Source organism: Scyliorhinus canicula, chromosome 14, assembly GCF_902713615.1.
Source record: "Scyliorhinus canicula chromosome 14, sScyCan1.1, whole genome shotgun sequence".
Taxonomy (NCBI): Eukaryota; Metazoa; Chordata; class Chondrichthyes; order Carcharhiniformes; family Scyliorhinidae; genus Scyliorhinus; species Scyliorhinus canicula.
Genome location: NC_052159.1, coordinates 5,276,463 through 5,564,820, shown reverse-complemented (window position 1 = coordinate 5,564,820; position 288,358 = coordinate 5,276,463). Strand labels below are relative to the sequence as shown.

Genomic DNA, 288,358 nt, shown 5'->3' with positions numbered 1-288,358 from the left:
GGGGGGGGGGGGGGGGGGGGGGGGGGGGCCACATAGAGCGGCCCCCGACCAGCGCTGCTCTAACCACGCCGGCCCCAATGGTGCTGATTCTCCACTCTGCGGAGAATCGCGTCCCAGCATCGAGGACGACCTGGCGCAATTCACGCGCCCCCCCCCCCGGCGATTCTCCGACCCAGGCGGGGTCAGAGAATCCCGCCCACAGTCACATCCTGTCCACTTTAAAACAGGGTGTCCCCAATCTACACTCTCTGGTCAATATAAACAAGGATGTAACAATGATATATTTCTCCTGTGGTAGTCAGTCGATTTACTGCTGCAGATTTACTCCATTTAGGATGAATTTAAAATTCAAAATTTGAACAGGCAACTGAACTATTTTTAAAAAATAGTTTTTATTCTCCTTTTTCTACGTTTTCTCCCAAATTTACACCCAACAATAAACAATAATCAGTAACGAATGTAATGTCAATCCCCATATCAATCCCATCCTCCCACCAAATCCCCAAACATCAGCCCGCATGTTAACATAAACAAATGACAAAAAGGAATCAGGAATCAGCCATAGTCACCATTAACCCACACAGCCCCCCCCTCCCCCAACCCTCCCAGCTCCCAACCCCCCAAATGTAGTAGTGGGCAGCACGGTAGCATGGTGGTTAGCATAAATGCTTCACAGCTCCAGGGTCCCGGGTTCGATTCCCAGCTGGGTCACTGTCTGTGTGGAGTCTGCACGTCCTCCCCCTGTGTGCGTGGGTTTCCTCCGGGTGCTCCGGTTTCCTCCCACAGTCCAAAGATGTGCGGGTTAGGTGGATTGGCCATGATAAATTGCCCGTAGTGTCCTAAAAAGTAAGGTTAAGGGGGAGGGGGTTGTTGGGTTACGGGTATAGGGTGGATACGTGGGTTTGAGTAGGGTGATCATTGCTCGGCACAACATCGAGGGCCGAAGGGCCTGTTCTGTGCTGTACTGTTCTATATTCTATGTTCGATGTGATCCAATTCGCGAAAGTGCTAGATAATTAATAACGCCCATGAATTGTAGAACCCCTCCATCCTTCCCCGCAGTTCAAATTTGACCTTTTCAAGCGTTAAGAATTCCAACAGGTCCCCCCGCCATGCCAGGGCACAGGGTGGAGATATTGATCTCCACCCCAACAGGATCCGCCTTCAGGCGATCAACGAGGCGAAGGCTACAACATCTGCCTCTGCGTCCGTTTCCAACCCTGGCTGGTCCGACACCCCGAATATGGCCTCCCGGGGACCCGGGTCCAGTTTCACGTGCACCACTTTATAGATTATCCTAAACACCTCCTTCCAATAATCCTCCAGCTTTGGACAGGACCAAAACATATTAACGTGGTTTACGGGGCCCCCACCTGCAACGTTAACAGGCAACTAAAGGGGCTGGTTTAGCTCACTCGGCTAAATCGCTGGCTTTTCAAGCAGACCAAGCAGGCCAGCATCACGGTTCAATTCCCGTACCAGCCTCCCCGGACAGGCGCCGGAATGTGGCGACTAGGGGCTTTTAACAGTAACTTCATTGAAGCCTACTCGTGACAATAAGTGATTTTCATTTTATTTCATGTAACAGGGAAGTCTCGGGTCCAGCTCTTTCCAATGCTGAATTAGATTTGGGGGCAGCACGGTAGCACAAGTGGATAGCACTGTGGCTTCACAGCGCCAGGGTCCCAGGTTCGATTCCGGCTTGGGTCACTGTCTGTGCGGAGTCTGCACGTTCTCCCCGTGTCTGCGTGGGTTTCCTCCGGGTGCTCCGGTTTCCTCTCACAGTCCAAAGACGTGCAGGTTAGGTGGATTGGCCAGGCTAAATTGCCCTTAGTGACCAAAAAGGTGAGGAGGGGTTATTGGGTTACGGGGATAGGGTGGAAGTGAGGGCTTAAGTGGGTCGGTGCTGTGAAGCCACAGTGCTAACCACTGTGCAACCGTGCTGATAAATGTTAATGGAGCAATTTACACAATAAATGTTGATGGAAATACCGGATCAAAAAACAGAAAGTGAAAAATGTGAAGCCCTCAGAATCTCACAGTGCAGGAGGAGGCCATTCAGCCCATCATGCTCGTTCCAGCTCCTTGAAAGAGCTGTCCAATTAGCCCCACTCCCCACTACTCTTTCCCCATAGCCCTGCAAAATGTTTCCTTCAAGTTTTAGCCAAATCCCTTTTCTGAAAATGATTGAATCTGTTTCAATCGCCCTTTCAGGCAGTGCCTTCCACATCACAACAGCTCGCTGTGTTGGGGGGGTGGCGACACGGTGGCGTAGTGGTTAGCATTGCTGCCTCACGGCGCTGAGGTCCCAGGTTCGATCCCGGCTCTGGGTCACTGTCCGTGTGGAGTTTGCACATTCTCCCCGTGCCTGCGTGTGTTTCGCCCCCACAACCCAAAGATGTGCAGAGTAGGTGGATTGGGCACGCTAAATTGCCCCTTAATTGGAAAAAATAAATTGGGTATTCTAAATTTATTGTTTTTAAAACACGCTGTGTTAAAAAATGCATTCTCCTCATCTCCCCCTCCGGCTCTTTTACCGATTTTCTTCAATCTGCGTCTCCTCTGGTTACCGACCCTCCTGTTGATGAAAAACCATTTCTCTTCATTTATTCTTCATTGTTTTGACGTCGATGTGAGATTTTTATACTGCTAAGTATGCTCAAGGCCAATTTGTGAAATGGTGGTCTGCATTAACCTCTGTTTTTCCTGTTCTCAGTACCGTACAAGTTCTTCACAGATCACGGTGGGATTAACGAGAAACGGAAGCAGCGGAGAATTCGGACAACCTTCACCAGCTCACAGCTGAAGGAGCTGGAGCGAGTGTTTGCCGAGACCCACTATCCCGATATCTACACCAGGGAGGAACTGGCGCTGAAGATTGATCTGACGGAGGCCAGGGTCCAGGTAGGAGGGCGTTCCGAATTTCCTCCCACAGTTTGTTTCTCACCCGGAGAGTGTCAGCTGTGGATCAGTGGGTATCTCTTCCTCACAGAGTGAGTGGATTCAAGCCCCCCTCCAGAACTCAGGCTGACACTCCCGTTGCTGAGGGAATGCTGCGTTGTATGAGGTGCTGTCTTTCAGATGAACTATTAAAATGAGTTCCTGTCTTCCTCTCAAGCGAATATCAAAGATCCCATGGGCACAATTTTGAAGAAGAATCATAGAAGAAATAGGAGCAGGAGGAGGCCATTCAGCCCTTCGAGCCTGTTCCGCCATTCATTATGATCATGGCTGATCATCCAACTCAATAGCCTGATCCCACTTTCCCCCATATCCTTTGATCACCTTCACCCTAAGTGCTCTATCTAACTGCTTCTTGAAAACATACAATGTTTTGGACTCAACTATTTCCTGTGGTAACACATTCCACAGGCCAAATATTCTCTGGTTGAAGACATTTCTCCTCATCTCTGTCCTAAATGGTCCACCCCGTATCCTCAGACTGTGACCCTGGGTCTCCTGGGGAATATTTATCTCTCAAAAGAAATGGTCTGGTGCTAATCAGTTTGCGAGAACGTGCTGTGTATGAATTGGTTGCTGCGTTTCCTGCATTACAACAGTCATTCTAAAATATCCTGTGAGGAAAGGTGCAAAGTAAATGTAAGTCCTTTCTTAGGAAACAAGAACCTCTGCCATTCTTACCCAGTCTGGGTGGAGACGTAACTCCAGTCCCGCACTAATGTGGTGGATTCTCAAATGGTCCCAAAAGCAACTCGGTCAAATCAAACTTTTTAGGGTCGCACTATTTATCTTGCCGTCTCCGGAAGAAGATATTCGTTCAAATAGTTGAATTCAGGAGGCAAAGCCAGGAAATCGCTCCCTGTTTCCTTACAGTAGCTTCAAGAGCTTATGGGTAACTGAGAATGAATGGATTAATCTATCAAATCGATACGACACTGAAATTGCTCATTCAGTATCCCATTCAAACAATCTCTATTTAAACCTCAGGAGCACTTCAAAACTAACAGTAACACCAATCAGGAAGCTGGTCAGAGGGTTTTAGTCAGATAACCTGTTTAATATCCAGGATGGGGTTAGAATCTCTCCTGGCCTTATTCGAGCAGTGGCTGAGGGTTCTTCTGCAACTTTCATGAGATTTATAATAATGATATTATAATAACTTCATTGTAGTGTTAATGTAAACCTACTTGTGACACTAATAAAGATTATTATTATCCTGGACATTTCCCCCTCCCCAACCCCCCCCCCCCCCCCCCCCAACCCCCCACCTCGCACCATCCCCCATCCTTTCAATTCTCAACATTTTAACCGCCTCAATTAGATAACTGCATAGACTCCTAGCCGAGAGGGAATCAAATCTAATTGAACCCTTTTAGCTGTGGAATCATCGTAGTCAATCTGCTCTGCACTCCGTACCACATCTCCTTCTTAAGAGCTGAATGCAGTTGCCCCAAGGTGGGGGTTTAACTAGTGGTTTATGGAACCATAGCGTAGCTTCTGCTCTAACCTCCTGAGATAAAGGCCCACATTCCACGAGGCTTGCTGATTTGTATTCTTGTCCTGGTCCAGCAGACATTAATGATTTGTGTACCAGCACTGCTAAAGCCCCTTGTTGCTTCGCATTTCCTATCGAAGGGTAGGTTGGAGTTTCCCGTTATTCTTTCTTGAATCGGAAATTTTCTATTAGCCCCGGTCTCTGAATTGAGGAATGTTGCCCAGAATTTATATCACTGCAGTGGAGGCAATTCAACCTAACTGGCTTTGTGTTCCACACATGCCGCCTCCCACAACTTCTCCCTCTCACCCTATCCTTCTATTCCTTTCTCCATCATGTATTTATCCAGCTTTCCCTTAAATACATTCATACTATTCATCTCAACCATTCCTTGTGGGAGCCAGTTCCACGTTCTCACCCCTCGCTGGGTAAAAATGTTTCTCCTGAATTCCTGATTGGATTCATTAGTGATGATCTCCTATTTATGGTATCCAGTTCTGGTCACCCATCTACCTGTACCCCATCAAACACGTTCGGAATCTTAAAGACCTCTACAGGTCAGCCCCCAGTTCACTATCTTGTACGTGTCTATTGAGCAGGTGTTTTAGTTGTTATTTGATTGCCCTTGGTCAGAGATTCTGCTTATCCAACTCCCTGCCACCTATGATTTATGTGAGGATTGTCGAGCTCTCTATGTGAGAAGGGCTTCTATCATTTCCCAAAGCTTCTGCTGTTCCAATTACTGGGGAAATCCATTCGGCTGATATGTCAACCAACAAGTCTTAAGCTCAGAGGAATTGTGGATCATTCAGCCCCTTGAGGCCCATTCTCCTGTTACCCCCTGTGCTTGATATCCATCATTGGTTCCCATTCCAGCAACACCTCGATTTTAAAAATTTATTTTTTCTTTTCAAATCCCTCCATGGAATCCCCCCTCCCTATCTCTGTAACCCCCTTCCATCCTCACAACCCTCTGAGGTCCCAATTCTAGACTCCTGACATCTCCAATTTTAATCACTCCACCATTGGCGGCCGCTCATTCTGCTGGCCGGGGTCTTCAACCTCTCCATGTCTCTATCTCTCTTTTTCCAATATGCTCCCCAAAATCTACCTCTTTGAGCGAGTATTTGTTGAACTGTTAGCTCCTTGTGTGTCTTGGTGTCAAATGCTGTTTGGTAATCGCTTCTATGGGGCACCTTGGGACATCTGATTGAGTTAAACGGTTCTCAGGAGGATATACTGGCCTTGGAGGGAGTGCAGATTCACCAGAGTTGTACCAGGATTGAGATACGAGATCAGGTTTCACAAATTAAGCTTGTATTGTATTGAGTGTCAAAGGCTGAGGGATGATCTGATTGAGCTACTGTTGTCTACCCTATTGAATCTACTCTTTTATTCCCCCCACTTCCTGATATGTTTTTTTCCCCCGTCTCATTCCAGGTCTGGTTCCAGAACCGACGGGCCAAATTCCGTAAGCAGGAGAGAGCTGCCAACTCCAAAGGGAACAGCAGCAACCCACCCGGGAAGAAGGTGGACCTCCTGTCCGAAGAGGACGACTCCACGGAGGCCAAGTGCACCGACCCAGACAGCACGGCCAACCCTGCCTGCTCCTCCTCCTCTTCTTCTTCCTCCTCCTCCTCCTCCTCAGGCCCCATCTCCAGCACCAGCCCCCATGCTGTCAACATGCCAAGTCCCAACAGTTCCCAGTCCATCAAGGCGCCGGCCTGGCCGAGCAACGATCTCCTGAAGGCCCAAGCTTGGCAGCCCAGCGACAGTATGACAGGTCCGTTCGCAGGCGTGCTCTCCACCTTGCATAGAAAATGCAACGTGCTCAAGCCTAATCTATTCTAGAGCGAGCGAGAGAGAGAACAACCCCACAGCTTGGGCCATAACTCCCTCTCCCTATCCCTCCAACATCACCCCCTACCCCTCTCTCCTTTGGCGTTCTTTGGCACCTTGACACGGGGAGCGCTGTTGACTCACGCACCACTCTCCCCTTGCTCCCACAATCCTAGTCACCTGACTCGAACCTGGCGTTGTATCTCGTGCCTCGCCATTTGGTCGAGCGGCAACTCCACTAGGTTTGTCGCTCCCTTTAATAGTCACGTCCCTCAGTAAACGCACCTGCGACAGCCTCCATCCCCTGCCTCACATCGAAGAGTCTGAGTGGCCGTCAGTCAGCCCGAGCTCAGCCCTGTACAGGGAGACAAGAGGAGAATTCTTTTTTCAAACCCGTTACCTGGAAAGATTCAATAATAACTTTTGAAAGGGAGAATTGGATAAATACAGGAAAAGGAGAAATGGGGAAAGAGCGGGCCAGTGCTTTCAAAGAGCTAGCATAGGAGTGAGGGCTGAATAGCCTCCTTCTGTGCAGAATGATTCTATGGATGGAAGTACATACAGAACATGGAATCTGGCCAATCAGCTTGTCAGATAAACCCTGAAGTATGTTTTCAAACTGAATGAAAAGGATGAATTCATTGAGTTGTGAATCGATTCTTTCACCAAATCCTTCCTCTTGCTCGCTCCATATAATCTGTTGGAAGGTTGGGGACAGCGGGGGATTGGGAGAGGGAGGGTGGTACATCTGGGATCCACAGGCATTAATTCCTCATTAAGGGATGACTGTTTGCCAAGGTTAGGGAGTGAGCGCTATTCAACCTTGGAAGCTGAATCCATTCCTGATCCAACCAGAGATGTACACTGATGACCAGCGGGGTGGGATGGTGAATGGGGCTGAATTTCCCACCCTCTCCTTGCCCAATGTGTAAAATGCTCACAGCCCTGAGATTGAGGCCAGAGTAGGCGACAGCCCAGCTTGCATTGAACAACCTGTGCAGCCAATGAAATGAGTCAATGCTCCTGATTCCAATCCATATACCCCCTCAGCCCCCATGCCCCACATGGCTTACCAGCCTCACAGCAACTCAATATCTAGACTGACAGAATGAAGACTTGCAAAGGCGATTGGAAAGTCACAGGAGTTTGTGAAACTTCTCCTGGTAAGAAGGCAAGGTCGTCAGGGCAGGAGAAGTGTGAGAAAGGACAATAAACGTTCTTCAAAACATACAAAGTTTGCATTTACCCTTCTGTAGTAACCCGGAGTCAATCGGGCAATGTTATTCCCTCCTTGTTTGGTGACTTTTTAAAAATAATTTATTCTCCAATGTATATGAATTAATTTATGTTGATAGTTAAATTCCCTTTCATATGTAATTGGTGAAAGGGTTTGTTCTCACTGGACAACACTCCAAATCTAAATATTCTCAAACAATCAAAAGTCAGAAGTATTTCTCCATAACAGTTATCTTCCTGGTAGACTTGGGGCTCCACATTATATCACGCAGCGGACATCTCTGTACAGTGACTGGTATCTCTCAGTCCCCTCTCTCTCTCAGGGAGCTATCTGTACACTGACTGGTGTCTCTCAGTCCTCTCTCTCTCAGGGAGATATCTGTACACTGACTGGTGTCTCTCAGTCCCCTCTCTCTCATGGAGATATCTGTACACTGACTGGTGTCTCTCAGTCCCCCCTCTCTCTCAGGGAGATATCTGTACACTGACTGGTGTCTCTCAGTCCCCTCTCTCTCTCAGGGAGATATCTGTACACTGACTGGTGTCTCTCAGTCCCCTCCCTCTCAGGGAGATATCTGTACACTGACTGGTGTCTCTCAGTCCCCTCTCTGTCTCAGGGAGATAACGGTACACTGACTGGTGTCTCTCAGTCCCCTCTCTCTCAGGGGGATATCTGTACACTGACTGGTGTCTCTCAGTTCCCCTCTCTCTCTCATGGAGATATCTGTACACTGACTGGTGTCTCTCAGTCCCCTCTCTCTCAGGGAGATATCTGTACACTGACTGATGTCTCTCAGTCCCCTCTCTGTCTCAGGGAGATAACGGTACACTGACTGGTGTCTCTCAGTCCCCTCTCTCTCAAGGGGATATCTGTACACTGACTGGTGTCTCTCAGTTCCCCTCTCTCTCTCATGGAGATATCTGTACACTGACTGGTGTCTCTCAGTCCCCTCTCTCTCTCAGGGAGATATCTGTACACTGACTGGTGTCTCTCAGTCCCCTCTCTCTCTCAGGGAGATATCTGTACACTGACTGGTGTCTCTCAGTCCCCTCTCTCTCTCTCAGGGAGATATCTGTACACTGACTGGTGTTTCTCGGTCCCCTCTCTCTGTCAGGAAGATATATGTACGCTGACTGGTATCTCTCAGTCCCCTCTCTCTCTCAGGGGGATATCTGTACACTGACTGGTGTCTCTCAGTCCCCTCTCTGTCTCAGGGAGATAACGGTACACTGACTGGTGTCTCTCAGTCCCCTCTCTCTCTCAGGGAGATATCTGTACACTGACTGGTGTCTCTCAGTCCCCTCTCTCTCAGGGAGATATCTGTACACTGACTGGTGTCTCTCAGTCCCCTCTCTCTCTCTCAGGGAGATATCTGTACACTGACTGGTGTTTCTCAGTCCCCTCTCTCTGTCAGGGAGATATATGTACGCTGACTGGTATCTCTCAGTCCCCTCTCTCTCTCAGGGGGATATATGTACACTGACTGGTGGCTCTCAGTCCTCTCTCTCTCAGGGGGATATCTGTACACTGACTGGTGTCTCTCAGTCCCCTCTCTCTCTCAGGGAGATATCTGTACAATGACGCTGTCTCTCAGTTCCCCTCTCTCTCTCTCAGGGAGATATCTGTACACTGACGCTGTCTCTCAGTTCCCCTCTCTCTCAGGGAGATATCTGTACACTGACTGGTGGCTGTCAGTCCTCTCTCTCTCAGGGGGATATCTGTACACTGACTGGTGTCTCTCAGTCCCCTCTCTCTCAGGGAGATATCTGTACACTGACTGGTGTCTCTCAGTCCCCTCTCTCTCTCTCAGGGAGATATCTGTACACTGACTGGTGTCTCTCAGTCCCCTCTCTCTCAGGGAGATATCTGTACACTGACTGGTATCTCTCAGTCCCCTCTCTCTCAGGGAGATATCTGTACACTGACTGGTGTCTCTCAGTCCCTCTCTCAGGGAGATATCTGTACACTGACTGGTGTCTCTCAGTCCCCTCTCTCTCTCAGGGAGATATCTGTACACTGACTGGTATCTCTCAGTCCCCTCTCTCTCTCTCAGGGGGATATCTGTACACTGACTGGTGTCTCTCAGTCCCCTCTCTCTCTCAGGGAGATATCTGTACACTGACTGGTATCTCTCAGTCCCCTCTCTCTCAGGGAGATATCTGTACACTGACATGTGGCAAAGAGATATCTGACTGATGTCTCTTTGAGCTGTGGGGGCGATTGAAATATTTAAGATCACTGTCGATACAGGTACAAAGTCTATTTGATTGCATTTAGAGAGTGGATCTTGTCCTCAGTATGTATTAGGATAATTTTGCTGTTTTCAATTGAGAACAATGTTAGTTAAATATTGTATAATTACATATCAAATGTACATACGGTGATAGAACTGTTATAAATACTGCCTGAGCTCCTAGATACTGTCTTTGTGATTTTAACAGATTTACCATTCTTATGTCCAAAGAATTGATGAGGTTTGTAATCAAATTGTATTTTTGATTTTTCAGATCAATCTATTGAGTGCTGAACCATTTCTATAGTCTTTGAAATAAACCTAGTCTCTGTGTGATGTTACCATTTTGGAGCTTGTAAGAGGACATCCCATAATAAGGCTGGGACTGTGGCAAACTGCTCCAGCATTAGCTGCAGTGAGGCATGTTGCCATGCAATGTCAATTTACACTGAGGTCCATTACTAACCAGGGGCCAGATTAAGACCCGTTGCTTTGATAAAGTAATCAGGGCCCAGATTAAGGCCTGTTACTATAACCAGGCCCAGATTAAGGCCTGTTGCTGTGATAAACTAATCAGAACCCAGATTAAGGCCTGTTGCTGTGATAAACTAACCAGAACCCAGATTAAGGCTTTACTACAACCAGGCCCAGATTAAGGCCTGTTGCTGTGATAAACTAATCAGAACCCAGATTAAGGCCTGTTGCTCTGATAAACTAACCAGAACCCAGATTAAGCCTTTACTATAACCAGGCCCAGATTAAGGCCTGTGGCTCTGATAAACTAACCAGAACCCAGATTAAGGTCTGTTGCTATAACCAGGCCCAGATTAAGGCCTGTTGCTGTGATAAACTAACCAGAACCCAGATTAAGGCTTTACTGTAACGAGACCCAGATTAAGGCCTGTTGCTCTGATAAACTAACCAGAACCCAGATTAAGGTCTGTTGCTATAACCAGGCCCAGATTAAGGCCTGTTGCTGTGATAAACTAACCGGAACCCAGTTTATGGCCTGTTGCTGTAGCCAGGCCCAGATCTATACCTCTTGCTGTGATAAACTAACCAGGGCCTGAATTGCGTTGAGACCTGTTGCTATGGTAAACTAACCTAAGGCCCCTGAGGCTCATGATCCTCTTTTTCTGTCCTTTCCTTTTTATGCCTTGTGGAAGTGTTTGCCCTCAGTCAGAACCTCAGATACGACGAATAAGACTGAAAGTTTCATAGCTGGCTGAGGGAAAGCCCCAATTGAATTGGCATTTTGACAACACGGAATAGAGCCATGAGGCACAAATATCCTGCTCTGCAATTTAAAGATGGATTGTGAAACAAACTGTGAAAAAAATAGATCAGTTAAAATTTTAAGGGCGCACACTTGGTCAGAATTAGAAGAAGTTACAGACGGGCTACATTTTAAACAGAATGGCTGGATAAAGAGAATGAGTAAATCCAATGGTGCCCCAGAACACACTGAGCCCAAGATGGAGGACATGAACTCCGATCAGAACCCAGAACCAGCCCAGATTTATTCTCAGACTAAACAAGAACACAGGGAGAGTTTGTTTTCAAATCTTTCCTCAGCACATATGGAAAAGGAGGCCATTCAGCCCTGATAGCCCATCCTGCCCCTCCCATTAAACCTCTTTCTTAATTCCACTTCACCCAACACTCAAAAGATTAGTCTGAACGGACTGATGCTTATCATGTAAAATTGTTATTCAAAACAGCCTTGTGTAAATGCAGCAATGTGTCAAAAGTTGTGAATGAATTTGGGAATCCATCGAGAACTAATTCAACAGTGTACAGCTGTGCAGAGTTTGAAATAAAATAACCATTTGCTCTATAACTTCAAGAAGGGTCCTATTATTCACTGTTCGTTCTTTTTGGGGAGAGCAAGTGTCATGAACACAATTTCTGATGGTGCTGATCAGGGGCAGCACAGTGGCGCAATGCTGCCTCACGGCGCTGAGGACCCGGGTTCGATCCTGGCCCCGGGTCACTGTCCGTGTGGAGTTTGCACATTCTCCCCGTGTCTGCGTGGGTCTCACCCTCACAATCCAAAAAGATGTGCAGGGTAGGTGGATTGGCCACGCTAAATAATAATAATCTTTATTAGTGTCACAAGTAGGCTTACATTAACACTGCAATGAAGTTACTGTGAAAATCCTCTAGTCGCCACATTCCGGCGCCTGTTCGGGTGCACAGAGGGAGAACTCAGAATGTCCAATTCACCTAACAGCACGTCTTTCGGGACTTGTGGGAAGAAACCGGAGCACCTGGAGGAAACCCACATAGGCACGTTGCCTCTAAATTTGAAAAAAAACATAATTGGGTACTTTAAATTTTTTTTTAAATGATGGTGCTGATCACCTCACTATTGAACTCCCCTGGAGTTTATAAAGATAGAGAGAAGTATACAGAATGGTGTGTTGCCTCCCTGGTACCAGGGTCAAGGATGTCAAAGAGTGGCTGCAGGACATCCTTCTGGGGGAGATGGAACAGCCAGAGGCCATGGTTCATGTCCGTACCAATGACTTAGGTAGGGAGGCAAATGAATTGCTGAAAGCAGATTTCAGGGAGCTAAGAAGGAGATTGAAAAGCAGGACCTCCAAAGCAACAATCTCAGGATTACTCCCAGTCTCATGTGTAAGGGAGCATGGAAGGAGAAGAATTGAGCGATTAAACACATGGTTGGAGAACTGGTACAGGAGGGAAAGCCTCAGATTCCTGAGTTCGGGGGCACCAGTTCTGGAGCAAGTGGGACCTGCACAAGACCAAGATAGACGAAAAGGAAAAGAGAGTGGGGTAGTGCTGTTAATAAGGAACATAAATCAGTACATTAGTGAGAGAGGAACTTAGGTCGAAAGGTCAAGATGTAGATTTAGTTTGGGTGGAGCCATGAACAGTAAGGGGCAGCAAACATTGGCAGGAGCTGTTTATTGGCCATGAAACTGTAGCGGTAATGTTGGACATGGTATAAATCAGGAAATTAGAGATTCATGTAATGTGGGTAATACAATAATAATCAACAACTTCAATTTACACATAGACTAGGCTAACCAAATCAGCACTAGGGCAGTGGAGGATGAATTCTTGGGAGTGCGTACGCAATGGGTTTCTGGAGCAGTATATTGTTGCCATCAGGAATCGGGCTATTTTGGATATAATGTTATGTGATGAGAAAGTACGAATGAATAACCTTGTTGCAAAGGAGTCTTTGGGAAATAGTGACCATAATACAGTAGTCCCCCGTTATACCGCGCTCCGCAATACCGAGGTTCGCGATATACCGCGGGGGGGCTTATGGACCCCAACTGTCAGTTGTGTCAATTTCAGTGGCCGGCTCACTTTGATCCGGAGAAGGAAGCTGCTCTCACTGAAACAATCAGCCGGCCGCTGAAATTGACACTGCCCGCTGCTCTCTCCCTCCAATCCAACTTTCAAGTTTTAATGTTTCTGATTGGAGGGAGAGAGCAGCCGGCAGTGTCAATTTCAGCGGCCGGCTGATTGTTTCAGTGAGAGAGCAGCTTCCCTCTCCAGATCAAAGTGAGCCGGCCGCTGAAATTGACACTGCCCGCTGCTCTCTCCCTCCAATCAGTACCCCAGCAGCCACAGCCTGTACCTCAGCAGCCACGGCCTGCACCCCAGCAGCCATAGTACCCCAGCAGCCACAGTACCCCAGCAGCCATAGTACCCCAGCAGCCACAGCCTGAACCCCAGCAGCCACGGCCTGTACCCCAGGAGCCACAGCCTGAACCCCAGCTACAGAGGGGAGGGGCGATGTGAGACCATGCTGGTCTTGCAGAGGCCCGTATGATCTCCTCCTGTGTTCTCTGCTCTCTCCCTCCAATCAGAAACATTAAAACTTAAAAGTTGGATTGGAGGAGAGAGCAGCCGGCAGTGTCAATTTCAGCGGCCGGCTGATTGTTTCAGTGAGAGAGCAGCTTCCCTCTCCGGATCAAAGTGAGCCGGCCGCTGAAATTGACACTGTTTTAATTAGATCCACGATGGAGGTTTTAAATTTATTTAAAAATCTATGCTAGCGCTTCCCATTGTGAGTCTACGGGGGTCTGACCTCTCCCGCCGCCCCCCGTAGACTCTCAATGGGAAGCGCTAGCATAGATTTTTAAATAAATTTAAAACCCCCATCGTGGATATCCGCGGCTCGGATGCAACGCGGGTGGCTGTCTTGGTCCCCAACACCCGCGTTATAAAGGGGGACTACTGTAGGAAAGAATTTTGCATTAAGTTCGAATGTGATATCGTTCATTCTGAAACAAGGATCTTAATTCTGAAGATAGGAAATTATGACCCTAGTTTCAGAAATTATTAAGGCACGAGGGGCAAGTTGGCGATGGCAGATTGGGAAAAAACAGTAAAAGATTGGACAGTAGAAAGGCAATGGCTAGTATTTAAAGAAATACCACACGGTTTCCAACAGATATTCATTCGCCGAAGCCACAAAGACCCAAAGGGAAAGGTAAATCAACTGTGGTTAACAAAATAAGTTAAAGATTGCATTAAATCAAAGGAAATGGCGTATAAGGATGCCGTTCTGGTCCTTGACAGGGTGGAATCAGTGCACTAGAGAATGTCTAGTTCATGACTAGTTGAATATTTATTGTTAAACAATAGCGTGGGCCAGATAACAATATGAGAGCTACTAAAATCTACTGTTGTGGGTGCCACACAGTGTGTCTTTAACCCTTATACGGTGTTTAAATAACTGCGAGTCGACTTTGTTTAATTCAATCATCTTTATTCAGACACATTCAATGTTAATATTAATCAATCACACCATCAATATCAATTACACTGCAGAATGCTGAAGATAAATACTAGACCTTGATTAACTTTGAGTGACTGACGCGTACCCAAACAGATATTGGCCTTTATCCGTGAGTTGGTTTCCATCATCCTCGGTCTGGTCTGATGCTGTGACTCTGGTCTTCTTTCTACTGGTGGCATGATGGTCCTCTTCGTGGTGGCCAGTGAAGATCACCGTTGTTGTGTTCCTGTTGCTGGCTGCTGCAGAGGTAGATTCAAAGCTGGTGCGGCACCTTTTACCTTCAGGGATTTCCTGCCTCTTTGGGGCTCCCTGGATCATTGCCCAGCGATTGATCAGGGTTCGATCATTCTGATCGCTTAAGTCCAATCAGGGGCCGCCACACCGATTTTGGGATGTGTGGTGAACCACTGTACACTTGTATTAGGGGATGTAAGGTAGGACCTGTATTACAGGTTCGCCGGTAGTCCCTGCCAGCTGGCTCCACCTAGTAGGAGGAGTATAAATATGCGTGTCCTCCATTGATCTGCCATTTTGCCAGCTGCAGCAGGAGGCCACGCATATGACTGCAATAAAGCCACAGTTGTACCCAACCTTAGTCTTTGTGCAATTGATCATGCATCAGGGTGTGCACTCAACGGCCACGACTGCAGGTGTTGGGGGGCACTTAGGCTTTCCAAATAAGTGCTGCTGTGCCTGGTAAACAAGTGTGATTGACAGGATAGTTCTATTGTCTTGTCTGGGATGGCCTGGAACTGACTTTTTTCCTGTGTATTGCAATGTACAGGCTACAGCCTGATCATCAATGTTTATTCAGACTGCCGCCTGCTTGTTCTTGGCTAAATTTCCCAGTATCCCTTGCAGAACACCATCTTAGGTGGTCATTCAGAAACACTACTAACTATCAAATCACTATTATAAATTATCTAAGAGCTGCTACAAATACGATAATCCACTATGACGACTATCTCCAGCTCCCTGAGATAAGTGTCACGTGGTTGATTTTTACTGCCACCTACTGGTTGGAGGTCATATCTGCTAATATTTACATGACAGCTTATGCATATCATCACATCCCCTTTCCTTTGGAAATGAACAATATTTACATGCATTATCTAAATTCAATACACAATACATATGATGTGAATAATACTTCAGTTATTTACATGTTCAATGTCCATCACAAATTCAATTTGCCTGGCTTTCTTCTGTGTCTTGTCGACCTTCTAAGCACTGGTTGAACTTGTGAGAATGCTTGATTTTCAACGGTTTCGGAAGATGGTTCTTGCTGTGTTTCTTTGCTTTGCGCATATTCACCTTGTTCTGACTCTGTGCTGAGGGATCGTTTGTTAAGTTGTCCTGAAATCACTCTCTACATCGTCTGGTGGTTCTGATACATGTGGTTGCTGAACCTTCAGCAAGACTCTCCTGTTTCTTCATCGGTGACAAGATGTATCACTGAGAACCTAATGGTCCCATTGCCTTTGCACACTTCAACCATCCACCTGCATCAGGATCAATCATTTTTTTAAATGTTCTTATTGTCCTCATTTTACACTTTTTCATCAAATATGCAGCCAACTAAAGTTTTTTTTTTAAAATTTAGATTAGCCAATTATTTTTTCCAATTAAGGGGCAATTTAGTGTGGCCAATCCACCTACTCTGCACATTTTTGGGTTGTGGGGGCGAAACCCACACAGACACGGGGAGAATGTGCAAACTCCACACGGACAGTGACCCAGAGCCGGGATTGAACCTGGGACCTCAGCGCCGTGAGGCGGTTGTGCTAACCACTAGGCCACCGTGCTGCCCTAGCCAACTAAAGTTAACCAACAATAACAAATACAATAGCAATCCCCCAACAAGCATCTCCTTCAATGTACAAACCCAAACCTCCCCCCTACATCCCAAATGCAAAACAAGAAAGACCAAAAGGGAATCCATGGTCATCCCATACATGGTAAACAATAACCAATATACTCAACACCGCACCCCCCCCCCCCCCACCTTGTCGATCTATCTGCCTCCTTTTGACCCCACAAAGAAGACAAAAATATCGACAGGTGCGTCGAAAAATGGGCGTGATTCGCTGGGCTCCCCTAGCACCTAGCACACCTGTCTTTGCCCCCGAAAAACCTACTCATCCTCGTCCCAGTCATGTGGGCCCTATGCAGTACCTTGAACTGTATGAGGCTAAGCCTCGCACATGAAGAGGAGAAATTCACCCTTTCCAGGGCGTCCGCCCACGTCCCCTCCTCAATCTGCTCACCCAGCTCCTCTTCCCATTTACCCTTCAGTTCCTCCATCGAGGCCTCGTCTAGCTCCTGCATTACCCGGTATATGTCCGAAATCCTCCCTCCTCCAACCCACACCCCCGAGAGCACCCTGTCCCGTACCCCACGTGGGGGCAACAAGGGGAACCCCTCCACCTGCCATCTGGCAAACGCCCTAACCTGCATGTACCGAAACATGTTCCCCGGGGGGGGAGCCCAAACATCCCCTCTAACTCCCCCAGGCTCGCGAAGCTCCCCTCCACAAACAGGTCCCTCAACCTCCTAACCCCTACCCTGTGCCAGCCCAGAAATCCGCCATCAATCTGTCCATTGCTTTTTTGAGTAGCTGTTTCACAATGTGAACACCTTTTTCAGTCTTCCCATTGGATTGTGGGTACAGAGGACTCAAAATAATGTGCCGGAAATCGAAGCTCTGTGCAAACTCTGTCCACCCAGGACTAAAACATGGGCCATCGTTGCTAATGACAACTTGAGGTATTCTATGGTGAGCACAAATGTCTTTGGAATGTTTGATAACACACCTGGCTGATGAGTTGGCTAGTTGTGCCACTTCTGGAAAGTTAGAGAAATAGTTGATTGCTAACAGGAATTATTTTCCTGCTGGATAGACCATCCCCACTTCCTGCCATGGAGTCGTTATTCGTTCACCCGTTTGCATTGCTGCTTTCCGATGTTTGTGCTGAAATTTCTGACAAGTTGTCCAGTTTTCTACCATCATCTGAATGTCTCGATTGCTGCCTGGCCAGTATACCGTGTCTCTGGCTCTGCGTTTGCTGCCTGGCCAGTATACCGTGTCTCTGGCTCTGCGTTTGCTGCCTGGCCAGTATACCGTGTCTCTGGCTCTGCGTTTGCTGCCTGGCCAGTATACCGTGTCTCTGGCTCTGCGTTTGCTGCCTGGCCAGTATACCGTGTCTCTGGCTCTGCGTTTGCTGCCTGGCCAGTATACCGTGTCTCTGGCTCTGCGTTTGCTGCCTGGCCAGTATACCGTGTCTCTGGCTCTGTGTTTGCTGCCTGGCCAGTATACCGTGTCTCTGGCTCTGCGTTTGCTGCCTGGCCAGTATACCGTGTCTCTGGCTCTGCGTTTGCTGCCTGGCCAGTATACCGTGTCTCTGGCTCTGCGTTTGCTGCCTGGCCAGTATACCGTGTCTCTGGCTCTGCGTTTGCTGTCTGGCCAGTATACCGTGTCTCTGGCTCTGCGTTTGCTGCCTGGCCAGTATACCGTGTCTCTGGCTCTGCGTTTGCTGCCTGGCCAGTATACCGTGTCTCTGGCTCTGCGTTTGCTGCCTGGCCAGTATACCGTGTCTCTGGCTCTGCGTTTGCTGCCTGGCCAGTATACCGTGTCTCTGGCTCTGCGTTTGCTGCCTGGCCAGTATACCGTGTCTCTGGCTCTGCGTTTGCTGCCTGGCCAGTATACCGTGTCTCTGGCTCTGCGTTTGCTGCCTGGCCAGTATACCGTGTCTCTGGCTCTGCGTTTGCTGCCTGGCCAGTATACCGTGTCTCTGGCTCTGCGTTTGCTGCCTGGCCAGTATACCGTGTCTCTGGCTCTGCGTTTGCTGCCTGGCCAGTATACCGTGTCTCTGGCTCTGCGTTTGCTGTCTGGCCAGTATACCGTGTCTCTGGCTCTGCGTTTGCTGCCTGGCCAGTATACCGTGTCTCTGGCTCTGCGTTTGAATTTTTCCATGCCTAAGTGCCCCTCAAGAATCTTCTGTAGAATCACAGAATCGAGATTGGAGTATGACAATCCTGATTTGCCTGAACAAAGATCCATTGGCTGCATTTAGCTCCACTTGAATATTGTAATATTTGGAACAGGATCCTTTTGGCCATCACTCAGTGAGATATTTTATGATCCTTTGTAACACTTCACCCTTCTTGGTTTCTTCTTTGATCAACTTTGATTATGCATCGGACACTGGAAGTATCTCTGTCACAAGATTTACATGTACTTGCACCTCCTCATCCATGTCTTGTTCTTCCACCATATCCGGAGCTCATGCATCAGAAACTAATATGTTTTCCTGGTGTATCACCCAATTCATTTTCTCCAATTAAGGGGCAATTTAGCGTGGTCAATCCATCTACCCTGCACATCTTTGGGTTGTGGGGGCGAAACCCACGAAAACACGGAGAGACAACACAAAGAGCCTTAGTTGATGCTAAAACTTTTAATATATTCCAGAGGCGGCTGGATATAGCACTTGGGGAGAATGGGATGAAAGGCTATGGGGAGAAAGCAGGATCAGGCTATTGAGTTGGATGATCAGCCATGATCGTGATGAATGGCGGAGAAGGCTCGAAGGGCCATAAGGCCTCCTCCTGCTCCTATCTTCTGTGTAATGTGCAAACTCCACACCGACAGTGACCCAGAGCCAGGATCGAACCTGGGACCTCAGCACTGTGAGGCAGCAGTGCTAACCACTGCGCCACCGTGTCGCCCTTCCTGGAGTATAAATGAGATTGAAGTCACATCTCTGGAGTTTTATCATCATCATCTGTATTCTCGGTGACATCTCAATTCACGTTTTTTTTTGTGATTGCTGCTAGCGGTCTATGATCAGTTTGAACCAAGAATGTTGGTAGGCCATGCACATAATTGTGAAATTTTTCTCAGCCACTGATCTGACCTAAGCATTCTTCCTCGATCGAGCATATGTGTGCTCTGTGTCAGTCACTGACCTTGAAGGAGAAGCCCATTTTCATCATTGACTTGCTGCAATAACACTACTCCCAGCTCATTTTCCGACGCACCTGTCGATATTTTTGTCTTCTTTGTGGGGTCAAACAATGTCAGCACTGGAGCTGTTGTCAATGCTTCATGTGACATTCGCCATGCATGCTCATGTCTGTTAGACCATTGGAAAATAGTGTCTTATTGATTATTTCCCTCCAGCATGTCGTTTTTGCTGTTAAATTAGGAATGAATTTACCTGTGACATTTCTCACACCCAACATCCTGAAGACTCCTTTTTTGTCTGTTGGACGAGGCATGTTTAATATCGCCTTTATCTTCCCCTGGTCTGGTTGTACACCTGGAGAAGACAGTTTGTCTCCCAAGAATGTAATTTGTTAGGGCAGCCTAACGGTGGCCTAGTGGTTAACACAGCTGCCTCACGGCACTGAGGTCCCAGGTTCGATCCCGGCTCTGGGTCACTGTCCGTGTGGAGTTTGCACATTCTCCCCGTGTCTGTGTGGGTCTCACCCCCACAACCCAAAGATGTGCAGGATAGGTGGATTGGCCTCACTAAATTGCCCCTTAATTGGAAAAGATAATTGGGCACTCTAAATTTATTTTTTTAAAAGAATGTAATTTCTTCAACACCAAACTAGCATTTGGTTTTATTGAACTTCAGACGAAGTTTTTTGATGCTTCTCAGCACTTTTGCTGTGCTCCTCTCTTGTTGAGCCCCAAACGATGATATCGGCAATGTACACTCTGACACCTGCAATTCCATCCACAACGTGTTCTATTGTCCCGCGGAAAATTTCAGATGCTGAAATAATACCAAATGGCATTCTGAGAAAACAGCATCGTCCCAATGGAGTGTTGAAGATGCAGAACTTTATGCTCTCCCCATCCAACTTTAGTTGCCTAAAAGCCTGTAGTGCCTCTATTATGCTAAAGCATGTCGCTCCTGACATCTCACACGTAATCTCTTCTCGTTTTGGAATTGGATAATGTTCACACTTTATATTTAAGTTGAGGTCTTTGGGATCCATGCAGATTCTCAAGTCATTGTTTCGTTTCTTCACACAGACCATGGAGTTCACTCAATCCATTGGTTCTTCAATTCGTTTCATCCCAGATTTGTCATCCTCTCCAGTTCATCTTTAAGTCGATCCTTTAACGGTGCTGGAACTCGCCTGGTGCGTGTATGATTGGTTGCACATTCTCTTTCAGTTCTATCGATAAGCGAATGGCAAACTCAAAATATTTCTGTGATGTACTTTGCATTGTTGTTTTTTTTAGAAAATATTTTATTGAGGCATTTATAAGTACTTTGCATAGTTAAAGCACACACAGCACTGTATACTCTTTTTAACCAATTCAAGTGCTTCACAGGCTTCCACTCCCAGCTGTGATTCACGCTCAGCTTCCGCAATGAAAAACTTCACTTTCTGCATCTTATTCTTCAAACTGACATCCATTTCGCACACTCCTAGAATGTTGATTCTTTTACCTTTATAATCCTTCAAAAATAACATTTTATTCAAGATGTGCTTTCATTTCTTGCATATCTGATAAATTTATAAGATTAGCACACGCTCCCGTGTCAAGTTTAACATTGACTAATGTTAACAAACAACAAAGAACAAAGAAAATTACAGCACAGGAACAGGCCTATGGTGATTGTAGATTTGTAGATCTGAGTAGATGCAATACAACTGAGCAAGCACTAGAGGGAGCTATATATACACAGGGACAGGAAGTGACAACACACTTCACGGAAGGCAGGACACAGACACACAGGCAGGCAGCATTTGAGGTAGCCGTAAGTTAAGCTCTGAAGACAGAACAAATTCACAATAAAGCATCTTCTCCACCTTTGAGACTACGAGCATTATTAAGACACGAGGAACAACACATGGTACCAGGAGTGAGGAACAGCACAAGGCCCTTCGGCCCTTCCAGCCCGCACTGATCCAGTGCCTTTATCTAAACCTGTTGCCTATTTTCCAAGGATCTACTTTCCTCTGTTCCCCGCCCGTTCGTGTATCTGTCCAGATGCATCTTAAATGATGCTATCGTGCCCACCTCTACCACCTCCGCTGGCAAAGCATTCCAGGCACCCACCACCCTTTGCGTAAAAAACTTTCTACACACATCTCCCTTAAACTTTCCCCCTCTCACCTTGAAATCGTGACCCCTTGTAATTGACACCCCCACTCTTGGAAAAAGTTGTTCCTATCCACCCTGTCCATACCTCTCATAATTTTGTAGACCTCAGTCAGGTCCCCCCTAAATGAATCATTAATGTTTTATTAATCATAAGAGGAACTATCCAGTTATCTCTATGAACACATGTATTTGCATTGCTTTTACTGCAGATTTGCTTTCAAGACTTTTCAGCTTGTATCACGTTATAAAGCTCATCTTCACTAGATATAACATCAATAAAATATGTTGTTCAGATCAATCATTGATTTTTGTATTTCTGATTTTTTATTTGAAAAACATTGTTTTGCAAAGTGATTCTTGCCTTTACATCTAGCACATATTTTTCCGAATGCTGGACATTGCCTTTGCAAATGGTTGTTGCCAGTAGTATTGGATACTCGTTTAAAATTGCCACCGCTGTTGAGACACGCCTTTGGGTGTGCCACAACATTGATGGCATAGGCTGCATCTCCGATTTTCACGCAAAAATTCTTTAAGTTTATGGCGCTGGTCTGCTGCACAGCTAGCTCTTTGGCATGGAAAAGTTTAATGGCATCGTTTAATGACTTCATCTCTGGCGGGAGAACATGGTCTTACAAACTGAGAATCCTGCCCATTGACCTTTAGTAACTCATGAACAAGGACACCCAGGTCATTTTGGATGTCACCATTTCCCAGCCTCTCTCCATGCTCTGATTTCCTGTTCTTTCTACCAAAATACATAGCTTCACACTTAGTCACATCATATCTTCGCTATCAAATGTGAAGGTACTAAAGATTTCTAATGCCTGTGGATCTGCTACGGTGAACAGCAACGCTATTCTCCATTTATCAGGCTGTGCCTGAAGACCTAGAGCTGCCATGTAGAATGTGAATTGAAAATGAAAAAAAATGAAAATCACTTATTGTCACAAGTAGGCTTCAAATGAAGTTACTGTGAAAAGCCCCTAGTCGCCACATTCTGGCGCCTGTTCGGGGAGGCTGTTACGGGAATTGCTGTTTAAAAGCGTACCAATTTGCATCTACATTACCAGTAACTCAAAGCTGGTGTGGTGTCTTCAGACCTTTCATACTGGACTTCGATGCCTAGTAGTGCAGTGAGCTATATTCTGTTAATGCTCTTTGTGGTTAGCATAAATTGCTCATTTCTTCTTATCTTCACTTCTTTTCTTTGTTACCTTGATCTTTAATCTTTTAGATCTTCAGAACAAAACCTGGTACCATGTTACATTCTGATGCTTGGCCGGACGCAATCAGTGTACTAGAGAAGTCTAGTTCATGACTAGTTGAATTTTTATTGTTAAACGTGGGTCAGATAACAATATGAGAACTACTAATACCTACTAACTATCAAATCACTGTTATAAATTATCTAAGAGCCACTACGATGACAGTCTCCAGCCAGCCCGAGGTAACAGTGTCACATGATTGTTCTTTACTGACACCTACCGGTTGGAGGTCGTATCTATTAATATTTACATGGCTGCTTATGCATATCACCACACCTTGTAGCATAGATAACGGAGAACCAGTGGATGCGGTGTATTTTGATTTACAGAAGGCTTTTGATAATGTCCCAAACAGCATGTTAGTATATAAAATTAGACTTCATAGTATTGGGTGTAATACATTAGTGTGGATTGAGAATTGGTTAACAGACAGAGAGTAGGAATAAACAAATCCATCTCAGGATGGCAGGCTGTAACGAGTGGGGTACTGCAAAGATCCATGCTGGGTCCACAGCTGTTCACAATCTAAAAAAATGTGTTGGACGTGGGGACCAATTGTAATATTTCCAGATTTGCTGATGACACGAAACTTGGTCAGAATGTGAGTTGTGAGGAGGATGCAAGGAGGCTTCAAGGGGATTTGGACAGGTTAAGTGAATGGGCAGGAACATGGCCGATGGAATATGATGTGAATAAGTGTGAAGCTATGTATTTTGGTAGAAAGGACAGGAAATCAGAGCATGTCTTAACTGGAGGGAGGCGCTGGGAAATGGTGACATCCAACGTGACCTGGGTGTCCTTGTTCATGAATCACTAAAGGTCAATGGGCAGGATTCTCAGTTTGCGAGAACATGTTCTCCCGCCAGCGATGAATCACCTCTGATTTACACTCGCACTGGGAAAGCAAATCCATAAGCGATTTCCTATCCCTCACAAATTTATGCATGGCAGGATTGCAAGGGATCCCTTCGAATCCCAGTATCAGGACCCCATTTTAAAAATATATTTTTAAATTGATTTTCTGGTCATAATTCCGTCATCACTGACAAAGTCAAAGTTTTCATATTTACATGGCTCTTACTGAGGGTGCGTGTGTGTGTGGGGGTGGGGGGGGGGGGGGGGGGGAGTTCAACATCCTCCACGCTAAACAGAGTGGGGTGAGTGGACATACACATGCGCTTCAACCTGGAACTTTCTGGCTGTCTACCTGTTTCTTCCCCCCACTCCCCTGTGGCTGCCTTTCCCTGCCACACTCCCCTCTCAATTGGCTGTTGGCTACAAACAGTTTTTGGAACAAGTTGGTGAATGGTTTCCACGTCTTGTGGAAGCCCTCTTCCGACCCACGGACGGTGAATTTTATTTTCTCCAGTTGGACAAATTCTGCCACTGTCTGTGCGGAGTCCGCATGTTCTCCCTGTGTCTGCGTGGGTTTCCTCCGGGTGCTCCGGTTTCCTCCCACAGTCCAAAGACGTGCAGGTTAGGTGGATCGGCCATGGTAAATTGCCCTTAGTGACCAAAAAGGTTAGGAGGGGTTATTGGGTTATGGGGATAGGGTGGAAGTGAGGGCTTGAGTGGGTCGGTGCAGGCTCAATGGACCAAATTGCCTCCTTCTGCACTGTATGTTCTATGTTATAGCATCCGACCACAGGCAGCGTGGTGACAGGAGTAGATCACTGGAAGACAGGCCGTATGGAGATAGGAGGTAATCTCCTGAACAGCACACAGAATCTGGACAACAAGCATAGAGCACAGTCGCATATCGAGCAGCTCCTGAGTCAGGAATTATTAAGAGTTAACCATAGTTGTTGTATTTTGTAACTGTAATCTTACATCATAGAAACCCTTTCGTGTTTAGTTAATTAATAAACTGTTTTGTGCATTTACAAAGTTGTATGTTCTCTGATCACTTCAACTGCAAAGACCTCGCCATCTGTGCCCACAGAAACCCACGCAAATACGGAAAATGTGCAATGTTCACACGGACAGTGACCCAAAGCGGGATCGAACCTGGAACCCCGACGCCGTGAGGCAGCAGTGCTAACCACTGTACCACCGTGCTCCCTGTCACACTGAGATAGATGATCATCCATGTGTATCGATTGTATACTTTTATGTTTTTCATGTATGGAACAATCTGTCTGGACTGTAGGCAGAACAATACTTTTCACTGCACCTCGGGACATGTGACAATAAATCAAAATCTAATCTGAATCAAAATGAATCGCGGAGCAGGCTAAACGGGCCAAATGGCCTTCTCCCCTTCATATGTATATTCAAGGCAAAGATCTTTAGGGTACTAGGATAATTGAGAAAAACAAAGGCTGGGTGGCAAAGCAGGATTTCTAAAGATGCTGATCCCTGATCTTATTAAATAGCCATGTTCCTACTTCTACCTTTTTTTATTCATTGATGGGATGTGGGCTTCGCTGGCTTGGCCAGCATTTATTACCCATCCTTATTTCATAGGATCAATAGAAGATCATAGAATCCCTACAGTGCAGAAGGTGGTCATTCGGCCCATCGAGTCTGCACCAACCCTCTGAAAGAGCAACCTACCTAGGCCCACTCCTCCGCCCTAACCCCATAATCCCACCAAACTTTTGAACATTAAGAGGCAATTTATCATGGCCAATCCACCTGACCTGCACATCTTTGGACTGTAGCCACTGTAGCCACCTAAAATGGACACTGAACTAAACAAAATGGAGAATCGCTAAGACTGCAGGGAAAAACAGTTTAGCCAAGGCAAGCAGCCTGCAAACACTCATTAGCATTTTGCAAGCAGCAAAACCAGTTTCTGGCCAGGTGGAAGATCTCAAACCAAAGGTGATAATGGCAGAACGTTTTACATACTAATGAGGCAGTCCAGATCTAGGCACACACAATGGCAACATTTGGGTTTGAATAAGATACTTGAGTGGATGTCCAGACAGAGCGGCACCAGAAGTATCCACTATAGAAACCGCCCCCACCATCGAGAAAGACCCTCACATTGGAGGAATTCAAAAGATATCGATTGGAAGCGATCCAATCGATACCTGAAGGTAAAGCCCGCCCAGGAAAAGGCAAGGACATTGGGGACCCCTATAAAAGTAGACCCCCACACATGGTCCTGTCTGTTGTTTCGTGCTCCGGCTTTGACCAAGACCTTGAACGTGTATCCTGACTCCAGCCGTTGAGCACCAGCCGCCGAACCGTAAGTGCCAATACGACGCTCGCTACGCGAACCAAGCCCGCTAGACCCCCAGTGACCAGCACGCTTTCTGAAGGTTGCAGACCAAGACCGGGACGAAGGCCTCGCTCCCTGACCTTGCCTGTTCCTGTGTAGTTAAGTATTCTGTTTGCTTAGTTTAGTCATAGCTTAGTCCCTTAGTGTGTGCATGCGTATTTATTATAATTGTATAATAAATATTGATCGTTTGGAACTTACTAATCGGTGTATCGTTTTATTACTTTGAACCTGACCTTGGAATATTTGTGAGGTGTCTATACGGCATCTGGCGACTCCTGAGCTGAAAAATACATATACAGAGCCTAGTGGTGTTAAGCACACGGCCTTTAACAGAGGCAAGTTAATACACCCCAATAAACGCGTTTTACACCCATAGCAAAACGTGCAACATTTAGTGGCGACATCCTGACGGGACACGGTTATAAGTGGTACCCCCACTCCGTCGAGGACCCTAAAATTTGAATTAGAAATCTGGTAAAGAAAAAGGAAAGAAATCACAAATATTCAAGGTGTTCAAAGGAATAAACGTAATTCGGAAGTGTGTTTAGTGCATGCGTACTAACAGGGTTGTAAGGAAAACCTGAAAGCATTTTTGTTGCGACAAACTTTCGGTAGTTTTGTGAACGGAACATAGCGTAAGCCTTACCCGTTTCGTGAGACATAACCTCAACACCCCCTGTTCCTAAATTTAAAGTGAGTCAGAGAAAATGGCCATGCAGGCAATGGAACGCCTCATGAACCCAGAACGGTTTGTGGTCGCAGCGACCAGCAGCAGTTGCCGAGTAGGTCAGTGTCCCATGTGGGAGCTGGAACTCCGCAAATATCTGCAAGGAAAGGGATGGCCCCTTTGGAAAGAGTTTTGTTCGAATGAGGAGACAGGTATAGGACATACTTGGTGGGAGAACCTCTCTCAAATTCACAAGAAAAACATGAGTATAGCACGTAAGCCGATGGCGATCGTGTCCTGTTTGGCACAATTGCGAGGCACAGAGGAGGTCGTTCAGACGCTCCGGGCAGAATTAGAAGAAAGAAATAGAATGAGTAAAGTGGATGTCAGGGACATCGAAAAGGAAAACATGGATCTAAGAGGGAAGTTGGCAGAGAAAGGTAGAGAGGTAGATGATGCCAAGAGGGCACATCAGTCTTGTCTAGCCCATCTCAGCAGTTCCCAGATCCAGTACGAAAAGGCCTATCAGGACGTGCAACGTGCCGTCCTGATAAGAGAAGAATCAGAGAAGCAGGTAGAGGCTTTGCAGAGGCAATGCTCTGACCTTAAAGCAGCTTTGAGAGCACTCCATGCTGCCACCACAGAACAAAGGCAAAGTACTGTAGACCACGCGAAATGCAGGAAACAGATTGCAGAGCTGCAATCGCTGCTTTCGGTGCAAAATGGGTTTCAAAGCACCTTTGGAACGCAGTTAGATGAGGAGAATGCCCCAGACTGGAAAGAGTTAAGTGAGACAGCGCAGCGTTATGTTCAGGGAACATGTGCGCCAGCAGCGCAGCAGAAAAGGCAAGCACCCCAACCCCCCACAGATCAGCTAGTTACCGTTCCAATGAATCCAGTCACCACCCAGAGAAAAGCGACCACAGAAGGCGCACCCGATATAACTTACACCACCCCCTTAACTGTAACCCAACTCAGGGACGCGTGTGAAAAGATCACTCCGTTTCTCCCCACCGCAGACCCCCACCAGTTTTTCGCAAAGGTAAAGCAACAGGCTACCATGTACGGCCTGGACGAGAGAGAGCAGGTTAAGCTCACAGTTCTGAGTTTAGACCCATCGGTTGTAGCAGCCCTCCCCGACCCACAGAACGTTGGCGGAGGCACCCTAGAGGAAATGCACACCTCCATTTTAGATGCCATAGGGTATAATCGAGGTGACCCCGTAGAAGGACTTAATAAGTGCCGGCAGAAGAAATCCGAGCACCCCACAGCATTCGCCGGAAGGCTGTGGATCCATTTTAACGCAGTATTTGCCGATTTAAATAGAGCCCATTTGAACCGTGAAAATATGGTTAAATGGACGCGCACCATAATTTCTCATGCAACAGAAGCAGGACAGAGCGCTTGCAACAGCTATGACCCCTCAGAGGAAGCCCATAATGAGAAGTGGGTCCTGAAAAGATTGTCCCGCGCTTGGGAGCAATCAGTTCAGGGCAGAGGTAAAGTTCAATCCCCAGAAGAGGCTCAGGCTGCAGCAGACATACAGGCAGTGAGAGAGCACCAAAAACCCGCATGGGTGAATGAAGGAAAGAGCAGCCCTCCACAGAAGTCGCAGGAATGCTACAACTGTGGACAGTTAGGACATTGGGCTAAGGAATGTAATGGACCCCAGAGATCACAGAGAGGCCAGCAGACAGGCACTCTGAACAGGAATAAAACAAAACCAATCCATAGTATAGGGATCCAGTCAGGACAGACCAATGTGGACGGAACGGACTGACGGTGTTCGGGCTCCCCCACTTGGGTCTGTGACACACTATGGGATCCATCAGGAAGACCGGTAGTCACGGCAAAGTTAAGAGGGAAGCCCATAGAGTTACTTTGGGACACAGGAGGCTCCCGCACCACAATTAACTCCACCACCACGGCACAAGCAGACACGTGGCCGACCACCTCCACCATCACACTTAGCGGGTTCACAGGACACTCGCAGCAGGGACATATCACAGCACCCGTAGCAATCCAGCTAGGGAACATTTCCACCAAACACCCCGTTGTTCTAGTAAATCTTCCCCGGACAGCAGAACACATCCTAGGGATAGATTTTATGAATGCCCATAGCCTGTCGTTCGACCCAGTGAACCAATGTGTCTGGCGAATGGCAAGGTCAGACAGAGCACCCGCTACTCTCACAGTAGGAGAGTACGATAACAGGATTAGTGCAGTAGGAGAATACTCATTTGACTTGACTACACTAAACACGGACAGACAAGTTAAGGCAGTACTGGATAAACACAGGACAGCATTTGCCAGTCACCGGCATGACTGCGGCAGAATGGCTGGACAAATTCACGTTACCGGACCTGACCCCAGACCACAAAAACAATATAGATTTCCCCTAGAAGCAGAGGGAGAAATAGAGAAAGTGATAGGTAGCTTATTGGAGCAAGGTGTGCTTAGAACAGTAGCCTCGACCAATAATGCCCCTATTTGGCCAGTGAGAAAGCCCGACGGATCATGGCGTCTGACCATTGATTATCGGGAACTCAATAAAGTAACCACAGCAGTAGCCCCCACGGTAGCAACAAGTCCCGAGACCATGCTCAAACAGGGGCTCAACTCCAAATATTTCACGGTTTTGGACATTAGCAATGGCTTCTGGTCAATCCCATTGGCAAAGGCGTGCCAGTACAAATTTGCCTTCACTTTTAAAACGCAACAGTATACGTGGACATGCCTCCCACAAGGATTCCACAATTCCCCCTCCATTTTCCACCGACAGTTGGCGAATGGTCTAGAAAAATTTTCCCGCCCCGAATGTCTGGTCCAGTATGTAGACGACCTACTACTGCAGACAGACACAAAGGCAGAGCACATTACGCTTCTGGCCGAACTCCTGGAACTTTTAACCGAGATTGGATGTAAAGTTAACCCAAGAAAGGCCCAGATTTTGGAAAGTAAAGTGATGTATTTGGGAACCGTCATCACACACGGCAAACGCGAGATCGAATTCAAAAGAATTGATTCGATTGTCAAATTGCCCCTTCCCCAGAATGTTTCAGCCCTCCGGTCGTTTTTAGGACTGGTTGGCTATTGTCGGAACCACATCGACGGATTCGCGACAAAAGCCGCCCCACTTTCAGACCTCCTTAAGAAGGGAGCCCCCTGGGAATGGCTTCCGCAGCATACAGAGGCTGTGGAGGAGTTAAAGAAAGCCCTTAGCACAGCACCCGCGCTGCTAGTCCCAGACCAACTTTCACCCTACGCAATAGAGGTAGCGAGCACAGATCTGACCCTCTCGGCCGTGTTACTTCAGGAACGGCACGAGCAGCTAAGACCAGTGGCTTATGCCTCCCGACTGTTAGACCCAGTTGAACAAGGATTTTCAGCCTGCGAGAGGCACCTCCTTGCTGTCTTCTGGGCAGTGCAATATTTTTCGTACATTTCCGGACTCAACCCCACCACCATCTTGACCGAGCACACCCCCACACAGTTACTCCTAGACGGTCGACTGAAGGACGGTTCAGTTAGCCAGATTAGGGCAGCTAGGTGGACACTACTCTTACAAGGACGGGACATTACAGTAAAACGGACCCGCACACACACATTTTTAGCCGACAACCTCCAATACCCAGGACAGCCCCATGAATGTGAAATTGTAGCCCCCTTACATAACACAGGACCCTTTATAGCAAAGACACCCCCCCCAGGAAGATAGGGAACCCAAGACAAAGCCCCCAACCCACAGACACGTGTGGACCACTACGGATATACGTGGACGGTTCATCAATGGTTTTAGAAGGTGAGCGTATCACAGGATGCGGCATCTATGTCGAGGACGCGCAGGGGCGCGCTCTCGAAGAGATAGCTTTAAAATTACCAGGACACTTAGGCGCGCAGGCAGCAGAGCTCGCGGCCATAGCTTATATAGTGGACCACCCCGATTCTTTCCCCAGCCCAGCGGACATATATTCGGACAGTCTATATGTCTGTAATAGTTTAACAGATTTTCTGCCCCTGTGGAGGACACGAGGTTTTGTCTCCGCAGATGGGAAACCCCTTCCATCAGCCCCTTTACTCCAACACATTTTAGAGAAAGCGAAGGACAGGACCTTCGGCATTATCAAAGTAAGAAGCCACCATAGGTCATCCCCCCCTGGGAATGTAAAAGCCGACGCACTGGCTAAGGCAGGTTCCAGGCGAGGACACTTATGGACACCCCCAGCTAGCGCACCAGCTAGCGCCCCTGTGAGCGCAGTTCAAGTCTCACAGACCAGTATTAAGGATTTAGTAGAGGCACAGAAGCAGGATGAGGATCTCAGGGAGATTTTCAAAGGCAACTTTGTGCCACAGTATGACAAGTTCAGACACGCACTGACCACACATGAGGGTGTGATCATAAAGGATCAGCTTTATGTGGTCCCGCAGCAGGACAGGAATGAAATGATTGCTTTGTTCCATGATGGACACGGGCACCAAGGGACCAACGCAACCACGAGGCACCTCAGGCAGCTCTGTTGGTGGCCTAACCTAAGGACAGATGTAGGTCACTACATCGAGAATTGCCTTATTTGCGCCCAGAATAACCCGGAGAGGTATTCTAAAAAGGCACAACTTCGGCATACTCGACCAGTTAATGGCCCCTGGACAAACCTCCAGATCGACTTTATAGGACCATTGCCCCCTTGTAGGAATGGCTATAAATACGTTCTGGTGGTCATCGATACCTTTACCAAATGGGTAGAGGCATTCCCCTCTAGAACGAATACAGCTAAGACAGCTGCAAAGATCCTGACCCACCACATCTTCACGAGATGGGGTTTACCCCGTAGCATTGATTCGGACCAGGGATCTCACTTCACAGGACGGGTCATGAAGAACGTCCTGACAATATTTGGCATAAAACAAAATTTTCATATTGCGTATCACCCACAGTCCAGCGGGATTGTAGAGCGCATGAATCGGACCCTAAAATCCACACTTCGCAAAATGGTTCAAGAGAACAACTCCACATGGGATTCAGTGCTCCCATTTGCATTAATGTTCATCAGAAATACAGTTTCAACTTCCACAGGATACACACCACACACACTCATGACCGGACGCCCTATGAAAGGTACAGAATTCCTTTTAGGACTGGACATGACTAGCCCCGAAGTGACGGCCCTCACACACGAAAAGGCAGTTAAAGACCTGGTTGAGACTGTGAGGTCTGCACAGATTGCAGCCGCAGTTCAGCTAGGGAAACGCCGTAAACAACGCACAGCTTGTTTTAACAAGACCGTACACCCCACAGAATTCCAGGTTGGGCAACAGGTAATGTTATCTGTATACAAGCCCAGCAGTTTTTTGGCACCAAAATATTCCGGACCATACTCAATTTCGGATAAAATTAGCCCCTCAGTTTATAGGATAAAATATCCTAATGGTAAGACCGCGTGGTTCCATATCAACCAGTTAAAGGCATATGGAACACAGGCCAACCATGCACACCATGTCCTGCTAGACGCAGCAGAACACCTCACCCCACCCACTAGAGACACGTTTCCACCATCCCCCTCACAGACCAGTTCTTCATCGGACTCGCCCACGACTCCGCCCACTGACCACGACAGACCACGCCCCGAAACGCCCACAAGCTGCCGCAGCAGAGACAGCGATACAGACACTGACTCTGAGGACAGCCACAGCACACCACACTACAGCCCACATTGCAGCGACAATGACCCCGACTACAGTGACCCCATGGCAGTCACTTACATTAAAAACCCAGACCCACCACCCGACCCCGACGACCCCGCCAATACCCATTCACTTTTGGACCCAACACTCTGGCACAGGGACAATTCGTACCGACTTGTCCGCAACGATGAAAGTGACCCCCGGTCACACAATTCAAAGATATCATGCCTGATCCACACAAGGGTGTGGGATCCGGGAGAGCAGGACGACACGGTGTCTGAATCCCGATACGGCAACCCCTTTGTGACCCTGTTCACAGAGACAGAGGAAAAGTGAGGTGTCCAGATGATGTAAAATAGGAACCGCTTGAGGGAAGCGATGTCCTTTTTGATGGAACCTGCACGCATGTTTGTTTGTCAGTTTATGTTTGTCTGTTAATATGTTAAGAGATTGATTGCAGATCTTTTCAGCTGAAAAGATTGCGACCACCTCACACACCCGTTAGTTTGTCCGCAAATACCTTTGAGAACTTCGGTTCGCAAACCAACCGTTTGATTGGAGATCTTTTCAGTTGTAAGGGGTGCGACAACCTCGCACACACTTTAGTTTGTCTGCCGAAACCTCTGAGAACTTCAGTTGTATCCTCTGGTGAACCGACACGGTTCACGACTTGTTCCCTGTTTTCAGATGAAGGAGCATCTTGGCTCCTCCATTGTTTTTAGGTGCCCCTCTATTCGGCGAATAGAGGCTGCAAATCCATGATAAACACATTCTTACCCGTTTACTCCAGGTTACTCAGGCAGTGGACAAACGGCACTGAGGACCCGCCCTGTCTGAGAACCCACTTTGGTCAGCCAAGCTCGGGTATGGCACAGCACGCCCTACCCGGGGATCCCATTCAAATCGTACCCGTAGCGGCCCATACGCAACCCATTCGACCTTTCATTTCCAATTTGTTTTCATTTTTCGTTAGGCAGCCCTTAGGCCGCCATCCCACATGCTATTTACATCCAGGAACATTCGGATGGTAACTGAGCAAAGCCTGCGAGACGGCTCGCAGGAGGAGAGTTGTTAGGTGTATTATGTTCATTAAATTCGCTTTTGAAAAAAAAAATGAGGGGAGTCACAGGGTGTGACTTGGCCAGTCATTTTAATGGGTCAATTGGAATTGAAAGACAGATACACTAACAAGTACGGATATTAAGCTGTATTGACAGATACTGTGCTTGATCCCATAGCTTTCGAAGGACGAAACAGGGACCACAGCAAGGATCGGCCATACAGGAGGAAGAAAAGAAGGAGAACAAAGAGAAGATGATGGAAGCCCACTTATTGCTTTTAAATGTTATATTTGTATGTGTGGAAGCAAGACACGTTTCCCCCACAACCCCCACCGTAAATGTTTCACTTACAGCAACTCCCCCGTGCTCAGCTCTGATCAGTGAGGTTCAGACCTGGTGCACAAAATTTATGACATGGTACTCCATGTCATACGTGATTGAATCACTGCTAGTGATTGCGATCCTCGCCATACTTGTACAGACCCTCAGGTTGAGGAAGTGGAAGAGGAGAGCCTCCCGTTCCTGCCCCTCAACCGTCTATGGAGTTCGATCTCCTATTTTTCGGTTTCATCAATCCCCTTTGCCCCATGATGAATAAAGCACTGTGAATAAAAAATATACCCATGTATTATATTGTCCTGAACTCGACTGCCGAGTCAGGAAATGTTATGTGATGTGGTATGAATGGATGAGGTTTAGTCTGTAATGAAATGTTTAAGTTAAGATAAGGATAATTGTGATAGGTAGAGGTTCCCAGTTTGTAGTAATGCATGTCCCCTTTGACATAGCGCCAAGTAGAGATGTAAGGTAAAAAATTTTCTTCCCATAGTTTAAGGACAGAGTAGACGCTCAGGAGCTTGCCGAGGTCAGGGAACACAAGGAAGGCAACCCAGATGCACTCAAGGCAACGTACATAGGTGATCCTTCACAATATTTTGATTGTGAGGATCACAAGGAGGGAATGTAGCCACTGTAGCCACCTAAAATGGACACTGAACTAAACAAAATGGAGAATCGCTAAGACTGCAGGGAAAAACAGTTTAGCCAAGGCAAGCAGCCTGCAAACACTCATTAGCATTTTGCAAGCAGCAAAACCAGTTTCTGGCCAGGTGGAAGATCTCAAACCAAAGGTGATAATGGCAGAACGTTTTACATACTAATGAGGCAGTCCAGATCTAGGCACACACAATGGCAACATTTGGGTTTGAATAAGATACTTGAGTGGATGTCCAGACAGAGCGGCACCAGAAGTATCCACTATAGAAACCGCCCCCACCATCGAGAAAGACCCTCACATTGGAGGAATTCAAAAGATATCGATTGGAAGCGATCCAATCGATACCTGAAGGTAAAGCCCGCCCAGGAAAAGGCAAGGACATTGGGGACCCCTATAAAAGTAGACCCCCACACATGGTCCTGTCTGTTGTTTCGTGCTCCGGCTTTGACCAAGACCTTGAACGTGTATCCTGACTCCAGCCGTTGAGCACCAGCCGCCGAACCGTAAGTGCCAATACGACGCTCGCTACGCGAACCAAGCCCGCTAGACCCCCAGTGACCAGCACGCTTTCTGAAGGTTGCAGACCAAGACCGGGACGAAGGCCTCGCTCCCTGACCTTGCCTGTTCCTGTGTAGTTAAGTATTCTGTTTGCTTAGTTTAGTCATAGCTTAGTCCCTTAGTGTGTGCATGCGTATTTATTATAATTGTATAATAAATATTGATCGTTTGGAACTTACTAATCGGTGTATCATTTTATTACTTTGAACCTGACCTTGGAATATTTGTGAGGTGTCTATACGGCATCTGGCGACTCCTGAGCTGAAAAATACATATACAGAGCCTAGTGGTGTTAAGCACACGGCCTTTAACAGAGGCAAGTTAATACACCCCAATAAACGCGTTTTACACCCATAGCAAAACGTGCAACAGGACCTTGGGAGGGAACCGGAGCAACCAGAGAAAACCCACATCGACACATGGATGGACGTGCAAACTCCACAGTCTCCCAAAGTCAGAATCAAAACCAGGTCCCTGACGTTGTGAGGTAGCAGTGCTAACCAATGTGCCAGTCAACTGCCCTCGAGAAGGCGGTAGTGAGCTGCTTTCTTGAACCGCTGCAGTCCATGTGGTGTAGGTACACCCACAGTGCTGTTAGGGAAGGATTTTGACTTCGCGACAGTGAAGGAACGGCGATATATTTCCCAGTCAGAGTGGTGAGTGACTTGGAGGGTAAGCTGCATGTGGTGGGGTTCCCAGGTATCTGCTAATCTTGTCCTTCTAGATGGCAGTGCTGTGGGTTTGGAAGGTGCTGCCTAAGGAACCTTGGTGAGTTGCTGCAGTGCATCTTGTAGATGGTACACACGGCTGCTACTGTACGTCGGTGGTGGAGGGTTTGAATGTTTGTGGATGGGGTGCCAATCAAGTGGGGCAGCTTTGTCCTGGATGGTGTTGAGCTGCTTGAGTGTTGTTGGAGCTGCACTCATCCAGGCAAGTGGAGAGTATTCCATCACACTCCTGACTTGTGCCTTGTAGAAACTGGACAGGCTTCGGGGGGGTCAAGACGTGAGTTACTAGCCGCAGGAATCCTAGCCTTTGACCTGCTCTGGTAGCCACGGTGTTTATATGGCTAGTCCGGTACAATTTCTGATCGATGGTAACCCCCATGATGTTGATTGTGGCGGAGTCAGTAATATTAATGCCTTGAATGTTAAGGGGCGATGACTAGATCCTCTCTTGTCAGAAATGGTCATTGTCTGGCAGTTATATGGTGCAGACTTTACTTACCACTTGTCAGCCCAAGCCTGGATATTGTCCAGATCTTGCTGCATTTGGACATGGACTGCTTCTGTACCTCGGGTGCTCCGGTTTCCTCCCACAAGTCCCGAAAGACGTGCTGTTAGGTGAATTGGACATTCTGAATTCTCCCTCTGTGTACCTGAACAGGCGGAATGTGGCGCCTAGGGGCTTTTCACAGTAACTTCATTGCAGTGTTAATGTACTTGTGACAATAAAGATTTTTTTTAAAGAATCACAAAAGATGCTGGTCATCAGTGAACATCCCCACTTCTGACCTGATCCAGGTGAAGCAGCTGAAGATGTTTGGGCGAGGACACTACCCTGAGGGACTTCTGCAGTGATGTCCTGGAACTGAGATGAATGACCTCCAACCACTACAACCATCTTCTTTTGTGCCAGGTATGACTCCAACCAGCAGAGAGTTTCCTCCTGATTCTCATTGACTCAACAGAAACAGAACATACTGGACAATCTCAGTAGGTCTGACAGCAGCGGAGAGAGAAGGGAGCTAACATTTTGAGTCAGGATGACTTTGTTAAAGCTCTTATGATAGACTCGAAACGTTCGCTCCCTTCTCTCTCCACAAACGCTGTCAGACCTGAGATTTCCCAGTATTCTCTGTTTTTATTACAGATTCCAGCATCCGCAGTAATTTGCTTTTATCCCACTGACTCCAGTTTAGCTGGGTCTCCTTGATGTCGCACTCGGTCAAATGCTGCCTTGATGTCTAAGGGCAGTCACTCTCACCTCACCTCTGGCGTTCAGCTCCTTCGTCCATGTTTGAACCAAGGCTGTAATGAGGTCAGGAGCTGAGTGACCCTGGCGGAACCCAAACCGAGCGTCCGTGAGCAGGTTATTGCTGAGTAAGTGCCGCTTGATAGCACTGTTGATGACTCCTTCCATCACCTTACTGATGATGGAGTGGACTGATAGGGCAGGAATTGGCTGGGTTGGATTTGTCCTGTTACTTGTGGACAGGACACACCTGGGTAATTTTTTACATTGCTGGGTAGCTGCCAGTGTTGATGCTGTACTGGAACAGCTTGGCTAGGGGGGCAGCAAATTCTGGAGCACAAGTCTTCAGTACTATTGCCCGGGTATTGTCAGGGCCCATTTGTGAGAACTCCGTGCTCTTAAAAATGAGTATTGTGGGGGACACAGTGGTGTGGTGGTAATATCACTGGATTAATCAATCAATTAAATTTGGAATTGAAAGTTAATCTCAGTAGTAAGTAAAGTCGCCATAGTCCCAGATGGCCATCAGCTGCTTTACCCTTTGAGGAGGAGAGCTGGCGGGTGGTGGTTTAACCCGACGGTCACCACACCTCAGGCAAGGGGCAGGTTTCAGAAGGCAGGGCCTTCATGAATAACCTCAGCCGGTACGGGAATTGAACCCACGCTTTTGGCTTCGCTCTGCATCATTAACCAGCCATCCAGCCAACTAAAGCAAGAATGGTGACCATGAGCATTGATTTCCCACATCAGATGTTACTGTGCCAAATTAATATGCATAGGATTGGGGGTAATATACTGGCATGGATTGACAATTGGTTAGGGGACAGGAAACAGAGAGTAGGAATAAATGGGCCTTTCAAAGTGGCAGGCGGTGAAAAGTGGGGTCCCACTGGGATCAGTGAGGCTGGGAGGATGTTCAGAAGTTTCAGGGTGTTTGATTTAGATAAGTTGAGTGAGTGGGCAAATACATAGCATAACGTGGATAAATGTGAAGTTATCCACTTCGGAAAGAGAAACAGAATGGCAGGGTATTATTTAAATACCGCTAGTTTGGGGAATGTTGATGTACAGAATAATGACCCTCTAACAGTGCGGCACTCCCTCAGTACTGACCCTCTGACAGTGCGGCACTCCCTCAGTACTGACCCTCCGACACTGCGGCACTCCCTCAGTACTGACCCTCTGACAGTGCGGCACTCCCTCAGTACTGACCCTCTGACAGTGCGGCACTCCCTCAGTACTGACCATGTAACAGTGCGGTGTTCCCTCAGTATTGACATGTAACAGTGCGGCACTCCCTCAGTATTGACATGTAACAGTGCGGTGCTCCCTCAGTATTGACATGTAACAGTGCGGTGTTCCCTCAGTACTGACCATGTAACAGTGCAGTGCTCCCTCAGTACTGACCATGTAACAGTGCGGTGTTCCCTCAGTACTGACCATGTAACAGTGCAGTGCTCCCTCAGTACTGACCATGTAACAGTGCGATGCTCCCTCAGTACTGACCATGTAACAGTGCGGCACTCCCTCAGTACTGACCATGTAACAGTGCGATGCTCCCTCAGTACTGACCATGTAACAGTGCAGTGCTCCCTCAGTACTGACCATGTAACAGTGCGGTGCTGCCTCAGTATTGACCATGTAACAGTGCGGTGCTCCCTCAGTACTGACCATGTAACAGTGCGGCACTCCCTCAGTACTGACCATGTAACAGTGCAGTGCTCCCTCAGTACTGACCATGTAACCGTGTGGTGTTCCCTCAGTACTGACCATGTAACAGTGCGGTGTTCCCTCGGTATTGACCATGTAACAGTGCGGTGTTCCCTCAGTACTGACCATGTAACAGTGCGGCACTCCCTCAGTACTGACCATGTAACAGTGCGGTGCTCCCTCAGTACTGACCATGTAACAGTGCGGTGTTCCCTCGGTATTGACCATGTAACAGTGCGGTGCTCCCTCAGTACATAGAATATATAATGCAGAAGGAGGCCATTCGGTCCATCGAGTCTGCACCAACTCCCTTAAGCCCTCACTTCCACCCTATCCCGTAACCCAATAACCCCTCCTAACCAGGACTGGGGACATGAAGGGTAAATTTAGGACAGAGGAATTTCTTTGTAAAGGGAAAAAGTTCACACCTGGAATGGTAGTTTCCAGGCCGTGTAATTGTGGCAGGTGCACTGAACAAGTTAATGATGTAATAGAAAGACAGCAGATTGATGTTCAGCAAGCCAAAAGCAAATGGATTTTATTCTGAAGACAACGCAGTGGTGCCCAGGCGCCCTCTGGTGGTAAAAGACATTTGCTGCTGGCAGCAAGAATATTTTCATCAGCGTCTCTGAGAACTGAGTTGGTTCCATATCATTTACAAAACCTGGTCCTTTCACGAAGCAAAGAGCAGAGTGTCAATATTTGCATTTCGACTCGCGCCTATCCTCTTGGTTCATCTACATCGGCCCTTGGTTAAACACGTCCATTTTAAAATTCACATCTTCATTTTCAAAGTCCTTCAAGGGCCTTGCCACTCCCCATCCCCATAACCCGCAGGAGGGCGGGCGATGGATCTGTGGTATTGTCACTGAATTAGCAATCCAGAGACCCAGGGTAACGCCCTGGGGAGCCGGGTTGAATCCCACCTTGGTAGATTCAATAAAAATCCAGAGTCTAATGATGACCATGAAACCATTGCCGATTGTTGTAAAAACCATCTGGTTCTTTAATGTCCTTTAGGGAAGGTAATATGCTGTCCTTACCCGGTCTGGCCTACATGTGACTCCAGACCCACAGAGGTTGACTCTTAAATTCCCTCTGAAATGACCTAGTAAACCACTCAGTCGAAGGGCAACAAATGCTGGCCCAGCGACGCCCACATCCCCTGAATAAACAAACAAAAACACTGTCCTGCGACGCTCTGTGATTTCTGCGCTCCTCCAATTCTGGACTCCTCAGCAGCCCTGATCTTCATCGTTCCGCCATTGGTGCTGTGCTGTCAGCCACATGCCCCCCCCCCCCACCCAAGCTTGGGAAATCCCTCCCTGAACCATTCAACGTCTCGTCTCTCTTTTGAGACACTCCTCGAGATCAACCTCTTTGGCCAAGCCTTTAGTCACCTCTGAAAACCTCCTGGTCACTTGGTGTCAAATATTGTTCAATAATAACCCACAGTGCCTTGCAACGTTTTAACTACATAGGAACTATATGAATGTAAGTTACCAACCAACAATCAAAGTGCAAAGAGAAACAAATTAATTGCTGCATTGTTTCTCATTCCACGTCTTAGAGCCATTGACCAGATGATTTTCACATGAGCTAGTTGTGGGTAGAGATTCAAATCTATGGTTGCCTCAGGTAGTCAAAAAGAAATTGATTTTTCCCTATTTGGTTTAGGGTTCACTTTCCCCCCCCCCCCCCCCTCCTTTCCTGAGGGGGGAATAGGACCACAGATGGGACCTATTGGATCAGCCCTCATTTTCCTGCTTTTGTTCCGCTGAACACCTCTCTGAAAGACAAACGTCAACGAGCTGTGGCCCTCGCCCCTCCCATTCCGAAGATTCTGGGTTCAGGTCCCACTCGACAGCTCAAATACGAAATCCAAGGCTGATACTCTGTGGTGAAGGAGCGCTGCATTGTTGGAGCTTTTTTTGGGGGGGCAAGATGTTAAACCGAGGCCCTTGTCCATCCTCGCAGGTGAACGTTAGTGATCCCACGGCAATACATTCCGAAAGAAAGGGGGTAGCACGGTGGCACAGTGGTTAGCACTGCTGCCTCACGGTGCCGAGGTCCCAAGTTCGATCCCGGCTCTGGGTCACTGTCCGAGTGGAGTTTGCACATTCTCCCCGTGTTTGCGTGGGTTTCGCCCCCACAACCCAAAGATGTGCAGGGTAGGTGGATTGGCGATGCTAAATTGCCCCTTAATTGGGAAAAAAAATAATTGCATTCCGAAAAACAAACAGGACAATGCTTCTCCCCAGTATTTCTGTCGATATTTGGCATCACAAAATAAATCTGATCATTATCACAGTTCACACAGCAAGGCCCCACAAACAGCAACCTGGCGGCTGTGTTTCCTCCAGCAGTAACTACACGTGACAACTACTGCTTGGAGACATTTAGTGGTTATGACAGGCACTACAGAAATCAAAGTTTTATTTATTGGTAATCACTATAGGACAAACATGTAATGCCCTCTGTTGAAATTTCAATAAAAGCGTCATTGCACCAACATGTCTTTCTTCATTTTAATACATCATCCAATTTGTCTGTTCCAAATTTGGGCAGTGTTTTCATATCCCACAACACAATCTTTGGGTCAGAGATCCTTCTATGCTGAAAGGGACATGTGATATTTACATCACCAGTTGAGCTCCACACAGCACGTGGTTCGGCTCTGGAATGGGCTACCTTAGAGCGCGGTGGGGGCAGGCTCAACCGAGGCACTCGAGAAGGAACTGGAGATTATTGGAAATAATAGAAAGTGCAGGAGACAGCGGGGGAACGGCGTTGGGTGAAATGTTCATTCCAAAGGGTCGAATGACGTGTAGCGAATCAATCAAGCGATGGTTGTTTCAGTAGTTGGAGAGAAGTTTTTTTCCCCCGAGTTTGTTTCATATTTACATTGAAGTTTGCACCTGCACTTCCTTTCCAACCAGTGAGAGGGAAAGCTAGGGCCTGATGGATAAGCCCTCATTTCCCTGTGCTTTTCCTATGATAGCTTTCCTGGTGTGTTGTGAAGACGGATGTCAACGAGCTGTGGTCCAGTGGGTAGCTCTCTTGCATCGGAATCAAAAGATTCTGGGTTCAAGGCCCACTCCAGGGCAGAACACAAAAGTAGTCTCTTTCCTTCATCTGACCCAATAAACAAATCTTTCTATCCCATTCTCCGTCACCACCATGCTTATCCAACTTCCCCTAATTATACCTATGGTATTTGTCTCAAACATTCTTCGTAAGAGCAAGTCTTACATTCCCTAATTTGATCAAAATATCATATTTTTCAGTATTTCCCCAATATCACAGTGGTTTAACCTGATGCCATGAGGACTCCCAGGGCAACTGCCTCCCGACTGTATACCACTGTGCCACCACCTCTCCTGGGTCTGTCCTGTATACCACTGTGCTGCCACCTCTCCTGGGTCTGTCCTGTATACCACTGTGCCACCACCTCCCCTGGGTCTGTCCTGTATACCACTGTGCTGCCACCTCTCCTGGGTCTGTCCTGTATACCACTGTGCCACCACCTCTCCTGGGTCTGTCCTGTATACCACTGTGCCACCACCTCTCCTGGGTCTCTCCTGTATACCACTGTGCCACCACTTCTCCTGGGTCTGTCCTGTATACCACTGTGCCATCACCTCCACTGGGTCTGTCCTGTATACCACTGTGCCACCACTTCTCCTGGGTCTGTCCTGTATACCACTGTGCCACCATCTCTCCTGGGTCTCTCCTGTATACCACTGTGCCGCCACCTCTCCTGGGTCTCTCCTGTATACCACTGTGCCACCACTTCTCCTGGGTCTGTCCTGTATACCACTGTGCTACCACCTCCGCTGGGTCTGTCCTGTATACCACTGTGCCACCACCTCTCCTGGGTCTGTCCTGTATACCACTGTGCTGCCACCTCCGCTGGGTCTGTCCTGTATACCATAGACCATTGAACGGTACAGCACAGAACAGGCCCTTCGGCCCTCGATGTTGTGCCGAGCATTGTCCGAAACCAAGATCAAGCTATCCCACTCCCTGTCATTCTGGTGTGCTCCATGTGCCTATCCAATAACCGCTTGAAAGTTCCTAAAGTGTCCGACTCCACTATCACAGCAGGCAGTCCATTCCACACCCTAACCACTCTCTGAGTAAAGAACCTACCTCGGACATCCCTCCTATATCTCCCACCCTGAATCTTATAGTTATGCCCCTTGTAACAGCTACATCCACCGAAGGAAAGAGTCTCTGAACGTCCACTATCTATCCCCCTCATCATCTTATAAACCTCTATTAAGTCGCCACTCATCTTCCTCCGCTCCAAAGAGAAAAGCCCTAGCTCCCTCAACCTGTCCTCATAAGATCTACCCTCCAAACCAGGCAGCATCCTGGTAAATCTCCTTTGCACCCTTTCCAATGCTTCCACATCCTTCCTATAATGAGGTGACCAGAGCTGCACACAATACTCCAAATGTGGTCTCACCAGGGTCATGTGCAGTTGCAGCATAACCCCGCAGCTCTTAAACTCAAGCCCCCTGTTAATAAACGCGAACACACTATAGGCCTTCTTCACGGCTCTATCCACCTGAGTGGCAACCTTCACAGATCTGTGGACATGAACCCCAAGATCTCTCTGTTCCTCCCATTCCTCAGAACCCTGCCATTGACCCTGTAATCCGCATTCAAATTTTTACTGCCAAAATGAATCACCTCACACTTGTCAGGGCTAAACTCCATCTACCACTTTTCGGCCCAGCTCTGCATCCTATCAATGTCTCTTAGCAGCCTACAACAGCCCTTCACCTCATCCACTACTCCACCAATCTTGGTGTCATCAGCAAATTTAATGACCCACCCTTCAGCTCCCTCCTCCAAGTCATTGGTAAAAATCACAAATAGCAGGGGACCCAGCACCGATCCCTGTGGTACACCGCTGGTAACTGGCCTCCAGTCTGAAAATTTTCCATCCACCACCACCCTCTGTCTTCTATGTGATAGCCAGTTACTTATCCAATTGGCCAAATTTCCCTCTATCCCACACCTCCTTACTTTCTTCATGAGCCGACCATGGGGAACCTTATCAAACGCCTTACTAAAATCCATGTATACAACATCAGCTGCTCTACCTTCATCTACACACTTAGTTACCTCCTCAAAGAATTCAATCAAATTTATGAGGCAAGACTTATCCTTCACAAATCCATGTTGACTATCCCGGATTAAGCTGCATCTTTCCAAATGGTCAGAAATCCTATCCTTCAGGACCTTTTCCATTAACTTACCGACTACTGAAGTAAGACTAACTGGCCTATAATTACCAGGGTCATTCCTATTCCTTTCTTGAACAGAGGAACAACATTTGCCACTCTCCAGTCCTCTGGCACTATCCCCGTGGACAGTGACCCAAAGATCAAAGCCAAATGCTCTGCAATCCCACCCCTTGTCTCCCAAAGAATCCTTGGATTGATCCCATCTGGCCCAGGGGACTTATCAACCCTCAGGTTTTTCAAAATTGCTAATACATCCTTCCTCAGAACATCTACCTCCTCCAGCCTACCCGCCTGTATCTCACACTCATCCTCAAAAACATGAAATGAAAAAAATGAAAATTGCTTATTGTCACAAGTAGGCTTCAAATGAAGTTACTGTGAAAAGCCCCTAGTCCGGTTCGGATTCTGCTGGCTTCAAACTGGTACGGAATAGTAGCTAGGAGCATCTATCTCGTAGCGTGCGTTGACTTGTGACCTACTTGGTTGATGCAGCTGCTAGGCAGGTCTCTCCTCGCTGAGAGCCACAGTCAAGAGTTCTTTGAGAGTTGCCAAGAGAGCGAACTGAACTTGGGGACGCTATCTTATAGGTCCCAGGGGTTTCGCGCCCTTTTGGGCAGACCCCGGACTTGGTCCCAATTAATTGGACCAGGTCTGAATCGTTGGGTTACGGGTATAGGGTGGATACGTGGGTTTGAGTAGGGTGATCATGGCTCGGCACAACATTGAGGGCCGAAGGGCCTGTTCTGTGCTGTACTGTTCTATTTTCTATGTGACTGCTCCTTTCCTATTTCTAACTTCGGCCCATATTACCTCAGTAGGCAGATCCCCTTCGAACTGCCTTTCTGCAGCCGTTAAACTATCCTTGATTAACAATGCTACTCCTCCACCTCTTTTACCACCTTCCCTACTCTTATTGAAACATCTATACCCCGGAACTTCCAACAACCATTCCTGTCCCTGTTCTAACCATGTCTCCGTAATGGCCACAACATCGTAGTCCCAAGTACCAATCCACGCTCCAAGTTCACCTACCTTATTCCGGATGCTCCTTGCATTGAAGTAGACGCACTTCAACCCACCTTTCTGCCTGCCGGTACACTCCTGCGACCTTGATACCCTCCCCAGTACCTCACTACTCTCAACACTGACTTCTGGACTACAGCTTGTTTTCCCAGCCCCCTGACAAATTAGTTTAAACCCCCCCCACTGTGCCACCACCGCTCCTGGGTCTGTCCTGTATACCACTGTGCCACCACCTCTCCTGTATACCACTGTGCCACCACCTCTCCTGGGTTTGTCCTGTATACCAATGTGCCACCACCTCTCCTGGGTCTGTCCTGTATACCACTGTGCCACCACCTCCCCTGGGTCTGTCCTACCTATAGGAGAGGACCTGCCCAGGAATGGTGATAGTGCCGTCCGGGACGTTATCTGTAAGGTATGATTCTGTGAGTATGACTATGTCAGGTTGCAGTTTGACTAGTCTGGGAGACAGCTCTCCCAACTTTGGCACAATTCCCCAAATGTTAACAAGGTGGACTTTTCAGGTCAACAGGGCTGCATTTGCTGTTATTGTGGCTGATGCCTCGGTTGTTGCCAGATGATCCATCCGGTTTCATTCCTTTTAGACATTTTGTGGTTTGATACCGCCTGAGTGGCTTGCTACTTGCTGGCTTTGAGGGAAGTTAAGAGTCAACCACATTGCTGTGGGTCTGGAGTCACATGTAGGCCAGACTGGGTAAGGCCAGATTTCCTTCCCTAAAGGGCATTAGTGACCCAGATGGGTTTTTATGACAATCGATTCATGGTCATTGTACTTTCCATCACTTTCTAACTAAATTCAGATTCCACAATCTGGGACGGTGGGATTAGAACCCGGGCCCCCTTGGTCTCTGGGTTACTATTCCAGTGACAATACCATTATGCCATCACCTCCCCACTTTGAATATTCATCCAATTCCATCTTAAAAAGTTACGGATGAATCTACGTCCACCACTGTGAGTGACTATCTTGTTTTTGTGGACCCTGGTCTGGTCTCCCAGACAGGTGGAAATATTTTCCCTACATCTACCCCATCAAAACCCCCTCCATATCGCGTCACCTCAACCGTCTCTTTTCCAAGGAAGAGAACCTCAGCCTGTTCCACTGAGTTACTATGATTTTCTGTGACAACCCGGCTCTCCCTCAGTCCTGCACGAAACAAGAGGCCCGATACAAAAACTAGCTCCGAGAAAGTGAATACAAACTCAATCTGTGATGTTAAAAAGAGCTTTAGTTTTCAACACTATTATACAGACATAATTAAGTCATTAAAAATACAAAACCTTACTAAACAAAAGGAACACACACAACACACGTGCGCACACACAGAAGCACGTGTCCTCGTCACCTGATTTTGCTGTTCTTGCCAGGAATGCGGCAGAAGTAAAACAGCGACTCTGTTTCTCACCAATACACATCGCAGCAATAAACACGGTGCAGGAGCGGAGTAAACAGGGAAGGCGATAAAAAAAACTTGGCATAATGGCATTAAATATCACAGATTAAAGCAAACGCACAAACTCCTGCAATTAGCCAGTTACAATACAGTAAAAGCAAAAAAAAAGGTTAAACAAAGACTTGACACACAAGCTCTCGGCTTCTGGCAGTTCACACATTTTTATCCATAATTATTCAGTTTTTGTTTAAAACAAACGCCTGGAGAAAAGACTTTGGGGGAGGGCGGGGGAAGCAACATTGAACTGGACTCAGCACCTCTGAATGAGGGAATGTCAAAACAGAATGAGTGTCGCTGTATTCTTGGCACCAGACAGTTTCAACAAGACAAAAGTGCAAATAGCTCAGTTCCTGCTCCTGATGTGTTACACATTCCTACGACTTTTTTGTTTTCTCACACAAAAGGTGTTGCCACTCTTTCCTCCTGACCCCAGAAAACACTGTTGGGAGCTCGCAGGAGCCTTCAAGGCCGAGATCGGTAGAGGTTTATTGGGGAAGGGAAGGGTTTCTAGGGATGTGAAACACTGGCGGGAAAATGGGGAGTTGTAAATCAGCCGGGATCTACCCAACTCTGGGAAGACACGCGGGGTTGAATGCCTGCTTCCTGTCCCTAATCTAACTGTGCTCTGTCCAACCTTTCCAGGCTGCGCATTGAGAAACTTGCAGAAGCTGACCAGGCCACACAATGCTACCTTCACCAGAATTACCTCAAACCATCCAGGGCGAGAGATACAAATTAATCTCCCTGAAAGGACTTCTGCAGAATCCCCGTGTTGTGAAGAGGGGTTGAAACCACAGCCTCTTTCCAGGAACAATTAGGTATTCCTCATACCGGAGCTCCCAGTAACTGTAAAGCATTTCTAACAACTCTGCATCATCAACCATTCAGTACTAAAAGAACATTGCATAGCATGGAGGTGTTCATAGAGGACATGGCAAATTATATTTAACAGCCAAAGTGGGTGTGGATTTTCCTTCAGTTCCTTTCTTTCTTAAATTGGGGTTGACATAGAACCCCCATTCAGGTCACTTATGGCACTTTGGTTAATCTGGGACGAGGGGAATGCGAGCTGTGGGAGACAAGAGAGGGGCAATGAGGGCTGGACAGTAAGGAAAAAGGGGAAAGAAATAAAAACTTTCATTTCTTTAGCGCCTTCATGACTTCAGTGTCTCGAGGTGCTCAACAACCAGTGAAGTACCAAGAAGTGCACTCACTGTTGCGATGCAAGAAGCACGGGCACACAGATTAACTGCTGAAAGCCTCCACGGAGGAAGGGATCAGCAAATCTGATTGTGTGTCTTAAGACGTTGGTCATGGGAGAAATATTGGCCAGGGCACGCAGGAGAACCCCACTGCTCTTCCTCCAATACTGCCAGGAGGTCTTGTACATCGATTCAACAGGGCTTAACACCTCATGCAAAAATGCAGCGCTTCTGACAGTGGGGGGGGGGGGGGGGGGGGGGGGGGTCAGTCTACACAGTGCGCTGAGGTCCCTGCGATCAGGCTGGAACCCATGAACTTCACGTTCAGAGGTGAGAGTGGAGTTCCCACTCAGCCAAGTTTGGGGGGGGGGGGGGGGGTTTGATTGAGTGACGCTGATATAGAATCTAGACAGGACACCATTAACTCCCAGCAAGCAAAAATAACCAGAGATTGTGCAACAGAGCCAGCTGTTCCAGATTTCAGGTGTATCCAATAAATGCGGATCAATCAAGACATTTCGCACAAGGGAACAAACTTGTGGGAATCCTCACCCGTCCTACTTTCCAGGAACAACTTTCCCTTCATCCTGCTGCTGTTACAGCTAACACCGCAGACTGGTGCTCAGCAGCCTGGCAGAGTGCAGAGAGACTTGCTGAACGGTCAAACCAGTGATGCGACCGAGTTCCAGATTCCTGCCGCGCTTTGCTTTTCTGCACAAACTGCAGTGGGAATCTGGCATTCGGAGATCAGTAAACTGAGAATGTTGCCTGATCCAGACTGATGGGAACCGCACAGGCCTGGGAGACCCAGTCTGGGTGACGGAGGTTCCTGGGAGCAACCAAAACTGGGGCTGATCAAATTTACATTGCAGCTGCAAATCCAACACCATACAGAACAATCAAACTCATTTCACCGTGGCAACTTCTGAATTGTGTCCAGTCCCACCAGGTGAATCGGTGTGCCTGACCCAGATTATTCTATCCACACGAGGGCTTCGGGTACAGGAGAGGGAGCTCTGATAAACAGTTAGAAACACAGTGTGACTGAGCCAACTCCTATTTCCAGTCGCTCAAGCGGCAGCCACTGTATAAATGGTGTATGTGACCACTTGCAGGGTCAGCTACAGGCTGTGAGCAGATTCAGGCCTTTCCCCACTCCCTTTCTCAGCAGAATGATCAGAACGTGAGGACGAGGGAAAAGAAAAAAGCTGAAGAAATGCAGAACATTTCCTGACTTCCTTCTGCCTCTAGCAGAGTGAAGCTGATTGTCATCCATCCCAGTCCTCACTGTGTCGTCAAGAGAGTTAAACATTTCCTTTATTGGTGGGAGGCCGGGGGGGGGGGGGGGGGGGGGGCAGATATCTCAGCACATTCTGAACTCAATTTCTCACCCATCTGGTCTCTCTTTCTTTCACTCTCCTGTCCCCCACCCTGCCCCATAACAGATTACCCACAACACCCCCAACCCACCCACACCCCGGCGACTACTGACCACAATCCGAACAAAGCGGTCCCATTACGATAAACATGAGATTCAGACCCTGAACGTCTGCAATATTCAGACTGAGCTCCACACACTCGCGCGACCTGCCCTTCTTTCCTACATTCCGGTTCAGCACACATGTGCACAAGGTCTATCGATGAACGTCTCGATGTCCCAGCATCAAGCTGGAATGATTGCCTCCCCCGCGCGACAGGAAGTCAAAGGCAATTGCTGGACGCCCAGATGACAACATCATCTCCCCTCTTCTCATGGGCAGACAGACCAAATGACAGGCTGTACTTCAAGCGGCAGCAGACTGCGTACTGTTCCTGGAGCCATCGCTGCCCACCTCTCGTCTACAAGCTACAGGAGTCACATTAATATGACCCCTGGTTTTCGAGGGATTGGCCTCATTTGATTGCTTTTCTGTGACCCCGCAGAGAACATGATGAAGACGGATTTGACTTAATATTTTCATACAAAATAAAACAAAATGCACTGAATTCCCCGCGCTACTTGCAAGGACGAAGGCACCCAATGGTGCAAAGGGAGGAGTGGATAAACAGGAGAAAGAGGAAGAAATGGCAGGTTCTGTACTCCACAGTATGGTTAGTCCTACAATCAGTGCTCGGAGCAGTAAATGCCCTCCTCATTCGGACAGGTCAGTTGGGTTTATGTTTTTCCTTTTTAATATTGCATCTGGAGTTTCAGAGCTACTGTTTATCAAGTGAAAAAGAGTCTTCCTAAGGCACTTAAAAAAACAACACAAAGCCCCAGTTGGTTATTTTCCATGTTGCTGCAAACTTGCCAGCAGAACGTTCTGATGACTGGAATCTGTAACTCCAGCTTCTTCCAGGTCATCCTTTGTTATGTCACTGTCGATGGAACAAAAAAGAAAACGGGACAAGAGTCAGTTGGAGGTGCAGCAAGTAATTAGGAAAGTGAATAGAACCTTTTAATGCGATGGGAATTAATAACAATATTTATTAGTGTCACAAGTAGGCTCACATTAACAATGCAATGAAGTTACTGTGAAAAGCCCCTAGTTGCCACATTCCGACACCTGTTCGGGTACACGGAGGGAGAATTCAGAATGTCCAATTCACCTAACAGCACGTCTTTCGGGACTTGTGGGAGGAAACCGGAGCACCCGGAGGAAACCCACGCAGACACGGGGAGAACGTGCAGACTCCGCACAGACAGTGACCCAAGCCGGGAATCGAACCTGGGACCCTGGCGCTGTGAAGCAACTGTGCTATCGAGCGTGCTACCGTGAGTAGGGCAGTTACGCTTCATTAACACAGAGCACTCCTGAGGCCACATCTGGAGTATGGAGTATGGTCTCAGTGTTTAAGGGAAGATGTAAATGCGTTGGAAGCAGTTCAGAGGAGGTTCATTGGACAAGTACCAGGAATGGGCGAGTTATAGGGAAAGGTTGGACAGGTCAGACTTGTATTCGCTGGAGTTTAGAATAGTAAGAAGTGACTTAATGGAAACCTTTAGGATCCTGAGGGGTCTTGACAGGGTGAGAAGGGGATGTTTCTTATGAGAGAGTAGGGTGACTGGGGTCACACATTTAAGGCAGAGATGAGGAGAATTTGTTTTCTTGGACGGTGATGAGTCTCTGAAACTCTTCCTCAGAAGGCAGTGGAAGAGACTTTGAATTTTTTTTAAAAGCAGAGCGATATAGATTCTTGATTAACAAGGGGGTGAAAGGTTGTCGGGGGCGGGCAGGAACGTGGGGTTGAGGTTACAGTCAGATCGGCCATGATCCTATTGAATGGCGCAGCAGGCCTGAGGGGCCGAGGAGGGAAGAGAGAAAGTAAGATGTTATAGGCCAGTCAGCCTAACTTTTACCATTAGGAAAATGCTAGAATCCATTTTTAAGGAGGCATGACATTTAAAAAATCATGATACAATCGGGCAGAGTCAACATGGCTGTGTGAAAGGGAACTTGTGTTTGACTAACTTTTGAGCTCTTTGAGAATGCAACAAGCAGAATGGATAACAGGGAACAGGTAGATGTGTATTTGGCTTTCCAAAAGACATTCAATAACAAAAGTAAAATACTGTGGACACTGGAAATTTGGGGGAAAAAAAACAGAAAGAGCTGGAAAAAAACTCAGCAGATCTGGCAGCATTTGTGGAGACGAAAACAGAGTTACGGTTGGGGGTCCAACATGATTTCTTCCGAACACTTCAGCCACAGTAAAGATTACTAAACAAGAGCTTATGATGTTAGGGATGATACATCATGGATACAGGACTGGTTAACGAACAGGAAACAGAGAGTCAGGATAAATGAGTCATTTTCCAGATGGCAAACTGTAACTAACTGCAGTTCCACAGGGATCATGTGGGAGAGGGGAGCTCAACTATTTACAATCTATATTAATATCCTGGATGAAAGAACAGCTGAAAACGTGGTTACAATACAAAGATAGGTAGAAAGCAAATTATGAGGAAGACACAAAGCGTCTGCAAAGGAGCGGCACGGTGGTTAGCCCTGCTGCCTCACAGCGCCAGGGACCCGGGTTCAATTCCAGCCTTGGGTGACTGTGTGGAGTTTGCACTCTTCCCCACGTGTCTGTGTGAGATTCGTCCGGGTGCTCCAGTTTCCTCCCCCAGTCCAAAGATGTGCGGGTGAGGTGGAATGGCCGTGCTAACTTGCCGCTTAGTGACCAGGGATTTGCAGGTTAGATGGGGTTACAGGGATAGGCTGGGGGAGTGGGCCTGGGTAGGGTGCTCTTTCGGAGGGTGGGTGCAGACTCGATGGGCCGAATGGCCTCATTCTGCATAGTAGGGATTCTAGGAATATAACAAATAGGTTGAGTCAATGATTAAAAAGTTGCCAAATGGAACGTAATGTGGGAAAATGACAGATTGTCCATTTTGGCAAGAAGAATAGAAAATCAGGTTATTATTTAATGGAGACTGCAGAACGCTATGGTACAGAGAAATCAGAGTGTCCCCATACATAAATCATAAGCATTTAGATACAGCGAGTCATTAATGCAAACAGAATGTTGGGTCTTTATTGTAAAGGCGATAGAGAATAAAAGTAGGGAGTCTTGTTACAACGGCACTGGTAAGCCTGCACCAAGACTGTGGTTATAGTCTTGATCTCCTTACTTGAGGCGCATACTTTCATTCGAGGTAGTCAGAAACAATTCACTAGGCTGATCTCTGGGATGAAGGGGTGCCTCACGAGGGAAGCTTGAGAAAGTTGAACCTATACCCATTAGAGTTCAGAAGAATGAGAAGTGATATTACTGAAACAAGCAAGGTCCTGAGGGGGCTTGACAGGGTGGGTGCTGAGATGATGGGCGATTCTGGAACTAAAGAGCACAGTTTAAAAACTCTCCCATTTAAGATGGAGCCTGTTAGTCCTTGGTATTCCCTTCCCTAGACAGCAGTGGAGGCTGGGTCATGGAATATGTTCAAGGCCGAGTTACGCGGGTGTTTAGAAAGTCGAGGGATTATGGGGTACAGACATTACAATAAAATGAGGCAGGATCTGAACAGGCTTGAGGGGCCGAGTGGCCCACTCCTGCTCCTATTTCTTATGTTCAGATTGCTAATGGGGTGGGGGTGTGGCCAGGGAGAGGTGGTGGTAAAGAGTGAACATTGAAGCAGAGTGGAGCTGTTCACTTTCCCTCGCCTATTTCCCTGTGGACTGTCCTCGACATGGTGGGAAGGGGGAAAGGCACATAATCGCTGATAACCCCAAAGATCTGCTGGCGCAGATCAGTGCTGTTCTGATTGGCATATGCAGTTGAATGCTTGTGCAAAAAGGGATTTGTTTGGCTATTTATCAAGATTCCTATCCCCAGCACTGCACAGATACCTACCTGAGAAACTCCAAATCATCCCAGCCATTATGGACCAGCCCGCCTTCATACCTCTCCAAGCCCAGGCGACGTAACCAGTTTCCTACACTGGAGTCATAAGACAGGCTGGAGCTGGTGCTGCTTGCTTGGCACGAAGCCTATAGGGAGCAAAGAGACAAGGTTACCACCACCATCAAATGGTGAAGCTCCCTTACCGGTGATCTCAATAAAATGTAGAGCTGAAGGGCTACCCCTATCCTCTCTGTAATAAATCCCACAGCACGAACATGGTGGACAGCAGTGAACGGCCTTCTCACTTTCCTACAAAGGTCTAAACACACATGAAACAAATGGACCCAAGTGGATTTGGGGTACAAATCAGCCATGATCTAACGGCAGAACAGGCTTTATGGGTCAAATGGCCATTTATGATTTTAGAATCGGGGTTAAACATGCACGTTCTTTATATTTGGATATCTCGGAGTATCTGCATACTTGCAACCAATTATCTCCCAGATCCCTTGATCGACTTATTTGCATACTCTGAAGGTATCACTGAAGATTAAAGAAGATAGTGACTATTACTGCGATTCTGGCACCAGAAAGCCCCGACGCTCCCCAAACGCTTACCTCTTCGGCCATGTCCTCTTCAATACTCTCCTTTATAGAACGCGAAGGGAAGTTAGTGGGCCTGCTGTAGTCTGGCAGCAGCCCTCGGGGAGGCTGGCCTTTCACTGGCAGTGGAGGGTTCCTCTGCAGGGGCTCTGACCTGCCTGCCTGGTAGTCCACCTCGCTGAGACTCTTGGCCATCTGGAGGGCAGAGTAAGACCGGTCGTCGACGATGCCTTGGTACGAAGTGCTGCATTGATCAGCCAGGAATGGGCTGGCCAAGTGAGGTGCGCCGGAGACCAGCTGCGGCTTGGGATGGGCTTTTGGTGGAAGTGAGGCCTTGCCTTCCAGAGGGTCCGAGGGAGTCCGCTGTTTGGCACCAAGGTTCTTCAAGTCGGGCTCGTCCTTGGCTGGCCCAGCTTTGAGTCGCTGGAGCTCCTTTGAGGAGGCGTAGAAAGGATTATCAATCATATCCATGTCCACCGCCTTGGGGAGAGGAGGAGGGGGGTAGTCAGGTGGCGGCCGGTTAAGGGTCAAACCTTCATCATCCGAAAGTGACCCCTCCTCACTTGCCAATGGAAGGCGCCCCGAATGATGGTGTTTCCTATCATGTGGGCCAAGTGTGGCCTGGCCTTTGTTTTTCTGCATTGTCTTGGGAAATGCAGAGGCCTGGTGATCTGGTGACAGAAGTGCTGCGTGCTGATGTGGAACACCCTCCAGGATATAGTAAGCCGGGTTATTGAAGCTGTTCTTGGTGCAAAGAGCATCTGCATCGGAGTAAATCTCTTGTTGCTTTGACCTGAGAAAAACACACGCAAGATTGGCTGTACCAGCCAACATATAAAGGATAATATTTCAATTTAAAATATCTGCTGATTCTCATTGGTGTACAGGGATCAGTGGGTCCTGGCCTGCTCCCATTACCTCCTCAGTGGCAGCACACTCACCTCAGAGTCAGATTCAAACACTACTCCAGAAACTTTGCACTCCCAGGGTGGTACAGAAGCAATATCTTTCATATGATAAAGTAAACTCTCTCAGGTGTATGTTAAATATTTCAAGGCACCATTTTTAAGAGAAAGGGAGTTCTCACCGTGTCCTGTTTTTGGGGGGGGGGGGGGGGGGGGCACTATTTATCCCTCAACCAACATCCCCAGAACAGACCCGTTCGTGGTCTGATTAGTGTTTGAAAGGGCTTGTGCATGTGAATTAGCAACTGCGGTTCCTAAACTAAGGCAGGTGCAAGAGCAAAGAGAACTCTCCTCTGACACTGAGAAATTAAGCTGTCAGATGGTCTGAAAAATCAAGTCACATCTTTCAAGGAAGAGCTGCTGCTCACGTTCTGTCAGGGCATCTCTAGATGGGCAATGAATGCGATCTGTGTTTTCTGGTGTCGGATGACAAACTGAGGGAATACATAATAGCTTGGGGAGACACCTAGCAGCAATTGAAGTTGAAGCAAGGGTCAGGTACCAGCTGAGAAACTGCAACAAGGTGATTCATATTAAATTACAAATAGAGAGAACACTACCCCCAGTCAGCATGATGATGTCTGGGTAATTGCTTCATCATTTATTCCTGGACACCACACGGTTGGAAAGTTTTTGACTCATTCATGGGACGTGGCTGTGGCTGGCTAGGCTAACCATTTGTTGCCCATCCCTAATTGCCCTGGAGGTGGTGTTGGTGAGCTGTCTTCTTGAACCCCTGCAGTCCATGTGGTGTAGGTACACCCACTGTGCTGTTAGGGAGAGAGTTCCAGGATTTTGACCCAATGACAGTGAAGGAACGGCGATATATTTCCAAATCAGGATGGTGTGTGGCTTGGAGAGGAACTTACAAGTGATGGCACAGGTTTGGAAGGTGTTGTCAAAGGAGTCTTGGCGTGTTACTTGCAGTGCATCTTGTAGATGGCAAACACTGCTGCCACTGTGTTGTTGGTGGAGGGAGTGACTGTTCAGGGGGTGCCAAGCAAATGGGTTGCTTTACCACAGATGTATTGAGCTTCGAAAGTATTTGACGTTGCACTCATTCAAGCAAGTGGAAAGTACTCCATCACACTTCTGATTTGTCCGCTCCTAGTGGGCGGTGGGCAGGCTTGGGGAGCGGGGTCGGTCAGGAGGGAAGTTACTCGCTGCAGAATTCCCACCTCTGACCTACTCTTAAGAACATAAGAACATAAGAACTAGGAGCAGGAGTAGGCCATCTGGCCCCTCGAGCCTGCTCCACCATTCAATGAGATCATGGCTGATCTTTTGTGGACTCAGCTCCACTTTCCGGCCCGAACACCATAACCCTTAATTCCTTTATTCTTAAAAAAACTATCTATCTTTACCTTAAAAACATTTAATGAAGGAGCCTCAACTGCTTCACTGGGCAAGGAATTCCATAGATTCACAACCCTTTGAGTGAAGAAGTTCCTCCTAAGCTCAGTCCTAAATCTACTTCCCCTTATTTTGAGGCTATGCCCCCTAGTTCTGCTTTCACCCGCCAGTGGAAACAACCTGCCCGCATCTATCCAATCTATCTATCTCTTGTAGCCAAAGTATTTACATGGCCAGTCCAGTTCAATTTCTGGTCAATGGTAACCCCCAGGATGTTGACAGTGGGGAATTCAGTGAAGGTAATGCCATTGAATGTCAAGGGATAATGGTCATTCATGGAATCCGTACAGTGCAGAAAGAGGATATTCGGCTCATCGGGTCCACACCAACCCTCCAAAGGAGCAGCCCTACCTGGATCCAGTCCCCCGGCCCAACCCATAACCTAATCTGCGCATCCCTGGACATTAAGGGGCAATTTAGCATAGTCAATCCATCTAACCCACACATATTAGTGAAACTATAGCTCTCAAAGGAAACCCACGTAGACATGGGTAGAACGTACAAACTCCACACTGACAAGGCCGGATTAGAATCCAGGTCCCTGGAGCTGTGAGGCAGCAATGCTAATCACTGTGCCGATTAGATAATAATACTAATCTTTATTATTGTCACAAGCAGGCTTACATTAACACTGCAATGAAGTTACTGTGAAAATCCCCTAGTCGCCACATTCCGGCACCTGTTCGGATGCACAGAGGGAGAATTCAGAATGTCCAATTCACCTAACAAGCACGTCTTTCAGGGCTTGTGGGAGGAAACCGGAGCACCCAGAGGAAACCCATGTAGACACAGGGAGAACGTGCAGACGCCGCACAGTGTGACCCAAGCTGGAATCGAACCTGGGACCTGGCACTGTGAAGCAACAGTGCTAACCACTGTGCTACCCTGCCACCCGATGCTCTCTTGTTGGAGATGGTCATTGCCTGGCACATCTGTGGCGCGAATGTTACTGGTCACTTATCAGCCCAAGCCTAGATACTGTCATGGTCTTGCTGCAGATAGGCTGACTCTCAGAGTCTGAGGAGTCACGAATGGTACTGAACATTCTGCAATAATCAGTGAACATCTCCGCTTCTGTTGTTACAATGAAGGGAAAGTTATTGATGAAACAGTTGAAGATCGTTCGGCCTAGGACACTCCCCAGAGGAACTCCTGCAGTAAAATCACAGGACTGAGATGATTGACTTCCAATAACTTTTACCATCTTCCTTTGTGGCGGGTATGACTCCAACCAGTGGAGAGTTTCCCTCCTCATTCCCCCGACTTTGATTTTGCTAGGGTTCTTTGATGCCACGTATCAAATGCTGCCTTGATGTTAAGGGCAGTCACTCTCACTTCACCTCCAGTGTCCATGTTAGGTCCAAGGCTGTAAAGAGGCTAAGGAGCCTAATGGCCTTGGAGGAACCCAAATTGATGATGGGTGTGCAGGTTAGTGGTAAGTGCCACTTGACAGTACTGCTGACAGCAACTTTAATGGGAGATGGTGGTGTAATGGTAATGACACTGGACTAGTAATGCAGAGGCCCGGGCTAATATTCAAGTGACATGGGTTCAAATCACACCACGGCAACTGGTGGAATTTAAATTAAATTAATAAATCTGGAATATAAAGCTAATCTCAGTACTATGAGAACTTGTAAAAACCCATCTGGTTTGCTAATGTCCTTTAGAGCAGTAAATCTGCCATCCTCACCTGACCTGGCCTACATGTGCCTCCCAACGCAACGCAATGTGGTTGATTCTGAAATGCCCTCTGAATTCATCCTATGTTTTGTGGACAGGGCCTTTCTGGGAAACTTTCCACATTGCCAGGTAGATGCCAGTGTTGTATCTCTATCGGAACTGCTTGGCAAAGGGAGGTCTGGAGCCCAATCTCAGTTGTTTTTTTTTGGTCAGGGCTTATAGCCTTTGCAGTATCTAATACCTTCAGCAGTTTACTGAGTTTGATTGGTTGAATTAGTTTCTCAAGGTGCCAAGGGGTATGGGGCGAGCACAAGAGTATAATGTTGAGATAGAGGATCAGACATGGTCATAATGAATGGCAGAGCAGACTAAAAGGGCCAACTGGCCTACTCCTACTCCTATTTTTAATGTTTCTATGACCTCAGGAGGAGGCCAACATGGATCATCCATTCAGCACTTCTGTCTGAAGGTGATTGCGAAGACGTCCACCTCACCTTTTGAACTGACAACACTGTGCTACCGTGCTGAAGATGGGTGTGTTTGTGGAGCCTCCTCTTCTCCTTAGTTTAATTGTTCACCACTATTTTTAACAGGATGTGGCAGGACTGCAGAACTTTGATCTGATGGGATCGTTCAGCACTGTCTGCAGCATTGTCCAGTATGCAGGTAGTCCAGTTTTGCAGCTTCATCAGTTTGGGGCCTCATATCTAGGTATACCCGCAATCCCATTCAAACAGCTGGTTCGCTCGCTTGATGCGAAGTGTGGGATATGTTGGATACAAGGTTGTAGACTGCAGTGGAATAAAATTCTCCTCTTGCTAATGGCCCACGGTGCTTCTGTAAAAGTGATTTTCCCTCAACCCCATGGCACCTACCTGTCTTCAGCAGCCACTCCAGGAAGTAGAGCTGGTGCACGCCCCGTGGCGACACAGCTGGCTTTCTCAGTCTCTTCACAGTGCTTCCCAAATTGCATTCCCACGTTCTCCACTGAGGCCAGCTTCTTCGAGGTCGTCCTGAAAGGTCACAAACTAAATGTTAATGGTAAAACCATTCACCCACGCCACAGCCACCTCTGTGCCAGGCCACCATGGTACTGCCGTTGTGCTGCCTGCACAAAGCAGTGAGGAGGGAAAGAAAGTTCTGCACAAAGCTTAGCAAAGCAACAGGAGAGAAAATGACATTAAATTCGGTTTATTAATTGCACTTACACACTGGCCCATCCATAGGAGATTTTTTTTCTTGCAAAAAAGGTCAAGGAGAGGGTGCTGAAATTTCCGAGAATGACACCAGGGATTTCGGACATGTGGAGAGGCTGGCATTGCCCCCTTTAGGGCAGAGCAGGTCAAGAGGAAAGTCATGAAGAGTTTTGATTGAGTAAATAAGCAGAAACTGTTTCCACTGGCAAGAAGGTCAATAACCAGAGGGCACAGATTTCAGATAATTGCCAGCAGAGCCACAGATAATGGGGCGGAACAGTAGCACAGTGGTTAGCACTGTCGCTTCACAAACCCCTGGGTCCCAGGTTCGATTCCCGGTTTGGGTCACTGTCTGTGCGGAGTCTGCACATTCACCCTGTGTCTGCGTGGGTTTCCTCCGGGTGCTCCGGTTTCCTCCCACAGTCCGAAGATGTCCGAAGATTGCCATGATAAACTGCCCTTAGTGCCCAAAACAAAAAAAAAGGTTAGGTGGGGTTACTGGGTTACGGGAATAGGGTGGAGGTGTGGGCTTAGGTAGGGAGCTCTTTCCGAGAGCCGGTGCAGACTCGAGGGGCTGAATGGCTTCCTTCTGCACTGTAAATTCTATGATTCTATGACTTTTTTTTTTAAATGATTGAGAGGATGGTGGCACAGTGGTAATGTAATTGGAACAGTGGTCCAGGGGCCTAGTCCACTGCTCAGGGCCAGATGCCCGGTAATTTAACTTCCATTTTAAAAATCTGGGACATAAAGTTAATCTCCGTGGTGGTGACCCCAAAACTATCAATTGTTGTAAAAACCCATCTGGTTCACTCGTGGCCTATAGGGAAGGAAATCTGCTGTCTTTACCCGGTCTGGCCTACAAGTGACTCCAGACCTACAATGATGTGGTTGACTTTCAAGTACTCACAAGAGCAACAAACCCTGGCCCCGCCAGCCATGTCCACATCCCATGAACAAATTTTACAACAGTTAGGATGATCTGCTTGAAAGGGCAGTGGCAACAGTTTCAATAGTAACTTTGAAAAGGAACCGGATAAATACTCATAGTAAATACTTGCAGGGCCTACGGAGATAAGTCAGAGAGAGTGGGACTAATTGTACCTCTTACAAAAAGCTGGCACATGCTGGACAGGCTGAAGGGCCTCCTTCTGTGCTGTATGATTCTATACATAATTATCATAGAATTCACAGTCTGCACCGGCCCTTGGAAAGAGCACCCTCCACCCTATCCCCATAACCCAGTAACTCCAACCTTTTTTGGACACTAAGGACAATTTAGCACTGCCAATCCACCTGACCTGCACATCTTTGGACTGTGGGAGGAAACCGGAGCACCCGGAGGAAACCCACGCAGACCCGGGGAGAACGTGCAGACTCCACACAGTGTCCCAAGCCGGGAATCGAACCTGGGACCCTGGAGCTGTGAAGCAAATGTGCTAACCACTGTGCTACCCCACTGTAAGTGAGTGAGTAAGTTGCCATGAGTGAATAAGTTGGCTCATTGATCAAGAACGGTTGAGCTATCCCCCGATGCATCTAAAATTGATTGGTTTTTTTTGCCACCATCACGATATTAATGTCCATTTTATATCCTGATTTCTTCTGTCATTAACCAAAACCGCTACAAGCTCTCCATCGATAAAGGAACTTAATTGAACTCGATCCAGACTCCAGCCAATATGCACACAGATGCACTTTCCAGTCAGAATTATTGGATATTGATCAGCAGCTAAAACATTAACCCATTTTCCCCATCCCTAACCAAACAATCAGACCTAATGTTTAACTTCGTAAACGGTCCAAAGGTGCGTCACAGAGGCAATTATTTCACACCTAGCCACAGAGGGAGTTACTGAAGCAGGAAACCCTTGGTGAAAAAGTTTTTTTTTCACTTTCTCCTCTTGTGCACTCTCCTCTTAAAGAGGTTTAGAAAGGAAGCTCAAAGGTTCAGCACGCAGGCAGCTGAAGGTACGGCTACCAATGATGGGGCGATTAAAATCAGGGATGCCCGAGAGATCAGAATTGGGGGAGTGCAGGGATCTCTGACGGTTATAGGGCTCAGAGGTTACTGTGACAGGGAAAAGTGAAGCCACAGATTGAAGACAAGGGAGCAGAATATAGAATTTGAGGCATTGCTGAGCCGGAAGCCAATGTAGTTCAGTGACCACTGGGGTGGATGGGACTTAGCCTGCGAGCAAACGTTTGAATGACCGGTGTTTAGCACCGTTACTTCACAGAGCCAGGGACGCTGATTCGATTCCCAGCATGGTAACTGTTTGTGCGGAGTCTGCACGTTCTCCCCGTGTCTGCGAACAGGCGCCAGAATGTGGTGACTAGGGGATTTTCACGGTAACCTCATAGCAGTGTCAATGTAAGCCTACTTGTGCCACTAATAAAGATTATTAAGAGTAGTTTATGGAAAGTGAAAGTCAGTCAGGGCAGTACTGGAAGATTCAGGTCTGAAAGTACCAAAGACAAGAATCAGCGGATGGGCTGAGACAACAGTAAATAAAAGTTTGGTTTTAAATAAAGTTAAAGGATAGTAAACTCTCCTATTGACTCTCCTCTAAAAGCAGCACAGCCAATCGCTTACATTCTATCACAAGCTTCTCCATCATTGCTCTGCGAAACACCAGCATCCACCCAGATGTTTCCCAAGGCTGCTGTTGCCTCCCCTCAGCTATGGAGGAAGAGGCAATACAAACGGCAAGCGAGACCACCAAAGCAAAAAAAGGATCAGACAAACAGTGACCTTACTTTATGTCCTGACTCGATCGGGACACTGGCTTCCCCTTGGCCGCTCCAGTTTCATCTTTGTCGACTCTAATCCATTCTGTGGGACACAAAACAAAAGGGGAGAGATTCAGCTGTGTTGTGATCAGTGCAATATTCTGTCCAGTCAGGATAAATAGACTCAATGAACTACAAATGGTTGCTTAAAAATCTAAACCATTGAACAAGGTAGTGTGGGAATAATCTGGAATTTGGTGGAGATGTTGTACTTCATTGGCACCACCAGATGGGGCTGGAACACAGTAACCAGCACAAAATAATATTTTTCAATAGTATCGGGCAGTGAATCAGCCCACTTGACAATTCAGTGCTTTTCAGGTTCAACGACCTATGCAGCCAAAAGCAGAAAGCAATCTACAAGGCTCCACAAACAGCAGAGAGAGAAGCTGCCAGCAAATCGAAGGTCCAAAATTTGTGACCTCTGGGGCACAGCAAGGAGAGGGGGAGGGTACCCTAAAGATGCAGCTAGCGCTGTGTCCTTTCCCTCGACTCTCCACAGGAGGTCTCGGAACTCGCAGCACTGCATTATTATTCTCACCTGGCCCAAGTCAGAAGGTTGGGTGAGAAAGATGCGGCTGCATTTCAGAGTAAGTAAATAGATGCAGGGAGAGAATCCGACTGGGAACACCACTCCACGGAGTTTACAGCATTATGCTGCACCATATCGTCAAGGTGTCAACCATGGCTCAGTGGAGGCGTTCTCACCTGTGAGGAAACTGTCAGTTTAAGCCCCACTCGAGATGTGGCTGCAAAATTCTCGGCTGACATTCAGTGCAGTACTGAGAGTTCCAATGATGCGGGTAATTCTCCCAATGTCCCAGCCAGCATTTAATCAAAGTCAGACACATCGCCTGATCATTCCACCACATCACTGGAAAATTTTAATGCATGCAAATGGACTACCAAATGCCAACACAAAAATTAATGTTTTTAATAGCAATTATTTTGATACAAAATGTTTTGAGACTCTTCGATATCTACTTGATACCTTACGTGACATATTGATAACGTTACTGGACCAGTAATCCAGAGATCATGGTTCTCACAGCAGGGTCGGAAACCCAAATCCAGATGGTTTCCAGCTTGTGATCCCATGCTGTAATTACCCCTGCCTTGACCAAGAGAGGAAGTAGTTTCTGAGAGAGTCAGCAGAACAAATGCTCATAAAAGTGGCCATACAGCCAGAAGGATAAGAAGCATGATCCGGCATGAGATCCCAGGCCCTGATAACTTCCTCTGCATAAAAAACTTTCACCTCTCCCCGCTTTGAACCCAACATTGTGCTCGAACATCACCATACTGTGGATTCATCAAATTCTCACCCTCTCCAGCCTGTTAACAAGCTCAAGGAGCTTAATGAGCCATTGATTGGGAGCAAATGGGTTCCACAAACTACCCCTTCCCACCCTCCATTTGAAAGTCGAAGCCCGTTCCGGAGCTCTCAGGAGATAGAGATGTCCTCCTGTAACGCGATTTTAAAAACACGCGCGCACCCATTCCCAACCTGCTGCCAATGGAAGATCCCGCCCCATGAGTTCGAATCCTGGCCTGACATTTCCAAAAAAATTGGAAATGAAAAGCTGGCATCATCTATAAGCAGCGTTAAAAAATCAAACTATTCACAAATGTCCTCGTGGAAAGGAAATGCACCGCCTTTCCTGTGTGTGTAAACTCCAGCCCCACACTAACTTGGTTGGTCCAGAAAGCCCCTCAGGTGGTTAAAAGCGCCAGGTTTCCCAGCATAGAACCCACTGAAACACCGAAACATGTCCACACATCTGTAACATGAGTGCAGGTGAGAACTGTTCATTGAGTCAATTCTTTACCTCCAATCTTGTTTCACAACTGTGTTCTTCTCTTGAAATAATACAATGAAAAGCTCCAAAACTCTGCATTTGCAACAAATGTCAGCCTGTTTTATTGTTTTTCATGCATTAAATATAAATATTAAAAGTCTGCATATATTTCCTATCAATTTTTCCACTATAAAGCTATGTTCACATTCATAATTAAAACTGCTATGTAAACCCGTCACACTGCTCTGCTGTGGTGATGTGACAAGTTTACATCGGTAGTTTTCATTATAAATCTAGTCAAAGGAAATTCCAATGACAATGAGGGACAGAATGAAACAGTGTTATTTTTAAAAGCCCCCAGAGAGTTTTAAAGTCAATCAAGAGGGGGTAGTTTTCACTATAAATGTGGCCCAAGGAATTTCTAATGATAAGGACGGACAGCATGAGGCCATATTATTTTTACAAGTCCCTAAAGAGCTTTTAAGTCAATTCTGAGGGGCCAGTAACTCATTGTGTGAGGCTCTTGTCGATGTTTATTCATTAGAAAATGCTGCATAAATGCAGGAGTTCAAGAGAGACAACGCAATGATGGTGAAACATAAAACTTATTGAGACAGAGCCAACTGAGACAGAGCATTTTTAAACAGAGTTCAAAGTGATGCCACATCACGAGTCTTTCAATCATGGTTGGCTGGTTTCCCAGAACTTGGGGGGGGAATAACTGCCAGGAAGTGTCCTCTGCTTCTCCTGTTGGAGTGGGAAAGTGACACTTGAATTCATTCATTCACAATAAAAAATCCACAGAATGCAAAGAAAACCAGGGTTGGTTCCAATGCCACAGAATTACACAACATTGGAATGGCCCATTAGACTTAGTTGGTCCATGCTGTTTGTTTAGGTTTCAAATGAGGCTGCGCCCACCCCTTATCTCCTCAACCTATCAGCATACGCTTATGGTTTGGCCTACTTTCACCAACCTGGTAGCTTACCCCATACCTCCCATCACCTGAAGGTACAAACTGATGCGGAGGCAGTTCTCCAGTCGCTGGCCACCTTCCTATTAACTCACTGCCAGCCCCGCCAACCCTCCCAACCGAATGGCGACTCGAGCCTGTGAACCGTGACAGAAAAGCAACTGCAGAATTTTGGGGCCTTGTCCTCGCCTGTCAGGACAGGCAGCTGCCAGAATAGAAACACAACTTCGAATGGTTAATCCTAGATGTTGAACAAGAGGAGAACGTCACACAAACCACTCTGCCCTTTACAAATAATGCAAACAAAAAGGACAAACACCTGAAGCCATTCAGAATCAACACAAAGCTGACACAGTCAGCTATAACCACAATCTTCCTTTTAAATAGGGCAGCTTCTGGCCCACTCAGACAACAGAGCCTACAGGCTCATCAAAACCTGTATTAAACACAGGCTTCTAAATGAAAGCACCCAGATTGCTCATGCTGTTGCACTACACACCGTAAAGGCGCTCCCGAGTTCCGATTCTCTCTGCGGGCACTCGAACCTTCATGGACCCGCGGATGTTGCCCGTTTCCTCTCCTCTGTGTGACAGTGAGGTCAGGAACTGTTGAGCGGTGCTGCCAATCATTGACTTCAGTGCAATACAGCACTCTCCTGCGGGGGAACAAAAGGCACCAGGAGATCGTATTAAAATGAGGGACATGGCATCAAACAGAAGAACTTAATTGAACATCAATCACACTGTCAGCTGGGGCTCAGGCTGGTACCGCTCTCTGCTCACAGTAAGAAACTCCTGGGTTCTAACCTGGGCGGGGACGTATCTGCAGTACGGAGAGCGTGGAACAGAAGGCATGCTACACGGTGGGGGGTTAGTACGGAGGGTGCTCCACACGATTGTAGGGTTAGTTTGGGGGGGCGGGGAAACTGCACTATAGAATTGGCCATCTTTCGGGTCCAACAATAAACAGAAACACTGTTTGCCTTTTCTGGTGAATGTAAAAGATGCCATGACACTATTTAGATAAACAGGAAGCAGTTCTGGTACTGGACAGAATCTACCCCTCAAACAACATCATCAGAATGAGATTAGCATGGGGACAACCATGCAATTGAATAGTGTTCTTAACATTGAAGAACACAAGGTACTTCGCAAAGATGTAAGGGAAATAGCAATCAAGGTAGAGAAGACAACTGTGTGTACAGGTGACTAAAAGTTTAATCAAAGAGACAAATCCCAAAGGGTTCGAGTAAATTCTAGTCAAGAGATCAGAGGTAACAGAAGGCATGGTTGCCAATGGTGGAATGAGAGGTGGGGCATTACAAAGAGGTGAGAGTTATTGAGCAGAGTTTACAGGTATAAAAGGAGGTCTGAGATATTACACAAGATATACCAAACAGAAATAGGCCACTTGGCCGAAACAATCCTTGTTGATGTTTGCTCTCCACTTGAGCCGCCTCTCCTTCCTCATCTAATTCCATCAGCAAAATTCTCGACCCCCTCGTCCCTCATATGGTTGTCCAGCCTCCCCGTAAATGCAAACTATTCCCTGTGGTAATGAATTCAACATTCTCCCGGTAAGGACGTTTCTTCTGATTTACCTGTTGGATTTCTTGGTAACGGCTGGTGGCCTCTCGTATCTGCTGATTCCCAGAAGGGTTCTTCTCCACCAGGGGCAAGGTACAAGCAAAGCAAGGCGAAGGAGGGTTTGGAAAATAAGGAGATGTATTTGAAGCACTGATGGGAGGACCTGGGGGCAATGTGAGTTACTGAAGCTGCTCATGATGGGCCAAGAGGGCCGTGTGTTCGAATGGATATGACAGTAGCTTCTTGAACAAACTGAAGCTGATTGAGAGCATTGGGGAAACTGAGTCTACAGGTAATAATGTCATGGATGAGGGCTTCTGTGGCAGGTGGCTGATGCTGATTAGGTCACATTTAATGCCCAGGTAAGTGCTCGAGGCCTTTCCATTCACGAGGTGATGATGTAATGGTATTGCCACTGAACTAGCCATCCAGAGACCCAGGGTAACATACTGTGGTCCTTTTGGGAAGGAAATCTACCATCCTTACCCAGTCTGGCCTAGTGACTCCAGACCCACAGCAACATGTCTGACCCTTAACTTCCCTGTGGAGTAGCCTAGCAAGCCACTCAGTTCAAGGGCAATTAGAAATGGGCAATAAGTGCTGGCCAAGCCAGCGCGCCCACATCAGTGATTGAATAAAACAAAAAAAGTGAACCACGTAGTGTGGGACTGGAGTCACATGGAGGCGAGATTGGGTAGGGCTGGCAGATTCCCTTCACCCACACTCCGAGCAGCACTGTAAAGGGGTGAAGCAGAATGCCTCCAGTTTGCCCCAGTGCACCCTACAACACTGGCAACACTTACCGTACGATTCGTAACCATCCACGGATTTGACTGTGAGGAGGAGGTGCTGGTCCTGAAGGTACTCGATATCCGACAGAATTGGCTTCAGCTTTAAAACAAAACAGATGCATCATTCCTGATCTGAATGATAACTTGGCCATATGTTCCATGATATTTTATAATTCTGCCCTGACACTAGACATAGTTAGTACGCTGGCATCTATATCTTTCAGGGAAGACAAGTCAAGTCAGTATAGTTTAATGATGGAATATAATCGGAGTCAGAAGGTTGTGGGTTCCAGTCCCACCCCAGAGACTGGAGGACAAAATCCAGGCTGCTCCCCAGCAAATTACTGAGGGAATGCTGCACTGTCAGGGGTGTACCGTCTCATCCAAAAGGCGATATCCAGGTACTGGATGGAACATATCCCATGACCATAATTACGAACAAGAGCAAGGGAGCTCCCCCAACATTCTGGCCAACATTTAATCCAAAATCAACAGCACAAAAAACAGATGATCCAGGTCGTTGTCACATGCTAATAGGGAGCATGCTGTGTGCAAATTGGCTGCTGCATTTCCCACATTGCTACACTGACTACAATTAACAAATGATGACAGTGTAAATAGTTTTGGGACGCTGTAAGGGGTTTATGTAAAAGCAAGTCATTTCCTTCTTAACCCCATCTACCCATTTTCTCATCATAAATCTCAATCCCACCTACCCACTTTCTTCCCATATCTTGCTGCTGTTTGTGGAAGCTTTCTGATGCATATCTGTGCTACATTGCCAGGTGGCAGCAGTGACTACACTCCCGAGATCATGAAAGGCATCGTTACTAAGGCAATTCTTTTTTTTCTGCCGTAAACAAGTATTAGATACAGAAAGGCAGCACATGGCCAGCAGAAAGAGAAGCTGCCTGTTTGACTTACCGTTGGGAGCTGCCTTGAAGACCAGCCAACCTTCAGAAACTTGATGTTGTCACTGCTCTGTGTATCGTTTTCCGAACTTTTCCTGAATTCTGCAACGGAACAAGGGAACAAGGTGGTAAGTTATTTTCCTCCACTCCCAATCTTGTGGATCTTTCATCATAGCTAGCTAGCCAGAATAGCAAATGTTGGCAGGATATTCTACTTGGGTGGGAGGAAAGGTGAGCCGGAGGGAGCTGGTGGAGGAAAATGGAGTGGGGAGGGTTCAAGGAAGTGGAGAGGAGGAAGCACACATCAAAACAGTTCCCACCCTCTGCAGTCTTCTTCCAACGTCCAGACCCTCTATGCTCTGGCAAAGGGCCCGCCATTCCACATGTCAAGCCTCATTTCCCTGCTGCTTCATTGGTATCAAGGTCATCCAGGGTTAAGAGCCAAAAATTACATTCACCCAAATTTATCTACAGGACCAGAGGGTTGCAGCGTGCCTAGCAGCAAGATGGGATACTGCTTTGAGAATTCGTTATTGAGCAACAAAAGAACAAGTTTGGGGGCCAAAGATAAGATGGGTCATACTGTGATTGGGATGAGGGAGTTAAGATGATGAGCTACAGTAAGGTCAGGGTCACATGTAGAGATAGAAATGCAGTTAAATTGGTCACCTCACATTTGTTTAGAGAAGGGGGACTACAAGGTGCAAGTTATTTTCCTCCCCTCCTGATCTCAGCTGGTTGGAGTGTTTTGTGCAGGTGGGGGAACTGGACAGGGCTCGTGTTTCCAATGGCTGCACAAGAAAGGGCAGCTGAAAGGTGGGACATTGGAAGAGTTGTTGCAGTTATATCGTAATGACTGAAGTTCTCTCCGAAACACCAACCTCTGCACACAAACAATATAACAGACGCAGCATGGTATTTATGAATAACGCAGCAAAGTTTGTTCAACCATGGTATTGAGCACGGTAGCACAGTGGTTAGCACTGTTGCTTCACAGCACCAGGGTTCCAGGTTCGATTCCCAGTTTGGATCACTGTCTTTGCGGAGTCTGCATATTCTCCGTGTCTGCGTGGGTTTCCTCCCACAAGTCCCAAAACAGACGTGCTGTTAGGTGAATTGGACATTCTGAATTCTTCCTCTGCATACCCGAACAGGCGCCGTTGTGTGGCGACTAGGGGATCTTCACAGTAACTTCATTGCAGTGTTGATATAATCATGGAATCATAGAATTTACAGTGCAGAAGGAGGCCATTCGGCCCATCGTGTCTGCACCGGCCCTTGGAAAGAGCACCCTATTCAGGCCGACACCATCACTATCCCCGTAACCCAGTAACCCCACCCAACCTTTTTGGTCACTAAGGGCAATTTAGCATGGCCGATCCACCAAACCTGCACATCTTTGGACTGTTTGTGACACTAATAAAATATATTACCATGCTTACGCTGATTGCTATTCAAGTGTGAGTGATGCTTACGTGACGACTTGCTGTTATCAGATTTAGAAACCTCAAGTTCACAAATGAAACAAATCACCAAATTGCAGTTCCAATTCAAAAGCAGCTTGCAGATCACACAGCAGACAGGATTTGGCTCAAACTCTCAGTTGCACTTCAAAGGCATCATATCCACAAACATGTGGACCCTTCTATATCCCCTTCACCCCACCCAGAGTAAATTACTGTGTCAGCCAGCTTTCTTCTTTTTTTAAAAATAAATTCATTTTTCCAATTAAGGGGCAATTTAGCGTGGCCAATCCACCTCCCCTGCACATCTTTGGGTTGTGGGGGCGAAACCCACGCAAACACGGGGAGAATGTGCAAACTCCACACGGACAGTGACCCAGAGCTGGGATCGAACCTGGGACCTCGGCACCGTGAGGCAGCAGTGCTAACCCACTGCGCCACCTTGCTGCCTCAGCCAGCTTTCTATCCATCTCAAGAGACTTGTAATTTTAATTTACTCGAACTATGACAGAGTTTTACACACAACATCAAAACAATAGCAATCTCTGAACTTCGCATCAAAGGACGTTAGTTTCCTTAGCCCAGCACGACCATCTCCAGCAACAGTAAGGAAATTATAGAATACACATTATGTGCATGCCATGATCCAAGTTATTTACAGTGATTAACAGGGAAATGACCCAATTATCTCCATTATGGCGGGGTCTAACCTTGCCACTTTGGTTTTATTATTCATTTTCAGAAACATTGGCATTGTTGGTATTAATTGTCCAATCCCTAGCTACCCTAACAAGGTGAGAGTGGGCCACTGCTGTCTTGAGCTGAGCAGCGATTTGATACAACTCAGGTGTTCCGCTAGAGCAGTTCATAGGGAGGGGTGGTTAAGAGTCAACTATGTTGTTGTGGGGCTGAAGTCACGTGGGTCAGATCAGATATAAACAACACGTCAACGGTCCAGTGAACCACCTGAGGTTTTTATGGCCTCAGTCCAGCAGCTTCTTAGCCACTTTCACTTCGAAGATTGCGGGCTTTTGATATAAAACACATCATCGGTTTCAAAGATCTGCACCTGGGCCTCCGTATTTGTTGATTTAGCGTTTTTAATGTGGAACCTGGAACTCGGGGAAACACCTGACGAAATAATAGAGGATCAGTAAAAATAGGTTAAAAAAAGGAGGGCGACCTCAAATACATAGAAATATACATAGGGAAAAAGGAGGAGGCCATTCAGCCCTTCAAGCCTGCTCCGCCATTCATTATGATCATGGCTGATCAAGTTCCATACCCTGATCCCACCTTCCCTTCCATATCCCTTTAGTCCCAAGAGCAATATTTAATTCCTTCTTGAAATTACACAACATTTTGATCTCTACCTTCTGCAGCAGTGAATTCCAGATTCACCACTCTCTGGGTGAAGACATTTCTCCTCACCTCAGTCCTAAAATGTTTAAACTCCAATGAATATAACCCTAACAACTTAGTCTCTTCCTCATATGAAGCTGGTTTAGCACAGTGGGCTAAACAGCTGGCTTGTAACGTAGAACAAGGCAGCAGCGCAGGTTCAATTCCCTTACCGGCCACCCCGAACAGGCGCCAGAATGTGGTGACTAGGGGCTTTTCACAGTAACTTGATTGAAGCCTACTCGTGACAAGAAGCGATTATTATTATCCCAGGAATCAGCCTGGTCAACCTTCGCTCTACTCCGTCCATAGCAAGAACATCCTTCCTCAGGTAAGGACACCAAAACTACACATAATACTCCAGGTGTGGCCGCACCAATGCCCTACACAATTGCAGTAAAACATCCCTATTCCTATACTGAAACCCTCTCGCTACGAGGGCCAATATACTATTTTTGCCTTCTTTACTGCCTGCTGTACCTGCTCGCTTACTTTCAGCAAGTGATGCATGAGGACATCAAGGTCTTGCTGAGTATCCACCTCTCTCGCTTTACACCCATTAAAATAATAATCTGCCTTCCTATTTTTGGTACCAAAGTGGATAATCTCACATTTATCCACATTATACTGCATCTGCCATGCATGTGCCCACTCACTCAGCCTGTCCAAATCAGGCTGAAGTATCTCTACATCCTCCTTGCAACTCGCCCTCCCACCTGACTTTGTATCATCTGCAAATTTGGAGATTATACATTTAGTTCCCTCGTCCAAATCATTAACATATAATGTGAACAGCTGGGGTCCCAGCACAGATCCCTGTGGTACCCCACTCGTCACTGCCTGCCAGAAAAAGTCAGAAAAGGATCCACTTATTCCAACTCTTTGCTTCCGGTCTGCTAACCAGCTTCCTATCCATCTGAAGGCACCACCCGCAATCCCATGTGCTTTAACTTTACATAGTAATCTGCTATGACACCTTGTCAAAAGCCTTCTGAAAGTCTAAATAAACCACATACGCCTGTTCTCCCTGGTCAACTCTATGAGTTACATCTTCAAAGAATTCTATTAGATTTGTCAAGCATGATTTCCTTTTCATAAATCCATACCGACTTAGTCTGATTATGTCATTGCTTTCCAAATGCTGTGCTATGAAATCCTGATAATGGACTGTAGCAACATCCCTACTTCTGCCGTTAGGCTCACTGGTCTATTGTTCCTCGTTTTCTCTCGACCTCCCTTTTTGAATCGTGGGGTTATATTAGCTACCCTCCAATCTGTTGGAACCATTCCAGAGTCCAAAGAATTTTGGAAAGTGACCACCAATGGATCTACTATTTCTTTTTTTCTATAAATTTAGAGTACCCAATTAATTTTTCCCAATTAAGGGGCAATTTAGCGTGTTCAATCCACCTAGCCTGCACATCTTTGGGTTGTGGGAGCGAAACCCACACAAATACGGGGAGAATGTGCAAACTCCACATGGGTGGATCTACTATTTCTAGGGCCACTTCCTTAAGTACTCTGGGATGAAGATGATGAGGCCCTAGAGATTTATCCGCATTCAATCCCATTAATTTCCCCAAAACCATTCCTCTACTAATACTTATTTCCTTCAGCTCCTCACTAAACGTGTGTTTCTCAGAACTTCCAGTACATTATTAATTTCTTCCTTTGTGTAGACTGAAGCAAAGTATGAATTTAGTTCCTCAGCCATTTCTTCGTTCCCCTTATGAATGCCCCCGTTTCTGACTGTAAGGGGCCTACATTATTTTTTGTCAATCCTTTTCTCTTTGCATACCTATAGAAGCTTCTATAGTCAGTTTTTATGTTCCCCGCTAATTTACTTACATCTTGTATTTTCCCCTTCTTAATCAATCCCTTGGTCTGCCTTTGCTGAATTTTAAACTGTTCCTAATCTTCAGGCCCAACGCTTTTTCTTGCTAATTTGTATGCTTCTTCTTTGAAGCAAATAGTATCTCCAACTTCCTTTGTAAGCCATGGTTTGGCCACAGTTCACGTTCTACGCTTGCGCCAATAATGAATAAACGACTTTTGGAGTTCACCTGTTCGTTCCTTGAATACCTGCCATTGCCCTTCCTTTATGTAATGTTTTCCAGACCAGCATACCCCACATCATCCTAGTTTTATTGAGATTCAGGACCCTGGTCTCAGAATCAACCAACTCACTATCCACCTTGATAAAGAATTCTACCATATTATGGTCACTCATCCCAAGGGTTCTCTCACAACGAGATTGCCAACTAATCCTTTCTCATTGCACAATACTCAACCCAAGGTGGCCTGTTCCAAGGTTGGTTCCGCCAATAAAACAGGGAGACCACTTTTGGCACATTTCAAAGTGGCTGTTACTTTTCAAAATGTATTTTTTAATGGGGTGCGAGTGTCAGTATCAAGGCCAGCATTGTTACCCACCCTTAAATTCCTCCGAACCGAGTTGTCTGCCAGACCATTTCAGGAGGGCAGTTAAGAGTCAACCACACTGCTGTGGAGCTGGAGAGATCTAGGCTAGACCAGGTAAGGACAGCAGATTTCCTTCCTGGAAATACATTTGGGAACGAGATTGGTTTTATGACAATTAATGATAGTTCCCGCAGTCTTCATTACCAAGGCTAGCTTTCAATTCCAGATTTATTAATTGAATTTAAATTCCATCAGCTGCCTTGTTGGGATTTGAACCCATGCTCCCAGAGCATTCGTCTGAAGAGTCTCTGGATGAAAGTGCAGGGACATCATCATTATGCCACTGTGGGTCATGGGAGCAAGAGCTTCCATTCACTGTTACTCACCTTCCAGACAGGTGGAGTAGAACTCAATGAAGAACTTAGTCCTGCTGGCAGTTTTCACGATGGCTTCGATGTTCTCAAAGTCGATGTAGGCCTGGTCAGATGTCTTGGAGAGACCTGCATTTAAGCATGAGGCAGGAGTAAGTAATAAGCAGCCAGACTTTGTCAATTTCTTGCCTTGTTAATAAAATCACTGGAGTCAGGGGTCAAGCCAGCTCAGAATGTTTTCATTAAACAGCTCGCTGGATAGAACAACTGGCATAAGAATTTAAGAAACATAAGCTTAGTCTATGTGGCCCCTCAAACATGTCCGACCATTCATGATCATAGCTGAAGCTCGCACTCCAGCCCAATTCCCTTAATGCTCAAAAGTCAATTAAATCTCAGTCTGGCAGCAACTGTCGCCCGTCAGTGCTGACTGGAGCTGGGCAGAAAAAACATTCAACCTAAAATCACTCACTAACACATTCATATACCCCACCAATGCACAGTGGATAAATTAAATGGATTCTACAATGTACAGACCATCTTCCACCTTTTTAAGACAATCCCTCGGGATCGAGGATGACCTGGTTCCACGGGTTCGGAGACAGCTGATAAAGCACGATTTGCAAACTCTGCCACATGCGGGCAGGTGGCGCATGAATAGTTGGGCAGATGAGTTGCTTGGAGGTTTGTGCGTGCTCTCCGACTCCTCGGCTTCACCTCTGCCTGTTACTGATGAAGTGTCTCCATGTGTTTGGTACCTTCCCAAATGAGCCTCGCTTATTTAGGTTGGTCAACGGTCAGGGTCTCCTATGAGTCCACCGGGAAGTTTGACTTCTCAGGGATCCATAGAATGCCAGAAATGCAGAAGGAGGCCATTCTGCCCATTGAGTCTGCACCTACTCTCCGAAAGAGCACCCTACCTAGGCCCTCTCCCCCTTCCCTGCAATCCCACACAATTGACTACGGCTTATCTATCCAAACTGTACATCCCAGGACACTAAACGGCAATATAGCATGTCCAATTCACCTAACCTGCACATCTTTAGACCGTGGGAGGAAACCGGAGCATCCTGAGGAAACCCAGAGAGTCACGGGGAGAAGGTGAAAACTTCACAAAGACTGTTACCCAAGGCCAGAATTGAACCCAGAATTCAGTCCAAAGATGTCCGGGGTAGGTGGTTTGGCCATGCTAAATTAGTGTCCTGGGATGTGAGGGTTAGGTTATGGAGTTACAAGGATAGGATGGGACATGGGTCAGCGCAGACTCGATGGGCAGAATGGCCCCCTTCTGCACTGTAGGGATTCTATGAACCCTGGTTCCTGGCGCTGTGAAACAGCAGTGCTAACCATGGTGCTGAGGTCATCCCGAAAATATTTCCACAGTCCTACTGGGAATCTCCTGCTGGGAATCTCCTGCTGGGGCCAAGTCCCCAAGTTAAATAGTTGCTTTGGGAGTCCAGTGTCAGGCTCGACATACGAGCGACATGCCCTGCCCAATGATGCAGGTTATTTAAAGCAATTAATGCCTTGATGCTGGGCACGTTGGTTTGGGAGAGGCCAAAGACCAGACCTTTCCCAAGTGTGATCCCTCATATATCCAGAGTTTGTAGATCCCAGCCAGGGCAATGGGAGAGGAATGTCACAATTGGCCACAATGGGAGAAGATAGAGAAGCAGAAAGTCAGGAACAATGATTTAGGATTTGCTACTCCTGATAATTTAGAATGACTCCACAGTCTCATGTGTGTATGTTTGACAATAGCAAAGTCAGGTTCAGTTCAACTGATTCCTGTTACTGAAGCAACTTTTTATCCAATTGTCACTTTGCCCTGTATCCCACGAACATTCACTTTCTTGACCAATCTGCCATTTGGGACCTTGTCAAATGCCTTGCTAAAATTCATGTACACCACATCCACTGCACTACCTTCATCTACTACCCTTCTTGCCACTTCCTCAAAGTATTCAATCAAATTTGTGAGCAAGAGTTTCCTTTAACACATCCATGCTGGCTATCTCGGGCAGCACGGTAGCACAAGTGATTAACACTGTTGCTTCACAGTGCCAGGGTCCCAGGTTCGATTCCCTGCTGAATCACTGTCTGTGCGGAGTCTGCACGTTCTGCCCGTGTCTGCGTGGGTTTCCTCCGGGTGCTCCAGTTTCCTCCCGCAGTCCAAAGACGTGCAGGTCAGGTGGATTGGCCATGATAAATTTCCCTGAGTGACCAAAAAAGGTTAGGAGGGGTTATTGGGTTATGAGGATAGGGTCTAAGTGAGGGTTTAAGCAGGTCGGTGCAGACTCGATGGGCCAAATGGCCTCCTTCTGCACTGTATGTTCTATGTATCCCTGACTATCTATGTGACAGTTAATCCTTTCTCTCAGGATTAATTCTACTAATTTGCCCAGGTGGGTTATGATGACAATCCAATAGTTTCAGGGTCACCATTACTGATGTCAACTTCTTATTCCTGTATCTTGTTTGACTGAACTTCATTTAAATTCCCAGATGCCATGGTCGGATTGAATTCATATCTCCTGATCATTTGTCTTCTGGGTTACTAGTTGGGTAAGATAACCATTATGTTACCATACTCCTTCATTGCAATGACGATCATATTCTGATAAAGCCTGGGAGACCATGCCATGCTGATCAAGTCCAGAGTCCCAGCTATTTTCAGTGACCAGCTTCATTATTCACCGTCTACAGTAGCCTCGAGTGTAGCACTCGTGTGAAGCACCTTTAATAGACCTTGGAAGCATGAAGGGCAAAGGATCGCATTCACAATCACTGCTGCTGTGGATTTCTGTGCTCACATCAGCTGTAATCCCAGCAAACACTCCTAGCTGCTTCAAGTTACACAAAACAGGTCACAAAGAACAGGCCCCTCACATTCATAATGACTGACAAAGTTACTGTATAATTGCGTTCAACACACGTAATCACAACAACCTTGAGCAATGTGTGCGCAGCTAGGAATACGACAGACATCAACTAACCACTTAGCTGAACCGGTCTCTCTCTCTCAGGCTGCCGAATGGTCAGAGGTTTATTGTTGCCTCTTCACTTCTTTGCAGTCCATTTGGCTCAACGGGTTTATGTCAGTGTTTGTTCTTCACATTACTCCTATCCTCAACTCTCACATTCAACATTGCCCTCTATTTCTTCGACATTCACGTGTTAATCTACACAATATGCCTCAACCACGTGGTGGCGAATTTCACTTTCTCACCATTCGCTGGGTGAGTAGGTACAGAAGTGGTCATTTTTATAATATACGGAATGGTGACAGTAAACTTACACAGAGCAAGGTTCCACAAATAGCAATGTGAATGACCAGAGAGGCTTGTTTTTTTTTTTAAACATGTTGATTGAGTTATAAATATCAGCCAGGACACTAGTGTACAGTCACATGGGATCTTTTGGCATTCATCGGAGAGATAATGCAGTGCGCCTGGGTTTGAATTCTCATTGGATAGACTAACCCAGCCTTGCCCTGCTGACAGTCCAGTATGACCCCAATCCTGACCCTCTGACAGTGCTGAACTCCCTCAGTACTGACCCTCTGACAGTGCAGCACTCCCTCAGTACTGACCCTCTGACAGTGCAACACTCCCTCAGTACTGACCCTCTGACAGTGCAGCACTCCCTCAGTACTGACCCTCTGACAGTGCGGCACTCCCTCAGTACTGACTCTCTGACAGTGCGACACTCCCTCAGTACTGACCCTCTGACAGTGCGGCACTCCCTCAGTACTGACCCTCTGACAGTGCGGCACTCCCTCAGTACTGACCCTCTGACAGTGCGGCACTCCCTCAGTAAAGCAGTAGAGCTCTGCCTGGATAATGAGACTGAAATCTCTACCCGGAGGCTTGATCGTTTACCTTTGAACCAACTAGAGTCACTAGCCATGCTGAGCAATGATATTACATTGAGGGGCTGTTTAGCACACTGGGCAAAATCGCTGGCTAAAAGCAGATCATAGCAGGCCAGCAACACGGTTCGATTCCCGTAACAGCCTCCCCGAACAGGTGCCGGAATGTGGTGACTAGGGGCTTTTCACAGTAACTTCATTGAAGCCTATTCGTGACAATAAGCGATTTTCATTTCATTTCATTTATCCAGTGTGCGACAAGTCACACAGAGCAGACTCTATCCGTGGGTTAGTGAATGCATGCAGTTCTGACAAGTAAGTTTACTGTAACTGGCGTGAGGCTTTGGAACAAAGAGCGAAAAATATCTTGTGTTTATTTATGTCCCCCCTCCCACCCCCCAAAAAAACCACCGAGTTGGACGGGGGTATCAAAATATCTGGATCAGCCCAGGTAAACGGATTTGAATGACAGAACAGCAACGAGGGGTTGAACGGCCTCTTTCATGTACCAATACTCCCGGTTGAAACACCATGTGAAAGCACTCACCTTTTTTAGATACAAACTGCGATGTCACACCAACTTCGAAAGTACCAAAAGCTGGTGAGTGGTCACTCGTCACAATATCGTCCGTGCAACCTGAGGGAGTGGGAAAAAAATGTTTTTTATTGATTCGGGGGATGTGGGTGACACTGATGTGGCTAGCATCTATTGCCCATTCCTAATTGCCCTCGCCTTGTTCCGCCATTTCTGAGGGCATTTAAGCACATTGCTATGGGCCTTGAGTCATAGGTAGGCCAGAACGGGTAAGGGAGATAGATAACCGTCCCTAAAGGACATTAGTGGCCCAGGTAAGGGGCAATTTAACATGTCCAATCCATCTACCGTGCACATCTTTGGGTTGTGGGGGCGAAACCCACGCAAACACGGGGAGAATGTTCAAACTCCACAAGGCAGTGACCCAGAGCCGGGATCGAGCCTGGGACCTCGGCGCCGTGAGGCAGCAGTGCCACCCACTGCGCCACCGTGTTGCCCTATGGGTTTTTAAAACAATGAACAATGGTTGCCTGGTCATCATTCTACTTTTAATTCCAAATTTTTATTGAATTCAAATTTCACCATCTGCCATGGTGGGATTTGAACCCAGAGAATTACCCTGGATTACTAACCCAGTGACACTACACTATGCCATCGCCTCCCCTACTTCACTAATGGGTGTGGTCTACATCCGTGATCAACAGGAGAAACACACTTGATGGGCCGAATAGCCTTATTTTGATCTGTGCTTTATTTAACTTGCGTTCAGATGATTTATTTTTAAGTTGGCCTCTGCAATTCCAATCTTGGAGACATCTGGCAGGGCAGTTGAATAAAGGTAACCCATCATCCCATAATGCGAATGTCCACTATTTGTACCCGATTGCAGTCGGCAAAGATTACATTTGCGAAATACAGAGGAATGTGGCTTAGGAGTAGGTCATTGGGCCTTTCGAGTCAGCTCCGTCATTTAATAATATCATGCCTGATCTGACTATGGACTCATGACAGCTCAAGGGAGACATTCAAGATCAGACAAACACAACTTTGATAATCTGTCTGCTATCATAAAATCTACAAGCGAGGTCCTGACTCAAGATTAGATTAATTGACATTCAACTTGGCTTCTGACTGAACCAGTTCAAATGATCATATTTCCAGGGAGAGTGTGCTGGAGCTGTGAGGGGAAACCACACAGGAAGATGGCCCGTGTCCAAATGCAGCAAGATAGACAATATCCAGGCTTGGGCTGACAAGTGGCAAGTACATTCACCAAACAAGCGCCAGGCAACTACCACTGCCAATAAGAGAGTCAACCATCTTCCCTTAACATTCAATGACTCTAACATCACTGAATACACCACAATCAGCACCTTGGAAAATGAACCAGCTATATTCTTTATAAATACTGTGACTAAAAGAAGTCAGCAGTTGGGAATCCTGTGGCAAGCAACTCCCCTCCTGACTCCCCAAAGCCTGTCCACTATCTGAAAGGTAGGAGTCAGGAGTGTGATGGAATACTCTCCACTGGTTTAGCTCACTGGGGCTGGTTTAGCTCACCAGGCTAAATCGCTGGCTTTTAAAGCAGACCAAGCAGGCCAGCAGCACGGTTCGATTCCCGTACCAGCCTCCCCGGACAGGCGCCGGAATGTGGCGACTAGGGGCTTTTCACAGTAACTTCATTGAAGCCTACTCGTGACAATAAGCGATTTTCATTTCACTTGCCTGCATGAGTGCAGCTCCAACAACACTCAAGAAACTCAACACCATCGAGGACAAGCCACCACCATCGCACAGTGACAGTAGTGTGTATCACCTGCAACATGCAGAGCAGCAACTCTTCCCAGACTCGTTCGACGGCACTTTCCAAACCAACAGCCTCTACCACCTAGAAGGACAAGGGCAGCAGATGCATCGGAACACTACCATCTGGAGGTCCCCCTGACTTGGAAATATAATCACCTTTCGTTCACTATTGCTGGGTTAAAATCCCAGAACTCCTTCCCTAATTAGCACTAAATGCTGGCCTAGCCAGCGATACCCACATCCCATGAACAAAAAAAAATTGTCAGAAAATTCAAGAGAACTGCAGAGATGGTTGGCAGAAGAAGTCTTTGAGGAAGAGGGAAAGAGCAAATTTAACATGGTTTCGAACTACAATTGACGCTGTGCCGTGTCAACTAGGCTACATGCTGGCCTGCTCACCTCCGCTTAACAAGGTTGCGGGTTCAAACTCTGCTCTGGGACTTCACCACATGCATTAGGCAGCCATTCGCATGCAGTACCGTGCATATCAGGTGTTAAAACAAGGCACCATCTGCCAGTCTGCCAATGTCAACAATTACATGTGTGAAGAAAGATGGGATTGTATTTAATATTTGGGGGGTTGGTGTTACTCTGTGAAGCAGGTTTGCATGTCTGTGGCGTGACTAATTTAATTAATCTGAAGACAATTGGGCTGCCAGGCTAAGACATCAAAGGAGTGTAGGTGAGGAAAGCAATCACATGAAGTAAATATGGCTAAGTTGACTTTTCTACAAGGAAGTACGTCCTGGGTAGAAAGCTGTTTCAGAGACAAAGGAGGTTTGTTGTGTTCAGTTGTATTATTTCAGAGGGAAGTAAAAAATGTTTTACAACTTAGACAAGTTCATAAATAAATAAAGCAAGGTTCATAGAATCATAGAATTTACAGTGCAGAAGGAGGCCATTCGGCCCATCAAGTCTGCATCAGCCCTTGGAAAGATCACCCTACCCAAGCCCACTCCCCCTCCTGTCCCCGTAACCCAATAACCCCACCTACCTACAGACCTTTGGATACTAAGGGACAATTTAGCAAGATCAATCCACCTAACCTGCACATTTTGGACTGTGGGAGGAAACCGGAGCACCCGGAGGAAACCCAAGCAGATACGGGGACAACGTGCAGACTCCGCACAGACAGTGACCCAAGCCAGGAATCGAACACAGAACCCTGGAGCTGTGAAGGAACTGTGATAACCACTGCGCTACCGTGCCGCCCATTAGCATAGTGGGTAGCACTGTTGTTTCACAGCTCCAGGGTCCTGTGTTCGATTCCCGATTTAGGTCACTGTCTGTGTGGAGTCTGCACATTCTCCCTGTGTCTGTGTGGGTTTCCTCCGGGTCGCTCCGGTTTCCTCCCACAAGTCCCGAAATACATGCTGTTAGGTACAAAGAACAAAGACACAGAAACAAACCCTTCAAGCCTGTGCCGACCATGCTGCCCATCTAAACTAAAATCTTCTACACTTCCTGGGTCCGTATCCCTCTATTCCCATCCTATTCATGTATTTGTCAAGATGCCCCTTAAACGTCACTATCGTCCCTGCTTCCACCACCTCCTCCAGCAGCGAGTTCCAGGCACCCACTACCCTCTGTGTAAAAAAAACTTGCCTCGTACATCTAATTTGGACATTCTGAATTCTCCCTCTGTGCATCCGAACAGACGCTGGAATGTGGCGACTCGGGGCTTTTCACAGTAATTTCATTGCAGTGGTAATGTAAGCCTACTTGTGACAATAAAGATTATTATTATTATATTTTAATTTACACAAAAGTGGGGGCAGGAGGAAGAACAAAGATTTTCATGTTCTGGGAAAGGGGTGTTTCAAAGAAAGAAAAGGTTAATAGAATCAAGGTGCAGGAGAAAAAAAACTACTTGAGGAGAGATGCAAGAGCTGTGTTGGGAACAGCCATACACTCCTCTTGGAGTGTCGCTCTCTGCTGGGAAGAGGACTGTGAAGAGGCAAAGTGAGGCAGCTTTAAAACTAACTCAGAAAAGTGTCTGTTTTTCAGAAAGCAGGATTTTGTTTTAAAGTTTCTTGAATTTTCACAGCAAAGTGGGAAAAAGAGACGCCACGTGGCATACCTTCCCAGAAAAACAGTGGGTTTGCCTTGTAGTAATATCCTGGAATTTATAGATTAGACATCGATAAGGAAATGTTGCCTAAAGGCTTGTTTACTTATTAGTCTGACCAAGTAGGGAATAGTTTTGGGGGCATTTTTCTGTAAGACTACTTAACTGTGTAAATGTAATCTTGTTTTCAAGTTTTCTTTTCTTATCCTAAGAAATGTTTTAATGTAATAATTAAAATCCCCAGAAGTGTTTTTTTTTTTAAATTCAGCGTACCCAATTATCTTTTCCAATTAAGGGGCAATTTAGTGTGGCCAATACACCTATCCTGCACATCTTTTAGGTTGTGGGGGCGAAACCCGGGGAGAATGTGCAAACTCCACACGGACAGTGACCCAGGGCCGGGATTCGAACCCGGGTCCTCAGCGCCGTAGCAACAATGCTAACCACTGTGCCACCGTGCTGCCCCATTGTTTATTTTTTTTTTAATTTAGAGTACCCAATTCATTTTTTCCAATTAAGGGGCAATTTATCACGGCCAACCCACCTACCCTGCACATCTTTGGGTTGTGGGGGCGAAACCCACGCATACACGGGGAGAATGTGCAAACTCCACACGGACAGTAACCTGGGGCCGGGATCGAACCTGGGACCTCGGTGCCGTGAGGCAACAGGGCTAACCCACTGCACCACCGTGCTGCCCGAATCCCCTGAAGTGTTAATGGAATTTGTGGCTTCTGACTTCAGTATCTTCTCATAATCAAAATACAAAAGAGTTGTGACGAGCTTGCCACGTTTGTGGGGCGGCACAGTAGCACAGTAGTTAGCACGGTTGCTTCACAGCCCCAGGGAACCCGTGTTCGATTCCCGGCTTGGGTCACTTGTCTGTGTGGAGTCTGCACGTTCTCCGCGTGTCTGCGTGGGTTTCCTCCGGGTGCTCCGGCTTCCTCCCACAGTCCAAAGATATGCAGGTTAGGTGGACTGGCCATGCTGAATTGCCCTCGAGTCCAAAGGTTCGATGGGGTTACGGGTATAGGTCTGGGCTTAAGTAGGTGCTCTTTCCAAGGGCCGGTGCAGACTCGATGGGCCGAATGGCCTCCTTCTGCACTGTAAATTCTATGATTCTATAAATTACCACCTGCCGGACCATAATACACAGCAGGACTGAGTTCTCCCATCAACACTCACCTTTCAATCAAGGTCAATGACAGGTTTATGAGTCAGTCATTCTACTGATGCTAGTAGAATCCTACTGTGTATAAATGACAATATTTGCTTCCAGGTCAGCAGTAACCCCACTTCAATGGTAGTTGAGTGCGAAATGCTATGGAACATTGATGAGTATGGTGCCATAGAAATGCAAGTTCTCTCTTCCTTTTTTATCTCAAGGACAACAGAGTGAGTTATCTTGGAGTGCCGTCAAAGTGGCAATGAGGAAAGTTTTTTTTTAAATGAAAGAAATATACAGGGAGGAAAATCAGAACAATTCCTGCAACGACCCACATAATTACAATGGATGCGAGGACCAGTAAACCCACAACCAAGCTGTGTGACCGCATACCCGAGGCAACATAATGTTCGATTGCAAGGAGTGGAAGGGAGCAAGGTACAAAATAAATGAACTTCTATCCTTCACCATTTTTGAACACACGGGCTGAGACACACAGACGTGCATCGATTGTCTCAGAATTGTGCACGCGGAGATTCCAGTAGGCTCCTGTTTGAAGGCACAGGGAAAATGGTGAGGGAGGGGTCACTTGGCCACACACGCTATCCACGAGACATACAAATGGAAGCGTCAGCTTTGAGAGCAGCTCTGAGTCGCTGAAATTCCAATGCTGAACTGCAACAGCTGGCTCCTTGTGGTGTTTTGGATCTGATCCCATGATTACTGGGTATCTGATTTCATGGAGACACTGATGAAGACCACATGTTCTTCTTCTTTGCTGTGGTTTGTGATCGAGTTGAGATGGATTTAGAATGGGGGTGGGGAGGGGGCGCAAAAGAGAGGGGAATCATATATATGAAAAACAAAAGTAAAGGAAACATCAGTGCAAAACAAACTGAACAATAGGCTTGATTTTATACCATGCTCCTCCCAAGCATTTATATCACCTCTCTGTCATGTTCCACATGCAATCATGTGGTGGCTGGTTTAGGTGACTTTAGGCAAAGATGATCGCGATTAGGGCACAGCAATATCCCAGAAAGAAAACCCCCAAGATAAATAACCAAAGACAGGGGAAGGATAGTTAGCTCAGGCACCCTGGCTCTTTGAGAAGATCTCAGGGATCTTTCACATCACAGGCAGACGGGATTTCAGTTCAACTTGTTATATATTTTAATGTCCTTAAATTGTCTGATTTACAAATCAATTCTGCTATTCACACAGTTCAGATAATTTGGCGAAAACCCACATCAGCGTCATGCAGATATCTGTTCCCTTCAATATTCTTCCCCCAAAACTCTTCAGCTTTAAAGACAGGCAAATGAAAGGAGATTTTGTAGAGTAGGAATGGGCAAACTGCAGTCACATCCAGCTGGTGGGACCTTTTGATATGACCCACGGCTGTGTCTGAGGATCCAATAAACACAGGAAGCAACATTTGGTAAGTTAACCATACAGTAAATTAGCAATTATCGGTGGTCAGAGGTTGTCGTTTTTCAAGGAATATATGGCTACCCACAAAAGAGAGGAATGCACTCTGAGAAGCACGCAGAGCAGTACAAATAACTGGACGCTTGCGACAATATTTGTAGTCTAGCCAAGGATGGTGGACGAAAGAAGTCATGCTGATTAATTCAAGTCTAATGTTTGGACTTTAGGGCAGCACGGTGGCACAGTGGTTAGCATTGCTGCCTACGGCGTTGAGGACCCGGATTTGAATCCCGGCTCTGGGTCATTGTCCGAGTGGAGTTTGTACATTCTCCCCGTGTCTGCGTGGGTTTAACCCCCACAACCCAAAGATATGCAGGCTAGGTGGATTGGCCACGTTAAATTGCCCCTTAATTGGAAAAAATAATTGGGTATTCTAAATTTATAAAATAAATAAATAAATAAATGTTTGGACTTTAGGATTCCAAGGCAGACTGGCACAAGTGAAACATCAGTGAAAGGCAGAGATAACGGAGATGTTGGGGTCATGGTGTCAATGGTTATTATACAACCTCTATTAACCTTTAGTCCAGCTCATGGAAACAGGACTTGACTCATTGGGGTATAGAAGGGAAAGGGAATTATCAGTCAGGTGATTTGCCACGAGCTGCTCAATTAGGCCTTCTCATGATTACCTCAACAGGAATTGGAAGAGGCTGAGATTGCCAATATCCATTATAATATGTCCTTTTACAATCCTTGGTTTCATTATTGTACTGCATAGGGTGCACGGTGGCGCAGTGGGTTAGCCCTGCTGCCTTACGGCGCCGAGGTCCCAGGTTCGATCCCGGCTCTAGGTCACTGTTAGTGTGGAGTTTGCATATTCTCCCCGTGTTTGCCTGGGTTGCGCCCCCACAATCCAAAGATGTGCAGGATAGGTGGATTCACCATGCTAAGTTGCCCATTAATTGGAAAAAAATGAATTGGGTACACTAAATTTGTAAAAAAAAATTATAAAAAATTATTGTAATGCATCATTAGGATACTGCAGGGATGGGGCTGCAGGGATGGGGCAGCACGGTGACGCACTGCTGCCTCATGGCACCGAGGACCCGGGATCGATCCTGGCTCCGGGTTACTGTCTGTCTGGAGTTTGCACATTCTCCCTGTGTCTTCGTGGGTCTCACCCCCACAACCCAAAGATGTGCAGGGTAGGTGGATTGGCCACGCTAAATTGCCCCTTAATTGGAAATGTTTTTTTAAAAAAAGGAACAGCCTATTTTAGATTATAGTGTAATGTAATAAGAAAGGGATTAATTATAGCTTTATAAAGGAGCCTTTGGGAAATAGTGACCATAATATGATAGAATTTTACATTAAGTTTGAATGTGGTACAGTTCATTCCGAAACTAGGGTCTTAACTTGAACAAAGGAAACTACGAAGAGATAGGGGGCAAGTTGACTATGGTGATTGAAGAAAACATTAAAATATTTGACAGTAGACAGACAACAGCTAAAGAAGCATTGCATGATCTACAACAAATATACATTCCTCTTATACACAAACACCCACCAGGAAAGGTGAACCATTCATGGTTAACGAAGCCAAAGATTGCATTTGATCAGAGGAAGTGGAACATATGGATGACAGAAGTGGCAGTAAGCCCGAGGATTGGGAGCACCTTAGAATCCAGCAAAGGAGGACCAAGAAACCGAAAAGGAGAGAATATGAACACAAGCTAGCGAGAAATATAAAAGCAAAGTCCAAAAGCTTCTCCAAGTATGTAAAAAGGAAAAGAGAAGCCACGCAAATATGGGTCCAGTGCAGGCAAAGGCAGGAGAATTTACAATGGAGAATAGAGAAATGACAGAAAAACTAAACAATTACTTTGCGTCTGTCTTCACAGAGGAAGATACGAAAAAATCTCTCAAATACTCGGGAACCAAGGGGCGTGTGAAAATGAGAAACTGAAATAAATTAGTACCAATAAAGGTAGTACTTGAAGAATTAATGGGATTGAAGGTTGATAAATCCCCTGGATCAGACCTACCATCCCAGAGTGTTGAAAGAGGTTACTATAGAGATAGTGCGTGCACTGGTGATTATCTTTCAAAATTCTAGCTTTTCTGGAAAGGTCCCTGCAGACTGGGAACTTGGAAATGTAGCCCCATTATTTAAGAAAGGAGGCGGTGAGAAAATAGAAAACGAGAGAACTGTTAGTTCGATGTCAGTAGTGAAAAAAATGTTAGACTAAGGATATGATATCTGGACATTTAGAAAATATGACTGGGTAGAGTCAACATGGATTTATGAAAGGGAAATCACGTTTGTAGGAATTTGTTTTGAGGATGTTACTTACAGGTTAGATAAAGGAAAACCAGTGGGTGCTGTGGATTTGGATTTTCAGGAGGCTTTAGATAAGGTCCCATAAAGAGGTTAGTAAATAAAATTAGAGCACATGGGTTTGGGGTAATATACTGGCGTGGATTGAGAATTGGTTAACAGACAATACAGAGTAGGAATAAATGGGCCATTCACAGGGTGGCAGGTTGTGTCTAGTGGGGTACAGCAAGAATCGGTGCTTGGGCTACAGCTGCTCACAATCTACATAAATAATTTGGAGATGGGGATCAAATGTAACATTTCTAAATTTGCTGATGACAAAACTATGTGGGAACGTAAATTGTGAGACTTCAAGGGGATTTGGACAGGCTAAGTGAATGGGAACGAAAATGGCAGATGGCAAATATGAATAAGCGTGAAGTGATTCACCTTGATAGGGGATAAAAAGGCAGAGTGTGTCTTAAGTGGTCAGAGACTGGGAAATGTTTTTTTTTCTTAAGTTTAGAGTACCAATTCATTTTTCCAATTAAGGGGCAATTTAGCGTGGCCAATTCACCTACCCTGCACATATTTGGGTTGTGGGGGCGAAACCCATGCAAACACGGGGAGAATGTGCAAACTACACACGGATAGTGACCCAGAGCCGGGATCGAACCTGGGACCTCGGCGCCGTGAGGCAGCAACGCTAACCACTGCGCCACCGTGCTGTCCCAGAGACTGGGAAATGTTGATATCCAAAGGGATCTGGGTATCTATGTTCATGAGTCACTAAGAGTCACATGCAGGTGCAGCAAGCAATTAGTAAGGCAAATTGGATGTTAGCCTGAATCACAAGGAAATTGGAGTACAGGAGCAAAGATATCTTGCTGCAATTGTACAGAGTCTTAGTGAGACCACACCTGGAGAATCGCGCACAGTTGTGGACATAGAGGGAGTGGAATGGAGGTTCACCAGGCTAATCCCTGGGATGGCAGCATTATGGTATGAGGAGACTGGGCCTGATCTCCAGAGTTTCAAATAATGAGAGGTTATCACATTGAAACTTTGAACTTCTTACAGGGCTTGACCGGGTAGATGTGGATGGGATGTTTCCCCTGCCTGGTGGGTCTAAAACCAGGGGATGCTGTCAGCGGCAGGCCTGTTAAGGCTGAGACGAGGAGGAATTTCTTCACTCAGATGGGGGTGACTCTGGAATTCTCTACCCCAGAGGGAGGTGGAAGCTCAATCATAGAGTATGCTCAACAGGTTTCTCCATACAAATGACATGGGATATGGGGATAGTAAGGAAAAAGTCAGAGGCAGATGATCATCAGGATCTATTGCATAGCGGAGCGGGCTCGAGGGACTGAATGGCCTACGACTGCTCCTATTTCCTATGTCCCTTTGTAATTTTCATACCCAGATGTGGATTTCCAGCTGCAATGTTTGCCCACTCCTGTTATAGAAACTGATGTGGGGAAGCACTTTTCTAACACAAAGATAGTGATTAATGCCAGGACTGATCCAAGGGAAGAGGCGGCAAAAAGAAAATACCCTCCATAAACTTACTGCCTGTGCCCTAATTCACATCGAGCTCTGTTCACCCATCACCCCTGTGCTTATTGATCTACATTGTTTCCTGCTAATGCATCGCCTAACTTAAAATAGTCATCTTGTTGTTAAAATCCTGCAGTGGTCTGGCCCTCCCTATCTCTGTCAATTCCTCCAACCCTTTGAGATATCTGTGGGTCTGCAATTATGGTCTCTAGTCTATTTAGTTTTCCTTCACTTCACCACTGAACACCAGCTTCCTGGGCTCAATGCTTTGGAATTCCTCCCTAAAATTCTGAGTCTTTCTCTCCTTCTCTTCCTTTATGACACTCATAAATATCTATCATGTTGATGAAGCTTTTGATCACTGCCTTAATATCTCATGCTGTTGCTCTGTGTGAAATTATGTAATTACGGTTCCTTTGGAACACCTTACCACATTAAAGGCATTTTATAAAGGCACATTATTGCTGTACGTCACACAACTGCTTACTAAATTGATCACCACATTACAAAACTGCTACACAGGTAACCCTCATGAGTTACAGACCATATTGTCATGAGAATGTCACTTTAAAAAATGTTTGTCTGCTCAAGTTACTGCAGTGATGTCAGAATGTGGGTGGAGCTGAACTCTGGCTCTGCTTTTTAGTTTCACTTTGAGATAAGCTTGGGTATGTCTGTTTTTTTTGGTTTTGTTTCAGTGTTGGAGCTGCAGTCAGCCAGAGAATGTGTAATGTTGTTCTCTCTGCCATGTAAAGACTATCTAGATCATTTGGTGAATTCAGAGTGATAACTGTTCTCAGTAGTGAATTTAAACCTGAGGTGCTTCTGTTAAAAGGTTTTTTTAAATGTCTTATGGATGTTAAAAGGAAAGTTTAGGGATTACGTAGTGTTGTATTCTTTGGGGGTTGCATTTGAATTGATGGTTGCTAAGATGTTCACTATGTTTTTAAAAGTTTAACTTGAGTTTGTAGAATAAACATTGTTTTGCTTTAAAAAATACTTTTCCATTTCTGCTGTACCACACCGGTAGAGTGGGCCGTGTGCTCCCCATACCACAATCTAGTAAAAGTTGTGGGTCAGGTGAACTCCATGATACACTTTGGGGTCCTCTAAACCCTGGCCCATAACAATATAGAGGGACCTCTATGTTCCATTCAGCTGCTAACATATAAAGGATGATACCTGCACAATTACCAGATTACGTACGATTGCATTCAATTCGATGGTGCAGAGGTTAGAACAGATAGTTGAAAGCATAGCACTAAGCTACCTCAAATGTATGTCCCCCTATAGCATGGAACAGGGACAAAAGAGGCGAATGGCTTACTCCTGCCAATGTTAAAAATATTTCAAAACTATTTGTGAACTGCACTGTTTGTAACATTCATGACAACTGAAGAGAATGCGCACTAATAAAGCAGTGTTATCAAAGGGGATGGGTCAAGGCCACATTACTCACCGTATGAATTACAAATGATGTGAGTCTCGGGGTACGATTTCCACAAAATTCTGTCACACCACGACGGAACATTTGTGCGGACCTGTCGGCAGAAAGAGCACCTACATTCACACTACCATCACATTTATTCCAGTAGGATCATAGGCTGCTTCGTACTGCTCCATTTTGCCAGCTTCATCTGCTTTACCTGCCTTCCCGTCACCTCTCAGCATCTTTCAGAGAGCCGACACAGGAACGATGGGCCAAATGGCCTAGTTCTGTGCTGAGAATCATAGAATTTACTGGGCAGACGGAAGCCATTCGGCCCATCGAGTCTGCACCAGCGCTGGGAAAGAGCACCCTACCTAAGCCTACACCTCCACCCTATACCCGTAACCCAGTAACCCGACCCAACCTTTTTTGGACACCAAGGGCAATTTATCATGGCCAATCCACCTAACCTAAGCAGCTTTGGACTGTGGGAGGAAACCGGAGCACCCGGAGGAAACCCACACAGACACAGGGAGAACGTGCAAACTCCGCACAGACAGTAACCCAAGCTGGGAATCGAACCTTGGACCCTGGAGGTTTGAAGCAAGTGTGCTAACTACTGTGCTACCGTTCCGCCCACGTCCATACGTAGGCTGTGAAATATTGATATTCTATGAGGTTAAGGGATACAGGTCTCTGCATGTGAGAGATTTTACCTCTTCTTATATTTTTGTCCCTTTTTACTGGCTGGACATTGGAAATAGTTTGCAGATCCGACGAAGAGAGCCATTCAGTCGTCTTAAAAAGCTGCTAAATATCCCCTGAATTTAAAAAAAAGTCCCTTTGCACGAGACAAGGCTCATGACCAGCAAGCTGAACAGCCAGCTGTGACATCGGGAGACATGTTGGTCAGAATTTAAGTATTTTTCCCTGAGGTGGTGGGGAGGAAGAAGTGAAAAGGAACAGTTGTCAAACTTCCTCAAAGCTGAGCCTGACTCAAAGAAAGGTCACTTGCATTTTTTTTTGAGTGCAAGGAGGAAACGACCAAACGAGCGTTTGGACAAAAGGTTGTTGAACCGAACCGTTAGCCATTTCCCTCCCCACAGATGCTGCCTGACCTGCCACGGGTTTTGCCAGCATTTTCTGTTTTTATTTCAAATTTCCGACATATTCGCATTCAAATACGGACCTTGTTTCGCGAGCGTCAGCTGTGTGGTATAAATAGGAAACGACAATTCAAATGCTTTTCTTGATGGGGTGTTGAAAGTTCAAATTTAAATGGACATTAGTTGTTATAACCCAATTTAAATGTCAACGTTACTCAGTTCCCTTTTCGTAAGCAAAACTAATGGAACCATGGAATTTGATCCTAAATAACAGATTAAAAGCATTTGAGGATGCCATCACAGAACGCAACTTGATTTATTCAGCTGCCACTAATCACTGTCCCCGATTAAAGAGCAATCCCAGGTCTCAAAGCAAGGCTACCGGCCTTCCATGGAAAAACAGACAGGGGTGTGGAATGGCACCGTCCAACCACAAGTCAGAACCCAAAACAACTTCTGTGGCCTGGAATGAACCGTCTGAAAGAGCGACGGAAGCAGTTTGAAAAGTAATTTTCAAAGTAGAACACAGAACAATACAGCTCAGGTACAGGCCATTCAGCCCACCAAGCCTATACCCATCATGATACCACTCTTGGCCAAAGCCTCAGCACCTCCTTGTGCCGTATCTCTCTATATCCATCCTATCCATGTGTTTGTCAAGATGCTTTTTGAACTGAGCAGCACGGTGGCGCAGTGGTTAGCACTGCTGCCTCACGGCGCCGAGGTCCCGGGTTCGATCCCGGCTCTGGGTCACTGTCCGCGTGCAGTTTGCACATTCTCCTCGTGTTTGCGTGCCTTTCGCCCCCACGACCCCAAGATGTGCAAGGTAGGTGGATTGCCCACGCTAAATTGTCCCTTAATTGGAAAAAATGAATTGGGTACTTTAAATTTATATATTTTTTTAAAAGATGCATTTTGAACGCCGTTAATGTATCTGCTTCCACAACCTCCCCTGGCAGCGCGTTCCAGGCACTCACGACCCTCTGTATAAAAAACCTGCCACGCACATCTCCTCTAAACTTTGCCCCACAGACCTTAAACCTATGCCCCCTGGTGACTGTCCTGTCCACTCTGGGAAAGAGTGCATGCCCTTCCACTCTATCCATGCCCCTCATAATCTTGTAGATTTAAAACTGGGACCAGATAAATTCTTCAAAAAGGAAAAATTTGCAGATCTCTGGAGGAAAGAGTTTGAGGGGTAGGATGGTGGGGGTGTTAGGACTAATTAGGTCGCACTATCAAAGAGTCGGTACAGCCACAATGGGCAAGACAGCCTGCTCCTCTTCTGAAGAACCTATGATAAAAAGGAGTAGACGGTGCCTGCTCCATCACTTGATATCATGGCTAATCGTTCTCTTTTCCACTCTAATCCCATTTCCCTCAATTCCACGAATACCCCAAATCCTTTTGATCGTTGAGTATCCACAGTTTTTTGGGGTAGAGCATTTGTAAGATTCGTAGCCGTTTTTAGGGGCTCTAGTTCCAGACTTGATGGTTCCAAGACTTAAAATGCGCCCGGAGCTACTCATTAATTGCAAACCAATGGCCCTAATAATGCCATGATTACAGCAGCTTTATTGTGGGTGGTGACAAGAGGAGTGGGAGAAATGACAAGCAGTCTGCAAGATTAGCAACGTATGAAAGACTAGGAAAGCCGTTACATACCCCAGTAGGCTTCTGCTTGTGGCAAACGTAGACATCCCGGGAACCTCGCTCATATCGATACGTTGGAGGGAATGTGATTTCCTCTTCATCTACCGGTAGACCAAATATGAAACAAATGAGTCAAACCTTCTGGACGAAGCCTTGGCCATGAACAACGGACAATATAACAGGAGTACTTACAAAATCGAAGAAATATTTTACTTTTCTCTTTCTCCAGGTTTAGTTGGTCAACTTTCTGAAGAGGTTCAAACTCCTTCCTGTTAATGTAATTGAGTATGTCCTGAATGGAGAAACACAGAATGAAAAGGGAGCAAAATGCAAATGAGGTATTGAGAAATGATGCCAATGAGGCCAAGTTAGCCAATGTCAGCTTGGGATTAAAGATGGGACAAAGGGGGGCTGTGACTGTTCGCCTCACTGACTTTGAGTTACAGAAGGGGGATACCTCTGCGTCACTGTGGCTGTAACAGAGGGAACAGTTGGCACGGAGACGGTCACAAATCGGTCTATTTGGTTTACCTTATCAAAACCGAGTGTGTCTTTGGCTCTTTTCTTTAATATAAACTCTTTCATAATAAAAGATGACAACAGGATATCAGTGAGAAAGGATCTTGGTTCAGAAGATCATGATGTAGAATCACTAAGTTTGGAGATTAGAAATAGCAAGAGTCAGAAAGCTCCCGAACAGTACTTACACCACTGGACGAAGAATTAAAGAATTATTTATTAGAGCCTGTAACAAAGGCAATGTAATAGTTGTCGGGGGCTTTAATCTTCATATAGATTGATCAATCAAATTGGCAAAAGTGGTGTGGACAATGAGTCTATGGAATGCTCTCTTGACAGTTTCCTGGAGGAACACGTTGCGGAAACAACTAGGGATAAAGCTAAAGAGATAATTAATGTGTTGGCTGTGATTTTCCAAACTTCCCTACATTCTGGAATAGGGTGACAAATGTAGGAATTTCAGATGTATACTATATGTATTTGGTGCAGTAAGGGTTAAAAGTCTGGGTCAGCGTATGACTGCTGCAGTCATGCGTTTTAAAATCCGGGTTTGAAAGGCAGCAGACACATTTTGGAGAGAGGTGCAATTAAAGCATCGTAAAGGAAAGATCATAATTCATTCCAACCAAGTAAATTGTTTGCTGAAGTTGGGCTAATGGACTTTTGTTTAAATTAAGAAGGCTCCATGGGGAGTAGATAATTAGAGACATTGGGCGCGATTCTCCGCTCCCAACGCGGCCCGGGAGAATCGTGGGAGGGCCCCCCGACACAATTTTACGCCCCTCTGGCGCCCCCCGCGATTCTCTCCCTCTCCCCCCACCCCCGGCTCGGAAAAATCGCCGCTCGCCGTTTTTCCCGGCAAACGCCGATTCTCCGAGCCCGATGGGCCGAGTGGCCGGCTCTTCACGCCCGTTTCACGACGGCGGCAAACACACCTGGTCGCTGCATCCGTTTGGGGCATCTAGGGGCCCGATTGGGACGGAAGCACCACGACTGTGCTCGGGAGGGGACAGGTCCACGATCGGTGCCCACCGATCGTCGGGTCGACGTCCAAAACGGACGCACTCTTTTCCTCTCCGCCGCCCGGCAAGATCAAGCCGCCACGTCTTGCCGGGTGGCTGAAGAGAAAGACGGCCACCGCACATGCGCGGGTTCGTGCCGTCTGCGCGATGAAGTCATCCGCGCATGCGCAGGTTGGAACTGGCAACCCGCGCCTGCGCGAATGACTTCACATTCTCGGCGTGACGAGGTCGCTGCCAAGAAAGACGGAGGTCCGCTCCTAGCCCCCCGGGTGGGGTTGAATTAGGTGCGGGGAGCGGGCTCCGAGGCCATCGTGAACCTCGGCCGAGTTCACGACGGCCTTCACGAATTCGGCCCCCTGCGGAGAATTCCGCCCATTGTGTTTAGTTTTAGTCAGGTGATGTAGTTAATGGGAGGAGTCAGGGGCTGAGGCAGTCAGGTGTTGAGATTGTAGTTGAAGAAATTCAGTTTTAGATTGGGATGTGAACAGAGAAGCAACTGCTCTCAATACAGAGTTTAGTTCTGTCTGTGGACAGACTAGCAGTTTCTGGGGAAGAAAAAACAGTTCAGTTAAAGATTTGACTGGGACCAGACCAGACAAGCATCTGTTCTCAAGACAGTGAGTTAGGGTTTGCCTGTGTACAGGACAGAAGCAGTGTCTCAGGCTAGTGGTTTAAACAGTAGCTTGAGACAGGCAAAGATATGCAAGCTGTTTCCAGGAGGATCTCTTTCTCAAAGTGGTTTATCCAAGACATCCCTTTTCAGCGAGTTGGCTAACTGTATTTTAAAGTGGACTTTGACCGGAGATGGGTTTTGCTTGAGTGGAGATAAAAGATAACAGTTAGGAACTGTTGCTTCGTTGTCATTGTTAAGCATTGTTTAACAGGTAATTGCAAGCTATTTCTCATGGAATGTTTAAGTTATTTTAATTCTGTGTTAGTAATATATTATCCCTATTTGTGCGTTGAATCACTCCTGGAGCAAAGTATCCATTCCTCACAGTCTTACAAATGAAACAAAATATTGGAGTTCTGTCCAGTATCCTAGCAACAGTTGAGGTCTGGGATCGTAATAATGGTACCAGCAGATTAGAAATTAGCAAATGTGACACTACTATTCAAGAAAGGAGGGAGAGAAAACAAGTTAGCCTGACATATTATTGATGCCAGAATCTATTGAGTCTTAACAATGCACTTGGAAAATCAAAGAATGATTAGAACAAGTTAACATGGTTTTACAAAAGGGAAATCCTAGAGTTTTTTTTTTAAAAGGTGTATTTCATCGGATAGATAAAGAGGAACCAATAGATGCTGTATGCTTGGATTTCAAAAGACATTTGATAAGGTGTCACACAAAAGGTTAATACACAATATAGGGCACATGGAGTCGGGTGGTAGATCAGCATGGGTGGAGGACTGGTTAACAACAAGAAGCAGAAAGTAGGGACAAATGGGGCATTTCCAAGTTGGCAGGGTGTGACTAGCGAAGTGCCCCGAAGATCGATGCTGGGGTCTCAGCTATTTATCTATATTAATGTCTTAGATCAGGGGTTCCCAACTAGTGTACCATGAAGGCCTCACATGTGGCGTAAAATAAGGTTCAAAATGATTACACATTAATGTAAATAAACTAAATTGAATCTTAATTTTCAGCTCCGTGGTCGGCATCTCCAAGTCCCGATGAAGCTCGGGCCTCCCACACATACGTCGGCTGGGAATGGGGCACAAATGCATGGTTTGGATTGTTTTATGTTGGTAATCCGAACCGTCATGCGCTGGTCGGGAATTGGCCACACTTACACAATTCGGAATTTTTAACATCAGTTCGGGCTATGCGTACGACCAACGTAAAAAAATCAGAACTGCGCATAAGTGACCCTTTCCGGCTGGCACAGACATGGTTCACATTACCAATATAAAACATCCCAAACCTTGCACACTCAGTTCTTCCCTGGCTGATGTATGCACAGGAGTTCCCAAGTTCTTTGGGAATTGGAGATCTTGACCACGGAGTTGAAGGCAAAGGCCCTGTAGCGCCTGAGCAAAAACTCAAAAGCCTGGAAGAAGAGAGGGAGACAGGGAGGGGTAGAAAACATGAGAGAAGAGAGAAACAAAAAAAAACAATGTTCCCACTAGAGGAAGAAGACAGAGACAAGAAACAGGAACCACTAAACTTAAGAGAAGGAGAAATAGGCTCCAATATTATATTTGACTTGCAAATGGCTTTAATTATAAACTATTGTAAAAATTGTATTAAATGGTGGCTTTACATGTTTTTTGGAAGTTTTAGAGATACATAGTTTTTGTGAGAGGGCAGTTCAGTTGGAGAAAAGAAGAGGTGTGCCTCAATATGCTTGATAATATAAAAGTGCGCCATGACATAAAAAAGGTTGGGAAACACTGACTTAGAAGAGTCAGAGAGTAACGTATCTAAGCATTCTGATCATCCAAAACTAGATGGGAAAATAAGCTGTGAGGAGACTGAGCTGTGACGTGGCGGCATGGTGGGTTTCCTCCGGGTGCTCCAGTTTCCTCCCACAGTCCAAAGATGTGCAGGTTAGGTAGATTGGCCGTGATAAATTGCCCCTTAGTGTCCAGGGATGTGGTTAGGTGGGAATATGGTGTTACGGAGATAGGGAGTGTGCTTAGGTAGGATGCTCTTTCAGGGGGTTGGCGCAGTCGATGGCCCTAATGGTCTCCTTCTACACTGTAAGAATTCTATGGGTCTATGGAGTCAGAGGCTGCAACGAGATATAGTCACAGGTTAAACGAGTGGACAAGAAGATGGCAGATGGCGTATAACATGGGAAAGTGTGATGTTTGGTCGCAAGAGTAAAAAAGCAGAATTTTCTTTTTAAGAGGAGTGAAACTTGAAAATGTTGATATTCAAAGAGACTTGTGTGTACACGCAGGTACAGCAAGCAATTAGGAAAGCAAATGCTGTGTTGGGCTTTATTGCAAGAGGATTGAAGTACAAGAATTATACAGGCTTCACAGCACCAGGGTCCCAGGTTCAATTCCTGGCTCAGCTCACTGCCTGCACGTTCTCCCCGTGTCTGCGTGGGTTTCCTCCGGGTGCTCCGGTTTCCTCCCACAGTCCAAAGACGTGCTATCAGGTCATTTGAACATTCTGAATTCTCCCTCTATGTACCTGAACAGGCGCTGGAGTGTGGCAACTAGAGGCTTTTCACAGTAACGTCACTGCAGTGTAATGTCAGCCTACTTGTGACATTAATAAAGATTATTTTTAAAAATGTAATTTTACAGACTAACAACACCATCTGGAATCTGGTCTCCATATTTAAGGAAGGATATGAACGTATTAGAGGTGGTGCAGCAAAGGTTCACTAGAATGGTCCCCTGGGCTGACAGGGTTGTCCGATGATGAGATGCTGACTAAATTGGTTTGGCATTCTTGGGCGTTTAGAAGAATGGGAGATGATCTCATTGAAATATTCAAGATTCTGAAGAGGCTGAACAGAATCGATACCGAGACATTGTTCCCCCTCGCTGGGGAATCTAGCGCAAGGATGAGGGGGCTAGTTTTTAAAACTGGGGTAAGGAGAAACTTCTTCATTCAAAAGGGTTGTGAATTTTTGGAATTCTCTACCACAAACGATTGTGAGGGTGCTCCATCACTCCATACATTTATGATGTGGAGATGCTGGTGTTGGACTGGGGTGAGCACAGTAAGAAGTCTTACAACACCAGGTTAAAGTCAAACATGTTTGTTTCAAACACTAGCTTTCGGAGCACTGCTCCTTCCTCAGGTGCTTCACCCGAGGAAGGAGCAGTGCTCCGAAAGCTAGTGTTTGAAACAAACATGTTGGACTTTAACCTGGTGTTGTAAGACTTCTTACTGTCCATACATTTATGGCTGAGACACCCCAATTTTTCTTGTCTTAGGAAACCAAATGGGTTATGGGGAGTGGGCAGGAAAGTGGATTGAAGACCAAGATCCACCATGTTCACACAATGGCAGAGCAGGCTTGACAGGCCATATAGTCTACTCATCCTCCTATTTCTTACGAAATTGGAGCGTTGCTGGAAAGGAAATAATTTGTTGCCCATTCGGAATTGACCTTGAGAAGATGGTGGTGGAGCTCTCACCTTGAACTGCTGCTGCAGTCCATCTGGGTCTGGGCACACTCGCTGCTGTTTGCAGTTATAGTTTTTTGACCCAAGGGAGGTGAAGGAACAGTGATATCGTTCCCATCCCTGGACAGGATGAGCCAGCTGACCACGGTACCATGGTGCAGAAGGCCATTCAAGAGGGGGGAGTAAAAAGACAAGTAGTTGTTATAGGGGATTCTATAATTAGGGGGACAGATAGTATCCTATGCAAGCTGGATCGGGAGTCTCGCATGGTGTGTTGCCTGCCCGGTGCCAGGGTGCGGGACATCTCTGACCGGCTTGAAAGGATATTGGAGCGGGAGGGGGAGGATCCAGTTGTTGTGGTCCACGTTGGGACTAACAACATAGGTAAAGCTAGGGTGGAGGACCTGTTCGGGGACTATCAAGCACTAGGAAGAAAATTGAAATACAGGTCCTCAAGGGTCATAATCTCCGGATTACTGCCCGAGCCACGTGCCAATTGGCATAGGGACAAGAAAATTAGGGAAGTAAACACGTGGCTAAGGGATTGGTGTGGGAAAGAAGGATTCCACTTCATGGGACATTGGCATCAGTTTTGGAACCGGGGGGATCTGTACCGTTGGGACGGTCTCCACCTGAACCGATCTGGAACCAGTGTTCTAGCGAAGAGGATAAATAGGGTGGTCAGTAGGACTTTAAACTTCTGAGTTGGGGGGAAGGGAAAGTGAAAGCGACAGGGAGCATGGAGTTAAATGGCAAGATACGCAGGAGGATAACATGTAGGCAGGTGGATTTAAGCTTGAGGCAGACTAGGAATTCAACAAAAAGGAAGGATAGCTTTGGACATCTTAGGACTTCCAATATCTGTAATGATAAGAAAGTTAGCATTAAGGCACTTTACCTGAATGCTCGTAGCATTTGTAACAAAATAGACAAACTAATGGCACAGATCATCGTGAATGATTATGATGTGGTAGGCATCACAGAGACATGGCTGCAGGGGGTTCAGGGCTGGCAGTTAAACATCCAAGGATATACAACCTATCGAAAAGACAGGGAGGTGGGCCGAGGGGGTGGGGTTGCCTTGTTAGTTAAGAACAAAATTAAATCTATGGCACTAAACGACATAGGGTCGGATGATGTGGAGTCTGTGTGGGTAGAATTGAGGAACCACAAAGTCAAAAAAAACCATAATGGGAGTTATGTACAGGCCTCCTAACAGTGGTCAGGACCAGGGGCGCAACATGTACCGGGAAATAGAAAAGGCATGTCAGAAAGGCAAGGTCACGGTGATCATGGGGGACTTCAATATGCAGGTGGATTGGGTAAATAACGTAGCCAGTGGATCCAAAGAAAAGAAATTCATGGAATGCTTACAAGATGGCTTTTTGGAACAGCTTGTCATGGAGCCCACAAGGGAGCAGGCTATTCTGGACCTAGTGCTATGTAATGAATCAGACTTTATAAAAGATCTTAAAGTAAGGGAACACTTAGGAAGCAGCGATCATAATATGGTTGAGTTCAGTCTGCAGTTTGAAAGAGAGAAGGCAAAATCGGATGTAATGGTGTTACAGTTAAATAAAGGTAATTACGAGGGCATGAGAGAGGAACTGGCGAAAATCGACTGGAAGCAGACCCTAGTGGGGAAGACAGCAGAGCAAAAATGGCAGGAGTTTGTATGCATAATTGAGGACACTGTACAGAGGTTCATCCCCAAGAAAAGAAAGATTATCCGGGGCGGGATTAGACAGCCATGGCTGACAAAGGAGGTCAGGAAATGTATCAAAGAAAAAGAGAGATCCTATAAAGTGGCCAAAAGCACTGGGAAATCAGAAGATTGGGAAGGCTACAAAAACAAACAGAGGTTAACAAAAAGACAAATAAGGAAGGAGAGGATCAAATATGAAGGCAGGCTAGCCAGTAATATAAGAAATGATAGTAAAAGTTTCTTTCAATACATAAGAAACAAACGACAGGCCAAAGTAGACATTGGGCCAATTCAAACTGATTCCGGAAGGCTAGTGATGGGAGACGAGGAAATGGCTGGAGAACTTAATAAGTACTTTGCGTCTGTCTTCACAGTGGAAGACATGAGTAATATCCCAAAAATTATAGAGGGTCAGGGGGCTGAGTTGAGTATGGTTGCCATTACAAAAGAGATGGTGCTAAAAAAAGCTAAAAGGTCTTAAAATTGACAAATCTCCTGGCCCCGATGGGCTACACCCTAGAGTTCTGAGGGAGGTGGCTGAAGAAATAGCGGAAGCGTTGGTTGAGATCTTTCAAAAATCACCGGAGTCAGGGAAAGTCCCGAACGATTGGAAGATCGCTGTTGTAACCCCCTTGTTCAAGAAAGGATCAAGACAAAAGATGGAAAATTATAGGCCAATTAGCCTAACCTCGGTTGTTGGTAAAATTCTAGAATCGATCGTTAAGGATGAGATTTCTAAATTCTTGGAAGAGCAGGGTCGGATTAGAACAAGTCAACATGGATTTAGTAAGGGGAGGTCGTGCCTGACGAACCTGTTAGAATTCTTTGAGGAGGTGACAAGTAGGTTAGACCAGGGAAACCCAGTGGATGTGGTCTATCTGGATTTCCAAAAGGCCTTTGATAAGGTGCCACACAGGAGGCTGCTGAGTAAGGCGAGGGCCCATGGTGTTCGAGGTGAGCTACTGGCATGGGTTGAGGATTGGCTGTCTGACAGAAGGCAGAGAGTTGGGATGAAAGGTTCTTTTTCGGAATGGCAGCCGGTGACCAGCGGTGTCCCACAGGGTTCAGTGTTGGGGCCGCAGCTGTTCACCATATATATTAATGATCTGGATGAAGGGACTGGGGGCATTCTAGCGAAGTTTGCCGATGATACAAAGTTAGGTGGTCAGGCAGGTAGTGCTGAGGAAGTGGGGAGGCTGCAGAAGGATCTAGACAGTTTGGGAGAGTGGTGCAGGAAATGGCTGATGCAATTCAACGTGAGAAAATGTGAGGTCTTGCACTTTGGAAAAAAGAATCCAAGCATAGACTACTTTCTAAACGGTGAGAAAATTCATAATGCCAAAGTACAAAGGGATCTGGGAGTGCTAGTCGAGGATTCCCTAAAGGTAAACATGCAGGTTGAATCTGTGATTAAGAAAGCGAATGCAATGTTGTCATTTATCTCAAGAGGGTTGGAATATAAAAGCAGCGATGTGCTACTGAGCCTTTATAAGGCTCTGGTTAGGCCCCATTTGGAGTACGGTGTCCAGTTTTGGGCCCCACATCTCAGGAAGGACATACTGGCACTGGAGCGTGTCCAGCGGAGATTTACACGGATGATCCCTGGAATGGCGGGTCGAACATATGATGAACGGCTGAGGATCCTGGGATTGTATTCATTGGAGTTTAGAAGGCTAAGGGGAGATCTAATAGAAACTTACAAGATAATACATGGCTTAGAAAGGGTGGATGCAAAGAAACTGTTTCCGTTAGGCGAGGAGACGAGGACCCGTGGGCACAGCCTTAGAATTAGAGAGGGTAAATTCAGAACAGAAATGCGGAGACATTTCTTCAGCCAGAGAGTGGTGGGCCTGTGGAATTCATTGCCGCGGAGTGCAGTGGAGGCCGGGACGCTAAATGGCTTCAAGGCAGAGATAGATAAATTCTTGATGTCGCGAGGAATTAAGGGCTACGGGGAGAATGCTGGTAGGTGGAGTTGAAATGCCCATCAGCCATGATTGAATGGCGGAGTGGACTCGATGGGCCGAATGGCCTTACTTCCACTCCTATGTCTTATGGTCTTATGGTCTTAATCAGGATGGCGTGCATCCCGATAGAGAGAGGTTACAGGTAGTGATGTCCCCATGTGTCTGCTGTCCCTCCAGGTTGTGGTTTGGAAGGTTATGTTGAGGATCCTTGGAGATTGGCTGTAGCACATTCCTGCCTGAAGAGTGAAGAGGCTCGGGTGCTTGAACCCTACTCCTGCTGTCGACTGGAGCCACAACTTGGGATTCCAATTGAATCCAGCAGGATTCCCGTGCCCAGTGGCTGTGGGGGACGCCCCCTCCCAATGGGAATTCCTGATTGTCAAATAGGACTAACAGGTCTTGCTATTGGCTGGTTTTGGCCATGGAAGACAGCATTCACCTTGCCTCAGCCTGGTAATCAGCATAATAATCCTTCCATTGTTCTCCATGAGCGGAATGTGAAGATGTGAAAGCAGCTTCATCAGCAGCACTCTGCGGCTATCACCCATGTTGTTCCATTTCAAAATAAATAATTTGGGGTGGAGGAAGGCTGTGGTGAAACATTTCTGTGCTGCTTAATCCCTGTCGATGAGGTGAGTTACTCAGCCAGAGAACATCACTGCAGATTTCCTCGGTGTAACCAAACCTTCTTCAGCAGCTGCTTCAACAATAACCTTTCCTCCATCATTTTTTAAAAATATAAATTTAGAGTACCCAATTCATTTTTCCAATTAAGGGGCAATTTAGTGTGGCCAATCCACCTACCCTACACATCTGTGGGTTGTGGGGGTGAGACCCACGCAGACACGGGGGGAATGTGCAAACTCCCCACAGACAGTGACCCTGCACCAGGATCGAACCCGGGTCCTTGGCGCCATGAGGCAGCAGTGTTAACCACTGCGCCACCCACCCCTTTCCTCCATCATGAGCGCAGTGTTCAACTCCTCACATATTTAGGCATTCTATGGCCACATGCAGCAATACCTGGACAACATACAGGCTTGGGCTGAGAAGTAGCAAATATCATTTGCATTCCACATGTGCCAGGCAATGACCATCTCCAATGAAAGAGAATCTAATCATTGTCCCTTGATGTTCAATGGCATTATCACATTGTTGAAACTCCCACCACTAACATTCTGGAGGTTAGTATTGAACAAAAAATTAATTGGACCAGGATATAATTACTGTGGTGACAAGAGCGGGTCAGAGGCTGGGAATTCTGTGGTAAGTAACCCACTTCCTGACTCGCCAAAGCATGTCCCCTATCTACAAATCACAGATCAGGAATACGATGGAATACTCTCCATTTGCCTGGATGAGTGCAGCTCCAACAACATACAAGCTCAATGCCATCCAGTACAAAGCAGCCTGCCTACTGAGCACCCCATCACCACCTTCAACATTCACTCCCTACACATCCAGCGCATACAGCAGTGTTTACCATTTACAAGAGGAACTGCAGCAACTCTCCAAGACTCCTCAGACAGCACCTTCCAAAGCCGTGACCTCCCATCACCCAGAAGGACAAGAGAAGGAGACACATGGAAACACAATCATCACCTCCAAACTCCCCTTCAAGTCGCACACCTTCTCGACTTGGAACTATATCTCATTGCTTCACTGTCGCTGGGTCAAAATCCTGAAACATCCTTCGGAGCAGCATTGTGGGTGTATCTACACCACATGGACTGCAGAGACTCCTCTCAAGGGCAAATAGGGATGGGCATTAAATGCTGCTTTTGTCAACGATGCCCACATCCCATGGGAAATAATTTAAAAGAATAAGTCCAGATTCCCGATGAGTGAAAAGCTAACGATCAGAGCTGTGCAGACAGTACCCAACACCGAGACAATGACTTGTCTGGCTGGCTCAAGAGCCTGTGGAAAATCAATTAGGGATACTTGATTGCATTTCTGTTGGCTGATGCAAAAGCCTGGGTGCCTGCAACCAGCCTTTAGGATAACAGAATCTACTGCAAGTACATCAAAGGAATGTCCCTCTCCCCCCTCACCCCCAATTTTACTTAATACCACCAACAGTAAATGTGACAATGAAGGTTGCTCTCCCTTCCACCTAGATAATGTGACACAATTCCATTTTGACGTAGTGTGTATTTTATTGTTGCAAGTTAAGATCACCTGGATATGGCCAGTCCCACCTCCCTCTCTATCACAGTAATTGGACCACAGACTGGCTGCAATTGAAAGTTGAGTAAATCAAAGGGCCTACAATTTATTTCTCAAGACAACCAGCACATGCTCCGTGCAATGACATTGTCACGTACGAAACAGTACCATCCCGGGCAGGAAGGCCCCATGCTTGAGCCTGGGCCAGGACAGGTGACAGAAGGTGTGCTGATTGGGTTGTGTTATTAGCGTCAGCAGTTCTGGGCTACAGAGAGGATGGCAAAAAATTGCAGAAAAATCAGGCAGTTATCCCCAGCAGAAAGTCCAGGCAACATAGATAGGTACCGACACCATGTCTCACCTGATCAAATTGTGCAAAGATAGGCGGCAATGCTTCCTTGGGTCTAATAGTCAGCCAATGCTCTCTGCCTAGGCTTGGTTGAATCAATGAAAGGACTGTTAGGAGAAGACAGGATGAGTGCCCAATGCCTGTGGATCTACACCCCTGGACGAGACAGCATGCTAAGAGGCAATGTCACCTACCTGCAGCTCCATGTCCAGCCGATAATTGAGGTCCCCAAACCAAAAGAGATGCGTGAAACGTAACGAGATGTCAAAGGAGCTCAATTGCTTGTCACCAAGAGAAAGTAACCGCAGGATATCCAAGTAATTCTGATTCCGCCTGAGTGTGACAAACAGGATTGGAAGAAGACGCATTTCAATCTGGTTCCCTGCTTCACTTCACTCTTAATTTTATCTCTTGCTTGGTTTCACTTGCCCAAATTGGGAAAGATCTTTTCCCTTTGAATGGAACCACTTGCTCCCACAACTAAAGGCCACAAGATTTCCCCAGCATCACTGCCAAATATCTTACATATAACAATAGATCAAAGCTTTGCTGTGGGGAAAGCTGCAGAGAAGGAATACAAGGCGTCTAAGGAGGCTGCTGGCTCAGCATTGTCAAAACAAACCAGCTAAGTTGCAGCTCTCCTCCTTCCCCTTCCCCTTCCCCTCCGCCCCCCCCCCCCCCCCCCCCCCCCCCCCCCGCCCCCGCCCCCCATCGGATGGTAAAACATCCAGGAGAGTCAACCACATCGCTGTGGTCCTGGAGTCGCATGCAGGCCAATTAAATGATTTCCCTCCAAAAAGAAATTGCTGGAAAATCTCAGCAGGTCTGGCAGCATCTGTAGGGAAAGAAAAGAGCTAACGTTTCGTGTCCAATGACTCTTTGTCAAAGCTTTGTAAATGATTTCCCTCTCTGCAGGATATCAGAGTGATAGTTTTTAAATATGGGTTTATACAACAATTGGTGATGAGAGTCATGGTCACCAAGAGTAGTGTTCAGTTCCAGGTTTTTTTAATCATGAATTGAATTGAAATGCCACCATGGTGAGATTTGAACCCATGCCCCCAGAACATGTGCCAGGACCTTTGGATTACTAGGTTGAGTGACATTACCACTCTACCACTACCACCCACTTTCTAGGGAAAGTGATCCTTCTGAATATTGGTTCAGGCTTAAGGGGCTTTTGCTCCTATTTATGTTATTCATCCCTCATTCTTGGGAGTCAACAGAATATCAATTATTTATCCTGCAAAATCCAGAAAATGACTTCTGTGACACTAACCCAGGATATGCAGGCTTACTGAAAAAAAAGGAAAACTTGATTTGCCATGGCCAGAGGCAGGTTTCCTCCCGAATCACATATTTCCGAATGCTTCTTTTAAGCGAACACCAAAAAGGCTGAGAGGTGACCGAATGGAGGTCTTTAAAATTCTTAAAAGCTTTGATAGAGTGAATACAGAGAAAATGTTCCTCCTGTGGGAACGAGCATAACTAGAGGCCCTCAATGTAAGATCGCCACCTTGAAATTCCCACAGGGAATTCCCAGGAATAGCTTTACCCAGCGAGTGGTGAGAATGTGAAACTCACTACCAAGAGGTTGAAGCAAATACTGCAGATAAATTTAAAGGGGAGATCGACATGCATTTGAGGGAAAAGGGAATGAAGGATTACAACCATAAGGAGGAGGTTTGAGTGGAGCACAAACCCAGCATGGACTGGCTGGGACAAATGACCTGTTTCTCTGCTGCATATCCCATGTAATTGTCACATTTGTTTAGCCTACATTTGTTGATTGTAAATATGTATATGTCCTGCATACCCAGCATTATGCCTTTAAAGGTGTTTCACCTGACATAGGGTATATAGATGTGTGGATGTTCTCTGACGATTTCACAATGTTCAGCACCATTCGCATCTCCTCAGACACTGAATCAGTCCATGTACATATGCAGCAAGACCTGGACAATGTCCAGGCTCGGCAGACAATTCACAAGTAACATTTACGCCATACAAGTGCCAGACAATGACTATCTCCTAAAAGAGAGGATCTAACCATCGTTCCATGACATGCATTACCTTTGCTGAATCCCCACTATGAATGAAATGAAATGAAAATCGCTTATCGTCATGAGTAAGCTTCAATGAAGTTACTGTGAAAAGCCCCTAGTCGCCACATTCCGGCGCCTGTCCGGGGAGGCTGGTACGGGAATCGAACCGTGCTGCTAGCCTGCTTGGTCTGCTTTAAAAGCCAGCGATTTAGCCTGGTGAGCTAAACCAGCCACTATCTACATCCTGGGGGTTACCATTAACAGAAAATGAACTGAACTGGGCGGCAAGGTAGCAGAGGTTAACACTGTTGCTTCACAGCGCCAGTGTCCCAGGTTCGATTCCCGGCTTGGCTCACTGTCTGTGCGGAGTCTGCACGTTCTCCCCATGTCTGCGTGGGGTTCCTCCGGTTTCCTCCCATAAGTCCCGAAAGACGTGCTGTTAGATAATTTGGACATTCTGAATTCTCTGTGTACCTGAACAGGCACCGGAGTGTGGCAACTAGGGGTTTTCACAGTAACTTCATTGCAGTGTTAATGTAATCCTACTTGTGACAAGAAAGATTATTATTATTAATACTGTGGCTGCAAGAGCAGGCCAGGGGCTGGGAATCCTGCAGTATGCACTCACCTCCCCACTCCCCAAAGCCTGTCCACCACCTAAAAGGAACAAGTAATACTCTCCTCCTGCCTGGATGAGTGTAACTCCGACACACTGAAAAAGCTCAACACCATCCAGGACACAGCAGCTCGCTTGACTGACACCCTATCCACAGTCACTCCCGCCATCTTCAACACACAGTGACAGCCGTATTTACCATCTACAAGATGCACTGCAGGAACTCACTAAGCTTCTTTAGACAGCGCCATCCAAACCCATAACCACTAACACCTAGAAGGAAAAGGGCAGCAGGAACATGTGAAAAACGCCAACTGCAAGATCCCCATCAAGCCACTCACCACCCTGACTTGGAAATACATCGCCGTTCCTTCACTATCACTAGGTCAAAATCCTGGAACTTCCTTCCTAACAGCACTGTGGGTGTACCTACACCACATGGACTGCAGCGGTTCAAGAAGGCAGCTCACCACCATCTTCTCAAGGGATGTGCAACAAATGCTAGCCTAACCAGTTTAGCCCCCATCCTGTAAAAATGCATTTTAAAATTTACCCCCACGGTTTAAGTGTTGCTGAAAGTCCTCAATAATTTGCTCCAATTGGTATCCTGTGCAGGATATTCGCACGGTCTGACACCTCTCGAAGGAATGCTGCACAAGTCATTAAACAAAGAGCTCGACTACCTCGTCCGGTGGAAGTTGAAGATTCCAAGACAACTCCAAGAGGAGCAGAGGTGTTCCTCCTGATATTCTAGTAAACATTTCTCCCTTCAATTAGCAACTAAACCAGATTAACAAAATGGGATTTTCCAAGCACAAAATGCCTCTTTAAAAAAAAATCTACATGTAATCTCGTTTTGAATGTAATTTACTGTGCACAGAATTCACAAGGGCAACAGGGTAAAGGGTGGGTGTACACATTTTTGCCTCTGAAATTGTAATTTCCGAAGCGCTTCAGCCCACACTTGTACACTGAGCATCTAATTCATAAGGGATGTGCGAAGGGTTAAAAGCATCAATCTTTGTATTGTAGAAAATGTAGAATCTGCATTTCTATTAACAGGATGTCTCCAAATGTTTCACCCAGTGAATGAACTACTTTGTATAGTCCAGTCACTGCTGTAACGTTGGAAACATTACAGTCCTGTGGCGCACACCAAGCTCCCACTATCAGCAATATGCGAATGACCAGATTCTGTGATATTAGTTGAGAGATGAGTGGCAGGCAGGATTCTGTGGAACAGTGCCATGGGATCTTTTATGACAGCTGGGGGCAGATATGTCCTTGGTTTGCTATCCTACCCCTTAGATAATGCACCACGGCACTGGATGATCAGCCTAGATTTCGAACTTGTGTGAAATTTTACAGATACAAATGGAGGTACAACCCGGCTGAAATAAAGGCAGAAAATGTTGGCAATGCACAGTAGACCTGGCAGCAGCTGAAAAGGAGATGGTTACGTTTCAGATGGGCACCCTCCATTGATCAAATTGCAGGTGGACCTAATGCACATTTCTACCAGTTTTGGCTTTTTTACTACTTCATGTACAGCAGTCATTTTCTCTTTTCGATTGCAGTCAGACCTGGGGAGCAACGTCCTCTAAGCGCTGAGCATCGTTGACACAATAAGCACAGTTAGAACAGGTCAGTCTTCTTGTGAAAACTTGGATGTTGCGGAATACTTGCTGGAAAACTGAGATACAGCAGCCTTGGAAGCACCCTGTGATCCCCAAAAATAACAACTAGAAGTAGTAAAAACAGAAAGTGCTGGCAATATTTAGCAGGTCTGGCAGCATATATGATGAGAGAAATACAGTTAAGGTTTTGAGTGGAATATTACTTCTCTTCAGAACCTTCTGCGTCATTTTCTTGTTTTTAAAATTTAGGTATATCCAATTTTGTTTTCTCCCCAAGTAAGGGGCAATTTAGAGCGGCCAATCCACCTACCCTGCACAGCTCTGGGTCGTGGGGGTGAGACCCACATAGACACGGGGAGAATGTGCAAACTCTATATGGACAGTGACCCAGGGCCGGGATCAAACCTGGGACCTCAGTGCCGTGATACAGCAGTACTAACCATTGCGCCACCGTGCCGCCCTTTGAAGAGTAATTTTCAACTTGAAACATTAAATATTTTTCTCTCCGCAGATGCGATCAGATCTGCTGAGTACTTCCAGCATTCTGCTTTCATTTCCGATTTCCAGAATCTGCTTTTATGTATTTGCTTTTATTTTAATGACTAGAAGCACCTTTGTCTCAGGTTGCTCCACGTTAAACAACTTTCTATTTACACCCACCTCGCAGACTTCTCATTACCAGATGTTAAGTGACAGTTAACGAATCCAAATGAAGTTCCATTAAACATAAAAGAAACACCAACAGCGCCTTTGTTACCTATGGATAATGAAGAAATACTTTTGTAAACATCATATGAAAGGATGTGCATTTTCCAGTGTCTTTAACGTAGTGAAATGCCCCCATGGGATTTTCCAGATTAATCAGACAAAATCTGACAGAGTCAGGCAAGGAGATATTAGGGCGGGTTGGTTAAAGAGGCATGTTGCAAACGGTGCAGTGAAATAGAGAAAGGTAAAAAGAGGGAGCAGTTTTGGGAGAGAATTCCAGAGCTTAAAGATTCAGCAGTCAAAGGCACAGCCGCTAATGGTGGAGCGATTGAAATCAGGAATATTGCAAGAGGTCAGAAGGAGAGGAACCCAGAGAAGGAAGATTAGGTGGTGCTGGGCAGGAACAAAAGATGCAGGGGAGGTGGAAATAAGCAACTGACGAGTTTCAAGAGCATTCTGAAGACATGAAGTGAGCATTGCAGGCGGAGCAATTTTGGGTAGAGGCTCCAGAGGAACAGACTGGTTGAGGCATCATCCTCCAGTGACAGAATGGAGGAACAGCGGTTCGCAGGATCAGGAAGAGCAAGAGGCCATGTCCAAGGATGTACAGCCACACACAACTGCCCAAACCACAATGAAGATAATGGAAATAAGTACCTCATGCTTGTAAGCGATGCTAGAGGACTATGAAAATTGGTATAGATATAAGCCACAAAATTGGGACTGAAGAGTTTGGGATGAGCAAACTTCAAGGTTAATTCTGTAGCAGAAATATTCCAACACTTTGAGCCTTGCTTGCGATTTGATTGTCGTAACTACTTCCTGCACCCAAGGGCTCTGCATTTCTCCAATCCCGAATTGGTTTTTTAAAAACTCATTTATAGAATGTGGCATCACTGCTTGGGCCAGCAATTATAGCCCATCTCAAATTGTCCTTGAACTGAGTGACTTTCTAGGCCATTGAAAGGACAGTGTCAACCACATTCCTGAGAGTCTGGAGTCACATGTAGGCCAGACCGGGTAAGGACGGCAGATTTCCTTCCCTAACGGACATTAGTGAACCAGATGGGTGTTTGCGACAATCGACAACTTTTAATTCCAGATTTTTATTGGATTCAAATTTCACCATCTGCCATGGGGGGATTTGAACCTGGGTCCCCAGAGCATGACCCCAGGTCTCTGGATTACTAGTCCAGTGACAATACCACTATGGCGCCATCGCAATTTTTATCACCCAAGTGTTCCATAAGCCCTAAATTACGGAATTCCTAGCCTAAACCTCTCTTTCTTCCTTCGAGATCCTCCTTCTAAACTACCTCACCTGTCTAAATATTTCCTGTTGTGGTTCAATGTCCAATTGAGTTTGATAATGCTGCTCATCAAGCAACTCGAGATGGGTTACGACGTTAAGGTGCTGCATCAATTAAAATGATCATCTTAATCCATAATAGGTGATCAATGACCCTCAGACTAGCATGCCGCAATAGCTGCTGGTGTTATCGGGCTACTTACCCAACGTATTGGCGATTCCGGTTTTCACACTCGAGGTACTGATGTGGCTGATCCGGTTCTCATGCTCCGGTTTAACCAGGACTACAATTTTAATGTTCCAAAGTGTCTGCATTGCAATCTGTGAACAAACAAAAATATTTGCTGCACAAACAAAATTGATTCTCCTCAAGCGCCCTGCGAATTTAAACGCAGACCCTGATTATGTAGATCGCGAACATCGGACTTAGGAGCAGGAGTCGGCCATCTCGCACTTTGAGCCTGCTCCCAACTCCATTTTGCCATCTGCCCCCAATAATCCTTGGCTCCCTCGTCTATCAAAAATCTGTCTAAATTTGCCTTGAATAAATTCAACGACCCAGTCTCCACAGCTTTCTGGGGCACAGAATGCCACATACCAACGACCCTTCAAGAGAACCACAAACTGAGCAACACACAGTACATCTTACCGGTTTGAAATCTAGGTCAGTGCACTCTTTCAAACTGCCCCGTACAAAGTCCACCCACTCCTTGTCTGCGACAGAGTTTTCCTGAGTCCCGATGACATAGATGTCGTGTGGAATGGTGACTGTCGTTTCATCCAGTGTTTTCCCGAGGCCCTTGGATATCAGCCAGGACGCCATGATTTTTGGAGGGGGTGCACTTCCTATTCAGATTTTTTTTTATTTTTTTTTTTAAGAAGAAAGAGAGAGAAACATGATTGAGAATTGCACTCTAACACTTAACATTCTTCGTCTTACTAGTTCGTGGAATATGGGAGAAGCATTAGAGTCCGGCGTTTACTACCCATTCCTAAATATTCCGGAGACGGTGGTGGAGAGCCGCCTTCTTGAACCCTGCAGAATGTGTGGTGAAGGTGCATCCAGTGTTGTGAGGGAGGACGACGTGCACTTTTTGACCCAGCAATGAAATAACGGCCAATAAGTCGGAACGTTATGTTGCAACTCAAACAAGGTGGTCATTCGGCCTATTGCGGCTGTGCCTGGGTGGCAAGGTCCCATCTTCACATTTGGGGTGGAACTCAGGAGGCGATGCAGTTCCCATATACCCGTTATCCTTATTGTAATGTGCAGTCTCACCAGATAGTATGCTCCCTCCCCCCTCATCACCAAGGCACTGACTCGATAGCTGGGGATCAGGTTCCATGGTCAAATGAGCCTGCAGCAGATCACCCATCTCATCTTCTCTGCAGCAGGAAAGGAATTTATATTTGTAGGAAATGTGGACAAGGTCAAGAGAAGCTCCTGGCAGGAGTCACTAGCTAAGGGCCAAGGAAGGGGATTCTGGTTCAATTCCCTATCATTGAGACCTGAACACAGGTCAAGGACAGAACTGGAGTCTTCCTGACCAAATTCATGAACTGAGTCTAGGAGAGAGCTGGTGCTTCGGAACGATCAACACAGTATTATTTATTCGGACCTTATTGTTCGACTTCCTGGGAGGGATGTTTATTTTTTAGAAAATATTTTATTGAAGCATTTGTAATTTTCACAGTTTAACAAATTAACATTCTAAATAGCCTAGCGGCCCGACACATGCAACAATATGACAATAACGTAACCAACTACCCCCCCCCCCCCCACAAGCTCCTAACTACCCGTATATTAGATTATCTGTCTATTATTTTACACTGCCATGCCTCATTCCCCCCCCTGTTGATGTTCAATTTTCCTTTAAAAAGTCGATGAATGGCTGCCACTTCTGAGCAAACTCCTGAATTGAACCTCTCAAGGCGAACTTAATCTTTTCCAGCCTGAGAAACCCTGCCACGTCACTAACCCATACCCCTGACTTTGGGGGCTCCGAGCCCCTCCATCGCAGCAAATTCCGTCTCCGGCCACCAGGGAGGCAAAGGCCAAAACATCGGCTTCTCTCCCCCCCTGATCCCCCGGATCCTTCGATACCCCAAATATTGCCAGTTCAGGGCTTGGGAGTCACCCTCGCTTCCAGGACCTCTGACAGGATGTGAAATGAAAATGAATGAAATGAAAATCACTTATTGTCACAAGTAGGCTTCAAATGAAGTTACTGTGAAAAGCCCCTAGTCACCACATTCCAGCGCCTGTTCGGGGAGGCTGGTACGGGCTGTCCGCAAATGCCTACCAGAATCCCGTCAACTTCGGACATGCCCAGAACATGTGTACATGATTCGCTGGGATACCCCCAACCGCCCACACCAACCTCCACTTCCTCAAAAAACCTACTCATCCGGGCCACAGTCATATGAGCCTATGGACCACCTTGAACTGGATCTGGGAGAGATGTTTGACATGCGAGTGCAGATTTTCAAAATATTTAAAACCATAAGCAGGGAAAACAACTAAATCTACACTACCTACTAACGCAAAAAACTTATTTTATATAATGGATTACCGTTATATAGATAAAACAAACAGCTTCTCCCCTCACTTCTCCATTGACCAAACGTTTACTGCGATAAGGACAGATTGAGAAAACGCGAACATTGTAATTGCAGTCCCTGCTGGTACCAATTTTATTTTTGCAGCCATCCCATAACTCAAAGCAATCCCAGTCTTTTTTATTAATAGTAATTTTTATTTGTGTCACACGTAGGCTTACATTGACACTGCAATGAAGTTACTGCGAAAAGCCCCTAGTCGTCACATTGCTGCACCTGTTCAGGTACACAGGGAGAATTCAGAATGTCCAAATTACCTCACAAGCACGTCTTTCGGGACTTGTGGGAGGAAACCAGAGCACCCGGAGGAAACCCACGCAGACACGAGGCGAACATGCAGACTCTGCACAGCCATGACCCAAGCCGGGAATCGAAAGCGTGGTGGAAACAGATTCAACAGTAACTTTCAGAACAGAATTAAGTAAATGTTTCAAAAGTAAACATTTTCAGACCCGAAGGCAGGGCTGAGTGGATAACTCCTTCAAAGAGCCAGCATGGCGCAATTGGCCAAAAGGCCTTGTTCTGTGCTGTGGGATTCCACTGCAGGATTCTGCTTTAGAGGAGGGAGAATTATCAAATGAGCTAAGCTGTCACAGCTAACAACATCCAGTGGGTCACACTGACCAGAAACTGAAGTAGACTAGCCATATAAATTCCGTGGCTACAAGATCAGGTGAGAGTCGCAAATAACTCTTGTAGCAAATAACTCACCACCGGACTCCCCAAAGCCTGCCTACTATCTACAAGACGAATACTCACCACTTGCCTGAGTAAGAGCAGCTCCAACAACACTCACCATCTACAACAAAGCAGCCCACTTGATGGGAACCCCTTCCACAAACATTCACTCCCTCCACCACTGATGCACAGTGGCAGCCGTGTGTACCATCTACAAGATGCATTGCAGGAAGCACCAAGGCTCCTTAGACAGCACCTTCCAAACCCATGACTGCTGCCATCTAGAAGGACAAGAGCAGCAGATACCTGGGAACCCCACCACCTGGAGGTTTCCCTCCAAGTCACTCACCATCCTGACTCGGAAATATATCGCTAATGTAGGTGTACCTTCACCGAAGGGATTGTAGTGGTTCAAGAAGGCAGCTCACCACTACCTTCTCAAGGGCAATTAGGGATGGGCAAAATGTTGGCCGAGCCAGCGATGCCCACATCCCAACAATAAATTTTAAAAAGGTAAGAAAGTGAGTGGCTGCCCTGTGTGCAACATCAGATAATTTCACTCTCATTTTTACCCATGTTCCAGGTGCCGATGAAGATAGAGATCATGTCCGGTTCATCCTGCTTGGAATGTTTGTTCTTCATTAACTGTAGGAGTTGGCAAAATGCCTCTCGCTTCTGAAAGAGGAAGAAAAGGAGAAGCAAAAGTTGCAAGGATGACAGGGTCACTGCTAAAACTGCTTCAAATATTTTTTTTTTAAAAAGATTGATTAACCTTAACCTCATTCCCAGCTGTTTTAGTTTAGGTTCAGTTTGGTTTGTTGCTGAAATGAAGATTAATTGCTAATTTTATTTAAATAAACCTCCCCAACTTGCAATTATTAGATTTTATTGATCCAATCTTCAGAAACATCACTGTGCTAATAAATTCTGAATGGATGCTCAGGCACATGTATTTTTTAAAAATAAATGTCGAGTACCCAATTCATTTCCAATTAAGGGACAATTTAGCGTGGCCAATCCACCTACCCTGCACATATTTGGGATTGTGGGGGCGAAACCCACGCAAACACAGGGAGAATGTGCAAACTCCACACGGACAGTGACCCAGGGCCGGGATCGAACCTGGGACCTCGGATCCGTGAGGCAGCAGTGCTAACCACCGTGCCGCCCATCTCAGGCACATGTAGACGACTGTCAGAAAGACTAAGATGACGATTTGCACACTGGTGCAATTACGCACATTAGATCACTCCCAAAACTGCTTCGAGAAGGTGGCTGATACAAACTTTAGCTCTGTCGTAGATACTCTTTCCCTTAAGGTAAAGCATTGCTTGCCTCCATCATAAATGGCCCCGCTTCCTTTATAATCAAGAGTGCACCCTGACCCACAGCTGTAACAATTAAGAATTTTTTTGCTACATTGGTTTGACACAACAATCCACCATTCACATCCCATCCTGACTCGGAACTTGGCGACTTTGATATGCAAGTGTACTGGGAAAAATCAGGTTAGTAGCGAATCCCAAGAAAAGGAATTTGTGGAATGTCTACGAGATGCTTTTTTGGAACAGCTTGTGGTAGAGCCCACGAGGGTACCAGCAATTGTGGATTTGGTGATGAAATGAAATGAAATGAAAATCGCTTATTGTCACGAGTAGGCTTCAATGAAGTGACTGTGAAAAGCCCCTGTGAAAAGTGATGTGTAATAAGGCAGATTTGATTAGGGAACTTAAGGTGAAGGAACCCTTAGGGAGCAGTGACCACAAAACAATCGAATTTACCCTGCAGTTTGAGAGGGAGAAGCTGGGATCAGATGTAACGGTATTACAATTGAATAACGGCAACTGTAAAGACATGAGGGAGGAGCTGGTCAGAGTTGATTGGAAGGAGAGCCTAGCAGGGAAGACAGTGGAACAGCAATGGCAGGAGGTTTGGGAGGCACAACATAAATTCATCCCAAGGAGTAAGAAAAACATGGTAACAGGAGGACGAGGCATCCATGGCTGACGAGGGAAGTCAGTGACAGCATGAAAGCAAAAGAAAAAAACTACACAATGTGGCGAGGAGCCAGAGGATTGGGAAGCCTTTAAAAGCGAGCAGTGGACAACTAAAAATCCAATGTGGGGGGGGGTGGTTTCAATATATAAAAGGTAAGAGAAGGGCAAAAATGGACATTGGGCCACTGGAAAACGAGGCTGGAGAAGTAATAATATGAAACAAAAAAATGGCAGACGAACTGGATAGATGCTTTGCATCAGTCTTCACGGTGGAAGATGTACGGTTTTGGATACTGTTGAGGGGAATGGCCTCTCAGGGGATAACAGCAGATGCCAAATATGTTGCACCACGTTGTTTCTGCTGCAGAGGGAGGAGCAAAAGACACAGCAATGCAATAGTAGATGAGGAAAGATGGCGCCGGAGCGACGCGACTCTCTGCAAGCTCTCCCCAACAGATCCACTTTTAATTTAACTTATACTCGTTCTAACCTTTTAAAAATTTTATTCTCATGTATTTTCTTGAATTTTGTTTAATTCCCTTTTCTTCCATGTACTTAATGATCTATTGAGCTGCTTGCAGAAAAATACTTTTCACTGTACCTCGGTACACGTGACAATAAACAAATCCAATCCAGTCCAACCCAATAGTCATAGGGGATTCAATTGTGAGGGGAATAGAAAAACATTTCTGTGGCTACAACAGAGACTCCAGGAAGGTATGTTGCCTCCCTGGTGCCAGGGTGAAGGAGGTCTCAGAGCGGTTGTGGGGCATTCTGAAAGGAGAGGGTGAACAGCCAGTTGTCGTGGTGTACATTGGTCCAAACATCAGAGGTTTACAAAAAAGGGATGATGTCCGTGGCTGAGTTAGGGAGGATTTCGGGATTTATGGGCAGATGTTGGGGGGAGCAGGTATCGTTGGAGGAGGTAAAGAGGATGAGCTGGGTTTGGTCTTTGGATCCCCGCTGCTGTCCAAGCCCTCAGTTTGATTGGGGGACCAGATGGAGTTTTTGCACCTCGAGAAGATCAAGTATACCATGTGGGGATCGGTGGAAGGGTTCTACTCAAAGTGACAGACCTTCATCTCCTTCTTCAGGGAACTGGTTACTGTCCGCTGTTGGAGGGATGGGGGGGGGTTCATCTTTTTAGTTGGGTTAAGGCTTTGTAAAGGTTTTGTTTTCTTTATGGGAGGGCGGGGGGAGGGGTATTGAGGGGGTTTAGTTGTATTGTTGCGTTTGTTATAATGCAAAGTTTGTTAGAATAAAAATATTTTTTTAAAAAGGGACAAGGTCCTAAAGGCAGAATAAAAGGAGTCGGAAGCAAGTTGGAAAGTAGGACCTCAAAAGGTAGTCATCTCAAGATTTCTGCCAGTGCCATGTGCTAGTTAGAGTACGACAGCAAGGTCCATAAGGTGAACACGTGCTGCAAAGATGGTGCGAGGGAAAGGTCTTCAGATTCGGCCATCTTAAACTGGGTATTATACAATACTGTGCAATGATGAAGGATTAGTTGGTAATCTCGTTGAGAGAACACCCTTGGGGATGAGTGACCATAATATGTTTTAATTCACTATCCAGGTGAATAGTGAGGTAGTTGATTCTGACACAAAGGGTCCTGAATCTCAATAAAGGTAACTATGATGATATGAAGCATGAGTTGGCTATGATCGACTGGGAAACATTACATGAAAGGAAGGACAGTGGACAGGCAATGGCAGCATTCAAGAAACGAATTGGTGAACTCCAAAAGTTGTTTATTCCTATTTGGAGCAAGAGTAGAAATGGAACTGTGGCAAAACCATGGCTTACAAGGAAAATTAAAAATAGTGTTCGATTCAAAAAATCATACAAATTAGCAAGAAAAAGCAGCCGACCTGAGGATTGGGAACAGTTTAAAATCCAGCAAAGGCAGAGCAAGGGATTGATTAAGAAGGGGAAAATACAATATTAAAGTAAGCTAGCGGGGAACATAAAAATTGTAAAAGGATGGGGCAGCATGGTGGCCTAGTGGTTAGCACAGTTGCCTCACGGCGCTGAGGTCCCAGGTTCGATCCAGGCTCTGGGTCACTGTCCGTGTGGAGTTTGCACATTATCCCCGTGTCTGTGTGGATTTCGCCCCCACAACCCAAAAATGTGCAGAGTAGGTGGATTGGCCACGCTAAATTGCCCCTTAATTGGAAAAAATAATTGGGAATCTAAATTTATGTTAAAAAAAAATTGTAAAAGGATTTACAAAAGAGAAATCATGCTTAACAAATCTACTGGAATTCTTTGAAGATGTAACTAGTGGCGTTGACCAAGGAGAACCAGGAGATGCGGTCTGCTTAGACTTTTGACAAGGTCTCAAATAACAGATTACTATGTAATGTTAAAGCGCATGGGATTCCGGGTAGTGTTAGAGATGGATAAAAGCTGGTTAGCTGACAGGAAGAAAAAAGTTGGAATAAATGGGTCTTTTTCTGATTGGCAGGCAGTGACCAGTGGGGTACCACAGGGATCTGTGTAGGGCCCCAACTGTTCATATTATATATTAATGATTTGGACGAGAACACCAAATGTATTCTCTCCAAATTTGCAGATGATACAAAGTTGGGTGAGAGGGTGAGCTGTGAAGAGGATGCAGAGATGCTTCAGCAGGATTTGTGATGTGGAGATGCCGACATTGGACTGGGGTGAGCACAGTAAGAAGTCTTACAACACCAGGTTAAAGTCCAACATGTTTGTTTCAACAGACATCTACAGACGCTGAAGGAAGCCCTCGTACGAACGGGATATCGCGCTCGACTCATCGATCTACAGTTCCGACGCGCCACAGCAAAAAACCGCACCGACCTCCTCAGAAGACAAACACGGGACACAACCGACAGAGTACCCTTCATCGCCCAGTACTTTCCCGGAGCAGAGAAACTACGACATCTTCTTCGCAGCCTTCACCACTTCATCGATGAAGATGAACATCTTGTTAAGGTCATCCCCACTACTTGCCTTCAAACAACCGCGCAACCTCAAACAAACCATTGTTTGCAGCAAACTACCCAGCCTTCAGAACAGCGACCATGACACCACACAACCCTGCTGTGGCAATCTCTGCAAGACGTGCCAGATCATCGACATGGATACCACCATTACACGCGAGAACACCACCCACCAGGGGCGGAATTCTCCACAAGGCCCGACGCCGTCGTGAAATCCGGAGAGGTTCACGACAGCATCGGAGGCCGCTCCTTGCCCCCTATTCTACCCCCCCCCCCCCCCCCCCGGGGGGGGGGGGGGGGGGGGGGGGGGGGGGGGGGGGGCAGGAGGGCCGTGCCGTAGATCTCGGCCGCCGTGCCTTGTCGCTGGCAACAATCACCTGGCAGGAATGTTCCCTTCCAGTCGGGGAACACTTCAGCAGTCAAGGGCAGTCCGCCTCTGATCTCCGGGTAAACATTCTCCAAGGCGGCCTTCAGGACGCGCGACAACGCAGAATCGCCGAGCAGAAACGTATAGCCAAGTTCCGCACACGAGTGCGACCTCAACCGGGACCTCGGATTCATGTCGCATTACATTCACTCCCCACCATCTGGCCTGGACTTTCAAAATCCTACCAACTGTCCTGGCTAGAGACAATTCACACCTCTTTAACCTGGGGTTACCCCTATCTTTGGTTCTGTAAAGATTTAATTACCTGCAAACGCTCGCATTCTAAGCATTGTCTGGCATCTTTGAATTTGTCTATATATATGTTTCGGGAGCATACCTCTTCATTCACTTGAGGAAGGAGCAGTGCTCCGAAAGCTAGTGTTTGAAACAAACATGTTGGACTTTAACCTGGTGTTGTAAGACTTCTTACTCAGCAGGATTTGGTCAGGTTGAGTAAGTGGGCACATTCATGGCCGATGCAGTATAATGTGGATAAATGTGAGGTTATCCGCTTCGGTAGCAAAATAGGAAGGCAGATTATTATTTGAATGGGTGTAAATTGAGAGAGGTGGATGCTCAGTAAGGCCTTGGTGTCCTCATGCATCAGTCGCTGAAAGTAACCGCGCAGGTACAGCAGGCAGTAAAGGCAAATGGAATGCTGGCCTTCGTAGCGAGAGGATTTGAGGATAGGAATAGAGATGTTTTACTACAATTGTATAGGGCATTGTTGAGGTCACACCTGGAGTATTGTGTGCAGTTTTGGTGTCCTTATCTGAGGAAGGATGTTCTTGCTATGGATGGAGGGCAGCGAAGGTTTACCAGGCTGATTCCTGGGATGGCGGGATTGTCATACGAGGAGGTTAGGATTATATTCATTGGAGTTCAGAAGAGCGAGGGGGTATCTTATAGAAACTTATAAAATTCTAACTGGATTCAACAGGGTAGATTCAGAAAGAATATTCCCGATGGCGGGGGAGTCCAGAACCAGTTTGAGAATAAGGGGTAAACCTTTTAGGACTGAGGCGAGAAGAAAGTTCTTCACCCAGAGTGTGGTGAATCTGTGGAATTCACTACAACAGAAAGTAGTTGAGGCCAACATGTGTGATTTCAAGAAGGGATTAGATATAACTCTTGGGGCGAAAGGAATCAAGGGATCAAGAGAGCGGAAGGCAGATCAGGGTATTGAATTTGATGATCAGCCATGATGAATGGCAGAGCAGACTAAAAGGGCCGAATGGCCTATTCCTTCTTCTATTTTCTATGTATGTTTCTATGTACGCCACCAGTGGCGTAGCAGAGTAGAGTGTAGCGGCCATCATGAAGGAAAAAGTACTGGGGAAGTTCTGAAGGTAGATAAATCACCTGGACCAGATGGACTACACCCCAGGATTCTGAAGGAGATAGCGGAGATTGTGGAGGCATTGGTGGTGATCCTTCAGGAATCACTGGAGTCAGAGAGGGTCTCAGAGGACTGGAAAGTGGCTAATGTAACATCCCTGTTTAAGAAAGGATGGAGGCAGAAGACAGGAAATTATAGGCCTGTTAGCCTGACTTCGGTCATTGGTAGGATTTTTTTTTTAAATTTATTTATTTATTTATTTATTTATTTATTTATTTAATAAAAAATTTAGAGTATCCAATTATTTTATTGTTTTTCCAATTTAGGGGCAATTTAGCGTGGTCAATTCACCCAATCTACACATATTTGGGTTGTGGGAGTGAAACCCACGCAGACACGGGGAGAATGTGCAAACTCCGCATGGACAATGGCCCAGGGCCGAGATTTGAACCAGGGTCCTCAGCGCCACAGTCTCAGTGCTAACCACTGCACCACGTGCCGACCCCGTTGGTAGGATTTTAGAGTCCATTATTAAGGATGAGATCGCGGCGTACTTAGAAGTGCATGACAAAATAGGACTGAGTTAGCACGGCTTCGTCAAGGAGAGATATACCTGACAAAGCTGTTAGAATTCTATGAGGTAACGAGGAAGTTAGACAAAGGAGAGCCAGTGAGGGTGGTCTATTTGGATTTCAAAAAGGCCATTGACAAGGTGCCATTCAAGAGGCTGCTAAATAAGAAGAGCCCATGGTGTTAGGGGCAAGGTACTGCTACGGATAGAAGATTGGCTGACAGGCAGAAGGCAGAGAGTGGGGATAAAAAGATCTCTTTCAGAGTGGCAGCCAGTGACTAGTGGTGAGCCCCAGGGATCAGTTATGGGACCACAGCGATTCACAATAGACACTTATGATCTGGAAGAATGAACTGAAGGCACTGTTGCTAAGTTTGCAGATGTTACAAAGATATGTAGAGAGACGGGTAGAGTTGAGGAAGCAGGGGTACTGTAGAAGGACATGGACAGGCTGGGAGAGTGGGCAAAGAAGTGGCAGATGGAATACAATGTGGAAAAGTGTGAGGTTATGCACTTTGGTAAAGAATATAGGCATAGACCATTTTCTAAATGGGGAACGGTTTTGGGAATCTGAAGCACAAAGGGACTTAAGAGTTCTAGTTCAGGATTCTCAAGGTTCAGTTGGTAGTTGGGAAAGCAAATGCAATGTTAGCACTCATGCCGAGAGGGTGAGAATACAAGAGCAGTGATGTACTTCTGTCATAGAGTCATAGTCGTAGATGTTTAAAATATTGTGACCAATAAAGCCTAGCATACTGAATGCCTTCTACACCACCCTGTCCACCTACGATTCCACTTTAAAGGAGCTATGAACCTGTACCCCTGGATCTCCTTGTTTCTGAGGCTGTTTGAGGCTCTGATCAGACCACATTTGGAGTATTGTGAGCCATATCTAAGGAAGGATGTGCTGGCCTTGGAAAGGATCCAGAGGAGGTCCACAAGAATGATCCCTGGAATGAGGGCTTGGATAGGAGAGGTTGGGTCTGTACTCGATGGAGTTTAGAAGGATGAGGGGGGAATCTCAGTGAAGCTTATAGAATACTGATAGGCCTGGATAGAGTGGACGTGGAGTGGATGTTTCCACTGGTAGGAGAGACTAGAACCCGAGGGCAGTGCCTCAGACCGAAGGGACGATCCTTTAAAACAGAGATGAGGAATTTCTTCAGCCAGAGGGCAGTGAAGGGGCATCTTGATAAATACATGAATAGGATGGGAATAGAGGGATACAGACCCAGGAAGTGGAGAAGATTGAAGATTGTAGTTTAGTCAGGCAGCATGGTCGGCACAGGCTTGGAGGGCCAAAGGGCCTGTTCCTGTGCTGTACTTTTCTTTGTTTGTTTATTCTTTGAATCTGTGGAACCCATTGCCACAGAAAGCTGTGGAGGCCAAGTCGCAGTGTCTTTAAGACAGAGATAGATAGGTTCTCGATTAATAAGGGGGTCAGGGGTTATAGAGAGAAGGCAGGAAAAAGGGGATAAGAAATATATAAGCCATTTTTTTTTAATTTAGAGGACCCAATTCTTTTTTTTTTTCAATTAAGGGGTAATTTAGCGTGGCCAATTCACCTACCGGGCACATCTTTGGGTTGTGGGAGTGAGACCCACGCAGACACAGGGAGAATGTGCAAACTCCAGTGACCCGGGGCCGGGATGAACCCGGGTCCTCGGTGCCATGAGGCAGCAGTGCTCACCACTGCGCAACCAGGCCGCCCGAAACACATCAGCCTAGATAGAATTGTGGAGCACTCGATGGACCGAATGGCGTAATTCTGCTCCTGTGGAAATATATTGGCCACATCTTGGTTGTCGCTGGGCCAAATCTTTGAAATCTCTCCTTACTTTAAAAAAAATAAATTTAGAGCACCCAATTCATTTTTTCCAACTAACGTGCAATTTAGTGTGGCCAATCCATCTACCCTGCACATCTTTGGGTTGTGGGGGCGAAACCCACGCAGACACAGGGAGAATGTGCAAACTCCACACGGACAGTGACCCAGAGCCGGGATCGAATCTGGGACCTCGGCGCCGTGAGGTAGCAGGGCTAACCCACTGCGTCACCATGCTGCTCACTTCCCTCCCTACTTTAAGCTGTGGCCGTAACTTCACCACGAGGACTGCAGTGGTTTGAGAAGTTGGCTTACCAGCTTCTCAATCCAGATGGGCGACAAATTTTGGCCTTGTCAACAACATCCACAACATATATTTTTAAAAATCCTCACATGTCCATCGTTAAGTGGACTGCTCCTCACGACAATGAGACAGGACTGAACGTACATTAATTTTACAATTGGTAGAAATATTTGAAGAAAACCTCAAAACAATACAACTTTATTTTTCTATATTTGGAGACTTGAGAGAGGCGAATGTTGTCCCATTGTTCAAGAAAGGGAATAGGTATAACCCTGGGAATTATAGGCCGGTTAGTCTCACTTCGGTCATAGGTAAATTATTGGAAAGGGTCCTGAGGGTTAGGATTTATGATCATTTGGAAAGATACAGCTTAATCCAGGATAGTCAACACAGATTTATGAGGTTCATGGTGGAAGATATAGGAGGGATGTCAGAGGTAGGTTCTTTACTCAGAGTTGTTGGGCGTAGAACGCACTCCCAGCTATGGTAGTGGAGTCGGACACTTTAGGAACTTTCAAGCGGTTATTGGATAGGCATATGGAGTGCACTAGAATGATTGGGAGTAAGTTGATTTGATCTTAGTTTCAGACTAGTCCGGCACAACATCGTGGGCCGAAGGGCCTGTACTGTGCTGTACAGTTCTATGTTCTATGTATATTCCACTCTGTAACAAAACTATTAAGCAGAGGAATGACTTTCTCAGTAATGTACAATAACAATCGGACACTGTTGTGATCGGAACAACGGTTTATGATTTTATTCGCTCTATGTTTATTGATCTGACCAGATCATCAATCTTAATTGTTCCACCATTAGCAGCTTTGCTTGGTTGCATGCTCTGGATGTTCTCTCTTAACCTCCACCTCTCTCACCTACTTGAAAGAGGTTCCTTAAAATCTCTCTGACCAAACTTTTAGTCACCTGCCTATTATCTCTTTATGTGGTTGGTTTCAAATTCTGTTTAATAATCACTCTTTCGGGACATTTCACAATGTCAAAGGCAATGCACTAAAGGCACTACATAAATCTAAACTCTAGTCACCAATTTGACCTCATGTGCATTGCACTCAAGAGTAGACTGAAACTCAGAAAGAAGCAGGAGGGCAGCTTCTAGTTGGAGAACTCACCCTTGTAGTTTCGAAGATGAAATCTTTCCTCTGTGTTTTGTCTTTCTCTTTCTCGAACACTATTCCCAGCTTGCTGTGGACACGCTGTGACTTTATCAACTGCCGAACTGACGGGAAAAGAAAAGAACCCACTGATGACCACAGGGCTGTATTGTTTTTAAACTGATGTTCATTTGATCAGAGTAGGCCAGGCCCAAACCTCCAGGGCCCAAAAGCTAACACACATGCTGCACCAGCAGGACAGGAAAATAAAGAGCTCAATATCGAACTTAAAATCTACATTCTCACTACATCAAAGATAATGTGAGTTACTGATACAAACTAAAACTCCTCTACTCCTCCTCCTGGGGATCTTTAACATCCACCTGTAACAGGGACTAGGGGAGGAAGTGGCTTGGTGGCATTGTTGTTGGACTAGTAATCCAGAGACCCAGGGTAATGCCCTGGGAACCCACCATTCAATAGAATTCTGGAATTATAAGTCTAATGAAAAAATGAAATGAAAATCGCTTATTGTCAGAGTAGGCTTCAATGAAGTTACTGTGAAAAGCCCCTAGTCGCCACATTCCAGCACCTGTCCAGGGAGGCTGGTACGGGAATCGAACCGTGCTGCTGGCCTGCTTGATCTGATTTAAAAGCCAGCGATTTAGCGCAGTGAGCTAAACTAGCCCCTAATGATGACCATGATGACCATGAAACCATTGCTGATTGTCGTAAAAACCCATCTGGTTCACCAATGTCCTTCAGGGAACGGAATCTGTTGCCCTTACTTAGTCTGGCCTAAATGTGACTCCAGAACCTTAGAAATGTGGTTGACACTTAAATGCCCTCCGGGATGGGCAATAAATGCTGGCCCAGCCAGCGACGCCAACATCCCATGAACAAATTTTTTTTTAAAAATCGAATCCATCACCTACCTTGCACGGAGCTGGCCATAATCATACAGTGTATGCCAAATCACCTCTTTATCGCTATGGTGGAGTACAGTAGGGCAGAGATATTCTGATACTGAGCTACCAACCATAGAAATTGAATGCAATCAATCTGGTAATGCCAGTGTCTAATTTGGCCAACATCTGACTCTAGCTCACACTTAACGGCGGCTCAGCACATCAAACCTGGGCAATAAACGCAGCCTGGCCTCAATTGCCCACATTCTGAGAACACAGCATGATTTCCATCAGTGACTGTCAAGCAGTAATCTGATGCAATACAACTTTGGCTTCCTTAAATTAGCACCACAAACCTCGCACAGGGAGCTGAGCACTGATCTCATCCATTTTCCTTTCACTCTTTGCAACTAAAGAAAAGTGATAGAAATGCTTACACTGCACCATCTTCACAAGCTTCTTCTGTACAAACACAGCTCCCCTCAAGCCATTCACAGCTCTTTCCAATTACTTTAAAAAAAATAAATTAAGAGTACCAAATTCATTTTTTCGCAATTAAGAGGCAATTTAGCCTGGCCAATCCACCCACCCTGCAACATCTTTGGGTTGCGGGGGCGAAACCCACGCAAACACGGGGAGAATGTGCAAACTCCACACGGACAGTGACCCAGAGCCGGGATCGAACCTGGGACCTCAGCGCCGTGAGGCTGCAGGGCTAACCCACTGCACCACCCTGCTGCCCCCCACTGTTTCCAATTACAAACTGCAAACGTCAATACATTGTTGCTGATATGGCAATAAAAGTCCTCCCATCAAAAGGGCAGTAGACTGGAGTTAGAGGAGAAAACGCAAGCAAATGCTAGAGGAGGATTCAGCACTCTCCAGTAACATTGAAAGAAAACGACTTCCTCTGGTGGGGGAAATAGAGCAAGAGGGGACACAAGCTTTTTAAAAAATTATTCTTTCATTGGATACGGGTGCCACAGGCAAGACCAGTATTTGTTGCCCATCTGTAATTGCACTCGAGTGGTTTGCTGGACCATTTCAGAGAGCAGTTAAGAGTCACCCACATTGCTGTGGGCCTGGAGTCTGGTGTAGGCCAAGTAAGGACGGCAAATTCACTTCCCTAAACAACAGATGGGTTTTTTAAACCGCAATCAGTGATTCAGACCAATTTCAATCCCAGATTGGTCAATTCAATTTAAATTCCACCGGGTGCAGTGGTGGGATTGGAACCCTTGCCCCCATCACCCTGGAGAATTAGCCTGGGCCTCCGGATTACCAGTCTGCTGACATCACCATGTCCACCATGTTAAAGCTAGATCAAACTAGAAAGCACAGCTTCAAATAAATGGGAAGTAGAAGTCTGGAACACTCTTCCCCCGAACGTCTGTAGATGCTGAGGGTTAATTAAAAGTTTCACGCTCCTGGGCGGCACGGTGGCGCCACATTGCTGCCTCGTGACGCCGAGGTCCCGGGTTCGGCCCTGGCGCTGGGTCACTGTCCATGTGAGGTTTGCATGTTCTCCACGTGTTTGCGTGGGTTTCGCCCCCACGGCCCGGGGATGTGCAGGGTGGGTGGATCGGCCACGCTAAACTGCCCCTTAATTGGAAAGAATTAATTGGGTACTCTAAATGTATTTTTAAAAAAGGACATGGAGTAGCCATGATGTTTTTATATCTGAACAATTTTGAAAGATTGAGCAGCTTCCTCCCTTAACTAAGGGGTAGGAAGGTGTTGAATCCCATGATCTGGGCTCAGTCAACCATTAGCCAGTGGGTGGAAGATGGCTTTACTCTCTTATCGAACCCTTTGCTGTATCTGCAAAATTGATGTGCAGAGGGATCTGGGAGTTCAGGTCCATTGTACCCTGAAGGTGGCAACGCAGGTCGATAGAGTGGTCAAGAAGGCATATAGCATGCTTGCCTTCATCGGACGGGGTATTGAGTACAAGAGTTGGCAGGTCATGTTACAGTTGTATAGGACTTTGGTTAGGCCACATTTGGAATACTGCGTGCAGTTCTGGTCGCCACATTACCAGAAGGATGTGGATGCTTTGGAGAGGGTGCAGAGGAGGTTCACCAGGATGTTGCCTGGTATGGAGGGTGGTAGCTATGAAGAAAGGTTGAGTAGATTAGGATTGTTTTTGTTGGAAAGACTGAGGTTGAGGGGGGACCTGATTGAGGTCTACAAAATTATAAGAGGTATGGACAGGGTGGATAACAACAAGCTTTTCCCAAGAGTGGGGGTGTCAGTTACAAGGGGTCACGATTTCAAGGTGAGAGGGGGAAAGTTTAAGGGAGATGTGCGTGGAAAGTTCTTTTACACAGAGGTTGGTGGGTGCCTGCAACGCTTTATCAGCGGAGGTGGTAGAGGCGGGCACGATAGCATCATTTAAGAAGCATCTAGACAGGTATAAGAATGGGCGGGAACAGAGGGAAATAGACCTTGAAAAATAGGAGACAGGTTTAGATAAATGATCTGGATCGGCGCAGGCTGGGAGGGCCGAAGGGCCTGTTCCTGTGCTGTAATTTTCTTTGTTCTCTTTGTTCTTTTACAGCACAATATCTCGCTTCCTCCTTACTCTTATCATGTGTAAATGTGTTCCAGTCCTCATGTGGGTCCTTGGATTTCTTTTGTACCACCAGTTTTCCTCCTTCCACATCCACACTAAGTAAATACTTCTGTGATTTACCAATCTTCGTTAAATCGGTCAGGTTCACATCCAGTTTCACCTAAGGAACATAAGAACAAGTGTTCAGATCCTTGTCTCAGAGAAATGGTCATCATTGTATTTATGTATCAGCATGGGCAGCACAAGTCAAATGATTAAATAGGCAGCATGGTGGCACAGTGTTTAGCGCTGCTGCCTCACAGCGCCAGGGACCCATGTTCGATTTCGGCCTTGGGTGACTGTGTAGAGTTTGCAAGGTGGGGAGGGTGGATAGGAAAACAGAATCGACTGTCCCCAGGGATGGAAGACGCATCAATCTCTCAGTGAAGAAAGCAGGTCATTACCTCAAAAGCTTGCACTGGAATGCTCTTCGCCTTGCGAGGCACAGAGTGAGAGAACATTGACGACTGTGACGTGAAGCTGGGGCAGGAACTCATTTCCTGCAGTGCTTTCAATGCCTAAAGAAAAGAAAATTTGTGTACACGAGATTAGCTTACGGTACATTTCTATTGAACACCAAGAATTGCAAGTAATCAACTGAGGCTCACAGTGCCAGGTATCACCAGACCTGGAGACCCAAGTTGGCAATGTAAACCAAGAGCCAAATGTGGGTTTTAAAAACTAGCAGGAAAGCCAGAGGGAAATAAAACTGCTCCTTGCCTCAGCATCCTAGAAACGTGCAGTGTAGGGTACAGTGCAACGAGGGTGGAACTCTGCACACTGAGGATACAGCAAGCAATAGAAACAATGCACAATGGTGATGTCAAGTTCAGAAGGGACAAGTAAGCAATAACCAAAGTGTGAACAAATGAAGAAAGGATGAACGGGGTAAGCAAACAAAGAGGTGTAAACTGAACAAGATGAAAAAGTACACATTTTAGCTTTGAGATTGAATAAACTGGGATTTTTCTCCCTAGCGAGACGGAGGCTGAGGGGCGACCTGATCAAAGTTTATAAAATCATAGATAGGGTGAACAGTTGGAGGCTTTTCCCAGGGCGGAAATGACAATTACAAGGGGGCACAAGTTCAAGGTGAGGGGGGGGGATAGGTTCAGTGGAGATGTGTGGGGGAAGTTTTCTTTTTTTTTTTACACAGAGGGTGGTGGTGGACTGGAATCCTCTGCCAAGTGAGGCAGATACGTTAGTGACCTTTAAGACTTATCTGGGTAGACACATGAACAGACGGTATAGAAGAATACAGGCGGTTGGTCGAGATAGGACACGTGATCAGTGTAGGCTGGGAGGGCTGAAGGGCCTGTTCAAGTGCTGTGCTGTTATTTTGTATGAAAGAATGAGAGAGCGCAAGAATTCTTAGAAAACAGGACAAGATGGGGGAACATGCGAGAGAGAATGACCAAAAAATAAAGAGACAGAGAGAGAGGTAAAGACGATAAAAAAAGAAAAGGCTGCCCATCCAAAAAGCTTGCCCTTGCTGCCGAGCCAGATGTGCCAGAGCAGCCTCCTAGGATGGAATCACTGAATAATGTAGCACAGGAGGCCATTTAAAACCCAAAGCTTTAACTCAGTTTCTCTCTGCATATGCTGCCTGACCTGCTCAGCTTTCCAGCATCTCTTGCTTTTATTTCCGATTTCAAACATTCGCCATATTTTACTTTTGTGTTAGTTGTATAACCTCAGTAGCGGGAAAGCTAATAGTAACGATATTTCAGGACAAAGTTAATAGTCACTTGGGAAAACATTGCTTAATTAATGAAAGCCAGCATGGATTTGTTACAGTAAAATTGTGTTGAACTAACTTGGTAGTTTTTGATGAGGTAACAGAGAGGATTGATGAGGGTAATGCTGTTGATGTGGTGTACATGAACTTCCAAAAGGCATTCAATACAGTGTCGCACAACAGACTTGTCAACCTGGTTATAGTTTATGTAATAAAACAGGCAGGAGCAACATGGATATGAATTGGCTGAGTGACAGGAGACAGAGAGAAGTGGTGAACGGCTGTTTTTCGGGCATGAGGGAGGTTTTGTAGTGGTATTCCCCAGAGATCGGTGCGAAGGTACCAGCTCTCCCCGATACATACCGAACCTTGTCGGACACGGCACAATTTCAACATTTTTGAAAGATATGAAACTTGAAAGCATTGTGACCCACGAGGAATGCAGTTAGAACTTAAAGGACATAGCTTGGTGGAACAGGAGGACGAGCGGCAGATGAAATGAAATGAAAATAAAATGAAAAGAAAATGAAAATGAAATGAAAAATGAAATCAAAGGTATGAAAGTGTGAAATGATTCATTCTGTTTAGAAGAACACAGCTCGAGGGAATTTGTGTCTTTAAATGTAATTTGTACTTTTTTTTTTAAATTATTTTTATTCAGATTTTTAGCAAAACAAAATGTTTCCATGACCATTAACAACATTTAACAAAACATAGTGAATGTTAACATTATATAAAAAAAAGAATATGCAGTAAGTGAACATTTCCCCCCCCCCCCCCCCCCCTCCCTCCCTCCCTCCCCAACCCCTCTCTCCCTCCCCACCCCCCCCCCCCCCCCTCGGATTGCTGCTGCTGCTGACATTTTAACGCTCTCCAAGAAAATTGAGGAACGGCTGCCACCGCCGAGAGAACCCCAGCAAGGACGCCCTCACGGCAAACTTTATTTTCTCAAGACTGAGAAACCCAGCCATGTCACCAACCCAGATCTCCACACTCGGGGGTTTCAAGTCCCTCCACATTAAAAGGATCCGTCTCCAGGCTACCAGGGAGACAAAGGCCAAAACCTCAGCCTCTTCACTTCCTGAACTCCCGGATCGTCTGACACACCAAAGATCGCTATCTCGGCTTCACCCATGTGTTTAGGATCTTGGACATTGCCTTAGCGAATCCCTGCCAGAATCCTTTGAGAGCTGGACATGCCCAGAACATATGGACATGGTTCGCTGGGCTCCCGCACATCTCACACATCTATCCTCAACCCCAAAGAACTTGCTCATTCTCGCTGCTGTCATGTGTGCCCGATGGACCACCTTAAACTGAATTAAGCTAAGCTTGGCACATGATGAGGAGGAATTAACCCTGCTAAGGGTATCAGCCCACAGTCCCGCATCCAGCACCCCACCTAGCTCCTGCTCCTACTTGCCCTTAAAGTTCCACCACTGGGGCTTCCTGCGCCTCCTGTAGTTCTTGGTAGATGTCCGACACCTTATCCTCCCCTACCCAGGTGCCAGAGACCACCCTATCCTCTATCCTACGTGGGGGTAGCAACGGAAATGTCACCACCTTTTTTTAGAAAGGCGCGTACCTGAAGGTATCTGAAGGCATTTCCAGAGGGCAGATTAAATTTCTCCTCCAGCGCCTTCAAGCTGGGAAAAGTCCCGTCTATGAACAGGTCCCCCACCCTTTTAATACGTGCCCTATGCCAGCTTCGAAACCCTCCGTCTATCTTGCCTGGAACAAATCTGTGATTGTTGCGTATCGGGGTCCAAACAGAGGCTCCTTCCACCTCCCTGTGCCTTCTGCACTGACCCCAGATCCTTAGTGCCTCTGCCACCACCGGACTGGAGGAGTAGCGGGCCGGCGAGAATGGCAGAGGTGCCGTTATGAGTGCCCGAAGCTGGTGCCTTTGCATGGCGCCGCCTCTAACCGCTCCCACGTCGACCCCTCCCCCAATACCCATTTCCTAATCATGGCTATATTAGCCGCCCAGTAGTAGCTGCAAAAATACGGCGGCGGCGCCCCCCCACCCCCTCGACTGCGCTCTAGTAACAAACGGTCTCTTTCCTCGCAGTTAAAGGAGGACTTAGGGATGAAGATGGGAAGGCACTGGAAGACAAACAAAAATCTGGGGAAGACCGTCATCTTAACGGTCTGCGCCCTCCCCGCTCGAGAAAGCGGGAGCATGTCCCGCCTTTTAAAGTCCCCCTCCATCTGCTCTACCAGTTGGGATAAGTTAAGCTTGTGGAGGGCATCCCAATTTCAAGCCTCCTGTATGCCTAGGCACTGAAAGCTCTTCTCTATCTTAAGCGGGAGCTCTCCCAGTCTCTTCTCCTACCCTTTAGCTTGGATCACGAAAATCTCGCTTTTCCTCTCGTTTAATTTGTACCCCGAAAAGTTATCAAAGTCCATCAGAATCTGCATGACCCCTCTAGTGGGTCTGAAATATATTTTGGTTTTTTTTTTTAAAGTATATCCTAACTAAAATAGAAACTGAACTGAAAGGGGAAACAGACCATGTAAACACAGAAAGGAAACTGACCCTCGCAGTTTCTAAGAAAACAAACTGAGGTTTGGAAACCAAACCTCCTGAGCAACCTGGACCCTGGCTAGGATATTCAGGGACACTCGGTCCAAGGTGGGGAATAGCAGTTGATGAGGCGAAACGGAGGATGACAGATCCCAGATCCAGAAGCTGAGCTAAGAAGTGGGCGGCACGGTAGCACAGTGGTTAGTGACGTGTTGGGTACGCTGGGTCTGCGTTTACCAGGGCAGTGAGAGAGACAGGCTTCCAACACTTGCAGAAGTACAACTCTATTTTATTTAACTATGAACTGTTAAACATACTTGCACTGTGGGTCGACACTATGTTAAGTTGACTGGAGACCTGAGGCTAACCTGACCAGACTATACTACTAGCACATGGTAGATGTTCGTGTTACTGATCACGGGCTCTGGCTGTCTCACAGGCTGCATCCCGAGAGAGCAGGAAAACTAGTGCCCTCTGGCTTTATAGTGGCCATGTCCTGTCTGGTAATTGGCTGCTGTGTTCTGTGTGTTGATTGGTCGTTCAGTGTGTCAGTCAGTGTCTGAATATGCACCATCATATACTTGTGTGTATATTAAGACATCTCCCCCTTTTTGAAAAAAGTATCTGTATGCGGCAATAAATAGTGTGGTATGTGAATGTACCTGACTAGGTGGAGAGCATGTGAGCATATTTACATGACTATGTCCAAACATTCTAACATATTTACACAGGAAGGTGTCTAGTCAGATAGATTGTATGTAACAAAACACGGGATATAAACAACAATATGAACAAACGAGCGAACGAAGAACCAGGGTAACGAAACAATCAGTCCATGAATTCAGTCAGTTCATAAATTCAGTCTCTGTGTGGGTGACGAATTCTGGTTGACCGCCTCAAGGGTGGGTCGGGGGCCGCCTGCTCTGGAATGGGCGGGACTGTGTCAGTCGTAGAGGGTGACAACAGAAGAGACAGATCTGCGAGCTCTTGGAAGGGCATGTCCTGAGGGCGAGGCAGGGCATCACGATCTGGCAGCGAGCGTGGAAGCAGCCGCAGTGCCCGCCTATTACGGCGAAGAATAGAGCCATCCTGCATATGAACCAGAAACGATCTGGGGGCCACTTGCTTGATTACCACAGCGGCGGCAGACCAGCCACCTTCAGGAAGCTGAACACGAACCTGGTCATCAGGAACGAGAGCAGAGAGATCCGTGGTGCAGGTGTCATACGCCGACTTGTGTTGGGCCCGAGACAGTTGCATTCTTCGCAGGACCGGAAAGTTGTCGAGGTCTGGGACGTGTATTGCAGGCACCGTCGTCCGCAATGTGCGGTTCATTAACAATTGTGCTGGTGACAGGCCAGTGGACAAATGGGTTGACCTGTAGGCAAGTAGTGCGCGGTAAAAGTCGGATCCCGCGTCGGCCGCTTTGCACAGGAGTCGTTTTACAATGAGTACCCCCTTTTCAGCTTTGCCATTCGACTGGGGGTAGTGGGGACTGGAGGTGACGTGTGTGAAATTATACCGCCAGGCAAAGTTGGACCACTCCTGACTTGCAAAACACGGGCCATTATTGGACATGACCGTGAGTGGAATGCCATGGCGAGCAAAAGACTCCTTGCACGCACGGGTAACAGCTGTCGATGTGAGGTCATGCAGCCTAACTACCTCTGGGTAGTTAGAGAAGTAATCCACAATGAGGACATAGTCCCGGCCTACTGCATGGAAAAGATCAATGCCAACCTTGGTCCATGGGGACGACACCAGTTCATGTGGCTGCAAGGTCTCTTTTGGCTGAGCTGGCTGGAACCGTTGGCATGTTGGGCAGTTGAGAACGGCGTTGGTGATGTCCTGATTGATGCCAGGCCAGTACACTGCCTCAGGGGCCCGCCATCGGCACTTCTCCACCGCCAGGTGACCCTCATGGAGCTGCTCAAGGACGAGCTCCCTCATGCTGTGCGGAATGACGATCCTATCCAACTTTAACAGAATTCCATCTACCACTGCCAAGTCATCTTTGATGTTGTAGAATTGCGGGCATTGGCCCTGAGCCATCCGTCTGTAAGATGGCGCATGACGCGTTGGAGCAAAGGATCCTTGGCTGTTTCACGACAAATCTGGAAGAGTTGTTCGTCCGTAGCGGGCAAGTTAGATGCGCAGAACTCAACATGGGTATCAATTTGGCAGGCAAAGCCCGACGGCTCGCAGGGCGTAGTGACGGAACGGGAGAGTGCATCGGTGACGATGAGCTCCTTACCCGGGGTGTAGACCAGTTCGAAGTCATGCCGCCTGAGTTTAAGGAGGATAGGTTGCAGGCGCAGCGTCATATCACTGAGGTCCTTCTGTATAATGTTGACCAGTGGGCTGTGGTCCGTTTCGACCGTAAATTTGGGGAGTCCATATACGTAGTCATGGAATGTGACAATTCCCGTGAGGAGGCCCAGGCCCTAGCGTTGTTCGGTGGGTGTCATTGCACGCGATGCGTATGCGACTGGAGCCCAAGAGGAGTCGTCGTCGCGTTGGAGGAGCATTGCTCCAATGCTGGACTGGCTCGCATCAGTGGAGATCTTCGTCTCCTTGGCAGGGTCGAAGAATGCCAATACCAGGGCTTTGGTGAGTTTCGCCCTGAGTTCACGCCACTCTTGCTCGAGAGCGGGGAGCCATTGGAATTCGGTGGTTTTCTTCACTAGATTGCGGAGAGCCGTGGTGTGAGATGCAAGGTTGGGGATAAACTTCCCCAGGAAGTTGACCATTCCCAGGAAGCGGAGGACCACCTTTTTGTCCTCCGGTGTCTTCATGGCATTGATCGCCAACACCTTGACTGCATCCGGCTGCACACCAAGCTGTGATATGTGGTCGCCGAGGAATTTTATTTCTGTTTGACCAAAGGAGCATTTGGCTCTGTTGAGGCGGAGGCCATGCTCGTGGATTCTCCGGAAGACGCGTTGGTGGCGATCATTGTGTTCCTGTGGGGTGGTAGACCAGACAATGATGTCGTCTACGTGTACCCGCACCCCTTCGATGCCCTCCATCATTTGCTCCATCATTCGGTGAAACACCTCCGAGGCGGAGATGATGCCAAACGGCATCCGGTTGTAACAATACCGGACAAATGGGGTATTAAAGGTGCAGAGCTTCCAACTGGATGCGTCAAGTTGTATCACCCAGAACCCCTTGGAGGCGTCCAGTTTTGTGAAAAATTTGGCGCGAGTCATCTCGCAGGTGAGTTCTTCGGGCTTTGGGATAGGGTAGTGTTCCCTCATAATGTTACGGTTCAAATCTTTGGGGTCGATGCAAATGCGTAGTTCTCCTGATGGTTTCTTAACACACACCATGGAGCTGACCCAGTCGGTTGGTTCCGTTACTTCAGATATGACGCCCTGGTCCTGGAGGTCCTGCAGCTACTGCTTGAGGTGGTCCTTGAGGGGCGCCGGCACCAGGTGGGGTGCATGAACCACAGGTGTGGCATTTGGTTTTAAAATAATTTTATACGTGTATGGAGTGTGCCCATGCCCTCGAAGACGCTGTGGTATCGAGTAATGATGTTCTTCAGTTGTGTCTGAAAGTCGGAGTCCGGCGATGCTGAAGCCTCAGTGGGTGACAAGGAGTGAACCCTTTGGATGAGGTTTAGGAGCTTGCACGTCTGAGCATCGAGCAGGGAAACTTTAGTGGACCCTACAATCTCGAAGGGCAGGGTGGCCTTTAAGGAACGGTGCGACATCACAAGCTGGCATGAGCCGCTGGCAGCAATGGCATTGCCATTGTAGTCGGGAAGCTGGCAGGCGGGTGGAAGGATGGTCGGCTTAACGTGTAGGCTGTCCAGGTCAGACCACGTAATGAGGTTGGCTGAAGCGCCGGTGTCCAGCCTGAATGCGAGATTTGTTGACCGCAAGGGTGGCACACCACTCATCGTCTGGATCAATGCTCATCACTGGGAAGCACCGTTTTGAAGCACCGTGTGCTTGGTGACGATGCCCACCCGGAATGGGGATTTGAGATCCTCGGTGTCAGGGTCTGGAACCATGTCGGAGTCAGAATCTGTGACCAGTTGTTGTACGGTTTAGACGTCCCTGCGCTGCTGGTGGGAGCGACGGGAGACAGGTGCTTGAGCAGAACTGCACAGGGCTGCGTAGTGGCCAAGCTTGCCACACTGGAGACCACGTCGAGATTTCGCGGGTCATTGCCGCTTTAAGTGGGAGGAGCCACAGTTGTTGCACGTCGTGACCAGTGCTCAGTGCACCACCGCACATGCATGGGTCGGTCGTACATAGTGCGCGCCTGCGCAGTTCGGTCTTCGGCCTCGCCGTCCCCTCGGTTGTTGCACGCATGCGCGGGAGCCCGGCAAAAGCGCGCGAAATGGCTGCCCTCATCCAGGCTCAGGTCCTGGAGCTGTTTTACGGCCTGCACCCGCTCCGCATCGTGGAGGCCTTGTCGCGCCGTCTCTGCCGCTTGAATGTGCGAGTATCGATTAGTGGCGTGCTCATGCAGAACGCAGGTTTCGATGGCTATAGCGAGGGTGAGCAGTTTCACTGAGGAGCTGCAGGTGTAGGGGGTCCGCGTGCACACCGTAAACGATCTGGTCGCGGATCATTGAATTGGAGGTGGAGCCGTAATTGCAGGATTGCGCAAGGATGCGAAGATGGGTTAGGAAAGATTGAAAAGGTTCATCCTTACCCTGCAGACGCTGTAGCTTTAAAACTTTCGTTGACTTTGATGTCACAGTGGCTGTCGAATTTGAGCAGGACTGTCTTGGACTTGTCCTCACCTTCAGCGAATGTGAGGGAGTTAAAACTGTGGATGGTGTGGCCCCAGCCGTGGAGAGAAAGAGAGCAATCTTTCTGGCATCTGAGGCAGCTTCAAGTTCGGAGGCTTCGAGGTACAGTTGAAACTTCTGCTTACAAATCTTCCAGTTGGCACTGAGGTTGCCGGTGATGCGGAGCTGCAGGGGAGGGCGGATGCTATCCATATACCGGATGGCTGATCGCTGGTCGAAGGCAGATTATCTCAGGGCAGATCCATCAAACTCTAACATCACGTACTGGTACCATGATGTGTTTGGTATGCTGGGTCTGCGAGGACTGCGTTTACCAGAGCAGTGAGAGAGACAGGCTACCAACACTTGCAGAAGTACAACTCTATTTTATTTAACTATGAGCTGTTAAACATACTTGCACTGTAGGTCGACACTATGTTAGGTTGACTGGAGAGTTGAGGCTAACCTGACCAGACTATACTGCTAGCACATGGTTGATGTTCATGTTGCTGATCACGGGCTCTGGCTGTCTCAGAGGCTGCATCCCGAGAGAGCGGGAAAACTAGTGCCCTCTGGCTTTATAGTGGCCGTGTCCTATCTGGTGATTGGCTGCTGTGTTCTGTGTGTTGATTGGTCGTTCAGTGTGTCAGTCAGTGTCTGTCTGTGCACCATCATATACTTGTGTGTATATTGTAACAGTTAGCACCACTGCCTCACAAGGAGGAAACCCACACAGACACGGGAGAATGTGCAGACTCCGCACAGTCACCCAAGCCGGGAATCAGACCTGGGACCCTGACGCTGTGAAGCAACAAGTGCTAACCACTGTGCTACTGTGCCGCCCGGTATCAGTCGCCCTTACCCGGTGTGGCCTACATGTGACTCCAGAACCACACCAATATGGCTGATTCTTAAATGCCCTCTGAAATGCCTTACAAACTCAGTTCAAGGGTAATTAGGGATGGATAATAAACGCTGGCCCAGCCAGCGACACCCACATCCCCTCAAATTAATAAAAAATAATTCACAGTTTATATTCAACCACAATTTCCTTATTAATTCAAGTTGAAGTTAATTCTACAGGGTAGATGATATTCACTGTTTGCTCTGTTGACTCTTGTATAGTATTTTTATCTGATTTAAACCATGGAATCGTGTGGCTTTATTCTTTTAGTAAAGAACTAAGATTTAAAGTTTTGCCAATTTTCAAAAAAGTTACTGGTAAACAAGTGATTTGGTAATACAGAACTTGGGAATGTTGCGGGAAAATAGAGACATGTCAAAGCTTTTTGGTTTGCACTCATCAGGACGTGAGTCACAAGAATACCAGTATAAGGGGCAACAACAATTTATGCCATACGAGAGGAGAATGCTGACTGGTTACTACCAAACTATTGAGATTGTGACAACAAGGAGACAATATAAAATAAAGTGTATTCTGTACGGGGTACTGAGGCAGAGGGACCTGGGTGCATACGTGCATAAATCATTGAAAGCTGCAAGACAGGTTAAGGGCTTCATCAACAGGGCCACAGAGTAAAAAAGCAACAAAGTTAAATCTATATAAAGCGCTGTTTTACGGTTAAATCTGTGCAGAGCTCTGGTTTTGCCTCAACTGAAGCATTGCGCCCATCGCTGGGCAGAATGTCAAGGAATTAGAGAGGGTACAGAAAAGATGGATGAGAATAGTTCCAGGGATGAATGATAGTGGAGAAGCTGGGACTGTCTTCCTTGGAGAAGGGAAGGCCGAGAGGAGAATTGATACAGGTATTAAAAACCATGAGGGATATGGACAGACTGGATAGGGAGAAACTAGTCTCAATCGAGAACAAGGCAGCACAGATTCAAGGAAATATAAACAATGGTGACACGAAGCAAAACTATTTCACACTGAGATGGTTAGGTTCTGGAATGCATTGCCCGAGAGTATGATGGAGGCAGGGTCACTTAAAAACAAAACTGGATCATTGTCTGAAAAGAAAAGAATTGCAGAGCTACATGGAGAAAGCAGGGGAACAGCAGTGGGTGAACTGCTCCTCCACACAGTCAGTATGGGCAAGGCAGGCTAAATGGCCTGCTTCTTATTCTATAACCTTCTCTGTGCTAACAACCCAGTTTCTCGAGGCACTCCATATAACTGAGAGCCCTCGTTCCTGGTACCATTCTAGTAAATCTTTGAACTCGCTCCAAAGCCTCAACATTCTCCCTGGAGTATGCCGAAGGTTCATGCCTTGAGCAGAGGAGGAATCTGAAGCCAGTCTTTTCCTTAACACAGGTTTATTCATAAAACCACAGTGCATGGGCACAGACTCTGCTTTTCCTCCCCCAACGTTGGTATAAACCAGTTCTTATATACTTAAGATTAATTCTCTAATCTTTCCCCAATTAGTAACAACTGCTCTCACATACAAACTAAAGCACGCACTTCACTGTAACAGGATTCCAACATTAACAATGGTGACCAGAATAGAACTCCATAATCCAGCTGGAGCCTAACCAGTGTTGAATAAAGGGCGAGCATAATTCCCTGCTTTTGTACTCGATGCCTCTATTTATGAAGCTAAAGATCCTGTGTGCCGTTTCCTTTTTATCGTCTCAACTTGTCTTGCCATTTTTGAAAAGGCTGGTCTACATCGGTTTCTGTTCCAGCAACCTCTTTCAAAATCAGCTGGTTTAGTTTGTATTGTCTATCCTCATTTTTCCTCCCAGAATTGTCTGCTTTTTTTTCACCCTGTATTAAATTTTATCCACGTGAGTCTGACCAGTCTATCCCTTCTGAAACCTGTAAATGTCTCATTTGTCTGAACCACACTTCAAGATGTTGTTAATTGCAAATGTTGGAAGTTCCTCAATACTGATCCCCGGGGGACACCACTGCCTATTCCCCTAATTCTAAAAACTGTTCACTGCTTTCTGCTCCTTAGTCAATTATGTATCCATACATTCACTGCCCGTTCACTTCCACTGGCTTCAATTGTGTAGTTTATTATGTGGTACTTTGTCAAATGTTTTCTGAAAGCCAACACATTCACCCACATTACCCTCCCCAACATTTTACTTCAACAATTACTTCCTCAAAAAGAACACAAACTGGTCGAAAACAAATCAAAAAGCAAAATACTGCAGATCTCGAACAGAAACAGAAGGTGCTCGAAAGACTCAGCAGGTCTGACAACCTCCGTGGAGGGAGAAGCATAGTTGATGCTTCCAGCCAAATGGGACTCTCCCTCGGAAGAGTCGTCGTCTTGGAGTTGAAATGTTAACTCTGGTTTTCCTCTCCAGGCCTGCTGCGTTTTTCCAGCAGCTTTGTTTTCATTCGGTCAAACACAATTTGTCTCAAACTAATCCATGCTGGCTTTCATTTATTATTCCCAAATTTTTACATCTGTGAACTCATTTTCTCCCAAATTAATCACAGAATGATAAGAGCACAGGAAGCAACCATTTGGCCCTCATGCCAGCGCCGGCTCTTTGAAAGAGTTGTCCAATTTTAATTTTTATAGATAGAGACATTGCTCTTTGAGAAAAAGGGCAAGAAGATAGGAAAGGATACAGTTTTGTTGTTAACGCTATTGTACTAATGGTCCTGGGAACCCGAGATCACCACCACCAACAATGAGAATTTGTATTCAGTTGAAACAAAATCAGGAAAAAGTTGGATCAGTAAAAGTGACTGTGAAGCTATTGGGCTGTCATTGAAATCCAACTAGTTCATCAATGCCCCTTTAGGGAAGGAAGCTGCTGTCTTACTTGATCTGGGCCGATAAACAACTACAGTCCCACCATGTGCCTGAACCTCAACTTGCTCCCTGAATTGACCCAGCAATGTAAGAGAAAGTTCAGCATCACCTCCTTAGAGGAAACTCAGACAATAAATGCAGGTCTGGCGAGGATCAACTTAAAATTAATTAACTATTAATACATTACGATAAACAGGAGTGATTGCCCGCCATCACATCCAATGTTATTCCTCCACCCAAACCTCATGAAGCTTGGCTTTCTCTCTTTCCCCTCAAACACTTGTACGTTTCTGCTCCATGGAAAGCTGGTGTCCAGTTTCTCCACCGTTGGGTTAATTGGTCTAAAATCGATGGGTTTATCCCGTTCCCCTTATTTGCATGGAATTGTTATGTTAACAGTACTCCGGTCCTCTGGCACCAGCCCCACTGGATCCAGTTCATTCACTGTCACTGGGTTAAAACGCTGGAACATCTTTCCTAACAGCAGTGCAGGTATACCTACACCAGATGCACTGCAGCGGTTTAAGGAGGCAGCTCACCGGCTTCCCAAGGGCACTTGGGGAGACAAAAATGCTGACCTAGCCACTGAAGCCCCCCATTCCATGAAAGAGCCTGTGCGATTTCCATCCTTACTACCCTCAGCAACCAAGGACCCATCCCATTCGGACCAGATTACTTTTCTAGTTTTGAAAATTCTTTCCTGGGATGTGGATGTGGCCTTGTTGCCCGTCCCTAATTGCCCTTGAACTGCGTGGCTTGCTCAGCCATTTCTTGGGGGGGTTGTCAAGAGTCAACCACATTGCCATGGGTCTGAAGTCATGTGTTGGCCAGACCAGGTAAACAGGCAGATTTCCCTCCCGAAAGAACATTAGTGAACCAGACTTTTACAACTGGGTTTTTACAACAACCGATGGTAGCCGCAATGGTCACCTTACTACGGCCATCTTTATATTCCAGATGTAATAATATTCCCAGAGGTTACTAGTGCAGGGACATGACCATCACACATCTCCCTGCGAACAATCCATTAAGTGCCTCCCCATTACTGATTTTACCCTCCGCAATTTCTCTACTACCTCTTCCTTTACAGGGACATTGATATTGTATTTAAGTGAAAACAGATGCAAAATACTTCTCTGGTCCCTCAACCGTGGCCTCACCTGTCACAAATTCTTTTTAGGATCTCAGTTTGAGCCCCTAATCAGCCTTACCCCTCCTTTGTGAACCGTTTCACAATTTATGGTCAGGGTCACTACATCACAGGAGTCGGCTATTTGGCCCATTCAGTTTATTTGCCCAGCTGTGTCTGTTTATACACTATATAGGGAGCAGAATTCAGATGATCAAATACAGTACGTGGGGGGGGGGAGAGAGGGGGACGGGGACGGGGGGGGGGGGTACGCTTTCAGGCTGATCAATGCCCACTATCCTCTAAACAGACATCCTCAAGCACTACCTTCATCAACCATCAGCAGAGTCTCCTGCAGGAAGTCTGACTTGTGTTATTTCTAGCTTCCTCTGCAAAGATCAAAAACAGCTTTGAGATTTTTTTTGTGCCAATGAACAAGATAATACAATGGAGTGTGTAATCATACCCAGCCAGTGTGAGCTCATGATTCGGGGAGAAGACAGAGTGCCTGAGAGGCAAGAGTGTTTCTGCTCTCCACAACACAGCAGGCACGCAATGTGAACTTTCTTGGGTTGCACCCACAGGCACCATTCGTTACACGGCAGAAAGTGCTCAGTCTCTCACCTTCCTCTCCATAGACGACAGGAGGTCCTTCAGGACGGACAGCTTCACAACCAGGTTCTCCAGTTCCTGATCACCACCTTGACTGCTGGCCTGCAAGACAACCACCACCCGGATCAATCCGATAAATACACACCCCCCCCGAACCAATCTGATCAATTCACATCCGCAACAATCATACATAAAGTGCCCAGTGCCCACACCGCCCAGATCAATCCAATAAAATGTATTTTTTAAACGTTCCTATTGGCAGGGAAGTTGATCTTGGGAGAAGTTTTCTTGATTTTGTCAATTCTGGAACTCTTGCGCATTCCTGATTGGAATCCACCGTGAGTGACCGTGCCGTCAGCTGCCTGGGCCACAAGAACAGGAATTCCCTTCCTAAACCTCCCCCACTTCACTTTTGGCCACTAGGACACTCCTGAAAACCTCTCTGCCCGAGCCTATGGTCGCCAGTTCTAATAATACGTTAATATTTTGACAACACCTTTCAACATTTTAAAATACGGTCATATACGTCATACAAGGTCTTGCACGTCTAATGGTGATTCATCTCAACTTCCCCATTCCTGTATTTCTGTACCAAATTAGAGCAGAACTACATAATTTTAAAAAACTATTTCTGGAAGGGGATAGCTTGGGGACAGAGTTTCTCGATTTTGCCCCACGGATTCCCAGTAGTAATAAATCAGAAAGTGGGTTTGCATGTCTGCGCATAACCTAGGCTGACACTCACAATGCAGAACTGAGGAACATGCCACACTGTCGGAGGCACCATATTTCAGATCAGATATTAAATAGATACTCAGCTTGCCAAATTCCCGAATGGTAAAGGATCCCATGGCCAAAATGAAGCAAAATAGAGTTATTCACGGTATCCTGGGCCATGGTGTACCCCAAGCCAAAGTCACTAAGACAGATCATCTCAGTTGTTCCCTGGAACTGCCGTGCAGAAATTAAGTGCTGCAGCTTCCAAATTCCAGCACCGACTCCACTTCCAAAGTATTTCACTGATTGCAAAGCGTTTTGAGATGTGCAGAGATTGGGAAGACGCTGGACAACTGTAATAACCTTTCTTTACAAGGTTCTAACATGTACTGTTTTTACTTGGCCCAGGGAAAAAATAATCCTGCCTCTCTGGTAGCTGTAGAAGGGAAACAGCATCTGGTGGACACAGGCACAACCACAAAACTGTCCCTAATTAGGGGGCTATTAGCAATCTTGCTCATTGGAAACCACAAAAAACAGTTTCCATGAAGAACGGAACAATATTATAGTGGCTCAATAGCGTGTGCTCCCGAGAGAAAATTTCATAGCTATACACTGCTTCCACATACATGTTTTACCTGTGCTGGGAATGTTTGATGGGGACAGTGTGGAAGGAATTTTACTCTGCATCTAACCCAGTGCTGTACCTCTCCTGGGAGTGTTTGATGGGCATAGTGTAGAGGGAGCTTCGCTCTGTACCTAACCCCGTGCTGTACCTGCCCTGGGAATGTTTGATGGGGACAGTGTAGAGGGAGCTTTACTCTGTATCTAACCCCATGTTGTACCTGTCCTGGGAGTGTTTGATGGGCACAGTGTAGAGGGAGCTTTACTCTGTATCTAACTCCGTGCTGTACCTGTCCTGGGAGTGTTTGATGGGGACAGCGTAGAAGGAGCTTTACTCTGTATCTAACCCCGTGCTGCACCTGTCCTGGGAGTGTTTGATGGGGACAATGGATAGGAGCTTTACTCTGTATCTAACCCTGTGCTGTACCTGTCCTGGGAGTGTTTGATGGGGACAGTGTAGAGGGAGCTTTACTCTGTATCTAACTCCGTGCTGTACCTGTCCTGGGAGTGTTTGATGGGGACAGTGTAGATGGAGCTTTACTCTGTATCTAACCCCGTGCTGTACCTGTCCTGGGAGTGTTTGATGGGGACAGTATAGAGGGAGCTTTACTCTGTATCTAACCCCGTGCTGTACCTGTCCCCATCAAACACTCCCAGGACAGGTACAGCACGGGGTTAGATACAGAGTAAAGCTCCCTCTACACTGTCCCCATCAAACACTCCCAGGACAGTGTAGAGGGAGCTTTACTCTGTATCTAACCCCGTGCTGTACCTGTCCTGGGAGTGTTTGATGGGGACAGTGTAGAGGGAGCTTTACTCTGTATCTAACCCCGTGCTGTACCTGTCCTGGGAGTGTTTGATGGGGACAGCGTAGAGGGAGCTTTACTCTGTATCTAACCCCGTGCTGCACCTGTCCTGGGAGTGTTTGATGGGGACAATGGATAGGAGCTTTACTCTGTATCTAACCCTGTGCTGTACCTGTCCTGGGAGTGTTTGATGGGGACAGTGTAGAGGGAGCTTTACTCTGTATCTAACCCCGTGCTGTACCTGTCCTGGGAGTGTTTGATGGGGACAATGGATAGGAGCTTTACTCTGTACCTAATCCCCGAATAAATGAATGGAGAATTTTAAAGTAGTGATGTTATCAGATTAGGAGCCCAAGGAGCAACAGGCAAAAATGATTTGGTCCAGTACCAGAAGACGACCAATAGGCAGATTCTGGGTGTCTCAAGGAATTAAAGGAGTGATCGGGAAAGTGAAGATCTGCCATTATTATACTGAATGGGCCGTGTGGCCTACTCCTGTCTTTTCTTATGTTTTCTTGAAGGGATGTAAAACAGAGATGAGGAGAATGATTTTTCTCTGAGAGCCATTAGCCTGTGGAATTCTGTTCCCCGAAAAGCAGCGGAAGCTGGGGCTTTGAACTTACTCAGGACTGAGCCGGATAGATTTATGACCAAAAAGGGAGAAGGGGAGCAGGAAAGGATGTGGGGATTTGGTCACAATCAAATCAGCCATGACCTTATTAAAACTTACAGCAGGCTCAAGGAGCCACGCCACCTACTCCTGCTCCTAATTCTGGTGTTCCTATGGGGAGGTTCAATCATGCTGATCGCAAGGTAGGAAACAAGACAAGAATCACAGGTTTAAGATTAGAGCATACGCATGTTAAAACAGAAAGTGTCAGTACCTGCTGGATAAGCCGCGTCAGCAATGGGGAGCTCTGCTGGTCAAATATCTTCGATAATATTTCCAGGCCAGCCAGGACTTTATCAACCTCACTGCAAGGAAAAAGACATTGTGTATAAAGAACAGGCAGGTTAGGCAGAACATTTAACCGTGATCACCAAGTAATATTTAATGGATAAAAGCAAATTACTCCTGATGCTGGAATCTGAAACCAACGAGAAAATGCTGGAAAATCTCAGCAGGTCTGGCAACACCTGTAGGGAGAGAAAACAGCTAATGTTTCGAGTCCATGTGGCGATGCCGGCATTGGACTGGGGTGAGCACAGTAAGAAGTCTTACAACACCAGGTTAATCAGGTGATTCACCCGAGGAAGGAGCAGCGCTCCGAAACCTCGTAATTTGAAACAAACCTGTTGGACTTTAACCTGGTGTTGTAAGACTTCCTACTGTTTCGAGTCCAGATGAACCTTTGTCAAAGCCATATTAAATGGATGTAGTGGTGTCATGATCACATTGCTGGACTAGCATTCCATAGGGTGCAAATTACAACATGGTGGTTGAATCCAGCTTCAAAAATTGTCCCTTCCAATGGCTTTTGCATGCCTGGTTTAGCACACTGGGCTAAATCCCTGGCTTTAAAAGCAGATCAAGGCAGGCCAGCAGCACGGTTCAATTCCTGTACCAGCCTCCCCGAACAGGTGCCAGAATGTGGCGACTAGGGGTTTTTCACAGTAACTTCATTGACGCCGACTTGTGGCAATAAGCGATTTTCATTTCATTTCAATTTATCATCAATCCTTTTGTTAATCACTTTAAATCTGTCCCCACTGGTTGTTACCCATCATCCAATCAGAACAGTCTTCTCCACTGATTTTGTCTAGACCCCATTTGATTTTGCACACTGTCAAATCTGCTCTCAAGAAAATAAATAAGCACAGCACGTGATGTCAGTGCTCGAGATCCCATCTCAGTATTAAATCCTTGTAGGCAAGTTATAACAGAATTCAATATCAAGGGAAAACGATCTCTTCAATTTGCTTTAATCGCTAACCACCTTGGGTGTAATCGCCTCTATGCTGCACCAAACATGCACATAAGTGACAAATGCTTTGCTAAGAAAAAGATCGTTCTATTCATAAGGGTGACTCTTCGCTTCTCATTTCCCCTCTGATCATCAAACTGTTGAACTTGTTGCACTTCTAAAACCAGGCTCAACTACAGGAAGAGGTGGTAAACCATCCCAGGTCTGGAAGGGGTGTGCAGCTTTGCAGGTAGGCCATTGGAAACATAAGAAATAGAAGTAAGAGTAGGTTATCCAGCCCTTTAACACCCACTCTGCCAGTCTAATGGCCGACCTTCTACTTCGACACCATTTTCCCGCACTAATCCCATTATTTAATACGTAGGAATCAATCAGTCTCGAACATACTCAACGACCAGGTCTTCACAGTTCTCTGGGGCAGAGAGGGCCTGTGATCACCAAATCTTCTGATGGATGATTTTGGTGCTGAGAAGGAACCCATATTCCCATGCATGCCTCACGTTAACTATTTATTTAAATTCCACCCCTCATTTGAATTTCAACAACCAGCCAAGAGGTGCCCATCATGCTGCTCACCCAGTTAAAATTAGGATACTGGGAATCATGGGCCTGTTTGCCTGTTTTGCTGAAACAGATCTCTTATGTTGGGACCATTTGTTCACATTTTCAAAATTTTAATTTCTATTTTTTTTTGCTGGAAACCCTGCAATTTATGCGTTTTACTATTCATTTTAAAAACTGTTAATAGCTACACTAACGACCAATTTAAGATAATCAGTCGAACTTATAACGTGGCTCACTTTTTGGGTGCAACATATATTCAAATGCAAGGACCATTTCTTTGCAAACAAAAGGAACATGTTCAAGCCTCGTGCCTTTTTTGAGGAGCCCGGAAGCTTGGGAATTCTATCTTTCCCGTTGTTTCGGCAATACTTCTGCCAGAGTTAATTTGCCAACCAATCCACACACTTTTATTTCCTCCACTATAAATTGTTATGATTTGAAATTTGGCATTCTTGTGTTTGTGCTAGGCAACTGCAAGATAAAAAGTTTCAGCAACACGTCTCTCTTTCCAGAAATAATCAAAAATGCTTTTCTTCAATAATCTTAGTTGCTCTCAGCATAGAATAGAACTGTACAAGTGGTTTGTAATGACATTCCTTGAGCATTTCCAAATAAGCTGGATGAAGACCAAACGCAAAGTATTCTTTGCAAATTTCAAGATCCAGGGTCCCTCCACATGTTTTTTCTGATGTGTTCGAAGAGATGACTGACTACTCCATTTCACGAAGCAGGCTGCAAACATCTCGATCAGGAACTGGCTTTCCTCTGAGAAGTGTCCGAGTTTTACAGCACAGAAAGAGGCCATTCAGCCCATCGTGATCCCAGTATGCGAACCAGAATGTCCAATTCACCTAACAGCACGTCTTTCGGGACTTGTGGGAGGAAACCGGAGCACCCGGAGGAAACCCAAGCAGACACGGGGAGAATGTGCAGACTCCGCACAGACAGTGACCCAAACCCGGGCCCTTGGTGCTGTGAAGCAACAGTGCTAACCACTGTGTGGCTGATGTCCGAGGGTTGGAGGAGGTTATGGAGTTGGGGAGGGGGAGAGCAAGTCATGGATGGTGGGTGCAGCGGGGAAGGGGAGGAATTTGAAAAACAGGATGAAAATGTGAAAACAGATCTTGCTCAGCTACAAATAGTTCCCATGGGGATAGATGGCGTTGGTGGCTAGGAAATGGAGTTTGGAACACAAACTAGAATCCCAAAATTTAATTGGGGAAATTTCTGCTCATCCAGTTCCTAGTCTGAGAAGCTGAGTGACCATGTCGGGACAGCAGGAGGAGTGAAAGAGGTAGAATTGTGTGTTGATCTACACGTGAAAACTGATACTGTTTTCAGATGATGTTGCGAAGATGAGAGATTGGGGGGGTGGGGGGTGGTGTGTGTTCTCCCAGCCCTGCGCCGGGCCGGAGAATCGCCGCAACCGCGCCACGCCGCCAGATTCTCCGAAGTGCAGAGAATCGGCGGCATTTGCGCCGGCATGTTTGGTGCAGCGCAGGTCGCCGTTTCTCCGGATCCTGTTGGATTTATCAGCAGCTATATTTTATGACCCATCCCCAACTGCCGTGAGGGCTAAAGAGTCGGCGGCAGAGTAGACCACAGGTAGACCAGGACAGATAGGGGTAATGAGTTCCCATTCCTGCAGGGCGAGAGCAAATCGTTTCAGTATTTATGGCAATCTGGCAGCTGGTCCTTGAATCACCTGATTTATTCAATTCAGTTTCACAATGGGACCAATTGCGATTTGTACCCCGGTCATTTGAAGATGTGACTATTACTGAAGTGTGCGGTAAGTTATGGACCAAGGTTTACAAACTCCAAGGTGTATTATGGAGTTCACCTGACCTATAACCTTTTGTTGAATTTGGCTAGAATGAGCACAAGAGCATTTGAGGTGAGATTCAACAGTTTTCCTGGACACTTTAATCAAAATAAGCTTTATTCTAAGAACTTCGTTAACAAGAATTTTTATCAATTACAGACACAACGATACCCCATAGATACAGTAATCTATGTATAACACTTATGAATTCCCCCTTAACTGTTCCAATTCAAAAACAAAAACCCCTTTTCAAGGGTGTGGCCCAGCACTCTGCATTCTCACTTGAAAAGGACTGGCTTTTGCTGAGATTCTGCCCCCTTCTCATCAGGTTTAAACCCTTCCGGGAAGCAAACTATGCTTTTTAAGCAGGTAGCTATAATCAATGTTTTTGTTTTCTGGAACAGACATTTAAAATTAAAATAGAGAGAACAGACCCTTCTGTTCTCTGTCTGAGCACACAGCAGCCAAATGTGAAAGCGAAACCAAAAATCAGTTCACACAGCCACAGCCCTGCTCCACCCACACAATGGCATCATTTAAGCCATGTGAGAAGACAAAAACCTAGCTTAAAGGGACACTCCCATGATAGGTTCCACCAGACACAGGAATGCTGCTTCCAAACTGCTATTTTCTGGTTCCAATGGTGGATATGGCAACATTTGACACTTAGTTATTAAAGACTGGTTGGAATGTGGGACTTGCTACCATACAGGTTGTAATTGAGGCAAAAGCAGAGGTGAATTTCGGAGAATGGTAACAGCACAGGAGACCATTCAGCCAGTACATCTCTCACCAAGAGCCTTTGCTCCATAGTCCTGCAATTATTTTTCCACTGCAGATTATCCAATTCTCTATTGAAAACCACAATTGAAACTGTTTCCACCACACTCTCAGATAAGTGTATTTCAGATCCTGCATAGAAATATTTTTCATGCCGGCATTGCTTCTTTTGTCGATCACCTTAAATTGGTGTTTCTTGGTTACCAATCCTTCCACCAATGGAAATAGTTTCTCCCCCGTCTCCTCTATCCGGACCCTTAATGATTTTGAACACCTCCATCAAATCTCCTCTTAGCTTTCCCTTCTCCAAGGAAAACTGTCAACTTCCTCAATCTATTCTCATAACTGAAACTGCTCATCCCTTGAACCATTCACATGAAGCTTCTGTGCACCCTCTCTAATATCTTCACATCCTTCCCGAGGCGTGATGCACAGAACTGCACACAATACTCCAGTCGCGGTTGAACCATTGTTCTATACACGTTAATCATAGCCGTCTTAGGGCAGCACGGTGGCACAGTGGGTTAGCACCCGGCACCGAGGTCCCAGGTTTGATCCCGGCTCTGGGTCACTATCCGTGTGGAGTTTTCACATTCTCCCCGTGTCTGCGTGGGTTTCGCCCCCACAACCCAAAGATGTGCAGGTTATGTGGATTGGCCATGCTAAATTGCCCCTTAATTGGAAAAAGAATTAGGTGCTCTAAATTTATTTATTTTTAAATCATATCTGTCTTGACTTTGCACTCTTATTGATAAAGTCCAAGATGCAATCTGCTTTATTCAGCGGACTCTTAACCTGCCTTGCCACATTCAATTATTTAGGCCCCTAGACTCCCAGGTCCCTCTGCTCTTGCTCCCTTTTAGTTTGTCTCTTGTGTTCTTCACTTCACAAATCACATTTTATGGGAAAAGAAACCTAGATATACACACGGGAGGAAGAAATTGGAGATGCTGATAGGTCGAGATGAAGAGGGCAATAGGTTTGTGTGAAGCTGACATAAATCAGGTGGACCAAATGGCTTCTTTGCAGCTTCTATATATACACTGGACTTTCTGAGCCCGTTGGAAAATAAATGTGGGGAAGGGAAGGGGGAGTAGTGGGGGAAATTGAAGGTAGTTTGTGTAAAGAGGATGTTGGACAGAAGGCACGATACCAGCTCGCAGTTCCGCCCGAGCCAAGAATCACAAGGACTATGAGAGGTGTTTGGTTTGTATGAAGCGCGTCTGTGTGTTAGTATTCCTCGTGACCTGCCTGCAGCTGCAACAACACATGAATCATTTCCTCTCCCCGGACTGTGGCTGAAACCAGGAAACACTGGGCCTTTTCTCCTCACCTCACCCCAGCAGTTTTAAGGCTTCACACAGCAGACAAGTGTGGAGCAGCAAAGGGGAAAACTGCCTCCTCCACCAAGAGTCATGGGAAGCAAATCAATCCGTCACATGCCACTTTTCTTCTCTGAAGTTAGCTCTTGGTGTGGAGCGGCCAAGCAGCACCATTAATGAATTGATGTTGAAGCTGGAAGCAATGTTTTAATTGGCTCTCACCAGACTTCCAATGTCAGTTGAGCTCAGGAAACACTACAACATAAGCTGACCCCCCCCCCCCCCCCCCCCCCCCCCCCCAACACACACACACACACACAACTGCCCTCATGGCAACATCAATCCCCTTTCACCACATTCCTCTCTCCTCTTCAAAAATGGGATGTTAAACCAAGGCTTCATCTGCTGGGTTTCTGCTCTGGCCACCCGACTTCAGGAAAGGTATCCTTGCCTTGGAGAAAATACAGTAAAAATTCACTAGAATGATACTGGGCCTGCAAGGGTTAAATTACGTTTGTAGTAATTAGGCTTGTATTCCGTTGAATGTAGAAGTTTAAGGAGTGATCTAACGGAGGTGTTTAAGGGCATCATAGTGATCATCTTATTGGACGAGCAATCCAGAGGCCTTGACTGCTAAAGGATGCCCTCATCACCAAAGCAATGACCAATGCAGCCCAATTGCTTCACAGCTCCAGGGTCCCAAGTTCGATTCCCGGCTTGGGTCACTGTCTGTGCGGAGTCTGCACGTTCTCCCTGTGTGTGCGTGGGTTTCCTCCGAGTGCTCCGGTTTCCTCCCACAGTCCAAAGATGTGCAGGTTAAGTGGATTGGCCATGCTAAATTGCCCTTAGTGTTGGGTGGGGTTACTGGGTTATGTGGATAGGGTGGAGATGTGGGCTTGGGTAGGGTGCTCTTTCAAAGAGCCGGTGCAGACTCGATGGGCCGAATAGCCTCCTTCTGCACTGCAAATTCTATGATTCCTATGAGACACGAGTTCAAATCACACCAGTAAATCAATCAATTAAATCTGCATTTACAAAAAGCTAACACCAGTAATGGCGACTAATGAGTCTACCAGATTATCATAAAATCCATCTTGCTCACTGCAGGCATCTCCAAAGTCATGTCAAATGTTCCAGTAAACACCCCAGAGTGACTGCAGGGCCTGAAGAATCCAGCTCACCACTGCCTTTAGGGGTATTATGAAGGATGGCCAATAAATACTGCCCTTACCATTGAAGTCCTCATGCCGAGAAACAATAAAAAATAGATTCATACAGTTGTTCGGATAAATAGAGAGAATCTCTCTTCTGATGGGAGGAGATGGGGCTGGTTTAGCATAGTGGGCTAAATAGCTGGCTTGTAATGCAGAACAAGGCCAGCAGCGCGGGTTCAATTCCCATACTGGCCTCCCTGAACAGGTGCCGAAATGTGGCGACTAGGGGCTTTTCACAGTAACTTCCTTGAAACCTACTTGTGACAATAAGCGATTATTATTACAGAACAAGCAATAATGAAAATCAGGAACACTTCTCTTCCACCCCCCCCCTTCCCCACCAAATTGGGCGGCACAGCATCACAGTGGTTAGCACTGTTGCTTCACAGAGCCAGGAACCCGAGTTCGATTCCCGGCTTGTGTCACTGCCTGTGCGGAGTCTGCACATTCTCCCCGTGTCTGTGTGGGTTTCCTCCGGGTGCTCCGGTTTCCTCCCACAGTCCCGAGAGATGTGCTTGTTAGGCGAATTGGGCATTCTGAATTCTCTCTCCGTGTACCTGAACAGGCACCGGAATGTGGCGACTAGGGGCTTTTCACAGTAACTTCATTGCAGTGTTAATGTAAGCTTGCTTGTGACACTCAAAGATTATTACAAACAGGAGAGGGTTTAGATTCAACAGCACCAATCTTCTCCCTCACTCATCCAGAAATAAAAAAAAGTGTTTTTCTTTGCTTCCCTTTTTTTTTAACAAGTGGTGGCATATTTCCAAACCCCCCAGTTGTGGTGTTCCAACTTTCTATTTGAAACCCCACAGCAAATAAGGGTTTGGTTATTCGCAGCAGTTGCAACATTGCCTCCTTTGCATTCAGTAAAAGAGGGACAGAGAAAAGCACAATTTACAGTGCAGAGACCACAGAGAAAATAAATATTGTTTCATGTGAATTTCAGAGTCCAGAATAAAATCCAATGATGTACTCCTTCACGGAGGTCAGTGAGCGACAAACTTTGTCTGGATCATTCATTTTTCCGATGGTGTTAACTTCACACGATAAGATGAATCAGTTTTGTAGGCGGTGGTACAGATGTTTTGGTAGAAGCAGTGTAGATGCAGTTAGGTATTCACCCTGGGCCGAGCTCCTGTTCTACGAGGCTGCTTGTGGGATGGTAAACAGCAGATTGACTTTGTAGCTTCGCAAGCTGGGGGTCCACGTCACATGATTCCCACCTCTCCGATCTGGCTTTAACCAGGGATGTGTGGCCCTCGTCTGGGTCCTAGAGATGGTTAAATGGCTCGGCCATTAAGAATCAAAAGGAAGGTCACAGGTTCCTTTGTCCTGCCAGACAATTAGATTCTGGTTGGCCAACCTGGGTTAGGAAATGCAGACAGCTTTATACAGCTCTCTTTGAATCCGTTCTGTGTAACCCACGGGGGGGGGTTCGCATCTTGAGAATAACAAGGTGCAAGCTTCTTCGATGCCGCCACACATAGCTGCTTTTGTTTGAGGGCCAAAGACCCTCCACCATTTTAAAAGGTCTTTATCCAGTTTTTACAATTTAGAAATATCTAGGAGGGTATCTGTACGTACATATAAAAATATATATAGAATGAGGCAGGTCCTGACAGAACCACGGTGGGTAAACGAAGCAGAGTTACTCTCAGCCATGATTTACCCAAATGGTACAAAAGGCTCAAGAAGCTGAATGTTTTAATGTCCTATATCCATCTCATATGGATGCTAAAGATCCAACTGCATGATTCCAAGAGCAGCAAGAGTGTTCTCCCTGGTGTTCTGTCAGTCAGCCAACATCACAATAAGATTATTTCATCTCCTGTGCCTTGGGACGATTAACTGCATTACAAGTGCCACACAAATGTAAATTGTTGCTGTGTAAAGATTTGCTCTGGGCAAACTGCATGTCATGTTTCTTACATTACAATATTCACTGCAGAACAGTACATCACTGGCCTTGGGGCATCCAGAGGTCATGAAAGGAGCTGTATAAATGTGAAATTTAGGCAAAAGTGTCTAACAATAGGCAGGTAAATAGAGTGGGGGTATAGATCAATTATAATCCACCAAGTCATTTGGTGACACAGAGCTTGAAAATGGCTGAAAAGAGAGGGACAGGTTGCTGAAGCTTTCGGTCTTGCACTCATCAGGAAAAAAAAAGGCAAGAGAGCCCAAATTTCAAATGATCACAATAATTTGTGCGACAGGAGAAAAGCGCAGATTGGTTGGCAAGTCGACTCTGATTAGCCAAGGCATTCTGAGGAGAAAGCAACAGGGAACTGTCGGCTTCCGAAATGTCCTTGTAATTCAAAGGCGGCACAAAGCTTGAGCATATTCGTTTTGTTTAGAAAACAGGCCCCTTTGGATGCAAGTTTTTTTAATTCATTGGATGGGCGTTGCAGGCTGTGCCAGCATTTATTGGGTCTGGAGTCACATGTAGGCCAGATCGGGCAAGGATGGCAGATTTCCTTCCCTATAGGGACATTAGTGAACCAGATGTTTTTTACGACAATCGACAATTAAACAATTTTATACTTTTCAATGAGATTAATGAGTGAAAATACGAGCCTCACTGGCCTCCATTAGATAAAAGTCACCTGTTCAGTCGCTTGCAGGACGTCACCAATGCTTTGTTGAGGTGCGGGAGGCTGGTAGCACCTGCCTTCACTGCCTCCAGGTCTAACACATAGCTCGCCTTCAAATATTCATGGGACATGGTGGTCATCCCATTGGTTGCACTGTGTGGAGAAGGAAACAAAAAAGATGTAAAGACCAACAATCTCAACAATTAGAATCCTAAATCTGTCCATTCATAGTCGGACAGGAAAAAAACACCAAAGGGTTCAGAACTACTTGTCTCAGAGTCGTAGGTAAGACAATATCATCGCAGTTTAGATAGCATTGTGGTTTAAGATGCTTCCTTCGTACAGGTGCCCAAATACAGCAATTCCAGCTTCTTCATGATGAGCACATTTCTGCCCTGCCCATTACTTAGTCTGCAACACACGAGAGCCGCTGAGTCCAAAAACAGGCAAAAAAAAGCCATTTAATCCCTCCAGCCTATCCCATCAATCAGACCATGGCGGATCTGTGATCCAACTCTTTTCTACCATATCCAGTAACAATTTTGGTAAAAACAAAAATCAGTCTTAGATTTAAAATTAATAAATGGCTGAGCATTAACTGCCGCTTCAGAAGAGGGTTCCAAACTTTCACCACCCTGTGTGTGAAAAAGTGTTTGCTAATTTCACTCCTAAAAAATCAAATGTTTTTAGGCTTTTGAAAAGCTTTCATAGGATGCAGGCATCGCTGGCTAGGCCAGCATTTTCTGCCCACCCCCAATTGCCCATGAGTAGGTGGTGATGAGCTGCCATGTTGAACAGCACCTATACTTCCTCAGGAAACGAAGGAAATTCAGCATGCCCACACTGACTGACAATTTTTACAGATGCGGCATAGAAAGCATCTATCTAGCTGCATCACAGCCTGGTATGGCAACTGCTCGGCCCAAGACCGTGGTGAACACAGCCCAGACCATCTCACAAAACTGCCTCCCATCCATTGACTCTGTCTACACCTCTGGCTGCCTTGGGGAAGCGAGAAGCATAATCAAATATCCCTCCTATCCGGGTTATTCTCTCTTCCAACCTCTTCCATTGGGCAGGGGATACAAAAGTCTGAGAACACCCACTAACAGATTTTAAAACAGCTTCTTCCCTGCTGTTACCAGACTCCTGAATGACTCTTATGGACTGAGCCGATCTCTCTACGCATCTTCTCTACTGAGACGTACTACACTCTGTATGCTTCAACCGATGTCTGTGTCTATGTATTTACATTGTGTATTTATCATATATCCTATGTTTTTTCATGTATGGAACAATCTATCTGGACTGGACACAGAACAATACTTTTCACTGTACCTCGGTACACAAGACAATAAACCCAAATCCAACAAGAGAAATTCTCCATTCCCACATGATATTCAATGGCATCAACATCAATCTCCCATCAACATCCTGGGGGTTACCATTGACCAGGAATGAACTCGACCAGGCATATGAATATTGTGGCTACAAGCGCAGGTCAGAGGCTACGATTTCAATGGCGACGAACTCCTGGCTCCTGAAAGCCTGTCCAGCATCTACAAGGCACAACGCAGGTGTATGATGGAATTCTCTCCACTTGCCTGGATGAGTGCAGCTCCAACAACACTCAAGAAGCTCAACACCATCCAGGACAAAGCATCCCGCTTGATTGGCATCCCATTCACAAACATTCACTCCGTCTGCCACTGATGCCCAGTGGCAGCCGTGTGTCCCATCTGCAAGATACACTTCAGCAACTCACCAAGGCCCATTCAACAGCACCTTCTAAACTTCAGCTCCTGGAAGGACAATGGCAGCAGATGTACAGGAACAGGATCACCTGGAAGTACCCCTCTAAGCCACACTCCGTCCTGACTGAGAACGACAGCCATTCTTTCACGGTCACTGGGTAAAAATCATGGAACTCACTCCCCAAGAGCACTGTGGCTGTACATCCACCACATGGACCGCAGAGATTGAAGAAGGTAACTTACCACCACTTTTTCCAAGGGAAACAGGGGTGGCCTCACCAATGAAGCCCACATCCTGTCAACAAATAAACCCAAACCTCAGGGCCCAGGAAAAGATCTGGATAATCTACGCTGACTCCACAGTCAATAAAATTAATCACCTCACACTTACCTAACTGAAATTACTCTGCCGGTTTTTCCCATTTACTTAACCCATCAATATCTCTATAGCTCACTGCTGCCTATGTTTGTATCATTGGCAAACTTGAAACATGTGACGCTCTATCATCTAAGCTATTAATAAAGACAGTAAATAGTTGAGGCCCCAAGAGAGATCCCAGACTCCCACCACCCTCTGGGTGGAAGACTTTTCCTCACAACCCCTCAAAACCTCCTGCCCCTTACCTTAAATCTATGCCCCCCTGGTCATTCATCCCTCCTACAAGAGGAAAAGTCATGATTTTATTGGATGGTACATCAGGATCGAGGGGCTGATTGGCCTAATCCCCTAATGTTGTGCAATGGGACTTCAATCCAAGACCCCATGAATTCACTTTGAGCATAACTCTCAGAAGGAAGGGGGGGGGGGGGGGGGGGGGGGGGAGATAAGAAAACGGTCAGATTATTTCTCAGCTGTAATATCTGTGCTTGAATCATCCACAATACTACTCTGAAGTGTCAAGTGATTACAGTTGCCATTTGTAATAATTTTGAACTATTTCACCCAAAAGCTGTGTTCCTGTTCAGAAAATCACATTAAATGTTACGTGTTTGAAGCCATCCACAAAGTTTGTTTACCTCATTTGTGTGGGTTTTAGGGTCACACCAACGTTGCACCATTATCTAACTGACAGTAAGTGTAACTTGCAGGCTGACCTCAGTTTTGCTCTTCTCCTTTTAGCTTCAGGTCTCCTCGAACGCACAAAGACCTATGCGTTTGGGAGAAAGCTAGATAAACTTGGTTTAATTTATTCTTTCAGGCAGCACGGTGGCGTAGTGGTTAGTATTGCTACCTCACGGCGCCGAGGTCCCAGATTCGATCCCGTCTCTGGGTCACTGTCAGTGTGGAGTTTGCACATTCTCCCCGTGTTTGCGTGGGTTTCGCCCCCACAACCCAAAGATGTGCAGGTTAGGTGGATTGGCCGCGCTAAATTGCCCCTTAATTGGAAAAAATGAATTGGGTACTCTAAATTTATTTTAAAATATATATTCTTTCACGGGGTCTAAGCATCGCTGGCTAGACCAGCATTTATTGCTCGTCCCTAACTGCCCCCAAGAGGATGATGGTGAACCATCTTGAACTATTGAAGTCCGTATGATGCAGGTTTACCCACGGTTCTGTTTGGGATTTATAACTATTATAAAACTATTTGAGCGCTGCTCCACGCTCAAAGTCATATTATACACCCACTGTGGAAATCCACTCCTCTGACATGCTAATCTTGAACGAAATCAATTCCATTTACCTGTCTGCTGCTCCGTCTTGTGCCACTGGTGAAAGGCAAGTGCCAGCACTGCCGCTGAAGCTGGTGGATGCAGAGCGAGGGGGCAATGGCGGTTTCTCATCTTCTCCATCTGCAAAAGAAAGGAAAAAAAAACACCTACTTTGATTGGGGGCAATTGTACAAGAACTTCAGAGGTCAAGGCTGAGGATGGATCTGCTGCATCCCCAGTTGGGAAGTGGGGTAAAATAAGATGGAGAGATTGATGGAGGGCATTTCACACTGGCAGCTGAACAACAACCAATGCTGGTGCAACGGGGAGGCAATGGCGTAGTGTATTTTCACACATAGAACATAGAACAATACAGCACAGAACAGACCCTTCGGCCCTCAATGTTGTGCCGAGCCATGATCACCCTACTCAAACCCACATATCCACCCTATACCCGTAACCCAACCCCCCTTAACCTTACTTTTTTTTATTAGGACACTACGGGCAATTTAGCATGGCCACTCGACTAGTAAACCAGAGACCCAGAGTAATGCTCTGGCGGGCCAGGTTCAAATCCTGCCAAAGCAGATGGTGAAATTTGAATTCAATAAAAACCTGGAATCAAAAAGTCTAATGGTGACCATGAAACCATTAGCGATCATTGCAAAAGCCTATCTGGTTAAGTGATGTCCTTTAGGGAGGGAAATCTATCATCCTTACCTGGTCTGACCTACATGTAATGCCAGACCGACAGCAATGTGGGTGACTCTCAACTGCCCCCTCAAGGTCAATTAAGGATGGGCAATAAATGCTTGGCCCAGCCTGCAACGCCCACGTCCCATGAACAAATAAAAAATATAAATAAATAACAAAAATAGGAATGCAGAAGAAACCTGAATTGGGGGATTTGTGGAGATCTTGGAAGATTGAGTGGCGAGAGGAGATTGCAGATAGGAGGAGGGGTGAGACCACGGAGGGATTTGAAAACAAGGATGAGAATCTTAAAATCTACACTGGCTAGGGAACTGATCAGTGGGCACAGGGGGCGATGGGAAATAGGAGTTTGTACCGTTTGGACACAAGCTGCAGAGTTTGGGCGAGTTCACGTTTATGGAGGCCAGCCAAGAGAGCACTGGAATTGTCAAGATTAAAAATAACAAAGGATGAGCAGATGAGTTGAGGGAAGGACAGAAGTGACAAGGATGCTGAGGTGGAAGCAGACGATCTTGGTGATCGTGCCAATGGATGGTTGGAAGCGCTACTGCAGGGTAAAATACAAAACCAACAATGTTAACAGACAATCGTTAGGATGAGGGATGGAGTCTGTCCTGAGGAAATGGGGTTCATGGCAGGGACTGGAGACAATGACTTCGGTCTTCCCAATATTCAGTCAGAGGAGATTATTGTTCATCACAGACTTTAAGAATAATAATAATCTTCATTAGTGTCACAAGTAGGTTTACATTAACACTGCAATGAAGTTACTGTGAAAAGCCCCGAGTTGCCTGTTCGGGTACACAGAGGGAGAATTCAGAATGTCCAATTCACCTAACAAGCACGTCTTTCGGGACTTGTGGGAGGGAACCGGAGCACCCGGAGGAAACCCACATAGACACGGGGAGAATGTGCAGACTCCACACAGACAGTGACCCAAGCCGGGAATCAAATCAAATGGCGCTGTGAAGCAACAGTGCTAACCAATGTGCCGCCCTTACTGTTCTGGTGAATGTATTTGTGACTGCACGCCGGGCACATCAAGCGGTTGAGTGCGTGCGCAAAGGAGGCAGCATCACTCCTCAGACTGAGTGGAAGGTCAGCAGACTGAGTGGAAGGTCAGCCGCCAGATTCCAATGATAATGTTTTATTGGTGATGTATGCATAGATATAGCTAGAACAGACTTGTTTAGAATAGAATAGAATCCCTACAGTGCAGAAGGAGGCCATTCAGCCCATTCAGTCAGCACCGACCCTTTAAAAGACCACCCTGCCTAGGCCCAATACCCAACCTATTCCTGCAACCCCACACTAAGGGGCATTTTAGCATGGCCAATCCACCTAACCTGCACATCATTGGACTGTGGGAGAAAACCGGAGCACCCGGAGGAAACCCACACAGACACGGGGAGAAAGTAGAAAATCAACACAGACAGTGACCCAAGGTCGGAATTGAACCCGGGTCCCTGGCGCTGAGGCAGCAGTACTAACTACCCTGCCGCCATTTGATTTCTGTGTTTGCAAACTATTTCACAACAAAAAAAGGGGTGTCGACATTATGGAAAGGTTTGGGGTTCCCAGATGCTATTGGGAGGTAACTAGCAGTTCCGTGGCTAGCAGTTTGGGAAACCCTGTGCTAATAGAATGACTAAATTACCAATGACTCAAAGAACAATTTGCGAACTTTGTAATTGCAATTTTATTTAAAATCCCAAAGTCTGAAAGAGAAAAGGCAAGTCAGGGATTCACCCTCAGCGTGTTGACTAAGGGCAGCACATTTGAAAGGAGATATGGCGGTTATTTTTTGTTTGAGGAAGAATGACAACCGAAGTTTTGAAACGAAGGGTGACAGAGCCGGAGGAAAGGGAACCATGTACGTCAGACAGTGGAGGGAGCAGGAAGGGAAGTTGGGTAATCAGCAGTTCAGTTAGAATGGGATCAATGGGTGGAGACAGCCCAGGGCGGGCAGGCGCAGAGAGGCAGCAATCCTATTTGAAGTCACACATAACTGGAGCTTGACAAATTTTAGACACAGAATGATGCTATTTAAATGTAGAGTATTTGTTATTTAGACAAGAGTCAGTCTGAAAAAGCTAGAAAATCATACCGGGGAGGCAATTATCAGTCTCTAAACATCATCTTCGACTCAGTTGAGGAATCAGTACTCATAAATAACCTTCTGACCTCCCAAAGATAAGTTACCTGAGTAATCCTTATCCTCGGCTGTCTCCTTCTTGTCCTCCCTCTCCACAGGATAGAGCAGAGTACTGACCAGACCTTGGTTCGGCTGCAGGTAGGATTTGATGAGCTCAGTCAGTGTTTTGAAGCGTCTCACTTGCACCCCTTGAGAAGTCTGGATTAATGGAAATCACAAGATTAACATCAATGTCTGTCCTCCCATTTCACTCCAAACCAACATCCACATTCTTTATTCTGCCTTGGTCCCATCAACCCCTCCTCTAGTTTTTTTTTCTGGTGCACAGACGACGCGGCATGCGAAGGACGTTTAATATGTTTTGCACGATGACTCAAAAGGACCTACATGTGTGCAACCTGCACGGGAACAGCTTTGTTGCTGCACAGCAGACAGCTCTAGAGGAAACATTGTTCACCACTCCCTGAAGCACAGGATGGTCAGCTATCTTGCCAAGTAGCCATCCTTCCTAGTTTGGTCCTTCATGCAAGTTTCTCAACAAATACAATATAAGCAGATCACTAAAGCACCGGCTAAATGTTTAGTATTTTTCCTGCAAAATTAAAAGTCATCAGCACAGCTGATTCTAGCTTCTATGAGTCTAGAGTCCCCCAGTGCTTTTATGTGTGCTGGCACAGGGTGAATGGCCAAAGAGTCCTTTTTGTACTGCAAGTTTCTATGAACCAATATTCTTTGTTGGTTCAGCTACATTTATTGCCCACTTTAAAGTGTCCCAAGATGACCATAGTGGGACTTCTTGAAGCATTGCAATCCTTGTGATTACATCATATTTTACAGCACCAGAACAGGCCATTCAGCCCAACTGATCTATATTGGTGTTTATACACCACCTGAGCCTCCTCTCACCCCAATTCATCTGCTCCCATTTAGATATTCTTCTGTTTATTTCTCCCTGGTGTTTATTTAGCTTTTTCCTTCAGTGCATCTCCAGCTATGGTGTTCTCACAAGGTTGGAAATTCTGCGGAGTAACTCATCTCCTGACTCCCAAAGCCTCTCCACAATCGACACGGCACAAGTCAGGAGGAGTGCGATGGAATATTCTCTGCTTGCCTGGATAAGTGAAGTTCCAAAAATGCTCAAGCACTTCAACACAATCCAGGACAAAAGAGCCCACTTGAGTGGCACCCCATCCACCACCGTAAGCATTCATAATCTCCACCACCGATGCACAGTGGCAGCCATGTGTACAATACAAAGGATGCACTGCAGCAACTCCCTAACCTTTCTTTGATCGCACTTTCCAAACCTGGACCTCTACCACCGAGGAGGGGTAATGCTCGATCAATGACTCCAGAAGCGAGATTGGACGACAATCGAAGGCTTTATTGTACTAGATGTTTCCCCCAGCAGCGCAGGTACGGAATGCAGCTGCTGGGGAGACACGGGCTCTTATACTCCCGCCTTACTGGGCGGAACCAGCAGGCAGGCTTCACCAATGATACAGCAGTCTCAGGTACCTCCCACACCAATGGTCTTACAGCATTGTCCAGGGTACCGTAATACCCCTAATACCGACTACCACAAGGGGAAAGGCAGAAGACGCTTGAAGACACCACCTGGAAGGATTACTTGTGTGCCAAACAGCACAAGCAACAAGTAATAGACAGAGCTAAGCGATTCCACAACAAATGTATCAGATCTAAGCTCTGCAGTATGCCATGAATGGTGGTGGAAAATTAAACAACTCACTGAAGGAGGAGGCTCCACAAATATTCCCATCCTCAATGATAGGGGAGCCCAACACATCTGTGCAAAAAGACAAGGCCGAAGCATTCACAACAATCTTTAGCCAGAAGCACCGAGTGGATGATCCATCTTGGTCTCCTTCGGAGGTCCCCAGCTTCGCAGATGCCAGACTTCAGCCAATACGATTCACTCCATGTGATATCAGGAAACGGCTGAAGACACTGGACACTGCAAGGCTATAGGCCCAGACAATATTCCGGCAACAGTACTGAAGACGTGCTCCAGAACTGGCCGCACCCCTAGCCAAGCTGTTCCAGTACAGCCACAACACTGGCATCTACCTGACAACGTGGAAAATTGTCCAAGTGTGTCCTGTATACAAAAAACAAGACAAATACAACCCGGCCAATTTCTGCCCTATCAGTCTACTCCCCAACATCAGTGAAGGGATGGAAAGAGTCATCAACAGTTATCAAAGAGTTATCAAACGGCACTTACTCAGTAATAACCTGCTCTCACACGCTCAGTTGGGTTCCACCAAGGTCACTCTGCTCCTGACCTCATTACAGCCTTGGTTCAAACATGGACAAAAGATCTAAATGCCAGAGGAGAGGTGAATGACTGCCCTTGACATCAAGGCAGCATTTGACCGATTATGGCATCAAGGAGCCCAAGCTAAACGTCAATGGGAATCAGGGGGAAAACTCTCTGCTGGTTGGAGTCATACCCGGCACAAAGGAAGATGGTTGTGTTGTTGGAGGTCAATCATCTCAACTCCAGGACATCACTACAGAAGTTCCTTAGGGTAGAGTCCTCAGCCCAACCATCTGCAGCTACTTCATTAACGACCTGCCTTCCATCATAAGGTCAGAAGAGGAGGTGTTTGCGGATGACTGCAAATGCTCAGCAGCATTCACGACTCAGATAATGAAGCTGTCCACATCCAAATGTAGCAAGACCTGGACAATATCCAGGCTTGGGCTAACAAGTGGCAAGTTACATTCATACCACACAAGTGCCTAGCAATGACTATCTCCTACAAGAGAGGATCTAACATTTGCCACTTGACATTCACTGGCATTACCATCGCTGAATCTCCCATAATGAACATCCTGGGGTTACCATTGATCAGAAACTGAACTGGAAAAGCCACATTAATGCTGTGGCAGGGCCAAACACCCAGGTCATCAAGTCGCACCCCTTGCCCCCCATGAGGCATCCGCTGCCACCTGTTTCTACATTTCCGTGCCCCAACATTACTGATAACGTCAGCTTCCCCGTAACCCTCCCATCGCCCGCCCGACCCCCCCCTCAAATTGAACCAAAAATAAATATTCAAAACTCTACCCTCCTCACTCTAGCTCGTTCCCCACGTCCATCAATTTACTGGTTCTTACACCAGTATGATGGCCCTCGCACGACGGCTTGCGACTACCCTGAACACCCCCCCCATATCACCTAAACCCAATCAAAAATTACCACTACCCCTCTCTAAACATCTCGCCAAACCCAGATCGAACACACCTCAATAAAAAATCAGGAAGGAGAATAAAGCAAATAATCAGAAATAATAATAATAACCTTCATTGCCACAAGTAGGCTTGCATTAACACTGGAATGAAGTTACTGTGAAAATCTCCAAGTCGCCACATTCCGACGCCTGTTTGGGTACACAGAGGGAGAATTCAGAATGTCCAATTAAGATGCGAGGGGCAAGGTTTAGAGGGGATGTAAGAGGTAAGTTTTTCCCACAGAGGGTAGCCTGGAACTCGCTGCTGGAGGAGGTGGTGGAAGCAGTGACGAAAGTGGCATTTAAGGGGCATCTTGACAAATACATGAATAGGATGGGAATAGAGGGATACAGACCCAGGAAGTGTAGAAGATTTTAGTTTAGACGGGCAGCATGGTGGGCACAGGCTTGGAGGGCCGAAGGGCCTGTTCCTGTGCTGCACTTTTCTTTGTTCTTTTTTGTTTCAACCAAGGCTGCAATAATGGTGGAGACGAGTGACCCTGGCGGAACCCAAATTGAGCATCCGTGAGCAGGTTATTGCTGAGTAAGTGCTACTTGATGGCACTGTTGATGACCCCTTCCATCACTTTGCTGATGGAGAGTAGACTGACAGGGCGGTAATTGGCTGGGTTAGATTTGTTGTCTTTTTTTGTGTCCAGGACACACCTGGGCAATTTTCCACATTGCCGAGTAGATGCCAATGTTGTAGCTGTACTGGAACAGCTTGGCTAGGTGTGTGGCAAGTTCTGGAGCACGTCTTCAGTACCGTTGCCAGAATATTATCAGGGCCCATAGCCTTTGCAGTATCCAGTCCCTTCTGTCATTTATTGATATCACGAGGAGAAAATCGTATTGGCTGAAGACTGACATCTGTGATGCTGGGGACCTCTGGAGGTGACCGAGGTGGATCATCCACTCGGCATGTCTGGTTGAAGATTGCCGTGTCGTTTGCACATATGTGCTGGGCTCCTCCATCATTGAGGATGGGGATATTTGTGAAGCCTCCTCCTCCAGTGAGTTGCCCAATTGTCCACCACCATTCATGGCTGGATGTGGCAGGACAGGAGAGCTTAGATCTGATGTGTTCGTTGTGGAATCTCTTAGCTCTGTCTATTACTTACTGCTTATGCTGTTTGGCTCACAAGTAGTCCCGTGTTGTAGCTTCACCAAGTTGACACCTCATTTTTCGGTCTGCCTGATGTTGCTTCTAGCATGCTCATTATGTTGCTTCTCGCATGCTCATGCTAAACCAGAGGGCTGGTTTAGCTCACTCAGCTAAATCGCTGGCTTTTAAAGCAGACCAAGCAGGCCAGCAGCACGGTTGATTCCCATACCAGCCTCCCCGGACAGGCGGCGGAATGTGGCGACTAGGGGCTTTTCACAGTAACTTCATTGAAGCCTACTCGTGACAATAAGCGATTTTCATTTTCCTTTCATTGAACCTGGGTGATCCCTGGCTTGGTGGTAATGGTAGAGTGGGGGATATGCCAGGCCATGAGATTGCAGATTGTGGTTGAATACAGCACCTCATTGATGTCAGTCTTTAGTTGCTAGGTCTGTTAGCACAGTGGTAGTGCCACACAACACGATGGAGGGTATCTTCAATGTGAAGATGGGACTGTCTCCAAAAGGATTGAGTGGTGGTCACTTCTACCGATACTGTCATGGACAGATGCAACTGCAGCAGGGAGATTGGTGAGGATGAGGTCAATTATGTTTCTCTCTTTCCTCCCCCCCCACCGGTGCCGCCACTTCTCTGGTGAGATAGGACATACCCAGGAATGGTGATACAGTAGTGCTGCCTGGGGCATTGTCTGTAAGGGATGATTCTGTGAGTATGACTATGTCAGGCTGTTGCTTGACCAGTCTTTGAGACAGCTCTCCCAACTTTGGCACAGGCCCCCAGATGTTAGTAAGGAGGACCTTGCAGGGTCGACAGGGCTGGGTTTGCCCTTGTCGTTTCCGGTGCCTTGTTTGATGCTGGGCAATCAGTCCAGTTTCATTCGTTTTTTGTGCTTATGTAGCGGTTGAATACAAATTCGTGCTAGGCCATTTCAGAGGACATTTATGAGTTGACCCGGTCTTGAGTCACCTGTAGGACAGACCAGGTAAGGATGGCAGATTTTCTTCCCTAAAGAACATTAGTGAATCAAGTGGGCTTTTAACCAGATGGTTTTGTGGTCATCGTTTGACTTTTAATTCCAGATATTTTATTGAATTAAAATTCAATCACCTGCCGTGGTGGGATTTGAACCCGGGTCCCCAGATCATAATAATCATCTTTATTGTCACAAGTAGGCTTACTTTAACACGGCAATGAAGTTACTGTGAAAAGCCCCTAGTCCCCACATTATCCTGGGTCTCTAGATTACCCGTCAAGCGACAATACCACTGCCTCCCCTACAATCACTACAAAGAACCTGTAATTCAGCCACATCAGTCTGTTTGCCTTCTCTTACCTGTACTGCCAGAAAATCATCTTCATCGGGTAATATTCTGTAAGTGTGCACATGCTTCTGAAATCTGAAAGGGAGAGAAAATGATTTGTTCATTCTTTTTTATTTAAGCTGGATAAAGTTCAACATTAGGACAGTCACCATCCCTGTTACGTGAATGAGTGTTCCTGGTTATTTTGCATATTAAAAGCAGAAATAATTTCAGTAAGTTTCAAGTGGAGACAGAAGAGAATGTTTCATCCTGAAGGGGGGGGGGGTTCTGGTGTAAACATTCCAACAGGTCAAAATTTGCCTCTACCACCATGACAAATAACTAGTTCATCAAAAAAGAAATCATGGCAGAAGGTATCGAATTGTGATGACGATACAAATAAAACAAGTCATTACAATTCATTAAATAATTGCAGAAAATTATTAAAATATAATAAAAAGGATTGCACAATTACAAACATTTGAGTAAACAAACAATTACAATACATGACCTGGATGAATGCAGCTCAACACTCAAGAAGCCTGACACTAACCAGGACAAAGCAGTTTGCTTGATTGGCACCCCTTCCACATTCACTCCCTCCACCACCGACACACAGTGGTTGCTGTGTGTACAATCTAAGAGATGCACTGCAGGAACTCATCAAGACCGGCTTTAAAATCGAGAATACCGACCGTAACCGGCTTTTAAATGGAACGATGCAGTCTTCCGACCAGAGATGGCAGCAGAGAGCAGGTCATGTGCTCATCATGCACACTGACATCCCGCGCTCGGCATGCACACTGACATCCCGCGCTCGGCATGCACACTGACATCCCGCGCTCGGCATGCACACTGACATCACGCGCTCAGCATGAACACTGACATCACGCGGCTTGTACGGGGGCTGATGTGGTGTTCCTGCAAGAGACTCAAGTTCAGGTGCAGGACCAGATCTGGCTGCAGAAACCTTGGGTGAGCCAAGTTCTCCATTCAGGGTTTGACAGTAGGTCAAGGGGTTTGGCGATTTCGGTTAAGATGCGGGTTCGAAGGGCAGCACGGTGGCCTAGTGGTTAGCACAACCGCCTCACGGCGCTGAGGTCCCAGGTTCGATCCCGGCTCTGGGTCACTGTCTGTGTGGAGTTTGCACATTCTCCCCGTGTCTGCGTGGGTTTCGCCCCCACAACCCAAAAATGTGCAGAGTAGGTGGATTGGCCCCGCTAAAATTGCCCCTTAATTAGAAAAAATAATTGGCTAATCTAAATTTATTTTTTTTTTTTTTAAAAGATGCGGGTTCGGTTTCAGATGGTGGTTGATCAGGGTGGTCACTATGTGATGGTTACGGGTACACTGGAGGGGAAGGTAGCGGTGTTAGTGAACGTGTACACCCCGAATTGGGATGACGGTAATTTTATGGACTGTTGGCAGCCAAGGTCGCTGGCCCTTTCGGGGATGGCGAAGGCATTGGCTTCATTCATGGACGAGGTAGGAGGGGTGACCTGTGACAGTTTCTGAACCTGGGGGCAAGGAGTTTTCGTTATTTTCGCTGGTGCACAAGGTTTGATTTGTGATGGTTAAGACTTTGCTCCCTGGGACAAACGGTGCTGAGTATTCGGCGGTGGTCATTTCGGACAAATGCACCGCATTGGGTGGATTTGAAATTGGAGGTGAGGTGGACGCAGTGCAGGGCAGTTGGATGTCTTCAGGCTCCATGTGAAGATCTCCAGGGCCAGGGCAGCACGGTGGCCTAGTGGTTAGCACAGCTGCCTCACGGCGCTGAGGTCCCAGGTTCGAATCCCGGCTCTAGGTCACTGTCCGTGTGGAGTTTGCACATTCTCCCCGTGTCTGCGTGGGTTTCGCCCCCACAACCCAAAAAATGTGCAGAGTAGGTGGATTGGCCACGCTAAATTGCCCCTTAATTGGAAAAAATAATTGGGTAATCTAAATTTAAAAAAAAAAAGATCTCCAGGGCCATAAAGGATTATGTGGCATTGAATGAAAACCGGGCGGTCTCGCCGTCTACATTGTGGGACATGGATCAGAGGGGAGGTAATTTCGTACAAGGCTCAGATGGATAGGCAGGGCAAGAGTGCCTGGAGTTGGTGGATGAGATCTTGGTTATGGATAGCGAGTATAAGTGTGATCCTCTGCCAGAGCATTGGGCACACAGGAAGTACCTGCAAATGCAGTTTGGTAGTAACCCACGGGCTGGGTAATGCGTTCGCTTGGGCGGGTAAAGGGGACGGTGTACGAATATGGGGCGAAGACTAGTCGCCTATTTGCCCATCAGTTACGTCGGCAAGAAGCAGCACGGTAGCATAGTGGTTAGCACAATTGCTTCACAGCTTCAAGGTCCCAAGTTCGATTCCCGACTTGGATCACTGTCTGTACGGAGTCTGCACGTTCTCCCCGTGTGTGCGTGGGTTTCCTCCGGATGCTCCAGTTTTCTCCCACAGTCCAAATATGTGTAGGTTGGTGGATTGGCTGTGCTAAATTGCCCTTAAAGTGTCCAAAATTGCCCTTAGTGTTGGGTTGGATTGCTAGGTTATGGAGATAGGGTGGAGGTGTGGGCTTGGGTATGGTGCTCTTTCCAAGAGCCGGTGCAGAGTCGATGGGCCAAATCCTTCTGCACTGTAAATTCTATGATTCTAAGCTGCTCGAGAGATTGTGCAGGTATGGGAGCCTGGGGTGTTCCTGCCATGTAGACAAGTTCATGTTTTTCCACATTACAATAATAATAATCTTTATTGTCACAAGTAGGCTTACATTAACACTGCAATGAAGTTACTGTGAAAAGCCCCTAGTCGCCACACTCCGGCGCCTGTTCAGGTACACAGGGACAATTTAGAATGTCCAATTCACCTAACAGCACGTCTTTCGGGACTTGTGGGAGGAAACCGGAGCCACCGGAGGAAACACATGCAGACACGGGGAGAACGTGCAGACTCCGCACAGACAGTGACCCAAGCCGGGAATCGAGCCTGGAACCCTGGAGCTGTGAAGCAACTGTGCTGCCTCTATACTCCATCAGCTATTTGCCCACTCATTTAACCCGTTTTGCTTCATAGACTATATGTCCTCTTCCCTAAATGTCCTATCTATTGTTGTATCATCAACAAATTTGAAAATCAAAGTCATTCACAGAGATTTTATATAGCGGAGGTCCAAAAACGGATCCCTGTGACCCATTTTAGCCTGACCGTTCGCTGTTAGTTATCCAATCCTCTATCCATGCTAATATATCACCCCCAACACTATGAGCTCTTACCTTGTGCCGTAACCTGTTCCATGGTACTTCAACAAATGCTTCTTTGAAATGCAAGTACATTGCATCTACTAACTCCCCTTAATTCAGCTCACTTGTTACATCCTCAAAGAGCTCTAATAAACTTGTCAGACATGAATTCCCTTCCACAAAATCATGTTTACTTTGCCTAATTGCATTATGATCTCCTAAATGTCCTATTACCTCCTTAATAATGGATTCTGGCATTTCCCAATGACGGATGTTCAGCTAAGTGGACTATTATTTCCTACTTTGTCTCCCTGCTTTCTTGAATAGTGGTGTTACAAAGAACAGTACAGCACAGGAACAGGCCCTTTGGCGCTCCAAGCCTGTGCCGATCATAATGCCAGTCTAAACTAAACCCTTATGCACTTCTGGGGTCTGTATCCCTCTATTCCCATCCTATTTATATATTTGTCAAGATGCCCCTTAAATGTCACCATCATACCTACTTCCACCACTTCCCCCGACAACGAGTTCCAGGCACCCACTACCCTCTGTGTAAAAAAACTTGCCTCGTACATCTCCTCTAAACCTTGCCCCTCTCATCTTAAACCTATGTCCCCTAGTAATTGACTTTTCCACCCTGGGGAAAAGCTTCTGACTATCCACACTGTCCATTCACCTTCACAATTTTGTAAACGTCTATCAGGTCGCCCCTCAACTTCAGTCATTCCAGTGAGAACAGACCGAGTTTATCACACCTCTCCTCATAGCTAATGCCCTCCACAGTAAAGACGGACATAAAAGAAAAGGTGGTGGCGTGGCACTACTGGTTAAAGAGGAAATTAACAATACTGAGAAAGGATATGAGCTCTGACAATGTGGAATCTGTATGGGTAGAGTTGAGAAATACCAAGGGACAAAAAACATTAGTGGGCGTCATATATAGACCCCCAAACTGCACTGGTGAGGTTGGGAGTGGCATTAAACATGAAATTAGAGATGCATGTAATAAGGGAATATCAGTGATCATGGGTGATTTTAATCTTCACATAGATTGCGCAAATCAAATTAGCCACAATGCCGTAGAGGAGGAATTCCTGGAGTGTATACGGGATGGTTTCCTTGACCAATATGTGGAGGAGCCAACTAGAGAGCAGGCCATCTTAGACTGGGTACTGTGTAATGAGAAGGGAATCATTGCCAATCTGGCTGTACAAGACCCTTTGGGGATCAGTGACCATAACATTTTTTTAAAATAAATTTTGAGTACCCAATTAATTTTTTCCAATTAAGGGGCAATTTTAGCATGTTCAATCCACCTACCCTGCACATCTTTGGGCTGTGGGGGCGAAACTCACGCAAACACAGGGAGAATGTGCAAACTCCACACGGACAGTGACCCAGAGTCGGGATCGAACCTGGGACCTTGGCGCCGTGAAGCTGCAGTGCTAACCACTGCAACACCGTGCTACCCTGAGTGACCATAACATGATAGAATTTTTTTATCAAGATGGTGTAGCCACCGAAGTTGGCCATTCCCTGAATACAAAATGGAGGAACGCAAAGCATATAGGATAAAATGGACAATGTTTGCAGCACCAGCAGGCTGCACCAAGCAGGTGTGGATTCTGTCTGCTAAGAGAGCAGACAGCACCGAAACGAACATGCCGCATACTAATGAGGCAATCTCCGGGATAGTTAGCCTATTAATGGACCGATTCCAGAGACAATGGACACAAATGGGGAAGTAACTGCAACATTGTAAAGAATACCAGACACCCAGGCACCAGCAGGGTTCAAAAACAAAGAGCCTGAAAGCCCGCCCAGTAGCTAAGGAACAGCCTCAGTATTGGGGGGATTCAAACATATCGATTGGGAAGAGACCCAATCGATTCCGAGCAGGTAAGGGAGTCCGCCCAAAGGGGCGCGGATCCCTGGGACCTATAAAAGACAGGTCCCACACATGGTTCATTCTTCTTGTCCAGCCCTCCTCTCTTCTTGTCCAGCCCTCCCTTGTGGACCAGCACCTCGACCAGCTTTTGCCAAGAAGACCTTGAACGCGAGAGAGGAGAGGTTTGGAACAGCAGCCGGCAGCAAGTAAGTGTCTCACAACGATCGCTACCAGAGATAGACACTCCTGACCCCTTTTTAACCTATACCAACCTGAAGTCTGCAGACCAGAGCAGAGCAAGAGGCCTTGTTCCCTGACCCGGCAGTTCCTTCGAGATAAGTATTAGTTTATTTAGCGGTAGGAATAGTTTAATCCTTTTAGCGTGTGCATGGGTAGTTATTATAATTGTATTATAATAAACTCAGTTGTTTGAACTTACTAATTGGTGTATGGTTTTATTGCTTTGAACTTCACCTTGAACTTGTGGCGGTATCTTAACGATACCTGGCGACTCCAGAGCTAAGTAAAGAAACAGAGCCAAATTGAGTGTTAAGCACACTCACCCAGAACGACCAACAATGGGAGCATGAAGTAGTTGATTCAGAGACTAGGGTGCTGAATCTTAATAACGGGAACTATGAGGATATGAGGCATGAGTTGGCCTTGAGAGATTGGGGAGAGTTACTTAAAGGGATGATAGTGGATAGACAATGGCAAACATTCAAGGAACGCATGGGGGAACTACAGCAACTGTTCATTCCTGTCTGGCACAAAAGCAAAGGGGGTAAGAGGGCCAATCCATGGCTTACAAAGGAAATTAGAAATAGTATCCGATACAAGGAAGAAGCATTCAGATTGGCCAAGAAAAATAATAGGTCTAAGGATTGAGAGCAGTTTAGAATTCAGCAAAGAAGGACAAAGGGATTGATTAAGAAGGTGAAAGTACAGTACTTTGGTTCTGTCTTCGCAAATGAGGACACAAATCAGATCCCAGAAATGCTGGAGAATGGAAGATTTAGTGGGAGGGAAGAATTGGGTGAGATCAACATTAGTAGAAAAATGGTGCTGGGAAAACTGATGGGATTGAAGGCAGATAAATCCCCAGGGCCTGAGAATCTGCATCCCAGAGTGCTTCAGGAGGTGGCTCTGGAAATAGTGGATGCATTGGTGGTCATCTTCTGGGGTTTTATAGACTCTGCAACTATCCCTGCAGATTGGAGGGTAGATCACGTCACTCCGATATTCAAAAAGGGAGGTAGAGAGAAAGCAGGGAATTATAGACCAGTAAGCCTAACATTGGTAGTGGGGAAAATGCTTGAATCCATTATCAAGGACTTTATAGCGGAATATTTAGAAAGCAGTGGCAGGATCAGAGTTAGCATGGATTTATGAAGGAAAATCATGCTCGACATATCTGTTGGAATTCTTTGAAAAGGTAACCAGTACAGTCGACAAGGGGGAGCCAGTCGATGTTTTATATTTGGACTTTCAGAAGGCGTTTGACAAAGCCCGCATAAGAGGTTATTGATCAAAATTAAAGCGCATGGGATTGGGGGAAATGTATTGAGGTGGATAGAAAACTGGTTGGCAGAGAGGAAACAAAGAGAAGGGATTAATGGGCCCTTTTCAAATTGGCAGGCAGTAACCAGTGGGGTACCACAGGGATCGGTGCTGAGACCCCAGCTATTCACAATATATATTAATGATTTGGATAAGGGAACAAAATGTAACATTTCAAAGTTTGCAGATGATACCAAATTAGCTGGGAAGGTGAATTGTGACGAGGATGCAGGGATCCTACAGCAAGATCTGGACAGGTTGGGCGAGTGGGCAAACCAATGGCAGATGCAGTAAAATTTGGATAAGTGTGAGGTTACTCATTTTGGAAGCAAAAACAGGAAGTCAACCTGAATGGCTGTAAATTGGGATAGGGGAGTGTGCAGCAGGACCTGGGGGTCCTCGTGCACCATTCGCTGAAGGTGAGCATGCAGGGGCAGCAGGCCATAAAGAAGGCTAATGGTATGTTGGCCTTCATTGCGAGAGGTTTCGAGTATAGAAGCAGAGATGTGTTGCTACAATTGTACAGGGTCTTGGTGAGGCCACACCTGGAGTATTGTGTGCAGTTTTGGTCGCCTTCTGTGAGGAAGGATGTTCTTGCTCCCGAGGGAGTGCAGCGAAGGTTTACCAGACGGATTCCAGGGATGGCGGGACTGTCATACGAGGAGATTGGGATTGTTCCCAACTAGGTTGGGATTGTTCTCGCTGGAGTTCAGAAGAATGAGGGGGGGATCTCATAGAGACTCATAAAATTCTAACAGGACTAGACAGGGTAGATGCAGGGAACAGGTTCCCGATGATTGGTGTGTCCAGAACCAGGGGTCACAGCCTGAAGATTCAGGGTAAACAATTTCAGACAGAGATAAGGAGACATTTCTTCACACGGTGGTGAGCCTGTGGAATTCATTACCACAGAAAGTAGTTGATGCTAAAACTTTGAATATATTCGAGAGGCGGATGGATATCGCACTTGGGGAGAATGGGATCAAAGGCAATGGGGAGAAAGCAGGATCGGGCTTTTGAGTTGGATGATCAGCCATGATCGTGTTGAATGGCAGAGCAGGCTCGAAGGGCCAAAAGGCCTTCTCCTGCTCCTACGTATGGATTTATGTATACCAGGCAACATCCTGGTAAACCTCTTCTGTACCCTCTTCAAAGCCTCCACATCCTTCTGGTAGTGTGGCGACCAGAATTGAAGGCTATATTCCAAGTATGGCCTAACTAAGGTTCAGTGCAGCTGCACCATGACTTGCCAATTTTTAAGCTCAATGCCCGGCAGATGAAGGCATGCATACCATATGCCTTCTTGACTACCTTTTCCACCTACGTTGCCACTTTCTGCGGATCTGTCCGCCCAGATCTCTCTGCCTGTCAATACTCCGAAGGGGTCTGCCAATTACTGTATACTTCCCACCTGTATTAAACGTGCCAAAATGCATTACCTTACATTTGTCCAGATTAAACTCCATCTGACATTTTCCACCCAAGTCTCCAATCGATCTATATCCTGCTGTATCCTCTAACAATCCTCATCACTATTAGCTATTCCACCAACCTTTGTGTCGTCTGTAAACTTATTAATCAGACCAGTTATATTTTCCTCCAAACCATTTATATATACTACAAACAACAAAGGTCCCAGCACTGATTCCTGTGGAACACCACTAGTCCATTCCAAAAAGCATCCTTCCACTGCTACCCTCGGTCTTGTGACCGAGCCAGTTCTGTATCCACCTTGCCAGCTCGCGTCTGATCACGTGTGACTTCACCTTTGGTACTAATCTGCCATGAAGGACCTTGTCAAAGGCTTTACTGAAGTCTGTGGATAACATCCACTGCCCTACCCTCATCAATAATTTCCATCACTTGCTCAAAAAACTTGATCAAGTTAATGAGATACAACCTCCCCTTCACAAAACCATACTGCCTCTTGCTAATAAGACACAAGACAATGATTCATGCCGTGGTGGTCAACTCTTGTGTTAAGCATCGCCTGATGTGGCTCAGGAGCCACTCTGAGCTCTGCCATATATACTGCAGAGAAAGACATTGGGCTGAGTAGGTGCACAATTCACTGGCCACTCTTTTGTCTGGCCCCTCTCCTTGGCCAGCTGAGCTTTCCAAGACAGCAAGGGTGGAAATTGTTCCGCCTTTTCTGCTGCCTAGTTCAGTGTTTTTCAAACTTTTTCCCCCCCCCCCCACTTTTACCAACTGGCCGACCTTCGCGACCCATGCTGGCCAGCCTTGTTTTGTCATTCAATGTTACATTTCTGCTAAGGTCTTCAACTGATGATTTAAGTTCTCGCTGCATCCTTTGAAACAAAATCAAGGGGCTTGTCCTCGAACTCGCCATGCATGGTCTTCAAATGCCTTTGAAATCTTTTTTTTTTTTAATTTCGAGTACCCAATTAAGGGGCAATTTAGAGTGGCCAATCTACCTATCCTGCACATCTTTGGGTTGTGGACGCAGACACGGGGAGAATGTGCAAACTCCACACGGACAGTGACCCAGGGCCGGGATTCAAACCCGGGTCCTCAGCACCGTAGGCAGCAATGCTAACCACTGTGCCACCGTGCTGCCCAAATGCCTTTGAAATCTTGAGAGTTTTGAACTTTTATTTGCCGGTACATGCCTGCATACAACACACATGGGCTTTGCATCCTGATTTGCATTGGCACAATTAAGAACATAAGAACTAGGAGCAGGAGTCGGCCATCTGGCCCCTCTAGCCTGCTCCGCCATTCAATGAGATCATGCCTGATCTTTTGTGGACTCAGCTCCACTTTCCGGCCCGAACACCATAACCCTTAATCCTTCAAAAAACTATCTTTATCTTAAAAACATTTAATGAAGGAACCCCAACTGCTTCACTGGGCAAGGAATTCCATAGATTCACAACCCTTTGGGTGAAGAAGTTCCTCCTAAACTCAGTCCTAAATCTACTTCCCCTTATTTTGAGGCTATGCCCCCTAGTTCTGCTTTCACCCGCCAGTAGAAACAACCTGCCCGCATCTATCCTATCTATTCCCTTCATAATTTTATATGTTTCTATAATAAAGCTATACCTCAAGAAATAGTCATTATTCTGCTTTGTTTCACTTTCTTCTTAGTGGGCCCTGGAGCTCTGGATACAGCTCACACCAGCACTGCTTTGTCCTGCCAAGGACTCTCCTGATCAGCTCTCTGCAGCAGATTCAGTTGTGAGATCCGGGCATGTTTGTGTCTCTGGTCCTCTCTTCCTTATAATAAAATGATCCAGCACGGTAGCATTGTGGATAGCACAATTGCTTCACAGCTCCAGGGTCCCAGGTTCAATTCCAGCTTGGGTAACTGTCTGTGCGGAGTCTGCACATCCTTCCCGTGTGTGCGTGGGTTTCCTCCGGGTGCTCCGGTTTCCTCCCACAGTCCAAAGATGTGCAGGTTAGGTGGATTGGCCATGATAAATTGCCCTTAGTGTTGGGTGGGGTTACTGGGTTATGCGGATAGGGTGGAGGTGTTGACCTTGGGTAGGGTGCTCTTTCCAAGAGCTGGTGCCGACTCGATGGGCCGAATGGCCTCCTTCTGCACTGTAAATTCTATGATCTATGATAATCTTGTTATTCACAGTCCTGTTGCCTTTCTTGCGCGCAGCTAGAAAATGGAGGAATCTCTCCTCCAGGATTTCACGCCAAAAATCACAGCATGACGTCAGTGTACATGCCGGCCGCGTGACCTGCTTTCTGCCGCCGCTACCGGCGGGAGACTGCATTGTTCACATTTAAAAGCCGGTCGCGGTTGGTGCTCTCAATTTAAAAGCCGGGCGCGGTTAGTGCTCTCAGCTTTTCCCACTCTTGGGAATGCTGTGACTGATCACTCCGCAACCTTTCCGAAACTTGCCCACAAGTTGCAACCTGCAGTTTAAAAAACCCTGGCCGAGCAGATATTGTCCACATCTCACAACTTTCTACCGGAACAACCATTTGTTAGATTCACAGTCTGTTTTTCTGTCAGGTTACTGTTGCTCCACATGGTCTTATTCAGTTTGGACCAAACAGTTGCAGCTTTTGCAATGCAGCACATTGGTTTCAGTATCAAGTGACAGATTGCCAGTGATTGTGCAGCCGAGATATGTGCAGTTATCCACAACCTCCACCATCAAACTCTCAATGCTGCGGGGGGGGGGGGGGGGATACGGCAAAAATTCTTGACCATAACACGTGCCTCTTCCTGATGGTCAAACCAAACTCGGTTCACTTTCTGCTAAAGGTGTTCCTCAATATGAACATTAGTGTGACATCTCCAACATAGAGTAACTCTATGATGACGGCATGACGCAGCTTTGCCTTGGAGATCAGGCGAGCAAGGCTGAACAGCTTTCCGCTAGTTCTGGTAGATGACCTGAAGGTCCATGTCAAAAGCAAAGAGAAGACTATGCCAAAGAGTGTCAGTGCCAAAACACAACCGTTAGGCAACACTGCAGATCTCAAAGAGTTTTGATGTTGTTCTACGATTGCTGACCTTGCACATCACGTTGCTCCAGCAATTTTTTATTAAAAACACCTCTGCTCATACGGTCTAATGCCTTAGTGAGATCGATGAAAGCGATATATAGTGGTCTCTTTTATTCATAATAATAATAATCTTTATTGTCACAAGTAGGCTTACATTAACACTGCAATGAAGTTACTGTGAAAAGCCCCTAGGTGCCACATTCCGGCAGCTGTTCGGGTACACAGAGGAAGAATTCAGAATGTTCAATTCACCTAACAGCACGTCTTTCGGGACTTGTGGGAGGAAACCGGAGCACCCGGAGGAAACCCACGCAGACATGGCGAGAACGTGCATACTCTGCACTGACAGCGATCCATGCCGGGAATCTGGTGCTGTGAAGCAACAGTGCTAACCACTGTGCTACCCTGCCGCCCACATGGCATTTCTCCTGCAGTTTCTGATCTTCCAGTTCTGAAATCACTGGGATTATAGAGGTAGAGGTTCAGGCAAGGTCTACAGTCTGACGAAGGCAACATGGGCAACTTATTTCCCACAAGGCTCAGCAGGGAGATGGCTCAACAACTGTTGCAATCACTATAGGTACCCTTGTTCTTGTATAGTGTCATAAGCTTTACACATCACGCATATCCTAGGCACCGACCCCTCCCTCCAGCAGAGACAGAGGTTTATTTAGATGCTGCATGTATGCTCGTTTCCTGTGCTTGATGAGATCAGTGTCTACAACCAACACATCAATCATCTCTGCAGCCAAAAGACCCCAGGATGCAGGTCATCAAGCGTAGGGGACTTGTCAGCCTTTAGTCCTTTTGGGGGAGTCAGTAACGCAGTGATATTGCCATTGCAGGAGTAAGCCTGAGACCTCGGGTAATGCTCTGGGGACCGGGTTTGAATCCCATCATGGCAGATTGTGAAATATGAATTCAATAAAAATCTGGAATTAAAAATCTAGTGATGACCATGAGACCATTGTCAATTGTCATAAAAACACAAGTGGTTCACTAATGTCCTTTAGGCAGGAAATCTGCCATCCTCACCTAGGCTGGCCGACATGTGACTCCAGATGCACTGGGGAGGACACTTACATTGGCACGCCTATCCTGCGGTAGTTGACTGTTAAAATGCCCTCTGAAATAGCCTAGCAAGGGCAACTAGGGATAGGCAATGAACACTGGCCCACCTAGCAACGCCCCATGAATGCATTATTTTTTTTTAAAAAGAGTCTCATGAGTTTTCCTCAATTTCTCCTCTAGTGATCAAGACTGTTTCCTCACTCTCTTTTGCCCTGTGCCTTTCTAATATTTCTGGAATGCTTTGGGTCTTCCACTGTAAACGCGGACAAAATACTTCAATAATTCAAATTCTGTCATTTCTTTGTTTTCCCATTATTAAATCCCCAGTCTTTCTCCCTAAGGGACCAATGCTTATTTTAGCTACTCTCTTCCTTTTTATATATTTGTCAAAGCTTTTATTGTCTTTATTTTGCTTGTTCTCTCTCGTACTCCAATTCTAAACTCCTTTTTTTGGCCATCCTATGCTAGATTATAATTTTTTCCCAACCCTCTGGGCTATCACTAATCTTTCCAGCATTGTACATCTTTCCTTTCAATTTGATATCATCCATAACTTCCTCAGTTAGCCACTGGTGACGCATCCTTCTCATAGAGTCTTTCCCAAGGGAATGTATCTTTGTTGTGAAGTATATCACTGTAAGCCTCTGCCACGGCTTCTCTACCATTTACATTTTAAACTTATTTTCCCATGGCCCATTAGTTAATCAACATCCTCATAGGGAAGATCACTAGGGTGAGGGCTTAAATTAATAGGGGTGGAGGAAGGGAAGGGAACAGAGTAGATAAATTAAGTAAAGTCAGCTTTGGATTTGGAGTGATTAAGAAGATGGAACGGTTAACAGGACAATATAGTTAACGGGAAACCAGGAGGTGGGTTGTCAAAGAATGTGAAACCAAGAGAATCCGAAGGAGTCAACATTGATTCATTGGTAGTTTCTTTAGAATAAGAAGGTTGTGGATTCCAGTGCCAGTCCAGAGATTTGAGCACATAGCCTTGGCTGAGGGAATGCTACAAGGTGCCAGGAAGGTACCATAGCCAAAAAAAGTGAGAAAGACGCTGTATAACTACAAGTTATTTCTTTGTTTAAAGAGTATATGTATATATAGAACAAGTAATTCTGGGGAACAGATCAAAATATTGTATTTAAAACTGAAAACTGCAAATGGGTGAGGATTCACAAGTAAATATTCCTTTCAGAGGAGTTAGGGGAGGAGGAAAGGATTGCATTAACAGTATCATAATGGCAGTATTAAAGCTCAAAGATATGAAAAAAATGCTCCAAACAAAGGCTTGCATTTATGTAGCACCTTTCACAATGCCCCAAAGTGCTTCTCAGCCAATTTCAAGTGTAATCACTGTTGTAATGTATGAAAAATGGTAGCCAATTTGCACACAATCTCCCACAGAAGGCTCTCCTCCTCTTCCTCTTAGGCAGTCCCTCAAGTGTTGAGGATGACTTTCTTCCACTCCGGGGAGGTGGGTTCTGCAGTGACTGAAGACATACAGCATGCTTGCCTTCATCGGACAGGGTATTGAGTACAAGAGTCGGCAGGTCATGTTACAGTTGTATAGAACTTTGGTTAGGCCACATTTGGAATACTGCGTGCAGTTCTGGTTGCCACATTACCAGAAGGATGTGGATGCTTTAGAGAGGGTGCAGAGGAGGTTCACCAGGATGTTGCCTGGTATGGAGGGTGCTAGCTATGAAGAAAGGTTGAATAGATTAGGATTGTTTTCGTTGGAAAGACGGAGGTTGAGGGGGGACCTGATTGAGGTCTACAAAATTATGAGAGGTATGGACAGGGTGGATAGCAACAAGCTTTTTCCAAAGAGTGGGGGTGTCAATTACAAGGGGTCACGATTTCAAGGTGAGAGGGGGAAAGTTTAAGGGAGATGTGCGTGGAAGGTCTTTTTACGCAGAGGGTGGTGGGTGCCTGGAACGCTTTGCCAGCGGAGGTGGTAGAGGCGGGCACGATAGCATCATTTAAGATGCATCTGGACAGATATATGAACGGGTGGAGAACAGAGAGAAGTAGATCATTGGAAAATATGGGGACAGGTTTAGATAAAGGATCTGGATTAGCACAGGCTGGGAGGGCCGAAGGGCCTGTTCCTGTGCTGTAATTTTCTTTGTTCTTTGAATAGCCCAATCCTGGATCCGCCGACTCTGCCACCGGTTTGGCAAGTGGTGTTTGATGAGGTGGGTGGAACGCTCAGGATTCTGCGTGCTCTTTCCTCTGTTTACGCTTGGCCTCCAGCTGCTCCACACGGTGACTCTCGGGGTGATTGGCACCTTTGTGGATACTTCTTCTCCAGTTTGTGTTCCAAGGTTAGCGATTCCCATTTGTCAATAGAGATGTTGCATTTATTTAAGGGGCCTTTCAGAGTGTCCTTGTAGCGTTTCCTCTGCTGTCCTAGTGATCGCTTTTCACTATGGAGCTCGGAGTAGAGCATTTGTTTCAAGAGCTTCTGACCAGTACCTCGATAATGGGCATATTGGCCTGGGAGGACACGCACATTGGCACACCTATCCTGCCCGGCCTATCCTGCCAGTAGATTTGCAGGATTTTGCAGAGGCAACATTGGTGATACCTGTCCAACAATTTGAGGAGTCTGCTATACGTTGTCCATGTTTCTGATGCATACAGGGACCATAGCTGCTCTGTAGACTATGAGCTTGGTGCTGGGTTTGAGGTCTTGGTCTTCGAACATCAATCCTCAGGAGTCCAAAGACTGCACTGGCGCATTGGGGTCGATGCCGGATTTCATCGTCAATGTCTGCTCGCGGCATGAGGAGTCTCCAGAGTATGGGAAATGATCCACAGTGATCCTCTGGCCATTGGTGGTTGGGGTGGGGGGGGGGGGGGGGGGCAGTTCTGTCTGGCAGGAGCACAGGAGCAGGCTGGTAGAGAACCCTTGTTCTCCAGATGTTTAGTCTGAGGCCCATTCTGGTTTAGCACACGGCTAAATCGCTGGCTTTTGAAGCAGACCAAGGCAGGCCGGCAGCACGGTTCAATTCCCGTACCAGTCTTCCCGAACAGGCGCCGGAATGTGGCGACTAGGGGCCTTTCACAGTAACTTCATTTGAAGCCTACTTGTGACAATAAGCGATTTTCATTTTTTCATTCATTTCATTTCATTCTCTCATATGCCTCGGTGAATGTGTCGGCAATGGTCTGTAGTTTGGCCTGAGTGTATGCACACATAGGCGTCGCTTGCACACTGCAGCACAATAAGAGGTTGGAGTGGTCTTGGTTCTGGCCTGGAGCATTGTCGGTTGAACAGTTTCCGGCTTGTCCGGTAGGTTAGCTCCATTCCAACGAGGAGCTTCAGGATGAAGGGGTGGAGTGTTGCTGTGAGGAAGATGGAGAAGAGCGTTGGTGCGATGACGCAGCCCTGTTTGACCCCAGTTTGCAGACATATTGGTTCTGTGGTGGCTCCACTGGGGAGGATCACGGCTTGCATGCCATCGTGGCGCAGGTGGGGAATGGTGATGAATTTCTGCGGGCAGCCGAATTTGAGGAGGGTATCCCACAGGCCTTCACAGTTGACAGAGTCGAAGGTCTCCACGAGATTGAAGATCATGTACAGAGGTTGATGCTGCTTCGTGCACTTTTCCTGGATTTGTCGCAAGCTGATGATTACGTCCATTGAGTCTCTTAATGGCCGGAAGCCGCACTGAGACTCAGGCAGTCGCTCTTCAGCCACTGGGAGGAGGCATTTGAGGAGGATTCTCATGTTGACCTTTCCTGAGGCCGAGTAGGGAAATTTCTTTGCAATATCTGGAAGTCTGACCCATCTGCTTTCTTGAAGATGATCACAATGAAGACGCCTCCAAGATCACCCAGCATGCTCTTGTCCTTCCAGACAAGGTAATGAGGTTATGGATTCTTGTCAAAAGTGCCCCCTGCCGTATTTTAATCCTATTGCGGGGATTCCATCTGTGCCAGAGGCCTTGTTTTCCAGCTGTCGGATGGCTTTTTCGATCTTGCGGCAGGCTGGGGTTGCGCTGAGATGGTGGCGGGTAGCGTGTTGCAGGATGGTGTCAAGGGCACTTGCGTCGAAGGTTATGTCTTGGTTGAGGAGGTCCTCGAAGTGCTCTCTCCAGCGAGTGTTGGCTGCTTCTCTGTCTTTGAGCTCCTCTCCGTTTTCGACTCTCAACGGGGTGGGTCCCTGGGTAGTTGGACCATAGATGGTTTTAGTTGCACAGAAGCCGCACATATTGTGGTTGTTGGCAAGTTGCTGAGTCTCCTGTACTCCTTCCACCCGCCATCTGTTCTGCGCGTTGTGTGTTATACCTCAGCCTCCAGTTGCCTGTAGGCTTGTTTCCTCTCACTCCAGTCTTGATGGAGCTGCCAGTTCATAAACGCCTTGTATTTGCGGTCAAGGAGGTCCTGGATCTCCTGATCGTTCGTGTCGAACCAGTCTTGGTGTTTCCTGCTCGAGAGCCCAAGTGTGTCCTCGCAGGTGCTGACTATGGTGGCTTTTAAGGCGGACCCGGCGCTGTGTGCATTCTGCGGCACCGGCCCATTGGTCTTTGCCAGGTTAGGTGCCAGGCACTGACTGAGCAGCTCTTTCTTCTCAGCGTCTTTGAGTCCAGCCACATTGAGTCTCCTGCGGCAGAGTTTTTTCTGCCTGTGCCGGTTTGTGCAACATGATAATGAAAATCTATTTCAGTGATGCCGGTGGAAGGATAAATAAGGCCAAGACAGAGGGAGAACTTCCCTGACCTCCTCACAAACATACACAGAATCCTTTGCATCTACTGGAGCACACAAACAGGACCTCAATTTTAAAGCCACCTCTGAAAAATGGCACCTCCAACAGTGCATAATCCTGATATATAATCCTTCTCGTCTCAACTGGAGAATTGCCAAAGATTGGCCCCATTCTACAGTGTAAAATAAAGCCCAAATTGCGAAAGGTATCGTAAAATATTGTTTTATGGCCGTAGATTTTAGTTCCCTAAAATAGTCTGGGATGGGAAAAATGCTTCTGGTGAGACCGACAGGATTTATTTCCTGCATTTCTTTCCATGATTGTTTTCTCAGGCATGATGTTGCTGCACCATTAAGGACAAAATGCTCACTTGATCTGACTCAGGCACAGAGCAAGCCAAGTAAGCTGCCTAACAAGTAGCAGATTTGGAAACTGGTGACTGTGATATTAGGTTTCGTGTCAAGATTAAATGGAAGGTAAATAAAACTTTAGATCAGCGATTAGGACTACCTAGAAAGGAGACGGAAAGGATACAACTCAGTCAAGGGCGAAGCAAGGAAAAGGATTCCATGAATGAGGACAATAATCAAAACAAACGTGAAACTCAAAAAGTTAGCAATTCAAGGGCAACAGTTGCCAGGAAATTTACAAAAGCAAAAGTTGAGAATGTCCAGAAAGCAAGCAAGAGAATAAAAATGACCACAAACATCAAATGGCTCGCTTTTGGCATATTTGTGTTGAGAGAATAATCATTGTAAGCCTAGAGCCACTCAATGATATATGAAACAAGTTTGCAACGTAATGAGGGATTAGAGCAGGGGTGGGCAAACTATGGCCCGCGGGCCGCATGCGGCCCGCCGAAGGTCTTTATGCGGCCCACCAAGTCATTAAAAAAAAAAAAATTTTTTTTTAAGGTTAATGGGGGGGGCTGTTGGGTTACTTACTGGTATAGGGTGGATACGTTGACTTGAGTAGGGTGATCATTGCTCGGCACAACATCGAGGGCCGAAGGGCCTGTTCTGTGCTGTACTGTTCTATGTTCTATGTTCTATATGAGGCGCCCAGAATCATAACCGGGTGAAGTAATTATTTTACTTAATATACTATGCGGCCCTTTAAAATTGTGAATTTCTGAATGTGGCCCTTGCACGGAAAAGTTTGCCCACCCCTGGATTAGAGGATACAAACCTCTAGGGGCAGTATGGTAGCATTGTGGATAGCACAATCGCTTCACAGCTCCAGGGTCCCAGGTTCGATTCCGGCTTGGGTCACTGTCTGTGCGGAGTCTGCACTTCCTCCCAGTGTCTGCATGGGTTTCCTCCGGGTGCTCCGGTTTCCTCCCACAGTCCAAAGATGTGCAGGTTAGGTGGATTGGCCATGATAAATTGCCCTTAGTGTCCAAAATTGCCCTTAGTGTTGGGTGGGGTTACTGGGTTATGGGATAGGGTGGAGGTGTTAACCTTGGGTAGGGTGCTCTTTCCAGGAGCCGGTGCAGACTCGATGGGCCGAATGGCCTCCTTCTGCACTGTAAATTCTATGTAAAAAAAAACAAGTATTTTGTACAGAAACTGAAGAGTGGCACTGTTGGCCCACCAGTGAAATGGTTGTGAAGCAGTTACTAGAGATTATTGTTAATAATAATAATCTTTATTGTCACAAGTAGGCTTACATTAACACTGCAATGAAGTTACTGTGAAAATCCCCTAGTCGCCACATTCCGGCACCTGTTCGGGTACACAGAGGGAGAATTCAGAATGTCCAATTCACCTAACAAGCACGTCTTTCGGAACTTGTGGGAGGAAACCAGAGCACCCGGAGGAAACTCACGCAGACATGGGGAGAACGTGCAGATTCCACACAGAGCGACCCAAGCCAGGAATCGAACCTGGGACCCTAGAGCTGTGAAGCAACTGTGCTAACCACTGTGCTACCGTGCCAGATGACTAATTTAACAAAATATCAACGTTGAAGTTTTGAAAAATTCTTCACACAAAAAGTATGAAAATGTATAAAGTGGAACTCTATTACAAACTATTGATACAGGAAAGTTTAACTGATCCACAAATTCAGAGGTGTTCACAATCTAGTGGGTGAATCTAGTGCCTGAATATTTCAACTTGAGAGCAATTGTGTTTTTATCCCTTTCTATTTCAACTTGAAAATTGATTTGGAAAAATCGCAAATAAATACTATGTAGAGAGGCCATTCCACCCCTCTAGTCCATGTGAGTCTTTACATTCCACATTTCTTCCCATCCATTTTCATCTCACCCCACTAACTGAACAGGCGCCGGAATGTGGCGACTAGTAACTTCATACTTGTAACAATAAACGGTTATTATTACTACATATCGTTCTAATCCTTTCTCCTTTGTGTGTTTATCCTAGCTCTTCCCTTAAATAGTATTTTCTTTTTGAAGGGGAAAAGGCTATACATGCCTGGAAGCCAGTATAGCCTTGCATTATAACCCCACATCTCGGGAACTGCAGTGAGGAGCTTCCAATCATTTTCCCCTCTGATGAAAGGATGGGTGATGGTGGCTATTTATGAAGAGTGTACATCCCAATCAAACTCAGTAGCTATTTACAAACTGCTCAAACTGACTGCAGTCTTTCTGACTGAAAACATGCCCACTTTCTTCTAGACAGAAAACACATCCCCCTTTCTTCTAAATTGACAGAAGCTGGAGGGTTCTGCAGTGAATGTGTGTCACAGATAGCTTACTCCGATTGAGCAGATTCTCCGGGGCTGTAGCAAGCAGAAGCTGTAAAGCTTCATGTTGTGCTGTACTGTGTGCCCTGTCTGGCCTGGCCCCCAACATTTGGGAAATGAGAAATTGCATGGGGCAGGGAGCTCCTCCTTCCCCCTACATCCCCGCTGCCTCGTAATGTCGTCTCTCTCCCATACGGAAGCTAAAGAAATTCGGCATGTCTTCATCGATTCTCACAAACTTCTACAGATGTGCCATAGAGAGCATCCTATCCGGCTGCATTACAGCCTGGTATGGCAACTGCTCGGTCCAAGATCGCAAGAAACTGCAGTGTGGTGAACTCAGCCCAACGCATCACACAAGCTTGCCACCCCCAGATCGATTCTGTCTACACCTTCCTCTGCCTCAGGAAGGCAGACAGCATTATCAGAGACCCCTCCCACCCAGGCTTTGCCCTCTTCCAGACCCTTCCATCAGGCAGAAGGTACAGAAGTCTGAAGATTCGCACATCCAGCCATAGGGAGCTTCTTCCCCACAGCTACTAGACTCCTCAACGACTCTCCCTCAGACTGATCTGTTCCCTGTAAGAACACTATTCACGACGCCCTGTGCTGCTCTTGCTCATTAATTTGCTTTATTTGGGCCCTTGTTCCGCACTATTTGTCAATGTTTGTCAATGTACTCTGTTGATTATTCTTTTTGTCTACTACGTATGTACTGTGTATATTCCCTTGGCCGCAGAAAAATACTTTTCATTGTATTTCGGTACATGTGACAATAAACAAAATCAAATCAAATCAAGCATTCTTTCTGAAGGACTCTCTGCACTTCCCTCACTATTCCTCCCTTCTGCAGCACACAGTCTGAATCTTCAGCTATTGTCGGCCTACTCTCCAAAATCGCTCACTAACCTCTCCTGCAACGCCTCCCCCTGCCTTCAGTCAAGTTTTCTCAGTTTGTCTATCACTGCTGGCTGCCCATTTCACCTCGCCTCATTTCAGGTGCTATACAAGTACTAGCTCCAGCTTTAAAAGCAGAGTTCAGAATAGGGTAGAGTCTTTAGCCACAATGAGGGGGGGGGGGGGGGGGGGGGGGGGGAGAAGGGGAACATGTGTTCTCTAGCTTGTCAAAGCTTTCTTGCAGCTATCAGTTCCTCTCCAGCTTTCAAATGTTAATGCATGCAACAATAGTCTCTATTACAACAGGGACTACATTTCAAAAGTTTCATCAGTTGTGAAGCACTTGAAACAGCTGAAATTATGAAGACGGGCCACATAAATGCAGGTCTTTTTCTGTGCAGACTAGAGGGGGGGTGGAATGTCAAACACTGAAAATTGTGGTATCACTGGTGTAGCACTTCGTCATATTTTGTGTAGAAGTACAAAAGTATTTGCAAGTCTAATTATCCGTGTTCGTAACAATCTGCCCACTACAATTTCTTTACATTGTGTTTCTTTACTCTGAAACCGTTTATCTAGCCAGGGTTTAACAAACCGTTTTAGCCCAGACCAGTTTCCAGCCTCTGCGAATTTCTGATCAGTCAAAATAGAAAACAGAAACCTAACATTCCAGACAAACCGTGCTTCTGTGACAAATCCAGACAACTGCCAGCGCAGGCACAACCAGACTTCAACTCATTCACCTTAATCCAGCGCACCCCACAATTAGCTGAGGTTTGTGTGGGCACGATTACTCGTTATGAACAGGATGCTTAATTAATCTATTAATATCTGATCATCATATTGCTGTTTGTGGGAGCTTGCTGTGTGAAAATGGTCTGCTGTGTTTCCTACACGAGAACTATGCTTCAAAAAAAAGACATGAATTGCTTTGACATCTCAAGGTGGTTGAAAAGTGTTATGTAAATATGCACGGGTTACTTTTTTCCTTTTTATTACAGAAGAGGTTTTTTTTGGGTCAGGTTAGCGTCTGATCATGCAAAAGAAACAAGCCACCAAGTTGGAGTTTCCCAACATCAAGTGCACAAGCTCTACCTAACACAAGTCCAGGGAACTTGATCACAGGTTGGCATCTGGATAAATTAGCCCTGAAGAAGCAGCAGACATTCACTCCAAGGCACAAAGAACTAAATCATCAGGATAGGTTGCATAGACCAGTTTTGCACTCCCTTGAGTATGGGAGATTATGGAGTGATCAAATGGAGGTAATTGAAGGATTTGATAGGATAGAGAGAATTTATTTCCTCTGGTGGACAGAGTCTAGAGCAAGGGGCACAACCTTAGTAGTGCCAAGCTTTTCCACGGTGATGTCAGGAAGCATTTTTGGTGGCAATCTGGCGCCATCTTCCATGGAATACTTGAGGCCGAGGTGGGGTCAACTGAAAATTTCAAAACAGATTTACAAATTTCTTAGGGATGCGGAACCAAGATAGAGCTACAATACAGAGCAACCATAATCAAATTAAACTAAATGGTGGACTAGGTTCAAGGATCTGAGTGGCCTTCAGCTGCCCTTCAGTGAAAGGCCAACCTAGGCTCAGGAACCCTGCCAATGTTTAATTTCAACCAGCTAAAGCCAGGCACAGAGAACAAGCAAGCTTCCTGCAATCTGTTCAATCCACTTGTGTGCTGCTCTTAAATTAGTGTCTCAAATTCCCCTGTCCATGACACAAATATCAGGTCCACATTCCACTCAATAGCATCGCACGGTTCTGGAATATCGAAAGATGAGTTGGATTTCCTACCCTCGTTTAGTGCGTGAAGAACACTACATTGGTTGGAATGGAAAATACAGAACAGAAGGTCCTGGACACAAGGAATGATCAGCATTCCACTAGATGGCCTAGATTTGGGACAGGTGGGGGGACCTAATGGAACTTAAATTTGAGTTATAAAATCTGACCACTGTGCTACCGAGGAATGCTAGTTTCAGTAATGGCGCCATCAAGCTATTAATTGTCATCAAACCTACCTGGTTCACTAATGTTCTTTATGGAAGGAAATATGCAGGGGTTCTATTAAGGATTGTAGATAAAATGCAGATCAGGTCAGCCATGATCTGGTTGATAATGTAAACAAGCTGGAGTGGCTGAATTGTTTCCCTCCTGTTAATATGTTCCATTAGATTGGGCAGTACTGCTGTCTCCATAATTCCAAACTGAACACATCTACAACAGTGCAGCACTCCTCAGGATAGCCATCCCTCGTTTAGGGCTCCTAAAGCAATCTTAAAATAATGGCATGCAAAATTAAAACATTTTCCCAAAATAAACTATGTAATATGGGTGGCAGACATTCCTGATCTCTTAAATCAAAAACGTTTTGGTTGCCTTGAACCTAACTGGCCCAAAAATCCTCTTATGAACTCTTAATACTCCGCCTCTTGCTTGCCTCTTCCGCCCCTGACCACCACCTCCTTCCCTGACATGCCTCTGCCCCCCCCCCCCCCCCTCCCCACCATCCCCCACCCACTGGCCACTCGTCAACACTCTTGCTTCCTAGTTCACTCCATCCCTCTCACCGCCCCTTCCCCCAGCCCTCACTCAGTGGGGAGGTCAGGGAGGGAGCGGGGGAAGGGATCAGGGAGGGAGGCATCGAGTGGGGGGGGGGGGGCTGTGACAGGCGGGAGAGTTGGGTGGTGGGGAGGAGAAGAGGCGAGGGGGAAAGCAGTGAGAGAAGCAGCAGTTTGTTTGTAAAAATATTGATCATGCTGAGCGCTTAGCACTGCTGCTTCTCAGCGCCAGGGGCATGGGTGCGATCCCGACTTGGGTCACTGTCTGTGCAGATCTGCACGTTCTCCCCGTGTCTGCGTGGGTTCCCTCCAGGTGCTCCGGTTTCCTCCCACAAGTCCTGAAAGACGTGCTTGTTAGGTGAACTGGACATTCTGAATTCTCCCTCTGTGTACCCGAACAGGCGCCGGAGTGTGGCGACTAGGAGATTTTCACAGTAACCTCATTGCACTGTTAATATAAGTCTACTTGTGACATTAATAAAGATTATATCTGCGCTAAAACAAAAATGGAGATAATGCCATTAACAAACTCCCCTAATTTATGAACCGCATTGAAACAAAAATGTGCTATTATTTACATGCTTTAAATGGGGGATACCTCTGTTGCAATGGGAATGCCTGCCTGAATTACATGCTCAAATCTCTGCATTGGGACTTAGAGCCATAATCTCAAGGGGCGCGAGTGCTAACCAGAATGACAGGTAAACTATCACACGGCACAATTTAATTCCGGAACTCAGCAGCTTTGCTGGGTTCCAGCCAGAGCATTGTGTGGAGGCTGCAGTGGGAGAAATTTCACAAAGCTCCCATTCAGAATTACTGTTCAATGTCCCGCCAGAATAACGGTTGATCAGACTTTGCTGTGAGGTCACTCTTTAAACTTTCTACACTCTATCTAACTCCCCAAAACCAGAGTCCTGAATCAAAGTTCTGGGTAAAGGGTCCACACCCAAAACCTTACTATGTTTCTAGACGCCAATAGGTTGCTTTATTCTCAGCACTTGGTCATCACATTTTCAGCATCCTCGTTATTAAAGTTAGAGTCTCTATTAAACACTGCTCTTCAGCCCTTACGGCAATAACTTGTATTTATATTGCACCCTTCACGAAACAAAATATCACAAAGTGCTTCAACGGTGTCTTAATTAAGCCAAATTTGACACTGACGCAAAGATATTAGGAAAGGTGAATAAAACATCTTAAAGGGACAGCAGCGGAGGAGTTTCAGAAGAAGAATCCAGACTTTAAAGCCACCACAGCTGAAAGGACAACTGGGAAAGGCGGAGCCAAGAAAATTAGAGTCAGACAATAGGTTGGAACTTGAGAAGATGCAGAGCTAGTGGAAGGTTACAGGCCTGGAGAAGGTGCAGAGATAGTAGAATTAATTGATTAATTTGATTTGATTTATTGTCTCGTGTACGGAGGTACAGTGAAAAGTATTGTTCTGAGTACAGTCCAGACAGATTGTTCCATGCATGAAAAAACATAGGACATACATAAATACACAATGTAAATACATAGGCACAGGTATCGGGTGAAGCATATGGAGTGTAGTACTTACTACTCAGTAGAGAAGAAGTGTACAGAGATCAGTTCAGTTCATAAGAGGGTCATTCAGGAGTCTGGTATCAGCGGGGAAGAAGCTGTTTTAGAATCTGTTAGTGGGTGTTCTCAAACTTTTATATCTCTTGCCCGATGGAAGAGGTTGGAAGAGAGAATAACCTTGGAGGGAGGAGTCTTTGATTATGCTGCCCGCTTTCCCAAGGCAGCGGGAGGTATAGACAGAGTCAATGGATGGGAGGCGGGTTCACGTGATGGACTGGCCATGTTCACGACTCTGTAGTTTCGTACGGTCTTGGGCCGAGCAGCTGCCATACCAAGCTGTGAAGCAGCCAGATAGGATGCTTTCTATGGTGCACCTGTAACAATTGGTAAGAATCAACGTGGACATGCCGAATTCCCTTCGTTTCCTGAAGAGGTATTGTGCTTTCTTGGTCGACGTGGGTGGACCAAGATTTGTCGTTACACCACAAGGTTCTCTATCTCCCTCCTGTATTCTGACTCATCGTTGTTCGAGATCCGATCACCTACGACCGTGTCATCAGCTAACTTGCAGATGGAGTTGGAGCCGAATTTTGCCACGCAGTCGTGTATGTGTGGGGAGTGTAGGAGTATAGTCGAGTATAGAAGGTTATAGGCTTGGAGAAGGTGCAGAGATAGTGGACGGTTATAGACGTGGAGAAGGTGCAGAGATTGTTTGGAGGGGATGGCACAAAGCCATGGAAGATTTGAAAACAAGAGAAATAATTTTTTAATGCAATAAATACAAAGGAGGAGAGCCACTGAGGCGATTATGTCTGGTGTAGCACTCGTCCAGCCCGAAAACATCCCAACAGCTTCACCTTTTGATCAACATTCTGACCACAATTCCAGGACTGTGAGTTAAATTGCTCAACAGGAAGTTCAGTGGCTTGAAGTCTGCTTGATAGTTAGCTCAAGTGTTTAAATCATCAAATCCATTTCCGTTACACGCTGTTTCAGCACATGGCTTTTCCTTCCCCATCCTCTTATCTTCACAGCACCACCACAAGGTTTGCAATTTAGTGTGCAGCTTCTCGAGAATCCAGCTCATTAAGAGCGGACCTTGTGCACGGTCAATAAAATCTCGACATTCAATTCAACATCTCTTCAACAACTTAGCCCTGAAATATCTGACAGTACAAAAGTTCAGTATTTGAGATCAAGTGCAAATTTAGATTAAGAAAAAGCAATGAAAAATTACTTATGCCAGTCTTTTAGCTCAGGAGCAAACAAACAATTCTTTACATTTACTGAAACTTTCAAATGGACTTGAGGTTCAGATCAGCAGCCATGACTGAAATGGAAAATGGAACAAGTTTGAGAGACTAAGTTTCCTTCCTTCCCCTTCTGAACATGACAACCTTTGCTAGGGTACAGCTCCACATATATCACTGCCTTCGCTCCCTTTTCTAAAGTTGCCTTTCTTCACATACTAACCTAGAAAGTGCATGTGGGGAAGGGGAGAGGGGGTTCTGTGAAGAGATTGAAATTGCATAATCGGGAGTCAATGAGGAAGTGGCTCACAGATGATCAACAAGTCAGGAATATGCAAAATAAATACACAAGTTACAAAGGGAAACAGGCCATCCAGCCCACTAACTCATGTCAGGGTTTATTCTGGCATAGTGGAAACAATCTGCTTCTGTCAACCCTGCCAGGCTTGTGACTTGTCTGGTCCGAGTACACAGTCCAACTTAACAGTATGGTCAAAATGCAATACCATTGCTGTCTGAAGCATCAAGATATGGAGTGCTTAATTTCTAGTGAAGGGGGTTGTGATGAGTAGTCACACATCAGGTGGCTATCCTCTATAAGACAATAAAATAGGCATTTTTGGCTTAATTTAGCCCGCAAAATCTTAAACATCCCCTCTCCCTCAACGATAAAATAGACGAGGAAAATGCCAGGGAGCAGCAGCTTGAGAAGCCACAGAGACACCAGGAATTGCGGCAACGGGACAAGAGCAGCGAGGAAGCGGGTCAGCAGACCCACGAGGTGAGGGGTCCCTGGCCACCTCCCAAGAGAGGAAGACTGGTGACCTGGAAAGCAGGCTCACTAAAATGGCCAAATGTTTACCTTCACTAATGGTACCAGGGATAAAAGACTTTAACCAAGCTTCTGTCATCAAACTCAGAACAATTGATTGATTATAAAACAAACCCTTCGTTTCAACAAGCTGGTTAACACGGAATGGTAACCCAGAAGTACAACTATCCATCTCTTACTAAAACTTGCCCACCACGTGTGCGCGCGCACACACACACACAAGCAAAGGACACACAAGTCGTCACCGCAGAGATGAACAGTTTGGAAAAAAAGTTTGGTCTCCAAATGCAGACAAGTTACACTAAGGTGACGATTGATAACCACACGGAATTTCAGGCAAGGCGGGGAGTGCGTCTGTTAGGGTACGCAGCCTTCCTCCTGAGCTTATTCCCAAAAAAATTATTTTTGAAATAATAATAATTGGTCCCAGTGCAAAAGGTGAATTTATGACCTTTTTGTAACAAAAAATAATCCAAGTATCCAAAAATGAAATGTCCTCCCAAATTTTAAATGAAAAATGCAGTTTGCAAAGATATGGTTTTCCCAACAGCACTGGCTGAATCAGCAGGTAACAGTGCGGTGAAACATTTTGAATTTTTGAGACACTGTGTAGGGGGAAAAAACAGAAATTACAGTAAATTGCTCTGTCAGTCTTGATCAGTCAAAGGCTTCATACAAATAATACCCAATATCAGAATTATCTGCTTCCTCTATTGGTGATTACTCATCAAGATTAGCAGACTCTCTGTCAAATCTGGAGTCAAAAAGTAACCGAGTGAACATGCGACCTGGGACTTCGAATTTTTATTTCCTCCCCTCCCAACGCGTTGCAAGAGTGAACACTCACCGAGGTTATTATATCAGGAAAGCTGCGCCCTAGGAACTGGGCAACAACACTTTTGGGAACAGGAGCTGAGAGGGAACTGTATTGGTTCACACACACAGCTTTATTTCACTGAACAAGCTTTGCTGTGTTTGCTACTAAGGCGGAAGCAGCTGGTCATTAAATTCTCAGGAGTGACAAGTGACTAAAACTGAAAACGCGGTGAAATTTGGATGTGCATATGCACATAAACTATATAAAAATATATGAACAGACACACAAATATGTAGCTTTTAATGCATAAATTCCAATCTCTTATTCTTAATTTTATGCTGACACTAATATGGTTATTTGTTCTTATGAATTGTCCTCTTGTTCCTCCAAAGTGCCATAGACATCATACTTCACGTGCTGACATCTGCATGCATTGCTGAGAGCACAGAAAGAACAGGCCCACACAAGCCTCCTCCTACCCTATCAGTGTACCATAAAAAATAAATCTTCCAGCACAGAAGAATGCCATTCGGCCCCTCAAACATGCACTGGATCTTTTAAGAGGCAGTCACACACCCTTCCTATTTTGTCCAGGGCATTTTCTATAACCTCCTATTACTATGTCCTTCGCATTTATTCAGATTTCCTTCAATGTATCCCTGCTACCCACCTCGACCACTATGTGGTAGCAAGTTTCACAGTCTCACCACTCTGGGTAAAGAATTTTCTCCTGGGTTCCCTGGTGGATTTACTCTGATGACTAGTTTTGGTGTCCTCCACAAGTGGAAATCTTTCTCCACTCTATCAAACCCTTTTCAAAATCTTGCAGATCTATTATCCAATATACAATTCTAACTCATTCATTAAGGTCCACGAGCTTTTCACTCCCACTGCTCTCCCTTCCTCTTCGAAACCTCTGCCTTTGAAAACCCAAGAACAGCATCATCAACCACTGCTCCACATCTCAGTTTTTGAGCCTTGATGGTGCCCTACACTCATGGGCCAAATGTCCCTTCACATTAAGACAATTTTCATACCAAAAAAAGAATTATTAAGCAATAATTACATGAACTGGTCAGTCCTAACCACACAGTCGATGGTCAGCATCACTCATTGATCAGGCCTGGAGTCTCACTCCACCATGAACAGAACAGAATGGTCACACTGGACAGCCCGTCAACAGGTTAGTTTTCTGATCAGTTTTCTGATCAGCTGCACAGAGTTGGAATGAGCGCTTCGTTCGTTTAAAAATTAGTCCCATCACCACTCGTCCGTTCCCCAGGAGCAGGCTGGCTTTATATCCCAATGACTTTTCTGTGAGCAAGTCCTTGCTATCGCCACAAACATTGAGGCGGGTTTTCATCACAAGCTCAATCCTGGAGCTGCTTTCATAGATCGATCCTCAACCCTCAATACTGTGTGGAAACATGAACTGATGCTCAAACTGTCCCTGTTGCTACATGTCAAACCATCCCAGCCGGGCCTCGGTAGCACAGTGGTTAGCACGGTCGCTTCACCGCGCCAGGGTCTCAGGTTCGATTCCCGGCTTGGGTGACTGTCTGTGCGGAGTCTGAACGTTCTCCCCGTGTCTGCGTGGGTTTCCTCCCACACATCCCGAAAGGCGTGCTTGTTAGGTGAATTGGACATTCTGAATTCTCCCTCGTACCTGAACAGTCGCTGGATGTGACGACTGGGGGATTTTCATAGTAACTTCATTGCAGCGTTAACGTAAGCCTACTTGTGACACTAAGAAAGATTACTATGCTGCAGACGTTTTTGAAATGAAATTTTGGGCAACAGATAACAAGTTCGCCCGACAAGACGAGATCAGAATCACAAAAACACCCAGCAATGGCACCCCACAGGGCAATGTCCTGGCCACCGATACGTTTTAACACCTAAACGGGCGACACACTCACCACATCATGAAACGGTATTGATGCTGACAATATTTCCTTGAAAACTCAGGCAAAATATTTCCAGGACATTGAAGTCACATTAACCTCTGACCTGTCAAAAATGGGTGAATACCTCGACAAGTGGAGATTGCAACCAAACCTAGCCAAGTCCATCATCTCTGCATTCCACCTTGAAAATCACCAGGCACACAACTTGTGGAAGTGCAGCATGACCTGACACCTACCTGTTTTGGAGTGACCCTTGACCTCTCCCTGAGTTACCATCACCACCTCCAAAAGTCTCAACACGACTGAGCATCATCCATAATCTCACCAGCACAGGTTGGGGTGCAAAAACCACCACTCTCCACACTTCTGCCGTAGCTCTGGACTTTTCAACAGCTGAGACCCATTTGGGCCTCAAATTGTCACACCAAACTCATCAACACACAACTGAACTCAATAATGAGGATAATCTCTAGAACCTCAAGAGATCTACTCCAGTTCAGTAGTTACCAGCCCTCTTAAATATCATGATGTGGAGATGCCGGCGTTGGACTGGGGTGAGCACAGTAAGAAGTCTTACAACACCAGGTTAAAGTCCAACAGGTTTGTTTCAAACACGAGCTTTCGGAGCGCAGCTCCTTCCTCAGGTGAATGTCACCAGGGCACAGAAACACGCAGGAAAATAACTCCTATTCGAAGCTACCTGGTCCTCCCTATCCATAGAGGCCTTCAAGACCACAACTCACCACATGGCTCCACCAAACCCTCTGGATACAAATCAACATCTCCAACGCCATGATACTGGAGGAAAGCTTGAGCAAAAAACACCCTCTCAAATTAACAAATACACTGGATTTGAGGTTTCAATCTCCCCCAAATCTTGTGGACAAGCCGGAATAGAATACAAACTGGATGAGTAATGTGGTCTCCTAATGTACAAGTGGAACCTCAAAACCTTACCTAGCTGCAACTGCGGAAACCCTGACCAAACCATCAAGGACATAACATATGGGGTTGGTTTAGCACAGGGCTAAATAGCTGGATTTTAAAGCAGACCCAGGCAGGCCAGCAGCGCGGGTTCAATTCCCGTACCAGCCTCCCCGAACAGGCGTCGGAATGTGGCGACTAGGGGCTTTTCACAGTAACTTCATTTGAAGCCTACTTGCGGCAATAAGCGATTTTCATTTCATTTATGTGCAACACATTAATCTGTGACGCTAGCTTCTACTCAAACCATATTTAAAAAGTTGGCAGTGGCTCAATTTTATAAATATGTTAAACTTTTAAAAAGTATGATAAGCATGCTTGTATCTGAAATTAGGCTGGTTAAATTACCCTCCTTAAAATCTTGACAGGTATAAAAGGGCCACAGAAAATAAAACACAGACTATTGAGTCCAAATGATCATTGCCAATGCTTTTGCTCACACCAGCTTCCTCCCACCCTCCTTCATCTAACCACATCTTCCTGTTCCTTTCTCCCTTGTGTTTATCTAGCTCTCTCTTAAATGCATCTCTAACTGATGTTCCCACCCGGCTGGGAAGTTGAGCAAGTAGCTTATCTCGACTTAACTGGATTGGCCAAATAAATACACATAAGATCAGAAGAAACAGGAGCAGGAACTGGGTCGAGCATTCAGGCCTTTGAACTTTTCAATAAGATCATGGCTGATCGGACATGGCCTTAACTCCATTTTCCCATCTGCCTCCCGGTAAGCCTGCTTCCCTTGTCAAAAAATTAATCAAAAAATAAATTTAATGACCCAACCTCCATTGCCAGCTGTCGTAGAGAATTCTGAAGATCAATGGTCCTCTGAGGGAGGAGATTCATCAGGGGCGTGATGGAATACGCTCCATTTGTTGGAGCTGCACTGATTCAGGCAACAATCAAGAAGCACAACATCATCCCGACAAAGTAGCCCGTTTGAATGGCTCTCCATCCACCACCAACACTTGCTTTTTCCTCCACCTGCTCACAGCAGCTAGTGTGTACCATCTACAAGATGCATCGTAGCAACACGCCACAACGCTCCCAACTCACCCTCCACAACCTCTGTCGTCTAGAAGGACAAGGGCAGCAGGCAACAGGAGCACCACCACCTTCATTTCCCCTCAAGCTACACAGTATCAGGGGCTGGTTTAGCACAGTGGGCTAAGACAGTTGGCTTGTAATGCAGAACAAGACCAGCAGCGCGGGTTCAATTCCCGTTCCAGCCTCCCCAAACAGGCGCAAGAATGTGGCGACTAGAGGCTTTTCACAATACCTTCATTGAAGCCTACTTGAGACAATAAGCAATTATTATCTTGACTTGTAACTATATCGCTGTTCCTTCACTATCACTTGTTCAAAATCTTGGAACACTCTTCCTAACAGCACAGTGGATGTACCTATACTGCATGAACTGCAGCAGTTCAAGAGGCAGCTCACCACCAACTTCACAAGGCAATTAGGGATGGGCAACTAATGCTGCTGGCCTTGTAAGAAATGCACACATATGAACTAATTTAAAAATATGCAAACATTGGAGCAACTTTGCACAAAAAAGGGATCAAAAAATAGTGTAACGATAATTGAGTTGTCAATCTGTCTTGCGGAGGTCTTGGGTACAGTGAGTAGCATCCTTACCTCTGGGCCAGATGTTACGGGTTAAATTCTCATCCCAGGACTTGATGTCATTCATAATGTGCCCAAAAAGTTCATTATTAGCCTGTAAATCCTTCCAATACGCCTGATGGCAGAGGAAGGTGGACAGTTTCTCGGTCAGCCATATTCCAGAAGGCAACAGCAAACCACTGCAATACTTTACCACGCATTAATTCAATGGAAGTCCATGGTCTTCATACCCTGTGGGGAATGATACCTGAAGGAGGAAGAGGGGATTGCTCAAAGGAAAAATGTTGGTCAGGACATTTGAACCATCTCCTCTTCCAGCATATGCCACAAGGATTTTAACATTCAACCCGAATCACTAGCAACCTCAGTTTAACACACGAGTCATAGAATTTACAGTGCAGAAGGAAGCCATTTCACCCATCGGGTCTACACCAGCCGTTGGAGAGAGCTCCCTACTTCAGCCCACAGCTCCACCGTGTCCCCGTAACCCCAACTAAACCTTTTTACACTAAGGGCAATTTAGCACGTCCAATTCACCTAATCTGCACATCTTTGGATTGTGGGAGGAAACCGGAGGACCCGGGGGAAACCCACGCAGCCACAGGGAGAAAGTGCAGACTCCGCACAGTCACCCGAGGCCGGAATTGTACCCAGGTCCCTGGAGCTGTGAAGCAGCAGTGCTACCACTGGGCTACCCTCATCTCACGAGTAGGATATTTCCAACATAAATTAAGAAATAAAAGGCTACATAGTCCTTAGAAACATAGGAACAGGATTGGCCATTCAGCCCCTTGTGCCTGTTCCGCAATTTAATGAGCTTATGGCTGATCTGTGGCCTAACTCACTCCATATACCCGCCCTTTGGCCTATATCCCTCAATACCTTTGCTTAACAAAAAGGTATCCATCTCAGATTTAAAATTAACTGATCTACCATCGATTAATTTTCATTTGTGAAAGAAAGTTCCTCGAGTGTACTCCACCATTTAGTCAAATGTTCCATCTCAACCTTTCAACTTCAATTGCCTTGCCCACACCTCATATCTGAAGTGAAATGCAGGAGCACTAACATACTGGTTTTGCGTCTCTAGCTCCTGCCTATGCAGAGATCAAGCTTTTTTTTTTGTGATTCTATACACGTGACTCCAGATCCACAGCAATGTGGTTGTAGAGATAGAGATAGAGAAATACAGCACAGAACAGGCCCTTCGGCCCACGATGTTGCGCCGAACTTTTGTCCTAGGTTAATCATAGAATTTTGGACAATTTGTCATGGCCAATCCACCCAACCTGCACATCTTTGGACTGTGGGAGGAAACCGGAGTACCCGGAGGAAACCCACGCAGTCACGGGGAGGATGTGCAGACTCCACACAGACAGTGACCCAAGTCGAAATCGAACTTGGGACCCTGGAGCTGTGAAGCAATTGTGCTATCCACAATGCTACCGTGCTGCCCTTAAGAAGTTAACCTACACTCCCTTATTCTACCCTAATCCAAGTACCTATCCAATAGCCGTTTGAAGGTCCATAAATTTTCCGACTCAACTACTACCACAGGCAGTGCATTCCATGCCCCCACTACTCTCTGGGTAAAGAACCTACCTCTGACATCCCCTCTATATCTTCCACCATTTATCTTAAATTTATGTCCCCTTGTAATGGTGTGTTCCACCCGGGGAAAAAGTCTCTGACTATCTACTCTATCTATTCCCCTGATCATCTTATAAACCTCTATCAAGTCGCCCCTCATCCTTCTCCGTTCCAATGAGAAAAGGCCCAGCACCCTCAATCTTTCCTCGTATGTCCTACTCTCCATTCCAGGCAACATCCTGGTAAATCTCCTCTGCACCTTTTCCAAAGCTTCCACATCCTTCCTAAAATGAGGTGACCAGAACTGCACACAGTACTCCAAATGTGGCCTGACCAAGGTTTTGTACAGCTGCATCATCACCTCACGGCTCTTAAATTCAATCCCTCTGCTAATGAACGCTAGCACACCATAGGCCTTCTTCACAGCTCTATCCACTTGAGTGGCAACTTTCAAAGAACAATGAACATAGACCCCAAGATCTCTCTGCTCCTCCACATTGCCAAGAACCCTACCATTAACCCTGTATTCCGCATTCAGATTTGTCCTTCCAAAATGGACAACCTCACACTTGTCAGGGTTAACTGCCCCCTCAAGGGCAATTAGGGATGGGCAATAAATGCTGGTCCAGCCTGCGACGTTCACATCCATGAACGAATTTTTAAAAATCAGAAAAAGAGAATGAGGGAGTGGGAAGGTTGAATAAAGATAGAGAGAGATGGAAAATTCAGAAGCGAACAATACCCCAATCCAATCTTAAATCTGCCTCGATTACAGAGCATGGCACTTGATTAACAATCTATGGGTTGTGTCCCATTCAATAAATCTGCTTATTTGAGGGTTGTATCAACCTACATAATTGATTCATACTAACATGCAGCTTCTTGGGGAAAGAAAACTATTGAGGGGCAATAAATGCAGAATATGCCACACTGCAAGAGCAAATGTTAAATGAGGTTACAAAGTGGGATAGAGTCACCTTGATACGGGTTCAGAATGGAACGGAAAAGATGCAAAAACAAAGAGGATGGGAAGACAAACCTAAACAATACGAAATGGGCGGTGGAACAAACTTTTTTAATGACTAAACATGACAGATTGATGTGAATACACAACAGAAAAAAGGTGTTTAGTATATTCTTACTTCTTTTCAATCATGTAAAGCCAACACACTAGAACTGAACTGCTAGACATAAAATGACAGCACCTGTGGTCTCCACCCACATGCTTATTGCAGCTGTTAACTGACACTGCAGGTGAATCAGTCAGCGATGGTGCCCCAAAGGCACAGCCAGTTAAATCAGCGCCGGGTAGTGCAGGGAAAGCCAAATTTCCAGTGAGTGGTTGCATTTATAGAACGCTTTTCACAACCTCAGGACATGCACAAGCACATTATTCTCGAAGTACAATTAACGCGTAATATCGTAAACATGGCAGTCAATGTGGACATCGCAAAGCAATGGCATAGTGAGCAATTTTAAGTCACCTTGATTGAGGGATAAATATTGGCCATGGCACTGGAGAAAATTCCCCTCTTCCTCCAAATATTTTATGTAAACCTGAGGGGGCAGATGGTTTAATCTCTCAGCGGAAAGGAAGCCCCTGCAACTGTGCAGCACTCCTTCAGTAAAGCACTTGACTTCTGATGAAACTTAGCAGATATCTGCCTGGGTAGTAACTGCAATGCCACAATTAGTCACAGCACCCTCAGCACTTTCGAGGAAGAGAGAGATTGGGCCATGTTTTACAGATCTGGTCACTATCCAGTGGTCCCATGATGGAAAATGAGATCAGAGTTGGATTCAATTACGATGGCTTGTTTGGAGGAAGGAGAGATTTTCAGAACTACTGGGAACCTGGGCAAGGGGCCATGCTTGAGTGCAGCACAAAGTTGGGAGGAGTCAGGAAATGATAAATCAAGAAGTAGTGAATACATTAATTAAATTTTAGATGCCCAAATTGCACAATCCCGGATGGCTCCAATCAAAGTTACAATGACATCCTCTGTGAGTGTCACAGGAGCAAACTATCTCTCATCCTTTTTGACTTTACAGCCCTCCACACAGTTGACCACACTTTCCTCCTCCAACACCTCCCCACTGTCACCCAGCCCGACGAGGAGGAGGAGGGGGGGGGGGGGGGGGGGGGGGAGAATCAGGGTATTGAACTTCATCAGCTATGATCATAATGAATGGCGGTGGAGGCTCAGAGGGCTGAATGGCCCCTTCTGCTTCCATTTTATATGTATATCTGAAATTTCTACATTCATCACATCCTCTCCTAATTTATCACCATTCAGATAATAATCTGCTTTTCTGTTTTTGCTACCAAAGTGGGTATTCAAATTATAATGCATCTGCCATTCATTTGCACCTCACTCGACTTGTCCAAATCGTACTGAAGGGTCTCGGCATCCTCCTCACAGTTCACGCTCCCACTCAGTTTTTTGTCATTGGCAAATCTGGAAATATTACATTTAGTTCCCTCATCTAAATCATTAAAATGTATTGCGCAACAGCTAGGGTCACAAAGATGTGGTACCCCAATGGTCACTGCCTGCCATTTGGAAAATGATCCGTTTGTTCCTTTTCTTCATTTCCTGACTGCCACCCAGTTTTCTATTCATCTCAATACACTAGCCATAATCCCAAACGTTTAAATTTTACACCCTATTCTCTTACTTGGGACTTTGTTGAAAGCCCTCTGATAATTCAAATAAACCACACCCACTGACACCCCTTCCTTAACTCTACTAATGCTCCAGACCTTGACCCACCCCTAGCCAAGCTGTTCCAGTACAGCTACAACATTGGCATCCGCCCGACAATATACAAAATTGTGCAGGTGTGTCCTGTACACAAGAAACAGGACAAATTCAACCCAGCTAATCACTGCCCTATCGGTCTACTCCCCATCATCAGCAAAGTAATGGAAGGAGTCATCACAGTGCTATCAAGCGGCACTTACTCAGCAATAACCTGCTCCTGGACACTCAGCTCCTGACCTCATTACAGCCTTAGTTCAAGCATGGGCAAAAGAGCAGAGTGCCAGAGGTGAGGTGAGAGTGACTGCCCTGGACATTAAGGCAGCATTTGACCGAGTATGGCATCAAGGAGCCCTGGCTAAACTGGGGTCAATGGGAATCAGGGGGGAAACTCTCCGCTGGTCAGAGCCATACCCGGCACAAAGGAATATGGTTGTGGTGGTTGGAGGTCATTCATCTCAAGGTGGATTGGCCAGGCTAAATTGCCCTTAGTGTCCTAAAAAAAATAATGTTAATGGGGGTTGTTGGGTTACTGGTATAGGGTGGATACGTGGGCTTGAGTAGGGTGATCATTGCTCGGCACAACATTGAGGGCCGAAGGGCCTGTTCTGTGCTGTTCTAATTCTAAAAAAAAACTCCAGGACATTAGTGCAGGAGTTCTTCAGGATAGAGTCAGGCCCTACCATCTTCGGCAGCTTCATCAATGACCTCCCTTCCATCATAAGGTCAGAAGTGGGGATGTTTGCGGATGACTGCACAATCTTCAGCACCATTTGCGACTCCTCAGATAATGAAGCAGTCCATGTCCAAATGCAGCAAGACCTGGACAATATCCAGGCTTGCACTGACAAGTGGCAAGTTACATTCGCACCACACAAGTGCCATCTCCTACAAGAGAGGATCTAACCACTACCTCTTGACATTCAATGGCATTACCATCGCTGAATCCCCCAAATCAACATCCTGGGGTTACCATTGCTCAGAAACTGAACTGGACTAGCCACATTAACATTGGGTGGTTATCAGGGCAGGTGAAAGGCTTGGACGCCTATGGCAATTAACTCACCTCCCCCCCCCCCCCCCCCCCCCCCCCAAAGCCAGTCCACCATCTACAAGGCACAAGTCAGGTGTGCAATGGAATACTCTCCACTTGCCTGGATGAGTGCAGCTCGACACTATCCAGGACAACGCAGCCCGGTTGATTGCTCCCCCTTCCACAAACATACAAACCCTCCACCACCGACGCACAGTGGCAGCCGTGTGCACCATCTACAAGATGCACTGCAGTAACTCACCAAGGTTCCTTAGACAACACCTTCCAAACAGTCCAAAGATGAGGCTAGGTGGATTGGCCATGATAAATTGTCCTTAGTGTCCAAAATTGCCCTTAGTGTTGGGTGGGGTTACTGGGTTATGGGGATAGGGTAGAGATGTTGACCTTGGGTAGGGTACTCTTTCCAGGAGCCGGGGCAGACTCGATGGGCTGAATGGCCTCCTTCTGCACTGTAAATTCTATGAAAACCACAACCATACCATCTAGAAGGATAAGAGCAGCAGATACCTGGGAACCCCACCACCTGGAGGTTCCCCTCCAAGTCACTCACCACCCTGACTTGGAAATGTAACGCTATTCTTTCATTGTTGCTGGAACAACATTTTGGAACTCCCTCCTGAACAGCACAGTGGGTGTACCTACACCTCAAGGGCTGCAGCAGTTCAAGGCGGCAACTCGCCACCGCCTTCTAAAGGGCAACTGGAGATGGGCAATAAATGCAATCCTATCCAGCGACGTCCACATCCCATAAATGAATAAAACAAAGTTAAATCCCCAAAGAATTAGAGTAGATTTCTCGAGCAGGATTTCCCCTTCATAAATCTATGCTAACTCTGTCCAATCCTGCCACTGTATTCCAAGTGCTCTGCTACAAAATCTTTGATATTGGAGTCTAGAATTTTCCCCACTACCAACATCAGGCTGACTGGCTACAATGCCCCGTTTTCTCTCTACCTCCCTTTTTAATAGTGGAGTTACATTAGTTCCCCTTCAATCTGTAGGAACTGTTCCAGAGTCTATAGAATCTTGGAAGATGACCACCAATGCATCCACTATTTCTAGAACCTTAAATACTCTGGGTTGTAGATTATCAGGCACTGGGTGTTTATCAGCCTGCAATCCCATCAATTTCCCCAATATCACTACACCTCGTGTGTGTTCCTTTATCCCTACTGAATTAACTAGTAACTGTCTTGAATTTCTGGATCCTACATGGAATAAATATACAGCAGAGAAAAGAGACCCATGCGACCAACTAGTCCATGCAGGGAAGGTATTTACACTCCATATAATCCTCGTCCCACTATCTATTTATTTCAATTCTTTTGGTTCTCATAAGCTATTGGCCTCAATCAATTCCTGTGACTTACACACATCGCTGACAAAAGACCTCATTTCCCCTCTGAATTTATGAATAACTGTCTTCAATTTTTGGATCCGAGTTTTAGATTCTCTCACAAAGGGAAACCATTATCACTAAATTTATAAATAGGTTGGACAGGGGTCAAGTCCACCATCAGTTTTCATCAAAGTCTTACTCTTTTCTAAAGAACAAGCCCTAACCTTGTCAATATTTCCTGAAAGCTGTGGTGTCTCAGCCTGGTAACATCCTTGAAAGACTTGTGCACTTTGTCCGATGTAGCTGCATCCATTTGATAGTGCAAAAACCAGAAGGTCATCAGGTGCATATAAACCAGGGTTTTATCATACAATTTACAGTGCAGGAGGTCATTCAGCCCATCAAGTCTGCACCGGCCCTTGGAAAGATCACCCCATTTAAGCCCACACCTCCACAACCCAACCCTTTTGGACACTAAAGGCAATTTAGTATGGTGAATCCACCTAACCTGCACATCTTTGGACTGTGGGAGGAAACTCCCGGAGCACCTGGAGGGAACCCACGCAGGCACGGGGAGAAAGTGCAAACTCCACAGACAGCGACCCAAGTCAGGAATCGCACCTGGGACCCTGGAGCTGTGAAGCGGCAGTGCTAACCACTGTGCTTCTGTGCCGTCCCATTTTACACAAGGTTAAAACAACTTCACTAATTGAGGATTCAAAATCCCTAGGAATAAATCCCAGTGCTTTTTCAGCACTTTTTAACGATTTTGCTGAATTGCAGTGGTGCTTTTAATGGATTGTATCCTTAGATTCCTTTGTACTTCAAACACGTGCAGTTTCTTATTTTCTGATGTGTAGGTAATATTTTTAGGTTTCCTACCTCTCACATGAAAGTTAATTCACCATTTAACTGTCCAGTTAAGCACCATAGCAACACTCATGAAACCAAAGGAATTATATCAAGAGGAAATGTGGTGGATAAAAGGTTGCGGACAGATCAAACACAATTTTTCTTGCATTCTATCTATCCAGGAGTGAGAGGCACTCAAAGGGATTCCTCAAATAATGGGAGCAGTATCCAAGCCATCGGTAGGCTTGGACTTTATAGATGGTTAAGTGTGGCTGGCGGGGCAAGTGTTAGGATCACAGTGAGTCAAGACAGTGATATAAAGACTAGGTTTACCAATGCAGTCTAAGCAATATCAAAGTTAATGCTGCTGAGAGGGTTAGAAGGTATCACACAATGGAAGGAAAAACTTGGTTTGGGGAGGGCCCAAACAGCAGTAATTAGTCGAAGTTGGAGGTATCCACAGGAATGGTTCACCAAAGGGTTTGGCTAATTTATCACAGGCAACTAGGTCAGCAAATGGCCTTAGCAAACGAGAAAACAGACCTCACATTAAATTCTAGTACAGATCTGTCCTGATATTAGGCATCAAGAAAACTGCACAAGACGGTATGGTAGCACAGTGGTTAGCACTGTTGCTTCACAGCTCCAGGGACTCTGTTTCGATTCCCGGCTTGGGTCAATGTCTGTGTGGAGTCTGCACGTTCTCCCCGTGTCTGCGTGGGTTTCCTCCGGGTGCTCCATGTTCCTCCCACAAGTCCCGAAAGACGTGCTATTAGGTGAATTGGACATTCTGAATTCCCCCTCAGTGTACCTGAACAGGCATCGGAGTGTGGTGACTAGGGGCTTTTCACAGTAACAGTAATGTAAGCCTATCTGTGACACAAATAAAGATTATTATGAGAATGGCGGGGCAGACGGAGCTATATATCAGGGCTCTTGCTGGGTCTTTGATTCCTTGTTGGGAAGAAAAGTGACTCTTTTTCCAGGTGTTACCAAGAAATTGCCTTCAGCAAAATCATTCACTACAGCCGTCAGCCTTTTTGTGGAACAAACAACTTCCCTCAAACCTCAAAATTCAACTCCACCTTCACTTCAGCTTGGCAGTAATCAATCTCAGTTCTCTTCCTCGAAGCCGACAGGGATCTGGATTAAAATCCACTCGCCATAATATATTACAGCAGAAATTAATTTTAAAATTAAAGTTTCAAACTCCAAAGAGTTTTTTTTCCCCAAGTTGGTTTCTATGCAATTACGTCCCAATTGAGACTCTACACAAGTTAATGACTCTCAGGAGGAGGATGGGAGCTTGGTTGTGATCTTCAACACATGGGCCCCGAGTACACCAGCCATCTTGGGCTCACAAGATAAGAATGACTAATTGGGTATGGTTACAGGAAAAGGTTGCTGACTGGGGAAAGGCCCAAGGTGGTTCCAGTAACCCAGTGCCAAAAGAGATCAATATAAAACTAATTTACCATTCAGGAAAAAGAAAACAATTGATGAGGGGACCTGGGCAGACAGGAGATATATACGGTGTATAGAGGGGCCTATGGGGTTCTTGCTCCAAATAAGGAAGCAGATGGGCTAGTTCATATGTCCCAAATCTTAATTCCCCCTGCAATGTCTGTATTTCCCCAACAAATGTTCACTGTGTTATGCAACTGATAATCTCCCATCCACTAGATGTCATTATCGCTGCCGAATTGGTCAGCACATTCAATTTTCAAGCTTAGGATGAACAAAGACCAGAAACACTTTGCAAACTTAATATAAACAGATGTAGCCGAGACCAAGCAGGCAGCTATCATGCTTCAGTGAAGCGCAACAGCAATTTTGCAAGGTGTGTGAAATGTAAAACTTTTTACAGTATTCAGCCTAGTTCTGTTGCATGAAGGCAGCCAAAATTGTCATTACCCTCTGGGCCTCTATTTTTTCTTCAAGTGTCAGCTTGGCTCAATGAGAAGCACTCAAACTCTTAAGTCGGGAGTTTGTGGGCTCAAGTCCCACTCCCGGACTACAGCAGATAGGTGACAGCTCAGCGCAGCTCTGAGGAAGCACTGCATTATTGAAAGAGCCAATATTCAAATGACTTTTAATTAAACCTGTATCAGTAGTGCAGGTAGGTTTTCAAAGTTTCCACACCGCTACTGAAAGAAAAATAGGCAATTTTTCCATTGTCGAAGCTAACATTTCATTGCTTGAACCATCACCGCCAAGGGCAGAAATGGCCCGTCACTCAATGCTGGAAACAAAATGGCCGGCATATTTGTCTATATAGAGAAAGGGACTTGCAAAGTTTGGAAAACAATAAGGGAAAAAATAGTTTGAGAACATGGCACAGAGAGCCACAGCTATCACCAATGAAGAACAGTTCAAATTCAAGTTTGCACTCTCTCCGCCACGTTCTCTAAGTGATTTGATCTGCAGGGCATCGCTGAACATATTGAAACAGATGCAGTGCAAGAATTTCAAAACTGGCGCCAATAACTGGCCTTCACTGAACTAGAGCAACTCTAGGCACATGTACAACTTTGGAACTACACGGCAATAGAACAAGAAAAGATGGATAAATGTTAGATGCATCAGCTTAGATTCAGAAACGTTAACCGTTTAATCTCCCTTGGCATTGCTGGCAGAAAGTTAGGATAAAGCAAATTTCCCCGAATAGTGATGGAGGGACAGTGTGGGGAGTCTACAGCATCTGGGAGGTAGCACGATGGTGCAGTGGTTAGTACTGCAACCTCACGGCGCTGAGGTCCCAGGTTTGAATCCCGGCTCTGGGTCACTGTCCATGTGGAGTTTGTACATTCTCCCCGTTTCTGCGTGGGTTTCACCCCCACAACCCAAAGATGTGCAGGGTGGGTGGATTGGGCACGCTGAATTGCCCCTTAATTGGAAAAAATGAATTGGGTACTCTAAATTTTTTTTTAAAGTGTATAAGCTTGGTATGAATATGACAGGAAGCTTTAGACGAGAGGACAGGATAAGATTAATGCTGGTAATCTAGAATATCAGATCGCTGTTTAGCAATCAGACAAATCACATGGAATATATATTTTTGCATTTGTTCACAGGGTGTGGGCAGCAGCAGAAATAACCAGCCCTCAAATGTGGTAAGCATTAAAAGTCAACCATTCAGCATGGGCTGGAGCCATGTGGTCCAGACTGAATAAGGAGGTTAGCAAACACGTTCACTTTTTAAAGAACAATCCAGCAAGCGACGAGTGGAGTTTTTTTTTTGCAGATGCCTGCTCTCAAATTAGCATTTTTTAAAAAACTTTATTTCAGAACTTGTCTCTGGGATGGCAGGCGGTATCAGAACTCGCTGCAAACAATTTGGAGGAAAATGTAGCCGGTCTGATTAGTAAATTCGCGGATGACACCAAGATTGGTGGAGTGGCATATAGTTTTGAGGATTGTCAGAAGATACAACAGAACATAGATAGATTGGAGACTTGGGCAGAGAAATGACAAACGGAGTTTAATCCAGACAAATTTGAGGTAATGCATTTTGGAAGGTCTAACATAGAGGGGAAATATACCGTAAATGGTAAAACTCTTAGGCATATAGAAAGTCAGAGATCTGGGTGTGCAGGTTCACAGATCTTTGAAGGTGGCAACACAAATGGACACGGTAGTCAAGAAAGCGTACGGAATGCTTGCCTTCATTGGACGGGGCATTGAGCATAAAAACTGGCACGTCATGCTACAGTTGTATAGAACCTTGGTATGGCCGTACTTGGAATATTGCGCACAATTCTGGTCGCCGCACTACCAGAAAGGGTACAGGGTGCAGAGAAGCTTTACCAGAATGTTTCCTGGTTTGGAGGGTGTTAGCTATGTGGAGAGGCTGAATAGACTCAGACTGTTTTCATTATAAAGTGAAGGTTAAGGGCTGACCTGATAGAGGTCTACAAGGTTATGAGGAGCATGGATAGAGTGGATGGGCAGGCATTCTTTCCCAGGGTGGAGGAGTCAGTCACCAGGGGGCTAGATGTGCGAGGCAGGTTTTTTTTATACACAGAGGGTGACAAGTGCCTGGAACGTGTTGCCAGGGGAGGTTGTGGAAGCAGATACATTAACAGCGTTCAAAAGGCATCACAACAAACACATAGGTAGGATGGGTATAGAGGGATACGGCACAAGAAGTGCTGAGGGTTTTGGTAAAGGTTGGTATCATGACCAGTACAGGCTTGGATGGCCGAAGGGCCTGTTCCTGTGCTGTCTACTTCTTTGTTCTTTATACCCTTGGCCAATTATCATCTAACAAATACGACCCTGGTCAACTTCTCCAAAAACTGAGGTCCCTTTTCATTCGACTAATACAGGCTATGGACAACGATGCAGAAGAAATTCAAATTAAGAAATGACGAGACAGGGAGCTAGAAGCAGGCAGCTTCTAGTACTTGAGGTTCTAGAATCAGGGGCTGCAAGATTAAATGCAAGAGATTTGGAAAAGACATCAGGAGAAAATTCTTCACCCAAGTCTTTGTGAATAGTTCTATTACATACAAACGTACTAATTAGGAACAGAAGCCAGAGTTCCAGGAGGAGTCCGGGCTTAAACAAAACAGTAAGAGGACAGAGCGAGAGTTAATTAACTTTATTGCTTTTACTTCACTTCCAAATTCAGGGCAGTAAATAAATAATTCAAGATACGGCAGGGCTGCTCACACCTGTCGAGTACATGCCCTGTACCAGGTGGGCTCTCCAGGTTGCTACCCATGTCCTGGACAACTACATGTGGAGAAAGTGCCACCAAACGCAAAAACCAGAGCATCATATCTTGGAACTCGAGGAACAGCTGAGGTCATTGAGGTAATTATAATAATATTAATTGTCACAAGTAGGCTTACATTACAATTAAGTTACTGTGAAAAGCCCCTAGTCACCACATTCCTGCGCCTGTTCGAGGACAGAGGGGGAGAATTCAGAATGTCCAATTCGCCTAGCAGCATGTCTTTCGGGACTTGTGGGAGGAAACCGGAGGAAACCCACGCAGACACGGGAAGGACGTGCAGACTCCGCACAGACAGTGACCCAGCCGGGAATCGAATCTGGGACCCTGGTGCTGTGAAGCCACAGTGCGAGCCACTGTGCTAACGTGCTGCCCAGGTGATTCCATGAGGGTGATAGCTACGTAGATAGCACATTTCAGAAGATGGTCACTCTGCAGCTCAAGAAATTTCAGGCAGGGACAGCACTGGGTGGCGGTCAGGTAGACGAGAAAAAGAAGGTAGGTAACACGTACCAGACATCCCACTTTCTGACAGATACTCAGTTCTGAGGTAGTTCCGCTGAAGGGAACAGTCATGAGCACCATTGGTGGCTCAGCTGTTCAGCGAGGGAGAAAAGGCAGGATAGCAATAATGGTAGGGGCGGCACGGTAGTAGTGGTTGGCACAATTGCTTCACAGCGCCAAGGACCCGGGTTCGATTCCCAGCTTGGATCACAGTCTGTGCGGAGTCTGCACGTTCTCCCCGTGTCTGCGTGGGTTTCCTCCGGGTGCTCCGGTTTCCTCCCACACGTCCCGAAAGACGTGCTTGTTAGGTGAATTGGACATTCTGAATTCTCCCTCAGTGTACTCGAACAGGAATGTAGTGACTAGGGGTTTTTCCACAGTAACTTCACTGCAGTGTTAATGTAAGCCTACTTGTGACAATAAAGATTACTTTTTAAAAATAGTTAGGGGAACAGACAGGCACTTGTGTGGTCACAAATTTTACACAGCTGTGATGATCTGGCGAAGTGGACTGCTTACAGCTACTTGAAGGGAAATCAGTGGCAGACCAGTTTTTTTTATTCGTTCATGGGATGTAGGAGTCACCAGCAGTTATTGCCCACCCCTGAGGGAATTTCAGAGTCAAACACATTGCTGTGTCTGCTGTGTTCCCGAAAGGACATTAGTGAACCTGATGGGTTTTTACAGCAATAGACAATGGTTTAATGGTCACCTTTAGACTTTTAATTCCAGATTTTTTTCAAATCTCACCATCTGCCATGCTGGGATTCAGACCCAGGTCCCCAGAGAATGACTCTGGCTCTCTGCATTACTCGTCCAGTGACAAAAACAGAACAACATTACTTCCCCTGACCAGTACGACTATTCAACAGTGAGATTCTACAGGCACACTGGAGACACAATCTCACAAAGAAACAAAGGCAGCACTGCCAAATCTAGAACCCCCCTGGTTATCCAGAAGCTCACAGGAAAGATAGGGTAGAAAAATAAAGTTATGACAGGCACAAAAAATGTCCTACTGTAGAAAGCCTAGAGTGTAGCAAGTAGAGGGGTAAAGGAAAAAAGGAATTTAGGAAAGCAAAGTGAGGATATGGAAAATGTTGGCATTTGATTGGAAAATCCAAAGATATTTCATTGATATATCAAGAGCAGGACAATAACTAAGGAAAGGGGGAGACCTATCAAGAATCTAGACGGTAACTTATGCGTTGATGAAGATTTGGGCAGGATTCTCAATAACTATTTTATCTTGACAAAAGGAGGGGAATGATTTAGATATTCTAGTTAGAGAGGTATGTGTAGTGGGGAGTCATGTGATGGGAGTGCAGGAGTGGGTGCATTTTTGCAAGCTCTGGCTCTATTCTTCTTTTAATGCTATTTTATCCTGGTGCCTTTTTTTGGGACGTATTCATGGTAATATGTTCCTGAATGATCCTAATTGGAGTTTTGCGATGAGAAACAGAGTTAAATCCTAAAGAATCCTCGTGTGACTGACGTGGTCGTAGCTGCCTGGGGTGGGGCAAGCTTGCAGGGGCGTTGTTACTGACGAGCTGGCCGACACCTCGGCCGTACAGTGGACATTGGGCTGATGATCTCAGCTCCGCGTTGTTCTGGATGATGATCTCAGCTCCGCGTTGTTCTGGATGATGATCTCAGCTCCGCGTTGTTCTGGATGGTGATCTCAGCTCCGTATTGTTCTGGATGGTGATCTCAGCTCCGTATTGTTCTGGATGATGATCTCAGCTCCGTATTGTTCTGGATGATGATCTCAGCTCCGTATTGTTCTGGATGATGATCTCAGCTCCGTGTTGTTCTGGATGGTGATGTCAGCTCCGTGTTGTTCTGGATGGTGATCTCAGCTCCGTGTTGTTCTGGATGGTGATCTCAGCTCCGCGTTGTTCTGGATGATGATCTCAGCTCCGTATTGTTCTGGATGATGATCTCAGCTCCGTGTTGTTCTGGATGATGATCTCAGCTCCTCGCTGTTCTGGATGATGATCTCAGCTCCGTATTGTTCTGGATGATGATCTCAGCTCCGTATTGTTCTGGATGATGATCTCAGCTCCGCGTTGTTCTGGATGATGATCTCAGCTCCGTGTTGTTCTGGATGGTGATCTCAGCTCCGTGTTGTTCTGGATGGTGATCTCAGCTCCGTGTTGTTCTGGATGGTGATCTCAGCTCCGTGTTGTTCTGGATGGTGATCTCAGCTCCGTGTTGTTCTGGATGGTGATCTCAGCTCCGTGTTGTTCTGGATGGTGATCTCAGCTCCGTGTTGTTCTGGATGGTGAACTCAGCTCCGCGCTTTAGGTCTTTGGTGCTCACCTTGAGGAACTGCAAAGTATTCTTGAGAGAATGGTGAAGGCGCAGAAGAGGATCCGTGTATTTAATACAGCACTTTCCCTGTTAAGGACGCGCTCTCGATTCGTTGAGGTCCTGCTGCATGGTCTGTCACATATCCTGACGGATTCGGGAGGCAGGGTCCGTGCATCCAGTTTCTGGCACAAAGTGAAGGGCGCGTTCCCGGCTGAGGTTGAAGATTTGTTGCTGTGATTTAGTAATCCTGATTTGGAGGCTTGATGTATCTGGTTCGACCGAGCACGACGGAGCCGGTCTTAAAGGCCGTTGATCGATTAGGCCTCCCAACCACTAGCTTCATATCATCCTGGTACAGTGCTTCATTTGTTAGAATCCTTGTGAAATCCTGAGCAGTGTTTGATGATCCTGTCATGGCATTGACCTTTTCTCTTTTTTTTCCCCCAATTAAGGGGCAATCCACCTAACCTACACATCTTTTAGTTGTGGGGGTGAGACCCATGCAGACACGGGGAGAATGTGCAACCTCCACATGGACAGTGACCTGGGGCCGAGATCGAACCCAGGTCATCTGTGTCGTGAGGCAGCAGTGTTAACCACTGCACCATCGTGCCACCTTGGCTTTGGGCTTTTCAAGCAACATGGATGGTACCATTATCCTGGGATTCTTCAATAACCTGGACATTACTCCCTTAGGATTATGCGGTTGATTATTTGTCTATTCTCCTGTAAGGATGTGCGAAGTGTGGGCACAAGGTTGAAAGTCGCCTGGTGTCCTTTTTTCTAAATGGGGAAAGGCTTAGGAAATCAGAAGTACAAAGGGACTTGGGAGTCCTTGTTCATGATTCTCTTAAGGTTAATGTGCAGGTTCAGTCGGCAGTTAGGAAGGCGAATGCAACGTTAGCATTCACGTCGGGACGGCTGGAATACAAGACCAGGGATGTACTTCTGAGGCTATACAAGGCCCTGGTCAGACCCCACTTGGAGTATTGTGAGCAGTTTTGGGCCGCGTATCTGAGGAAGGATGTGCTGGCCGTGGAAGGGTCCAGAGGAGGTTCACAAGAATGATCCGACGAATGACGAGCTTATCTTATGAGGAACGGTTGAGGACTCTGGATCTGTACTCAGAGTTTAGAAGGATGAGGGGGGATCTTATTGAAACTTACAGGATACTGCAAGGCCTGGATAGAGTGGACGTGGAGAGGATGTTTCACTTGTAGGAAAAACTAGAAGCAGAGGATACAATCTTGGATTGGCTGGGGTTTGGATTTGTTTATTGTCACATGTACCAAGGTACAGTGAAAAGTATTTTTCTGCGAGAAAATCTCAGACTCAGACTCGTCTCAGACTAAAGGGACAATCCTTTAAAACAGAGGTGAGGAGTAATTTCTTCAGACAGAGGGTGGTGAATCTGTGGAACTCTTTGCCGTAGAAGGATGTGGAGGCCAATTCACTGAGTGTCTTTAAGACAGAGATACATAGGTTTTTGATTAATAAGGGGATCAGGGGCTATGGGGAGAAGGCTGGAGAATGAGGATGAGAAAAATATCAGCCATGATTGAATGGCAGACTGGGCTCGATGGGCCGAGTGGCCTAATTCTGCTCCTATATCTTTCATTACTTTGAATTTAAGAATCCGTGCCTATTCTCTGTTGATGGCCTGGGCAGATTGTGTATCTTGTGGAGGACTGGGTTCCTTCTGACTTTTCTTTGAGATCGTCATTTTTAGGGAAAGTGCAGTGACGCACGCAGAGGTGAGTACAGTTAATTCTGGATTGCTTTGTTGATTGTTCCGAGACCAACCCGTGTGCATTTCCCTTTTGGGGTTTTTCTGTTTCTCTTCATCTGGGTGCGAGTGCGTTGTTCAGTGGGCAGGTACACTGCCCTGCTGGTGGTTTGGGAAGTGCAGGACAGCTAGTGTATAGGTTTGGGGTGTGCTGGAGGTCCTAGGGGTGCTGACTTGTGTGTGTCAGAGGGTGCTGGGCAAGGCCAGGTCTGGTCCTGTGGTTGGTATCCTGTTGCGCACTGGAGCTTGGGATGTTGAGCCTTTTTCTTGTGATAGTGTGCCATTCCTGTGGCTAGAGTTGCGTACGTTCTGGTCACTGCAATACAGGAAAGGCACAGTGCAGAAGAGATTCACAAGAACGTTGCCTGGGGGCGAAATTGAGAGATTGGATAGGCCGGGGTTATTTTCCGTAGAACAGAGGAGGCTGGCTGAGGTGCACAAGATTTTGAAGGGCCGAGATAGGGAAGACATGAATGCCCCTTTTCCCTTTGTGGATAGGTCAATTACCAGGGGCACAGATTTAAAATGATTGGTAGGAGAGTGGTGAGGGAAAACCTCTCCCAACTAAAGGGGTCTAGAATTCACTGCCTGGATCGGTGGTGGAGGTAGAAACCCTCAACTCATTCAAAAGATATCTGGATGTTCGTGCTGTAACTTTGCAAGGCTACTGATCAGATGTTGGTAGGTGGGATCACCAGACTTTTTCCATCTGGTACAGATACAACTGGCTGAATGGCTTCTTTCTGTGTTGTAAGGTTTTTAAGGTTCTATTGAGTAGGTCATTCGGCCCCACGAGCCTGCTCCATGATTCAATAAGATCATGGCTGATCACGGTGGTCTTAACTCTACACTCCGCGTTGTCCCAATACCTTTGACTCCCTTGTATGTCAAGAATCTATCCACCTCCGTCTTAAAAATATTCAACGACTTGCTTCTACCGCTCCCTGGGGAAAAGGGTCCAAAGAGTCACTACCCTCAAAATAATTCTCATCGCCATTTTAAAATGAAAGATCCCTTCTTTTTAAAATGTGCCTTCTAGTTCTTGCCTCTCCTAGAAGGGGAAATATCCTTTCAAACATCCACCCTGTCAAGCCCCATCGGGATGTTAGATGTTTCAATAAGATCACCACTCACCCTACTAAACTCCAATGGATACAGGCCCAAACTGTCCAACCTTTCTTTGTACCTCCATCCACCACCCCCAGCCCAAATTGCAGTTGACTAAACCCTCTCTGAACTGCTTCTACCGCATTTCTATACTTCCTTAAACAAGGAGACCAAACCTGTCAGACCATAAGACAGGGCACAGTTCTCCAGATGTGGTCTCACCAACACCCTGTAAAGCTGACGCAAAACTTCCCTACTGTTATATCCATTCCCCTTTCAATAAACAACATTCCATTTACCTTCCTAATCACTTGCTGTACCTACATACATACTGTTTTTGATTCATGTACCAGGACACAGATCCCGCTGCACCTCAGGATTCTACAAACTCTCTCCAGTTGGATGTGTTGCTTTTTTATTCTTCCTGCCAAAGTGAAGAAGTTCACATTTTTCCATATCACACTGCTCCCGCACGGCTTCGGTTCCAACCTCGGGTGACTGTCGGCGTGGAGTTTACACGTTCTCCTCGTGTCTGTGTGGGTTTCCTCCGGGTGTTTCGGTTTCCTCCCATCGGTCCGGAGATGTGCAGGTTAGGTGGATTGGCCACTCTTAATTGTCTCTTAGTGTCCACGAGGTTAGGTTATGGGGATAGGTCAGTGAAATGGGCCTGGGTAGGGTGCTCTTTCAGAGGGTCGGTGTATACTCAATGGGCCAAATGGCCTCCTTCGGCACTGTAGCGATTCTATTCTATGATCACCTGGCTTTGCCTCTATGCACCGATGGAATTAGGGTAGACAGATATCAAATCCTTTTAGCATTGTAAACAGCTCAAAAAAACAAGACTTTCCCAGTCTCACCTGGGAGGATAAAGACCTAATGGCTCAGGCACAGCAAGGCCAATATATTTTTTTTATTCGTTTACGGGATGTGGGTGTCGCTGGCTAGGCAAGCATTTATTTCCCATCCCTAATTGGCCTCGAGAAGGAGTTGCTGAGTTGCCTTGTTGACCGTGCAGTCCATGTGATGTAGGTACACCCACTGTGCTGTTAAAGGCGATCCAGGATTTTGACCCTGCAAGAAAAGGTGAGGATGTGACTTGGAGAAAGTTGGCGGCATGGTAGCACAGTGATTAGCACTGTTGCTTCACAGCGCCAGGGACCTCGGTTCAATTCCCGCCTTGGGTCACTGTGTGCGGAGTTTGCGTGGGTTTCCTCCAGGTGCTCCGAGTTTCCTCCCACAAGTCCCGAAAGGCATGCTGTTAGGTGAATGGGGCATTCTGAATTCTCCCTCTGTGCACCCGAACAGGCGACTAGGGGCTTTTCACAGTAACTTAATTGCAGTATTAATGTAAGCCTACCTGTGACAATAATAAAGATCATTAACAAAGACTGGGGGAAATTGCACAACAGAACAGGGTTTGTTTCTCCACAACTACAAAAGGTTGGGAGGAGGGAATGAAAAAGTCAAATTGAAAGCAAGTCAATAGAGTCCTCACAGTTTTTACGTTTTTGAAATGTAAAAACACCTTCTGTTAAAATGGAATGCAAATATCTATGTAAATGCTATCCTGCTGAACTACCTGAACAATTACCTGCCATGTAAGTTTGACTTCAGGTGCTTAACAATATTTCTTTTTAAACAAATGACTATGCAAATAAAGGAGGCTGTGGCGTCACACCTCTGAAAGACTCTCTTTCAACCTTTCTGACTTCCAAGAGGCAATATGCAGAGTGACAATGAACATTCGCCCGTTACAAATTAAAAACAATACAATGCAGCATAAACAGTCCATCCCAGGAAACAGAAGGTCAAGTTGAGGAAGAACCTGTTACGCACACTAATAAATCACAATCGTCCGTCAGCAGGAAACCGGGCGACATTCCTCAATGGATCTGGGCAATTAGGACAATGGGAAAAAGTAGTGGTTCTGATTCAATGAAAATAGGCACCGGGAGATGTATATGTCTACCGCCCTTGATGTGGGCTGATGACAGACAAACACACAAGTTAACAGGAGTGGGCCACCCGGCCCCACGAGCCTGCTCCGCCATTCAATAAGGTCATGGATGATGTGATTGTAACCTCAACGCCACATTCCTGCCTAACCCAGATATTAGGGCTGGTTTAGCTCAGTGGGCTAGACAGCTGGTTTGTGATGCCAGCAGCGCAGGTTCAATTCCCCTACCAGCTTATCCGAACAGGCGCCGGAATGTGGAGACTAGGGGCTTTCCCCAGTAACTTCATACGCTAAAGTTATAACCTTTCAATCCCCCCTTGTTAATCAAGAATCTATCTGGCTCGGTCTTAAAAATATTAATCGAAGATTATGCTTGCACTGCCTTTTCAGGGAGTCCCAGGGGCTTATGACGCTCAGAAAACATTTCTCCCCATTTCAGTCTTAAACAAGTGACCTCGAGTCCTAGATTATCCCACAAGAACCATAGAATCCCCACAGTGCAGGGATCCTACCTAGGCCCACTACCCCACAACCCCACCTAACCTTTGAATACTAAGCAGCAACTTAGCATGACCAATCCACCTACCCTACACAGCTTTGGATAGTGGGAGGAAACCCACACAGACACAGAAAATGCACAAACTGCATTAGTCACCCAAGGTCGTAATCGAACCTGGGTCCCTGACGTTGTGAGGCAGCAGTTCTAACCACTGTGCTGCCCCATTCTTAGTTTTTCTAATTACTTGTACTTGCATACTAGTTTTCTGTGATTCATGTACTAGGACACACATATCTCCGGATCGCTCTGCAATTTCTCACCGTTTAGATAATATGCTTCTTTATTTTTCCTCCCAAAATGGACAATTTCACACTTACCCACATTATGCTCCATTGCCAGCTCTTTTCCCACTCACTTATCCTATCTATATCCCCTTGCCTCCTTACATTCTCTTCACAATTTACTTTCCTTCCTGTCTAGTCAGCAAATTTAGCAACTGCATCTTCAGTCCCTGCATCCAAGTTATTGATATGAATTGTAAAATGTTGAGGCCCCAGCACTGATCTCTCTCGCACACCACGGAGCTAACAAGATTATGATTCATCAATTTGGCAGCAGTACCCAGACTTGTTGTTTCAGACTAGGCCTAAACAACTCCCCCCCCTCTTCCAATTGTTTACTCATTATATTTATACTGGAATATAGAGAAACTGACCCCCTTTCTGGAGAATATTGTACTGGGGTTATGATCTCAGGATAAGAGATCAGTCACTTTGGACTGAAGTGAAGAGAAATGTCTTCACTCAGAGCTGTAAATCTATGGAATTCTACATTCCAGAGGGCTATGGAGGCTCAATCGCTCAGTACATGCAATACAAAGGATACCCAGGGAAGTAAGGGATGTGGTGATAGTGCAGGAAGGTGGAGTTGGGGTAGATGATCAGCTATGATTTTATTGCCTGATGGGGCAGGCTCAAGGGGCTCTGTAGCCCACTCCTATTTGCAATATCAAATAGGCCTTTCTTAGGCTAATTGTTTTAAACAGCAATTGAAGGCACCAGTGTAGGCATAGTAGACAACATCTTCATTTTACAGAAATAGTGCTTAATCACTCACCTCACCCACTTCCTGCTCGGTGCTCTGCGATCCCAGTGACAAGGCCCTCTTAACAGTAAGCTGCTGTGCACAGCTAACTCTCAATGTGAATAATACCGAGTTTGCTGATCTCAGCAATGAGACAGCACTGTCTTTGGCTTCAGAACGACAGGATTATGAAAGTTTGGGGGGGGTAAATAAAATCCAGGACACTTGGTGACAATCCATCAAATTCCTGGCAGGAAGGGTGGCACGTGACACAGTGGTTAGCACTGGGACTGCGGCACTGAGGACCTGGGTTCGAATCCTGTTCCTGGGTCACTGTCCGTGTGGACTTTGCACATTCTCCCAGTGTCTGCGTGAGTTTCACCCCCACAACCCAAAGATGTGCTGGTTAGGTAGATTGACCATGCAAAATTGCCCCTTAATTGGAAGAAGAAATAATTGGGTACTCTAAATTTTTTAATTTAAAAAGAAAAAATAATTCCCGGTAGGAAGCATACAAGATCCAGCTCAGTTGTGATGAATTCCTCTATCTCAGCACAGATTCCTCACACAAACTTGTTTTTAATTCACTCTTGGGATATCAGTGTTGCTGACGGGGTTAATAATTAATGCTGAATTCCGAACAGCATTGGTTAGAGCTGGTTCCAACCGAGTACCTTCCTGGGCCACTTCAGATAGCAATTAAAATCAAACACAGCAGTGTGGGATTGATCGGCACAGACCAGGTAAGGACCACAAATTATGTTCCCTGAAGTACATTAGCAAGCCAGTTGGGACTTTACAACAATCCAGCAGCTCCTAGCTTTCTATTTCCAGACGCATTTTAAATCTGAATTCAAATCTTTGAACAGCTGAAGCAGATGGGAAATATCTTTCTCTGAAACATTTATCTGGACCTCTGGAGCACTCATCCAGATGCACAACCGCGTTCTCTACTTAAGAAGGGAACATATAGTAACATAGGAAATGGGGCTAGGCCATTTGGCTCCTCTGCCTTCAATAAGGTCATGGCTGATTTTTGTACTTCAACATCACTTTCCCACATGATTCCCATAATCCATGTCCTTATTATCTAAAAATCTATTGATCTCTGTCCTGAACATACTCTCAATGATCGAGCTACTGCCGCCTTCTCACATAGCGAATTCCAAAGATATACCACCCTCTCAGTGAAGAAATTCCATCCTAAATGGCTTTCCCCTTATTCGGAGACTGTCTCTCTTGGTTCTAGACCACTCCCCCAGTCAGGGGAAACATCCTTTCTGCATCTAACCCGGACAAGCCCTTAAGAATTTGTCTGAGATCACCACTCATTCTTCTAAACCTCAAGAGAAAACAGGCCTGGTCTCCAAACTCTACTCACAAGACAATCCCACCATCCCAAGCATTAATCTGGAGAACCTCCGCTGCATTCCCTCTATAGCAAGTACATCCTGGCTTCCTTAGGATGTTCCCGGTGCGGTCTTATCAAGGTTCTTTGCAACAAGACATTTTTATTCCTGCACTAAAATCTTCTTGCAATAAAATTCAACATACCATTTGCTTTCCTATCCGTTTGCTGTACCAACACTGACTCTCAGCGACTCATGAACAAGGGCACCTAGATCCCTATGGATATCAACACTTCATAATTTCTTATCAATAAATTTAAAGTGTCCAATTCAATTTTTTTTTTTTTACAATCGAGTAATTTAGCATGGCCAATCCACCTACCCGAACCTGGGTCCTCTGCGCCATGAGGTAGGAGTGCTAAGCCGTCCTACACTTCATAATATCTTACCATTTAGAAAATACACATTTGTTTTGCTTACCTATGTGGATTACTTCATATTTTTCCACGTTACATTCCACCTGACTTGTCCTTGCCCATTTGCTAAGTCTGTCCAACTCTCCTCAAAGCCTTTTTGCAACCTCCTCACAGTTCACATTCCCACCTAATTGCATCATCGGCAAACTTGGAATATTACATTTGGTCCCCACATCCAAATCATTGGTATATTGTGAATACCTGGGGCCCCAAGCACTGATTGCATGGCACGACACTTGTCACACACAACCTGCTACCTTTATTCCTGCTGTGTTTTCTGTCCAATCCACGCCACTATATTGCCCCCGATCCCACATGGCCCAATTTTGATTACTAAGCTCCTGTGTGGGATCTTATTGAAAGCCTTCTGAAAATCCAAGTACACCACATCCAATGGTTTCCTCCTTTTCGATTTTGCTACTTACATCCTCAAAAAAAACTCCAACTGGTTTGTCAAGCATGATTTCCCTTTCATAAATCCATGTTGATTCTGCCCAATTCTACCATTATTTTGGAAGTGTTCAAAGAACAAAGGAAAGTACAGCACAGGAACAGGCCCTTCGGTCCTCCAAGCCTGTGCCAACCATGCTGCCCATCTAAACTAAAATCTTCTACACTTTCGGGGTCCATATCCCTCTATTCCCATCCTATTCATGTAGTTATCAAGATGCCCCTTAAATGTCACTATCGTCCCTGCTTCCACCACTTCCTCCGGCAGCGAGTTCCAGGCACCCACTACCCTCTGTGTAAAAAACTTACCTCGTACATCCAGTCCAAGCCTCGCCTCTCGCACCTTAAACCTATGCCCCCTAGTAATTGACCCCTCTACCCTGGGGAAAAGCCTCTGACGATCCACTCTGTCTATGCCCCTCATAATTTTGTAGACCTCTATCAGGTCGTCCCTCAACCTCAGTCATTCAGTTACTTTATTTCTAACAGATTCTAGTATTTTACATGCTACGGTTATTAGGTCTGTTGTTCCACATTTTCCCTCTGCTGCCTTTCTTAAACAATTGCAACCTTCCAATCTGCGGGAACCATTCCAGAATCCATTGAATTTGCAAGATTTCTTTTCATTTAGAACACCCAATTTTTTTTTTTCCAATTAAGGGGCAATTTAGCGTGACTAATCCACCTATCCTGCACATCTTTGGGTTGTGGGGGCGAGACCCACGCAGACATGGGGAGAATGTACAAACTCCACACATTTTGTGGGGCCGGGATCGAACCCGGGTCCTCAACGCTGTGAGGCAGCAGTGCTAACCACGGTGCCACTATGCCGCCCCAGAATTTGAAAGATGACCGATAATGCATCCACCATCTCTACAGCCACCTTTTGCCACACTCTGGGATGTCAATTAACAGGTCCAGGGGATTTATCAAATTTCACTCCCACTCGTACTATTTTTTTTGATTAATATTAATTTATTTCAGGTCCTCGATCTCACTAGTCCCTTGGCTCTCTAGAATTTCTGGGAGTTTATTTAGATCGCCTCTGTGCAGAGAAGATACAAAATATTTGTTTAGTTTCTCTGCCATTTCCTTATTCCCCATTCGAAATTCTCTTGCCTCTGCCTGCAACACACCCACATTAGTCTTTACTAATCTTCGGTAGCACAGTGGTTAGCATTGTCACTGCACAGCTCCAGGTTCGATTCCCGGCTTGGGTCACTGTCGGTGCAGAGTCTGCACGTTATCCCCGTGTCTGCGCGGGTTTCCTTCGGGTGCTCAGATTTCCTCCCACAGTCCAAAAACGTGGGGGTTAGGTGGATTGGCCGTGATAAATTGCCCTTAGTGTCCAAAGGGGTTGGGTGGGGTTGCGGGAATGGGGCGGAGATCTGGGCTTAAATCGGGTGCAGAGGAGATTTACCAGGATGTTGCCTGGTATGGAGGGAAAATCTTATGAGGAAAGGCTGATGGACTTGAGGTTGTTTTCGTTAGAGAGAAGAAGGTTAAGAGGTGACTTAATAGAGGCATACAAAATGATCAGAGGGTTAGATAGGGTGGACAGCGAGAGCCTTCTCCCGCGGATGGGGGTGGCTAGCACGAGGGGACATAGCCTTAAATTGAGGCGTAATAAATATAGGACAGAGGTCAGAGGTGGGTTTTTTACGCAAAGAGTGGTGAGGCCGTGGAATGCCCTACCTGCAACAGTAGTGAACTCGCCAACATTGAGGGCATTTAAAAGTTTATTGAATAAGCATATGGATGATAAGGGCATAGTGTAGGTTAGATGGCCTTTAGTTTTTTTTTTCCATGTCGGTGCAACATCGAGGGCCGAAGGGCCTGTACTGCGCTGTATCGTTCTATGTTCTATGTAAATTGGGTGCTCTTTCCAAGGGCCGTGCAGGCTCAATGGGCCGAATGGCTTTCTGCACTGTAAATTCTATGTTCTATGTTCTACACACCTTTAGGAGCTTTTACAGTCTATTTTTATTTTTCTTGCCATTTTACTCTCACATCCTTTTCTACTTTCATCATTTCTTTGTCCTCCTTTGCTGAATTCTAAAAAGCTCCCATTCAAGGAAGGAGCCTCTTCCTTTTTAATTTTAAATAATCTTTATTGTCACAAGTAGGCTTACATTAACACCGCAATGAAGTTACTTTAAAAATCCCCCAGTCGCCACACTCTGGTGCCTGTTCGGGTACACAGAGGGAGAATTCAGAATGTCCAATCCACCTCACAAGCACGTCTTTCGGGACTAGTGGGAGGAAACAGGAGCACCCGGAGGAAACCCACGCAGACACGTGGAGAACGTGCAGGCTCCGCAGACAGCCAGGAATCCAACCAGGGACCCTGGCGTTGTGAAGCAGCAGTGCTAACCACTGTGCTGTTATGCCACCCATCTAATATAATTCCTTTGATCTAATATAAATCTTGAACTGCTCGTTAGCCACGGTTGGATCACATTTACTGCTGGGTTTTTGGACCTCAAAGGAGCTTAAGTTGACAAATTATTTATTAATTCTTTAAATGCTAGTCATTGCCTGTCTATCACCTTCTAATGTAGTTTCCCAATCTACCACAGCTAACTTGACCCTCATATCTTCATTGTTTCTTTTGCTTATCAACCTTAGTTTCAGACTGACTACATCACTTTCAAACTCAATGTAAAAATCCTTCATATTATTGTCACTCTTCCCTAAAGACTCATTTACATTATTAATTAGCCCTTTCTCATTACTCACTCCATATTCAGTGGGGAGATGGTGGAGCAGTGGTATTGTCACTGGACTAGTAATCCAGAGACCCAGCATAATGTTCTGGGGAACTAGGTTCGAATTTAAATTCAATAAAATTTCTGCAATTAAAACTCTAAATGATGACCATGAAACCATTGTTGATTGTCACAAAAGCCCATCTGGTTCACTGAGGTCCTTTAAGGAAGGAAAACTGCGACCTGGTCAGCCCTACATGTGACTGCAGACCCACAGCAATGTGGTTGACTCTTAAAAGCCCTCTTGAAACAGCCTCGTAAACCACTCAGTGGTATTCAACCACGACAAAAATCACAAAAAAATTAAACCAGACAGACAACTAACTCTACATTGAACCAGGCACCGAAAATGATAATGGTCTCCTCCGGAGGTCCCCAGAATCAGTGTCAATCTCCAGCCAATACTGTTCACTCCACGTAATACCAAAAAACGGCTGAAGGCACTGGATATTGCAAAGGCTATGGGCCCTGGCAATATTCCGACAAAAGTTCTGAAGACGTGCTCCAGAATTTGCCGCACCTCTAGCCAAGCTGTTCCAGTACAGCGACGAATACATGAATAGGATGGGAATAGAGGGATACAGACCCAGGAAGTGTAGAAGACTGTAGTTTAGTCGGGCAACTTGGGCGGCACGGGCTTGGGGGACCGAAGGGGCTGTTCCTGTGCTGTACTTTTCTTTGTTCTCTTTGTTCTTTTGACAAATTGCCCAGGTATGTCCTGTACACAAGAAACAGGACCAACCACCTTTTTAGTCTACTCTCCATCATAAGTGATGGAAGGAGACATCAACAGTGCTATCAAATGGCACTTACTCAGTAAGAACTTGTTCATAGACACTCGGTTTGGGTTCCACCAGGGTCACTCAGCTCCTGACCTCATTGCAGCCTTGGTTCAAACATAGACAAAGAGCTGAATCAAGACAGCACTTGACCAAGTATGGCATCAAGGAGACCTAGTAAAGCTGTAGTCAGTGGAAAAACTCTCCGCTGGTTGGAGTCATAGCTGGCACAAAGGAAAATGGCTGTGGTAGTTGGAGATCCATCATCTCAAATCCAGGACATCACTGCAGGAGTTCCTCAGGGTAGTGTCCTAAGCCCAACCATCTACAGTTGCTTCGCCAATGACCTCCTTTCCATCATAAGGTCAGATGTGGGGATGTTCGCAGTTGACTGCACAATGTTCAGCGCCACTTGCAACTCCTATGATAATGAAGCAGTCCATGTCCAAATGCAGCAAGATCTGGGCAATATCCAGGCTTGGGCTGACAGGTGGCAAGTTACATCTGCGCCACACAAGTGCCAGGCAATGACCATCCCCTGCAAGAGAGGATCTAACCATCGCCCCTTGACATTCAATGGCATTACCATCACTGAATTCCCCCCTATTAACATCTTAGGGGTTGATCAGAAACTGAACTGGACTAAGCATATTAATACTGTGGCTACCAGGTCACGTCAAAGGCTCGGAATCCTATGGTGGAAAACTCACCTCCTGACCCCCTCCAAAGCCTCTCCACCATCTGCAAGGCACAAGTAAAGAGTGTAATGGACAACTCTCCGCTCGCCTGGATGAGTGCAGCTCCAATAACACTCAAGAAATTCGATATCATCCCGGGCAAAGCAGCCGCTCGATTGGCACTCTTTCCATAAACATTCAACCCCTCCACCACCGATGAACAATGACAGCCGTGTGTACCATCTACAAGATGCACTGCACCTTCCAAACCCACAATCACTACTATCTAGAAGGACATGGGCAGCAGATACCCAGGAACCCCACCATCTGGAGGTTCCCCTCTAAGTCACTCACCATCCTGACTTGGAAATATACTGCCATTCCTTCACTGTCGCTGGGGGGAAAATCCTGGAACTCCCTCCCTAATAGCACTGTGTGGGTGCGCCTATACCTCAAGGACTGCAGCGGTTCAAGAAAGCAACTCACCACCACCTTCTGAAGGGCAACTTGGGATGGGTTGTAAAGGTTGGCCTAAACCAGCAACGCCCACATCCCACAAGTGAAGAAAAATGTAGATTAAAGTCCTCCATGATTACGGTGCACGAAAAATTCCCTGATTTATATCATGACCTACATTACCACTACTGTTTGGTGGCCTATAGAAAACTCCCACCGGTATTTGCTGCCTCTTCCTTTTTCTTAACTCCACCCAAACTGACTATACATCTTAATCGCCTGACCGAAGATCCTCGCTCACTGATGTACTGATCACATTCTTTATAAACGGCGCAACCACACCTCTTCCTTTTTGTCCATCCTTCTGAAATGTTGAACACCCTTTGGGCATTCAGTCCCCAGCCTTTGTCACCCTGCAATGTCACCAAAATGGCAATTAGATCATACCCATTTACTACTGTTCGTGCATCAATTCATCTACCTTATTGTGAATGCTGCCTGCATTCAAATAGAACGACTTTAATTTTGCCTTTTTAAACAGTTTTCTGTACTTTGACCCTATTTAATGCTGCCCTTTGTTTCCACTGCCTTGCAATTTCACTTAATACTTTTCCTCCAATCATTATCACCTTTGTTTCTCGCCTATCGAAATCCCGTCGCCCTGCTGAAGCTAGTTTAAACCCTCCCCAGGAACACGAGAAAATCTCCCACATGTATCTGTGCCACAAGTCAGTTCATTGAGAGAGAAAAAAAATCAGGTTTTAAAGTGCATTTCCAGCACAACAAATCTAGACAATGGTCTCTGAAAACAACTGCTAGCATTGTAAAACAAGAATAAAAACCATAGCAAGAGCACTGGGAAGATAAAGGAATCAAAACCCTGTTCACTGGTATCCTTGGATACTAAAACCTCCTGCAGCAAGGAACAGGTTAACACTCTTGAATACAAAAAAATAAAACAAACACTTGTCAAGAAGCTCAAACTTCATTATCAAGTCTGTAGCTAGTTTTCAAAGTGCGTATTGTATCCGTTTCCTTTATGTACATTTTCAGCCAACAGGACTGAAAGATCAGGAAATGCGTTCACCAATTTCAAACAGTGCAAGCAGGACTGCCAGAGATAACTAGCAAACACAATTTCCCAGGAGTGCAGAATCAGGCTTCTGAGAACACACTCAAACACACGCACGTTATGCATCCATAATATACATACACATAGCAATGTTATACATTATATATACACACACACAGGTAGTGATATTCCACGCAAGACACAATGAAAGCCCCACACGATTGCTGTCCTGGTTACATGGTACACAACCATTTCTGCTCCAGTCTCATAAGCCAAAGTCAGGCACTCATCCACCCACCATTGATTACTGGCGGCACCCTAACCAGCAAAAGGAAACGCAGAAATCTTAAACACGAGCTTTGCATAAATAGAAGAGGACATGCTACAAGGCACTAACATCTTTAGCAATATGGAGATGTTGAGAAGACACGAAAACGGAAGATATGAGACACAACAGGTGTAAGCTGGACATAGAAGATTCCATGGCATTATTCAGAGCTCTCCCCAGTGTTATGGTCACCTTTTATCCCTCAACACACTCCAAAAACAGTTTATCTGGTCATTATCTCATTGTGCTTAGTGGGAGCTTGCTGTGCCCAAACTGGCTGCCACATTGTCTACGTTACAACAGAGATTATACTTCAAAAGCACTGCGCTAGTTGTGGAGCACTTTGGAACAGCCAAACGTTATTAAAAGGTGCGACAGAAATCCAAGTACTTTAATTTTTCCTCTTAAAAATAATAAAACTCCATTACATTTTGCATGGAAAATCTAAGGAAGGATGTTCTTGCTACAGAGGGAGTGGAGCAAAGGTTCACCAGGTCGATTCGTGGGAGGGTGGGACTGTCATATGAGGAGAGACAGAGTCAGTTAGGATCATCTTCATTGGAGTTTAGAAGAGTGAGGGGGAATCTCATAGAAACTTATAAAATTCTAACAGGACTGGAAAGGGTATTTTCAGAAAGAATGTTCCCGATGGTGCGGGAGTCCAGAACTAGGGGTTATAGTTTGAGGATAAGGGATAAACCTTTTAGGACTGAGGTGAGGAGAAATGTCTTCACCCAGAGAGTGATGAATCTGTGGAATTCACTACCACAGAAAGTAGAGACCAAAACGTTATATAATTTCAAGAAGAAATTAGATATAGCTCTTGGAAAGGGATCAAGGATAGGGGGGCACGGTGGATCAGGGTATTGAACTTGATGATCAGCCACGAACATAATGAATTGCGGAGCAGGCTCGAAGGGCCGCCTCCTGCTTCTATTTTCTATGTATGTTTCTATGTCAGTCAACTCCCACTATTAGGCTGCGTCAAAGTCCAGCACGTTCTGAGCCAGTCATTCCGCGTTTAAAGTTGGAATGATTTTCCCCCAATAGTCAGCATGTAAACATGCAAACCTGGTGCTGAGCATAATCAAACATGTTAGGAACCTCCCATTCAACTGTCAGCTTGCACAGTGTTCATTAAACTCAAGTCAAGATGGAGTTGGAGAGATTACAATTGACTACAGCCTCCTCGAGTAGCCTATTTATCCCTAATCAAAAACTCCCCCTTCCTCTCTTACCTCCTGTGCTATCTTTCCTATAGCATCTGTACCCTGGAATATTGAGCTGCCAGTCTTGTCCCTCCCTTCGCCATGTTTCTCTCACGTCCCCGGGGGGGGGGGGGGAGATTTCTTGGGGTTCAGAGTGGAGGGTGTATTGGCCCACAATAATCTTGCTTGCTTATAAGGGACTTTGTATTAATGAGATCATTTGGGATTAAGATGCACATTGTAATCCATGCTAAATTTAAAAACAAAGGAAATCCCTTCCCTCTGGAAAGTGGACCCCTATTGCTAAGCAACGCCTCATCCTTCTTGAGGTTCTTATGCTCACACTGCAACCCTCTCTAAGCACAATAGAAACACAACTGGAACTTAACTAACCAACCCCCACACATACAAACACCTTCGTCCAGCATGAATCTAACAATAGATTTTACTCTTCCAGGCACAGAAACATTAAATTAAATACACTTAAAACTGTAACTTATTTCTAATGTTTCCCAATACAAATAAATGCCTTAAAACTGCCCGCGTTTTCCTGAGTGCACCAATAAATATGGTCGGAGTGGGGAGAAATGGTAAAAATTCAGAATTAACGGCTTGTTATTTGAATGCATGCATCACAAACAGAAATAAATGAGTATGATATAATAGGCATTGGAGGCATGGTTGCAAAGTGATCATGGCTGGGACCTGTATGCTCAAGGGTACTTAACATTTCAGAAGGCCAAAGAAAGGAAAAGGGGGTGAGTTAATACGGGGAGATCAGTACAGTGGTGAGAAATGATTTTGGCTCATGGATTAAATGTAGAATCAGTTTGGGTGGAGATGAGACAAAACAAAAGGAAAGAAGTCACTGCTTGGAATGGTTAATAGGGCCCCAAACTTAAGACAGAATATAAATCAAGAAATAATGGGCTTTTAAGAAAGATGCAGCAATATCGTGAGGAATTTTAATCTTCAGATAGCAATCAAACTGGCAAAAGCGGCCTGGAAGATAAGGATGAGTGCACAGAGTGTATTCAGGGCAGTTTTTGAAAGAATGTTCTGGAACCAACCAGAGAATAGGTATTTTATTCCTGGCGATGTGTGAGGATTATTTAATTGCCTCAGAGTAAAGGATCCTCTAGGTAAGAGTGCTATTAACATGATCACATTCAGTTTGTGAATGAGAAATTTGGGTCGGAAACTGGTGTTTCAACCAAACTTAAAGAAAGACAATTCCAAGAGTATGAAGACAGAGTTGCCTGAAGTGGACTGGGAAACTAGGTTAAAAAGAAAGACGGTAGAGAAGCAATGGCAGACATACAAGGGGATATGTCATAATTTCTTAATTAAAATTCAAACTGGAGAATTATTATTGGGAAACAAGGAATTGGCAGAGACTTTGAACAAGCAGGGCTTGTGTGGGTGTTTGTGTCTCTCTCAAAGTGGGTGGAGGGGAATCTCGTTCTCCCATTACGTGGAATTCTCTTCCCCACATCATAGAATCCCTACAGTGCAGGAGGCGGCCATTTGCCCCATCAAGTTTGCACCGACCCTCTGAAAGAACACCCAACCCTACCCCACCTATCCTTTTAGTCACTGGGGGGGCAATTTTAGCCTGGCCAATCCCACCTAACTTGCACATCTTTGGACTGTGGGAGGAAGCCGGAGAACCCGGAGGAAACCCACGCAGACACGGGGGAAACGTACAAGCTTCACACAGGCAGTCACCCAAGGCTGAAATTGAACCTATGCCCCTGTGAGGCAGCAGTGCTAACCACTGTGCCACCCACATCACCCATGATCTTGATGGGCCCCATGACCTATGCCTGCTCCCAAGTCTTATGTAGAATCCGTTTGGATGGAGATGAAATAACAAAGGAAAAAAGTCACTGGTTGGAATGGTTAATAGGGTTCCAAAATGTAGGACAGAGTATCAAGGAATAATGGGCTTAATTAAAGATGGCAAGAGGGAGCGAAAGAGGGACACAGACACACACAGAGCAGTGCACTAATCCTGCCCAAAGTTCAAATACAGTAGCTCAGGCAAGGAAAGCATGCCATGAATTTGAATTTTGATGGGACACGAATAATGAATGATGTAGATTTGCATTGTTATAGCACCTTTCATGACCTCAGGATGTGCCAGTGCACTTTTGAACCAAAGAAGTACTTTTCAAGTGTTGCAGGAAATGCAACAGCAAATTTGAGCACCACAAACAGCAATGTGATAATGACCAGATAATCTGTTTTAGTGATACCAGCTGAAATTTAAATGCTGGGGAGAAAAAGAGAGAGGATTCCCCTGCTCTTCCTCCAAATGGAGACATCGGACTTTTTATATCCATCAGAGGAGGCAGGTTCGGGCTCAGTTTAACACCACCTCCAAAAGATGGCACCTCTTTATCCAACATTCATTGTCAATTTGTGTTGCCCATGTCAATGATAGGAGTGATACCTCTTCCTTAGTGTCATCTGAGGGGAGATGCATTTAGCTAAGTATTTGGTGAGTTAGGATTAGATAACTCTAACAATTCACCCTTTCCACCCTCATCCTGCGAAACAATCACAGGCTTTTCACCAAAGCTAATAGATCCTTCAGATGCACAGCCAAAACAATATTTCAGAGATGTCCAGTGTCCCACGGTTTCAGAGGCATTTTCTTGCTTTTAAAATGAAGGAAACACGGGATCACATCAAACTCTGATGTGAAATTTTCATCCACGTGATCAAGTCTCTCCGTGGCCTTGCTCTTCTCCATCTCCATAACCCGCTTCTGTCTTCCATCCCCAAGAGATGTCGGTGTTCCTCCACTCTGGACTCGTGTATCCCCTCACTTCCTGTGTCACATCGTTGATGGTTATATCTTCTGACACTGTTCTCACTTCTCCTTATCCCTCCACTCCTCCCTCCCATCTACAATTTCAGTAGTTAACATCCTGCCTTGTTTCTGTTCATTCTTAACTCGCCACGTTTCTCACCAGCAGTGACAGAGGAGTAACCTATCAGTAGCTAAGTAATGCTCCAATGCAATAAGGCTCAAAGTACAACTCTCCAGACACCGGCCAAGTCTGAAAGGGCACATTCAATAAATGTTGCTGCTGGGCCCTCTTTCGAGTTTGTGGGTACAGTACAGGCCGCCAAGACACTGAGCTCAATGCCATGAACTCAATCATAGGGGCTGATTTAGCTCACTGGGCTAAATCGCTGGCTTTTAAAGCAGACCAAGCAGGCCAGCAGCACGGTTCGATTACCGTATCAGCCTCCCCGGACAGGCGCCGGAATGTGGCGACTAGGGGCTTTTCACAGTAACTTCATTGAAGCCTACTCGTGACAATAAGCGATTTTCATGTTAGAACTGCCAGCAGCAGAATCAGAAGTAAAAAGTGGTGACTTCATGGCAGGGGTGATAATTCTTGACCATTTTCAGCTACGCAGTTGGGAGAGCCCCATAAGCTTCATGAACCAAACCCAGCGCAAGGAGAGTTCTGCTCGCCTTCAATTAAGCCGCACAAAAGTCAGCACCCTATCTGCCAATAATACTCCCAATAACATGGGGAACAGCACAGAACACAGAATAAAACCCCACAAGGATTAGTCTGCATTGGTGGCTGATTTGCAGAGAAATTAAATCAGCACCATCGCTTCAATTATTCATTTCAGAAAATCACCAGCTGATGGAATTCGCATATTCTGCAGTGTAGGAAGCAGAGGAGGTCATTCAGCCCCTCTAGCCTGTTCTGCCATTCAATTACATCATGGCTGATTCACATCTTCAACACCTCCGACTCACCGAGGGTTGAAGGCAGGGGATTGAATCAGAGGATTATAGGGTGAAAAGGAATGGTGATGGGGCAAGAAAACAAAAAGATATGCCTTATCAATAAAATCTCACTTTTGAAACTTTTCAATTGACCCCCACTCTATTCAGCCTTTTGCGGAAGCAATGTTTCAAAAGCTGTGTGTAAAGTGTAGGCCAATCAGCCCGTCAAACCCGCTCCACCATTCAATGAGATCACAGCTGATCTAATATAATCCCCAACTCCACTTTCCCACCTTATCTCCATAACCCTTGACTAAAAATCTGTCTCTCAGCCTTGAACATACTTAACGACCCAGCTTCTACAGCTCTCTGCGGTAAACAATTCCACAGATTCACTCCCCTCAGACAAGAAATTCCTCCACATTTTGGTCTTAAATGGACAATCCCTTATTCTTTGATTATGTCCTCCGGCCCTAGAATCTGCCAGAAGATGAAACATCCTCTCAGCATCTACCCTGTCAAGCTCCCCGAGAATCTGATATGTCTCAATAAGGTAACCCCTCATTCTTCTAATGTCCAATTACAGGCCCAACCTACTCAATCTCCTCATAAGAAAATCCCTCCATACCCGGGATCAACCTAGTGAACCTTCTCTGGACTGCCTCCAAAGACAGTATATCTTTCCTAAAACAAAAACAGAAACAGGCCATTCGACCCAACAAGGCCATGATGGAGGCAGTGGCATTGTCACTGGACTACTTATCCAGAGACCCAGGATAATCCTTTGGGGACCTGGGTTAGAATCCCACCACAGCAGATGGTGGAATTTAAACTCAATAAAACATTTCTATTAAAAGGCAAATGGCGACGAGTCCAGTGACGTTATCACTACACCAGCATCTCCCTGCAACTACCTCTCGTCAATCTGTGTTGAAATTCTTCAAATTGAATTTCTTCCAGTAATTTCTCTCATTCGGCGATCCCACTTTCACACCCCCAATCTGGTGTCATCTACAAATTTGGATTCAAACTCCCAAATTAGAAACTCTAATAGCAGTTCTTTCAGTGTACCCTTCTGACACTTACCTCGGAATCCACATTCTCTGACATTATTCATCAGTCTGTTATCGTTTGAAAATTCAGATACAGTTGGCACTGTCTGTTACTTTCTCAAAGAAATTCATATGGTCAGTCAAGCAAGATTTTCCTTTCATAAATTCATGCCAACTATTCATCATTATATTTTTCATTCCTCAACACTTTATTCTCTCGGGGATTCTACTTCATTTTTCTTACCATTGATTTGAAGCTATCTGGTGTATAACTCCCCGGGGATATGTATTCCCCACCCCAACCGCCTCCATTAGCCATCCGGCAGTGTTCTGGCACTATATTTTTTTCAAAACAATTATCAAATATGTCAAAACAAGGGACGGGCATGTTGTCGAGAGAGAGAGAGAGCAATGTAGTCATAATTGGGGAAAATATAGATATGGGCATTGACACTTTCTCTGTGACCAGGATCAAGAATCCAGAACGTTGTGTTGCCTGCCAGGTGGTCGGGTTTAGTATATCTCATCTGGGCTACAGAGGAACTTGGGAGTGGGAGGGTAAAGATCCAGTTGTCGTGGCCCACGAAGGTACCAACGACATAGGAAGAAAGACAGAGGTTCTGCTAAGGGACTAGGAACAGCTCGGAGCTCAGTTAAAAATAGAGATCCAAAGGGGGAGCTGTTCTGATGGGATGGTCTTCATCTGAATCATGCTGGGACCAAAGTACTAGCGAATCGCGTAACTAGGGCTGTAAATTGGGGGGGGGAGGGTCAGTTGTTGGGGAAATTAGAAAACCAAAATTAAAAGAGGCGGTAAACATACAAGTTAGCGATGTGGCGGAGGTTCCCAGAAAATAAAGGTCAGGGACAGTACGGCTGAATGTCTTTATGCACCAAGGAATTATAGGAGAGTAGGGAAATTTAACAGTGGATCAAATGTACCTAAATGCACAAAGCATTCAGAACAAACTCAGTGAATTAACAGCGCAAATAGAAACAAAAAGGTGTGATTTGGTGGCAATTACTGAAACACGGGTACAGGGAGACCAGGTCTGGGAGTTGAATATCTACAGATACGCAATATTTTGGAAAGATAGACTGAAAAGAAAAGGTGGTGGCGTAGCCCTGCTGGTGATTATTACCGTGCTGCCCCCAGTGGCAGTTGTTTAAGGAGATACTCAATTCCTCACAACTAAAATATATCACAGTGTGGAAGAAAGATGGTAAGAGGGGTAAAAAAAACATCCATGGTTAAACAAGGAGGGAAAGGACAATAAAAAGGCAAAAACTAAGGTATATCATATTGCAAAGACTTGACTTTCCCAATGCCCTGTTATTCTGGCAGGCTAGAAGATTGTGAAACTTTCAAACATAAACAAAGGGATGCTAAAAAAGTAATAAGAGTTACAGTAAATTACAAAACTAGTGCAGAATATCAAAAAGGATAGCAAAAGATTATATCGTACATTAAAGGGAAGCCAGTCGCTAAAGTGAATGTTGGTCCCCTGGAAGATGAAACTGGTGAGTTAATAGTGGGGAACACAGAAATGGCAAAGATGCTAAATCAATACTTTACCTCAGTTTTCACAGTGGAGGACTCTAGTACCATTCCTATAGGAATGGGTAATTCAGAGGTAATTTGAAATGTGGGAATCTTTTAAGGAAAGGTTGATTAGAGTGCAGGACAGACATGTCCCTGTGAAAATGAGGGGTAGAAATGGCAAGATTAGGGAACCATGGATGACGGGTGGAATTGTGAGACTAGTTAAGATGAAAAAGGAAGCATACATAAGATCGAGGCAACTCAAAACTGGTGAAGCTTTGGAGGAATATCGGGAAAGTAGGACGAATCTCAAATGCGCAATAAAGAGGGCTAAAAGGGGTCATGAAATATCTTTGGCTAACAGGGTTAAGGAAAATCCCAAAGCCTTTTATTTGTAAATAAGGAGCAAGAGGGTAACTAGACAAAGGATTGGCCCACTCAAAGACAACAGAGGGAATTTATGCGTGGAGTCAGAGGAAATGGGTGAGATTCTTAATGAGTACTTTGCATCAGTATTCACAAAGGAGGGGGACATGACGGATGTTGAGGCTAGGGATGGATGTTTAAATACTCTATGTCAAGTCGTCATAAGGAAGGGGGAAGTTTTGGGTATTCTAAAAGGCATTAAGGTGGACAAGACCCCAGGACCGGATGGGATCTATCCCAGGTTACTGAAGGAAGCGAGGGAAGAAATAGCTGGGGCCTTAACAGATATCTTTGCAGCATCCTTGAGCACGGGTGAGGTCCCGGAGGACTGGAGAATTACTAATGTTGTTCCTATGTTTAAGAAGGTTCTAGGTAAATTCCACTACGGTAAATTCCACTCGGAAAATTTCACTTTAGGTAAATTTCACTCCGGTATATTCCACTACGGTAAATTCCACTATAGCACCTCAAAAGAAAAATTTTTATTCACACATTAAGATAAAAATGATGGCGAGTACATAAAAATTGATAAAAGAATATGAATACATTTTAGCCCACATTTTATTCACACATTAAGATAAAAAAGTTAAAATATTTGAAGAAAATTCGTTTATGACAAATTGCGTGCAATATTTCTTAAAAATTGCAGAGCGTTTTCAAATTGATAATTCTCAACTAGCTTCTTTAATCGTGTAACAAGCAGTTTAGTTTTTATAGACCATTTACTAACGACTAATTAGTTAAGAAGGATGTAACAAGCAGTTTAGTTTTTATAGACCATTTACTAACGACTAATTAGTTAAGAAGGGTGCAACAAGCAGTTTAGTTTTTATAGACCATTTACAGAATCTCAGCCATATATTCATGTATCATGTTACAAATGTGGGACTTTCAAACTCAGGGACAGTCGTGGAGCGATCAGTCGCGGCATTCCCGATCGAGGACGAAGCGTCCAACCGGCCACGATTGGCTTTTAAGAATGCTGCTCACAACTGGCTTCTAAATATAAAATGTTGGAGCAAGTCACGAGGGTGTAACAAGCAGTTTAGTTTTTTTATAGACCGTTTAGACCGTTTACCATTTACTGTAGTGGAATTTACCGTAGTGGAATTTACCGTAGTGGAATTTACCGGTCACCGTTTAAGAAGGGTAGCAGGGATAATCCAGGGAATTCTAGACCTGTGAGCTTGACATCAGTGGTAGGCAAACTGTTGGAGAAGATACTGAGGGATAGGATCTATTCACATTTGGAAGAAAATAGACTCATCAGTGATCGGCAGCATGGTTTTGTGCAGGGAAGGTCATGTCTTACAAACCTAATAGAATTCTCTGAGGAAGAGATGAAGTTAATTGATGAGGGAAGGGCTGTAGATGTCATATACATGGACTTTAGTAAGGCGTTTGATAAAGTTTCCCATGGAAGGTTGATGGAAAAAGTGAAGTCGTATGGGGTTCAGGGTGTACTAGCTAGATGGATAAAGAACTGGCTGGGCAACAGGAGACAGAGAGTAGTGGTGGAAGGGAGTATCTCAAAATGGAGAAGGTGACTAGTGTTCCACAGGGATCCGTGCTCGGACCACTGTTGTTTGTGATATACATAAATGATCTGGACAAAGGATAGGTTGTCTGATTAACAAGTTTGCAGATGATACTAAGATTGGTGGAGTTGCAGATAGCAAGGAGGACTGTCAGAGAATACAGCAAAATAATGATAGATTGGAAGGTTGGGCAGAGAAATGGCAGATGGAGTTCAATCCAGGCAAATGCAAGGTGATGCATTTTGGAAGATCTAATTCAAGAGCGGACTATGCGGTCAATGGAAGAGTCCTGGGGAAAATTGATGTACAGAGAGATCTGGAAGTTCAGGTCCATTGTACCCTGAAGGTGGCAACGCAGGTCGATAGAGTGGTCAAGAAGGCATATAGCATGCTTGCCTTCATCGGACGGGGTATTGAGTACAAGAGTCGGCAGGTCATGTTACAGTTGTATAGGACTTTGGTTAGGCCACATTTGGAATACTGCGTGCAGTTCTGGTCGCCACATTACCAGAAGAATGTGGATGCTTTAGAGAGGGTGCAGAGGAGGTTCACCAGGATGTTGCCTGGTATGGAGGGTGCTAGCTATGAAGAAAGGTTGAGTAGGTTAGGATTGTTTTTGTTGGAAAGACGGAGGTTATAAGAACATAAGAACTAGGAGCAGGAGTAGGCCATCTGGCCCCTCGAGCCTGCTCCGCCATTCAATTAGATCATGGCTGATCTTTTGTGGACTCAGCTCCACTTTCCGGCCCGAACACCATAACCCTTAATCCCTTTATTCTTCAAAAAACTATCTATCTTTACCTTAAAAACATGTAATGAAGGAGCCTCAACTGCTTCACTGGGCAAGGAATTCCATAGATTCACAACCCTTTGGGTGAAGAAGTTCCTCCTAAACTCAGTCCTAAATCTACTTCCCCTTATTTTGAGGCTATGCCCCTAGTTCTGCTGTCACCCACCAGTGGAAACAACCTGCCCACATCTATCCTATCTATTCCCTTCATAATTTTAAATGTTTCTATAAGATCCCCCCTCATCCTTCTAAATTCCAACGAGTACAGTCCCAGTCTACTCAACCTCTCCTCATAATCCAACCCCTTCAGCTCTGGGATTAACCTAGTGAATCTCCTCTGCACACCCTCCAGCGCCAGTACGTCCTTTCTCAAGTAAGGGTATGGAGGGGGTTATGGGGGGACCTGATTGAGGTCTACAAAATTATGAGAGGTATGGACAGGGTGGATAGCAACAAGCTTTTCCCAAGAGTGGGGTGTCAATTACAAGGGGTCACGATTTCAAGGTGAGAGGGGGAAAGTTTAAGGGAGATGTGCGTGGAAAGGTTTTTTACGCAGAGGGTGGTGGGTGCTTGGAACGCTTTGTCAGCGGAGGTGATAGAGGCAGGCATGATAGCAGCATTTAAGATGCATCTAGACCAGGGGTGGGCAAACTACGGCCCGCGGGCCGCATGCGGCCCGCCAAAGGTAAATTTTTTTTTTTTTTAATTTTTTTTTAAAATTTTTTTTTAAAGGTTAATGGGGGGGCTGTTGGGTTACTTACTGGTATAGGGTGGATACGTTGACTTGAGTAGGGTGATCATTGCTCGGCACAACGTCGAGGGCCAAAGGGCCTGTTCTGTGCTGTACGGTTCTATGTTCTATATGAGGCGCCCAGAATCATAACCGGGTGAAGTAATTATTTTACTTAATATACTATGCGGCCCTTTGTGAATTGTGAATTTCTGAATGTGGCCCTTGCACGGAAAAGTTTGCCCACCCCTGATCTAGACAGATATATGAACGGGCGGGGAACAGAGGGAGGTAGATCCTTGGAAAATAGGTGACAGGTTTAGATAAAGGATCTGGATCGGCGCAGGCTGGGAGGGCCAAAGGGCCTGTTCCTGTGCTGTAATTTTCTTTATTCTTCTTTGTTCTAATAGAAAGGGACAAATTTAGAACAAACAACATTAATAGGGAAACGGTACTCAACAAATGATTGGGATTGAGGGCAGATAAGCCCCCAGGGCCTGATGGCCCACATCCTAGGGTGTTAAAGGAAGTGACAGTGGAGTTAGTGGATCCATTCGTTATAATATTCCAAAATTCCCTGGACAGAGGATAGGTTCCAGTGGATTGGAAAAATGCTAATGTAACACTCTTATTCAAAACGGGAGAAGGCAGAATGCAGGAAATTACAGACCAGTTAGTTTAACGTCTGTTGTTAGGAAATTGTTAGAATCAATTACCAAGTAATTGATATAATAATTGGAGTAATAACAGGACATTTGGAAAGTCAAAACGCTATCCATCAGAGTCAGCATGGTTTTATGAAGGGTCAATCATGTTTGACTAATTTGCTAGAGTTCTTCGAAGCTGTAACACGCAAAGTGGATAATGGGGATCCTGTAGATGTAGTATGTCTGGACTCCTGGAAGGCGTTTGATAAGGTGTCGCACAGAAAGTTAATTCACGAGGTTAGATCACTTGAATGAAAAATGAAAATCGCTTATTGTCACGAGTAGGCTTCAACGAAGTTACTGTGAAAAGCCCCTAGTCGCCACATTCCGGTGCCTGTCCGGGGAGGCTGGTACGGGAATTAGGGGTAATTTATTAGCTTGGATAGAAGACTGGCTGACGGATAGAAAACAAATAGTTGGGATAAATGGATGTTTTTCTGGATGGCAAGATGTAACTAGTGGGGTGCCACAGAGTTCGGTCTTTGGGCCCCAACCATTTACAATCTATATTAACAATTTGGATATTTGGATAGAAGGTTCTATAGTCAAATTTGCAGATGGTACAAAAATAGGTGGGACAGTAATTTGCAATGAGAAATAAGAACCTTACAAATAGATATAAATAGGTTAAGAAAGTGGGCTAAAATGTGGCAGATAGAGTTTAACATGGATAAATGCGAGGTCATACATTTTGGTTGGAAAAATGGGAAGGCGACTTATTATTTAAATGGGGAGACACGTCAGGGTGCTCCGATGCAGAGGGATCTGGGTGTCCTCGTGCATGAGCCATAGAAAGCGAGCATGCAAGTACAGCAGGTAATAACGAAAGCAAAGGAATACTGGCATTTATAGCTAAAGGAATAGAGTATAAAGGTAGAGTATAAAGATCACACCTGGAGCATTGTGCATGGCTGTGGTCTCCTTATTTGAGGAGGGATGTAGTGGCATTGGAGGCTGCTCAGAGGAGGTTCACTAGGTTGATTCCAGAGATGAATGGTTTGTCATCCGAAGAGAGATTGAACAGTTGGCCGATACTCTCCAGAGTCTCGAGAATGAGGGGTGATCAATATTATAAAAGGAATGGATAAAGTAGACGTGGAGCAGATTGCTTCGCCTTAGAACATAGAACATTACAGCGCAGTACAGGCCCTTCGGCCGTCGATGTTGTGCCGACCTGTGAAACCCCTCTAAAGCCCATCTACACTATTCCCTTATCGTCCATATGCCTACCTAATGACCATTTGAATGCCCTTAGTGTTGGCGAGTCCACTACTGTTTCAGGCAGGGCATTCCACGCCAAAGATGGGCCATTCTAGAATGAGAGGTCAGTCTTGTGATAAGAGGTAGCAAATTTAAAACGGAGTTGAGGAGAAACTACTTCTCCTAAAGAATTGCGAATCTGTGGAATTCGCTATCCCAGAGTTTAGTGGATGCTGGGACAGTGAATAAATTTGATGAGTTAGACAGACTTCTAATTGGTGATGGGTTGAAGGATTATGGAGACCAGGTAGGACAGTGGAGCTAAGGCCAGGATGAGATCAGCCATGATCAAATGGCAGAGCAGACTCGATGAGCCAAATGGCTAATTCTGCTCCTATATTTTATGAACTTATGAAAAGCTTCTGGGCATTTCAAAAGGGGTCAAGACTTGAGCATATTCCTTCTGTTTGCAAAAAACAAGTCCCTATGTATGGATATACATCACTTCCACTAAGTGTAGCTAAGCCACATTACAGCTCAACTGATCATCTTAAATTAGTTATTAGTGAAGAGATTAGCACACTAAGATTTAGAACATAGAACAGTACAGCACAGAACAGGCCCTTCGGCCCTCGATGTTGTGCCGAGCATTGTCCGAAACCAAGATCAAGCTATCCAACGCCCTCTCATTCTGGTGTGCTCCATGTGCCTATTCAATAACCGCTTGAAAGTTCCAAAAGTGTCCAACTCCACTATCACAGCAGGCAGTCCATTCCACACCCTAACCACTCACTGAGTAAAGAACCTACCTCGGACATCCCTCCTATATGTCCCACCCTGAATCTTAATAGTTATGGCCCCTGTACCTGTAGCGTAATGTTTATCACGTTCGCCTCACACGTGAAAGGTCCCCATTTGAAAGGAAACATATTTCTGAAGGTATGTGGAAGTACCAAACAAACAATAGATTTAGCAAGAGCTTCCTAATTGCGGAATCACATCTAATTTTTTACCGACCACATATGGGCAATGCAGTGCATGAATTTCCATGAAGTACATAGGCCGTGGATCCCAGGGACTGACTGATCAAATCAAACAGCATGTTCCTTCGCTTGTTCACAATACATGCAGACCGTACTCAACCAGCCCACACTTGTAAAACGAAAACAGAACGTTTGTTGGATATTATGGTGATGCTGAACAGAGTTGGCCACCAGTCACAAGACTGAAGGCTGCCAGCCTACCAATACCGTGGGACGCACAGTGGCTAGCACTGCTGCCTCATAGCACCAGTGACCTATATTCAAGCCTGACCTCAGGCGACTGTGTGTGGAGTCTGCACGTCCTCCCCGTGGCTGCGTGGGTTTCCTCCAGGTGCTCCGGTTTCCTCCCACAGTCCAAAGATGTGCAGGTTAGGTGGATTGGCCATGCTAGATTCCCCTTGGTGCCCAATGGCTGGGTGAGGTTGCAAGGATACTGCAAGGGAGTGGGCCTGGGTGGGGTGCTGTTGCAGAGGGTTAGTGCAAACGCGACATGTCAAAAGTCTTCTTCTGCATTGTAGTGATTCTATATTTATAAAACACTATCCCCGATATGAACAGCTGGATACTCAGGTTGGGACTGGCACAGTTTTTCTCCCCACAACGGCACAGTTCTTTTCCCCCACAGAGCTTGTTTCAGATTTAGGAGATTAATTTATTACGTTGTTCATTATTCATTTATTATGGACAATAAAATGACGCTAGCATAGTTCAAAGTCAAAAGTTACTCTCACCATCTGACATAGTTACAAATAGTGTTACTTTGCCCACTCCAGTTAAGCTGTGTTTGACTAGAAGTACTACAAACTTGGCTTGAAACCAGACTGCCATTTCTTTGTTTACATAAGATAATGAGCTCCAGCTTTTTCTATCCTCCTCCTCTGTCACACGTACGGATGGAGAGAATTCAATCACACGATCGCAATTCCTGATTTACACAGACATAAAAATAGGCGCAGGAGGCCATTCGGCCCTTCGAGCCTGCTCCGCCATTCATTATCATGGCTGATCATCAAGTTCAATACCCTGATCCCGTCTTCCCCCCCACCCCAAATCCGTCGATCCCTTTAACCCCAAGAGCTATATCTAATTCCTTCTTGAAATTACACAAGGTTTTGGCCTCAACTACTTTCTGTGGCAGCGAATTCCACAGATTCACCGCTCTGAGTGAAGAAATTTCTCCACACCTCCGTCTTAAAATGGTTACCCTGTATTCTCATACTGTGACCCCTAGTTCTGAACAACCCCGCCATCGGGAATATTCTGTCTGAATCTACCTGGTCTAATCCTGTTAGAATTTTATACATTTTTACAAGATCTCCCCTCACACTTCTAACTCAAATTAATATAATCCTAAGCGATTTAGTCTCTCCTCCCGACTTCATCGGTTGTTCACATTTGTGCACCTTCAAGAGGTCACTGGATAACAACCAGGGGTTTAAGAGACTTGTTTTTTCATCTTTAACCAGCAAGGGGGGGGCACAAAAGGAGGTTGTGGCAACTCAACACCCTCTCGACCATACCACCGCTTATTCAGCAGAGATCTGTGCTGGAAAAAAGCTTCCTGCACCAAAAGATTCATCTCCACAACAGGAAAGGGTTTCAGGTTGCTGCTTTTCATCTTGGGCCTGTAAAGCTGAAGAATACCAAAGAACCTGAAATGGCTAAATTGTCTTGGGGAAAGGAGGCACCTGTTAAAGCTCAACAAGCGGGATGCCGACAGGTGTGGAGTAGCCGCACGAGGCCTCACTGAATGATGGGGTCAAATGTCTATTATTGACTTTCCCCAGCCTGGAGAATACATCAGCAGCTGATCATTTTTTCTTTTGCATAAAGACTGCATTAACCAGATTCAGCTGTTACACATTTCAGAGCACATCAGGAATTCAAACCTCGTGAGCTCTTTATCGCATTGGGAGTGCTCTACAAAGTATATATACCCCATTGCACAGACTGAAAGCCTAATGCATTAAAATTGCATATCTCAACAGATAAGGAACGGATGGAGAGTTCACCAACACTTGGACACGGTGAAAAGAAGCGGTCTTGCAAGATTTATTCTCGACATACCCACGTGGCTTCAGAGGGTTTGCCAAAATAGAAGATGGGGGGGCGGGATTAAAGATCAGGAGCGTTCCATGGCACTTTTTTTTTAAATTTAGAGTAACCAATTCATTTTTTCCAATTAAGGGGCAATTTAGCGTGGCTAATCCAACTACCCTGCACATCTTTGGGTTGTGGGGGCGAAACTCACACAAACACGGGGAGAATGTGCAAACTGCACATAGACAGTGACCCGGGTGGGTGCGGGATTGAACCTGGGACCTCGGCGCCGTGAGGCAGCAGTGCTACTGCCATGGCAACTTACACCAAACACATGTCCACTCTCTCCTGTTTCTATGCTAGGACCCCAACTGTTCACGTTAAATATTAATGATTTGGACGAGGGAACTGAACTCATCTCTTCACACATCTTCTCTACTGAGTAGTACTACACTTCGTATGCTTCACCCGATACCTGTGCCTATGTATTTACATTGTGTATTTATCATCATCAGATTTTACAGTGCAGGAGGCCATTCGGCCCATCGAGTCTACACTGGCTCTTGGAAAGAGCACCCTACCCAAGGTCAACACCTCCACCCTATCCCCATAACCCAGTAACCCTACCCAACACTAAGGGCAATTTTGGACACTAAGGGCAATTTATCACGGCCAATCCACCTAACCTGCACATCTTTGGACTGTGGGAGGAAACCGGAGCACCCGGAGGAAACCCACGCACACACGGGGAGGATGTGCAGACTCCGCACAGACAGTGACCCAAGCCGGAATCGAACCTGGAACCCTGGAGCTGTGAAGCAATTGTGCTATCCACAGTGCTACCGTGTTTGTATGCATGTCCTATGTCTTTTTTCATGTATGGAATGCTCTGTCTAGACTGTACGCAGAACAATACTTTTCACTGTATCTCGGTACACATGAAAATAAAACAAATCCAATCCAATGTATTTTCTCCAAATCTGCAGTTGATACAAGATTGGGTGGGAAGGTGAGCTGGGAGGAGGATGCAGAGATGCTTCAGCAGGGTTTGGACAGGTTGAGTGAGCTGGCACATGCATGGCAGGTGCAGTATAATGTGGATAAATGTGGGGTTATCCGCTTTGGTTGGAAAAAAAAAAGGAAGCCATTTGAATGGGTGTAACTTGCGAGAGGTGGACACAGCGAGACTTTGGTGTCCTCGTGCATCAGTCGCTGAAAGTAAGCGCGCAGGTACAGCAGGCAGTAAAGAAGGTAAATGGTATGCTGGCCTTCATAGGGAGAGGATTTGAGTATAGGAATAGGAATGTTTTACTACAAATGTATAGGGCATTGTTGAGGCCACACCTGGAGTATTGTGTGCAACTTTGGTGTCCTTATCTGAGGAAGGACGTTCTTGCTATGGAGAGAGTGCAGCAAAAGTTGGCCTGGCTGATTCCTGGGATGGTAGGACTGTCATATGAGGAGACTCTAAATTGGTTAGGATTATATTCATTGGAGTTTAGAAGAGTGAGAGGGGACCTCATAGAAACTTAGAAAACTCTAACAGGATTAGACAGGGTAGAAATAATGTTGCCGATGGTGGGGGAGTCCAGAACCTGGGATTTCTCAAGTAACTAACCGTACATAGTACATGTTAAACAAACATATAATTTAAAACTGATGGGGTATGTCACAATATTTCATTGACATGAAAAAGCAGACTAGTAATTATCTGCTCTGGGAACAACCCTCAATGAAAGCTTCAACTGGGGAATGATACTCATTGGAACCATTTCCATTCCTTTAGACCACAATAAGTTTATAAACAGATATAGGCAAGTGAAATCCGATACTAAGTCCAATAATTACACTTCGGGGACTGCTCTTTCCATTTGATTCACAAGGCAACCAATTCCAGGACAGGAAATAAGGTATTAAAGACTCCTCAAGCAAATTGAACTGCAATGCTCAGCCGGCGTTTACACCACATTGGGCTTGTTTAGCAAGGGGCTTGTTTAGCACACTGGGCTAAATCGCTGGCTTTTAAAGCAGACCAAGGCAGGCCAGCAGCACGGTTGAATTCCCGTACCAGCCTCCCCAAACAGGCGCCGGAATGTGGCGACTAGGGGCTTTTCACAGTAACTTCATTGAAGCCTACTCGTGACAATAAGCAATTTTCGTTTCATTTTTTCATTTTGACACCCGGTAAAGCTCAGCCCCCATTTTAAAATTATCCTCACTGTTCTCAAATTCCTCCCCCCCCCCCACGGTGCCGCAATGGTTAGCATTGCTGCCTCACGGCATTGAGGTCCCAGGTTCTATCCCAGCCCTGGGTCACTGTCCATGTGGCGTTTTCACATTCTCCCCTTGTCTGTGTGGTATCACCCCCACAAACCCAAAAGATGTGCAGGGTAGGTGGATTGGCCACGCTAAATTGCCCCTTAATTGGAAAAGAATTGGATACTTGGAATCCCCGGTTTTATTTGTAGACACATCTTCAGCTGCTCTGTAATCTTAAGAATTCCTTCAGTCTCTCCACCTCTATCCTGCACTCTCTTCCTTTACAATGCTTCTCAAAATCTGTCTCTTTGACCAAGCTTCAGATCACCTGACCAGGTCGTTCACATATTGCTGTCGATTTTGGTTGATGATCTCTCCTGTGAAGCACCTCGAGATTTCATTCTTCTTCTTACGCAGTTGCTCAGGATAGAGTATGGCTTGCTTTCATTCCAACTCGATGGGTTCTGAGATGGCTGATAAAGCACGATCTGCAGACTCTGCTACATGCGGGGCAGGCGGTGGTGGTGGACACCTCGACAGTTCACCGACAGTCTCTCGATGTGCTTGGTGCATTCCTGAATGAGCCTTCTCTATTTTTGGTCAGTCATAAAGTCAGGGGCTCCCATGAGGCGGTGGGTAAATTTGCCGTCTTCATCAATGCTTTGAGGACATCCCTGAAGGATTGCCCCTATCTTCCAAAGAGCTTCTTGCTGCTGCCAAGCTCAGAGTAAAGCAGTTACTTTGGGAGTCCGGTGTCAAACATGCGAACAACATGTCCCACAGTTCAGCTAATTGAGTGATCAGCACCTCAATGATGGCTTGGAAAAGGGTGCTTTTGTTAGATCATCTCGCCTGTGACTGGATCTGAAGGATCTGATGAAGGCACCGCTGGTAGCACTTCTCAAGTGCTTGTTTACTGAAGGTTGTCCATGTCTCCAAAGCATCCAAGAGCATGAGGATGACTACTGGCCAGTAAACTATAACCAAGTCTAAGGTTTGAGATTCTGGTCCTCAAATACTCTTTTCGTCAGTCAGTCAAAAGGCTAAGCTTGTGCATGAGGTGATGAAGAATTTTAGCATTTCTTCATGCAGATATGGAAAATAGTCCACATTTTCCAGAATCTCTATTGTTCTTAATCAATTCACAGAGTCGACAGAATCTCTACAGTGCAGACGATTAGGTCCATCAAATCTCCACGGACCCTCTGAAAGAGCACTCTATCTCGGCCTACACCCTCACCCTACCCCCATACCCCACCTAGCCTGCACATCATGGGATTGGAAACTGGAACACCTGAAGCAAACCCACGCAGACACAGGGAAAACATGCAAACGGCACGCAAACTGTCACCCAAGGTTGGATCTGAACCGGGGTTCCTGGTGCTGAAGCAGCAGTGCTAACCAATGTGAAAAATGAAAATTAAACTGTGACATCTTGGATGGATTTTACTTTACATTAAAAAGCTATTCAGTTATTCTCAGGTCACACACCAACTCAAAATGGATGACGCAGCTTCAAGACCCTGTGAGTCAAGGGAAAACTGCAGAGGTGAATGACCCTAGAACCTGCAACCAGTCACCCCACTTCTGGTTTCCACTCAGTACAGCCAAAATCAGAATGTCCAAACTGAACATGCAGGGGAGGCACAGTAGCACAGTGGCTTCACAGCTCCAGGGTCCCAGGTTTGATTCCCAGCTTGAGTCACTGTGCGGAGTCTGCACGCTCTCCCCATGTCTGCGTGGGTTTCCTCCGAGGTGCTCCGTTTTCCTCCCTCAGTCCGAAGATGTGCAGGTTAGGTGGATTGGTGATGCTAAACTGCCCTTGCGTTAGGTGGGGTTACTGGGTTACAGGAATAGGGTGGAGGTGTGGGCTTAAGTGGGGTGTTCTTTCCAAGAGCCACTGTAGACTTGATGGGCTGAGTAGCCTTTTTCTGCACTGTAAATTCTACAAATTCAAACACACGTTTTCCTTCTGCAACACGGCGCAATGGATTACCAACCGGTCCCCACTCCTTGATTAAATCATACTTTCCATGCCGTGTCCTGAAGACGTTTTGCACTATTTTCTCTAAAACAATGCTGTTACATACGTTATTTTGGGAACACAAGAATAAAAGGTGGCCATTCGGCCCCTCAAGCCTGCTCATCATTCAAATTAGATCATGGTTAAGTATCTCTTAGTTTCATCTTGGTTACATTCCCCTGAATATCCTTGTCCAACAAAAACCTCTGTCCCGTCTGACAAAAAAAAATCCACACGGAATTGTTTCCCTCTTCACAAATACCGTCTAACCTGCTGAGTATATCCAGCACTTTGTTTTAATTCAGATTTCCAGCATCACAGTATTTCGCTTTTGTTAAAATCTATCACCTTCAGTTTAGAACCCAACTGGCTCCCAGTCTGAGCAGCTTCTAGGGGAAAGAATTCCAGATTTCCACCACCCATATCGCCATCTGCGCTGCCAGAGAATGTTCTAGCTTTGATTTTAAGGTTATGTCCCCTGGTTCCGGACTCTCCTGTCGGACAAAATTGTTTCTCTCCATCTCCTCTCATTAAATCCTTTAAATGGCTCAATTCATTCAGCCTTTAATCTTCTTTACTTGACAGAATTCAAGCCTTGCAACCCATTCTAATAATCAAACCCTCTTAGCACCAGTATTATTCTCGTGAACCTGCATTGCGCCCTCAGAGGCAAATCTCCCCTTCCGGGGGTGTGGTACCCAGTACTTAACACAATTACTCCAGGGGAGGTCTAATTTTAATAAACCAGTTCCAAAAGGGAGAGTGAAATGACTACAAAATATAAATGTCATTATTCCGGAGCTGTTCCAATGCCGTTCCACATTACGGAATCAGTCCAATAGTTGTGCTGGCTCCTCCATCACTTGGAGCAGCCACTGAACATTCAAAGTTGATAAATAACGTGGACACAGCTTAAATCCTGGTGAGAACTGTGCATAATCTTCTGGCAAAGGAACGAAGAACAGCACATTGAATCAAAATGGCAGATCTAATGCGCAGTGTATGATGGGGGCACTTAGCTCTTTCAGGGAGGGAGTTTTCCCATCGGTGTTAGCAGCACATCTCACCCAACATCAGCCCCTCCTCAACACTACAGACTGAGGGGGTTCTGGTGTTAATTCATTGACATTAAGCCGCAGATGAAAGTAAAGACTGCTCTAGATTTCTGCCGCAATCTGCAGGGCTACAGACCAAATGCTGAAAAATGGAATCAGGCGGTTTGGCCCATTTCCAGCAAGCACAGACACGATGGGCAGAGTGGCTTCTTTCTATGATATGCCTCCCCTCAAATTGCTCCCACGTCCAGTGGCAGACCGGTGCTTAAATGCTAGTGACAAACAGCAGAAAAATGCCACGCCAGAGACAACGCAGGAAAAGAGGGCAATATTTGCCTGCCGTTTCTCCACGATTCGAGGGGATGTTGCTTTGAATATTTCAGCCGTCACAAATCGTCTTTGTTAAATTCAACCCAATTCCATCAGACCTGCAGGAGTTGTATTTTCAGCACATCCCAAAACACTACGCAAATTTAAAACGGGGTAGCAAATGCAGCAGCCTACTTGCACACAGCAAGACAACAATTAGTTCATCCTTTTCACTGCTGCTGGCTGAAGGTTAAATGCCAAGCTCAGCCTCTGGAGGAACTCTGTCCCAGGCAGGATTTGTGCCACTGGGTCTTAAAGTGCACCTGAGCAGGTTGAGGAGGTCCAGGTATAACACCGCATCAGAAAGATCGTACTAGAAATAAAGTAGGACTCCTACACTGAAACAAAACTTAGCAATGGACTGCAACCAACTATTAGCCCTGAAAATCTATTTACTCTACCTCCTACATATGCTCGGGTTTGCTGGAATCAATTTGAAGAAATCAATACAAGGAACCTCCTGTACCGGGGAGCTGGGAGCACTAGGCGTCATTCAAGTCAGCCAGCCTTACACTTCAAATCACCCTCGTGGACAAAACAAAGCCCTCCTTTTTCAGGTTTTCCGTGCTCACAGGTAGTACAAAGTATAAGCTAAATGCAGAGCAAGCGGTTTTGAAACTTTACTCAATTACCACATCACACCCACAGAAGCGGGGGGGGGGGGGGGGGGGGGGGGGGGGGCAGAGCACAACCTAATTGTGCGAATAAGCAAGTTTTGATGCATTTCATTCCTCTGTAATCATTTGAAACCACAACAAACCCACAATTCTTCATCACAAACCTAAAGCGGACAAAAAAAACCAAGGTGCTTGCGATTTCTTTTTTATTCATTCATTCACGGATATATTGCTCAAAGGTGGTGAGTGAGCTATTGTGACAACAGCGTGGCTCACTCACCACACAGGCCTCTTTATGAGGCAGCTAAGTGCAGGGCTGGTCTCATGTTTAGGTCCAGGCCAGGAAAGGACAGCAATCTTCCTTTACTCAATGATATTGATGAACCAGTTGAATTTTTACGACCATCTGACAGCTCTCCAGCACTTTGTGATCACACATTTCTATTCCCTGTATTCAAACTTCTCAACTGGCACACATGACTTTCAACTCGTGCCCTTTAGGTTACTAGTCCAGTAATTTAATCCCTACATTACTTTACTTTTCAAAAAGAAAACCGAGCCTGCAGAAAGAAAAAACCCTTTCAAACTGCATAAATAATTGTCGCCCTCCCTTGTGCCTCTTTACCCAAAAAGGAAAAACTTGCATTCGTAGAGTGACCTTTATAATCTCTGAACATCCCCAAATGCTTTGCAACCAAAAAAGTATTTTCTGAAGTGTGGTTACTGCTGTAATACAGGAAGACCATGTTCACTGTACATTGTTACGATCCCAGTTGATGTCGTAACTGGACGGGAAGATCCAGAGATTGGAACCCTGGCTCAAAAGGCCGCAACTTGTACTTTGAGTCAGAGGATTACATTAGTTTTAACATGACACAAAAACTTAAACATGAAAGAATGGATTCTAATACAATACGCCTTTACTTCCGCGCCCCCCCCCCCCCCCCCCCCCACCACACCCCTTCGGTTAACAATTACACACAGGCTTTAAGATTAACACGGATGACACAGTCCATTTGAAGCTACAATGGTCTCAGTAGCACTACAAAGTCCTGTTTTTAAAAGACAGACTGGTTAAACACATACTGCACTCTGAACCCAAGTTTGTGTCTGTGAATTCCCCCAGATGATTGTCATACGAGTGTCCAAGCTCCACTCCCAAAAATATGCGTTAACACCTTCTCCCGCAATGAGGCTTTCCATTACCAGGTTGCATTCAGAAATCCATTCCACGTTTTCCAAAGAACTCTTTTGAACAGAGGTTCCGCTCCACTCACTCCACAGCCTGAGAGGAGGAGCAAGTTAGGTGGATTGGCCATGCTAAATTGCCCCCTAGTGGCCAGAGATGTGCAAGTTGGTGGGTTGCAGGGATAGGGCGGGGTGGGGTGGGCCTGGGTGGAGTGCTCAGAGGGTCGGTGAAGACTTGATGGGCTGAATAGTCTCCTGCACGGCAGGGATTCTATGATTCTACCAGTGAATCCATTCCAGGTTTTACACCAACGCTTAAGATTTTTGTCTTGACTGGTTTTACACAAATTCCGATAAGCAGCAACTGATTGATCCGCAATTATTTCACTTAACATCTCACAAACCTTAAAACCACTTCAGGTATCTTTCAGCCTTCTCAATAGTCAGCTCCTTTACAGTTCTGAGACTTGACATGAAGAATACCCCGTCTTGCTCTCTCTCACACACACGAACATTACCAATACAAATATAAATCTCTTAAAACTACCTTTGTACCCATGTCAGCCATTCCACTTGCAAATTGCTTAAAAGGCATTGAATCTCTCAGCATCAATATTTGACATGATGCATCCAGCTGAGACTAGCTTAATATTCCAGATTTATTAATTACATTTAAATCCCACCCGTTGCGGGGATGGGATTTGAATCCTCTCCTGAGCAGTCGCCTGGTCTCTGGATTACTAGTTATTACTATTACGTCACTGTCTTCCCCCCTTTAAATAAATTGTTTTGTCCTGTTGCGTCTAGTTCTTGCACGTTCTCCCCATGTCTGCGTGGGTTTCCTCCGGGTGCTCCAGTTTCCTCCCAGAAGTCCCAAAAAACATGCTTGTTGGGTGAATTGGACAGTCTGGATTCTCTCTGTGTATCCGAACAGACGGAGTGTGGCGACTAGGGGGCTTATCCGTCTAGCCTGCACATCTTTGGACTGTGGGGGGAAACCAGATCACATTAAAATTATGCTGGAGGATTAAATATTGGCCCGGGCACAGGGGGAAAAAAAAGCACCATTTTGAATTAAGAGCAGGGGCAATGTCGTTTATCGACCCAAGTGGTCAGACATCGCATCCAAAAAACAGCATCTCCGATAATGCAGCATTCCCTCAATTTCACCCTTTTCATATCAACGCTGTAAATGCCACTAAAGTAAATTTACATGAACAAGGCCCCATGACAATGTAGGTGTAGGATGCAGCTTCACTATATTCTGTCCACTACATCCTCTGACACCAAGCAACACCTATCTACTTGCCTAGAAAACTGAACGCATGGTTGCCAACACTGGGATAAAGTGAGTGGGAGAGAATTGCACAAGAGACCAAAATCAGAGTAAGAGTTCGATGAATGGGAGTTGAGCTATGAGCTGATTTCAACATGATGATAAGAACTTAAGTGGAGGCATTAGGAAACCAGATGTAGATCAGAGAGAGTAGGGTTGATGGATAACTAGGTAGGATACAGACAGCAGACCTTCAGTACACCTCCCAATTATTTGGTAGGGGTTTCTGCCATTACATTTTTGAAACTCAGGCAGCTCCATCATTTAGTTGGATGCGTCAGGTTTTTAATCTTCTGTAGAGGCAAGATGTTTTGTTACCTCCTGCTGAATGTGCGCTGTGCATTTCCCTTTGCGCTCCCTCACCCACCACACTCAATTTTACTTCCCTCCCTTTTTGTCGAGACCAACTTTCCAGGGGTTCCACGGCATCATTTACTCTCTTACCCAAGTAGCCACGCTTCATTTGAAAGTATTGCCCAGGAAGATAACAGTCAGCTGGATTAGGATGTCGAGACCTTGCAGAAGGTGCATAGGACATTTACTACAATTACACCAAGGATGAGGCACTTCAGTTATGTAGAGTCTGGAGAAGCTGCAATTGCTCATCTAACAGCAGAGTTAAGGAGAGGTATTCAAAATTATGAGGAGTTCTGACAGAACAGATAAAGAACTGTCTGTACAGGGCAGCACGGTGGCACAGTGGTTAGCATTGCTGCCTATGGCGCTGAGGACCCGGGTTCGAATCCCGGCTCTGGGTCACTGTCCGTGTGGAGTTTGCACATTCTCCCCGTGTCTGCGTGGGTTTCACCCCCACAACCCAAAAGATGTGCAGGGTAGGTGGATTGGCCATGCTAAATTGCCCCTTAATTGGAAAAAATAATTGGGTACTCTAAATTTATTCTTAAAAAAAGAACTGTCTGTACTGACTACTTCACTGCACAAACTTAACATAATTGCGAAAATATAATCTTTATTAGTGTCACAAGTAGGCTTACATTAACACTGCAGTGAAGTTACTGTGAAAAGCCCCCTAGTCGCCACACTTCTGCGTCTGTTCGGACACACAGAGAATCCAAAATATCTAATTCACCGAACAAGCACGTCTTTCGGGACTTGTGGGAGGAAACTGGAGTTCCCGGAAGAAACCCACGCAGACATGGGGAGAACGTGCAAGAACTAGACGCAATAGGACAAAACAATTTATTTAAAGGGGGGGGGGGAAGACAGTGACGTAATGGTAATAACTAGTAATCCAGAGACCAGGCAACTGCTCAGGAGAGGATTCAAATCCCATCCCGGCAGCTGGTGGAATTTAAATTTAATTAATAAATCTGGAATATAAAGCTAGTCTCAGCCATGGTGACCACAGAACTATCATCTATGCTTTTACTATCATCGATCGTCGTAAAAGACCATCTGGTTCACAACTTGTGTGGCCTGCATGTGACTCCAACAATGTGACTGACTTAACCACTCGTAAGGGCAATACCGATGTCAGCAATGCCCAAATCCCACGAAAAAATTTAGAAAATGACGTTATGGTGATCTGGAATGCGCTGCCTGAAAGGGCGATGAAAGCTGATGCAATAGGAAATTTCAGAAGCAAATTGGGTAAATATGCAAAGGTGGAAAATTTGCAGGGATTAAAGAACAGATCTTTCAAAGAGCTAGCACAGGCATGATGGACCAAATGGTCTACTTGCATGCTGCAAGATTCTATGACAGACCAACAATTTTGATCTATGTAGAAGTCATTGAATTTGAACTAATAGCAGGTTGATTGTGTCTGTCACAATAGCAAAAGGATGCTGAGGCTGATTGTTGCACTCACAGGAACATAAATAGGGGCAACTTCGATTGTTGCCTCAAATAACTCAGTACAAAGACAGGATATCAAACCAGGAACCGCCATATCCGCTTAAAATAAACTGCTTTTAAATTGCCCCTTTTATTTGGATGACACATGATTCGTACTGATTTAGTTTTGTTCTCCGAATTCAGGCCAATTGTTACCATCGCAGCAATCAGCTACTTCAACCATGACTGGAAAGCAACTCCGAGGTTATTAGAGAAGAGTCCACACCAGGCTAACAGAAATCATGCGCTTTGATCATTGATAACCAGATTCACCATGCTGCCTGGCTTCCTCACGAAAGAAAGGCTGAGGGGTGATTTTTGGGGTCTTTAAAATTATGAAAGGTTTTGGCAGAAGTGGATGCACAGAGAATGTTTTCTCTTGTGGAGACGAGCATCATCAGTCTAATATAGTCAGCAAGAAATCGAAGAGGGAATTCTGGTTAAACCTCAGGGGAGAATGTGGAACCCATTACCACAGGGAGTGTTGAAGAAAACAGTATAAATTCATTTCTCCCTCATGTTTGTCTAGCTTCCTCATACCTCCAAGTTTTGGAGTTAGTCTCAGCACCCTGGGGCTTGGGGGGAAAGACGATTAATGGTTCCCATTCCAAATCACTATCCATTAACCCCTGGAAAAGCATTGCGCACAAGATCTGACCTAGGTGTGTCACCCTCATGGTGGAATAGCTCGCTGCCATTCAGTGTCTCCACTCAAATGAAAAGTGGACACTTGGGCCAAGATTACATGTGGAAGCTGGCACTGGATTGAAGCAGTTCCTTCAGTAGGAGAGATGATTGAGGGAGAAGAGGTGTAGAAGTGACTATAACTTGCTAATCTCAGAAAACCTCTTTAGCTCACTTGGCTAGACAGCTGTTTCTTGATGCAGAGCGAGGCCAGCAGCGCTGGTTCAATACCGGCTGATGTTATTCATCAAGCCCCGTCTTCACGACCTTGCCCCTCAGCGGAGGTGTGGTAGCCCTCAGGTTAAATCACCACCAGTCAACTCTCCCCCTCAAAGGTGAAAGCACCCTATGGTCATCTGGGAACCACGGCGACTTTACCTTTAGCTTAAATACAAACAGCTGAAGTGCTAAAAATAAATGCCACAAACACCACAACTAGTGTTTATTGAGCATTCTGCTTAGGTGCGAAACCACAGCGTCATCATCATGGTCTCTTATTCACATCTAACGCAGGGAAATGGGTCCTCACCACTCTGGAAGGTTCCGATACCTTACCAAACTACATTTACATAGTGCCATTAATGTAGGAAAATCATAAAACGTTTCCAAGTCAATTACCTTCTACACCTTAGAACATTGCAAAGAGTCCAAGACTGTAAATTTCCAAACTACTTTTCTGGTATTCAACAAAAGTGTAATCAGGCAAAAGTGGCATCGGGCTGCAGGACTTCTGGCAGTGTGACTCAAATGTGAGTCAGTGAGCTGGACAATCTTGGTGATGGGAGAGGAGAGGGGGAAACTCAGCTCGGGGTCAAATAGGAACCATGCCCTTGTGAACAGTCTGGTCCAACACATGACAACGGCCCTGGAGGGGGCTGCATTCACTGACCAGGACAAGGAGATTCACACAGGAAGCACAAGTTTCAGCTGTCTCTGTAACCCCAGCAGGTATCATAACCATGCCAACTTCTCTCTTCTTTTTGTTTTTATAAATTTACCGTACCCAATTATTTTTTTTCCAATTAAGGGGCAATTTAGCATAGTCAATCCACCAAGCCTGCACATCTTTGGGTTTTGGGGGTGAAATCCACGCAGACACGGGGAGAATGTGCAAACTCCATACGGACAGTGGCCCAGGGCTGGGATTCGAATCCGGGCCTTCAGCGCGATAAGCAGCAGTGCTAACCACTGTGCCACGTGCCGCCCCAACTTCCCTCTTCACCTGATCTCCTCACACATGTATTTCCAACAAGGGTTAGTAAATAGCAGAAAATAATTCAGAATCAGCATGCTATAACAGATTACTGGTCCCATAGTTCAATAAAGTATCACAATCCTCAACTCCCAGTACAGAATGACAGTTTGTAGATTACGAGGCAAACCCAATCGAGGGACACTCACATTGTAAACAGAACTAAAACTGGCAGTGCCTTCATTCTGGACACCCAACTTTGCCTCATTTCTGCTCTACTTGCCTCTCTGTTCCTGTTTAAAGAACAGAAAACATAGCAAAACAGGCTACACTGTCAAATGCTCCTTCCCACAGACCACAAAATTCTTAATGTCAGACTCCACTCAACTCATTAATTTTGTTATTTAGTCGTGTTTTTTTTTAAACGGGATATGGACTTTGCTGGCGAGGCCACCGTTTGCTGATCATCCTAATTTCCATTGATCAGGTCTTGGTGAGCTGGCTTCTTGAACTGCTGCAGTCCATGTGGTGTAGGTACACCCACAGTGCTGTTAGGGAGGGAGTTCCGGGCTGTTGCCTCGGCGACAGGGACGGAACGGCGATATATTTCCAAGTCAGGGTGGTGAGTGACTTGGGAGGGCAACCACCAGGTGGTGAGGTTCCCATTTATCTGCTGCCCTTGTCCTTCGAGATGGTAGTGGTCATGGGTTTGGAAGGTGCTGTCTAAGCAGCCTCGGTGAGTTACTGGAGTGCATCTTGTAGATGGTACACACGGCTCCTGTTAGTAGAGGCCGACAATGAAACAATATTTAGATTGCATCAGTCTTTTGGAAAGCATTTGTACAGGTAATGCTGCAACATTCCTCACCACACATGTACAAAGTACAAAATCAAAGCCTGTCTCACGAACTGACCCATTCATTTGGGAGAAACGCAACCAAATCCAAATGGTGCGATTGCATCCTCAAAGTCAAACCCTCAATGGTCTTTCCATTGTCCTGCCTCCAGAACTACCACCTGTTCTATAACCCTCCAACGTAACTTTGCTATTCCAATTTTTTTTAAATTTAGAGTGCCCAAGTATTTTTTTTCCAATTAAGGGGCAATTTAGCGTGGCCAATCCACCCACCTGCACATCTTTGGGTTGTGGGGGTGAAATCCACGCAGACACGGGGAGAATGCGCAAACTCCACACGGACAGTGACCCAGCGTTGAGATCGAGCCCGGGTCCTCAGCACCATCGGCAGCAGTGCTAACCACTGCGCCGCCGAGCCGCCCTGCTCTTCCAATTCTGACCTCTTGTGCTTTCTGATTTACTTTTGCCATTGGTGGGCCGTGCCTTCAGTTGCCGACAGCAAAACTCTAGAATTCCCTCCATAACCCTCTGCGCTCTCCTCCTTAAAAACTATCTCTCGGACCAGGTTTTTGGCCTCTTTTTTATGTATTCAATTTTGTTCAATAAGGCCCCTGTGAATCACCTTACTGCGGTAAAGGTCGACATACAAGCATGGTTTCTCCTCCCTGATCCAGGAGTCAAAGATTAATTGTAGCAGCGGCCCCTAAATTCCGATCAGATATTTTAACACTGGCCTGATCTTTTACTGACCCACATTGTGCCGTTTGCATGGTAACATGCTGCATTCACCAGCACACGACGAGGCATACAGACTTGGCCCCCAACAGTGTGAACCATTGCTTGCTGCGCCTGTCTGGGCAGCTATTTAATCTACCACCAAAATGATGGGTCAACAGAAGCGGTCAAATCGAAAAAGAAACGATTTGTACAAAAATGCACCAAGACTCGATCACACAAAAAGGTGGCATTTTGTTCAGAACACTTCTTTTCAAAAAGGTGAATTTATCACCAGTTTGCTGCTCTGCTGAATCATATTCAGATAGATGTAAAAATGTCGCGGGCTGTCTGCAATCTTTGATCTGTAACCAAACTCTTAGTCACCTACTCGAACAATCCACGTGGCACATTGTCAAATTTTGTTTGAATATCATTCCTGTTAAGTGCCTTGGGATATTCAGTTACATTAAAGGTGCTATAGAAATGAAAGCCATGATGTAGAGATGCCGGCGTTGGACTGGGGTGAGCACAGTAAGAAGTCTGACAACACCAGGTTAAAGTCCAACAGCTTTGTTTCAAACACGAGCTTTCGGAGCACTGCTCTTTCCTCAGGTGTGAGGAAGGACCTGAGGAGGGAGCAGTGCTCCGAAAGCTAGTGTTTGAAACAAACCTGTTGGACTTTAACCTGGTGTTGTAAGACTTCTTACTATAGAAATGAAAGTTGATGCTGTCTGAGTTATTGCACAGTACCTGCTGTGCTTGGGGCAGGATGCCCATGAAGGGAAACACTCACAATCCAAAATCAGCGGATGGTGCCAGGCTTTTAATTTTTGCTACATTACATGGTGAGGATCAGCATCCAGGACTTGGAAAGATTCCAACTACTCATCGGGACAGCCAGGAGGAGATACTCAGTGTATAAAACACCCAAATGAGTGCCAGGTACGGCACAGTTGCTGTTAGGTGTTGAAAGGGTCATTCCCACTGAGAAACTTGAAATATTCAGGTTGAATTTTTTTAGACAGCCATGTGGCGCATCACACCTGTGCTGGCTCTCTGAAAAGGTCTCACTTACCGAACTCTCTCCCCTGTAGCTTTTGCTCCAAGTTTTTACCCAGTTCCTTCTGGAACGTTATCACTGAATCTGCTTCCACTGCCCTTTCAGGCAGCGCCTTCCAGATCATAATAACTCGTTGCTTAATGAAAAATTGTATCTCACCTCTGCCACTCTGGTCAATTTTTTTAAAAGCTGAGCCCTCCTGGTTACTGGCCATTCAAAGCAGTCTCTCCTCCTCTCTCAAAACCCCCAGAGTGTGAAAGAGATTTTCATCACTTTCACCAGCCAAAAATTGGGTTTCTCCTTCAAAGGCCTGCTTCAGTGACATTAATCCTTTTACACAACACAGCTAATAACAGCCACTCCTTCCAAGGGAGCCATCAATCTGTGACACTGATCAGAATGCAATCACGGACTATAAATACATTTCAAATAAAATTCCCAATGTGCTCCTGACTCTACCCGTTACAGGGTCACCTGTAATTAATGAGACATTAGCAGTAAATAGAATAGCCATGGCTCCAACTTCCCAGTCCTGAAAGCACAGTTAAGTGGTGACTGGCACATCCCCCACCCTATCCCACCACCCCCGCAGGTAGCACAACCAAGTAACTAAAACTAGCAAAGCACAACCAGCAATATTTCAGGGATAGGTTAGCAGGTGTACCATAGCCATGCGGTGCACCGTGTCTGTCAGAGGGGTCAGTACGGAGGCAGCGCGACGCTGTTGAAGGGGTCAGTAATAATAATCTTTATTCGTGTCACAAGAAGGCTGACATTAACACTGCAATGAAGTTACTGTAAAAATTCCCTAGTCGCCACACTCTGGTGCCTGTTCGGGTACAGAGGGAGATTTCAGAATGTCCAATTCACCTAATAGCACGTCTTTCGGGACTTGCGGGAGGAAACCTGTACAGAGGGAGCACGGAACTGTCGGAGGGGCCAGTACAGAGGGAGCACGGCACTGTCGGAGGGGCCAGTACAGAGGGAGCGTGGCGCTGTGGGAGGGGCCAAATCGGAGGGAGCGCGGCGCTGTCGGAGGGAGGGCACGTTGTCGGTGGGGCCTGTACGGATGGAGCGCAGCGCTGTCAGAGGGGCCAGTACGAACGGTGCGCACGTTGTCAGTGAGGTCAGTGCAGAGGGAGCGCTGCACTGTCAGAGGTGCCAGTACGGAGGATGCGCACGTTGTCAGAGGGGCCAGTACGGAAGAAGCGACGCGCTGTCAGAGGGAGGGCACGTTGTCGGTGGGGCCAGTACAGAGACAGCGTGTCGGTGGAGTCGGTACGGAGAAAATGCTGCACCTTTGGAGGGGGTATCTTTTGGACAAGGTATTAAATCAAAGCCTCACCATGCTATTGGAAGATGATCAAGAGTTCTTTGCGCTGTTCCCACCACCACCGTTCAAATATCACTAATATCAGATGACCTCATTGCAGTTTGTGGGAACTTGCTGTGCGTACATTGGCTGCTCCGTTACCTACATTACAATGACTGCCCTGCAAAAACTACTTCATTGGCTGTAATTTTCTGAGGTCATAAAAGACGTGATAAAAATAGGTCTTTCCTTATCCTTTAGTAATTTATTCAACTTCACAACCAAACCCATCCGTGACATCCATGTACACAGTGCACATTGCAGCATAAATCATGATTACAATCCCAATTGCTGCCAACGATCACGGTCCTCGTCTGTAATTAGTATTGAGAGAACCACCAGCGATTCTAGTTTTAAACAGAATTGTGCCTGAATGACAGCTTCATTTGGTTCATCACAGTCTATGGAATGAAAGAAAATTGCCAGCAACTGACAAACGTAACTTCAACCATGAAAATGTTGGCATCCAAGGATTAAATCAATCTATGGCGTATTAATAGCCTTGCTTGGATGACAGGTGACAGTGATGCTCAAACACCCACATCAAAACCAACTCCAAACATCCCAAAGCAAACACATCAGATCATATTATCAACCTCAAATGAAGCTCCCACATCACACAATTAGTTCAGCAAATGGCAGAGCAGCTCCATGGACCAAACGGTCCGCTCCTGTCCCATGTTTCTTTGTACGCGAGTCTGCTGAAGATTTAAAAAGCTACTCTACCAAATTGGTGAAGCAGGGAGAGAGAAGAAAGGAAAATTGAGGTCAGTGCCCAAACACCTCAGAAATTTCACTCCCTCGAGATGCAATTGACCAAGTTGAGCTCCTAAATTCTATAAAGGTAAAAGCTGAGATTGTCGGACAGGCAATGAGAAAACTAATGTTTTTGGATTTTGTCTCCCATGGTACAGCGAGAAGCTAGAACCAGGGGGCAACGTTTAAAAATAAGGTGGCTTCCATTTAAGATGGCAATTAGGAGACTCTCTTTTCTCTTGTAGGGTCGTAAGCCTGTGGAACACTTCGCCAAGAGAGTGGTGGAGGTAGTGTCACTGAATATTTTTACGGTTTAGGTAGATAGATTATGGGTTGACAAGGGAATCAAAGGGTCACGGGTAGGAAGGAAAGTGGAGTTGAGGCCACAATTAGTTCAGCAAATGGCAGAGCAGGCTCCATGGACCAAACGGTCCGCTCCTGTCCCATGTTTGTTTGTACGCGAGTCTGCTGAAGATTTTAAAAGCTGCTCTACCAAATTGGTGAAGCAGGGAGAGAGAAGAAAGGAAAATTGAGGTCAGCACGGTGGCAGTGGTTAGCATTGCTGCCTACGGTGCTGAGGACCCGGGTTCGCCCTGGGTCACTGTCCGTGAGGAGTTTGAACATTCTCCCCGTGTCTGCGTGGGTTTCACCCCCACAACCCAAAGATGTGCAGGATAGGTGGATTGGCCATGCTAAATTGCCCCTTAATTGGAAAAAATAATTGGGTACTCTAAATTTATTTATTTTTAAAAGAAAGGAAAATTGGCATTGCTTGCACGATTGTGTGTGTTCACTTCCTCAGGTATTGTTGATCCTTGTTGAACCAGTCTTTGTCCAATTTGGAGCAATTAAAAAGATTAGGTCAATGCTTTTGGTCAATGCAGCCATTAACACATGCAAACAACAAGATTAGGCAAAGTATTCTATGCAAAAGATCTTCAGTAAATATATATCCTGTTTCCCCAAATTATTTTCAGTGAGTGCATACCATGTTTCCCCTCGAGATTTGTAATATGCCACAGAGGATTTCTCACTTCAATTGACTACACACAAAAAAAGCCACATCAAGCCACATCCATAGAGAAAAGAAACAAATCGGCAAGGAAGCTTGCCAACTCAGTCAGTCCCCTACGGGATGACAGAATGCAAATCTATTTGCCCTCCCCTTCAGATCTGCCATTATGAATACAAACATGTTGTGTGTACACACAAACACGCACATGCAAACATTTACTCTGCAAAAATACTGGGCTGTACCTAAAAACAACACAACTGGCATTTCCTGAAAACTGAAGGGCTGGGATTACTGAGAGAGGAAGGGGGTGGATTGAACCGTGACATATTCAGAGTCTCCTTGGGAAGGGAGGAATGAGCAACAATTAAACAGAAATCCCCAAAACTCAGGAGATCAGGCGCAGAGGTTCCAGAGCGAGGCAGCCCAGACAGAGCGAGGCAGCCCAGACAGAGCGAGGCAGCCCAGACAGAGCGAGGCAGCCCAGACAGAGCGAGGCAGCCCAGACAGAGCGAGGCAGCCCAGACAGAGCGAGGCAGCCCAGACAGAGCGAGGCAGCCCAGACAGAGCGAGGCAGCCCAGACAGAGAGACAGCATATAGATATAACAGATCCATAGACAGTACATAGATAGCACAGTATATGGTATATAGTTCAGTACATATACTTTATATAGTACAGTATATAGCATAAAGATATAACAGATACATAAATATCTATAGACAGTATTTAAATATATATTTTAACGTTTGCAAATAATACGGAACAGAGATTTAGAAGTTTAGCCAATGTCAGTTGCTTGAAGGTATGTAATGTGTAAGGTGTGAGGTATATAATGTATAAGGTGTGAGGTATATAATGTGTAAGGTGTGTGGTATATAATGTGTAAGGTGTGCGGTATATAATGTATATAGTGTGTGAGGTATATAATGTGTGAGGTGTGAGGTATATAATGTGTGAGGTGTGAGGTATATAATGTGTGAGGTGTGAGGTATATAATGTGTGAGGTGTGAGGTATATAATGTGTGAGGTGTGAAGTATATAATGGGTGAGGTGTGAGGTATATAATGTGTGAGGTATATAATGTGTGAGGTATATAATGTGTGAGGTGTGAGGTATATAATGTGTGAGGTATATAATCTGTGAGGTATATAATGTGTGAGGTATATAATGTGTGAGGTGTCAGGTATGTGCAAGGTGTGAGGTATGTGCAAGATGTGAGGTATATAATGTGTACGGTGTGAGGTATATAATGTGTGAGGTGTGAGGTATGTGTAAGGTGTAAGGTATACAATGTGTAAGGTGTGAGGTATACAAGGTGAGTTGGGAGGTAGAAAATGTCTAAGGTGCGAGGTATATAATGCGTACAGGGTGAGGTATATAATGTGTAAGGTATGGGGTATATGATGTGTAAGGTGTGAGCTTTATGATGTGTAAGGTGTGAAGTATATGATGTGTAAGGTGTGAGGTACACGATGTGTAAGGTGTGAGGTATATGTGCAAGGTGTGAGGTATATAATGTGTAAGGTGAGGTATACCATGTGTAAGGTGAAGTATACAATGTGTAATGAGGTAAATTCATAGAGCATTCATAGAATTTACAGTGCAGAAGGTATATAATGTGCAAGGTGTGAGATATATCATGTATAATGTGTACAGTGAAGTATATAATGTGTAAGGTGAGGTGAGGTTATATAGTATGCAAGGCGAGGTGTGAGGTATATAATGTGTACGGTGAGGCATATAAGGTGTACGGTGAGGCATATAAGGTGTACGGTGAGGCATATAAGGTGTACGGTGAGGCATATAAGGTGTACGGTGAGGCATATAAGGTGTACGGTGAGGCATATAAGGTGTACGGTGAGGCATATAAGGTGTACGTTGAGGCATATAAGGTGTACGGTGAGGCATATAAGGTGTACGGTGAGGCATATAAGGTGTACGGTGAGGCATGTAAGGTGTACGGTGAGGCATATAAGGTGTACGGTGTGAGGTATATAATGTGTAAGGTGAGGTATGGTGAGGTATATAATGTGGAAGGTGCAGTATGTGTGTACAGTGTGATGTATAAAGTGTAAGGCGAGGTATATAATGTGTAGGTGAGGTATATGTGTAAGGTGAGGTATATAATGTGTACTGAGTGGCATATAAGGTGTATGGTGAGGCATATAAGGTATACGGTGAGGCATATAGGGTGTACGGTGAGGCATACAAGGTGTACGGTGAGGCATACAAGGTGTACGGTGAGGCATACAAGGTGTACGGTGTGAGGTATATAATGTGTAAGGTGAGGTATATAAGGTGTATGGTGAGGTATATAATGTGGAAGGTGCGGTATGTGTGTAGTGTGGTATATAAAGTGTAAGGCGAGGTATATAAGGTGTAAGGTGAGGTATATAATGTGTAGGTGAGGTATATAATGTGTAGGTGAAGTGTATAATGTGTAGCTGAGCTATATGTGTACGGTGAGGTATATAATGTGTAAGGGTTGGAGATGAAATGAAATGAAAATCGCTTATTGTCACGAGTAGGCTTCAATTAAGTTACTGTGAAAAGCCCCTAGTTGCCACATTCCAGCGCCTGTCCGGGAAGGCTGGTACGGGAATCGAACCGTGCTGCTGGCCTGCTTGGTCTGCTTTAAAAGCCAGCGATTTAGCTGAGTGAGCTAAACCTATAAAGTGTATGATGAGGTATATAAGGTGCATGGTGAGGTATATAATGTGGAAGGTGCAGTATGTGCGTACAGTGTGGTATATAAGGTGTAAGGCGAGATATACAAGGTGTAAGGCGATGTACATAATGTGTAGGTGAGATATATGTGTACGGGCGAGGTGTACAAGGTGTACGGGCGAGGTGTACAAGGTGTACGGGCGAGGTGTACGGGCGAGGTGTACAAGGTGTACGGGCGAGGTGTACAAGGTGTACGGGCGAGGTGTACAAGGTGTACGGGCGAGGTGTACAAGGTGTACGGGCGAGGTGTACATGGTGTACGGGCGAGGTGTACAAGGTGTACGGGCGAGGTGTACAAGGTGTACGGGCAAGGTGTACGGGCGAGGTGTACAAGCGAGGTGTACAAGGTGTACGGGCGAGGTGTACAAGTGTACGGGCGAGGTGTACAAGGTGTACGGGCGAGGTGTACAAGGTGTACGGGCGAGGTGTACAAGGTGTACGGGCGAGGTGTACAAGGTGTACGGGCGGGGTGTACAAGGTGTACGGGGGAGGTGTACAAGGTGTACGGGCGAGGTGTACAAGGTGTACGGGCGAGGTGTACAAGGTGTACGGGCGAGGTGTACAAGGTGTACGGGCGAGGTGTACAAGGTGTACGGGCGAGGTGTACAAGGTGTACGGGCGAGGTGTACAAGGTGTACGGGCGAGGTGTACAAGGTGTACGGGCGAGGTGTACAAGGTGTACGGGCGAGGTGTACAAGGTGTGCCCGGTGCAGGGTGAGGTGTACCCGGTGCAGGGTGAGGTGTACCCGGTGCAGGGCGAGGTGTACCCGGTGCAGGGCGAGGTGTACCCGGTGCAGGGCGAGGTGTACCCGGTGCAGGGCGAGGTGTACCCGGTGCAGGGCGAGGTGTACCCGGTGCAGGGCGAGGTGTACCCGGTGCAGGGCGAGGTGTACCCGGTGCAGGGCGAGGTGTACCCGGTGCAGGGCGAGGTGTACCCGGTGCAGGACTAGGTGTACCCGGTGCAGGACTAGGTGTACCCGGTGCAGGACTAGGTGTACCCGGTGCAGGACTAGGTGTACCCGGTGCAGGGCGAGGTGTACCCGGTGCAGGGCGAGGTGTACCCGGTGCAGGGCGAGGTGTACCCGGTGCAGGGCGAGGTGTACCCGGTGCAGGGAGAGGTGTACCCGGTGCAGGGTGAGGTGTACCCGGTGCAGGGTGAGGTGTACCCGGTGCAGGGTGAGGTGTACCCGGTGCAGGGTGAGGTGTACCCGGTGCAGGGTGAGGTATACGGGGTGTAGGGTGAGGTGTACCCGGTGCAGGGTGAGGTGTACCCGGTGCAGGGTGAGGTGTACCCGGTGCAGGGTGAGGTGTACCCGGTGCAGGGTGAGGTGTACCCGGTGCAGGGTGAGGTACACCCGGTGCAGGGTGAGGTACACCCGGTGCAGGGTGAGGTACACCCGGTGCAGGGTGAGGTACACCCGGTGCAGGGTGAGGTGTACCCGGTGCAGGGTGAGGTACACCCGGTGCAGGGTGAGGTACACCCGGTGCAGGGTGAGGTACACCCGGTGCAGGGAGAGGTACACCCGGTGCAGGGAGAGGTACACCCGGTGCAGGGCGAGGTACACCCGGTGCAGGGCGAGGTACACCCGGTGCAGGGCGAGGTACACCCGGTGCAGGGCGAGGTGCACCCGGTGCAGGGCGAGGTGCACCCGGTGCAGGGCGAGGTGCACCCGGTGCAGGGCGAGGTGCACCCGGTGCAGGGCGAGGTGCACCCGGTGCAGGGCGAGGTGTACCCGGTGCAGGGCGAGGTGTACCCGGTGCAGGGCGAGGTGTACCCGGTGCAGGGCGAGGTGTACCCGGTGCAGGGCGAGGTGTACCCGGTGCAGGGCGAGGTGTACCCGGTGCAGGGCGAGGTGTACGCGGTGCAGGGCGAGGTATACGCGGTGCAGGGCGAGGTATACGCGGTGCAGGGCGAGGTATACCCGGTGCAGGGCGAGGTATACCCGGTGCAGGGCGAGGTATACCCGGTGCAGGGTGAGGTATACCCGGTGCAGGGTGAGGTATACCCGGTGCAGGGTGAGGTGTACCCGGTGCAGGGTGAGGTGTACCCGGTGCAGGGTGAGGTGTACCCGGTGCAGGGTGAGGTGTACCCGGTGCAGGGTGAGGTGTACCCGGTGCAGGGTGAGGTGTACCCGGTGCAGGGTGAGGTGTACCCGGTGCAGGGTGAGGTGTACCCGGTGCAGGGTGAGGTGTACCCGGTGCAGGGTGAGGTGTACCCGGTGCAGGGTGAGGTGTACCCGGTGCAGGGTGAGGTGTACCCGGTGCAGGGTGAGGTGTACCCGGTGCAGGGTGAGGTATACGCGGTGCAGGGTGAGGTATGCCCGGTGCAGGATGAGGTATACCCGGTGCAGGGTGAGGTGTACCCGGTGCAGGGTGAGGTATACCCGGTGCAGGGTGAGGTATACCCGGTGCAGGGTGAGGTATACCCGGTGCAGGGTGAGGTATACCCAGTGCAGGGTGAGGTATACCCGGTGCAGGGTGAGGTATACCCGGTGCAGGGTGAGGTATACCCGGTGCAGGGTGAGGTATACCCGGTGCAGGGTGAGGTATACCCGGTGCAGGGTGAGGTATACCCGGTGTAGGGTCAGGTATACCCGGTGTAGGGTCAGGTATACTCGGTGTAGGGTCAGGTATACCCGGTGCAGGGTGAGGTATACCCGGTGTAGGGTCAGGTATACCCGGTGCAGGGTGAGGTGTACCCGGTGCAGGGTGAGGTATACCCGGTGCAGGATGAGGTATACCCGGTGCAGGGTGAGGTATACCCGGTGCAGGGTGAGGTGTACCCGGTGCAGGGTGAGGTGTACCCGGTGCAGGGTGAGGTATACCCGGTGCAGGGTGAGGTATACCCGGTGTAGGGTGAGGTATACCCGGTGTGGGTTTGCGGTGCCGGGCCGCTGCGGGCGGTCAGGCTCTGGCTGCAGGGATAAGTTGTGAAGCTTTGGAAAGCGGGGAGAGGCGGATACTCACAGGACACACAGCGCATAGGCCCCGCTCACACTCTCGCTGTCCCGCACCAAGAAGCTGCCGTCCCTGCCCGCCCGGGCCAGCAGCTCCTCGGCCGCCGCTCGGCTCAGGTCCCGGTGATACCACAGAGCGGGGCCGGGTCCGGGGCTGGGGCAGCCGGCTGCCATGGCTGGGCGGGGTGGGGGTGCTGAGGCCGGGCCAGACGGTCAGGCTGCGGCCGCCCCGCTCCCACCGACAATCACCTCACAGCCCGCCGGGCCGCCAGCGCACTTCTAATCGGGGGCGGGGCCGGGGGGGCGGGGCCGGAGGGCGTGGGGCGGGGCCAGGGCCGGGCCGCCAGCGCACTTCTAATCGTGGGCGGGGCCGGGGGGGGGCGGGGGCGGGGCCGGAGGGCGGGGGCGGGGCCGGAGGGCGGGGGCGGGGCCGTAGGGCGGGGCCAGGGGGGGCCGGAGGGCCGGGCCGCCAGCGCACTTCTAATGGGGGCGGGGCCGGGGGGCGGGAGCGGGGCCGTAGGGCGTGGGGCGGGGCCAGGGCCGGGCCGCCAGCGCACTTCTAATCGTGGGCGGGGCCGGGGGGGGCGGGGGCGGGGCCGGAGGGCGGGGGCGGGGCCGTAGGGCGGGGCCAGGGGGGGCCGGAGGGCCGGGCCGCCAGCGCACTTCTAATGGGGGCGGGGCCGGGGGGCGGGAGCGGGGCCGTAGGGCGTGGGGCGGGGCCGGAGGGCCGGGCCGCCAGCGCACTTCTAATGGGGGCGGGGCCGGGCCGCCAGGGCACTTCTAATCGGGGGCGGGGCCGGGGGGCGGGGCCGGAGGGCGTGGGGCGGGGCCAGGGCCGGGCCGCCAGCGCCCTTCTAATCGGGGGCGGGGCCGGGGGGGGCGGGGGCGGGGGCGGGGCCGTAGGGCGTGGGGCGGGGCCAGGGGGGGGGGCCGGAGGGCCGGGCCGCCAGCGCACTTCTGATCGGGGGCGGGGCCGCGGGGGCGGGGCCGGAGGGCGTGGGGCGGGGCCGGGTCGCCAGCGCACTTCTAATCGGGGGCGGGGCCAGAGCGCGGGGGGCGGGGCCGGGTGCCGGGCCGCCAGCGCACGACTGATCAGGGGCGGGGCCGGGGGCGGAGCGTAGGGGGCCGGGCCGCCAGCGCACTTCTAATCGGGGCGGGGCCGGGTCGCCAGCGCACTTCTAATCGGGGGCGGGGCCAGAGCGCGGGGGGCGGGGCCGGGTGCCGGGCCGCCAGCGCACGACTGATCAGGGGCGGGGCCAGGGGCGGGGCCGGGGGCGGGGCCGGGCCGCCAGCGCACTTCTAATCGGGGGCGGGGCCAGAGCGCGGGGGGCGGGGCCGGGTGCCGGGCCGCCAGCGCACTACTGATCAGGGGCGGGGTCGGCGGCGGGGCGGAGCGTAGGGGGCGGGGCCGGGCCGCCAACGCGCCTCTGATTGGGGACGGGCTGGGGGGGAGGGGGCGGGGCCGCAGCGGGAGGCGGGGCCGCAGCGGGGGGCGGGGGCGGAGCGCGCAGGGCGGGGCCACAGTGCAGGGGCTCAGTTGCTTCACAGCTTCAGGGTCCCAGGTTCCAGGCAGCAGCTGCCATGCTTAGAATCATAGAATTCACACTGTAGAAGGAGGCCATTCGGCCCATCGAGTCTGCACCAGCCTTTGGAAAGAGCACCCCTTTTCAGCCCACACCTCCACCCCATCCCCATAACCCAGCAACCTCACCTAACCTTTTTGGTCACTAAGGCCAATTTAGCATGGCCAATCCACCTAACCTGCATATCTTTGGGCTGTGGGGGGAAACCGGAGCAGCCGGAGGAAACCCACGCAGACACGGGGAGAACGTGCAGACTCCGCACAGACAGTGACCCAGCGGGAAAATCGAACCTGGGACCCTGGTGCTGTTAAGCCATAGTGCTATCCACTTGTGCTACCGTGCTGCCCAACAGATATGAGATGGCCACAGACTGAAATTGGCAGTTTACCTGTTGGACAGGATGTCACAACAGAATCTATTGGAGACAGCTGCTTAGCAGAATCCATGGCAGGACATGGCAGAGCATGCACCATTCGCTGAAGGTAAGCATGCAGGTGCAGTAGGCGGTAAAGAAGGTGTGATGAATGTATATCGCTTAATTCACACTGTATAGCACTGTGTCCTTGTGGGCTCTGTCTGTGAGCCGTTGCGCGGCTCTGCCCATAGGGGATGACGAGCTTGTTCAGGGCTCCACCCTTGGCTCCGCCCATGGCCCCTTCCACTACCGGAAGTATAAAGTGCTGCAGCCTTGTGAGTCTGCCCTCAGTTCTTCTGGTCGCAGGCAGGCTCAGTTGTAAGTCTATTAAAGTCACAGTTTACTTCCTCTCGTGTCTCGAGTGAATTGATGGTCACATCAATTTAATAGACTTAAGAAAACCACTATGGAATCAGCCCTCAAACCTGATCGACTAGAACTCGACCCGCAGGCTGCAGAAGCGAAGGAAATCTTTCGACACTGGCTTCGGTGCTTCAAGGCCTACCTGGCTGCATTGACTACCTCCGCAGAAACTCAGTCTACTGCACGCACGGGTGAGCCATCGCATCTCTACGCAACTCAACAGTACCGACTCGTACACCGAGGCCCTCGCTATGCTCGACCGACTATACGTGCAGCCTGTAAATGAAGTCTACGGGCGGCATATTTTCGCTACCTGCCGCCAGCGCCCCGCAGGGTCGCTAGAGGACTGCCTGCGCGATCTAAAAGCCCTTGCACGGGAATGTAACTTTCAGGCTGTAACTGCCTCCCAGCATGTGGAACTCGCTGTCCGTGATGTGTATGTTGCAGGGGTCCGGTCCAACTACCTGCGCCAGCGCCTCCTCGAAAAAGGGGCCCAGAACCTGGAGGACACGGTAAAGCTAGCGACCTCAATGGAGGTCGCGTTTCAAAGTCTGAACTCGTTCCCCGCAGACCACGCGACCCCATCATGGACCCCCGACCAGCGACTTCCCCAGGCCTGCGCCGTGCAGCCACCCACCCACTATGGAGCGCCAGCGTGCCATTTTTGCGGTCAGCCCCAACACCCACGGCAGCATTGCCCGGCCTGCAACGTGACCTGCAGCAGCTGCAGTCGAAAAGGACATTATGCTAAGGTATGCCTGTCTAAATCAAAACCCTCTAACTCTTCCGCTGTCCAGAGCAATCACTCCCCCAACTTGCAGTCCCGCAGACCCCGTAATGTTGCAGGGTGTCTGCCGACTCTGCCTCCGCCCAACGTGTTCGACTCATGGGGGCCGCCATATATCGGCCGGGGAAGCTCAACGAGCCCCCAGATGCCCTGTCCCGCGGCACATGCGCCAGCGCGCAAGACGACCGATTACAGGCTATCCATAATGACCTCTGCTACCCAGGGGTCACCCGGCTCACCCACTACATCAAAGCCCGAAATCTGCCTTTCTCCACCGAGGAGGTAAAAGCCGTCACCAGGGATTGCCCGATCTGCGCGGAGTGCCAACCGCACTTCTATAGACCAGACAAGGTCCACCTGGTAAAGGCTTCCCGGCCATTTGAACGCCTGAGCATCGATTTCAAAGGGCCACTCCCCTCGACCAATCAAAATGTGTACTTCAACGTCATAGACGAATTCTCCCGTTTTCCCTTTGCTATCCCATGCCCCGATATGACCTCCCATACAGTCATCAGAGCCCTGCACAGTGTCTTCAACCTGTTCGGCTTCCCCAGCTACGTACACAGCGACCGGGGTGCGTCCTTTATGAGCGACGAGCTGCGTCAGTACCTGCTCGACAAGGGCATCAACTCGAGCAGGACTACCAGCTACAACCCCAGGGGGAGCGGGCAGATAGAGAGGGAGAACGCGACGGTCTGGAAGACCGTCCTACTGACCCTCCGGTCCAGGAATCTCCCGACCTCCCACTGGCAGGAGGTCCTCCCCGATACGCTCCATGCAATCGCTCCTGTGCACTGCCACTAACCAGACCCCTCACGAGCGATTATTTGTTTTCCCTAGGGGCGCTACCACGGGGGCTTCGCTCCTATCTTGGTTGAGGACACCGGGCCCGGTTCTCCTCCGGAAGCAGGTCCGGACACATAAAACGGACCCACTAGTAGAGAGGGTACTACTGCTACACTCAAACCCACACTACGCCTTTATTGAATACCCCGACGGCCGTCAGGACACCGTTTCCCTCCGGGACCTGGCGCCTGCAGGATCTACCGCCACCACCACTGCCGAGGTACCCCTCACACTACACCCTACCCAACCCCCCACGCCCTGCACCCCACGCCTACAGGTTTCCTGCCCCTTCGCCCGTCGCACAGGTCAGGAACGAAGCTCTGAACGAACCACCCCCGGAGTCCACCCTCAGATCCACACCGCCCGTCACCACTCAGCCATCCGAAAAGGCTGCAACCCCAGTGCTCCGCCGATCGCAACGGACGACTCGGCCACCGGACCGGCTCAATCTGTAGACCCGTCACCCCCGCCGGGCTTGATTTATTCACAGTATAAAGTGCTGCAGCCTTGTGAGTCTGCCCTCAGTTCTTCTGGTCGCAGGCAGGCTCAGTTGTAAGTCTATTAAAGCCACAGTTTACTTCCTCTCGTGTCTCGAGTGAATTGATGGTCACATCAGAAGGCTAATGGTATGTTGGCCTTCATTGCGAGAGGTTTCGAGTATAGAAGCAGGGATGTGTTGCTACAATTGTACAGGACCTTGGTGAGGTCACACTTGCCGTATTGTGTACAGTTTTGGTCTCCTCTGAGGAAGGATGTTCTTGCTCCCGAGGGAGTGCAGCAAAGGTTTACCAGGCTGATTCCAGGAATGGCAGGTTTGTCATATGAGGAGAGATTGACTAGGTTGGGATTGTTCTCGCTGGAGTTCAGAAGAATAAGGGGGGAATCTCATAGGGACTTACAAAATTCTAACAGGACTAGACAGGGTAGATGCAGGGAAGATGTTACCAATGATGGGTGTGTCCAGAACCAGGGGTCACAGTCTGAGGATTCAGGGTAAACCATTTCGGACACAAAGAGTGGTGAGCCTGTGTATTTATTGCCACAGGAAATAGCCGATGCTAAACTTTGAATATATTCAAGAGGCAGCTGGATATCGCACTTGGGGAGAATGGGATCAAAAGCTATGGGGAGAAAGCAGGATTAGGCTATTGAATTAGATGATCAGCCATGATCGTGATAAATGGCGGAGCAGGCTCGAAGGGCCAAAAGGCCTCCTCCTGCTCCTATCTTCTATGTATCTATATATGTGCTAGTGTTAGCTCTGTATAGAGTTCCAGGTCCTCTGGAGCTCAGTCTACAAAGAAGAAACTTAACTCAGAAACAAAGCCGTATAAAGATGATTTCTTGAGGAACGGATTTGTCAATTTTGCCAACTTTGCCAACCCTTTGTCAAAGTCTGGTTGTCTTCACAGGGTCTCGATACAGAGATTGCTGCTAACCAGGACTGGTGGGTCAGAGGTAGACATATACAATGCTGTACTCTGTAAATAAAACTACTCCAAATTCATATGTATGTTCATAAAGTAATTAGTTTCTAGCATCATTTGTTACCATCTGGCTCAGGATCCATGTAACACCTAATCGATCCTCCCCATGCCCACAAACAATCCTTTTCTTCATTATGTATTTATAAAATATTTTCGAGTTTCATTTTCTGTCTTCCATTAATGATGCTTCCTACACACTCTTTACCTCTCATTTCCTGCTTCAATTCTCCTCTGCATTTTCTGTACACTCTTTGATTCTCTAACATATTTAATGAAGAGTGCAGGAGAGTGTGCCAAGAACAGCACCAGACACACCTAAACATTTGGAACATGCTGATTTATTTATTTATTTACTAAATTAAATAAGGTGAGGTGAGAATGACTGCCCTTGATATCAAGGTAGCATTTGATCGAGTATGGTATCAAGGAGCCCTAGCTAAACTGGAGTCAATGGGAATCAGGGGAAAACTCTCCGCTGGTTGGAGTCAGACCCGGCACAGAGGAAGATGGTTGTGGAGGTTGGAGATTAATCACTGCAGTCTCAGGATATCACTGCAGGAGTTCCTCAGGATAGTGTCCTCGGCCCAACCATCTTCAGCTACTTCATCAGTGACCTCCCTTCCATCATAAGGTCAGAAGTGGGGATGTTTGCGGATGACTGCACAATGTTCAGCACCATTCAGGACTCCTCAGATAATGAAGCAGTCCATGGCCAAATGCAGCAAGACCTGGACAATATCCAGGCTTGGGGCTGACAAGTGGCAAGTTACATTCGCACCACACAAGTGACAGGCAAAGACCATCTCCTACAAGAGAGGATCTAACCACCGCCCCTTGACATTCAATGACATTACCATCGCTGAATCCCCCACAATCAACAGCCTGGGTGTTGCCATTGATCAGAATCTGAACTGGACTCAGCCAGATAAACACTACCCGAGCAGGTCAAAGGCTAGGAACCTTACGGCGAGTAATTCAACTCCTAATTCCCCAAAGCCTGTCCACCATCTACAAGGCACAAGTCAGGAGTGTGATGGAATACTCTCCACTTGCCTGGATAGAGTTCATAGGATTTTTTTCATAGAATTTACAGTGCAGAAGGAGGCCATTTGGCCCATCGAGTCTGCACCGGCTCTTGGAAAGAGCACCCTACCCAAGGTCACACCTCCACCCTATCCCCATAACACAGTAACCCCACCCAACACTAAGGGCAATTTTGGAAACTAAGGGCAATTTAGCATGGCCAATCCACCTAACCTGCACATCTTTGGACTGTGGGAGGAAACCGGAGCACCCGGAGGAAACCCACGCACACACGGGGAGAACGTGCAGACTCCACACAGACAGTGACCCAAGCCGGGAATCGAACCCAGGGCCCTGGCGCTGTGAAGCAATTGTGCTAACCACAATGCTACCGTGCTACCCTAAGCTGCAGGATGAGTGCAGCTCCAACAACACTCAAGGACCGTGACACCATCCAGGACAAAGCAGTTCTGCTTGGTTGGCGGCCCATCCACCAACATTCACTCCCTCCCAAAGGTGGCTTTTCAATGAAACTCACAGTGCTGCAGTGAGGGGCCCCGCCCAATGGGGGCCCCATGCGAAGAGGTGACTGTTGTCATGGGAACACCAATCAGAGCCTTGGTAGCTCTAACATTGCTGATGGGCTCATTCTAATTTATTGAGCCTATCAGCAGGCAATACAGAACAACATGGGGCTCTGATTGGTGGACTCCCCTTTAGAGCAGGCAAACAGTTTGCCAGAGGTTGCCAGGTGGTGGAGATTTGGAGCAGCTCAGACACGGATCTCCTGAATTGGTGCCAAGTTCCTGAACTTCCATTGAGTAAAGGTGCAAAGCAGCAGCCTCGTTTCCGGCATTCGATCTGGCGGACAGCCTGAGGCAATGGGCAGCTCACCGAACTAACATCGGGCGCAAGCCCGCAAAGCTTCCAGCAAGGCAAGAAGGAGCTGCTGGCCAATGGCCATCGAGGGGAGCAGCGGGGCGACTCCCAACCTCCAGCTGAGGAGGGTGGCCACCAAGAAGAAAAGAGGCCACTCGGCCAGATAGCCAGCAGCAGCAATTCAGCAGCCAACCAGGAGCACACGCGATCGTCAAGACCCAGCCACCCCAGTGAGCAGAGGAGAGTGGCTACTCGACCAGAGGCCAGCCAGGTAGCAGGGCTGTGAGGGAAGAGGGCTGGGCTGGGCTGTACGCCGCATTGCGACCTTTCTTTCGACCAGAAAATAAACCTTTGTTTGGATCAACATCTCAGATCTCCAGAAGATTTTGCACTGGCGACGAGGACGAAATATGGCTGTGATTCTGGACGTCCGGACCGCACTTGAATTCCCCAGTGTGGTCAGAGGGAATTTAAGAATGCCGCTTTGCGGAAGGCCGTTGGCGCAGACGCAGAAGATTGGGCCCAGTATACCGAGCGGATGCGGTTTCTTCCAGGCGAATGGTATTGTAGGGGAGAACCGGGTAATCCTCCTGACCACCTGCGGGTCCCCAATCTTCAGTGTGATCAAGCCTCACCTACCTGGCAACCCCAGATTCAAAGACCTTTAATAAACCTGGGAAGCGTGTTTCAGACCCTCACCGCCCTAAACCGTGCAGAAATACCGGTTCAACATGCCCGGGCGATCCCCGGGGCAATCGGTCACAGAATTCCTGACGCACCTTCGCGAGCTGACCGAGCATCACAGCTACATCCCGTCCCTCCCGGAGAAGCTGGGAAACTGCCCAGTGTGCAGCAACTAGAACATGGCGACCCGACGGGAACTGCTGACAGAACCGCCCTTAGACTTTAAATGGGCCGTAGAATTATCCAGCCTGATGAAACCGCGGGAAACATTGGTCCAGGGATGCCAGGGCTCCATGGACATGGATGTACAAAGCATTGGCCACGGCCCCATTCCAGCGAGGAACTCCCCCCCACCCCCCAGGAGGACGTACGGGAACCTGCCGCCACCTGAGCACCATCGTGGTCAGATCCATTGGCCAAGGACCACTGCAACCCACGGAGACACCTCCCCTGAGGTCCAGGCAGAAGGCTCACAGCGGAGCTGCCTTTGTGGCCGCAGGAACCGTGGAGTCCGGGAACGCCAGGATCGAGTAACAAAACTACCCCAAACCAGGGCTCGACCTATTGCCCTGTCTGATGAGAATGATTCCATGCAACTAAGTTGCATCACGGCACCAAAAGTAGCCCCAATTAAGACAACCATCCAGGTGAATGGCCACTCCTTGGAGATGGAAATAGATACAGCGGCTGATGTCTTTGTCAATGGACAACCATAACCATTATCGGGACAATGACGACTCCAGTTACCTGTGGGCAACAATTAGTTCAACTGACAGTGGTGCAGGGGCCAGACCCTGACTTCTGGGCCGCAACCGGTTACAGAATTCCGACTGGATTGGCAGCAGGTGAGGTCCTGGAAAAATATCTGGAAGTTTTCCAAGACGGTTGAGGGAAGGTAAAGGGGGCCATGGCGAAAATTTACCTGGGCCCAGAGGCCCAGCCCAAGTATTTCAGGGCCCGCTCAGTCCCATAGGCCCTCTTGTCGAAGGTGGGCAATGGGCTGAGCTGGCTGGAGAACTGGGGGATTATTTGCCCAGTTCAGTTCGCAGAATGGGCAGCCCCAGTTGTCCCGGTGCTGAGGTCAAACAAGACCAACCGCCTTTGCGGCAGTGATGGTAAACAGGACCTGCCATTTGGACAGGTACCCCATGTCACGCCTGGAGGACCTCTGTGAAGTTGGCTGCAGGTACCCCATGTCACGCCTGGAGGACCTCTGTGAAGTTGGCTGCAGGTACCCCATGTCATGCCTGGAGGGCCTCTGTGAAGTTGGCTGCAGGTACCCCATGTCACGCCTGGAGGGCCTCTGTGAAGTTGGCTGGGGGCCATTCTTTCTCCAAGTTGGGCATGAGCCACGCACACCTCCAGGACATCACGGCGCCCAGGAAATACCCAGCAATACCCACAGGGAACTGTATAAATACACCAGGCTCCCATTGGGAGTGTCATCCGCCTGTACAATCTTCCAGCACAGTTACAGAAAGCATTCTTCACCAGCTTCCAAGGATGGCAGAATACCTGGACCACATATCAATTGCCGGAACCTCCGAGAAGGAACAGCTAGATAACCTAGAGGAAGTCGTCCGCCATTTCTCAGAGGTCGGTGTCCACCTGAGAAGGGGCAAGTGTGTCTTCCAGGTGTAGAGGGATCATGTACCTGGGGTACCGGGTTGACAAGGACAGTTTGCGCCAGGTGGAAGAGAAAGTCTGAGCTATCAAGCGGGCCCCTGCACCAGACACAGCTGAGGCCATTCCTCAGGCTTGTTAATTACTATGGAAAATTCGGCGTCATAAAGGAGCGCGCATGAGGAGAGTGAGCGAGTCAGGAGACGGGCCGCAGTCACGGCCAACGTATATTCTTTCAATGGGCTCCTGGTATTTGGCTTGCTTTTTATATGCATCTGTGCAGACCGAAAGAAAGTTCCACAACTGAATAAATGGCTTCATAGAACATTACAGCGTAGTATAGGCCCTTCGGCCCTCGATGCTGCGCCGACCTGTGAAACCCCTCTAAAGTCCCTCTACACTATTCCCTTATCATCCATATGCCTATCCAATGACCATTTAAATGCCCTTAGTGTTGGCGAGTCCACTACTGTTGCAGGCAGGGCATTCCACGCCCTTACTACTCTCTGAGTAAAGAACCTACCTCTGACATCTGTCCTATATCTATCTCCCCTCAATTTAAAACTATGTCCCCTCATGCTAGCCATCACCATCCGAGGAAAAAGGCTCTCACTGTCCACCCTATCTAATCCTCTGATCATCTTGTATGCCTGAATTAAGTCACCTCCTAACCTTCTTCTCTCTAACGAAAACAGCCTCCAGTCCCTCGGCCTTTCCTCATAAGATCTTCCCTCCATACCAGGCAACATTCTGGTAAATCTTCTCTGCACCCTTTCCAATGCTTCCACATCCTTCCTATAATGCGGCGACCAGAACTGCACGCAATACCCCAAATGCAGCCGCACCAGAGTTTTGTACAGCTGCAACATGACCTCATGGCTCCGAACCTCAATTCCTCTACCAATAAAAGCTAACACACCGTACGCCTTCTTAACAACCCTCTCAACCTGGGTGGCAACTTTCAGGGATCTATGGACATGGACACCGAGGTCTCTCTGCTCATCCACACTACCAAGAATCTTACCATTAGCCCAGTACTCTGTCTTCCTGTTACTCCTTCCAAAATGAATCACCTCACACTTTTCTGCATTAAACTCCATTTGCCACCTGTCAGCCCAGCTCTGCAACTTATCTATGTCCCTTTGTAACCTGCAACATCCTTCTGCACTGTCCACAACTCCACCGACTTTAGCTTCTTTCAGAAAAGAAAGGGGCATATTTTACATATTTTACAAAGCTGAAGTAATAGGAACAAGGCTTCATGTACCAGTTGCACTGTCTTGCCTTGTCATGGGTGTTTATGTTTTGTTTATTAATTGATACCAGCAGTCCAAACTTGATGAAGAACCTCAGAGGAACAATGTATTTATTTAGCAAAACTATTCATCAAGGATTAAGATCAGAGAATCTGGTACAAGAACAGAGGGTGGTGAATCTGTGGAACTCTTTGCCGCAGAAGGCTGTGGAGGCCAAATCACTGAGTGTCTTTAAGACAGAGATAAATAGGTTCTTGATTAATAAGGGGATCAGGGGTTATGGGGAGAAGGCAGGAGAACGGGGATGAGAAAATACCAGCCATGATTGAATGGTGGAGCAGACTCGATGGGCCGAGTGGCCTCATTCTGCTCCTATATCTTATGGTCTTACAGGCCAATCAGGTCTGAACCCGGAGCTCCTGGCTCCGCATCACCTACCCAACAAAACGCCATCAAACCCAGTCATGCGTTTCCTAGGTCAGCACGGTGGCGCAGTGGTTAGCACTGCTGCCTCATGGCGCTGAGGACCCAGGTTCGGTTCCGGCACTGGGTCACTGTCCGTGTGGAGTTTTGCACATTCTCCCCGTGTCTGTGTGGGTTTAGCCTTCACAACCCAAAGATGTGCAGGGTAGGTGGATTGGCCATGCTAAATTGCCCCTTAATTGGAAAAAATGAATTGGGTACTCTAAATTTATTATTAAAAAGTCATGGGTTTCCTCCGGGTGCTCCGGTTTCCTCCCACAGTCCAAAGATGTGCAGGTTAGGTGGATTGGCCATGATAAATTGCCTTTAGTGTCCCAAAAGGTTAGGTGGGGTTACGGGGATAGGATGGAGGTCTGGGTTTAAGTGGGGTGTTCCTTCCAAGGGCCATTGCAGACTCGATGGGCCAAATGGCCTCCTTCTGCACTGTAAATTCTATGATTCCGTGTCCAAAACATCAGTTGACAACAGCATCCAGAACCTTTTACGGTAGGATGTATCAAAATATTTCAAATTTACCACAAAAAGTCACTTGGCAAAGTCTCTCGCTGTTAATCAGGTATCTCGTGTGTAAATATTTCTGTTATTCCACGTGGTGGGGATTGAACTGGCAACTCAGAGAAACACCACCACCTGGTGGTTAAATGCTGATCTGCAGGCTGCTAGCCTTGTTCTTAAATATCAGCACCAAAGCTGGAAGTGTGACAGGACAGACCGGGCTGTCCACTAATTTAATCACCCCACTGCCAGTTCCCCAAGGCGGGGCAGAGAGCTATCCCCATAATTCAATAACCCCATCTAACCTTTTTGGGACGCAAAGGTCAAATGTATATGGCCAATCCACCTAACCTGCACGTCTTTGGACTGTGGGAGGAAACGCACCCGGAGGAAACCCACACAGACACGGGGAGAAGGTGCAGACTCCGCACAGACAGTGACCCAAGCCGGGAATCGAACCCGGGACCCTAGAGCTGTGAAGCAACAGTGCTAAACACCGCGCTACCATGCCGCCCAAGAATCCCCATCTTGCCCCTCAACCGTCAATGAGAGGTGAGTGGTTATGTTGCTGAACTACAATGCGGCTCAGTGGTTAGCACTGGGACTGCGGCGCTGAGGACCCAGGTTCGAATCCCGGCTCTGGGTCACTGTCCGTGTGGAGTTTGCACATTCTCCCCGTGTCTGCGGGGGTTTCACCCCCACAACCCAAAAATGTGCAGGTTAGGTTCATTGGCCACGCTAAATTGCCCCTTAATTGGAAAAAAAATAATTGGGTACTCTAAAATTTACAAAGAAAAAATGTTGCTGGACTACAATCGAGAATGGGGCTTAGTCAGAATGAAACTGGATTCTATATCGCTGGTGGTGACCGAGTTACTGGTACCGAGAAGATGGGACATCAAATCAGTTCATAAATTCAAATCTCTCTCACAGATTGAGGACTGGAACTCTGCTTTGATATAAAAATCTAGCATTACAAAAAAGTTACCATAAAGCTGTCGGATTGTCCTAAAAACTCAACGCAGCAAAACTGAAGAGCTGGTCATTGATTTCAGGAAGCAAAGTATCATACACACACCCCTGTCTGCATCTACAGGGCCGAGGTGGAGATGGTTGACAGCTTCAAATTCCTAGGTGTGCACATCACCAACAATCTGTCCTGGTCCACCCACGCCGACGCTATGACCAAGAAAGCACAATAATGCCTGTGCTTCCTCAGGAAACTAAGGAAATTCGGCATGTCCACATTGACTCTTACCAATTTTTACAGATGCACCATAGAAAGTATCCTATCGGGCTGCACAATAATAAATCTTACAACACCAGGTTAAAGTCCAACAGGTTTGTTTCAAACACGAGCTTTCGGAGCACTGCTCCTTCCTCAGGTGAATTCACCAGCTCCGAAAGCTAGTGTTTGAAACAAACCTGTTGGACTTTAACCTGGTGTTGTAAGACTTCTTACTGTGCTCACCCCAGTCCAACGCCAGCATCTCCATATCGGGCTGCATCACAGGACCGCAAGAAACTTCAGAGATTCGTGAACACAACCCAGTCCATCACGCAAACCCGCCTCCCATCCACTGACTCTGTCTACACCTCCCGCTGCCCGGGGAAAGCGGGCAGCATAATCAAAGATCCCTCCCACCCGGCTTACTCACTTTCCAACCTCTTCCATCGGACAGGAGATACAAAAGTTTGAGAACACCCACTAACAGATTCTAAAACCGCTGATACCAGACTCCTGAATGACCCTCTTATGGACTGAACTGATCACTTCACTCATCTTCTCTACTGAGTAGTACTACACTCCGTATGCTTCACCCATGCCTATACTATGTATTTACATTTTGTGTATCCTATGCTTTTCATGTATGGAATGATCTGTTTGGATTGTACGCAGAATAATACAAAGGTAAATCCAAATCCATTGACCTGGTTCCTTTGGGTGGAGGGAGGCGGGGTGGGGGGGGGGGGGGGCTGCTGACCTCACCATGTCTGGGTCTAGTTGTGATTCCACACCCATGTTGTTGACTCTCATCTGCTCTCTGAAATGGGTGAATCAAACCTGTTATTGGCAGAAGGCCAAAGGCACCTCCTCAGGGACGAGCAATAATGACCAGCTTCCCAGTGACTTTCACAGCCCCATCAATTTCAAAAATTGTACTTGGGTGGTTGGTACCCAAAAGCGAGTGGCCCTTCCAAAGGGCTGGCATAGGCACAATGGGCTGAATGGCCTCCCCTTCTGTGCTGTAAAATTCTAGGAGTCATAAAGTGAAATGACCCAGAATGTGTCACGCTCACAGCGTTGTAAATACATGCTGACAACACCAATTGTGTACGAGGACAGTGCCATTTATCTGACACCTTTTCGCTTTGACCACTATTGCGTTGTGAGCTTTCCGCTGAGAGATGATACTCCATCCCTGATAAAAAGAAAGCTGTTTGCAGCTTTGAATTTCCCCAAGTTAGATCTGATCATTTGCAAGAAATTAACTCCTTTATTACTTTTCTTCCTCCAATGATCTTTTCCCCTGCCCATTCGGTACTGATCCCGGGAAGCAATGATCATTCAATATCTCACCCACAATGATCTTCGGCAGACTTAATAAGCTCTTCAACTTCCCCCGCCTGGCGTTCATGCATGCAAAGTTCACCGGCTTGATTCCAAGAGGAGGGACTAATTCCCTGCTCCAGGAGTTACCCACACCTTCGATTGCCAGCTTGGGCGAGATGGTTCATCTGTACTTGCAAATCAAACACTGTCGCATTACGCAAGGCAGCTCACAGGGATGAGAAAAGTTCGTCAAACTTCTATCAATGTTCATGCATCCAGTACTTGGGACTATATCCAGTACTTGACACTATATCCAGTACTTGGGAGCGATATGGAATCCAATTTCAGTTTGAATATTCCTATTCTTTATCCTGCTATCGCACCAGGTGAAACATTTCAAATATTTATCACTCAGGATTAAGGAGGTGATGGAACCATCAATTCTACGGACATGTGCTTGTAGGATTAGAATAGTGGTTTTAATATACTTACAACAGAGCCAGCCTGTTCGCCGTTGAACTTTCGATGAACTGGCCGGCTGGCTCTGTGGCACGGATCTTTATACAGCAGCTCCCGGGGGAGGAGTTCTGGGCGGAGCCAAGGGGGGAGCCCAGTACAAACTCTCGAGTACTCCCAGAGCTACTCCCCCTGGTGGTCAGGTAGTACAACTGCACGTACAATATCGGTACATATATACAATGGGAACAGAGTGACATTGGTAACTTATAATACCGTGTGAATCTCATTCACCACATTCACCCCCTGTGAAAAAAATCAAGTCTGGCGGGGTGGTGGCTCACAGAGTTAGTCTGTCCAGTGGAAATTGTTCGTTGCGATCTGCGGAGCACCGGGGTTGCAGCCTCTTGCGGTGGCTGGGTGGGTGTTGAGAGCTGGGGTACGATGGCAGACTCCAGGGCGGGTCTCGTCCAAACTTCATACACCTCTGGCTTGACCGGAGACTGGGGGTGCTGGGGGCGGGCTGGTGCTGGCGCGTGGAACCGGTGGGGCGAGCTTGCAGAATCGGGGTCGCGAGGGGGCGGCAGCATAGGGAACGGGGTAAGGGGTTCCTCAGTGGGGGTGGGGGGGGGCTGGATCCAGCGGGCGCCAGGTCCCGAAGGGATACTGTGTCCTGGCGACCGTCCGGGAACTCCACGAATGCGTACTGGGGGTTGGAATGGAGGAGGCGCACCTTTTCAACAAGGGGGTCGGTTTTGTGCCCCCTGACGTGCTTCCTCAGGGGGACCGGGCCTGGTGTCCTCAGCCACGCCGGAAGTGAGACCCCGGTGGTAGTGCCCCTAGAAAAAATGAAGAGCCGCTCGTGAGGGGTTTGATTGGTCGCTGTACAGAGGAGGGATCTAATTGCATGGAGCGTGTCTGGGAGGACTTCTTGCCATTGGGAGACTTGGGATTTTCTAGACTTGGGGGTCAGTAGGACGGTCTTCCAGACCGTCGCGTTCTCCCTCTCCACCTGCCCGCTCCCCCTGGGGTTATAGCTGGTAGTCCTGCTCGAGGCGATGCCCTTGTCGAGCAGGTACTGACGCAGCTCGTCGCTCATGAAGGACGCACCCCGGTCGCTGTGCACGTAGCTGGGGAAACCGAACAGGGTGAAGACACTATGCAGGGCCCTAATGACTGTGTGGGAGGTCATGTCGGGGCACAGGATGGCAAAAGGGAATCGGGAGAACTCGTCTATGATGTTGAGGAAATAAATGTTCTTGTTCGTGGAGGGGAGTGGCCCTTTGAAATCGATCACAAGGCGTTCAAAGTGCCTAGAAGCCTTGACCAGGTGGGCCCTGTCTGGTCTATAGAAGTGTGGTTTGCACTCCGCACAGATCGGGCAGTCCCTGGTGACCGCTTTTACCTCCTCGTTGGAGAAAGGCAGGTTTCGGGCCCTGATGTAGTGGGCGAGCCGGGTGACCCCTGGATGGCAGAGGTCCACGTGGATGGCTTTCAGACGGCTGATCTGCGCGCTGGCGCATGTCCCGCGGGATAGGGCATCCAAGGGCTCGTTGAGCTTCCCCGGTCGATATTTAATATCGTAACTATAGGTGGAGAGTTCGATCCTCCACCGAAGGATTTTATCGTTTTTTATTTTGCCCCTTTGCGAGTTGTCAAACATAAAGGCGACCGATCGTTGGTCGGTGATAAGGGTGAACCTCCTACCTGCGAGGTAGTGCCTCCAGTGACGAACAGCCTCCACGATGGCTTGTGCTTCCTTCTCGACTGAGGAGTGTCGGAGTTCTGAAGCGGATAGGGTACGGGAGAAAAATGCAACGGGCCTCCCTGCCTGATTTAAAGTGGCTGCTAGAGCTACCTCTGATGCGTCTCTCTCAACCTGAAAGGGAGTAGATTCATCCACCGCCCCCATGGCTGCTTTGGCGATGTCCTCCTTGATGCAGCTGAAGGCTTGGCGCGCCTCAGCTGACAGGGGAAATAGTGTGGCCTTAAAGAGTGGGCGGGCTTTGGCCGCATATTGGGGGACCCACTGGGCGTAGTATGAAAAGAACCCCAAGCACCGTTTGAGGGCCTTGGGGCAATGAGGGAGGGGGAGTTCTAAGAGGGGGGCGCATGCGGTCCGGGTCTGGGCCCAGGACTCCGTTCTCCACGACGTAGCCGAGGATGGCCAGTCTGTTTGTGCGGAAAACACATTTCTCCTTGTTAGAAGTGAGGTTTAATTTCTGTGCCCTTTGGAGAAAACGGTGGAGGTTGGCATCGTGGTCCTGCTGGTCATAGCCGCAGATGGTAACATTGTCCAGAAACGGAAACTTGGCCCGCAGCCCGTACTGGTCTACCATTCGGTCCATTGCTCGTTGGAACACCGAAACCCCGTTAGTGATGCTGAAGGGAACCTGGAGGAAATGGAAGAGGCGGCCATCGGCCTCGAACGCCGTGTAGTGGCGGTCCTCCGGGCGGATTGGGAGCTGGTAGTATGCAGACTTCAGATCCACCGTGGAAAATAGCTGATATTGGGCGATCTGATTAACCATGTCTGCAATTCTGGGGAGGGGATACGCATCTAGGAGCGTAAAGCGATTTATGGTCTGGCTATAGTCGACGACCATGTGAAATTTTTCCCCGGTCTTGACGACCACCACCTGAGCTCTCCAGGGACTATTACTGGCCTCTATGATTCCCTCACTGAGCAGCCGTCGGACCTCCGATCGGATAAAGACCCTATCCTGTAGGCTGTATCGCCTGCTGCGAGTAGCTACTGGTTTGCAATCTGGAGTGAGATTGGCGAAGAGAGGAGGGGGGGCGATGCGCAGCGTGGCTAGGCTGCAGATAGTGAGTGGGGGCAGGGGCCCGCCGAAGCTGAGGGTGAGGCTCTTGAGGTTACACTGGAAATCCAGGCCTAATAAGAGTGGCGCGCAGAGGTCAGGCAGGACATAAAGTTTAAATTTCGAATAACTAGCTCCTCGCATTGTGAGCGTAGCGACGGTGCGTCCTTGGATTTGGACTGAGTGGGAGCCCGAAGCGAGGGCGATAGGTTGGCTCACAGGAAAAATAGAAAGCGAACAGCGTCTTACCAGCTCTGGATGTATGAAGCTCTCGGTGCTCCCAGAGTCTTTTAGAACAGTACAGCACAGAACAGGCCCTTCGGCCCTCAATGTTGTGCCGAGCCATGATCACCCTACTCAAACCCACGTATCCACCCTATACCCGTAACCCAACAACCCCCCCCCCCCCCCCCCCCCCCTTAACCTTACTTTTTTTTTTAGAACACTACGGGCAATTTAGCATGGCCAATCCACCTAACCCGCACATCTTTGGACTGTGGGAGGAAACCGGAGCACCCGGAGGAAACCCACGCACACACGGGGAGGATGTGCAGACTCCGCACAGACAGTGACCCAGCCGGGAATCGAACCTGGGACCCTGGAGCTGTGAAGCATTTATGCTAACCACCATGCTTAACCACCGTGCTGCCCAAGTCAAAGAGGCATGGCGTGCTGTACCCATTGATCTGGACCTCCGCCATCGAACTTTGTAGGTGCTTGGGGCGGGATTGATCTAGGGTGACCGCATTGAGTTGCGGGCAGCGTGATGGGTGCCCGGGGAAGTCGTAGTCTTCTGAGTGGGCGTCCGGTCGAGTAGATGCCGGTACGTTCTGGCGAGCTTGATGCAGGATCGCTGCGCTGAGTTGCGGGCTGAGTGCCCGGGGAAGTCGTAGTCTTCTGATGAGCTATCTGAGCATGCCGATGCAGATGGGGCCCATGGATCGCACGTGGTGAGCGGCGAGGAAGATGGCGGTCCCCATGAGTCGCACGTGTCCGGCCGCATGGTGGGGGTTTGCGAAGATGGCGGCCCCCATGGATCGCACGTGGCGGGAGGGGGCGTAGTCGGGGCGTAGGCCGCAGCGTTTCAGGCCCCGCGGGCCCGCTGGTGCTGGGAGCGATTTGTTCTCTCTACTGGGGAGTTAGAAACTGGGGCCCTTTTCACGAGGCACACTCTGGCATAGTGGCCTTTCTTCCCACAGCTGCTGTAGGTCGCGGATCGGTCTGGGCAGTGCTGCCGCGGGTGCTGGCGTTTTAGTCGTAAACACGTGGCGTGCATAAACCTCGTTAATGGGCCTAACGTACATTTTGTCCAATATCGCCAGCGCTGCGGTGTAAGAACCGGCCGGATTTAGCTGTGTGGAGATTCTGTGGCTTACCCTCGCGTGCAGTAGGCTGAGTTTTTGTTCCTCCGTTGTTCCGGCGGTGCTGGCTTCTGCCAGGTAGGCTTTAAAACACCTCAGCCAGTGGGAAAAAATTTCTTTAGCCTCTGCATCCTGCAGGTCGAGTTCTAGGCATCCTGGCTTGAGGGCTGCTTCCATGATTTACTTTGACTGTTTCGTAAGTATATTAAATTGATGGAACCATCAATTCTACGGACACGTGCTTGTAGGATTAGAATAGCGGTTTTAATATACTTACAACAGAGCCAGCCTGTTCGCCGTTGAACGTTCGATGAACTAGCCGTCTGGCTCTGTGGCACAGATCTTTATACAGCAGCTCCAGGGGGAGG

General features: G+C 46.7%; 3 protein-coding genes across 3 annotated transcripts; 2 read left to right on the top strand and 1 right to left on the bottom strand.

Annotated features, from left to right (window-relative positions):
• Positions 1–2,716: 2,716 nt before the first annotated feature.
• phox2a (paired like homeobox 2A) lies at positions 2,717–6,685 on the top strand (the record flags this gene model as incomplete). The annotated part of the gene is given in 2 exon segments (XM_038818858.1): positions 2,717–2,904; positions 5,897–6,685. Coding segments are annotated over 2 exon segments (599 nt in total), but the record flags the coding sequence as incomplete, so codon positions are not given.
• A 43,266-nt stretch (positions 6,686–49,951) lies between these two features.
• inppl1a (inositol polyphosphate phosphatase-like 1a) lies at positions 49,952–269,158 on the bottom strand. Its single transcript, XM_038817686.1, has 28 exons — positions 268,884–269,158; positions 166,787–166,850; positions 161,118–161,268; positions 158,234–158,342; positions 154,807–154,947; positions 145,452–145,542; positions 142,433–142,522; positions 128,329–128,442; positions 127,895–128,045; positions 124,421–124,527; positions 114,431–114,533; positions 111,211–111,407; positions 110,765–110,882; positions 109,205–109,301; positions 104,441–104,579; positions 92,613–92,712; positions 92,433–92,521; positions 89,692–89,773; positions 77,898–77,987; positions 73,495–73,608; positions 67,837–67,925; positions 66,925–67,012; positions 65,035–65,190; positions 61,730–61,805; positions 58,649–58,786; positions 53,728–54,505; positions 53,119–53,255; positions 49,952–50,142 (listed from the first exon to the last, which is right to left on the bottom strand). The coding sequence occupies exons 1-28, from the start codon at positions 269,045–269,047 to the stop codon at positions 50,049–50,051; spliced, it is 3,867 nt and encodes a 1,288-aa protein (XP_038673614.1). The 5' UTR covers positions 269,048–269,158; the 3' UTR covers positions 49,952–50,048.
• An 8,930-nt stretch (positions 269,159–278,088) lies between these two features.
• On the top strand, positions 278,089–279,883 carry LOC119977786 (protein kish-B-like). Its single transcript, XM_038818994.1, has 3 exons — positions 278,089–278,216; positions 278,734–278,900; positions 279,771–279,883. Exons 1-3 carry the CDS (start codon positions 278,089–278,091, stop codon positions 279,881–279,883), a joined length of 408 nt encoding a protein of 135 aa, XP_038674922.1.
• Positions 279,884–288,358: the final 8,475 nt, after the last annotated feature.

Excerpts from the sequence above, each read along its gene's own strand:
- LOC119977786 (XM_038818994.1), top strand. The coding sequence starts at position 278,089 with ATGTCACGCCTGGAGGACCTCTGTGAAGTTGGCTGCAGGTACCCCATG. Across the intron at positions 278,217-278,733 it reads CTCTGTGAAGTTGGCTGCAG|GAGCGCGCATGAGGAGAGTG; the intron begins GTACCCCATGTC and ends GGCGTCATAAAG. Across the intron at positions 278,901-279,770 it reads TCATAGAACATTACAGCGTA|AAAGGGGCATATTTTACATA; the intron begins GTATAGGCCCTT and ends CTTTCAGAAAAG.
- inppl1a (XM_038817686.1), bottom strand. The coding sequence starts at position 269,047 with ATGGCAGCCGGCTGCCCCAGCCCCGGACCCGGCCCCGCTCTGTGGTAT. Across the intron at positions 166,851-268,883 it reads GCCTATGCGCTGTGTGTCCT|ATTTCAGAAGCATGTGCACA; the intron begins GTGAGTATCCGC and ends TCTCCCTTTCAG. Across the intron at positions 111,408-114,430 it reads CATCGGCACCTGGAACATGG|GAAGTGCACCCCCTCCAAAA; the intron begins GTAAAAATGAGA and ends AAATCTGAATAG.